The sequence below is a fragment of the Ornithodoros turicata genome, chromosome 5, assembly GCF_037126465.1.
Source record: "Ornithodoros turicata isolate Travis chromosome 5, ASM3712646v1, whole genome shotgun sequence".
NCBI classification, from domain to species: Eukaryota; Metazoa; Arthropoda; class Arachnida; order Ixodida; family Argasidae; genus Ornithodoros; species Ornithodoros turicata.
Window position 1 is genome coordinate 32,424,458 of NC_088205.1, and position 250,685 is coordinate 32,675,142.

At 45.2% G+C, this 250,685-nt stretch overlaps 5 protein-coding genes and 7 long non-coding RNA genes across 20 annotated transcripts; 6 read left to right on the forward strand and 6 right to left on the reverse strand.

The window, feature by feature from the left end:
• Window positions 1–15,658: 15,658 nt before the first annotated feature.
• LOC135394316 (tyrosine-protein kinase Fyn-like) lies at window positions 15,659–220,118 on the forward strand. 5 transcript variants are annotated; one of them, XM_064625007.1, is made up of 12 exons: window positions 15,659–15,745; window positions 58,838–58,933; window positions 76,752–76,845; window positions 131,265–131,363; window positions 203,739–203,842; window positions 203,929–204,078; window positions 204,571–204,735; window positions 205,002–205,261; window positions 205,314–205,467; window positions 209,788–209,919; window positions 214,546–214,785; window positions 219,564–220,118. In XM_064625007.1, exons 2-11 carry the CDS (start codon window positions 58,843–58,845, stop codon window positions 214,755–214,757), a joined length of 1,461 nt encoding a protein of 486 aa, XP_064481077.1. In that variant the 5' UTR covers window positions 15,659–15,745; window positions 58,838–58,842; the 3' UTR covers window positions 214,758–214,785; window positions 219,564–220,118. The 5 variants fall into 5 exon arrangements, with proteins under 5 accessions (XP_064481077.1, XP_064481076.1, XP_064481078.1 ...); XM_064625006.1 differs by lacking the exon at window positions 15,659–15,745 and adding an exon at window positions 32,539–32,809; XM_064625008.1 differs by lacking the exons at window positions 15,659–15,745; window positions 131,265–131,363 and adding an exon at window positions 32,539–32,809.
• On the reverse strand, window positions 19,580–24,645 carry LOC135395478 (uncharacterized). The gene is made up of 4 exons (XR_010423110.1): window positions 24,263–24,645; window positions 24,029–24,124; window positions 23,787–23,905; window positions 19,580–22,790 (listed from the first exon to the last, which is right to left on the reverse strand). It is a non-coding gene; the product is annotated as an uncharacterized LOC135395478 (long non-coding RNA).
• Window positions 31,823–35,638, reverse strand: LOC135394320 (uncharacterized). The gene is made up of 3 exons (XR_010422833.1): window positions 35,552–35,638; window positions 34,476–34,594; window positions 31,823–32,246 (listed from the first exon to the last, which is right to left on the reverse strand). It is a non-coding gene; the product is annotated as an uncharacterized LOC135394320 (long non-coding RNA).
• On the forward strand, window positions 37,137–44,955 carry LOC135395685 (uncharacterized). The gene is made up of 10 exons (XM_064626782.1): window positions 37,137–37,240; window positions 37,402–37,613; window positions 37,657–37,773; window positions 37,835–37,893; window positions 38,150–38,377; window positions 38,484–38,795; window positions 38,854–39,197; window positions 43,211–43,658; window positions 43,754–43,881; window positions 43,950–44,955. The coding sequence occupies exons 1-10, from the start codon at window positions 37,137–37,139 to the stop codon at window positions 44,953–44,955; spliced, it is 2,958 nt and encodes a 985-aa protein (XP_064482852.1).
• On the forward strand, window positions 85,591–90,432 carry LOC135394315 (uncharacterized). Of its 2 annotated transcripts, none has more exons than XM_064625005.1 (16): window positions 85,591–86,091; window positions 86,227–86,304; window positions 86,395–86,472; window positions 86,665–86,742; window positions 87,480–87,633; window positions 87,693–87,981; window positions 88,059–88,365; window positions 88,437–88,499; window positions 88,587–88,751; window positions 88,826–89,012; window positions 89,088–89,336; window positions 89,424–89,595; window positions 89,653–89,801; window positions 89,892–90,092; window positions 90,174–90,318; window positions 90,374–90,432. In XM_064625005.1, the coding sequence occupies exons 1-15, from the start codon at window positions 85,765–85,767 to the stop codon at window positions 90,188–90,190; spliced, it is 2,514 nt and encodes an 837-aa protein (XP_064481075.1). In that variant the 5' UTR covers window positions 85,591–85,764; the 3' UTR covers window positions 90,191–90,318; window positions 90,374–90,432. The 2 variants fall into 2 exon arrangements, with proteins under 2 accessions (XP_064481075.1, XP_064481074.1); XM_064625004.1 differs by having other exon boundaries at window positions 90,174–90,294.
• On the reverse strand, window positions 90,116–92,153 carry LOC135394319 (P2X purinoceptor 7-like). The gene is made up of 3 exons (XM_064625012.1): window positions 91,625–92,153; window positions 91,353–91,559; window positions 90,116–90,316 (listed from the first exon to the last, which is right to left on the reverse strand). The coding sequence occupies exons 1-3, from the start codon at window positions 91,855–91,857 to the stop codon at window positions 90,163–90,165; spliced, it is 594 nt and encodes a 197-aa protein (XP_064481082.1). The 5' UTR covers window positions 91,858–92,153; the 3' UTR covers window positions 90,116–90,162.
• LOC135394323 (uncharacterized) lies at window positions 100,515–102,663 on the forward strand. The gene is made up of 2 exons (XR_010422838.1): window positions 100,515–101,972; window positions 102,348–102,663. It is a non-coding gene; the product is annotated as an uncharacterized LOC135394323 (long non-coding RNA).
• Window positions 102,787–105,606, forward strand: LOC135394318 (uncharacterized). 2 transcript variants are annotated; one of them, XR_010422832.1, is made up of 6 exons: window positions 102,787–103,424; window positions 103,502–103,715; window positions 103,776–103,917; window positions 103,974–104,136; window positions 104,331–104,542; window positions 105,389–105,606. XR_010422832.1 is itself a non-coding variant. In XM_064625011.1 (5 exons), the coding sequence occupies exons 1-5, from the start codon at window positions 103,326–103,328 to the stop codon at window positions 104,421–104,423; spliced, it is 711 nt and encodes a 236-aa protein (XP_064481081.1). In that variant the 5' UTR covers window positions 102,787–103,325; the 3' UTR covers window positions 104,424–105,032. The 2 variants fall into 2 exon arrangements, 1 of the variants encoding a protein (XP_064481081.1); XM_064625011.1 differs by lacking the exon at window positions 105,389–105,606 and having other exon boundaries at window positions 104,331–105,032.
• On the reverse strand, window positions 173,715–176,821 carry LOC135394324 (uncharacterized). Its single transcript, XR_010422839.1, has 2 exons — window positions 176,768–176,821; window positions 173,715–173,954 (listed from the first exon to the last, which is right to left on the reverse strand). It is a non-coding gene; the product is annotated as an uncharacterized LOC135394324 (long non-coding RNA).
• LOC135394322 (uncharacterized) lies at window positions 176,853–178,646 on the reverse strand. 2 transcript variants are annotated; one of them, XR_010422837.1, is made up of 4 exons: window positions 178,472–178,646; window positions 177,661–178,006; window positions 177,166–177,245; window positions 176,853–176,915 (listed from the first exon to the last, which is right to left on the reverse strand). It is a non-coding gene; the product is annotated as an uncharacterized LOC135394322 (long non-coding RNA). The 2 variants fall into 2 exon arrangements; XR_010422836.1 differs by having other exon boundaries at window positions 177,661–178,646.
• LOC135394321 (uncharacterized) lies at window positions 185,408–189,166 on the reverse strand. Of its 2 annotated transcripts, none has more exons than XR_010422835.1 (5): window positions 188,814–189,166; window positions 187,041–187,340; window positions 186,900–186,971; window positions 186,747–186,838; window positions 185,408–186,311 (listed from the first exon to the last, which is right to left on the reverse strand). It is a non-coding gene; the product is annotated as an uncharacterized LOC135394321 (long non-coding RNA). The 2 variants fall into 2 exon arrangements; XR_010422834.1 differs by lacking the exon at window positions 185,408–186,311 and adding an exon at window positions 186,396–186,708 and having other exon boundaries at window positions 186,770–186,838.
• A 7,417-nt stretch (window positions 220,119–227,535) lies between the features above and the next one.
• On the forward strand, window positions 227,536–232,939 carry LOC135395479 (uncharacterized). Its single transcript, XR_010423111.1, has 3 exons — window positions 227,536–227,594; window positions 232,223–232,364; window positions 232,884–232,939. It is a non-coding gene; the product is annotated as an uncharacterized LOC135395479 (long non-coding RNA).
• The last annotated feature ends 17,746 nt before the right edge of the window (window positions 232,940–250,685 follow it).

A 250,685-nucleotide genomic window follows, 5' to 3' on the forward strand; every position in this document is an offset into this window, starting at 1 on the left:
TGTAGAATTCCCCTCCTCTGTCGCAAAAGATGTGTGTAGGCACGTTACCGCCCCGAAAAAGTCGCATCATGGCCTTTTTCGTTTCGGCGGGGCGTTTCGTCTTTAGAGGGAGGGTGCGCAGAAAACGGGAGAGGGAATCATCAATCGCCACGAGAATGTAGCGGTAGCCACCGTTGAACCTCTTGTATTTTGAAAAGTCGGCGAGATCCATTTGCCACACGTCGTTGATCTTGAGCGCGATGATGCGTCTCCTATTAAACTTTCTTCTCACCGGATGGTGAAGCGTGCAGGCGACCACCTTTCTGAGAATGGCAAGAGCCTTCTTTTTGCTCAAGTGATGCGCTTTTCTATGGCGGTCCACGCCCCCCCAAACCACCCTCTGGTTTCTCATATCCCTCCATAAGTTGTCCACGCAATTGAGGCTTGCTGCTGCTGCTGCCTTTAATTACCTCTAATTATCATCAATTACTCTTACCTCCTACTCTTAAGTACCTTCGACTACTTCAATTTCTAATCACTTGCCTCCATTTACATTTACCCTCTTATATCCCCTTTGCATGTCCACTTATACGGCTGTCTTGCTGAGGCTTCACCATCTCACACACGGACGCACACACACACACATGCATACATACAGCTTTTTCCATTTTGACACTCCTAATGTGGACCCAGCCACATTAGGAGTGTCCTAACGCATTTCAATGCCTAATGCATTCAAAAAGTTGCACTCCTCCCATTTTGAGCCAATCAGGGCAGAGGACGATGTCTTTCGAAATTATGGTTGGACAGCAGGTGAAGTAACGGCCGTTCCGCTAACGTCCTTAGGTTTGCCGTCTGACTAGGGTAACACGGTTCCAGCCCTCAGTATCGACCAGCTTATCTGCGCTCTTTTACTTCGGTCGATCCATTTATGTTCCAAATTTCCAATATCTAAAGGAGTCTTCATTTCCGGCACTGGAGCATTGGGTGAAGTCCACCAGCATGACATTTATTTATTTATTTTTATTCAAAAAACCCAAAAGACTACGAGGGTCATTACATGGGTTAAAATAGGAGCAATTCAACACAATGTTTATCAAAGGACAAAACAATAGTAACAATACAAGGAAGAGAATGCTGAACAATGTCAATCTTCAAAACTATGTCAATCAAAATAAGTGTCAAGAACAGAAACACTGGGATTATTTATTGAGTAAACATATAAGAGAATAAATGTCTACGAAACATCAATGGATTTGTGATGTTGACGAGGGTCTGATGAAGGGAATATACTCCATGCACATCATTCATGAAGAGTTTGAGACCCCTAGAGCAATCGGGATGTTGTGTAGTATTTGTGAATATTCTATAAAAATGGAAACGTTTGCAAAATTAAAGAGTGCTCAAGTCTATTGTCTTCCAGGATGTGCGGTCTCGTAAAATGCCCCAAACGCGCCGACAATGTGCGAATAAACTCCTTCAATTAGTGTGCAGAAACCACCAATTTAACAATACATCTATACGTAATATGCATGTTGACGCGGCTGCGCAGTGGCGAGTTACAGGGTTGCAAATGCCATTGCTTAGAAGAAAATTTCTGAAAGTACAAGGCGCCGACAGATACGCTAGTAGAAGCAATAAACTTGGCGCTATCTTGCACTCACAAGCGCTACTGTTGAATTACGAAACAGGTATAATTATTCTGACACTAGGATAATGCCCAAAGACTCTGTTTGCGTAGGTTGCAACTTTTGTAGGATCTTTGTAATACTCAAGCATAATGTGTTACGGAATGAAACCTCGGACATCGCATCTATTCAAACGTCATAACCTCCTCAATGAGTAGAGGACAATTTTCGCTGTCTTTAACTTGCGTTACCACTTAACACTTTAGAAAGCAGGTACGTAGCCGATCAGCATTGTGTCCTGACCTTTTCCGCATCTGAAACCAACAATCTGAAACACCGACGCAAAGCGTCCATTGCGGAACTTCAGAGGTAGTCGCTTTCGCAAAAGCCAACTCTGTTCTCTTTCTCGAAAAGGGAAGAAGAGTTGACGGACGTGCTCTTACGTGGAATTTTTCTGGAATCTGTGGAAGTTACCGCGAACTGGTTCAGTGAACAGCAATACAATCTGGCAGGGAGAGACGGGGGCTGCGCGCATGCGCATTCACTCACGGATAGCTGTGATTTCTTGGACCTTTTTCAGTCACCGCGATCCCGCATTTCGCAATCTGAGACCATTCCGACTGCGCCTCAAAAGGGTTGCGGGATAGAAGTTCTCTCAAACTATGGTGAACCTTTTGCGCAAACCACTTTGCAGGACAGGCGGAGTTACACTCGCGTTGGTCATGTTTGTTTTCGTTGGTATCCGCCGGAAAGCCAACGATCGGAAGCGAACCAATCGTGACTCTGAAACGGTCCGGAACGTACCCTCACCTGGAGATAATCAGTACTAGAAATGCGCATGCGCGCAGCGCCCGTCTCTCCCTTCCAGATTGTATTGCTGTTCACTGAACCAGTTCGCGGTAACTTCCACAGATTCCAGAAAAACTCCACTAAGAGCACGTCCGTCAACTCTCAATAACTCTCAATAACTTTTTCAACTCTCAATAACTTTCACAAAATTCTGCATATCACTCTTCTATTTTTGACGAACGAAGCGTCATACGTATCGTAGCGGTTTCTTTCTCCAGTTCGAGAAATCTTTTGCCGCTCTACCACGAAGCGACCGATCGACCGTATGCAGCGCGCCCGTTCCCGGAAACTCCCTACTGTTCTCCTAAGCTCGCTATAGTCAGTTTTAATACATCAGAAAAACTCTACGAAAACGATACGAGAAATGAAGTTATCAAATCCAAGCTTAGCAATGTGATGTCACTCGCTTTGAACGAACAGGACGATTGGCTTATCATATTTTCGGAACAGTTATCGTGAACACCTTCCGATCTACTAAAACTCGCTGTGGGTGATTTGCAGCTTCCTGTCAAAATGAAGTAAGGGTCAAAATGAAGAAGTCAAAATGAAGTAAATGAAGTAAGTACAGTGTCACGTGGATTTACGCTTTCGGTCCGAAGTCCTGCTGGAGTCGCATAGCCGTTTTCAACGTAAAAATGAGCGGATGCTGAGCGCTTAACTGCAGAACGTAAGATGTATCGCATACCCTTGGATCCTGCAGCTTTGGAAAAATGTATGAGCGTAAAACAAAACTGAACTAAGGGAAGTGTGCACTTGTTACCAAATGCCGTGCTGTGTACTTACCATGTTCAATTCTGCGTGGGTATGATAACATTAGAAACTCAAGATGAATAATTTCATCAAAGTCACAACATTCGTCACAAACTAAAAGGGGGAGGGGATATGTTTACTAAGCAAAAAGAAAGGAAAGGTCAGCAAGACGGAGGTCGGCTTGCTATTCCCAAAAAAAAAGGAGAAAGAGGAAGAAAAGAAAAGAAAAAGAAAGAAAAAGAAGAAAAGAAAAGAAGAAGAAGAAGAAGAAAAGAAAAGGAGAAGACAAAGAAGAAAAACTAAACGGAAACGGCTACATGCGTATGGTCATCAGAGTGCAAATGATTGCTGCGTAAAATACAGTCTGTACATTTTGTTGTACCCAGGGACGGCACAACATCCTGAATTCAGGGCGACCCCATATCCCAACCGGTGCCCCCTTCCATCCCCCACCGCCACCAAGAATTCATGCCCCGGTCCCAAAAATTCGAGGCAATCTGAATGACAAAACGTGGCAAATGCTTTACGGTTTTCGTCTTGTATGGATGGAATGTACATTGCATTATTTGAATATGAATGTTTCGGCATACAGAATAACAACAAAAAACACCACGCAAGCCCTATCCCTGACTGTATCACGGTACTCCAAAGATTCCAGCTCTAAATCTCTTCCGCGAGACGAATTCCTTTATTACAGCGTTGTCGTCAAACATGTCGAGTTTCTTCGGATACGCGTGCAAGATGCACAGATGGTTTAGCCGTCTCTGCCCCATGGTCGATCTTAGGAACGTCTTCGCTGTCCGCAGTAAAGAGAACTATCTCTGGGCCGTTGCTGAAGTGGCTGGTACAACCAACAAGGCACGAACACGACACACCCAACCAACCGACAATGCCTTGACTATGCTGGTGATTTGATATATTCAAGAAAATGGTTTATGGGATTTTATTCGCATGGGAGACCTGAGATAACACTTTGGCGGCTCACCTCCATGAGAATTTTGCGGCCCCTCCACAAATTCGGGGGCCTACAGTAACCCCTCTAACCCCACTTCCGCCGCCCCTGGTTGTACGATATCTGAAATGCTGCTTGTTATATGAAACGTCAAGTTGACCGCGTTGTAACGGAACATTTCGCACAGCCAAATATCGAGATTTCAAAGCGCACGCCGAACGAAACCGAAACATGCACCGGAAGTGTCACGAAATTTAAACCTTACCCAAACAAAAGTGTGTCTGAAGTATATGTGAAAGTAACTTCTCTTTGGGGGGCAGACGTCCCCGGACGAACTCATCTTGGTTGTCGTTTAAGCCAGAGTAAACTTCGAACTCTTCGAGTGCACAGCATCGTGTGCTGCCCTAAAGTAGCACAAAAGTCATTTTCAACACCCAGTTTGCTTTCTGTAAAACTGTTAAGTAAGCCAGTAAAATGCACCATGAGAGGTAATTCACCCCACAGAGTCATAATTATTGTTGTGACGTTGTAGACCGTCACGGGTCAATTCTTGGACCAGGGAGCAATTACACGTCAGCGCCCGTTGACATCACTGATCTCGATTGTAAAAGGCTGGATCGCGGATGGGAGCGCGAGCGTGAAGAAACCGGCCGCCATCTTACTGTACCCACATACAAAACACAGTTACGTACACAAATACAGTTTGAGTGCATAATATGCTTGAAAGAACATGTTACAGTATACACTGGTAGTGTTGTCATCAATATATGTGCGAGCATTCGAACGCTTTTTTGCATGCATTGCTAACATGGTACACGGTGTACCCTGCGGAAGCAAGTGCCACATCCATTTCTTTGAATTACCTTCGCGCACAAGTTCGGTATTACGTCATAATTAGACCAAGATTGTCACCTTTTTTCATGTATTGGTATTGTTTTGTGCCTTGGTTTGATTTGTGACAAAGAATCCTACGTAACGGTGGTATGGCGCGACTTGAATAACGTCTTGTGTCTGAGCTGTATCGTCAGCTTGTTACGATAATAATAATAATTTGTAGCGTGCCGTGCTATTTGTAGCAGTTTTTAAGGCAAAAGTGGTCTTCCGTCAATACAGGTTTCGTCATGAGGACTACCCAGTGAATAATCTGTGCAGTGTGATGGTGATACGACTGGGTGTACAGGTAAGTATCACGTTCCTCATCCACTGGTTTCTGCTTTACAGGAAAGAACCACCTCAGTGCACGCACTGTGGTTAGCCTCTCTCAAATTTGCACATTTTCTTACATGTTCACATCAGAAACACACCTTACACCTTGGGCTCCTTCACCCAGCAATATAATAATTATAATTCTTTTTAGAAGAGTTCCCCATATTCTTTTTAGAATAGTTTTTAATCTTTTCAATTTTTAGAAGATACAGTGATTGTAAACCATGTTTTAAACTGATGTTTTAACATTTGTCCAACGTATTTATTAAACAACATATTCATTTTTAACTGGTTGCCCCCAAACCAATATTCTGATGTATTATTACGTTTGTTGTCGATGCACCATACAAACTGGAATAATCATCAATACAGGTTACTTCACAGCTGCCTCGACATACTCAATAAATGGGTGCAGAACCTGCGTAATGCCCACAAACTTTAACTACAACAGCACCTCCAGATAGTAAAGGCATATGTGTCACATGGGATTTTTAAAGGCATTCACAGTACATAATACCTTGTATGAACTGTTGTAGATCTAAGCAGCTTCTACAGTACTCAGAAATTACTTGTCAGGGAACTGTGATAATTGTTTCATTTAATAGGCATGCACATATATGCTATAAGAAGAAATTTATTGATTGAGAATGCATTTCTCTGGTAGTGATGTTGTTTACATCTACTTTTGATCACATTAAATTTAAAATTCAGCATATATGAGAAAATATCAGGAGGAAAGTTGCTATTCATTGCTCATTCCAACCTAAAATTGAGTGCTACAAATTTAGAGAGTGTACCTGTCCATTGTCATCCCTAAAATATATACTGTCATTGTAGGAAGGTCACGAAACAATAAATGTAGTCTTTTCCGGCCTCCCTGCACGTTCATTGTGTCCTGAAATGCATAAGCGCAAGAAATAAATGTTGAACTTGAAAAATGTATGCTCTCTTTACTCATCATCAGTGATCTTCTTTACAAAAGGTCCACGAAAGGTGCACGAGGTCCAAAATGACAAAAGCACAACTGTTTCAAGCTCCAAATCGTTCTGTTGCAATTTGCAGACCATACGTGTGTAGTGCAAGGTGCACAATCTCTCGCCCGCCGTAGTTCACAGGCGAAAGCGAAGCTTCGACACAATCTTGTGTGAACCCTCGTAGACACTTCTCTTCTTCACACCAACTGGCGGTGTCTTGAGTAGCACGAGTTGATCCTTCTCAAAAGATATGTCGATCCGACGTTTGTCGAAAAGGTGCTTTCTTGCGCTAGTTTTATGTGCTTCCCTGCAAGCTGACGCGCTTTTGCAAGGTTTTCGCGAACCTGCGCAGCAAAATTAGACGCACCACGCAGTTCGGCCAACTGTCTTCGGTTGTACACTACGTCGAGAGGCAGAACGGCATCCCGCCCGTACACCAAGTAAAACGGAGAGTACCTGGTGGTGTCCTGATAGCCGGTATTGTAGCAGAAGATCACGTAAGGAAGTACGTCCGGCCACTTTTCCCCCGTAGCTGTCAACAGTCTGATCATCTGCTTGATGGTCTTGTTGACTCTTTCCGCAAGTCTATTCGCAGCAGGATGATATGCTGTAGTTGCGGAGTGGTGGATGCCTCGGCGCTCGAGGTACTTCTCCGTCGACGTCTGTGTGCCGCGGTCCGTGATAATGGACGAAGGACACCCGTGTTTGAGGATGAGCCTGGACTCAATGAAAGCCTGAATCGTTGAGGCTTCTATGTTGATGACAGGCTTAGCCTCGACGTACTTAGTGAGGTAGTCGATAGCTACAATCACATACTTGTATCTCCGTGAAGAAGGGAACGGTCCGATGATGTCGATACCCACCGTGTGAAACGCTGCTTCAGCTTGCACCGGCTGCAACAACCCATAGGGGGCTCTCACGGACTTCATCCGCTGACAGAGGTCACATCCCTTGATATAGCGTTTGACGTGGCGGTACATATTCGGCCAAAAGTACCGTTCGTGAATTTTTTCGAATATTCTGCGTATACCCATGTGGCCGCCAAACTTTCCTGCGTGGTACTCCTCGCGAAGCCTGAGCTGTTGAGTTTCGGGCAGGCACAGAAGGAAACGTTGTTGCGTGACCTTGCACTCCTTGTACAGTACCCCGCCGAAGATAACGAAGCGATTTCCTATCCTCTTTTGTTGCTTTTTGGTTCCCATCTCATCTCCAGAATATCCGTAATTTGCTTGCAAAATCCGTCGTTTTGCTGCTCTGCAGATATATTGACCGGGTCCACCTGAAGAGTCTGGCAGGAGACTGCTAGTACAGTTTCAACTGGATCACTCTATGACGGTGAAACCCTCGAAAGGCAGTCCAGACCTATGTGTGACACTCCAGATCTGAAGACCACTTCAAAGTCGAACTCCTAGAGAATCAAGGACCAGCGCAGCAGTCTTTGATTGCCTTCTTTGTAACGTAAAACCCAACACAGCGCATGGTGGCCCGTCACGAAACGAAATTTCCTCCTCATTAGGTATGGTCGCAGCTGTTCCAATTCCAACTTGACTGCTAGGGCTTCCAACTCAGTGGATGTGTAATTCTCCTCCGCCGGCTGAAGAGAGCCACTGAGGTACACGACTGGACGATAGTCCCCAGAAGGATCCTCTTGTACTAGGATTGCTCCAAGTTCAAGTCGCGAGGCATCCGTGTGTACCTGAACGCCATATTTTTCATCGTCAGAGAAGTGCTTCAGCACAGGAGGCTCACACAACGCTGCCTTTAAAGCTTGAAATGCTTCCTCTTGCTCCTGATTCCACTGGAATGGCACATCCTTTTTTAATAACTTGCGGAGAGGTGCAGCTATCATACTGTGATTGGGGATGAACTTTCGGAAGTATGAAGTCAGTCCTAAGACATATCAGCCGCGACGTTTGTCGGAACGTGCCTAAGAACGACTGAAGCTCGGTCAGGTTTCGTGGAATTGGGAACTGCCATCTTCTCCGGATCAGGGGATATACCGTCGTCGCTAACGATATGGGCCAGGTAAGCAACGGCACCGCAGAATAAGAAGCACTTCTTGGGTTTGAACTTCAGGTTAGCTTCAGCGAACCATGTGAAAACCTCTTGCAGGTCGGATACATGGCTTCGAAGGTTTTGCTGTATACCACGCAGTCATCCATGTATACGAGGGCGCTCTTATACTTGGTGCCGGTGATGATATTGTCAACAACGCGCTAGCATGTCGCAGGAGCTCCTTTTAACCCGAATGGTATTCTGAGGTATTCGTAGAGGCCCGACTGTGTAATGAAAGCAGTCTTAGCGGTGTCTTCTGGATTCATCTTGATTTGGTGGAATCCCGAGAGAAGATCGAGCGTGGAAAGTACTTGCTTCCACTAAGAGCTGCAAGGGCATCGTCAATGCGTGGGAGGGGATAGACGTCGTTCTCTGTCACAGAGTTCAAAATTCTATAATCCATACACATTCTTGTGGAGCCGTCTTTCTTCTTCACCAATACCAAGAGTGACGCCCATGGGCTACGGGATGGCTTAACGATCTTTGCCTTCATCAGGTCCGTTACCATAGCCATGGTCAGATCCCACTGTGCCGGCGACAACCGCCGTGGTCTTTGGGAAATAGGAGCAGAGTTCCCCGTGTTTATGGAGCGGTGATACAGATCGCGGCATCCCAAGTCCATAGAATGCTTGGCAAAGTTTCCTTGGTTACGAGAGAGTAAGGCCCTCACGGTTTCTTCCTCCTGCGGCGACAGCGATATGCCGATGTTGAACATGATGCCACTTATGTCAACTTCGTTTGTGCGTGAGCGGACAATCGAAGGGTCTTCTCTCTCTTCACCCAGTGGAGGGCATGCAATTTTATGCACGACCTGCATGTCTTCTTCAGTAAGGGGAACCTCTTCCAGAGGTGTCACCTTCTCAGCCACGCCAACAGTTGTGTCTTCCATCAGTACTGCTGAACGCAAAGACGTGTTCATCATCAGCACCTGGAACGTATCTTTCTCTGTGATACCGGGCTGTAGTTCACAGGCGAAAGCTTCGACACAATCATGTGTGGACTCCCGTAGACACCTCTCTTCTTCACACCAACTGGCGGTGTCTTGAGCAGCACGAGTTGATCCTTCTCAAATGATATGTCGATCCGACGTTTGTCGGAAAGGCGCTTCTGTTTTTCGTGCGCTAGTCTTATGTGCTTCCCTGCAAGCTGACGCGCTTTTGCAAGGTTTTCGCGAACCTGCGCAGCAAAATTAGACGCATCACGCAGACGTCACAGTTGTCGAAATGGAATTTAAAGCGCGCCCCAAAAAGCGACAATGGGCGACAGTGGTTGAAAGCAGCACCATGCTCTGACCTTGCGGTGACATCATATGGTAAGCGCTCGCTGACTGGTTCAGAGAAACGTCGTCTGCTAGTTAGGTGATCAGTAGAGTCACTAAAGAAGGGTACAGAGTATCGTATTCTTTTTCCGCGCCGGGGCCGTCGTTCGGTGTCCGCGATTGGACCGATCTTGTCACTTGGTTTCTCCTTCCAAGAACTGGCCTCCATGTTGAGTTACCTCCATCCAAAACCGGTTTCCTCGGTTGCGAGCTGGCTCGACTGCGCATTGTGCTGCACCGGAGAAAGGGGAGATTGGCGTCCCATTGCTAGGTGACGCAGAAGCGCATGACTCAAGATGGCGGGCTCGCTCGCCGGCGTAGCTCAGTGACGCTACTCTGCTCCCTATTTAGTGACTGTAATGTTCAGGGCGCTGAAGAAGCACTGCCCCCAGGGAAACTACGGCGGGACAATGAAATCCTCCATGCGCAGGCTCACACTTTCAATCCCGATTCCCCCCTCCCCGAAGGGACAGGTTTACCGACTACAAAGCCTTCAAGACAAAAAGAAAAAGACAGGCGCTGACCTCGACTGTACGACTGACCAGTGAACGGGAACGTGCTGACATTATGCCGCCATCGGTCACGTGCGCACCGGCCTTCTTCTCGTTACACCCCGCAGGGCGAGCCTAGAGTGAACGCGCTCCTGTGTTTGTGTACGTTTGCCTCTGAAAAAAAAAAAAAAAGAAGCGTAGGGGAAGGTGGGGTAAGATGAGACAGAAATTTGCAATTGAATATGACATTTTTAGTTTTCGTGTTAAAAAAAAGAAACTAGCCATACGTACATTCTCAGGGCTCTAGAGCTTCTGGCCTGTAAATGCAGAAGGACGCCGTCGGTCTAAAATAAGCACAGAACAAGAAATTCAAAAATGCAGATTGTCTCACCTTGCCCAAACCCTCGGGGCAAGACGAGACATCGCGTGGGGCAAGATGAGACACGTCGTGGTAATGAACTATACAAATTAGTTTTTGGAATCCAAGCAGACAAAGTAAAGCACATGGGTCCCTACACACGCCCCTTGATCCCACCGCCTACATGATGTGCAATGGAACCACACAGAACCTGGTATTATTTTGCTCCACCGTCTTTTGCAAACAAGGCAGCGCCAGTGTCGCTGATCGCTCGCTTTTGCGTGCACGTCTATTTTGATTGAAATATGCTAGGAAACAGGATAATTTGCTGGAAAATCCTAGGCAATACGCAAAAAAGAAATCCCTGAGGAACAAGCATAAAGCCATCTCATAGTTGACTTGTCTATTTCTAAATTACATTAAATTGAAATCGCATTAAACTTGGATTGCATGAAATTGTCGCGTCTTGCCCTGTGCATGTCATCGGATGCATTAATTTTTCTGTTCAACACCGGATAACCAAGGGTGCCCATATTTTGCATATATCTACAGATGAATGAATGAAGAAATAGGATGTGGACTTACGTTGACAGATTAAGCCTGTAGCACGCTGCTGCACAGATGACAAGAAAAAGGACTGCAGAAAATGGGGCCTTTTTTGCGGGTCTTTACATTGCATGCAGAAGTAGCCGATTTTTTCCCTCTTCAATGCAAACATCAATCCGGACAATTCTAAGATGCAATGAAGCGGACATGCAGAGCCACCTTTTAGTAAAGCTTCAACCGCATGGAGCAACGCGTCTCTGAGAGAGGGGGCGTCGAGCAAAAAATGTCGCGTCTTGCCCCGTGTACCAACTTGCCACCACCTTAGCCTACATCAAAACTTTTTTTGCTATGCGGCAAATTGACGCACATACATTCACGAGACGTCTTAAGCTGAAAATATTTTGGATGGCCCTCTGTACTCCTTTAAAGGCACATTCCCACTAGAACGGCGCCCGCAACGGCAGATACGTTACATGGAGGCATAGCTGTCGCCGCTTTTTTCATTTTTTTTAGATTTTTCATTTTTTTCAGATGTTTCGGTTTTTTCAGATTTTTTGCCGCATATTCCTGATCGTCCGTTGTTTGTTGCAAACTGTAGCTTCAGCCGCAGACATGACACTCAAAAATGGAAAATTAGCGACCACGTGCCTTCACAGACACCGAGGAAAATCTGGGGTGGTAAAATGTGTGCGTCATCTCCTGTCCATACCTTATCGTTGCCTGGAAAACATGTTGTGAAATGTCTTAGAAATGAATACGGTATTTACCTTAGAAAAATTATATTTATTGAATAAGGCAACTTGACGTAGAATTTTCTTTGGTGTTACGAATACAGAGGCGGTGTTTACGAAAAACAATGTATTTTGATTTAACTGGAAGATTTTGATGTGAAACATTACCCTTCCAGATCCGTGATCTTTAATGTCTAAATGAGCACTCCGTAGGCTGGTGTAGGCGTACTAAGAGTCATTGAATAGATCTGAAGTCTCTGAAAAGTGATGTGTATCAAAATGACTCGAGAAGTGCCATATGTCTGACAGAGGCAGACAGTTTCGGTTTCGCTGTGCCCATTCGTTTACCCTCCAAAATGGTGCTGCTCACACTGAAAATACCTTCATGATATAGCATATCCCTTCTTTCTACCCGTGCTCAGTGATTTTGACAAACTCCCTGTAAAAACCGAGAAAGCGGGAGAGAATCGGGCACTTATGCTCCACTCAGGTGCCTTGGCGAGGAAAATGTCTCCACGGAAAAATATGGTGCTGCTTCCTGTGACAAAAAGTGTGGAAAGGTTACAATGGGTTACCTACTGTTATGTAAAAAAAGGAAGCAAGCAGTTCAATAATAAGGCAAAAGCCTGCCTCACGAGTCGTGTCGAGTCGGTATGTAACTGTTGTATGAACAACTTCGTTATAAGACACAAGTTCCGCCAGGATTCTCGGGATAATGGCGAAGCATTAAAATAAATAAATAAATATAACAACAACAACATTTGGAATCGTTGTACGCAGGTGATGATGTGTCCCGTAAAAGAAAAATAGTTGTAAATCCTAATACTTATTTCACTTATATGATGATGTTAGGTTACCTCGGGTATTGCCAAGTTGCATGCCAAGTTTTTGTCAAGTGTGCCAGGTTCAAAAACCGCTATCATTGAAAATGCGAAAGATTTTCCTGTCTGAAAATGGTTGTTTGGTGAATGTACACCGTTCAGCTCCGTCCAGTTGTTTAGCAAGAGTGATCTAATTTCCGTCACAGGTATTATAATTGCATAAACTAGACATTGTTGTTCGTGACTGAGGAACCTGTCTTGGAAGGGGAAAAAATGTTGTCTATCAGCAGATATTTGTTGCAGGAATGCACCCTGTAGACATTTGCGGGTGCAAAAAAATAAAAAAATAATAATAAAAGGTAAAAGAGGCCCGGATGGGTAGGAATGGGCTGACGTATTCGTATATTGTACCAATTTGGGGTTGCCACGTGTCCGAATTTCACCCGAACAGTTCGGAAATTCAAGGCTTACGTACGCTGTTAGGGTGAAGGTGTAATCCGGACATAAAATGTTCGGCAATTTGGGCAAGCCGTTGTAAAAACCTTACGACTTCGAGTTTTTGGTTTCGTCATCGTCACCAAAGATTGAGCGATAGCTAAAATGAGCAATCAAAGCTACGTTGATCCTTTAAGTGGCAATATGTGCCCTGGTATTTCTTTTGCGTCTGCATCATGGAGGAAGGAAACAGAGGAGCGGCCCCTCCGACAGTTTTTCATCGGAGCGAGCGTAGCCGCCTGCGCATTGCACTCTGGGATGCTCCTGTCTACCACGTGACCGGTCACGTGACCCTCCAGTCAGCACGGCGCCACCAAAGCAGACGACGCGAGCTGTAGTTGTGTGACAGTTCAGATGACAGTATTATGTTGAACGCGTGCTTGCACTTTTATTTCTGGATGTTCGAATGTTTACTCTTCTATTAGCTAGAAGACCAGTCACAGCGTGCAGAACGCAAAAGGTACGCGGGACCGGAAACGTCACGTGTGGCAACGGTAACTTCCAGCGTATGTACGTTTCTTGATTAAGTGGTAAAGAATGCTATACCCAGAACATCATTAATCAGATTTGTACAACAACAGAAGATATGAAATGAATCTACGGCATAGTGTCAGGTCCCAAACGAACGATTCAAGATGGCTCAAACACACACAGGCGAATTAAACAACTGATCGTGTACTTACGAATAAAATGTGTTCTCGTGACAGAGCTGCTTTCCGTTCAACGAGAGCCGCAGCCGGGACAGGAACACACGGAGAGCAGCGCGAGAAACAATGCCTTGCAAAACCGAAACATTAGAGAGGATCACGTGGTGGACAGGACGTAATGGCGATTTTGACTCGAGCGACCACTAGAGGGTGGCTACGCTAGTCTGGAGGGAAGAGCCGCTCCTTGTGTTTCCCTCCTCCATGGTCTGCATGGTCTGCAACCACATGGCTTTTGGAGCTTTTGTGTGCATGTTTTTGTGCTCATTAAAAACAAAATTCAGATGTTAGACATGAAGTGCAGTAGTTTGTAGCGTGCTACACGACGCAGAATGACATGGGAGTGTGTTATTCAAAGAAAGCTTATGGAAAATACACCGACTCCCACAAAAACATTAAAATGCGATTGGCATTTTGTTTCACGTCGCTCATCGTTCCATAATATCGTCGACGGTGTTACACATTGATAAATCGTATGTAAAACGTGTCCCGACACATTATGCGAATGATTGAGTGATTGATTTGTAAAAGAAAAAAAATGGAGATGTTAGTCTCGAGCCACTCGGGGGGGGGGGGGGGGATATGTTTAATACAAAGTAAGAAAAAGAGAAGGGAAAGATTGAGCTACTCCAGGACGCGTTATTCAGAAAAGAAAGGGAAACTACAGAAATCGCTACACTTTGAAACGGAATGGAAACGGAATGCACGAAAACATCACCACAAAACTTGGCACCAAAGGCAACAGTGTAGGAGAGTCCACGTGCAAAATCTCAATGCACAAAAAACAAAGAGCGTCACAAAGTGTCAAAGAGGTCCGTCGAGACGAGAAATTGCACAAGGGCGCGCATGGCAGATATGAGCTGATTTGCGGGCCAGCACCCAATAACCTTTCCGGTGGAGTATGGCCCATTATCCAGGCGGGCCAGCGATGACACAAGGGTACAACGGTGTGCACTGTACCTCGGGCAGTCTTGGAGTATATGATCCACGTCCTCAAGTACATCACACAACCGCAGTTATGCGGTTTCTCATATATACAGCACGCTTTTGCGTTGTCGGCATAAAAAAATAAAACGTTGTCGGCATTTCGTTGCTAAAACGGCTGACAAAACGTCAGTCAGTTTCCTAATGCACTTGTCTACACGGTGCAAGTCCTGTAAAGGGGCTAACGCAGACGCGGTTGATACAAATTCTTCGAGCTCACAAAACACAGACGACGAATTCCAGTCACAACATCGCAGAGAGCTTGGTTCACGAATGATTCGCAGCTGCTGCACTGTGTACTGACCGCGGAACCATTGGAACCGGGCTGTCATGCATCTTCAAGCACAGGTACGTGAATCCACGAAAAGCCGTAGCTGGAACCCACCGTAAGTACGAACGAGCCGTCCGGGTGCATCTAAGTCATAAATCATGACTGCGCCCATTTATCTGTTTTTTTACATGGTACTCTACCGAACTGGGAGAATGAAGGTGCATTTTGGGGAGAATTGGATGTGGGCTTTCGGAATATCACAACCGTTTCGACTATTCCGGATACCGGCGTGGCTGACCTTTAATGCCCACGAGACGAATAGCGCCGTAGGACCCCACCTCAGGTGTACGACTATACCTTGTCCAGAAATAAAGTCTACGGTTAGGAACAGAGAAACCGCGTTATTTATAATCGTGATGCAGTGAAGCAGCTGACAATGAAAGCATAGTTTCTCCCCTTCAGAATCTCGTTCATAGGAAGGCCCTGGTGACGCACCGACGTGCAATATCGTCTGTTCCGGAGTTTTGATGTATATCCTGAGCGACTTCCTCGTCTAGCCCGATTCGTCACACAAGGGACACTGAGTGTATTATTGTAAGTGAAGGAATAACCAGCTACACATTCGGACTGGAGGTGAGACGGATTTGTTTTTACTAACTTCTAGGTAATCGACAGGAAGGGAACATCTAACTTTGAAGTGACAATATCTGTTTGTTTAACGTCTGAATATTGACAATGTCTGTATATTTCACCGATTCAGCATTTGCAACCACCCTTTTGGCTGTGCTTTACACGTTGCTAGCAAACTGTTTCGATGCGTCTGTCTTGTAGAGAAACACACATTATGCAGTGTTTGAATAGAAACGCTCTTAAACAGTCGCACATTCAAATATGACATTGTACTCAGCCACGCGCCATAAGTTTTGCGAGAATGGAAGGTATGAAAGTAGTCAGCGTACGGAACACTTTGATACACGTGTATGTTTACAAGCATGTCAATGCTCAGTTCGGAATCTATTTAAGTAATCACAGATGATCCGGTCAAATGATATGCGGGTGATGCTGGTAAATGCCTGGGCATTTTTTAAATCTAAATATATCTTGTACGGGAGGGGGGGGGGCATTGTGCCTCGTTTGATGTACATTTTTAATCATTACTATTGCTGTCTTCACGAAGAAGATACGTACCGTTTACAGGCTTATACAAGTGCGGATTTGCGAACGAGTTGATTATGTGTTATAGCCCCGTATGAGTGCATTTGGTGTGGTCCAACTCAGTAGAATGGGTAATATACAACAGGCTATCATAATCTCTCGAAAAATATTCATTTTTAGCAAAGTCGCAGTGCGGGTTTCGCACGCAAAATTCGCAAAAATTGCGCTCTCAAAGCAAAAGGAGATAAATCTTAATAATTTCGAAAATCGGAAACTTACCCTTTGTGGACTTTTCAAATGCTTTCGACCCCATTATTAATAATATTTTGAAAGACAAACTGGTTCATTATGGCGTTCAAGGAGTTCCATTTCCCCTTCTCAGTTCCCATCTAGAATCCGGTATGAGTGTGACGTAATAAGCGGAGGTGTTCTTCCAACGGAAATATCAGGTGTGGTATCCTTCGCGGAAATACTATATTGGGGCCTTCACTCTTCATTATTTACATTAATAATCGTTAATTTTTGTCCAGGGATAAAATCTGTTACCCGTGCTGATGCTACTACCATGTTGGGAGGGGTAACAACTGGGAGGGGTGGTGGAGTCATGATAGGCATAACGAACTCTGTTCCGTCGTCATTGTTGGTTAGCTGTGACAGTCATGAGATATTATTTATCTGTACAATGTTTGGCCACTTAACAGTAGTGCTGGGTGTGTGTTATCGGCCTCCTAGACCTTCAAGCACCTTCGTAGCCGCGTTGCATGATATTCTGGCATCCTTGACTGGCAGGTTTCCTAATGCTGTGTTTGTTATCTGCGGAGATTTTAACTATCCTGACATTGTTTGGTCTCGTTTGAACGACTATGCTGTATGTTCACCGGAATCACGGGAATTTGTTAACACTTGCAATACATTCAACTTATCGCAACTTGTTTATAAGCCGACACGGGTATGCGGTTCATCCAGCTCCGTACTTGATCTTATCCTTACCAATGAAGTTGACTTCGTGACGGAATTGCATGTACTGGATGGCTTCAGCGACCACAAAGTCATCTGTGGGTCTCTTCGGATTCACTCACCCCGCTCGCTTCCGAACTACAAAATAATTTCTGATTATGCTAAAGCAGACTTTGAGACAATTAATCGCGAATTGGAAGGGTATTTCGATGACTATGTCTTGGATTTCAATAGCCGAGACGTGGACAAAAACTGGAAACTGTTCAAAGATAAGATGTGTCAGCTTGCTGATCTTTGCATACCAAAAATCCGTATCAAGAGATTTGCTGGCTCTCCTTGGTATGACAGACAACTGAAAAGGCTGTCGAACAAGGCTAAGGCGGCAACCGCATGGAGCAGCTTTTGCCAACTGAATCGGGCCAACGGAGCGCCAACTCAGCGTGAACGGAACGGTATCGAAGCTATGCAACCGCATGGAGCAGAATGTCCACTTTGAGGTTGTCATGGTGAAGCGTCGGCCTAGCGTTTACCACAGCTTGTTGCACGCGATGTGGCAATGCTTTATTGTAGTAAACTGCTGTACGCATCGTTCAGTAACATAAATAATACTTTAGCGGTTCTTGAAAACGTATTGTGCTAATAACATCTAGAAATCAGGTGTTTACAAGAAATTTTGAGATACGGCGAGAATGTTGGCTTATGAGCAATTCTTCTAGTTTCTAGCAATGCTCACTAATTAAATATCAGACTGCATTTGTGTTACCGTTATCTCCTTACACATTTCCTATTTGCCATGTGCCACAAATAATATTTTGATGTTTAGCTTTTTAGTCACCTTCGCCTTCACACACCTTGCCACCTCCTGCCAAAGGATGTATTTTAAGTTGATGTCCTTATACGGCAGATGACTTGCAGACATGCAGATGACTGCATCATTTACAAAAAAATAGTGGATTCCGTTGACCAGCTCGCTTTGCAGGCTCACCTTGACAATCTCCAAGTCTGGTGCAACACCTGGTTGATGCAACTTAATCACTCAAAGTGCATGCATGTCTGTTTTTCTCGAAAACGCATCCCACAGCGTCACTTGTACCAGATTGGCGACATCGCGCTCAGCACAGGTTTTGAATAGAAGTACCTTGGAGTACACTTTACAAGCGACCTAAACTGGAAATTTCATGTCCATCACATAGCATCCGGAGCAAATAGGGCCCTTAGTTATCTTAAGCGCCATCTAAGGTCGGCACCTAGTAACGTCAAACGAATGGCTTACGAGGCATTTGTAAGACCGAAATTAGAGTTTGCAGCAGTTATCTGGAGCCCCTATCAGTCGACTCCTATCAACGAGGTGGAAGATATCCAAAGTAGAGCCGTCAGGTTCATAACTTCAAATTACTCACGATTCACAAGTGTCTCCGCTCTCAAAAAAGATAATGGTATCCAAACATTAGAAATCCGGAGGAAAATATCCCGGCTGTGTCTCTTACATAATCTTTATTATTCTCCATGTTTCGAAATTGACTTGAGTTTGCTTCCTCCGCCTCATCGGCTTGCGCGTATTCATCATGCATGTTACATTACCCGCCCAAGGGCTCGAACCACTACATTTATTAAATCACCCATCCCATTGGCCATCTCAGAATGGGACACATTACCATCTTCCATAGTCACAATTAAAGATGCAGCACTGTTTAAAGGTCAGCTATGCCGTTATCCCAAATAGTCGAAACGGTTGTGATATTCTGAAAGCCCACATCCAGCTCTCCCCAAAATGCACCTTCATTCTCTCAGTTCGGTACAGTACCATGTCAAAAAAATAGATAATTCATTCCGAAACACACATGGGCGCAGCCATTTTTATGACGTAGATGCACCCGAACGGGCATTGTGACGTGTACGCGCCTTCGTACTTGTCAGTGGATTTCAGCTACGGCTTCTCACGGCTTCACGTATCTGTGCTTGAAGATGGCGGACAGCCGGGTTCCACCGTTCCGCGGGCGTAAACAGTGCAGCAACAGCGAACTCATTCGCGAACCAACCTCTGTGCGATGTTGTGACTGGAATTCGTCGTTTGTGTTTTGTGAGCACGTACAATTTGTATCAAGTCGCGTCTGCGTTAGCCCCTTTACAGCACTTGGCCATTGTAGAGACTGACGTTTCGACAGCCGTGTTAGCAAGAAAATGCCGACAGCGTTTTATTCCTGCAGGAAAAAATTGTGCTATGTATTCGAGAAACCGCATACTGCTATGGCACAAGTTTTACGTACGATTTATCAATGTGCAACAGCGTCGACGATGGTATGTAACGATGAGAGACGTAAAACGAAATACAAATCACATTCTAAACTTTTTGTGAGATTCTGTGCATTTTCCAGAAGCTTTCTTTGAATCACACACTCCCATGTCACGCTGCGTTGTGTGGCACGCTACAAACTACTGCATTTTATGTCTAACATCTGGATATTGTTTGTAATGAGCACCGTCGCGCAAAAACATGCACTCGAAAGCTCCAGTAGCCATGTGGTTGCACATTATGCAGACGCAAAAGAAGTACCAGAGCACATATTGCCTCTTAGAAATGGTGTTTTTAGAAATGTGGTGTCTGAAGAGTTAGGCATAGCATAAATCCTAGAAATCAGGTGCACCTTATCCTTCTGTAGAGCGCTCGTTCAATTCACAATGCAGCCCATGGGGTGTAAAAGTGTAGAGGCAATTATGTGACTTGTCGTCCTGGGTGACATCACTGGCCAGCCTTGGAATTAATTCCGTGCTCAGGAATTATTGTACAAATCGCTTTGTATGTAGGACATGATAAGCAATATGCAAGTTGCAACCTTGTCTGCAGCATTCTCGATTGCCTCTTACCTTTACAGTTAGAGACACGATGATGATGATTATTCAGGTTTTTATGGCGCACGGACAACTAGGGTCATAGAGCGCCAAAGCTAAGTTAGAGACACGTTACCAAACCATTTGCAAAGGGTACTCCTAAAGGGTCCGCGTAACTTCATTTTTTTAGTTATAAGATTTATAAAAAAAATAAGTATACAATAAGTAATATAAAATTTATATGAAATAAAAAATAAAATTTATAAAAATAAATGAAAAGGCTTCATGGAAGCAATCCGTTAGCATACCCATTGCACATAAAGTACAATTATATATGCTTGGACATCATCTAATTAATCTTCTGAACCATATGTGTGGCTGCATACAAAATTTTTTAAGCACTTGCTCTACCTTCCTATTCCTACATGTGCACACGAATAACAGTGAATATATGTGAAGTGGCAAAAAGCAACGCTAGACTCTACCATCATTGTGCACCTTTAACTTTTCCGCATTTATGTCTGGTAAACAGGGAATATCTCACTAGAAAAGAAATCATTTGTGCATTGTTTGGCAAGCATATAAATATACTTATTTACATTTTCCATCAATCAACAATGTTGTGACCTGGTGCAAATATTAATGTCAACAAGGAAAGTACTTACAAATTATTCCTATGTGCTCAAATGTAGATATGACAATTATGTTTTTGTACCTCAGCACAGCACAGTTTCAAAATTAACAAACTGCACAGCATCAGCAATCTTAAAGTATCTCAAGAGGGGAATCACATAAAGCTCCAATAATAGACTGTGCAAACAAAGCTCCAAAAAACAAAGTACTTCAAGAAAAATCTGAATAATCGGTTGCCATTGTGATATGTACTACTATGCACAGTTCATGAATGGAACATGTTACCTCATTGCATTGCCTCCATGTGAGCACTAGAACAGGCAGCTTTTTAGGTCGTTCTTTTCGTGTTTTTCTATTGTCTTTTTCGTTTTCTGTTTTTGCAATAGCAAGCATGGCCATAGTGAAACACAAGCAGCCAAGGGCAGACATCTACAGTGCGACTGCTAGCTCTAAACTGATATATTTATTAGCAGACTCTGGAATATACACGTATATGCTGTTAAGCAAATGACAATTTAACCAATAGAATAACAGACAAGAAAAAAGGGTTATATATCTCCCCCTCTCCTCATTCTATTTCACAGGCAGCCCTAGTATCATTCTGAGTGTGCCCGTGCGTCCCCTTTGAGATAACGTATCTCGGAGAGAAGCTAATCCAACAGTGGACTGCTGACACATGCAACTGTCTTGGATTTCTCAAACCATTTGTTATTTAACCGCTGCCTTGAGCTGTGTGTTCTGGAAATTTAGGCAGCATCCAGAGTCCCTGCAATGTGTTGCCATGTTTCTCGAGGGCATCAAAAATCTGTCCTTGGCTGCCTGTGTTTCACTATGGCTCTCAGATACAAACTACCCCATTTCAACACAGTAGAAAACACAGATTTGTAAATAGCATCTGTTGATTGCAGTGTACATACCCCCATATAAAGGATCATAATGGATACTACATCTTGTGCGATAATGTTAGGAACACAAAAAAGCTAGATTTGAAACCACTCTTACGTCGTAGTAGTACTATTTGGGTGCAGCTACACAACTCCTGTCCTGCAAATAATTTAAACCATATGGTTCATCTGCCAGCGTGATGATCCCCTGAAAAGCAATTCACACTTGGCGGGAACTACCGGTTCTGAAACCTATCCCTGACATGTGTAGCCATCAGGGAGGAAACCCAAGGGCTGCGGTGGAAAAGACAAACACACATGGGCTGTGTTCTCACTGTGTATCAGCTGCTCCGGTTACTAAGAAGAACATGTTCCAAATTAATATAACATGGCTTGACATGATACGCCGGCAAAAGCTAACCAATAAAATTAGTAGTTAAATGTACAATACGTAAACACTTGCCATAACATGACAGTTTCCTTCCTGCATTCATGCGCTACCATTCAACCCACATAAGCAGTGTACTGAATTTTTTTATAGCATTACACGTCATTTCACAGAACTTGAACAAGATTATATAGCACACGATAAAAGTAGAGTGAACATAATGTGCAGAAAAAATGGCTAGGAAGCAAGCGAGCTGGTGAAGATGATGCATATGTAAAACCCCGAGACTAGGGAACACAAAGGGACGTGTCTGTGTCTGTCCCTTCGTGTTCCCTAGTCTTGGGGGTTTTACATCATGCATAATGTGCAGCTTTCCATTCACGCTTAATGGCCGTAGCAGTAATGCATGAAGGCCACTGCTAAGTTGTGTTGAGAAACACCACTTTATGTTTTTCATGCCTAAATGAAACGTACCTGACCTGATCCAAATTAACCGTTCTGAGTCTGGAACACATAAAGAGAAAAACGCAACACACGCCACAACATTAACAGATAAGCAAATGAGCTGTGGCGAGCTCCACCTTGGGACAAAGTCAACGAGTAATTCACCAAAAGTCAATGAGCGCCTGAAATGTAACATCTCTGACTGGTAGCAGGACAGTCCACGTTCAATTCCTGGTGCTAGCACTGACTGGCTTTTTCATGAATTATTTGTTGAAGTTTCAATGTGCTTGAGAACCATTCGTCAACCATTGTGTCCTCATGAGGTGATGAGGGTTTGTCATCCCGAAGAGACTCCCTTTCTGGCATGTGTCCTTATGGACGCTCATCACTTCCCAAAAAAAAAAAAAGAAAAAGAATAAGCATTTAATGACAAGAAATGGATATTCGTATTTACTGTATAATGATTGTGCACAACAGAAAGAAGCCTTTCGCACAGAAGGCTGTGCTTCTTCAGGTCTAACATCAAGTTATAAAATTCCAGAATATATGACATGTTGTAAGGTAGAGAATAAGTAGAGTTATTGAGTTATCGAGTCGAGTTGAGTTGAGGGGAGAGTTGTACCCCCTTTTTATTTTATTATATATGATTGTATAATTATTTTTATGTCTGTACCAACCCTCGCTCTCTACATTACAACATGTTTTATATATTCTGGGATTTTGTAACTTCATGTTAGACATTAACAAGAGCAGCCTTGTGCACGAACCTCTCGTCTCATTAAAATTTAGATGCTCACAACAGTCTTCTTTCTGTTGTGAATCTCTATCGCAGCATACCTGCACATTGCTGTTCTATGTACTGTGACTTTGCAGTAAGAGTATGGACTTTGGGTAAAAAGACTACACAGCACTGCTCAGGTATTTTTGCCTGTCGAACAGTATGTATGTATGCAGTATGCACACAGTATTTGTGCACCAGACCCACTAAAAATTTAGTGAATGTGGCGGTGCCCACGGTAATGCACCAAGTTGTACACAATTATTGTAGAATCCAGGTATTTTAGCTTACATGTCAAGCCAGTGCCACATCCAGTGTGAAGTTGTGACAAATAAATAGTTTCCATTTTTCTTAGCTCTCAGAACATAGACAGTGAATTAATAAGAGTAGACAATGTTAACATGAATTCTGGGCTATTCTTCAAATAAAGATTCACAGATAGTAAAGGCACCTTCCTCAATGGACGTTGATGACACTGAAAATTCTAAAACGTTATCAGAGGCGACATCAGCTTCGGTGTGCCAAAGGATTGGATGTCCAACAGTAATCCAGCTAACAGTAACAAAAATGTGCAAAAGACAAATTAACTGAACTAATGTAACGTACCTTCTATATCAGACAGTGAAGCTTGTAACACCCCGTCCACAGGAACCAGTGTCCAGACAGCAGAAGTGCTTGAACTGGGAGATAGCAGCTAATCGGGATGGGGACCTTTGTTTTCCACCCTGAAAGCACAGGTTGTAACTTTGAGGGCAGATTTAAAAGTGGTGTCAAGATGTCTGCATGCGAGCGCACATGAAAAGTTGAACATAGGTGAATACTCAAATTATAACATCACATTGTCATACCTATTGGTGGAGGTAGACTGCAACTAACGTGTCAGCCATTTCTTCATGCACCAGATACAAGCCAGATCATGCTTCATTTCCGCCTTCAGCGTGCACCTGTGGTAATTCAGAATGTGGTTAGATTATCAATACTATTGTGTTGCTAATCGTGGTTATATCAGAGTAAGCGCAGTCGGACAGCTGCACAATCGATTCATTAAGCTTGCTATTTTTTATATCTGAACCTCGACTTACCTTTTTTGCTCTCGTTTTTTGCCTTGATCCTCCGTGACACGTTCAAAACGTTGTGCGTCGGGCACCTGAGATTTTCATCAGACGATTTCATGCCGAGATTCCAAAGTGCCTCTGGAGACGCGCGTAACCTATGATAACGTTCGTGGACGAAATCCTTGCTGTGGAAATTAGCAGGCACCACTGTCAGCCAAGAGCTTTGCACTTTTGGCAGCTTATAATAGGTAACACTTGAATGCTCCGATGAATTGTTCTAACAGCGTAGCACCGTCGTATCTTCGACAACTTCGCCGTGGCATATTACGTATCATATCGCTCCAGCCCATAAAAGGCAAGGTCAGAACAATGAAGTGCACTTTCCAAACGACGCCGTGCCAAAAAAAATATTCACATGCTTTGTTTCCGGCTTAGCAACAACGCAACAACATAACAGCTGTTCGCTTATGTACGATGCACAGAGGACGAAACGAAAGAAGCCAAGCGGCCAAGCCAAGAGTCCATGCCAAGCCAAAGACAGATAAACCGAGAGCAGTGACGTCGGTGCGCCCGTGCGCAGGGTTTGCCGACGGTCTGACGGCCGGGCGTGGGAACTAAAAAAACTGTTTTCTAAAAAACTACGAACAGTTGGAGCAAGATATTTCGCACACATATTCAGTGTTCGGTAATGAACACACAGCGCGAGTATCGCTCAGTTCTGCGGCACTTCAAAATCGGCATATCTGACCTTTAAGGCTGCTTTGTCTGATTTCTTTATCTAATTAACACTTATAATATCTTTGCTATCTATGTAAGATTGTTCTATTGTTGCTGTTCATTTTGGTTGCATCAGTTGTACCCCCTTTATGTAATGCCCCTTCGGGCTCTTAAGGTAAATAAATAAATAAATAAATGTTTTTCACAGACAACAGCGGGGAGGAAAAGCGACAGCGTAGGAGAGTCCTCGTGCGAAAAACGCGAATATAAATTTCTGTTCCCAGATACTTTTAGGACATGAACATGTTGATCTGGTTGATTCTGTTAAAACATTAGATGTTTATTTCTGTGGCGCAATCATAATGACATAGGCATGACATAGTGCGATAGATAGGCATGATCAAGGAGTTGCTTCCTGTTAGGAATTTTTCATGTTTTATCCTGCATTAGTATTTTGCCATGGAAACTACTATTTTCTCGTGTGGGGCACAGCAGGCAAAAGCGCTATAGACGGAATTCTGATATTTCGAAAGAAGTTCCTCCGTCTTGCCGAAGACTTGCCACATTTCCATACGACAACCGGGCATCTTGAAAAAACATTACTTCAATTCGTAGCCCAAACGCCGATATAACGGCGCTAATCCAAGACGGCGCCGAGTAAGGGTGGCAGCTGCTCTAATCCAATTTGCGAACGACAGCAATCTATTACGAGTTATAGCATGCGTGGCCAACGTTTTCATTGTAAATATGTTGGCATTCGTGAAGAGGACGTAAATTCCCCCATGGAAAGTGGCACTTCCGCGTACAAATGCGTTGTGATTTCGATATCATTGTGGGCGATATTGTGTGTGCATATTGTGGGCGATTGCATTTGGTGGGCAGCGTTGGACCACGGTCAGAGGATCTTGGCGAGGTTGAACGGCCGTTTGTCAATACGTTGCATAGAAACTTCCATCAGTGCACGCTCGAGGTGATACTGCCCACAAGCCAGGTTGACAATGCAGAGGTCGCCGTGTACTTAACATGTGGGGCAGAGTGAAGCCGAGGTGGAGCTGAGACGGAGTTTAAAGGCAGGTGTAAAAGCAGCGTTGAGCCTCATACGGTGGAAGAGTGCAGTAAAGGGGCGCGGTAGTCGCGGAGCAGACTTGTACAAAATACTGCGCAAAAGTATTTAAAATAAGATACTAAATACTCTACGGAAAAAGTATTTAAAATAGAGTACAAAATACTCAAAACTGAAAGTAATTTGAGTAGAGTACTAAATACTCTAAGAAGTATTTAAGATACTATTTAAAGCACTTTAGTATTAGCAGTAAGTGAAACGCGTATTCTGAACGTGGCCTTACAAATGAAAGGAATAAACTTCACCAGCCATGCATATCTTTCATTTGCAACGTCTTGGTGTCAAGTAATGTTTGGTGAACTTTGGTGAACCCAAGTAAACTTTGTTGATATGTTCTGACCCAAAACTTCGTAATCCCTCCTGTATGTCGGTTCGGGTCTTTCAACCTCTGGCACGTGTTTATTGCTTTGATGACCAATGAAATAAATGCCGGGATTATCTTGTACCTAATCCCCTGGTGATTCACCTGGCAATATGAATAGGAACGGTTTTCTGACGAAGCTGGTTATTGAGAAGCAAGGCCAGGCTTGGGACCAGCCTATTGTACAAGAGGATAAATGACAGATTCGCGAATTCCCGAAAAAAAGAAAACGAAGAAAAAGGGGGTTAAATTCCAGTGAGCTGAAAATCTCGGCACGGCGGGAAGCGTGCTGGATATGGCTTGACGAGGAAGGAAAGTATTTTGAGTACTGAGTAGCAAATACCGAAAAAAATATTTTAAATACATTAAAAATACTTGTCGAAAAAAAAGTATTGAGTAGAGTACCAAAATACCGGAAAAAGTATTTAAAATACTGTATTTTGAGTACGTACTCAAGATACGTACAAGTCTGTCGCGGAGGAATTTCGAGAGAGAGCGTGGGGTCCACATCCGAGAGAACGGAGTGGGCTATGTCGCGTTGCCACTGAGCCTGCATCTTGGGGCCGGTGAGTGTCGAAAGGAGGTGTCTTCGGTCGCCCGGAGACATCATTATCGGGGAAAAAGCTGCGTGCTCATGGGTGCTTAAGGCGGCTAAGAAACCTCACTTGTACACATGGCATGAAAAACTTGGACATGCAAGGGCCACAGCAATAAACTTGTTCTTGCGTGACAGGACGGAGTGATCAGTCGATAGAAGACTTAGCTCTAGGCAAAGAGATTTTTGCAAGTTTGCTAGCAAGAAAAGGAAAGATGACCATCGCACAATTTTCGCACAATTTTGCGTCGAGCTGGAGAATTTGTGGCTGACCCTTGTAAAGTCGCTAATATGTTCGCTGATCACTTTGCTTGTAGTTTCTCTTCCGTTCCGACACAGCTTAACATTGAGATCAATTCTAATGACTTTTTACCGTGCACCAAAATTGAGGAGCACCAAGCGACACCAAAACTGAATCCTAAGCTCACTGCAGGGGGAGATCCTAGATGTGCTTGGGCTTTCTCACATTTACTTCATTTTCTTCGTCTGAGGTAACTACGAGAGCTCGTTGTGCTGGAAGCATGGTCAATACTTCGTGAACGCGCTCAAAAAGGTATACAATGCGCAGCCTGTTGCTTACCAGCATTTTCATGACTGATTGGCGGATGCAAACTGTGCACGGATGTCCCGACTGAAAAGTTTTGTAAGAGTTCTACGATGTCAACGGTGCGCAGTGGAAGCGTGCTGGGCCCATAACCTGTTACACTCACTGTAACCGCAGGGTTCAGCAAAAAACGAGCAGGCAAGTCGAAGCTGACGGTAAGGGCCGCCGAGGTTTAATGATGAGAGAAAGTGAACACGAGACATCCGGTGATATGCGCTAGAAGCGCGTGAACACAGAAGACTAAACTGAAAGTAGACGACATATTGTTCATCTTTAACAGTTCATACTGCCCATCAGCCTAGACACCGGCCTTCTACAACGCCAGCGATTTCACAATGTGTCACGGCCAAGGAGACAAACCGACAAACTGTATTGAAAATCAGCGGCGTCCGCCTAACTAACCACCACCAAGACGCCGACCGTTGCACGACGTGATGTAACCTGCAGCAATGACACAGCTGCGAACTTGGGAACATTGGTAACCGCCACGCTTCTATCCGCCACACCGTTTCGCAAGGCACTCAACAAACAAAACAAAGAAATACGTCTACTTTTCTTTCAGTGAGCACGTGCTGAGAGCTTGTTTTCTCTATCTTGTTATTGCGTTCTTTTTGTTGTTGTTAACGTTTCGGTGGTGTGGCGGATAAAGCTGGCAGACAATTAACAACAGCAGCAAGATATGCGCCTTGTATCCATCCTTTATGCGCCACCGGTGTTAGAGTGTAGGAATGACTAAACATGTTTCTTCTACACTCTAAACCCGGCCGGTGGCGGATAAATAAGCGCTATTTTTTTCCAAATTTATAGCGCTTACTGTGAGGCCGGATATATCCGCTACAGGGATTAACCGCCACGGCTATTATGCGCCTCCACGTTACACGCTGCGTGCTCTATGCGCCGCGGCTCCAATACGCCCCCACTTTATGCGTTGCGCGCTTTATTCGCTTCAGCCGGTATGCACTAGTTCAACTATATGCTATGTTTCCAATCACCACACTTCACACACCTGTGTGGAAAGCAAATTCAGTATATCTTTATTGGCACACAACACACAATGATCACGTACAGCACCAATATTTCTGGTATCTATCAGGCCTGTTTGTGTACTTCTGACAAGACAGTTATTTTTTTAAGCTACTGGATTTTCACAACAGAACTATATTAGAGCAATGCGAGTGCGGTTCTTGCAGGTGATCTTGTTGAAAACATGTGCAATGCAGAAGAACATATTCCTTTTTTTATGCTTGAATCAAAATGCATTGCCCAGATGGCAAATTACGAGGGGTGTTCAAGTCAAACCGGGACTTTTCATTTTTCGCAAAAGTAAACTGAACTTACAGGCCAGAAATTACTTTTTTTCAATTCAAGAAATTTAATTTATTCAAGTTTAATTCAAGGAATTAGTTTTTAGTAATTTTTCAACGTAATCTCCAGCTGCACTAAAGCACTTGTCCCAGCATTTCACGATGGCTTGGATGCCAGCAGCGTAGAAATCCTTACCGGCGCGTAGCAGCCATGATCGGACCGCATTCTTGACCTCGTCGTCGCAGCTGAAGTGGCGGCCCCCAAGGAACGCCTTCAGTGGCCCGAAGAGATGGAAATCGCTGGGGGCGAGGGCTGGACTGTTAGGGGGATGTGGCAGCAACTCCCAGCCTGTAAGGTGTGTGTCGTGAGATGCGCGGTATGCGGGCGTGCATTGTCCTGTAAGAGGAGGGCTCCTTTGGTGATGAGGCAGGCCGCTTTCGCTTCAGCGCCTTATGCACCTCCCTGAGAACCTGGCAGTAATATGCACTATTGATGGTGGTACCACTGGGCATAAAATCAACATGAACAGCGCCAGCCTTGTCCAGAAAACCGTGGCCATGACATTGCCCGCAGACGGGGTGCTTCGGAACTTCTTGGGAGCTGGCGAGCCCGGATGCTTCCACTGTTTTGATGCGCGTTTAGCCTCAGGAGTGAAATGGTGCACCCACGCTTCATCGCACGTGATCCCATCAAGGGACGGCTGTCCTTCAGTGTCAAAACGGTACCTTAGCTCTTGGGGGATTTCCAGTCTTCTCTGCCGGTCAAAGACGGAGAGCTGCCTGGGACCCAACGGGCACTAACTTTCCGAAACTGGAGGTGTTCATGAATGATAGTGTTCAACGTTCCCACAGGAAGGTCCGTCTTTCGAGCCAGTTCGACACATGCTATCCGTCGGTCCTTGAGGATCAGGCGCTCCACAAGTTGGATGTTCTCAGGAACTCTGACACAAGGCTCTGAGCCGCCCCAGCCGGGATCATCCTGCACTGATGTACGGCCGTTTCGGAACCGTTTGCACCACTCAAACGCTTTGCTGCGGCTAAGTGTATCGTGGCCATACTGAGCCTGAAATCTTCTGCGAATTTGAGATGACTTTACGCCTTCATTCACGAGAAACTTCATGACAATTCGCTGTTCAATGTGCGCGCTCACCTCGTTGTCGGCCATCTTGTCCAGCACTCCTCTCATTTATACGCCTCCTCTCCTCATTTATAGAGGAGGCGTTGGTTTTGCACAAACTTTGGACCAGCACATGGTGAACGCGGAGGGCTGTCGTGTGTGAAAATGACGAAAAAGAAGTAGCGCAAGCCATTTGTACACTCAGGAGACAGAAGGTCCCGGTTTGGCTTGAACACCCCTCGTATATACAACAGCAACAGACATTAAGCAGAACAATTTTGTACCTCAACATGCTGTCCCCTTACGAATACAACAAAGCAGTTTTAGAGCAGGTAACAGCACTGTACCAGGAGCACCAATGTCTGACGAACTTGAAGGGCACTGTAGTGGATGAGGCACTTCAACAGACAAGGACTTCTTCAATCGAGCTTGAGAGACCAGGGTCACTATGATAAAAGTAATCTGAGAATTTTTTGGAAAATTTTGGAAAATTTGGAAAATTTTCAGGAAAAGTTTCTGGCATATTAATTTCTCGGCGGGAAAAACAGTTTCCAGCAAAAAAAAAAAAAAAAAAAAAAAAAAAAAATTATGGGGGTACGGGAAATTTCATAGTCCCTTTAAAAACGAGCGTATTGTGGGATGGATTTCGGATTACCTTTCAAACCGCTCTCAGTAAGTCTCTTTTAAAGGCAGTGTCTCCACCATGTGTGCTATTCTATGGGGTGCCTCAGGGCTCTGTCCTGGGGCCGCTGCTGTTCTTGCTATTTGTTAATGATGTTGTGAACTTCCGAGATAAGACTGTACGCAGACGACTGTGTTCTGTATGCAAGGGTGCAATCAGAAGTTGATCAGATGGCGCTTAACCACTCATTTGTAAGATTTCTTGACTGGTGTAAGGTGTGGCAATTGGAGGTGAACTTCACAAATTGTGCAGTCACGTCGTTCACAAACAGCAAAAGTCCCTGTCTATGATCTTACGGTGTTGCCAACAGTGTAATTATTAGAGTTGATGGGTACAGATATCTGGTGTCCACTTCCCTGACCTCAAGTGGAAGGCACACATCAATGCCATATCTTGTACAAAGCTTAAAAACTTAAAAAAAAGCTTCTCTTAAAAAGCTTGGTTTCCTGAAGCGCACCCTCAAATTGGCGTCCGCAGATACCAAGCTCTTGGCTTACAAAACTCTTGTGCTCCCAATTTTGTATTACGCCTCCCTCAGTTGTTTGGGACCCTCACACCGACAGGGATGCTAAAACACTAGAAACAGTTCAGTCAAGGGCGGTTAGATTCATCATGAAACGCTATCATAGACATTTCTCTCCATCATCTGCCCGTGACTCTATAAATCTAGCTTCCCTTAGCAACAGGCGAACTTGGAAAGACTCAGGTATAGACCTAATAGTTCATACGCAGATCAACATTCCGTATTCCTGCACATTGCCTGCCTGTGTGCACATTGCACACAGCGCAGTTGGTAACAGCATCACTGCACCACTCCACGTCATCTTGCTATCTTTCCATCAGCGCTTATAATGCCTGCAGGGGTAGAAGCGTGCAAAGAACGGGAATGCCTTGCACGTCGTCTACATACCACGGCTAAAATCATCAAGACAAAGCGCGAATTGCTGCAGATGCGCGACAATCATCCTCACATTTCGACGTTTCATAACAGACTGATTAATCCGCTGGCGACGCTTCCACTTCCATGCAGTGCAATCTCGTACGGATTGCAAAAACAATGAGATTAAAGTGGGAGGTGCAATACTAAGTTGTTATAGGAAAATTTATTGACGATAACAGGCACACTAGTTACAATATGTACTTTAAGTTACCACGGCCACGGTTACCACGGGGCCCTTGAGGAATTATTCACAAATATTTGAAATCACATCAACTATTTGGGAACGCGGATGTGGAAACATGTCCTACGGGACCGAGAAGGTGTAGCATCTCATTACTTCAGTTGGGAATGATCGTGTCTCATTCGTTCGCATTAGGCCAATTCATTCAGTTGGCTTCGCATTCATTGTATTGGTGCAGTCCGTGACACAAGATGTTGGATCTCGTCAAATCAATTTGAAATCATCGTTTCTCAATGATATCCGACCAATTCACTGAATTGGTTCCGTATTCCCTGGGTGTGGTCGCCGCACAATATGGTGTAACACGATGTCACGAAGGCAGCTTCCCTGCAAAACTCCCAATACCCTCAATGAGAAATACTCCGCGTATACACATTGAACGAATTGGCAGTCTGATTTTACACTGAATCTCATTGAAACTGCGGGAAGAATTCATTGAGATCATGCCTTTTATTTCGAGCAGGGGTGTATTCTGGGGAGTGTTCGATATGGGCTTTCAGAATATCACAACAGTTTCAATTGTTCAGGATATCGGCGTGGCTGACCTCATCTGTGCGGCTATCGCTCCACGGTTATCATTGCGGCGATCACTGTACCTTTACTGTACTGTATCTTTAACGGGTATCACTACCGGATCACATGTGTTTCTGCCACGACACTGTTATGGGTTGCGTGGGATCCACCCCACTGATGAAAGTGAATCATGTAAAGCTGTGTGCTTGGCAATCACGACGATTCCCGTCGTGACATCGCTGTGGTTGGTTTTGCTACATACTGCCGCAAGCGCGGCCAGTCAAGGATATAACATCTGGAGAGGAACACGAATTACCGGCCCACGTTGAAGTACGAACACCACTACGGAACGTCGGCAAGAACACAGACCACAGCAGGTAATGAAACTTTGAACGCTAACAATGTCACGCTTGGGAAGAATATGAGAATTCTAGGAAAAGTTATACGATTTTGAATCGTATACGGAGCGCGTCGAGCACTACGTAGCTACAAATGGCATACCGCCAGCGAAGTAACGTGTTATTGAAATTAGCTGTACCCGGTTGTCCGAAAGACCAGGCTTATGCTGAAGCTATAGAATTGTTGCAAGCTCACTTCAGCACAAAGCAGTCAGCCATCGCTGAGCGATTTAAAATCAAATGTCGTTCGCAACGGGAAGGTGAAAGAGTGGAAGATTTCATTGTAGTTATAGACTCATTGGAAAAAACCAGATCGGCATGAAATCGGACCAGTGCATCAGCTGATGTCAAAAGTTGTCGGCCCAACCTCCTCAAAAGCGCTTGGACCGAGAATGGAATTTCACATTGGCCTCACCCGGCCCAACTTGCTGTTACCAACATTGGGCCATCACACAAAGCCGGCCTAGACGATCTAGGGCCACACTGCACCCAATCTAGAACCAACGGTGGGTGAAAGTAGGGCTACTTTTGGCTGAGCACTGGCCTAGAGCCAGTTTTACTAATGAACCAAGCATGGTTCAAGGCTGGACAATCAGCCATGTAGCAGGCTTTTGCGGAACGCGTTGTAGCCAGATTACCCACCCAATCCTAGAGCAGTACAGTTATTGAAAGGAACAGAACGAAATAAAATGGCAGATATTTATTGCAAGCAACACATATGTGTACAGGTCCCGACAAAAGTTTACGGAACACGCGAGCGGTGTATTTTTTCCTCGGTACGACACCCTAACGGCAAGCGGAAGCTGGCGAAATCAGGCCAGTTCACTGCCTCAGAGGGGTGGACGACTGGGCTCTTAGCGACACACAGCGGTAGTTTCAGTATGATTACTGTTGTATGTGCCCGCGAAGTGAGTTGGATTTAACTGTTGTGCTCGTCAACAATTCGTGACTAACGTCAGTTGTTTATCAATCAATCAATTAAAAATTGAGCGTCAATTGTTTATCAGCTCGTCACGCGTCGTCCATGATAAAGCAACTGTTTACAAGATATCTTTCTTTCTCTTGTCTACATATCATAGCTTTCCAATAAAAGCAATACACCGTAAAGTGTTGCCACCATGATTCATCCTTGTTATCACGATGATAGCGGCGCGCTCCCTGTCTCAACAATCGTTGAATCACGTGTTGTTGGCGAGCACAACAGTAAAATCCAACTCACTTCGCGTGCACATGCAATGTAATCATACCGAAACTACCGCTGTGTGTCGCTAAGAGCGCAGTCGTCCACCCCTCTGAGGCAGTGAACTGGCCTGATTTCGCCAGCTTCCGCTTGCCGCTAGGGTGTCGTACCGAGGAGAAAATACACCGCTCACGTGTTCCGTAAACTTTTGTCGGGACCTGTACATTGAACCTTGCACACTTATATACATTTAGGAACTTATATACTTATTGCTTACTCATATTCTTTACACACGATATGAAACATTTACTTGTACCTGAGAGTCTCGACTAGACTTTTCGTACCTGACTTGCCAATTCGTACTTGATTAGACTTAAACACTGACTAGAAAAGCTGCACAACCAGAGTAGCAACATAAAATGTACCAGGATATTAGTTTGCAGAGTCTGGATCTTGAACAGATACCTTTTAAGACACGTCGCTGATTCCTACCAGCCTCCCCGTTTGGGCCTCAACCAGCCACTTCTTTATGGCTTCACTGACATCTCTTAGCGTCGCCACTCTGTAGTGAGTCCTGAGGCAGCCTGAAAAAGCGGGAGAAACCATGTACACAATACGACGCTAAGCAATTGAGTAACTGCGCAACAATTTGTATGTGCCTACAGGTACAAACGTGTTATGGCGTCGCTTCATTTGGCACCGCTCAACTTAGTCGTGCACTGCATATCATGCTATGGTGCATGTCTAGTTTAGCGGCGCCACTCGATTTCAAACTTCTAATCTACATACCTGGATAGAATTTTGCATGGTGCATCGTAATCCAAAATAATCAAGCGGCGGTCTGTTCCACGAATTCCTCCAGAGATCAGTTTCCCCGGGAAAGTTTCGGCAGCGGCGACCATGTCATCTCCATGCGCCCATTGTTTACCTATGACAGCTTACGCACACCTTGCACTCTTCCCAGCACGCATTTCGCCTGTTCCCTCTCGCTCGTTGCCAGGAATGCACAATGAAAGCACTAGATCTCGACGGGTATCATTTGTGGTACTCCTACGCATCAGCCATAGAGCTTGGTTTCCCTCACTAAACGAAGTATAGTGAGGTTGGGTTAGGCCAGGTCAGTACATATTACACGCGGGGGGGGGGGGCGGTAGCCCCCCCCCCCCCCCGCAGTTGTTCGAGACTGTGCTGACAGAAGACAGTGCCAATTTTGGCGCGGAGCAATTGCGTGAGGAGGAGGCCGACTGTCGTCCGATAGCGGAGTTGCTGTGCGTCTTAGCAACGAACAGGCGAAAGGCATGCTGGGAAGAGTGCGAGGTGTGCGTAAGCTGTCATAGGTAAACAATGGGCGCATGGAGATGACATGGTCGCCGCTGCCGAAACTTTCCAAAGGAAACTGATCTCTGGAGGAATTTGTGGAACCGACCGCCGCTTGATTATTCTGGATTATGATGCACCATGCAAAATCCCATCCAGGTATGTAGATTAGAAGTTTGAAATCGAGTAGCGCCGCTAAACTAGACATGCACCATAACTCTCACCGCTTGGCATGCTCGTGATTAAAAGAGTATCGAGTATCCGCCTCCGAGCTATGCTCCGAGTCGGCCGAGTCTCCCTCGCGAGCAGAGGCGCGCTGCACATGGTTGCCTACAGCGTTTTCGAAACCGAAACTAAAAACTATATTATGCAGTGTGAGACGTGGAAACCTACAAAACGGCACCAAAACGCAATAACCTATGACACAATAACAATAACCTATGAATACTTTTATTCGAATGAACTAAATGAAAAAAAAAAACGCTCTGAAAATACCCGCACTGAGGCAGTAAATCTTTTTTGATTTTTTAAAGTCATTTTTGCAGTCTGTTTTGGATACTCGTTAATGAAGCGTCTACAGAACAGAATACGGTTTAAATCTCGTGATATGTATTGCTATTACCGAAAAAAAGAAAAAAAAAACAGCGGCTGCGCGTTCTTTTCTGCGAATCTCTTCCTGACGGCCACCCGATGTTGGTCAGACCATGTATGTCAAGGCTGTAACGACACGTCGGCAAGGTGTCAGGGCGTGTTGTGGGGCCAGCGTCCGTTGGCCAAAATACTCTGTTGATGACATGGACTCACGCTTGTTTCAGGCATTCTTGGCCGAGGAAGTCGTTTGCCGACCGGCTGCCGATGGCCGGCCGATCATCAGTAGTCGGCAAATTCCCATGGCGGAGTCACTGAATAGCTAAGCTCAGAGTATCGCATTGCTTTTCCCCGGCACTATGCCGACAGCCGTCTGGCAACATTGAGAGCGCCGATCTCCCATTGGACATAATCTGCAACTCGGCGCCATTTTGTTGATACTGCAGTGGAACCGCACACTCTTAAAAATCAACTCCACCGCATCGCACGCTCCTAGCCAACTATCAACCTTATAGTGACATCGTTCTCGCCCCTGATTTGTTGAAAACAGGAGGCGCACGCCTTTTTTGTACCAATTATGCACTCCATAAGCGGTACAGAAAATGCTCTTCCCGACGAACTCATGCACGCTCTACGCATCCCTACCCTGCATCCTCTATCTTCCATCCGTCTTTATTTCATTATTTTTTCTTTTTTTTTTCCTATAGTCGTGACGACGCCCACTTCTGTGTGGCCAACAACGGCGAGCCGATCCTACCATTCCCCAGGCAAAACGATCGTATACTGCGGCAAACTTATTTCACATGGCGAATCGCAGGGTGTTGACCGTAACAGCACGGGCGATTTTGTACAGAGACCCTTGATCCATTGTCGTCAAGGAAGACGCAAAAGCGTGATCGAAAAAAGAAGAAAGAACGAGCGTCTACAGACGGTATCTGTCATAACCATACAGACGAACTGAACGGAGCCAATATGTCGTGTTCACACGGCGCCCCCTGGCGTAGATCTTGCAGTTGTACATCTCTTGGAGTACTCTGAAGCTATTTAGTGTGTAGCGGCCCGTCGCCATTGTCACCACGATCTTCTTCACCTGGCGCGAGCTGCAGAGCCTTCGACCCGACCCGATTTCATTAAATTAATTCTCGTTAATTCTCGCACCATTAAGGTTGTCTTGTCTCCTTCATATTGGTGCCCCAGACGTGATACGATCGAGCTGCAACCATGGCCACTCCGCAGTCCAACCCTGCAGTACCTCACGGACAGGAATCCCCTCAACCAGCAACGCCATCGCCAGTCCTTAACGCAGTCTCCATCAAGATTGCCTCGTTCTGGCCCGCCGACTTCATTCTTTGATTCGCTAACATCGAGGCGCAATTCATCCTCCGAGGTATTACCGCCCAGCTAACCGAATTTTATCATGTTGACGGTGCCCTCGGACCTAATGAAGCAGCGGAGGTGCGTGACATTATCACCGTACCCCCTGCAGACTCCCGTATGACGCCCTCAAGACCGATCTGACCCGGCGCACCACCGCGTCTGAACAGGAGCGCCTAAGGCAACTCCTGACTGCTGAGGTCCTCGGCGACAGAAGGCTATTTCAGCTACTCCGCCGAATGCAACAACTCTTGGGCGACCGCGCTTCCGCACTAGACGAATCCATCTTGCGCGAGCCTCTTTCTGCAGCGGCTCCCGAACACGGTGCGCATGATTCTGACGACCTCAACCGCAGTCTCCCTTGAAGCCTTGGCTGACAAGATAATGGACATCGCACCGCAAATCATTTCCGCCGTATCACCGCAACCTCACGCGGTTTCCCCACTTTCGACCACTCCCACGATGTCGGACTTCCAGACCCTCTGTAACGAGGTCCCGCGGCTGACCGACATGGTTTCGAGTTTACGTTTCAACCGCCCCTCCAGATCACCCAGGCACCGTAGCCCTCGCCGAAACAGTCGGCGCCGCAGCCTCTCCAACCCAGGCGAGTGCTGGTACCACCAAACTTTCGGGTCCAGTGCACGCGACTGCCAGCCTTCCTGCACCCATCCGGGAAACGGGAGCGTCAGCAACTGACGGCGACCAGCTTTGCTGAAGGCGCATCCAGTCGTCCACGCCTGTTTTTCATCTCAGACCGCTCCTCCGGCGTGCGGTTCCTCGTGGACACTAGAGCAGAGGTGTCTGTCCTTCCTGCTGTCACCATGGACATGTAACACCGTGCTTCCACATGCACCTTGCAGGCTGTCAACGCCACGCCCCTCACCACTTTCGGCGAAAAGCTTGTGACCCTCAATCTTGGTCTACGCCGCCCTTTTCGCTGGGTTTTCACCATTGCGCAAGTCCCGCACGCCATAATCGGAGCGGACTCTTTGGCGCACTTCGGCCTTCTCGTGGACATGAACTGTCGCAGGTTGATTGACACTACTACCAACCTTATGGTGCAAGGCGCAATCGCATCGACACGCATAGTTAGGCCAATCCTCCGCAAGTCGGAGCCAAAGACCAGCCAAAGGAGCCATTTTGCAAGAATTCCCGGTGCTCACCCAACTGCCCAACTGGAAACTGCCTGTTCAGCTCGACGTGGTCCATCACATCGTAACCACCGGTCCACCTGTCCACGTCCGCCCACGTTGCCTCGCACCAGAGAAGCTCAAGGTGTGCAGAGCTGAGGTCGAGCACATGCTCGACCTCGGCATCATCGAACCTTCATCCAGCAACTGGTCATCCGCTCTCCACATGGTCCCCAAGACGACTGGCGAGTGGCGACCATGTGGAGATTACAGAGCCCTCTACCGCGTCACCGTACCAGATCGATACCCGATTCCTCACGTACAGTATTTCACCAGCCACCTGCACGGCGCGAAAATTTTCTCGAAGGTCTATCTGGTACGCGCCAGAAGACGTACAGAAGACCGCCATCACCACCCCGTTGGGACTGTTTCAGTTTTTGCGAATGCCCTTTGGCTTGCGAAACGCAGCGCAAACTTTCCAACGGTTCATCGACTCAGTCATCAGAGGTCTTCCGTTTCTGTCCGCCTACATTGACGACCTGCTGATCGCAAGTTCCACCCCGCAAGAGCATGCCGCCCATCTTCGCCCTCTCTTTACTCGCCTCAACGACTTCGGTATCGTCGTCAATGCCGCCAAGAGCGAGTTCGGGGTGGAGCAACTAGAGTTCCTCGGCCACCTCATCACCAGCTCCGGCATTACCCCACTTCCCGCAAAGGTCCAAGCGATCCAGGACTTCCCACAACCCTCGTCCGCACGCAAGGTCCGGGAATTCCTCGGGTTTGTTAACTTTTACAGGCGGTTCGTTCCTGACTGTGCAACAACTCTTTTAGTAGTAGGAGGGGGGGGGGGGCGAGGCTACATCGGTGAGAGTTAGAAACCTGGACCCCTGACCCCTGCCCTGAGCCCTGCGCGTATTTTTCCCCGCGCGGCGCGTGTGCGGAGGGTTGTTCGCGTGCTTATCGGCGGGGGGAGGGCTGCGTGCGCGCTTACCCTCTCACATTTTTCAACCCGGCGGGCGGCGCTCTGGTGGAGGCGCTTACCGGTGGATGGCGCGTGGCCGGTGGGCTGCGTGCGCGCTTACCAGCTCACATTTTTCAGCCTGAGTCGGCTTCTTTCGTCATTTTTCAATCTGTGCCGACTTCAATCATAATTTTTTTCCAGCTACAACACGTGTGCAGCAGGCTGTTTACATGCAAAGGATAGCCATACACAAAACTACAAGTGAAAATATATTTATTAAAGTCATTAGCGTCAGAAATTATGTTATGGCTCTGCGTGAATGGGAAAAACTTAGCCAAAAATCCATCATAGATCAAACACAATATTTTTTATTAACTGTAATCATACACACAAGTTTTCAATGAATCAGAAGGGATAGCACATTTAATCAAAGAAGATGTTCTTAATCATTCGATTACAATCAAAATTACAAGTTTTATTATAAAAAGTCTGAGATGTGAGAACCTGATAGATGTAAGTAATTTCGAGCACAATAGCTAAGTTTAATATTCCAGCATGACACAATTAATCGATTTCTATTGAAGTGAATAGCGCAGACATAAGAAAATAATTAGAATCAACACATAGCATTAATATAGAACCAATCATCCAACATGTAGGGAAATAATAGCTACAACATATCAAAACGAGAAACGATCACCACACTTAATCAAAGAAGATATTCTTAATCAATATGATTACAATCAAAATTACAAGTTTTATTATAAAAAGTCTGAGATGTGAGAACCTGATAGATGTAAGTAATTTCGAGCACAATAGCTAAGTTTAATATTCCAGCATGACACAATTAATCGATTTCTATTGAAGTGAATAGCGCAGACATAAGAAAATAATTCGAATCAACACGATCAACACATAGCATTAATATAGAACCAATCATCCAATATGTAGGGAAATAATAGCTACACCATATCAAAACGAGAAACGATCACCACATTTAATCAAAGAAGCTATTCTTAATTATAAACAAAATTATAAGTTGTGTTATAAGAAGTCTAATATTCGTATAAGTGAGAACCATCAGTGCAATAGCGGGAAGTTCTGATAGTTGTATATAATTAACTGTGAACAGCAGAGGCCCTGGAAGACTATGGGACACGAACACAAGAGGAAATAAAATCTATACCACTACAAAGAAGATATTCCTAATCAAAACAACATAGTAATCTATCATTCAGAAAATCAGAAGAAAAAATCAAACTCATCAGAAAATAGACATGTTAAAAATGAACTTCACCACATAGCACGCTCCTAGCCAACAAACATGGAAGACCACGGAAGACGAACGACAAGAACGACACGAACACAAGAGGAAATAAAATCTATACTACTACAAAGAAGATATTCCTAATCAAAACAACATAGTAATCTATCATTCAGAAAATCATTCAATCATTCATTAGAAATTTGCAAGATATTACAGAAATTGATGTAATTAAATTTGTTTCTCGTTTTTGATTGAGTATCGTTGCTACCAATTAATAATTTGGACTTTCTCTACATGTTCAGTAACAATATCGCATCACTACAAACTTAGTCGACTTGTCAACCACTTTGACGAAAGATTTCCGTTTCAGGGAAAGGATGCGAAAAGATAGTGACCCCCGCGAGTGATATCGACATCTATTTGCGCTGCACAATAAAATATATCGCCTTTGAACTCTCTCATCTGACCTCTAGAGCGCCCTGTTTGCTGGACGAAGTAATATAGCCCCTAACCCTTTGAGTGATAAAGCATGCGCGGTGCTATGGTCACATAGATAGAGACATAAAGTCTCCTGGCTTTGAGGAAAATAGTGAAAACAGTGCATATTTTCTATGTCTTGGATACCTCCATCAAGGTTTGTAGTGTTTGTTAGAATGAAAATTGTATGTTGGTCGATTTTATGATGGTTCAATGATAGATTATTTTCCTCTGTTGTTGTTTACATGTCGCCGCGTGTTCCTCTGTTCTTCAGCGTTAAGTCTGTGCTATATTGTAATATTTCGCCTTTTGATAGATTGATCAGCTATTTCTATCAGCTATGTTGGATGGTGCGCAGGTTTGGCTTTCTATTAATTGTAGCTGTTGATTGCGTTGTTTATCGTTATTTCCTTACGGCTATGCTGTTCACTTAATAAGAAATTAAAAGTTGAATAATGTTGGAATATCAAACTGATATTCCCTATTGCGCTCGAAATGTTATGACAGATATTCACGTATAGGAATATTATACTTTTTATAATACAACTTGTAGTTTGATTGTTAATCGTATTGATTAAGAATATCTTCTTTGTAGTGGTATAGATTTTATTTCCTATTGTCGTTCGTGTTCCGCGGTCTTCCATACATCTATCGGCACCTGTCTTCAACAAATCAGGGCAGATATCATTAGACCTGGTTGTTGGCTAGGAGCGTGCTATGCGGTGAAGTTGTGGTTTTAACGCGTCTACTTTCTGATGAGTTTGATTTTTCTTCTGATTTTCTGAATGATAGATTACTATGTTGTTTTGATTAGGAATATCTTCTTTGTAGTGGTATAGATTTTATTTCCTCTTGTGTTCGTGTCCCATAGTCTTCCAGGGCCTCTGCTGTTCACAGTTAATTATATACAACTATCAGAACTTCCCGCTATTGCACTGATGGTTCTCACTTATATGAATATTAGACTTCTTATAACACAACTTATAATTTTGTTTATAATTAAGAATGGCTTCTTTGATTAAATGTGGTGATCGTTTCTCGTTTTGATATGGTGTAGCTATTATTTCCCTACATATTGGATGATTGGTTCTATATTAATGCTATGTGTTGATCGTGTTGATTCGAATTATTTCCTTATGTCTGCGCTATTCACTTCATAAGAAACTGATTAATTGTGTCATGTTGGAATATTAAACTTAGCTATTGTGCTCGAAATTACTTACATCTATCAGGTTCTCACATCTCAGACTTTTTACAATAAAACTTGTAATTTTGATTGTAATCGTAATGATTAAGAACATATTCTTTGATTAAATGTGCTATCCCTTCTGATTAATTGAAAACTTGTAAGTAAAAAAGTAAAGTAAGTAAAAGTAAAGTAAAGTAAAAAATAAACTTGTGTGTATGATTACAGTTAATAAAAAATATTGTGTTTGATCTGTGATACCTATTCAATGCTACTGTATCATACCTGTAATAAGTATTGTTACGTGTATTGTGTTTCTGCTTTAGACTTTTTGGCTAAGTTTTTCCCATTCACGCAGAGCCATAACATAATTTCTGACACTAATGACTTTAATAAATATATTTTCACTTGTAGTTTTGTATATGGCTATCCCTTGCATGTAAACAGCCTACTGCACACCTGTTGTAGCTGAAAAAAAATTATGATTGAAGTCGGCACAGATTGAAAAATGACGAAAGAAGCCGACCCAGGCTGAAAAATGTGAGCTGGTAAGCGCGCACGCAGCCCTCCAGCTACGCGCCATCCACCGGTAAGCGCCTCCACCCGAGCGCCGCCCGCCGGGTGCGAGAAAAAATACGCGACCCAAGTCGGCCAAGGCTAAAAAATGTTGAAAGAAGTCTGCCCAGGTTGAAAAATGTGAGAGGGTAAGCACGCACGCAGCCCTCCCCCCGCCGATAAGCACGCGGACAACCCTCCGCACACGCGCCGCGCGGGAAAAAATACGCGCAGGGCTCAGGGCAGGGGTCAGGGGTCCAGGTTTCTAACTCTCGCCGATGTAGCCTCGCTCCCCCTCCTACTACTTCTTTCCCCTTTGGAATCGCTGCTTGCTACCACCAAAAGCCGTACCGCCATTCTCACCTGGCCGCAAGCCGCCATCGATGCCTTTGAGATTAAGCGTGACTTGGCTACTGCTACCCTTCTGCCACACCCAGTCCACGACGCCCCGACCATCCTGCTTGTAGACGCTTCGGCGTCTGCCGTCGGCGCAGTCCTCCAGCAGCAGGTCTCCAGCCAATGGCAACCGCTCGCATTCTTCTCCCGCAAGCTGAAGGACAGGGAAGTGCGTTACAGCACATTTTTCCGCGAGCTCCTTGCAGTCTATCTCGCGGTGAAGCATTTCCGACATTTTCTCGAAGGCCGCACGTTCACCATCTACACGGACCACAAGCCGCTCACCTATGCTTTCGTATCCTCTGGCAATAACTACGCCCCTCGTGAAGTTCGTCAGCTCTCGTACATCTCAGAGATTTCGACTGACATCAGGCACCTTAGCGGCAAAGACAACACGGTAGCCGACACCCTTAGCCGTGTCAGCACTCTCTCTCTCGGGTCGTACACCCGCCGCTCAGTACCAGTTTCACACCGGACGCTTTGGCTGAGCAGCAACGCACGGACGAGGAATTGGCCAAGCTCCGCGCCGATGCACGCTCTGGACTCCACTTCCAAGACTTGCTCCTCCCCGGCGCGGCAACGGCTGTAGCGTGCGACGTGTCACTTGGAACACGCCGACCGTTTGTTCCAGTCACCCTACGTCGAAAAGTTTTTGACATGCTCCACGCATTGTCTCATCCTCACACAGAAGCTCATTGCGGCCCGCTACGTGTGGCCAAGCATGCACGCCCACATCAAGCAATGGACACGCTGCTGTCTCCAATGTCAACGAGCTAAAATTCATCGTCACACCTACGCACCCGTGGCCAGCTTCCTCCCGCCCGACTCACGGTTCGACAAAATTCATATTGACATCGTCGGCCCCTTACCACGGTGACCGGAAGCAACACCATCCCGGACATCACCGCAGCCACTGTGGCGGCGGCATTCATGACCACTTCGATTTCACGTTTGGCGTACCCTCCACCATAACAACAGTCCGCGGAAGGCAATTCGAGTCATCTCTTCTCGCCGCCCTCACTACTCCTCTCGGCGCGCAACGTATCCGCGCGACCGCCTATCATCCGTCGTCCAACGGTCTCGTGGAGAGATTTCACCGTCACCTCAAGGCCGCATTGAAGGCTCACGTCAACCCCACCGCCTGGACGGAAGCCTTGTCGGTGATACTCCTCGGACTCCGGTCCGTTTTCAAACCTGACTTGGGTTGCACCTCGGCCCAGCTTGTCTATGGAACGACCTTGCGGCTTCCTGGCGAATTTTTCACACCACCCCCCACAAGGACCATGCCCGGTCCCACCGACTATGTCACCCGCCTTCGCGACGTCTTCACTGATCTGCGTCCCGCACCCACGTGTCTGGGCTCAACCGCCAAGGTGTACGTCCACCCGGACCTCGCCACATATACACACGTATTTGTGCGCGTCGTCTCGGTTCGGAAGCCGTTACAGCTCCCATACAACGGTCCCTACCTCGTCATCGCTCGCTCTCCGAAGCATTTCACGGTCCGCATCAACGCGAAAACAGAAGAGATCGCCATGGACAGGCTCAAGTCGGCCTACACCGCGTCGCCTACAGCCACCGAAGTCATCGTTCTGGCGACCGAGGATTTCTCCACTGCCCGACTCCCTTCGCAGCCCGCCAAGCGCCGTCTGAGGGTCTCATGGGCGCCTAACCTCTGTCATCATCACTCATGATCTTCGCCCATTCGCTAGGGGGGGGGGAGGGGGGGCAACTGTAGCGGCCCGTCGCCATCGTCACCACGATCTTCTTCACCTTGCGCCAGCTGCAGAGCCTTCGACCCGATCGGATTTCATTAAATCAGTTCTCGTTAATTCTCGCACCATGAAGGTTGTCTTGTCTCCTTCAAGTGACTCTAATTGTAGCTGTAAGAAAGGCAGCCAGAAAGTCCAACTATGGTGCGTTTCTTTCTGAAGCATTGAGAGATAGACTAGCAGCGGGACTTCGGAGTGAGGAAACACAGCGTGTACTATTTGCGATCACTGACCCTAAAATTTGAAGACTCATGTAAGCGAACTTGGGAGCATGAGATAGCCTCAAAACAAACAAAGATGATCCATTCAGGTGAAAAGAATATCGGGCAACTTAGTTCGCAAGAAGGAGGTAGCAGGAAATGAAACCCCGGGGGAAACAAGGGCAGTAGAGCAGCGTCCGCTGTGGTAGAACATCGCCCGAATGACAGTTTGTACAAGAAATACAAATGTCACTTTGTAGAGACATCGGATGATGAATCGGTGGATTCAGTATTTCAATTGGAAACTCCACTGAACACGCAGCAAGTGTACAATGTCAATGTTGAGGGACAACAGCTTTCAATGATACCTGGGGATCAGTTTCTATATCTTGCCAGAAAGTGTTCATGATCATTTTCCTCACTTAAAGTGTAAGCCATCCACACTGTGTCTAAAAACTTATTCTGGGGAACGATTGTCGCTGTGTGGACAAATCTCGGTGACCGTCCGGTACGAAGGGAAACAAAATTTACCATTTAAAACCATTTACGGTATTTCGATATATAGGACGGAGACTTCAAGTGATGGGAAGAGACTGGCTGGAGAGGCAAAAACTCAACTGGAAGCTATAGTTTTGCAAGTCACCGCAGAAAACAAAGTAGAGAAAATGCAGAGATTTCCTGCTGTCCTCGATACAAACCCCGGACTAACAAGGAATTTTCAGGCCAGTATACTCACGGACAGTAAAACGCGCGTGTTTTGCAAGGTCCGAGCAGTCCCAATTACGGGAAGCGATAGCCCAACAGCTGCAGGAGCTTCAAGGATCCGGCATTATCAAGGACGTTACGCACAGTGGATGGGCTACACCGTTGGTCGTGCTTCCTAAGAAATCTGGAGAAGGGTTGAGACTTTGTGGGGATTATAAAGTTACGCTGAACCCTGTTCTTCAAAGAGACCATTATTCCTTACCGCATCCTGAGCAACTGTTCTCTGCCCTGGCAGGAGGAAGTGTTTTTTGTATTTTGGATGGATCATCGGCATACCACCAGATTAAAGTAGCGCCGGAGAGTATGTCTTTGTTAACAGTCAACACGCACCTGGGACTTTATCAGTTTGAAAGACTTCCGTTTCAAGTGCTCCCGCATTATTTCAGTCATTAATGGACAACGTTTTAAAGGGCATACCTCGCATTGGTTGCTAAACTGATGATGTCGTTATTGCGTCACTTTGCTCTCCCCGACGAACTCATTCACTCTTTACGCATCTCCACCCTTCATCCTCTATCCTCCATCCGTCTTTCTCTCTTTCTCTCTCTCTCTTTTTTGCTATAGTCGTGACGGCGCCCACTGCTGTAAACTTTTAGATGCTGTCCTTGAATGACTCAATGAGTATAACATCAAGGTTAAGGAAAGCAAGTGTACGTTTCTTCAAGACTCTGTTGTTCAGGGCACAAAGTAACGTCCCAAGGTTTCTATCCAACTGCTACCAAGGTAAAGGCTATCACGCAAGCGCCAAATCCAACAAATGTGACAGAACTGAAGGCCTATTTAGTCATGTTAAAATTTTACCCGAAGTTTTCGAAAAATTTGTCGAGTGTCGCGTCGCTCTTGTAGAAGAAAGCTCTGTTAAAGAAGGGTCATAAATAGCTATGGGACTACTGTGAACGAGTGTTTCAGGCAATAATGGGCTGCTGCAGCAGTAGTGAACAGCAGTGTCTTTGTTATTATGATGTAACACAGTCACTTGGACTTTTATGTGACTCATCATCATACGGACCGGGTACTGTTACCTTTCATGTGGCACAAGATGGGAGTGAGCGACCCGTGGATTTCAGGTCACGGATGCTATCTAAGGCCGAGAAGAGATACGCGCAAGGTGAAAAAGAAGTTATAGCTACAGTATTTGGCCTCCAGCGTTTTCACAGGTACTTTTACGGGAGACAGTTTACACTGTATATACACTGCCAACCGCTATTAGGGATCTTGTCGAAAAACAAAGGCATCTCAACATTGGCCGCGACTCGCACGCAACGCTGCGCGAGCCCTTTCACAACCACCACCATTATTGCTTTCTGCATACAGTTACATTATGGTGAGCTAGCTCACCATAGTTACATGCCCTTAAGTACAGAAAGCGAAGCAACATGCAGGTGGCAGACACGCTCTCTCGTTTACCTTTACCGATTCAAGATTTAGAAGAGAAAGAAGAAATCCTTGCAGTGTTCGAAAACACCCCACTGAGCGCCAAAGAAATTGCCGGGGCAACAAAGGGGAACAGGATTTTAAATAAGGTAGCGGAATTTACATTGCATGGATGGCCAGCTTCGGTAACTGACAAGCACATTATCTAAGACGGAATGAACTCTCTAGAGGAATGATGCTCTGTTAGGGTACACAGCTAATTATTCCACAGAAATACCAGTCAATGTTCTAGGGTTGCTGATTGAGAAACATCCAGGCAATAGCCGCATGAAAATGCTGGCGTGTGCATATGTCTGGTGGTCTTGCTTAGAGAAAGATATTGAAATGTATGTTCAAAAGTGTGCCATTTGTCAAGCGACGCAACGCCCTATCCTGAATGTTGGCAAAGGATTCATGTAGATTTTGCTACAAAGCGTAACCAAGATTGTCTTACTGTGGTTGCCGATGTTTTTAAAGGTCCTTGGAAGTGTTTTACATGCACGCCGCTACAACAGCAAGAACTGTTGACAAACTTCGTACTTTTTTTTCTCGTTACGGGTTTCCACAAGGACTTGTAAGTGATAACGGTCCGCAGTTCACTTTCCAGGAATTCGCCGACTTTATGTTAAGTTGTGGTGTGAAACACACAATGACTTCAGCGTATCATCCAGCTTCAGTTGAAAGGATGGTCCAGACAGTGAAGATGGCCCAGCGGAAACAGCAGATGGAGGACAACGAAAGTGGGAGGACCAGATACGCTCAAGAATGACTTGACAATTTTTTGATGCCCTACCGCAATTGTCCGAGTTCAGTGACTGTAAGTCACCAGTCGAACTAGTCCACAAGCGCCAACCTAGAGTAAAATTTGGTTTGTTGAAGCCTAGCTTTGCTGATGACATGCGACACCGACAAGAATCTGTGAAGACACAGCTAGACAAATTTCGCAGTCATCACAGCTTTTTATGCTGACGAAAGAGTTTTCGTTAAAACAGTTCGTGGAAAGGAGGTCTCCTGGGGAGAAGGTGCCATAGGCGATGTCGGTTTCGCAGATTAGTGACGTAAGCGCTCCGTCGTCTGCTATTTCCGGGGCAAATTGCTGCGTGGGTACGGGGTACGTTCCTAAACCTACTCCTGAGTTGGGTAGATCACGTGACAGTATTGTACCACGTCACGTTAGAGTAGCTAACCGGTCGAGTAGGCTTGGGAACACACGTGTGCGTTCCTAAACCTACTTATATGATGACTTATGACTTATACTGGAGCAAAGCATCGTTTTTGTCAACTAAATCTTCTTCTAGGAACGTCTTACATGTGCCACACAGCTTGTACACAGAAGTGACACTCTTGGAAATGGAACCAGCCCATAGCATAATGACTGTGCTCCCTCGTCGTCCATCTGAGATAGTTCGTCAGACACAGTTTCAGTCAATTCGAGTTCTGCATTTGCTTCATCAATCATGAGATGGTCGTTGACCTTGGAGAGACCCTTTCGAAGTTCTACAAACTCTAGTAGATCTTCGCGATCACTGATTTGATAAATCTACACTTTCGACTTGGGCTGAAGTATTGGATAACATGATTAGCTAGAGTGTAAGCTTGAATTCCAAGGGTCGGGATACTGGGATTTTGGCCCGCACACATGAAAACAAGTTTTCCAACGCATCGTGAACAAGCCTTCCGAGCATCACAAACTTGAAGCTTTGTTTTTTAGGAGAAATTCTTGCAGTTGAACAGCACTCACTGATGACACCATCACTCCGGCCTGGACATGGTTTGAAACATAGACTCTGGTTTTCTTTCTTTATAGTCACCATGGACATCAACTTCGCAAATCTGGTCAGAAAGGTCACAGCGTCCTTATGCTTATTCTCTTTCAACTCGCTCATTGCAGTCGATATGGATCTTGAGTGGTTCTCCCACCACTTGTCGACTTGTTCCAAATACCATGCCGTGGTCAGTACTGCTTTGTCAAGCTGGTCAAGCTGCACCAAAACTCTATTTTCATGGTTTGCAGAGTTTGCACCAAAACTCTATGCACTCCACAGCATGGTTTAGAACAGCTACAGCAGAGGCGACATTCATTTTTTCGTAGTGGCTGGGGACTAGGTATATCAGCTTCAGGTGGGTTGCGAGCTTGAGATCACGTTCGGCATCTATCTGCGCTACTCTTCTAATGAAGCGTACTGACACATGAAAGTTAAAAAGGAAGCTTGAGTATACAGTTATAGAGTAAAAAGGAGTGTATCCGAACCACAACGTAGAGCTTCACCGCAGCTTACCCCATCACTTGGAAGATTCTCAGCTTTTACCACGTCTGACGGAAGATGAATGGTTTGTCCTCTCGTAAGATGGCCCTGCATATTCTTTAGTATGTGTGGAGGGTCAGCCAGAAAATACAGCCACCGTTCCGCGTCACAGGGGTGACTGCAGGAAACACTAGGCCCAGATGTCGTAGTAGCCCCAATGCCACAAAGTTTCCACAAAGCTTTGTTGCCAAATCACCTGCGTGAGAACATGGATCATTTGTTACCATCATGTCAACAATGTAACTGGCATGCCAGAAAACCATTGCTGACAGGAACCAAACATGAGAAATGATATGCCAGGACTTGCTTCCACCTAGATGGCTGGCCGGCCAGCATGATCACTAGCCTATGATGGATTCTTCGTGGCATGGTTTGCAAGTGGTGCTGTTGCCTGTCCGATTATAGCTTTTTTTGGGGGGGGGGGGTCAAAATCCAGTCCTGGCGTCAGTTGCATCTCGTCAGCAAGCATAGCACAATGCCGTTCTTCGGGACGCATCTTTTCCAGCCTGACTTTAAGTCCTGGCAGCAGCTCCTCAAGAACACCTGTAAGAAAGCAACCACGCATAATGACAACACAATCATACAAAAAACATATACCTATAAACAAAAGAAAAATATATGTGTACCAAAGCGTACTTCAATTTTACGCTAGGAAATATAGGATACGCTTTGACAGTTTTACTTGCTCCGAACTTTACATTCTCTATCTTCCTTTGCAAGGTTCTTTCCGATGGCAGTGGTACAACAGGAGAAATTGATGTTCTGAGGCTGGGAACACATAGAAAGGACAAATACATACAAGCCTCAAAGTGCCTAAGAAATTAATGCTGAAAGATGGAAGTTACTGAAAAGGTTAACCAGCTGTAGGACTCGAACCCACATCTTCTGGATTACCGGTCCAGGGCTCTACCAATTGAGCTAAGTGGTTGGTTTGTCCCTTCACATGATTCGCCCTCGGAAGTCGCTGGGGAGGTATGTTACCTTAGCTCAATTGGTAGGTCCCTGGACCGGTAATCCAGAAGATGTGGGTTCGAGTCCTACAGCTGGCTAATCTTTTCAGTGACTTCCATCTTTCAGCATCTTTCAGTGGTACAAGTTCTTCTTTTACGGACTCGTATCCTCCATAGCCACAGCCAAGTCGTGTCTTTAGCGCTTTAAGCACAGTTGCGTCGTCCCATCTGTGCATAAGAAACATCAATGAAAACTGTAAATGTTGCAATCAGCTTTTTCAAAGGTAATGGGTTGGTGACTGGGTAGTATGGAGATATCTCCTGCGCTTTGCATCACTTCCTGTGTAGAATAAGAGTGTCACATACTAAGTAAGTAATGAACTATAACATCAAATCCGTATTCTCCAACAGTGTGCAAAAAATCTCACCGCAGCTAGCAAAAGCTGAGTAAGAGAGCATTGCTGTTTTCTCCATAGAATCATCCATGGCTACATGAGTCATAGAGACATCCACTGGTTCACCAATGCATACCCAACTGGTCATACGCACTCAAGGGACAAAACTACCTTAACATCAGGCTTCTGCTATTGAGTTTAGGAAGATAGCTATTTACGGGTTGTGACAGCGACAAATAATTTCACTCAGCTTCTATGAAACCTTCACTTTTCTGCGTTCATTGTCCACGTTACCAGCTATGAATGTTTCTCGGCCTCCACTTTCCGATGTCTTGCTTTGCCACGCATGCGAACCTTGTATGCCACTTTCATGCGGTATCAATTTACCCATTCCTTTTTCTTTTGCATTCTAAAAGAAGCCACGTCGTCAGCGCCTGGATGGAGTAAATGGACGCGCTTTGGGTGTTTTGGCCAGCACTTTATCATATCTTGCGACCATAGGATGACGTCTTGCTCGGGTGAACGCAAGTTAGGTGTCGTGGCATGGTGCTTTCTTATTTCACCGATCCTGTTACATTAACTTTTGTCGTGGCCTGTTCCTGTGAACAGCCATGTCGCACTCGCAGAAGTAGGTTTGGAGAGCTCAAGAGCCTATGCCGATTTTTAAAATGGCTCACCGCTCCATCTGACACGTAAATCACTAGCTGCAAGAGGAACATTCTCGTCAAGCCACTCTTCAATAGCGATGGAAGCTAACAGGGTACTGAACCGTGACACAAGTCTTCGCTCACCACACCAAAACTGTACGTTTCCGTGCCAGCTGTTATCACGCACGTGAATATGGAAATCTGTGTTTCCCCAGTGGCACGCTTGTATTTCGCTAGCCTACTACCTACCATAGATTGAGAAGTTACTCGTCAAAAAGAACTCGTTACAAGTTAAGTTACCGTCTGCAAAATGTAACTAAGTTACTAACGAAGTTCTTCAGCCTGAAATGCAACTCGCAGTTACTGAGTTACTTAAAAAAAGAACGAGTTACTTCCAAGTTACTTCGGACACAAAATAGCATTACGCAGGTGCATTACGCGTGAGCAGTTGAGTTAGACCTTGAGTTGCCTGCGGAGGAGTGCAACGCACTTAGACACGCGCAACGCGCTTAGACACGTCCAACAATAGACCTCTCCCTGTTTGTAAACAAATGACATCATAGTGTTCGACAGCGCCACAAATTTGGTAGAATTGAACTACGCTCGAAGCTAGAGGTGAACAAGGTCGCGCCCGAAAGTCACGGTCTTGAGGAGATTACGATATGATCGCTGAAAGGGACGCGACCCTCGGTCTTGCTTTTCTTTCAATTGGAGGCAGCGAACAAGTGCCCGTTCGTGGAACCCAGCCCTCTCCTTCCGATTTGTTTCGGTTTCAGTCTGTCTACCAATGTCATGATGACGTTTCTCTGGTAGAGGTCTATTCGAACGCTTTGCATCTTACTCCCGTGGGCGCACAATGGTTCAGCTTTATTCAATGGCAGCGGTTCTTACTTCCTCAATAAAATACTGTCATTGATTGAATATCACGTTTTATGGCAAAAAATGCCATGAAGGAACCGGAGAGAAAGCAAGAAAATATGTGGACGTGAGTAAAAAGCGAGTTAAAAGTAACTTGGAACTTAAGTTACTTTGGCAAAGTTACCTGAAAAAGAAGCGAGTTCCTCTGAAAGTTACCACGGCGCAAAAGTACCGAGTTAAGTTACGTTACCAAAAAAAAGGAACTTAGTTACAGTAACGAGTTACTTGTAACGAGTTACCTCGAACTCTGATAGCTACTGTCCATTTTCCAGCGAAATCGAAGTGCCTTATGTGCGTCTTGGAAGGTGGATTAGTATTTTTCTCCCGTATGGCTTTGCTCTGAACGTTTCTAATCTAAGGTAAACATTACTTCCAGCACCGTGTGCACGTCAAAAGAACCCCAGGTGGTTCAAATTATCCGCAGTCCTACCCTGCGGCATGTGCAACATGTCGTATACTGCGCAGACAAACCTTACGTGTAACATCACGGTACCATTACCATTACAACGGACGAAAATTGAGGATCGGATCACTCAGACACAGATGGAAAAAAACAACGATCATCTGCTTCCCTGAGAGTCAGAAAACAGCGCAGGAATGGTATGACTAATGCACGGTGACGTTGGCCGAGAAGAGAAAGGAAGGAGAAGTACTTCGATCGACGTTCGGTGGGAGCCAGACTTTTTCAAATTTCGAAAGTCGTTTTTGGGTAGTTTCATTTTAAATCGAACAACGTGTGAAAGTCGTATTTTTTAATTCGCCCAGAAAAAATATATGTTAGAGGACAGTTCAAACGACGCAAATCGCGCCACGTGCGACGCTCGTGCGTGGAGTAGTTTCCGCGTAGGAGAGGGGGAAAGTCGGAGGCTGCTTGGGCGCGCTTTCTTCTGGACCGACTTTGACGGGATCTAGCACCGCTGACTTTATGTCTAGGAACTGGAGGATTTTTGTAATTATAGGCTGCACCATAGACACTGTCGACAGCCACCCACAGAACTCTGAGAGCCACAGATTTTCTGTTAAAAAATGCCAAACTTGGCGTAAACGTTCAAAAAGGCCAAACTTTGTTACCAATTCTCTTCATGACGGAACGTCTGAGAACATCGAGCTTAGTGCCATTCGATAGTACGTTGAAAGAGCTTTCGTGCTGTATAGAATCCATTTTCCTCAGCCCACTTGTTTCTATGTATTAACTTGAGAATCACACATGGTAGGCGAAAATTGCCAATGTTGCATCACAATTTTCTCAAAAATGCCATCTTCGATTTCCTTGATGATTTTTCAAAAGGTGGCGTCATGTCTCTGCTTTAGACGTCAAGTGAGACAATCTTTTATTTTTACCTGAGAGACGCGCAGCGATTTTTTTTTTTTGTCAGGCAGGGTGCACGAGGCTGCGGCCTGGCGCGCCCCACCCACGAGCACGCGACCTTCAACCTCTTCTTTGCTACATGTGTCCCGTTGACGAAGAAATCAATGACCACACTGCGTGAGCTTGTTGTAGTGTCCCCGGAGCATCACTTTACGTTTACCCAATGGTCTGTCAGTTCCGTCAGGCTCATTCAAACCGTGGGAGGGTACATGAGTTGCCTGTGCACCCTTGACGAGAAGCCCCAGTTCGACGAACATACCGACAAAGCAGTGAGAAGAAACGAAGCGCTTCGTAGAGATCTATATCCACTGGTAACATCTTAGCTTTTGTTTCAGGTTTTGTTTCAGGTTTTGTTTCAGGTTCCTCAGGCAGTGTGATAGGCACATCCTTTTCATTGGTAAAAGAACGAAAACCGAAACTTTCGAAAAACGTAAAATGTGCCCATTGCGAGACCCCTGCAGGTGGTGGCTGCCACCATTGGATTAGCATCATCCGATAGCTTTATACATGACCTTTCAGATGATATAAAGTGACTGGGTTCAAGCGCATTCTTTGTCCGCCTAGTATAGCAAAACCACGAGTGGTACGCGAAAATTTTGCATGTTCGATCTTAATTATTTCTAAAAAGCCGGAATATTCTTCACGATTTATTCCACAGGGGCAGAATTATGCCGGTACTTTGCGCTGCTGGTAAAGTACCTTTTCTCTTTTTGATTGAGACGTAGGGCTATCTTTCCGCGGAGCGATTTTTCCACACAAAGGCGCTCTTCGTATGTTTACGAGCGCGTTTTGCTTCGTAGCCTTTGCTTTGTAATTTAATGCCCAGATGTTGCATTATGTACTTATTTTACACTTATGGTACGTATCTTTATTTTTTCCTTTGGAGACGCAGGCCAATACTTTCGTGGGCGACTTGAACTTGCTATTGCGCACTTTCATGGGAGTCGTACGCACGACGTGTGCGTATACGCACGTGCGCATATTCACTATTCTCCCGCACATGTGCTTGAGGCAATGCACATACGCACGCTATGAGGCTGTCGTGCGAGTTAATATTAAAAAGGCAGAACTACGGCCACAGGGGACAAAGTTACAACACCTGAGAATACGAATTTGTGGTCGCGTGGTTGCAGTCGCCTCTTAACTTGGGCGCAATAAGTGATAGTTCCGAAGGTGTGCATGCTCTCTTTAATTAGTTTTATGCTCCGTAGCGTTATTTCGGAACCACGACGAGTGGTGCAAAACCCGTAAGACCGCTGTGATGACAGTTGCTGCTCTCAAGTATAACACGTTCGCCCTCACCGAGATGTGTCAGTGTCACCGTGGGAATCAAAATTTCCGACAGAACAACGCACAACTAAAATCCCTCGTTTCCGGTAGCCGTAGGTACCTTAAACCCTCGGTGTGGTCTTCAGTAGTCCTTCTGGCATCCATGCGCTTGAAACCATTCACTTTATATCATGTGAAAGGACATGTGTAAAGCTATCGGATGATGCTAATCCAGTGGTGTCAGCCACCACCTGCAGGGATCTCGCGATGGGCACATTTTACGTTGTTCGAAACTTCCGTTCTTCGTTCTTTTACCAATGAAAAGGATGTGACTTTCACACTTCCTGGGGGACTGGTGGCAACCTGAAACAAAAGCTAAGATGTTACCAGCGGATAAAGATCTCTACGAAGCGCTTCGTTTCTTCTCACTGCTTTGTCGGTATGTTCGTCGAACTGGGGCTTCTCGTCAAGGGCGCACAGGCAACTCATGTACTCTCCCACGGTTTGAATGGGCCTGACGGAACTGGGAAGCCATTGGGTAAACGTAAAGTGATGCTCTGGGGACACTACAACAAGCTCACGCAGTGTGGTCATTGATTTCTCCGTCAGCGGGACACCTGTAGCAAAGAAGAGGTTGAAAGTCGCGTGCTCGTGGGTGGGGCGCGCCAGGCCGCAGCCTCGTGCACCCTGCCTGACAAAAAAAAAAAAAAAAAAAAAATCGCTGCGCGTCTCTCAGGCAAAAATAAAATATTGTCTCACTTGGCGTCTAAAGCAGAGACATGACGCCACCTTTTGAAAAATAATCAAGGAAATCGAAGATGGCATTTTTGAGAAAACTGAGATGCAACATTGGCAATTTTCTATGCTATTTTCAAAACTATGTGTGATTCTCAAGCTAATAACACATAAATAACTGGGCTGAGAAAAATGAGCTCTATACAGCACGAAAGCTCTTTCAATGTCCTATCGAATGACACTAAGCTCGATGTTCTCAGAGGTTCCGTCATGAAGCAAATTGGTAACAAAGTTTGGCCTTTTTGAACGTTTACGCCAACTTTGGCATTTTTAACAGAAAATCTGTGGATCTCAGAATTCTGTGGGTGACTGTCGACAGTGTCTATGGTGCAGCCTATAATCAGAAAAAAACCTCCAGTTCCTAGACATAAAATTAGCGATGCTCGATCCCGTCAAAGTCGGTCCAGAAGAAAGCGTGCTCAAGCAGCCTCAGACTTTCCTCCTCTCCTACGCGGAAACTACTACACGCACGAGCATCGCACGTGGCGCGATTTGCGTCGTTTGAGCTGTCCTCTAACATATATTTTTTCTGGGCGAATTAAAAAATACGACTTTCACACGTTGTTCGATTTAAAATGAAACTACCCTTTTATGATTCAAGTTTCGTTTTCAAGTGAGATATTTCACATCTGCGTTCAGTTCGTGTAAATGATTGTGGGAATACCGCAAGCTTGAAATACATTTTGTTCCGAAAGTCTCCGTCGAAGTCTGTGTAGCGGGGCGGAGAACGTTTGTGACCGTGACGGGAATATGTCTTCGCAATTAACACGCACGTCTGGAAAGATAACAGCTAAATTCCTGACATCCTTCCCTGTCAAATACTGTGTTTCTAGGTCATGCTATCGTCTTTTATCTGATTACCTGCTGAGTGGAGCTGTGAAACTAGTATACTTTTTCTTTTGTTCACATATCGCCAATTAAAACTCCATTTTCAACACCATATTTTCAGTTCAAATAGGGTGTAAAAAGGGTGAATAAGGCGTAACTATCTATTTCAACACCTGATTTACACCGTTAATGATCGACGCTGGGGTAAAATGTGATGTATGTCGATATTACCCCTTTAGTAATATCGATATTACACTTTTAGCAAAGGAGCATTGAACTACGGTTTACACTATCATATCAAGTCATCGGTCATCCACGCAGATTCTCTAAGTTGTCTCAAAGCAATAGGCAACATAGGGATGTCAAAAAACCTTGTACGCAGCGCACAGTGCCTTTCCAGTAGGGTGACGAAGAAGGGCATTTCTTTAACCTCCTGCTGGGTACCCAGTCATGTTGGTATAACCGGGAATGAACTCGCTGACACAGCTGCCACAGCGGCCCTTTCATCTGAGATCAGCCAATTTGATGTACCCTCTCATGACCTCCGCAGAGCACTTCTGAGAAGCATAAATAGCAAGTAGCAGCAGCACAGGATACACAACATGAGAACAAACTTCACCTAGATCCCATCATAGGGAAATCAACACATGTTTTTAACAATCGCCTGCATGAGGTTCTTTCCGCCAGGCTGAGGATTGGGCATACCCATTTGACGCACGGTCACCTCATCCGTAGGGAGGATACCCCACTCTGTGCACGGTGTAGTGTGCACAGCCTCCACTTCCTCATCACGTGTCCATCGTACAAAACTCACCGGCACCTCCTTTTCATGAGTTTTACACTACCATTTACCTTTCAACCCCCCCTTTTTTTTACTGTGGGATGAAGATTTTGTACCATTTGAACGGGTTTTTAACTTCGTCCAGACTATTGGTCATTGAAATGCATTGTAGCCTTACAGCTTTCTTTTATGCCTTTTGATTAGTAATGCGGTAGTTTTAACCGAATCCTTACATCCTTTTAATAGATCACTGGATCATGTTGGATCAGGTACTCTTAAATCGTTAATGATCTGTAGCACAGTCTTGGCGCATTATGGTCATAGTTACCTGATCTGCGCCAATAACACACGAATTATCATCATCATCATCATCATCATCACCTTTAGTAAAGTCAGACAAACCTTACGTGTAATACACACTACTCATTTACTACTACTCACTACTCTGGTACTACTCAATACCTGGTCAGTACTCATCAGTATTACTCATTTTTCACCCGCCTTCAGTTTGCCGAATAGAAAATGGCGTTTTTATAAGTGTACACTTCTTTTGTGCGACTAAAGTTGTAACACGATTCACTGTGTGACCGTGTATTTACACATGGGACATTCCCCAAAACACTCCAGGGGAAAATGCGGAAATCGCTTTCCGTTGTTACGTGAGCGCCACCGCCCAACGTCATGCATTTGCGTGGTCTTCTACCTATGGGGGATATTCTGCTCCTCAGCCACAAAATGCTTCTTAGCAGACGACAGGGCCGATGGTGTCGTCTGCTATGTGTGTCGCTCCCGATAATCCGGCGCCGTGCGACATAGGACGGCTGAACTTCAGTACTGCGAGCCGTTGTTTAAATTTTTTTTCCACCAGAATATTTCTTGAGGATGTCTCATTAGGTCCAATGTTCTCTGACAGGTTGACACGTTACACACATGCTACGCACAAGTTCCGTGGTGATTGGTGTTCAATCATCATTGGAGACCGCCCGTGGGGCAGGGATATCAGCGTATAGCAACTAAGGCGCCTTTTGTGTTTCAACGATAAATTGGTTATAGTAGAAGACAGTCTCAGTACATATTGAAAGAGTTCTTGTCGTCCTCTCTTGTCGCGTATTTACCAGCGCCTGAAAAGATTATGTAATCACACGACGTCGACCGCAATCTCTTTCAGCCGCGATGGGCAACACCTACTGCACTAAGTGCCTGCAAGGCAAAGACCAAGTGCAAGACGACGAACTACCCGATCAGCCGCCAAGCAGCCCGAGTGGTGAGCCTATTATAATTCCTGTCACCCCACACTCTTTGGTGAAGTACTTTAGGATAACGTTGTACGGCAGTTTCCTAGACAGCAGCCATCTTGCATGACGTCACCCGGTCGCCATTACAGCAGTTTGGAGGCGTCATGGCCGCGCCCGGTGATATGCGCCGGAACCAACGTATAGCAAGTTTAATGTCCAGTTGAGTTCGTTTCAGACATATTAGAACACTAGTGGAAACAACCAACGTCTCGGTTCGCTCCATAATTAAGACTGTGTGTAAGTCGCCGGTAAGTGCCAGCGCAAAGTCCAAAGAGAGTTCAGAGACAGGAAACCGAGACGATCCTCACGTTTTCCCCCTCTCATATTGCCTTGCTGCGTTTGGGCTGGCATGCCAGGCCAATACACAACAATCCCTTCCCACCTTAGACGGGTAGAAATCCAGCTAACGGGAAGGGAAGTACGAAGGCAGTTGCCTCAAGACGAGAGCCGCCGATATTTCGAACAGAGACTGTTCTTCTTCTGGGCACCGTCCTCATCATTGGCATGGTATTGAAAGGGTTACGTATGACGTGTTATGACGGGACGTGTATGACATGTTATGACGGGAGGTGTGTTAGCTTAGCTCAATTGGTAGAGCCATGGACCGGCAATCCAGAAGATGAGTGTTCGAGTCGTACAGCTGGCTAACCTTTTCAGTGACTTCCTTCTTTCATTATTCTTAGACACTTGAGGCTTGCGCGTTGTGTTGTCCTTTCTTCTGTGCTCCAGCCTCAGAACATAAATTTTCATCGCTGTTTGATGAGGCTCTCCTGTGCTCGTTTGACGGCGGCTTATCTGATTCACGTGTACACGGTTTTCTAATCCATCGCTGCGTCGCACTCTGTAGATACAGCTGCCCTCTGTCGCCGTAATCGTCGCGAAACACCATTTGTTTGCCTCTCTGTAACTTTGTACGAACACCGCGACACCTTTGTTGAACCACCATGCCGCCATAGGCACGCCTAGGTCTTGTTGTCTGTCGTTAGCAGGCCGCAGCAGGTCAAGCCGACCTCGAAGGCGGCGCCCGAACATGATCTCTGCTGGTGTCTTTCCGATTGTGGCACTCGGGGTGGACCGCAATTAAAATAGCACCCTTGCCAGTCTACATTCCCAGTCGCTCCCTTGCAGTCTTGAGAGGCCACACTTGGCGGTCTGTACCATGCGTTATGCGGAGCCTATAGAAACTGGATAGTAAACTGGCGTGAAGACGTGTTGAATCCCATTTAGTTTCGTCAATTCTCGCAGCTCGGCTGATGCGGAGCTTGTGCCATTGTGTCTCACAATCACTTCTGGAAGCCCGTGAGTAGCGAACATCCGTCGCAAGTGTTTGATGAGCTCGGTTGTGGAGAGCGATGACACCTGTGTGACCTCCGGCCAACGTGAGTAATAGTCCATTCAAACTAGGAAGTTTCGTCCATGGAAGGCCCCATGTAATCGAGATGAAGCCGCGACCACGGTCTGGACGGTAGAATCCATGGGTGTGGAGTTTCTCGTGGCGGCATGTTGCGTGTCATCTGGCAGGACCGACAGCTGCTGGCAGTGCTTTCAATATCACTGTCAACACCTGGTCACCAGACGTAACTCCTTGCCAAAGCCTTCGTTCTCACTATTCCGGTATGCCCTGCATGAAGAATGCTCATAAAGCTTGCTTGCAGTGTCGGTGGTATAACTATTCTGTTCCCCAAAATGAAGCAACCTTTCACGAGTGACAGCTCGTTCCCCCGAACTTGAAACGGTTGAAATGTTTGGTCATTTGTTGCTGATTCAGGACATGGTTTCTTTGTCCAGCTGAGTCGACTCGGGTTCCAACCCATCAATCATAAACGAAACTCTGCACAAGCGACTGTGGCCATGCAGCCCGTCTCTCACTATTCCGACATGCCCTGCATGAGTGTTGTAACGCTTGTTTGCAGTGTCGGTTCGAGACGCTCAATAAGGCTGGCTGTAAGTCGCTGGTAAGTACCGGCACAAAGTCCAAAGAGAGTTCAGAGACAGGAAACCGAGACGATCCTCACACGTTTCTTCCTTCTCATATTGCTTTGCTGTGTTTGGGCTGGCATACCAGGCCAATACACAACAGGAAGGTTCCACGAAAGGCAGTTTCAGTTTCTGCGCGCTCACCTGTTGATATACTATGGCATACATTCTCAAAAGAAAGCCCGATAACGCTCAAAGACAAAGCTTCATCCAAGATATCGTTCTCTCTCCTGACATGTTGAAAGGAGGAGTAGTACTACTTGTTCCAACACATTAGATTTCTGGTACAAAGAGTACGGTCAGTATTATATGGTCACAAAGAGATATACTGTTTCTTTTCAACGGATAACGCTATCATGTTGGGCGGCGGTTGGCATTGAGCGTGTTATGTGGTGAAGCTCTGGGGCAGTTTGCATAAATCGGAGGTGAGTATGATCTCATCGTGAGTTCCTACTCAAGATTAAGATTTGAGAGCGCGACAACTGCATAAATCATTTTGAGACCCTTCTCGTCTCATGCTCCCCTGAGATCGGACTTGAGATCGACAGCACGGCATCTGGCGAGCGGTGTGGTGGTGGTGCTAATGAAAGAGACCTCGGTGTCGGCCTCACAGAGGTGGGCAACGTCACGAGTAACACTCTGAGGGAATGTGCGTACTGGACCGACTTCTAAGCAAACTGGCAAGCGGAAAAGCGGAAATTATGTCATGCGCCCAAGCGTCCAATGCCACGGATGATAGAGGTGTAGCAGCCTGTCGCAGAAGACGAAGACGGCTCCGCCGTGCGTCAAATGGCGCGAGCCTAATTCTTTTCAAAAAGAATGCGCGGCCTTTGACTGCCTCGCAGTCCGGGTCTGGCACACTGCTGTTAAACTACGTCTTTGTTCTCCTGTCTTGTTTCCTGGCTCAACAGCTTCCATATTGGTGACCCGAAGAGCGGAGTCAAGAACGCTCGGCGACGAGAGGCAGGCAAGCAATAATGCCGCTGGTGCTCTTCCACAGCCCACGCTACCTTCCTCGCCCTCGACCTCCATGAGCCACATAGCCATTCGCCTACCGCCATTCAGGCAAAGGAACCCGAACATATGGTTCATTCAGGCAGCGACCCAATTTCAGCTAGCCGGTGTATCACCCCAACTCACGATGTACCGTCACATAGTAGCTGTCCTACCACACGACGTCGCAATGGAAGTTGCTGACATGCTTCAAGCACCGCCCTCCCAGGAGCCGTACACCGGGCTCCGCGATAATCGATCGCACCACTATTACTGAACGTAAGAGGCTGCAGCAGTTGTTGACTACCGAAGGGCTTGGCGACCGCAGTACAACTCATTTGCTGCGGTCCATGGAAGCTTTGCGTGGAGACCGTGCATCAACGTTTGACAGCAACGTACTCAGAGAACTATTCCTCAGGAGACTTCCACAACAGGCCCAGATGATCCTTGCCCCTGCATCCAGCCCGCCCCTCAAAGGATCTAGCGCAGCAAGCTGATAGGGTAATGGAAGTAGTTGGCTCAGGCATCGCCTCCTTTTCTGACGCGTCCCCACACGCAACTGCCCCTCATCATGTCGTCCGTGGTGCGCCCCAAGACCCGTACAATGACAGGTTGGATTCCCTCGCAGCAGACGTCAAGCACCTAAGCGAATCTGTCGCCGCGCTTACGAACATGCACCGTCGCTCTCGAAGCCGTTTTCTCGATCTCCCCGCCGTACGGCTTCGCCAGCGGCCCAAGACCCCGCTTCCACTTCCTGGTACTCGTACCATTCCCGCTTCGGTGACAACGCTGAACGATGCACCCACCTCTGCGGCTGGACGGGAAACCAGCCAGGGGAGCACTGGCGGCGACCAGCAGCACCCATTCTCCTCTTCTACGTGTCTGATCGGGTCAACCGAACACGTTTCTTGGTCGACACGGGAGCCGAAGTTAGCGTACTGCCTGCCACTCAGTCCGACCGACGCCGCACCCCTATTTCTCACTTAACGGCGGTAAATCACACCGGTATACCAGTATTCCGGCAACAGGTGTTAAATCTCAACCTGGAACTGCGAAGAAATTTTTCTTGGCTATTCCTAGTGGCCAGAGCTAGCCAAGCCATGGTAGGGGCAGACTTCCTGCATCGCTTCAGCTTGACTGTGGATGTCTCAACCAAGCGTCTCCTCGATACGTCGACGCTTCTATTCGTCCAAGTTCTCACAACCAACTCTAGGGTCGCCAACGATGATATAACGCTGTCTGCGATGCTTTCACCATACGCCGCCGTTCTTCGGGAGTTCCCTACCCTCACTCAACAACCGGATTGGACGTGCCCTGTGGCTCACGATATAGTACACCACATTGACACGACCGGGGCTCCCGTTTTTGCTCGTGCTGGCCGTCTTGGTCCTGAGAAGCTGAAAATCACACGAGCAGAATTTGACCATATGCTTGCCATCGGCGTCGCAAGACCATCTTTTGGCAACTGGTCCTCTCCTCTGCATATGGTACCAAAAAAAAAAAAAAATGGAGACTGGCATCCTTGCGGTGACTACCACGCACTTAACCTGGTAACCGTTCCTGATCGTTACCCGCTGCCTCGGCTACAAGATTTCACCGTCAACTTACACGGCGCCATCCTTTTCAGCAAGATAGATCTCGTGAAAGCATATCACCAAATTCCCGTCGCTCCACAAGATGTCAAGAAAACCGCTGTTTACCACACTGTTTGGGTTGTTTGAGTTCCAGATAATGCTGGACTCCGGACTCCGGAATGCGGTCAAACATTCCAGCGGTTTATTGATTCTGTCATCCGAGGTCTTCCCTTCGTGTTCGCCTACATTGACGACCTGCTCGTGGTCAGCTCTAGTCCCGAAGAGCACGTTCAACACATCCGTCTCCTCTTGACACGGCTGGCCGCACATGGCATCGTTGTCAATGTGCAAAAATGCGAATTCGGCGTGGAATCCACGGAATTCATCGGTCACCAAGTCAGCAGCACCGGCATTGTCCCCTTCGCCAGCAAAGTTGAGGCTATCACCAATTTCCCACAGTCTCAATCACTCCGGCAGCTCCGGCGTTTCCTCGGACTAATCAACTTTTACCGACGTTTTATCCCTCACTGCGCCTCCACGCTTCGACCTCTAGAAACTTTACTTAGGCGGGATACACCACGTTCCCAGACTTTATCATGGAATGCCGAGGCGGAGTCCTCGTTTGCCAAGATCAAAGCGGCCCCCACAGCTCAAATGCTCCTCTGCCATCCGAAACACTCAGCTCCTACCACTCTTATGGTCGACGTCTCAAACACGGCTGTGGGAGCAGTCCTGCAGCAGCAGTTCGACCGGGCGTTGCATCCCATTGCGTTTTTCTCTAAAGCCCTCAAACCCGCCGAAACAAAGTATAGCACTTACGGACGCGAACTGTTAGCAGCCTACCTTACGGTCCGGCACTTTCGCCATTTCCTTGAATGCCTGACCTTCACTATCCTGACGGATCACAAGCCGCTCACTTACGCCTTCCGTTCCGCCAGCAGCCGCTATTCACCCCGGGAAATACGACAGCTGTCCTACCTGCCCGAGTTTTCCACGGACGTTCAGTACGTCTAGGGAACTCAAAACGGTCCTGCTGACGCCTTAAGTCGCTTCGCGGCCTTGTCTGCCCTTATCCCGTCCGTTTCCCATGAGACGCTCGCCTCTGCTCAAGCCTGCGACGACGACCTCAAGCGGTTCAGTGAGCACCCGCCATTCTCACTCCGCTTGGAGGATCTCCCTGTTCCTGACTCTAATCTCACGATCTGTTGCGACATGTCTACCGGTCACCCCAGACCCTTCGTCCCGTTGGTGTGTCGACGCAACGTTGCCTCTGCCCTGCATGACCTGGCCCATCCTGGCTACACAGAAGCTAGTTGCGGACCGTTATGTTTGGCCTTCAATGAACACCGATGTCCGCAACTGGGCGAAGAACTGCATAGCCTGCCAGCGTTCGAAGGTACATCGTCACTCTATTACCCCGCTCGGCAAGTTCAACGCGCCCGATGGTCGTTTCGATGTCGTTCATCTGGACATCCTCGGACCCCTCCCTCCCTCGTCCGGTTACCGCTACCTCCTAACGGCTGTTGATAGGTACACCCGCTGGCCCGAAGCTGCCCCCATGGAGGATTCTACCGCAAATACGATCGCTGCCACGTTCCTTGCGATGTGGGTCGCGCGCTTCGGCGTGCCGTCTCAGATCACCACAGACCGGGGCCCGCTGTTCGAGAGCCGTCTTTTCCACGCGGTTACAGCCTCCTTGGCACTTCTCGGTCAAGAACGACCTCGTACCATCCTGCATCTGATGGCATCGTTGAGCGACTCCATCGTCATCTCAAAGACGCCCTAATTGCCCAACAGGACCGAAACGACTGGACAGATCGTCTTCCTGTGGTCCTCCTCGGTATCCGCGCAGTCCTCAAACCTGACCTGGGGTGTAGCGCAGGCGATGTCGTCTATGGCTGTGCTGTTCGTCTGCCGGCCGAGTTCTTCCTGCCCTGTGACCACACTCGTCTCCCTTCGCAGCTATTGGACCGTCTACACCGTTCCTTCGAGAGCCTTCGACCGGTCCCAACCCGCGCCACGTGTGCCCGCAAGCCCCATCTTCCGCTGGACCTCAGCACGGCAAGTCACGTTTTCCTCCGAACAGACAGCGTGAAAAAGGCCCTCTGTCCACCTTACTCCAGTCCGCACCCGGTTCTGCAGCGATCTGACAAGACCTTCCGCAACGTGATCAACGGGTAGAGAGGACACAGTAAGCGCTGATCGTCTCAAACCGGCTTTCATCGAAAACCCGGTCATCGAACGCTACATCGACACGGAGCTTCATAACTTGTGCTCACCATCCATCGTGCCCCCCACCGACCCCCAACCGAGCGCCGGCGGCCTAGCATCGGCAAGCACGTCACCTGGTCACTGGGATCCCGGGGAATGAACGAGCCGACCGTGAGGCTCGGCGAGCGTTGGCACAAGAGGAGTCAGCTCTAGGACTACCCTACCAAGACATCCTGCCAGTGTTAAAGAGAGCTGTCTGCACACAGTGGCAGCAGGAGTGGGACATGGAAGAAAATAACAAGCTACACCTCACACAGCCACACGTTTCTCCCCCGCATCGGACTGAACACATCAACAGATCATCCGAAGTTCTTTACGCGAGATTGAGGATTGGACACACATGGCTCACGCATCACCACCTACTCAGAGGTCAGGATCCGCCAGCTTGTGCGCACTGCGGTGACAGCTTGACTGTCTTGCACGTACTGGCATCCTGCCCTCACTTCGAACACCAACGCCAACAGTATTTCACCGCATTCTACAGATACCATGTCCCACTCCACCCAGCCCTTCTACTGGGTGACACCCCTCTTGTGCCGTTTGATAACGTAATCAAATTTTTGACCACGTGTGTAGATGATAAGCATTGCTCCGCTTTTATCCATTATCACCGAACTCCTCATGTAAATATCTCATTGTCACACTTGTAGATAGCTTTTAACTACAATGCTCGCTTGCTATCGTCATCCCCCTCTCTCTTATCCTGGTCAATCAATCATCGCTCATCGCTCATACCTGTAGATAGGCTTTAACTACCACACTGTCTCTCACATCATCTTTCCCATAATCGTCTCCGACACACTCAGCATAGTTTTGGCGCTCTATGGCCTTTGTTGCCTTTGTGCCATTAAACACATAATCAATCAATCAATCAACGTCACCTGGTCGGCCCGGGGCCCGGGGGTGCCCTGTAGCAGCCTGCCGCAGAAGACGAAGAAGTCCCGCTCCGCTGTGCGTCAAATGGCGCGAGCCTCATTCTTTTCAAAAAGAATGCGTAGTCCTTGACTGCCTCTCAGTTCGGGTCCGGCACTCTGCTATTAAACTACGCCTCTGTTCTCCCGTCTTGTTTCCTGGCGCAACACCTTCCATAGAGGTGCTCCTACAACTCTGCTGTAGGAGCCGGATGCTTTGACAGCCCTCGAAACTTTCTTATTTTTATTTTGTTACTTTTCGTTGTCGTAACGCTCGTAGTCTCTTGCCTCTCAAGCATGGTCCGCACCAGGGTTGCGGAGTTGCCACTCCGGAGTTGGAATGATTCCGGAATCATTACAGATTTATCACAGCCTGGAATGGAATTGCAATGGAATAGCGGGAGCTGTCCTAGGAATGGAATCGGAATTTGCACACACGCACCGCAACTATACACACGGTCAAGAGCGAAATAATAATGTTGAATATTCGGCATGTATAAACGGGGCTTCCTTTCTCCTTCGTCTCGAAAATAATAGAGGGAAGCTCTCTGCGGTCACCCAGGCCTCGGCACAGCTTCAGCAGACGTACAACGAGTATTTTCCACAGTTTCGCGTATTATGACTGCACGGCGAAGTTTGGTATCAGGCACATCTTTCCAGCACCTCATCCTCATGTTTGTGAACCGGAACACACGATATCACTGGTCACCAAGATTGCTTACATGTCCCAATTCTTAAAAAATATTTATCATCACAATTACTAGTGCATCGATGTTGTTGTGATGTTAGGAACCTCTCCGTACCGTGTCTTTGTGCTTTTTCCGTGCTGGGTAATGCCAACCTCCTCTAAAGGGCAACCTCCATGGAGCGAATTTTTGCAACGAAGTTCGCGCGGCAGACTGCCACGCGCGTTCCGCCGCCAGTTGTTCGCCGGCACCAGCTCCATGGAGCGAAAAACCAGCGGACGGCGTCGGGAAGTCATGCTGTGATGTCACTGTTGCCAGGGTATAAGGTGAAAGCTTAGTGAAATCAATTGCTCGAAAAAGTGCATTTAATGTCACAAATTTTGCAACTAAATCCAACATCTGTCTGAAAAGATGCGCCCAGTAACGTACCGAAAAGCATATTCACTACTCCGAAAAGAAAACATGTTTCTTCGCAGAGAATGCCTCACGTTCTAACGATGCAGTTGGCGAAACAGCGAGCAGACGACAGCATCCAGTTGCAAGAAGAGGACGACGACGATGATTCACGAGAGCAGACGACCACGTGCAGGCGATCTGGCGTAGATTCGTAGCGGAAGACCACTTTGATTGGTTCATCTGCAGTTGACGCTTCCGGAATCGCGGACGCTGGGCGAAAATATCTGGCATGGGCAGATCGGCTGCGGACGCTCACATTTTGGACGCCTCGCGCAGGGCGTCCGACGCTGAGCGAACTTCGCAGCTTTTTCGCTGTACGTTCGCTCCATGGAGGTTGCCCTTTTAACACTGCTGGGCTATTCAGTATCGTTACCGGTCCTAGTTTCTCTTCTTTTTCTTTTTTTATTGATGGAATTAGAGGAATGGAATGGGATTGCCGAGCCATTCCAGGAGTGGGAATTGAATATACCTTTCCATTCCGAGGATTATTATTCCGATTATCAGAACTCTCCATTCCTCGGAATGGAATGGAATGGAATGGGTGACCCCATTCCGCAACCCTGGTTCGCACTACTGCGTTTCACTGCCACCGTCATCGAACCGACGCAAGCCCCTTAAAAAGCGACGGACGCGTGAAGGCCAACCTGCATGACGCGAATCTACAGCGGAAAAGCTGCGAACTTTGCTAAATGTCGGACGCCCTGCGCGAGGCGTCAAAAATGTGAGCGTGCGCCGGCGATCTGCCCATGCCAGATATTTTCGCCCAGCGTCTAGCTGGGCGGAAACGTCGACTGCGGAAACTACGATTTTGAAAACGTCGACTGCGGATGAACACGAGGCGTGCCAATCAAAGCACTATTCCGTTACGAAAGCCAATACAATGCGCCAGCTGTGCTGCCATGTCGTCCGCACGTGATCGTCCGCTCTCGTGAGTCGCGGTCTTCTTCTTGCTATGGGGTGCTGTTGTCTGCTCGCCTACTACACAGCTAGAATGCCAGGCGTTCTCTACCAAAAAACATGTTTTCTTTTCGCAGTATTGAATATGCCATTCGGTGCATTACTGCACACACTTTTTTAGGCAGTTGTTGAATTTAGTTGCAAAATTTGTGACATTAAAGGGTCACTAAAATGCAAAAACAACTTGCTCTCAAATGAACGTCCTTGTTTCAATAAGTATAATGCAAGCAAAATTATTTCACACAGCACTACCATTTAGAAGAAAAACGCAGTGGTGGTGGTGGTGGTGGTGATGCTGATGGTGAAAGGGCTCGCCGTTGTCGGCCGCACATGGGTGGGCAACGTCACGACTGACGCCCTGGGGGAATGTGCGTCCTGGGACGACTTCTAAGGGAACTGTGCAATGAAAACGAAGCCATCTTTGGCGGCAGCGAATGGGATCCCCAGGAGGCAAAGACTGGCGGCATCCAATGAGACATCAGGAGAAGCGAGCGCATACCTGTCGTGACCACGTGGGTTTGGAACGGGTCCGATCGTAGTGTTCCGTATATGCGCGGCATGACGCGCATTGCTGCATTTTTCAATACCGATTCACTGAATTATAGCCCACAACAGTTCTCGCGAATTTTCCACTGACAACATTTATCTTCACGTCCTTTGGATCGACGCCAGTCCGCTTTGCAACGCGCACTATGTTTTTCACGGGGACTGTTCCATGGCGTGGCACGCGCGTGCACGCGCAGCGTGGACTAAAAACACCGATGCACGAGCTGAAACAACGTTCACTGCTTAGCGCTGAAGCAAGAAAAAGTCCGGTATAATTTCGATTGTAGCTCGGTAACGGAATCAAAGATGAAAGATGAAAGTCACTGAAAAGATTAGCCAGCTGTAGGACTCGAACCCCCATCTTCTGGATTGCCGGTTCAGGGCTCTACCAATTGCGCTAAGCTAACACGCCTTCTCAGCCACTTCCAGGGTGAGTCATCGGATGGGACAAACCAGCCACTCTCTCTCACTCATCCTCCTTTCACTCCTTCATTTTTGCTCACTCATACACACATTCATACGACGGGATCGACGCAGGCGGCAACTGTTGAACATGAAAGAACTGATGTTCTGAGGCTGGAACAACACAGAAGGGACAAATACATACACAGTGACTTTCATCTTTCATCATTAATTTCTTAGGCAAATTGAGGCTTTGTATGTATTTGTCCCTTCTGTGTTGTTCCAGTCTCAGAACATCAGTTCTTTCATGTTCAACGGAATTAAAGTTTGGAATTATGATAACAATTACGAAAATAACAGCGTGTAACGTAATCTGAAGACAACTTGTTTTTGCATTTTAGTGTCCCTTTAAGAGCATTGAACGCGCAGAAAGTGAAAGTGCAGAACGCGCGTGTCGGTCTGCCGCGCAAACTTCGTTGCAAGAAATTCGCTCCATGGGGATTGGCCTTTAGCGACGCAAGACAGTGCAAGGCTTTAGCGACGCAAGACATGCCTGTCGTCCGCCATTACCACCACCACCACCACCTGTCGTTGCCCGGGTAACCGTGCAGCCTCGCGCTCTTATCTTCTTTTACTTCACTTCACGAGTCGGCTGTAACCCATTTCTTGTACAGTATCGTCACCACGGAGAAGTAAGGAGACCGATCTCTCCCGGCGCCGCTCGGAAAAACTATGGTCCCTAATTCCTCGAACTTTTTGTGGCCGCGCTGTGGCGCTCGCATGCCGTGGGAGGCTAGACTCCACAGCCTCTCACCTTGTCGCCTTGGTAATGCACTGTTCAAATTCAACTCGTGCGGTACATCCGCACACAGGAAAATAATTCGATAAGTAAACGCGATCTTTGGATGTCCAGCAAAGTTCACTTTCCTTGTTCTTTTTTTTTCTCTGCTTCACGTTGTCGCGCAAAACTACACGCTCCTTCAGCACAGCCTGAGCAGAGCGGGTAAGCCTCCATACAGGAGATTACCTTTCAGTGCCGTGCAGAGAAACAGTGTGACGAAGACACAAAATGCAGGCTGGCTGGTCCTCTCGAGATTCTCGTGTTGCCCGTATGTGTTCGTACGTGTTTAGAGGGTGTGTGTCAAGTCCCAAAGTACACGCGCGGTCCTGACGATGTCTCCAAGGTGTCATCGTGTCCTCGTCCTTCGATATGAATCCGCTGGACGTCCTGAGGACGATACTCGCGGATTGTCCGCGAAGTGTCATTCACGTACGTCCTGTGCGCGTCCCTGTGGGTAACTGACTGGATGAGAAATATTATTTTGTACAGTTTACCTGCTAAGATTCCCCAAATACTGAGTGATACATTTGTTTTCCTTTTGGGTCGATCTCTGGGGCTCAAAGGCATTTGCATAAACAAAGTGCGGTCCTGTGTAAAGTTCCTCTTCAAAAAACAAAAAAAACAAAAAAAAACAAACAAACGTGACTGTCTATGACACATGGAGCATGTACCGCGAAAAAGACACAAATGCGCGATTCTGTTGCACTGTTTTTGACCTCCCAAGGTCCCACCGAATGTCTCAAACCAAATGGAGTAAGAAACATAGGATTTGCATCGATGGGGAGTTAATACTCTAAGCAATTCCTCGTTTGTTGTATTATTTGTTTGCATAATCGAATTAAACCTAGCCGCTCACCCTTCGTTTTTAATTTGGAAGCGACTAAGGCTCTCGAATTTACGGGAGGACGCGTAACAAGCAATAAATAGTGTCTGTTTCTGTATCTGTTTCTCGAACATAGTGCTCCTGGAAAAACTTTTTCTGAATATTTGATATTTCTTTCTGCTTGCTTTTTAAACCGCCGCGCTCTTTGTCCGTTACGAGACATACGCTAAACAAATAAAAAGGAGCAAACGAAAAGCTGGTGACTAAGGTTGAAGAAGTGCTGGAAAGAGAAAAACGGTCTTGTACTCAAAATGGGCCACCTTTCTCAAAATAAATAAATAAATGATCATAAGATATCTTGTTTTGCTCCTAAAACCCTACTGATGGTGTTTTTGAGACACTTCCTGAGGAGCCTCTGGGGATGGCCCGAGGCGTTGCATTTTAACGCTTTTCTGACAAACTGAGGACCATACGGGGATGTTCGAGGGATGTTATTCCTGTACCAATGGAACATCCCAGGGATGACCTGAGGATATCATTGTGTACTTTGAGGCGTGAGCGAGCTAGTCATAAGTCCGGCAAAGGTTAGGAATATGGATGGCTCGATTGTATTTCGCCACAAAAAAGCCCACGAAAGTTCACAGACTGTAGTAACTGTTATTTTATATTCATCGGTGCAGAGAGCTCCAGAGAAAGCAATATTAAACGATTATGCAAGATGAGTACGAACGGGAAAAAATGTACAACGGGTATTATTTCTCACAATATCTAGGAGCCTGCGTCCATCATGACCCAAAGCCAACGCCACGGCGAAGGTTAAAATAATATTGCAGCCAAGTGCAAAAAGTTGAATGGACGGTTACGCAATTGTAGCTCGACGTCAGCAGTGTGTGAATCAATGTTTAATGGTTCTGTAGCGGGCCGTGGACAATGACGAAGATGGCCACGCGCCTGGAGCACTGGCTTGAGTTCCACCGGCGCGGCCATGGAGATAGGCCACTGTCATCGCCTCTCCGTGGCATACCATCATCGTCGGTCGGGACTCATGTACAGGAAGACCATCGTCCTCTACATTTGGTGACCCGGACGATGAACATCAAGTTCGGCGCAATTCGGTCGTCCCGACACGCCGCCTTCGCCTCCCGCCCGACACGCCGACCGCTTCTGTCCACGACCGACCGACCCGCCGACCTGCAAGGACCCGACCGCTCACTGATCATCGCATCCACCTACCGACCATTGGTTCACGGCTTCCAGGGACCGACCTGCGCTATCCACGGCCTCCGGCACACGCACGACCCACCGCTTCATTTCATGCATCCTGCATCTCGACGCGCATCCGCTGCCGGCCGTGATACCTGAGCCAACGTGCTCGCCTGCCGGTTTCGGCAGTCGCGGCAGCCGACGCCACGGCACGTTTTCAGCCGGCGTCTCGGCAGCCAACACGGCTATCTCAGCCTCGCTATTCCTGGGGTTGACCCTATGAGCTCTCGCTCCCGTGCCGGTTGTGGCACCGAACGACTTCGTCCCTCATCTGCCCCACTCATCTACAGTTTCTCGCAGCGGGTGTTGTGGGTGCCACGACCACGTCCAGGAGTGCGCATCATCCACGGTCGCTTCTGCTCTCTCCCTGCAATGTAGACGTAGTTAATCGTTTTTCTTTGTCGCCGCTCCGCGTCTGAGGGAGGAGCACTGTAGCGGGCCGTGGACAATGACGAAGAAGGCCACGCGCCTGGAGGTGGCTTCAGTTCCACCGGCGCGGCCATGGAGATAGGCCACCGTCATCGGCTCTCCGTGGCCTCGTCGGTCGGGACATCATCGTCGGTCGGGACTCATGTAGAGGAAGACCATCGTCCTCTACAATTCTTATAATGCAATGGTTGAAATGGTTCATTATTATACGATGTCTGTCAGTCATTCCGGTCGTGCCATCGTAAGTGACGCTCTAAAATGACACCCGCGTCCAGATTTTGAACGATAGCTCCCGCGCAAAGTGAGATAGACCCGTGGAGTTTTAAAACATGATACAGGAATAAATGTTCTATCATTTGACGTCAAGATCCCGTGTGTGGAACCGCTTGACGGCCAACAGTTCGTGCATAACACGTCGTACCGTTCACAATAAGCGTAGCATGTCAATGGCGGTTGACTAGGCCAGAGCCAGGTGTATTTCCAATCTCCGTACCAAGTTTCATACCAAGAAGCGAGCGAGAAATGGCAGTTGAGCGTACTGTGGATTTTCATTGAGAACGCCTGGAGTACGCGCTGTGGGGGTCACGTGACGCGCTTGCATTTTACCTTTATGTTGATAGATGTCTCGGGTGGGTCTACCCTGGTCTGCCCTTAACAGCGGCCGATGTAAAACACTAATTCATTGCCAAACACACGAAGTGCGCATGCTGGTTGTTCAAACTCGCTCTGTACGGTCATCTTCACAGGGTATTTGGGTTGCATGCAAAGCACTGCCAAAGCGTGCCAAGTTCGGTCTCCTTACTTCTCCTCCATGATCGCCGTAAAAATGCGGACGTGAATTGGAAACCCATGCGTCCGTCACACAGAAACGCTGACGGACGGACGTACTGAAACGCGATGGTGCGGACCAGGTTTCAGTGTCATTCGCGTCAAACTACAGGAGGTAAGGCCAAATACAGGTGTCTGCTGACACAGGCAAACGTTCCAGCATATTTCGAAAAAAATAAGAAAAGAAAACAAGGTCAAATATGTGAGGCGTTTCATGATGCCAGCAGTGCGTTAAGCGTACCAGTGTAATTGTGCCGTGACACATTGCCTTTGTGTCGTGGATTAACTGGTACACTGCTGTGATCTTGGACAGAGCAAGGCTGGCAAACTTATTTTCGAAATGCTTCAGTACGGTTTCAGATGCATTCACGCTGCGAATGCAGCGTGCCAGAATGTACCGTCGTCTATGTAAAATGCTGTCCATTTATTAGGAAGGGAGTTGCCTCAGGACAGAAGCCGCCGATATTTCGAACAGAGTGTTCTTCTTCTGGGTTCGAAATATGGGTTCGAAATTCTTCTCTGTTCGAAATATCGGCGGCTTCTGTCCTGAGGCAACTCCCTTCCTACATTCTACCGGTTCGCTGGATTTCTACCCATCTATGTCCATTTATTAGGCTTCCTTTTATTGTGTCTTGCTGGCAATGTGCGCGTGAAAAAGAGATTTTGGGAACAGAAAGTAGCAGGACTACACCGCTTCATCAGCGTGGACGCTATTTGCAAGTGTTTATTCATTTCTCCTTTCTCTAGCTAAAGGGAGTACTTGACCACTAAAAACGTCAATGCAGACAACAGCAGTAAGCTATTAGCCACGTATTTCCTGATAAAAGCAGTTCTATGGAAGATATAAAATGGAAGCGTTGAACCGGTTCGCGAACCGGTTCGGGGCTGTGAACCGGTTCGATTTTTGTCATGGCCGAACCAGAACTGAAACGGAACGGAATCCAAGCAACGCGCACACGAACCCGTATTTTCCGCGATTCGATCGACACCTTGAATCAGAGACGTCCGGATCAAAGCGATACGGGAGAGAAAGACTAATCCACCTTCCAAGACGCACATAATGCACTTGGATTTTGCTGAAAACTGGACAGTAGCTATGCCTAGCGAAATAAAAGCGTACCACTGGGAAAAAAAAAAAAAAAACAGATTTCCATATTGACATGCGTGGTAACAGCTGGCACGGAAACGTACAGTTTTGGTGTGGTGAGCGAAGACTCGTGTCACGTTTCAGTACCCTGTTAGCTTCCATCGCTATTGAAGAGTGGCTAACGAGAATGTTCCTCTTGCAGCTAATGATTGACGTGTCAGATGGAGCTGCGAGCCATTTCAAAATCGGCAGAGGCTCTATGAGCTCTCCAAATCTACTTCTGCGAGCGCGACATGGCTGTTCACAGGAACAGGTCACGACAAAAGTTCGTGTGACAGGATCGGTGAAATAATCAAGCACCATGCCACGACACCTAACTTGAGTTCACCTGAGCATGATGCCATACTAGGATCACAAGATGTGATAACGTGCTTGCCAAAACACCTAAAGCGCGTCCATTTAGTCCACCTATGCACAGAGGACGTGACTTCTTTTCGAATGCAAAAGAAAAAGAAATGGGTAAATGTACCGCATCAACCTGGCATATAAGGTTCGCTTGCGTGGCAAAGCAAGACACCGGAAAGTGCAGTCCCAGAAACATTCATAGCTCGTACCATGGACAGTGAACGCAGAAAAGTGACATTTTCATAGAAACTGACTGAAATCATTTGTCACTACTGTCATTGCGAAATATTGCTTCCGCTTTCGCACTCTTGTAAATACATTTACATGATCTACCACTTTTGATTACACAAAGTTTTTCATTTTATTTCTTGTATGTTGTAAGACATCGGCAGAGAGACGCCATCCCGCGGTACCACCAGCTGCGTTCCGACACGTACGCACGCAGAGTAGGGCCGCGTTTTAACGGGCTCATCGGCAGGGTACGCCTTTTGAAGCAGAATTTTTTTGCGTCAGATGAAAGGTCTAACATCGGGCCATGTCCTGGCAAAATATAAATGAAATCAAAAGGGGCCTTTTCGAGAATCGAGAAAATCGTTGTTTTTTTCGAAATATGCCTAAACGTTTGCCTGTGTAGGCAGAGACCTGTAGAAGGCATACGCACGATAGATATATCAAATGAAAGAGCATTAAAATCTGACTAAACTGGTGCCAAGTACGACATCTACAGCCAGAGAAATCAAACGTTGGAGTTGGAACAAAACTGCACGAGAGAGCATGTTCGCCATTTTTTATATGAATAAAAAAATTCAACACAATATCTTTTAAAGCTCAGAAGATATATGCGTGCAAAAACGGCAAAAATGAAACACTCGAATTCAGTGCCAGATCTTCTCGATATTTTTTTTTTCACAAAAACTATTCATTAGAAACCATTCATTGTACCGCTGTTGATCATCATGTACAATGAGCAATATCAAAAAAAAGATCCGAGAGCTCGTGCATTATCTGACGTGAAGCCGGCCTAGTACTACAATCACGGTCCCTTGCAGTGGTGAGCGCGCGTATGGCAGATAGAAACGAAGAATTTGTTCACTCCGATTAACGGACGCCGCTACTATTTTTGGCAAAGGGTAAAGCTACGGTTGCATAAGTTGGAGATTATTGGGTTCGACCTCCATCGCCCGCTAAAAGCTGTGTTACAAAGCCCATTGTGCGAGACTCGTGGTGTTGGAGGTAGGAGTTGGTCAACCCATACAGTTAAAAATATGGAGGAAAGGTTCGCTTAACACAAAACTAGATAATCGGCATGTAATTCATTTAACTTTCCATTATTTTCAGCAAAAATTGCAGTTGCGTTGTACCCGTACAACGCAAGGGACGTGAATGACCTGAGCTTCCAGAAAGGAGACCGGCTGCAAGTGAATAATGACACGTAAGACCTTGTTTTCTTACTCTTTAGCAAAACTGGAGGAAAACTGCCGTTTTGGCGAAGGGTTTTCAAAACATCTGACGGTTGTCTCATTGCCTGCACAAACAGGAACGTGCAGTATTCATTGCGTACAAGAGTAGCACCGCGGTTGTATAGCCCTTTTCATTATTCACTGTTTATATGCTTTCATTACTCTGTCTGTCTTGCAGAATACACAACTTGACCGCATAACACGCCCTGCGACAATTATTGCGCCGAATGATATAGCTTTTGATTTGAGGAGAGAGCGGCGCGTGCGCCTTTTTGTGGCAATTGACATACACAGGACGTTTTTTAAATCATTTACAGATTTTTTACAATAAAGCTATGAAGGCAGCATTGATGTCGTTTTTGCAGTCGAGTTATACATCCAGGTGAACATCCTCTTGAATAGAGTATTTAACTACAAGATGTCAAATTACCTAAACTTCAATAATTATTAATTAATTAATTAATATTTAATTAGGGGAGTTTGGGCAAAAGCGAGGTAGTAGAATGGGAGACAATCCTCGTAGAAAGTCGTTTTCCCATAATTCTGAAACCGACCCGTGCGTCGAAATATCAATAGCCGAATTTTGTTATGCAAATGAGTCAAAACCGAAACCGCGCCGATCATGATCGCAAGGAGCTCAGCACACATTCCAGGAGGCCACGTGCTTTGGAGCGATGAGTAGGCGGACTGCCAGAGTAGGAGCTGATCTGCTGGCAACATCAACCGCTTTGCAGTCGGTCATGCCATCCACCGAAAGCTCCCATAGACGCAATGGTCCAGGAAAAATGGCGGGCGCCCAAACCACGTGATCTCCAGGAGCCACTCACAGCGGTCAAGATCAGCAGCGCAGGAAAAAAGCTCGGGTCAAGTGCGCATGCGCAGACCGGCATCCTTTCCCAACCTTCTTCCCCTTCTCACCTCGGGTTTTTCGTCTCTCTCCTCTCGTGCCTTCCTACCCCCAGCCCCAGCTTCATCTGTTTTCTTCCGCGCTTGCTGTAGAAACAAAAAGCGTTGGTGGCTGATAAAGCAAGTTTATTTGTCCTCGCGAACTGTTTCGAAAAAGTTAGAGTACATATCTTTCACGTCTTGCAACAGGCTTCACTGGAGCTCTAGGTGCTTCGAGTTTCGACATCGAAGAGCAGTTCAAAAGTCACTCGCAGTGTGCACACCCATTATGCACAGGTGCACAGCTTTCGAAAACAGCTGGGCCTGGTGTATCGTTGTTGCCGATGGTTGCGGGAGCACTAAAAAAATAAAATAAAAACAATTTATCGATGATGCGTAACTCTGAACGAAAATCACTGTTATATGAATAGGCAATCGATGTTGATTTCGTATTTGAACAGCAAAGCACATGTGTCACAAAACGTTCGTAGATCACAGTGAATGACCGGGTGCGACGTGCATGAAAGGCAACTAGCATAACCACACATAAGTTGATTAGCTTCATACCCGAAACGCACTGCACTATGAAACGCCTCTAACGTACAGAGTGACTCGTAAATGTTGTACGTGATACACTTCACACGATCAACGTGCATTACTACTTTCAGTAACAAAAAGTAACCAAACTTGTCTTACCGTTCACCTGCGGGACATCGGAAGGAGTGTAGGCTTCCTCACGAACAATTTCTGCATCCTTTGGAGATGCAGGGACTCCCTGTCATGTTCGTCTTTCCGCTGCTGTGAGGATCCGCTGGATGTGCGATTCTGTTTTCACATTAGCTGTTCTCCACTGATGCATTCGAAACCCTTTAAACTACCCCGTAGCGTCTGCGAGCACAACGGTGGTTGGACCACTGATCTCTATATGTACAAAGGCTGGACGCTGGATGGCGAGTTCGAATCCCGGTGCCGGCTGTGCTGTCTGGGGTTTTTCCTGGGTTTTCCTCAGACGCTTGCAGACATATGTCGGCACAGTTCCCTTAGAAGTCGGCCCAGGACGCACATTCCCCCAGGGCGTCAGTCGTGACGTTGCCCACATACGTGAGGCCGACAACGGCAAGCCCTATCACCACCACCACCACCACCTGGATTGCGCATAGGAGAGGGGCTCGTGGGCACAGGGGTGACACAAACCCGCCATTGTTGTAACTACCCTCAAGCGGGTGCCTTTGGCAAAACTGCCATCTTGTCCTGGTCGCACGTCACAGAAAACGTCATTTTGAGGTCATGTGACTTTGTTTACATGTCGTTTTGCCGCTTACCGACATATCTCCGTCGTCATAAAGCCAAGAGATTAACATATTTTGCCAGCGTAAACCATGCGGTGCTTCTTCCGCAACATGGTACCCCATTTCTCCTTAGTTTAAGTACATCGCATCGGCTCGGTGAGTCCTAACTGGCGGTCGTCATCACATCTTTGGAAGTCGTCAACAGTACGAGGCCTTATGTGCAAAACTGCGCATTTTACTGCGAGATTATCGGATAAAAATAATTACCGTGATAAAAAGACATCCAAAACGTCGCGCAGAAACAACAACCGCATTGTTTACAAACGGTTTGGCCGCCGATCACGGGCGCCGCCATCTTTAAGGTCACGTGCGCCTTGACGTTTACTGTGACGTGCGACCAGGACCTGTCCAGGATGCATTGCGTTCGCCCAGCACGCTTTCGTCTACGGAGCAATACATTGAGTGCCACCCCTGTGCTCGTGGGGGAGAGGCACGCATTCGGGCCGCCATACTGGGGGGCCCTAAAGCGCTGTGTCTGCCCATAGAAAACAATGAGAGGCGACAGAGGTTGTGAGTATTTATTGCGCTGCAAGCGTTGATCGCTGTTTGTCATCACACAATTTTGTAAGGTGCCAGTACACTGATGTATCCTAAGTTCCTAACAGTGTTTCACAGGTGTCCTGCCGTTCGATTCTTGATTACGTTATTTTTTGTATTCCGAAACTTAGATCGTCACTGCAGTGCGGAGCTGGGGATTGTGCTACAGCACGTTTCACTGCCAATATTTCAATAAGAAAGGATGTGAGGTTAACAACAACCATGTATAATCTCCCGTGCTGTGTTCTGGACAAAAATTGTTCCAGAAAGAATAGTCCCGGAAAAGATATACTGCATTGTAGAAAGAAATCGACCCGTAGAACCACAGCCGTTGTTTTAGATAGGCGTATGCGTTTAGTATGATTTATATCAAGCATCGCCGCAGAAAGAGTCTTTTAGTGAACGACAGCGGTGTCTTCGACGTAATGCATCGCAAATTAGGACACAACGAAGCAGCCCAAATAATTACTTCACGCAGTTAGGTCACGCTCGTTAGGACAGTTAATCAGGTATTGATGTAAACTTAATCAAGTTACTTAGAAAGTGGTAACACCTCCTTGAGACACAGGACTTATCTCTTTTTGAAGTACAGGACTTCTATTTTTCTTTGTTTCTTCCTTCATTTGTTCTGATTACTTGCAGGCGCGGTTATGCCAAATTGAATGTCCTTCTTGCGTACTCACATGCTCTTGGTGAATAGAACTGTAGCGCGAGCAAAGCTGCGTATAGGGACCGGGGGCCTACCATCCCAGGCAGAAATTTGAGTTGCCACCCAAGTGGATCCACTTGAAAACCAAAATGGTTCCATTTTGTTTCCCAAGTGGTTCCACTTGTTTTTCAAGTGGATCCGTTTGGGATTCCCCTGCACTGAGGTGGTTCATTCCCGTAAAGTAGGAACCCGTGGATGAGGAACATGATACTTACTTGTAAACTCGATCGCATCACACTGCACACACGATCCACTCTCAGCCAAATTTATACCTTTAAAGGTATAAATGGCTTGTCCTGTGGCGCATCCCCCAAAAGGGATAAAAATTATACCACCAGGTTAGGTATAATAATTTATCCCTCCAGCAAGGTATGAAAATTCAGACCTTGGGGTGCAAAGTACACCATACATGTGGCATAACTTCAATACTTCAGGGTATAAATTTAATCCCAGGAACAGGGTATAGCAAAGGCATGAAAATGTAGACCCGTGGGTGCAAAATGAATACCATTCACAAGTCATAACTTAAATACCTCAAGGTATAAACTGAATCCCAGGAACATGGTATAGCAAAGGTATAACAAAGTAACCCTTGGGAAGTAAAATATGTACCATTGAGAGGTTCAAATTATATACCCCGAGGTATATATTTAATCAAAAGAACAGGCTATATAACGGTATAGAAATCCATGCCTTTGGGTGCAGAATAAATACCGTTCAGAAGGTTTCTATCGGGTAATTTGAAGGTATAAATTTAATCTAAGCAGCAAGGTAGTACAAAGGTACATAAATCTAGACCACAGGGTGGAGAACAGTATCTTTCTTTGCACCAAAAGCACACAAGGAATAAAGTGCGTCATGTCTGTACCTAAAATAACTTCAAAGACAATGCGAAGTTTTGTGAACCAAACGCAAAAATGTTTATTTACAGTAGTACATAAATAAATTGACAAAATCAATGCACTTCTCCCGAGCCTTTGTCTCTTCGAGCTTTAAAATTGCCCTTTCAATGATGTTTATATCGATGAGTTTGATTATGGGGCAGAGAGGCAGCTCTTGTTCCCGAAAATACTTTTTTAAAATAATACCTACATGCAAAGCAAGCGTATTTTGTTCTCACCTCTATGATAAGTGACGAAGACTACTTATTACATCTCCGTGAAATTAATTTCAGGGCAAGGACGCACAGGTCACCTGAAATAGCACATATTGAATATTTAGTGTCCCCAAAATGAGAAAAGGCAAAAAAAGAAAAACTTACCGTCGCTATCTGCAATGAGGAGTAGTTCAACCTCCGTGCCGTTTTCCTGTACGATCATCAAAAGATCTTCAAATCCAGAGTTGTGCCTAACTCGTTACAAGTAACTCGTTACTTGGTAACGGTTACTTTTTTTGGTAACGAAGTAATGATTCAGTTACTTTTTAAAAAATTGTAGTAGTAACGGAATCAGTTACAAAAATTGGTAACTCGTTACTGACGTTACTCGTTCCTTTTCTTCAGCATGGTGGAGCACATTTCGGCACTCCGTGTGGCGCAATGCGTGGACCTGCGTGACCCACGACCACGTGTGACTCAAAGTATTATTGCAGTCCTTCGCTGGATGTGTTGTTGACGTGCTGAATCGTCTTAAACGAATGCTCCTGTCTTTCTTCTTGTTTCGGTAATCTTCGACCATCACTCCTTCCCAAGGATGGGCACCAATTGTGCTATGGCTACAAAAAACGCGTTTCGACTTCTAGCCTTTTCTTGTCTTTGCTAAGCTTCTGAGCGCCCTAAATTATGACGCAGCCCTTCGTCTGTTTTTGGGAACCGTTGGTGATCGGTGGCACGAAAACCGGTGTCTTTTCTTGTGTTTTCATAACCTCCGATCACCCCCACTTCGGCAGCAGATATCTTCACACGGAAGAGAACGAAGATCACTTATGCAAATTTCGAGTATCAGCTTCTTGTGAAGTGCGATTTCTCATTAATAATGAGTTGAATGGCAAGTGACGGCATGTTTGCTGGCTTCTTTAACTATGCGGCGGTAACGTAAAAGTAACTCGTTACCTGTAAGTAACGAGAACTCGTTACTTTTGTATGTTGGTAACGAGTAACGTATTTAGTTACTTTTTTCTGAAGTAACGGGTAACGGTATTTAGTTCCTATTTTTTGGTAACGGGCACAAGTCTGTTCAAATCCCTGCTGCGCTTGTGCGACGAGTTCGTGTTGGACGGAACAATATTCTGAACTCAAGCAGCTGCTATACACAAAAAGATCAGAAGCCGTCAGTTTCGTCAAACGGCAACAAGAACGACACTGGGCACTTTGCTGTCCCCCCTTGGAAAAAAATCCTATATGAGCGCCCCATGGACGCAGGTTCTGACAAAGACGCTTCATGCGTGCCTGCAAGTGGACGACCTCTCGCTTCACCCTCTTCACTGGTGGATTTCCTAGATCTATTTGAAGCAACTTAGACAACTAAAAAAGAAGTTCAGCTATAGCATAAAAAATCAAGCGCCATAAACGCGAAATAAAATCCCAACATAAGTGTGGTGAAAGAGGCGGTGAGTTGTCCGGCCTCAACGGTTCTGTGGTGAGCAATTGTCCGGCCTCAGCAGTTTTTTGGTGAGCAATTGTCCGGTGAGCAATTGTCCAGTGAGCAATTGTCCGCGCCCCGCAAGGTTGACGTTAAGAGAGGCCATCATGTTGTTCACCTTTAAAACGCGACGCTTGTTTGCCCTTCTGACATTTATATAAATTAAATAATACGCCAAGACTCAAAACCCCGTGTGGCATGCTTTCATACATCCGCCCTTCTTTCTCCAACATGCATAGAACACAGAGGAAAGGGTAATAAAACCAAATAGCCACAACAGTAATAGTACCCGCAATCTCTTTCGATACGATTGATACCAACACGCGTATAGCTCTGAAGCTGGGAGTATAATGTCGAGGACAGCGAAAAACACGCACACACACACGAATGGAGTGCTACTGGAAATTCAAAATGAGCCCCACTAGGGTTCATTTTCCAATTACCTTTCTTTATTTCATTTTTTTCATTTGTTACTACATGAATGACGATGGGATGAGGTGATTCACGGCAACAAGTGCGGTAATTAAAAAAAGTACTGCCCATTATTTATTTCTCGCATTATTCCATAGACACCTCTGGGGTTGCTGTCGTTTCGGGTATCCAAAAATGAAAAAAAAAAAGAAAACAATCATAGATAGGCCAGTATTTCTTGCAGCCGACCACAGCAAGCAGTTCCATCATCACCACCCTCAGTTCATAACAACAAATGCCACACGGTAACGAGTAGGGAGATTGCCCATAAGAGAAATGTATCAAAGCCGAGGATAATTCAGGTTGATTCCAGTTTTATAAGTTTGATTTTAGATTAAGATTATGTGTACAAGTACATAGAAGGCTGTGCTATCGGAACAATAATATTTTACGTTAGCGTACAGGTAATATGGATAGTAATAAACGAAAGCAGAATCATATGAAATAGTGTTGCACATAAAAGCGAAAGGAGAAATGAAACATCAGATTCACGAGTGCTTTCCTACACGCGAACTGCAAATTCCTGGATACGTAAATGCGTACTTTTTCTCTTTCTTAATTTTATTTTTCCCTTATGTTTCCGGCAATCATAATTTTACGTGCCATAAAGTTTGTCACCCACGCTGTTTATCCTCCAGATGGACAAACGCGTTTAACGATATGTTTGTAACGTTAACGTACTCGTGACTTTGCTCAGAATCGTGCACCCTTTGTTATCTCAACGTCAAGTTAGGTTAGACCAGGTAAGTTTTTGCTAGGTTAGGTTACGGTAGGCCAGTGTAGGTTGCGAGTAATTATCCGCCTTTGGCGTTTCTGTGGTGAACAATTGTACGAGTGGCCGGAAGGGACAGCACCACAACAAGTATGACGCGAAAATAAACTACCGTAAATAAATGTTATATGACTATAAAATGCACAGTTGCGCGCGTGAAACTAATACCTGTGTTACATGACAAACCGAATGGCATTCCCATCGAATGACAGTCGCACCGAATGTCATTCGTTTGTCTTACATCGAGCTACACGAAGAAACAGAATGTCATTCGCATATGATGTCAGTGTCGATAATTAAGACACCAGGGCCGAACCTCTGAAGCATTATACAGGTACATTAATTATTTTTTTGTTTCTTTTGGTCGAAATTACCGAAACATTAGATAATTACACAGAATCGTCGCCTTTTCAAAGACATTTAATTGGCTAAGTACCACAAGCAAATACAACTAAGGGTCCTATCTGCACCGCACTTGGCAATGTGGCGATTGGGATCCTGGGCAGTTTTCCGAAAAACAGTGTTTAGCCTTTCTTCTTTTTTTATCTGCTTTCTACTTGTCCTAAATTTGCGAATTTTAATACATCTGAAGGTCTTCACGATAACGGTTCCGAAGGCGCTTGCCAATGATGATAAGCCTTTTGGCCAGTTTATTCGAAGCGAAGGGGAATCACATTGCTAGGCTTGAATTTGATAACTTCCTTTGTCGTGTCATTTTCGTACAGTTCATCCAATGTACTTAAATTCGCTATTTTTATGTGTCGGGTACCGTATATCGTATCGCGTATCGCATATTACTGACACTCGAATGGGAACAGAGTATAGCTTCGAAATGTTAAAAACAGGAAGAGATGAAACATCTATTTAAAGTAGCACAGAAGTCATTTTTAACACCCGGTTTTCTTCCTATAAAACTGTTAAGTAGACCAGTAAGATGCACCATGAGAAGTAATTCACACCATAGAGTCATAATTATCGCAGAAATTGAGTTTAAAGTACGCCGCAAAAAGCGACCGTGCGCAACGGTGGTGGGGAGCAGAACCAGCAAATGATCTGCCGGGGACCTCCCGCTGACGTTGTAGGGGGGGCGCTCGCTGATTGGTACAGAGAAATGCTGTCTGCTACTCAGCTGTCGTCTGCTACTCAGCTGTTCGGGGCTCTGAAAAAGCATTACTCTGGCTCGGTCATGATTTCCTAAAATTCACGGTGCCTTGTTCTACGAAACACATGATTCATTTATCGCTATCACTAACGCTACGGAATCACAAGACTGCAGAACAGTGCAACAGTTGCTGTAATACCGGCCGCAGCAAACAGCTGTTTCTTTATCGTCGAAGGTATTTAGAAGAGATGACTGCATTTTGTTTCCGTATATTTTTAACGCGAATTTATTGCTTCTATCGCCTCAAAGAAACGTCCTTCAAAAGAGATCTTACAGTAGACGGATCACCGCGCACACTGCTATATAAACCCTAACACAACCGTCACTGGTCCTCTCATTTCAGCTAGTTTTACGTAAGCGCAACGCGGCTGAAACTGTGTGTGGTAATCGGTGCCTTGCCTGACGCAATCCGCTGCAATCCTGCGTAATGCGTGTGTGCGGCGTTCGTGGCTGTGTAAACACCAAAGAATCCCGCTCTGGTGGACGAAAGGGACCGGGTATTCGCTATCACAAGGTTCCAAAGAACGAGCCCGCACGGACCACATGGCTGAGGTTGATAGGACGTGATGCCGTCCCACAGGACTTCGAAATCTCCGTCTGTTATTTGCACTTCCGATCGGACGGTTACGTATTGAACATGGCACTCGCGGACGCGTCCGGAGTTGGGAGATTCCGAGGTAGACTGACGCCTGGCGCGACGCCGTCGTTGAACCTGCCGACGGGCGATCAGCATGCAGTGCAACAGAAAAACAAGGTACGTATTACAACGCGTCGTGTAATATAGACACCCATACCACATACGTATATGTACGTATATGCACATACGTATGTTTTCTGTCTTGCGGGTTTGAGCCTTCTTTGTGTCACTCATGCACTTTCTCCAATTCAGGCCAGCCTGTGTATCCCAGAAGGATGTGACAGCCAAGCTAGTGATGGTAACACTGCATGGACTGGCTCCATGGTTCTTGTGAGTATATGGTGGCATTGGGTTTTGTAGGAGACATGATTTTACGGTAACATTTATTGATGTTGCACTGCCTCACAATGTTGTTTACAGGCTTCCCAACCTGGTAACGAAGAAAGCAGCCACGCATCTGAAACAGTGTGTGCTTCCCCTGCACTTCTGTCTCCCAATGTAAGCAACTTATCAAGTTTACGGTGCTCCAGCGTGCTCAGTTATAACATATACACTGTTCGGTAACTGAACGGTATTCTGCAAGACGTTATCTGATATCTAAGAGTGCATGTCGTGTGTATGTGCAGGTACACATGCCTTTTACAGTAACATTTATTGATGCTGCACTGCGCCTCGCAATATTATTTACAGGCTTCCCAACATGGTAACGAAGAAAGCAGCCACGCATCTGAAACAGTGCGTGCTTCCCCTGGATTTCTGTCTCCCGATGTGAGTGTCGACTCTTACATTGTAATATTACTTAGATATGACATGCATACAAATTGTCACAAAGTACTTCAAATAACATGTGACTCTACGTGATACATGGTTTCCAAAGAGAAATCGGGTTCAACTGCAATTACTCCTATCCTGATCCGGGAAGGAATAATCTGGTTTACCATGGAGATGTCATGTAACGTTCCTTCTCGAAGGAACCCAATAGTCCAAAACTGTGTCCTCTTCTTTCTTCCTCGTGACCCCACCCTCTCGTCCTCCTCGTTGGCACCTTACATGTCATACCATAATGTACAGGGCTCAAACCTTCCAACCAATCTCCTATTACCATGACCTAGCTCCAATACTAGCACCAGCACAAATCTGGCGGAGAACACTGCATTCAGTACCGAATCTGACCCATGTTCTTTCGAGGAGTGGCAGGATGTTGACATGCTGTAGCTTGTTGTCATTGTGGGTGGAAATGACCTGAGCAGAAAATAAAATCTGGGGCAATCTTCGGGACGCCTGTGCTGAATCTGTCTGTTGAGTCTGCCTCCACATGTCTTGACAACAAGCAACACCATGTCAACACCCAGCCCTCGAAAGAACGGTGTCAGACCCGGTACAGTCTGTGATGTTCACCGCCAGTCGGGCCTTATCGGAGTGAGATCATGGTAATGGAAGATTGATTGGAAGTTCCGAGCAATGTACATTAGCACAGTCTCTGGCATTTTGTTTCTTCAATGCAGCTCGACACGACCCCTCCAAACATCCTGGAGTGCATGAACTGTGGATGCAAGCAGCTCAAAAGCACATGTTCAACCGAAGAGAAAGGCACACAGTATTCTCCACCGAAGGAGTCAAGATGGACTCAAACAGTACTTACGAAGACTAGAACAACTGGTATGAGCAACATAAAGACATAAGTGTAACATGTGGCTCATAGGATTTTGTACCTCTAGGCACACAAGCAAATCGTAATGTTGCGGCGCTGCAGACATCATGTACTCAGACAAGTGAAGAGCTTTGTCAAACTCAGCTACAGGACAGTGGGCTTCCTTGGCAGTCAATGCAAACATCCTGCAACCGGACAAGTGAGGAGCCCCATCAAGCTAACCAACAAGACACCGCAGTGCAATGGGAACCAAAGCGTTGTTCCACACCAGTTATGGACGTGACAGAGAGCAGTATCGGTGACACCGAAAACCCAGCAGACACTACATATGTACCGAGTAACGACAGTGTTCTCAGGTAATTACAGTTGTACTTCAAGATCTTGGGTTTTTCTCTGGGTATATTTATATATGTTACATGCAAACTCGTTGCAGTGACCGCCATCAATACCGGTCTGTGGATCCACAGGAGGAGCCAAAATACATAGTGTTTGAAAGCAAACTGAAGGAACTCTTTCGTGTATGTACCACATGTTTGAGTCCATGCACTTCGTCATTCAGCTGTGTCGGATCCCTGCTTCGAGTGAAGTGCTACTGTCCAGATGGCCACATTTTCTGTTGGGAAAGCCAGCCGTACATAGCCAATAAGCCTGCTGGGAATGTGCTTTTGTCAGCTGCCATTCTATTCAGCGGAGCCAGCCCAATACCAACACTGCGTATGCTTCAACTGATAAATGTCAAGGTATGTCCATACTCTGCCCCTAGGAACTAGATGTATCTAGACAAAGTTTAGCGGTTATTTTTACCCTTTAGGCCATCTGTGACAACACATTTTTCTGCTACCAGCGAGGCTACCTTCTTCCCGCAATAACAGAGGTATGCGCTGTTAATATTTGTTCTTTCACGGATTTAGTAGATCATGAAAAGTAGCCCCATTACTAATGTGCTTTCTACCTGCTGCAGGTATGGATACAACACCAAGCCACACTCCTGGTTGAGATGCAGGGCAGGAGAATCAACTTAGCTGCTGACGGACGGTGTGATTCACCTGGACATAATGCAAAATACCTTTCCTACAACTTCTACAACTGGGAGTTGAACAAAGTCATCCACACTGTCCAGGTCCAGGTGTGTGGCTGCTTTGTAAATATCTGTCTGGAGTATTTGGTGTGACCGGTAGCTAATGACAAAAAAATCAACAGTCCAATGAAGTGGCGTCAAGCTACCACATGGAGCTGGAAGCATTGAAACGTGGGCTGGAAGAGCTGAAAGACTTCAATGTTGCGGTAGACACCCTAACAACAGATAGGCATGCCAGTGTCAGAAAATACATGCGCACATCATATCCAACTGTGAAGCATCAGTTTGATGTTTGGCATGTCTCCAAAGGTAGGTGCTTAGGGTACTGGTGTACTGAAATGGTGCTGAGAGATCAGTTTATTTTCTGTTAATTTTGAAATATAGGCATCCGCAAGAAGCTCATGAGTGCGAGCAAGACAAAGGGGTGTGAAGCACTTGAGCTGTGGACAAAGCCTGTTGTCAACCACCTTTACTTCTGTGTCACTCACTGTGAAGGGGACACAGAGCAAGCTCTCTCAATGTGGAAGAGCCTCAACAACCATGCTTGCAATGTCCATGAGGGTCACGAGGGTTCTTATACGCGCTGTTTGCACCCTCTCCTCGACGACACGAAGCGACCATGGCTCATTCCTGGTGAGTATTTTGCTATCAAATTACTGCGCATTGGCACTATTTATTCCTTTCTGCAGTAGCCATAATATAGTGTATGCTCTTTTGAAGGATCACAGCCGCAGAAAAAGCTAGCCAGTATAACATTGTCAAAGTACCTCCTCAAGGACATCCCGAGCCTTTCTCCTGATGTGCAGACTTCAAGCTTGGAGGCATTCCACAGCCTCCTCATCAGGTTTGCTCCAAAGTCTGTTGGGTATGGCCCCAAAACCATGAAGTGCAGGTATGTAGGCATCATCAGAGAATGTTTATTGGTTGTTAATTGGTTGTTAATGTGTAGGACATATCTCGCAATCCTGCATTTCAATGAGAACTCTGCCAGGGCGCATGCTTTCACGGAGGACGGGGAACTACGCTATCTCCTGAAACGGTCCAAGGTGTACTCTGGAGAGTATGTTGCACTGCCCATCAAGGAGGAGCCTACCTTCAGTATGTAAACCATACATAAGTCAGACATCACTATTAGTTAAGTCAGTGGCATGATATCCAGCTTAACTCTTGCATTCTTGTTGCTTTCAGACTATGTGCACAAGCTTCTCAAGAAAGTGGTAGAGCTGTGCGATAGGTGGCCTACGTTTGATGCAGCATGGGCTGCAAACCCTCCTGAGGAGCTCCCCAGCCTGACAAGCAGCCAGCCCCCCATGGATAAGCAGGCACTGATAGAGGCCAGGCAACACCGCTTACGGCCTTGTGCATGCTGCCTGTGCTGCAAAACTCCAGGTATGAGACAAAAACAAGCAACATTGTACTGAATAGGTTAGAGTATCGTATTTATATATACATCCTACTACTATTGTGCAGGTTTGAACCCTGTATAAAACGTAGACGGAAACTTGTCCCGGATGGCCCACACTACGCAGGATGGCAGCACACGCCTATCTCCCTCTTCGAGGCGCCCCCAAAGCCACGATGCACATTGTTTGTAGGCAACATGGCGGTATCTCCTGTAATGGAGGAAAGGCCATATCATTAGGTGAACAACAAATTTGTTTCCTTTATAGCAAGGAAAGTGTTTGACGATCACACAAGAAGCAGCACAATTTGAGATAAGACATGTAAGGTGAGTGATTGCTTCGGTAGTCGGATACTCAGTGAAGAGGGAAATTGTACTTCATGCTGACACACTCACTCTTCAAGAACAAACTCAAGAAAAAGACTGCATAGTGACAACTCAAAGAATAAATACAGCCACCGATGAGGAGCAAAAAGCAAACTTTACTCAAAGGTAACTCAATGGCATTTCTTCTCTCAGGCAAATATTGGTAACTGCTAATTTTGTTTTCCACTTTCCTCGAGCGTAAGAGCCCCAGAATTCCAGCAAGGCATCAGTACCAAATTTGTGCCAAATTATTTTGGGGTAGGCACTTTTCAACCACGTTGCTTGTTACGCTTCCCCTTCGCAGTGCAACTGTATGTCCCTAGACTTATGATTATCAATACCAGATTTCATCAGGTGTCACTGCAACTAAGGAACAGCATTTCATTGCCTGGAGAAAGGCATACAGCCACCGATGAGGAGCAAAGAGCAAACTTTACTCAAAGGTAACTCAATGGCATTTCTTCCCTCGGGCAAATATTGGAAACTGCTAATTTTGTTTTCCACTTTTCTCTAGCATAACATCCCTGACATTGCAGTCTTCCAGCAAGGCATCACCTGCACTATCACCTGGAGTTGAATTTATTCTAATGTGCTTGATGTTAAACATACCTTATGACGGTACATTTTGTTTGTTGATAGTGTAACAAAGCCAAAGTAGGCTTTAGGAGCAACAATAAAAAAATAAAAGTCAATAGTCTCTTGCACTCAAACTACCAGCGAAATATCTATGAACCTTCATATAATTCGTGGCGTTATGTTTTGAGGGAAATTTGATCTGACTTTATGCATCCAAACAAGCGAAAGCGATGCTGACAGCAGCACAACATAAGTATCGTACCATAATGACAAGATGAGCAACCTACTTTACATTGAGAACTTACTCATGCAGTGGGGTGTTCCTGAAAACTCCCTGGTTTTCAAGCATCTGCAGTGCTAATTGCACCACAATTTCTGTGAGGCACGACGCCTGAAATTCTGCGGCTGTTGCGACGCACCCCACGGGCATTTTTTGCATTGCTGCCGGCACGTCCCGACAGCAGACGTCTTCGCGTCCCGTGTCCATTGAGCGGCACGAACCGCATGTGCACCTGTGACGGAGATGAGAAATTACATATAAGCCAGTATAAAATGCACGTATGTCACGTCGACTTACCACTCGGCCGCGCTGTCTCGGCGTTTTCGCTTCGTAGCGGCGGCCGCGCGGTCGCTGTCGCGGACGCCGGCAAACTGAACCTGTGCCGGCATCACAGGGGTATCGCCGTACGGCCGTGTTTTTTGTGCCGCACACCGCCGCAGTGTGCGAATTTCCCAAAGGGAAAGAGGCATTAGATGCCGGTACTCTGGCGGGACCTCGAAGTCGTCCATTGCTGCGGCCGCTCCTTCCATCCCCGATTCTCCAAAGGGACTGTCAAAACTGGTTTACGCCGGCAAAGGGACAGGGCGCTGACCCCCATTGACCAGCGAATCAGAACGAGCCCCCCCTTTCGCGTCATGATCACCTCCTCATCCTCGTTTCACCCGGAGTAGCGAGTTAAGGGTGAACGCGCGCAGCTATGTTTATGTGAGTTTTTTTCTGGGAAACAAATTGCACACATCAAAACTTTTCGCGCTGTTCGGTAAAATGACACACACACTTTCATCCGACGTCTTAATCTGAATTTTTTTTGGATGGCCCTTTGTACTCCTTTAATATTTCCTATGATACAAGCTTTCGCTCAAAGCCCTTCTTGAGAATAAAGACTAGTGGGACGGGGAAAAGCGAGAACAAAAAGGTAAATGGTCGAAGAATGTTCCAAGCGCTCAGCGTATTTGGGTCAGGTAGCTATGGAGGTTGAGTTCGAAAACCGGCCGCTCCGTTTTGCCGACTCTCGGCACGAGATGGCGCCGGGGTCTAGACAGCCACCAGATGGCGCTAGAGGCGATGGGTGCCGTAACCAGTACCGTTGTTCAGGTAGTGCGCAATACACCGCTGGGGCATGTAGCTCCAACAACACGCGTGACCTTGTTGCATTTGTTCGGATCGACAAGAATGTACGGCTAATCTCCTAAGAAAAGAGGGGTTCTTGAAGGGAATGCAGCTTTGTGGGACAAATGTGTCTGTGGTGTCTTCCTTGGTTCGCACTCTGCCATAGGTGGGGAAGTTACTTTTATTTTGTAGTGCACTACCGTTACTCACTACTTTTTCGAAAAGTAACGCGTTACGTTATTCGTTACTGTTGCGGTAGTAGGTAACGCGTTACTAACGCCGTTACTTCTGATAAGTAATGCCGTTACTTTTGCATTACTTCACCAGTTGTCCTAATAATATGTACCATTTTTGGTTGAGTCACATAAGTGCATTCCGCAAATCAATACAAGCAATGTTGGGCACAAACAAGGGTCACGCATGAACACAACTTACATGTACGATTTATTGCAACGCAGAAGTAGTTGATGTTCAAAATTTTCATCGGTGAGCTTCGCCCGTTGGGCTGAGAGGACGCCTACTGACCAGTGAGTGCTCCTTGTCAAGGTTGATAGAGACGGTGACCTTTTATCTCATACAGTACAAATCCAAACAGCCAATTCCTTGGCTTGTTCAGAGGGTAGAGGCTATTTTTCTGCCGCTTTTGCCCCATTCGTCTGAAAAATACCAGAGGGAGTGAAAAACAGAGGTGGTAAACAAAGGTGACACCTCAACAAGGTAGGTCAACAACCCTTCTTTTGCGTTCTTCGTGGGTGTCGATGTGACCTTCTTGTCATTGTTGAAGATGAATAGAAAAAATCGGGGATTTTCCCGGATTCTGCAGGCACGGTCCTCGCTCAAGCTTTCAAGTTCCCGACCACGCAGTAACGCATAACGCCGTTACGCGTTAGTTGTTAAAAATGTAATGACGTTACGTTACTCATTACTTTTCTCCCAAATGTAATGCGTTACCATATTTCACTACTCGAATGTAACGCGTTAACAGTAACGCACTACTTTGTAACGCGTTACTCCCCACCTATGCACTCTGCTCGACTTGTGTATCGTCTTGCTGCTTTTGACTTACACCGTGCTCCCCACTAAAATCTTCCGGCTGGACGACTCGAAAACGGTTCATGCCGACGAAATAATTTCTTTTGGGTTGCTATTAGTGATGCACCGGCTACAAGATACGCTGTTTAACGTTCATTTGCGTACTCTCGCCAATAAAAATTAACTTATGAGTTTTGCATGCGATGGTCTCCGAGCGTCTACCCCATGAAAGAAGACCTTTAGGAACTACATTTTAGCGACAATCAGAAATCGGCGGGTCCAGGAAGAAATGTCCCCGGAAATGTCCGACGGAAAACCCAGGGAAAACCTCAGAGAGCACACCTGGTGACAGGATTCGAACCCGTGTCACCTCCCAGTCTCGACGTGAAAGGCGATCATCCTCCACGCGAGCTGGTACAGAAAAAAGTACGTCCCGCTCTTATGTTGATGTTGATACTGATGAAGAAAAATACTAGGGAGACGTTAATTCCCTCAAACCTGAAAGGATAGCTGTGTCATCAGGCCTAAAATCTAGTCTCAAAATCCCGGCGTTCTGATTGCACATCTGTCAGTACGACCTCAGGCAGGATATACTTCTTAGTATACGAAGAAAGAAACAAAATATGAATATCCCAGCCAAGTGTGCACGTTGTGTCAACGAACGTGACAATTGATTGCAGTGTATTCGAGAGAAATCGTAAGTGAGAGTAGGTCGAGCTTTCCACGTAAAAACACTTACTAAGTGGTTAGGAATTTTAGTATTTATTTTTAGCCCGAGGACTTCAAGACTTGCAATATCGCAACCGGGGATTTCGCAAAAATTCCACGCGTACCAAAAGTGGATGTTTCTCGAGGGGACATTTTTTCCGGGGGACATTTTTTTCCGGGGGACATTTTTTCCAGGGGACATTTCTTCCAGGAACATTTCTTTCAGGAACATTTTTTCCGGGGACATTTCTTCCGGGGACATTTTTTTCGGTTCCCGAAATCGGCACGTGGTGGCTAACACTGCGAGCGCGTGGTCCGCCAATTTGGTCGAATGGCATTCGGTCGAACGCTGTTTGATTGAAGACGTTTGATCAAACGCCACTTGGTCGAATCGAAAGACGCTTGATCGACGCGTTCGTTCGAAAAGTGTTTGGTGAAAAGATCTAAAGCTTAATCCCGCCATTTAGAGAGAGTACCTCATTTATTTCGATAATTTAGCAGCGGCAAAAACAAAAGGTGCGTCGATAGAAAATCATCTGTAGTGTTTTCAGGTTCCGGGACATTTGATTGGACGCCGTTTGGTGGAAGGTCGCTTGATCGAACGCGGGACATTTTGTCGAACGTCGTTTGATCGAAACGGCAGCGGTCGTTTGATCGATTTTTTTTATTCTTCACGCACACTTCAATTAGAATAGGCGAGAAGCAGTGTGCACTAAAAGACCCCACAGAAAAGAAATCCTCTCGTGTGACATCATGTGCACACTGTCTGTGTATTCCAGCGTTCTCCTACGTCGAAAAGGAGAAACATTCTTTGTGTTTGAATTTGCACAAAGGCATAGAAGACACACCGAAGTAAAGTTTATTATTTATTATGCTCAGGGTTCGTGAACATAACCGCTAACCTGAACGGCAATGGAGCAGAAAAACATACAATTTAACACCGGCGGCAGATTTGAATATGGCGATAGACGCCAGGAAGGAACAACGAAATACAAAAGCATATATTGTGTGTCCTTTTTTTCCCCTTTTTTTATTTTTATTCACGAGTGGGGCAATAAAACGATTTCGTTGGCAGAAGAGGAATTTGTTCGCAAAACTAGGAAATTACGTGACTTCACACAAACTTGAATAAGCTTCAGGTTGCTACATTCTTTATGCTCCGCCTTTCGTCCACGTTGACTTTCGCTTCGTTGTTCCTTGTCCTTCTTTTTTTGTTTCTTATAGAGTCATGTCATACGTTTCCTGACGTGACACTACTTGTAAATTTGTCACAAAACCACCTTCTGTTGCCGTTCTAGCTTGATCTTGAACTTTTTATGCTTTAGCCTTCATCGAAACTTTCTTCTTGAGCCATACACATACGCTTCTAATTTGTATAAATACTCGTGAAACGTTCGCATATAGCTTCCCATCGAGAGATAACAAGAAATCATTCGATAAAAGTGGACATGAATCTCTGTTATGAGGCAGTGTGACATGTCATGCATCTATCCGTTTTTATTGAACGCGTGTATTATCCTGACATCCTTAAGTATTCCTGACAACGCACGGATTATTGGAATCTTAACGGGAATCTCTAAATAACCTTTTGTGTTTTCAGTTTTTGATCTGCTTTATTTTGTCTTACCAACAGCGATATTCTTAATATAACATGTGAGCTCCTTTTCGTTTCCTTCGTTGATGGAGACGTCCCCGACCAAAAGGCTGCTACCCGTTTTCACTTTCGAAAGCCTACCAAGGGCCGGTGTTATCAACATTGGCCATCAGTTAACCCGCTTTGAAGGCGCCAAGTGGGGTAGCACCCCGATTCGTCCAAATGTTTATTTCGTCCAAGTATTCACAACGTCCAAGTACTCAGCACGTCCGAAAAAAATTGGACATAGTGGGCATTGGACAAACTGAACCAAAGGGGGGGGGGGGAAACTTGCCCAACCCGTCCAAATAACCGTACCGTCCAAACGCTTGTTTCGTCCGAAAAGGGAGGGGGATCTCCGAATGCGAGTGAACAATTGCTTCGTTTACGATTGAAGGTAGGATTTAAACATTCACACCGAAAGATGCCATGCCATACACCAAGTAAAACGAGAAACAAATGCTCAGCCTGCTCTGTTTAGTTGTTCTTTTTTTCTTTTTTTCATTTGAACAACTGACTTATTAGTTAGCATGGCCCAGCAAGCGGGACATGCGCTGCAGGTATGCCTTGATGACATGAGCGAACTGCTCTGTTACGTCTGTGAAGGGTGCTTCGTTTCCCAGCATCATTTCCCCTGAGCTGTATTTTCCGTACGCCCATGAGAAGGAAGAGCGAGCCTCTTGTATCGTCTCCTGCTTGGCGAAGCCCTGTTCAACAGCAGCCGAATGCGTACCTGCAAATGGCGGTAAGAGGCATGAATACAAAGAGAGCAAGCGAGGAAGTATATATGCTATATTCTATTAATTATCATGATGGTGTTCCCTGATTATGCGAATTCGTTGCTTACCTGGTTGTGCTTACATTGTGTACGGTTGACTCAAATTCGACGAGGAACTTCGAAAACGTCATGTGGGGTTGGCTCTTGAATTTCATGCGCAGCGAATTATGCCACCCTTCGGCGTGATTGTTTGCGCGGAGATCGTCCTCATCCGCAAACTAATTCCAGAGATGAACGTTGGTAAGCCACTGCCGCTCGAAGTAGTCTACGTAAAGGCAAAGGGCCGCAAGCTTCCTTTCAGATCCCTAAATGTTTCCAAGAAAGATCACTGACATTGGGAAACGCGGTACGTAACGAGAACACAGTTATAGAAAACAACACATCGTTAACTGGACGGTCACTGTAGGTCAGCGGTCCTGTGAACGGGTTTGTGTTTTCTGTGATTCCCCGTTTGATCGATAATCCATTTGCTTTCATGAATACAGTCACCTGCCATTCACCCAGTGTCAAAATGGGTAGCACCCCGATTCGTCCAAATGTTTATTTCGTCCAAGTATTCACAACGTCCAAGTACTCAGCACGTCCGAAAAAAATTGGACATAGTGGGCATTGGACGAACTGAACCAAAGGGGGGGGGGAACTTGATCAACCCGTCCAAATAACCGTACCGTCCAAACGCTTGTTTCGTCCGAAAAGGGAGGGGTATCTCCGAATGCGAGTGAACAATTGCTTCGTTTACGATTGAAGGTAGGATTTAAACATTCACACCGAAAGATGCCATGCCATACATCAAGTAAAACGAAAAACAAATGCTCAGCCTGCTCTGTTTATTTATTTTTCTTTCTTTTTTTTTTTTTCATTCCAACAACAGACTTATTAGTTGAAGGTAAGATTTAAACATTCCCACTGAAAGATGTTATACACCGAGTAAAACGAGAAACAAATGCTCAGCCTGCTCTGTTTAGTTGTTCTTTTTTTCTTTTTTTCATTTGAACAACTAACTTATTAGTTAGCATGCCCAGCAAGTGGGACATGCGCTGCAGGTATGCCTTGATGACATGAGCAAACTGCTCTGTTACGTCTGTGAAGGGTGCTTCGTTTCCCGGCATCATTTCCCCTGAGCTGTATTTTCCGTACGCCCATGAGAAGGAAGAGCGAGCCTCTTGTATCGTCTCCTGCTTGGCGAAGCCCCGTTCAACAGCAGCCGAATGCGTACGTGCAAATGGCGGTAAGAGGCATGAATACAAAGAGAGCAAGCGAGGAAGAATATATGCTATATTCTATTAATTATCATGATGGTATTCCCTGATTATGCGAATTTGTTGCTTACCTGGTTGTGCTTACATTGTGTACGGTTGACTCAAATTCGACGAGGAACTTCCAAAACGTCATGTGGGGTTGGCTCTTGAATTTCATGCGCAGCGAATTATGCCACCCTTCGGCGTGATTGTTTGTGCGGAGATCGTCCTCAACCGCAAACTAATTCCAGAGATGAACGTTGGTAAGCCACTGCCGCTCGAAGTAGTCTACGTAAAGGCAAAGGGCCGCAAGTTTCCTTTCAGATCCCTAGATGTTTCCAAGAAAGATCACTGACATTGGGAAACGCGGTACGTAGCGAGAACACAGTTATAGAAAACAACACATCGTTAACTGGACGGTCACTGTAGGTCAGCGGTCCTGTGAACGGGTTTGTGTTTTCTGTGATTCCCCGTTTGATCGATAATCCATTTGCTTTCATGAATACAGTCACCTGCCATTCACCCAGTGTCAAAATGGCCTGTGCTTTCATGAATGCAGCCAGGCAGTCGCCTGACGAAAGGAGCAGAGCCTTTGGGAATTCCTCCATTTGGACGAAACGGGCTATTGGACGGTACGGGTATTGGACGCGCTGGACAAGTTTCTCCTCGCCTGTTCATTTCGTCCAAGCGTTCAGTACGTCCGATTTTTTTCGGACGAATTAAATATTTGGACGTTGTGAGCACTTGGACGAAATAAACGTTTGGACGAAATGGGGCGTAACCGTCAAAATGGCCAGTGCTTTCATGACTGCAGCCAGGCAGTCGCCTGCCGAAAGGAGCAGAGCCTTTGGGAATTCCCCCATTTGGACGAAACGGGCTATTGGACGGTAAGGGTATTGGACGCGCTGGGCAAGTTTCTCCTCGCCTGTTCATTTCGTCCAAGTGTTCAGTACGTCCGATTTTTTTCGGACGAATTAAATATTTGGACGTTGTGAGCACTTGGACGAAATAAACGTTTGGACGAAATGGGGCCTCCTACAATGGGCTTCTGATCCCTTCTGACTCACACCACGAGAAGGAAGGATAGGGGTTTGGAATACGGGGGCTTCCTTACGCGGAGTGGTACTTCTCCCTTCTAATCCACGGCATGGCGCTACCATGCAGGGGGAAGACGGGACCATCTCCCACGGCTCTAGGTACCTCTGCGTTTTGCCCTTAATCTCGATAACGGGGGAGCGGATTTCAATGAGTATGGTATCAAAATACTCTGGAAAGAATTCTGCATACGAGCTTCAATACGGATTTTTCATTTTTCTTCTTAGTTTTTAACAAGAGCGCTTCAAAGTTGCATTCAACTTTTCCCGTGCTTTCGCAACGCCTAGAAAAATGTGAAGAGCGAAAATCAAAAATCGGTAATGAAGCTCAAATGCATCATTGGACAAGCTATCGTACAAAACAAACCGGGTGAAAATCCGTCGAATATTAACCGAGATTAAGGACGAAACTTGCTCCATCGAAAATACATGAGGCCTTTGGAGCTGGTATCACCTCTTAAGTGTATGGGCACCGTGCGCTAGAGTTTTCTGTCGACGGCAGCGGCTCCTCGAGGGGAAACGCGGCGTAATGCCCTGATACCAGCCAGCAGCGCCTAGCTGTGCTGTGCTAGTTTCGCCGTTCGAAAAGAGCGATTAATTTGAAGCTGCCTGCATAGAAAAAAGATAAAATGCGTCCGAAATGCGTGCGAAAATAAAATTTCGTCCTTCTCGCTGTTTCGTCCCGCCGGTCACATATTTGAGAGAGCGCTTTCACAGCAATCCATCCAACTTCCTGCTCAATCTGTTGTTTCTAACTTAGAACTCATTCCCTACATTTATTTGTCGGTGACCAGTTGAGCATCACGATGCGGACTTATAGCACAGCAGCTGGCGTGAAAAAGTTGCGAAATACACCACTGAATGATCAATGAACATAGTGGAGCTTGGCAAAAATAATGTCTGCTATATGTCGTACAGTATTTATCTCTTTTACTCGGACCCTAATTTTGCGGCGTGTCGGCGAAGACTGGCTTTTGGACCTTCCTTCAATATACAACTTGCATGCGAACAAAGGGGAATATGGGAATTCTCTGTTTTCCCCGAGCTGTGTTTCGCAACCCGTCATCATTTTAAGTAGGTGCATTCTGACCCTATGATCTTATTATCGTTGCCAAATCTTGCGATCTCGGTTTACAAGTGGTTCTTTGCCGCTTCCTATTCGTCCACACACGCGCGCACACACACAAAAGCAATCACGCGTTTGTCGAACAGCAATTGTCTGTTTCTTCTTAACTCTTGTCGATTTTTCTTTTATTTTTTGTAGCATAGTTTATGTCGTGTTTTTCTGTTTTTGCGACAGATGAATTTGCGACAATGTGTCTGATGTACACCTATACTAAGGCCGCTGTGGCCGTTCATTAGCACTAATAAAACGTTATTATTATCATTACATATCCGGTTTCAAAAAAAAAAAAAACACGCCTTATTTATATCCTGAAACAATCGTGATTGACTGATTGATTTTTATAACTATGACCGTCCGTCCAAAGCAGGCACAAAGGGCTGAAAGGGCATCCCCTGGCTTGAGCGATGCAAGATTGGGAACAAGTTGACTAAGAAACTTATCCTCACAGTGCATCATCACGTTAACGGATTATGCATGAGAAAGAAACGAAAACGTTTCTTTTTTTTTTTTTCGCTAGCTTCATAATGTATATTCCAGTTTGTTTTTGACTGTATTATTCATATGAATTCTTCAGCGATTTCCGTCCTTATAGCGCAGGTACTGGACGTAGCTAGTCTCTGATGTGCAGTCAACAATTGGTAGTCCCTTCCTGATAAATATGCACTTCACGTAGATACAGGCCACAAATACTACACGCTTGTCTGCGCTACACAAGTGTCTATGCACACATTGTGCATAGACACGTAATGTTCCACGTGCAAAAAGCTTCCCCCTCGCATACATTTTATGTGTTTCGTATTGCGGAGCAGATGCCCTTTCTACAAACCACTTCCACACAAGTATAGTCTCACGGGTTAATGAGGCCAAAGTATAGTGAGGCCACTATAGCCAGAGCCCCATAGCCGACAAAGCCCGCATATAAAAGCCCCAAAAGCCAACATATAAAATTCGGGAAACCACCCGTAAGCACCAAAGCTACATACGCGAAGGCGCCGATGCGGCGTCAGTACCAGACCGCTACGCGCGAAATCGCCACGGGTGGCGCTGTCGATCAAGCGAACGCAGCGTCCTCCAGCTAGTGCACGGTGCCCATATGCCTGTCTGTCCTGCATGGGAAGACCTTGAGTTTTGGGAAACAATGCTGACCAGTGGTTGTTAGTGGAATTTTGCAATTTTGAATGATTCCTGATTTTCGTCTTTTGTTGCTATCGGTAAAGTTTGACTTATGATGACAATTTTATGTGTGTCGTAAAATCATGTTCCAGCAGTAGGAATTTTGCAGTACGAACATGTGTGGAAGCCTGAAGTCTTTTTGAAGGCTGTAAATTACTTATAGTATTATTTCCCAGGGAGCACACAATGTCGGGAAAATATTGGGAGCGGACGGCAAAGAACCGGGTATATTGCCCGATATTAGGCGATCATGCGCCGTTCGAAAGAGAAGACGACAGATGAACAGAGAAAGAATGCGCCCACCTCCTTCTTCTTGCATTCAGGCCATCTGCGCGCGGCTAGCCTACTGCGTATGACCGGCTTCTGCTGCGCATGAGCAGAACTCTTCCGCCTGCGCTGCGTCGTTGACATTTCAGAAGGAAGAGCGGGTAAACGCAAGGTGTGACAGGTGTGACGATTGTGCCAGCGGAGGCACAGTAAGCGGGTTTCGCCGCCGCGACAATAGTGTCGCCGCTGGCATTTCCCGCCAAATTCCGGCTATTTACTTTCCATTGGCTCCGGTCCCCCACGTGACCTTTCTCGATCATGATTGGCTGAGGCTCATTTAACCGGTGGATTCGCCCGTGTTCGTTTCTCCGAGGCGCCGACCTGTCTGACCGTTGTGTAGCTGGCGTCTACGTATGTGAGCAGACGGTGATTTCGTTTCGTGGATTTCGAAGATGTTCGAGCCATGGACGAACGCCTGAATGAAAGGTAAGCAGACAAACGTATGATGCATGTCAGTGATCAGACTTTTAATACTGTCGCCTAACTGTGTGCATAGAGGTACGCCTTGTCCCGTAGTACATCACTTTCTGCCGGTTATCAGTCATGGTCTGGTTGATGATTCTGCGTGGCGTTACTTGTTGCGTTTTGTTCCGCTATTTGAATGTGTCTGATGTTTAATACACTGGTGTGCATGAAAAGGAAAACAGCGTGCATCGCGTACGCAGGGCTCCTCGAATTTTGTCAATAGTCGACATTAGGCGCGTAACGATAGCATGTCTTACAGAGCGTATTCAGCCAATTAACGTTGCCTGTGCTCGGGTTTACCATATCGTTAACAGGTTCCTTTTTTTTTTCATTCAGACACCGACAGCTGTTCGTGGCCCTGCGATCCGCGAGCATTGTCCCCTGTCACCAGAAAATTCGACAGTTGTGCTGGGATGAAGCGGATGGCTTCTGCGACTCATCACGTGCTATATATGTGTATAATAATATCTACTTTCTCCAAACCGAATAGATTTCCTTAAGGATTGTATAATATGATAGTCATGCTTTCTGTTGCTCGGCACTATTTATTCTTTATTCTGCAGTATTCTGTAATAATCGTGTAGATTTACTTGCATTCAAATGTTGCTTCTTGTTTATATGTTTACCGTGTCAATAAATTTGTACATGTGAATTCCTTCGTCTTCTGGATTTTCATTTTCTGCTTCCCGATGATATTAGCAGATGGCCTGGCGAAGCGCTCGGAACAGGGGGTGGGGGGGGGGAGATAATTCGAGTGAGAGGGTGTGGCGAGGGCACGCTGCGCACATGCGCAGTTCAATCAGCCAGCGCGCGCTTTTTGGCGCCGTTTTCCGGCTACTTTGTCGTGATTCGTTACTGATGATCACGTGGTCAAGGGGGGCGGTGGTTTTCGTGGCGAAACTGTGGAAGCTACAGCTGCACTCCACTGATTGTGCTTTTACACAGCGAAATTACCAGGTGGGTCACAAAGTTCCTATTTTCTTTGCACAGTTCATGTTTAGTAAGTGCCACATATCACGCTGTTGAGCGGGATATGACAGTCGTCCATATGGTTGTGCATAACGGCGAAATGGCGTAGCGTCTAATGCAGCCCACGACTCGTTTTACCATTTATTGCCGTTCATTTACCTTTGAAAGTGCTCGTCAAGTGCGTATTTAGTGAAGGATCGAATACATCCTTTCTTCCGAAAGGGTGTACGGTGACGCAAAGCGCAATTGTACATAGCGTCCGTCATTGAAGGCGAGGGTTGTTTGTTGAAATGTTTTTACCTGATGAAGATTTCGCCTTGATTGTTTTAGGGTTGAAGAACTGAAATGAACCACGTGGAATCACTTACTACCAGGTGTTTACCTTCTTTCTTATCGCTGGCGTATTCTCTATTCCATTTCGACCAACCTAGGCTGTTTTATAGAGTAGGTACTCAACTACTAGTTCAAAATGTAAGTCTTAATATATAACTACCAGTAACATGCCTGTCCCTATTTTGCAGGAAATGTTACCCCTGCCAGGACAGTGGCTAGCTGTCGTTGAATTTTTAGGTGAAAAGACTACGAGCGCAGTTCCATGTTCGTGGCTTGAAGAAGGTCACAGACGGTGCAGGTGGCCAACCAAAGTTACCGACAAGAGGCGAGAGGAGATGGTACAAAGAAATGTTCCACCAGGGCCATGGAGGCTTTTTGCGGTCAGAGTGCTAGGCTACGCAGGTAATTCAAATCTTAACAGCATTGTATTCAATCATAATCTTTTGTTTAAACAATTCATAGATTCGTACACCGAAGCACAAAACAAAGTAGTCAAATCGCTCGAAACATCTGCCTTAGAATCTGAGCTGTCAGACTCAGATTCAGCAAGCCCCGCCCAAGGCTCACCACTTTCTGGTAGTACAGATCAGGCGACTGTGTCATTGTAAGCGCAATACGTGTTTTGGTAGGTGACTTGTACAGATTACTGTGTGCTTTTAGGTCCCAGCCCGCTGTGGAAAGTCAATGTCCTTCAGCACTTGGCTTGCATAGCCACGCGGTCATACTCGCATCTCTGGGCCCCTGCTTTCATTGCCATTGCCGCCAACGACATTGCCAAGAGCTGTCCAGAAAACAGCTGAGCCTGCACCTGATGATAGACATGGTACACACATTTTTTCTCTTTGTTCTCATTAGGAACCAAGTTCATAAAGCAATTGCGATTTCTTGATGCCTCAAGGAATTCAATATAAAACTATAAAAATACATATAAGCAGAGCTAAGTGCTTCCTAATTAGAATACGTTGTTACCTGTCACCTCTTGCATTTTTTCATTACCATTTCTGCTTCCACCTTCAGGACACATGCGGAAGGTATACAAAGCTCTTGTGGAGCTCAAAGAAGACTTCAGAAATCTCAGGGACATCATACTTAACATTGAGGCAACAGTGAAAGCAACATCAGCTATTGAGAGCCAGTCCTTTGTGCTTCCGTCTCTGCCGCTTCAGTCTCAGGATGATTTAGCAGAACTTGAAGCTCGTCTGCTTGACCCACACTACCGACATCAGTTTGTAAGCATGTCTCTTGTCCTTACACTGAGCAACGTATAAACATGCTGGTAACTGCACTTTGAAGGTCTCCTTCATCGCAACAATAGGTGGGGAGATTGTCAAGGATACTGTAAAGCTAACGTGGTGACGTCTTCTGGCGAACCATATCGTGACCGAATACAGCTTAAAAGGAAAGCCGAAGAAAAAAGCATTTGATGAGCTTCACATCTGTGGCTGTATAATAGCTGATTTAATGTTTTGTTAATCTGCAGCAGGTGTGTTTTCATTTGTATACCGTCTGTGCTGTTGCTGCCTCAAACAAGGTGCCTTAAGAGTTCGATGTGGGTGTAGAGCACTAAACGAGATGCACATGAAAAATGTGTTCTGTTAAAGCTTGCATTTTCGAGATGAGTAGAAATTTTCAGCACGCAGTAGGCATTGATAGTCAATCAGCTGGACAATCTTATTTATTATTTTTTTAGATATATGAATGATTTAATATAACAGTAAAGTAGAAAAATAAGTAATATATTTGAGAATGAAATGACAATAATTATAATATAAATATAGTAAATATATATATATATATATATATTATACACCATCTGTAATATAATATATATTCATGGAAGGAAGTCTTGTCCAGCAAGTAATAATTGGGGGTTTACGTCGCGAGACAACTGAGATCATGAGCGACGCCACAGCGGTCGGTCTGTGGATTGCTTTTGCCCACCTTAGGGTTCCTTAACGTGCGATGAAAGCTCACCACGCGGCACCCCGTATTTAACGTCGGTCGCGGAGGGCGGCGTGCTGTCCAGCAATCAAGTGAATTGTTGGATTTACATTATTCATACTTACAATTTCCAGATGGCATCAAAGACAGATTTAAACACGAAACTGAAGCCAACATTAACAGCAAGTTGGGAAAGCACCTTGCTGGTGCAAGTGATCGTGATGGAGGACGAGCCAAACGTCTTGAAGGGCAAGGGGACTTTCGAGAGGACCTTCCCCCGACACCGTGAGGATGAAATGTTCTGAAGAAATACGTATTTGTTTACCTGTACCTTGAAAAATAAAAATGTGTTATGATATACCTGTTTTTTAACTGTGTTCACAAAAAGTTTGATGCGAAAGCAAATCGTCACGTGGGACGAAAAAAAAGTGATAATAACACGGGCCGTAGCTGGGCCAATATCGGAAAACGATATTGGTGTGATATCCTGCAGACACCACGCCGATATTAGAGCAATATTGGTTGCCAATATTGCGCCGATATTAGCCGATGTTGCAAAAACCGTGCTGGTCCGATATCGGCAACGGATATTCACCCAATATTTCATGCGATATTTCCCGACACTGGACCGATGCTCACCCGACATAACTGTGCTGCCTGGGTTTCTCTGTCATTCTACACATCCCATGCATACTGTGTCAACTAATGCACTTAGAACATTTATTCTGTGTCTGTGAAACTGCGAAGGGGTTTACGCCGAAACATTCAAAAATCCAGTCTTAAAAATACACCCGTGAAAAATCCGCGCCGCAAATAAACGCTGCGAAAATAAATCGTAGTTAGGCTTAAAGAGGGAATGTTCCGAATGCTAATTTAAAGCGATACATATGTTGTTTGCCATGCAACGCACAATTCGAACGTTTTTTAATGACATTTCTAGCGTTATTATTGCTGTGTCATCTAAGAGGAGCTTTAACTATACAGCTTCACATTGCAGAAGACGACGCGCGTATAAATACAGGAATAACAGTGAATTCGCAAGCATAAGCATAACGGCCACTAATATGTGACTTTCATTCGCTAAAAGGACATACATCTTATAGTGCACTGGAAATAAATATCTCGTTTTATGTAGGAAAATTCCAACAACATCTCATAGTGTTTGGACATCGTAGTTCACAGCAACACTTCTACGACAACACTGTCGCATTTTGTATTAAAACGGCGCAGATGGCAAACCAACTCAAATTTGTGAATATAGCCGCTAATGCCCGAAGACGCATGATATATTCCACTTATAACTTGCATCCGCCACATGGCGTCACTGAAGCACATCACTAAATCATAGTATTCTTGTGTGGTATTGACGCAAAGCTACAGAACAGCGCAAGCGGCCATCTTAGGGAATCACAAACAAGTTATACCATTAAAATGCAGTATACCTCCCTGGCGGAGCAGGTTGGCGACGAGGTCTCGCGGAATGCAGAGGTATAAAAAAATAACCCTGAAGGTATTAACGTGGAACATAATACTGCTTTTATACCTACTGACAGCGCGCAAGGTATATCGTTGCAACATGACACTTATTTATACCATTTGAAAGGTATTAATATAGCCCTTATGGTCTAAACCAGTGTTGCGGATTTGGCCGCTCAAATCGGATTTAAATCAAATCCGCATTTTTTCTGAAGGTAGTAAATCAAATCCAAATCAAGTCCGGATTTAATTTTGACACGTTAAATCAAATCATTTTAAATCCGGATTTGTTTTACCGGACCTAAATCAAATCCGCTTTTAAATCCGGATTTATCGAATCTTTTGACAGATCCGGGAGCCAAAATTCGTGCAGTAGCATTATTAGACCTATAACCGTGTCTACAAATTACTAATACTGCACGTATTCACTAAACAACGCTTAAATAACAGCGTGACGTGGCACAAAAAGCAATAAATTTCGTCTGATTGACGAGGATATGAAGGGCCAATCTATCAATCCGCTGGCCAAAATTTTATTCATATTTTAGGATTCAAATTTTTGAGTTTAGAAAGCCATTTTCGGTTATGCCTGCTCGGCGTGTACCAGACTATCAGTCACCACGTATCAGCCTGTGTCAGGGGCGGATCCAGACGCTCGGTTTGGGTGGAGGGGGGCGGGGCGGTTTCTTTGTGGGAGCGCGTAGTGGGGGAGAGGGAAATAAAATGTATAAACTGACGTTTTGGGGGGGGTGGGGCTATTGGGGGGAGCAATTTGGCGAGTTGCTTCTACAGCCGTCTGCTCGCCCTACCACAGGAGCTATATAAATGGTATCTATACCATTCGATAGAGAATGAGTTAGCGGTTCTAATGAATCTACCTTCAAGGGCATGCGTGTACCCGCTCATGAACAATAAAAGTTCGAAATCGTATATTTTTTGCCGGAAGTGCTGTGTTCGGAAATTTTTTCGTGGCGCCCCCTTAAAGTAGGAGTCACGGGACTTTTTCCGCGTGCTGTCTTGAACCCATAGTCTTTATCAGCCAAATTTGAAGGATGTGGTAAAACAAGAAGCGCGTTGCTATGAGGTCAAAGTTGGGAAAAAATTCGAACCAACATTTGCCGCCGCAACCTTCCGCCTCTCCATATCGGAAACGGTTCATCGGATGGAGCTCGAAATTGTTGCATTTGTCATCAATCGAGATGCTATCTAACATATATTTTTTTCATGGAAATTAAAAATTGTCAATTTCCCACCCTTGTCGATTTAAAATGGAACTACCCAAGAGTGGACAGAAGGCGACCTCACTTTGTCACCTCTAGCGGTCGCACGGCCCGTGCGGGCACCGGGCATGCCGAGCGTGCTCCCTCTTAAAGGTTGAACACGCGCAGCCATTTCGGATCGTTGGGATCGTTGAATGTGGATGTTGTATTTCACACGCGACCAGCCGCCGTACGATTAGCTGGAAGCTAACACCGGATGCGTTTTGGAGGGCATGAGTACTTCCCCCAGAGCTAGGCGGTCCCGAGCATTGCCCGAGCCCAGAGCTGCGTCAGTGTGATAGCATTAGGTTCCTCCTCACGAAAAAAGACTCGTCCTCCGTCATTTAATTCCCCGTTGGCTCAGACAGCTCTTCTCGCCGGCGCGTAGCCGACAGCTGGCCACTCCGCCGCGCGGAATTGCGCAGTGCCAGTGGAAGAGGGGCGCAAAGAGAAGCTCAACGAAAATACATGTAGTGAATGAATGATCGGAGTTGAGTTGAAGGCATCCAGAAAGAAAATATTAAAACTTTATCGAAAATCAGCCGCACTTTCTGTTGCATTGCCAACACGTAACTCGTTAAGTGCCCTTAAATATTTGTGTTACACCAAAATAGAAAAAGTGATACTGATAAAAGTGTATTGAATCGTAGATGACTGGCTCACTCCGGGAGGGGCGGTGCACAACCCCCATCTCCATCATCACGTATCGTGTTGGTGTTGACTCGGGCTTCACGGGGCACGGACAGTGTGGAGTTGGTAGGTATGGTACACCTTCACAAAAGCGGATTTTGGGTCAGGAACCTCCTCGTCATTTAGCACCGGGCGAACACCTGAGTGAAGGAATTCTTATCGCGGGCCTAGGCTCAGCTACGCCCAAAAACACACGCCTGCGTCGATTTCTACCATCAGTACTCAAAAGACCACAGGTCGTTGGTTACTATACCCTGGGGGTCACAATTAAATGGATCGTTAATAAATCGTGGGACATGTTACGAATACTTATACTAAACATGTAGCCCATGGGTCTATTTTAATGCTGACGTTTCGGGGCTTTGTAAAAATTTTCCTCGCGCAGTACAGACTGTTGTAATCAAAGAAAAAAAAAAGAGGTATGCGAGGAAGAGTGGCACATCTTGCCATGATTGTCCGTGGGAGTAGGAAAGGCTTGCCTTCCCGAAATCGCGAGATGATAGGATGTGATATATTTATTGTTCGTTTTTACTTTGTTTTGACGTGAATGCGTGTATCTATATGCGTTCAATATGATGGCGAAGACCAAGAATTTCGCGACATGATATTTGGCAAGCTTGAAACGGGTCGTGCTTGAAGACTCAGCTAGAGGTCCACGGGAAAGGTGCCGTCCAATCGACAGAATAACGTTAATTGTGTTCAAAGAACTGCACCTGGTGTTCCCTCGGTGCGTTGAGGGGAAGTGATTGGAACAAAACGGCTACTCCTGTCGCTCTGGAGAGAGGACGCCGCTAGTGCGGGTGCAGATTTCAGACAAGGTCACATCAATTTGCGTAGAATGCGAAACGGCGCTTCGTTCAATTTCAAATCCATGCATCTTGTGAGGGAGCTTGGCGAAATCCACGCGCAAATGCGCTGAAAAATGGGCGATTCAATCCAAATTGAAATCATTCGTGGAAAATGCGATTGAATCCAAATCCAAGTCATATCTGGAATATGGGATTGGATCCAAATCCAAATCATTAGTGGAAAATGCGATTCAGTCCAAATCCAAATCCTGCCGATATTTTTTTTTTTTTTTGCGCAAATCAAATCGCAAATCAAATCCGCCAGCCCTCCGGTGGATTTAAATCCTGATTTAAATCAAAACCGTGGATTCAAATCCGCAGCACTGGTCGAAACGACGTGACAAGACCCTCCTTTGCACCCCGTTTATCCCTTTTTAGCACCATTTTGGCTGACAGTGTGGGTAGCCCCCATGAGGAAACCTGTATTGATACCACTTTTGCCTTAAAAACTGCTACAAATAACACGACACGCTACAAATTATTATTATCACAACAAGCTGACAACATAGCTCAGACACAAAGGCGGTATCCAAGTCACACCACACCACCGTTACGTAGGATTCTTTGTCACAAATCAAACCAAGGCACCAAACAATACCAATACATGAAAAAGGGTGACTATCTTGGTCTCATTACGACGTAACGCTGAACTTGTGCGCGAAGGTGATTCAAAGAAGTGACTGTGCACTTGCTTCGGTAGAGAACACCGTGTACCGTGCTAGCAATGCATGAAGAAAAGCGCTCGAGTGCGTGCACATATACTGATGACAATTACACTACCAGTGTAGTGTAACATGTTCTCTCTAGCATATTATGCACTCAAACTGTATTTGCCGCTGGGTAAAATGCAAGTGTGTTCGATTGTACCTCGGAAGAGCGATCAAACAACTTGCATCCGGTGCTGGTTTTGGGCAAAATAAACACTTGATAAGTCTCAAATAAATGTATAGAATGGACGCCTATTTATTCCTTGATAAAGAATGACTCACCTGTAGAGATTTAGGCCCTGTATCCTTTCCGGTACGGTTGGTACGACCGTAATTGCAAGAAGCTGACCATGATCGCCATGAAGAACCATGATCGCTGCGGCAACTGCTTTGGGTATAGTAAGATGGCGGCCGGTTCCCACACTCCCGCGCTCCCTATCCGCGATCCAGCCTTTTTTCAATCGAGATCAGTGGGTTGGACATGTCTCCTCTGTCGTTTTCTTGTTTTTCGTTCTCCTCCGTTCGACCGACCGTCCGGATCCTCGCTCCTCTATCAAATGACTCTCGCCCAATCAGCGCGAAGGGAGACTGGCGACAGCTCTCAGAGACCAATGAGCATCCAAATATTTACACATATATTACGCAGCCAATAAACCTCTACCTGTTTGTAAACAAATGACGTCATAATGTCCGAGAGCGCCACGATTTTGGTAGAGTTGAACTACGTGCAAAGCTAGTGGCGAGCAAGGTCGCGCCCGAAAGCCACGGTCTTGAGGGGATTACGATGGTCTCTGAAAGGGACGCGACCTTCGCTCCGACTTTTCTTTCAATAGGCGGCAGCGAACAATTGCCCATTCGTGGAACCCAGCTCTCCCCTTCCGATCTGTTTTGGTTTCGGTCTGTCTACCAACGTCATGATGACGTTTGTCGGGTAGAGGTTTATTAGGGATATTTAGAGCAGCTGCGCCAGTAGCGACAATGTTTTCGGAGCGGTGCGTTTCGCTTTAGAGCCGGCGCCTGGTCATGCGCTCCGGGGGCGCGCGGTTTTGGTTTCGGCTCACTTGCATAGCAAAATTCGGCTATGGACGGCACGCACTCATTTCAGGATTTTTAAAAGATACATCGACTTTGAACGAGAATTTACTTCCATTCTGCTATTTCGCTTTTGGCGGAAGTACCTTAATTAAAAAGTTCATTAATGAATTTTAGTTAATTCGTCATCTTGTGGTTACATACTCTCTTCGAAAGGATGTCGGCCTGGCTGCATAACTGAACTTAAAAAACGACATCTATGCTGCACTCATATCCCTGCACATCCAAAATCGCACAAAAACCCGTATGCCACAAAATTGGCACAGAAATGATATCGTTCTTGTCAAAACAGGAAAAAGCACGTAGTTTGCCACCACTGTCTTTACTTGGCTGTTAACAGGGTGAAGTATAATAATTATGCCCAAGAAGCCAGTTTGGAGAATAACAAACCGTAAACTGGAAACTAAGACCAGTGATACTAGTCAGAGCTGACACGCAACTATGTGTCAGTGAAGCGGAGTATACGCATTCGAGGAGCAGTCAAACAAAAAAAAAAAAAATGAAAAAGAAAGAAAGAAAGGTATAAGTGCTCCAAGCCCCGCGTAATTAATCGGACAGACTGTCAGAGTCGATCGTGCAAGATCCTTTCGCAAAACGCCGTCTTATTACTGCGCAGTTCAATTTACAAAAATGACAGGATCCTGCAGGACGGTTAAGTAACCTGGGGCATATCTGTATTTGTAGATTATACTGATGTCTTGGATATATGAGGAGCAAATAAGATAATTTTCATCAGTGTAGTTCAGCTGAACTGTGTTCATTTTATATACTTGTTATTGACCAGGTTTCCAAATGTTAATGTTTGAACCGAGATTGGGATTTAACACTCAATTAACTCTGTTTTGTTAAAAGGAGTACTTGTAACTGATTCATTATCATGTCACCAACCAACATTTGTAAAGAAAGACTTGAGGGCTGACTTCAAGTATTAGCAACCCTTGATCTCGGTTCAGAGTTAACCATGCAGAATTGGTGTGGGCAATAGTACTCAAAAGTGACTAAATAATTTATTGCACAAGTTATCTGTGTACTTGTGTAGATGTAATTTTTTAAAGTAATTTTGACAGACCTGCAAATTCAAACTGGCTTCAGTGTGCACAACAGATGCATCGTCACATTTAATTGAAATATAATATAAGAGAAGAAGTAAAATTTTGTCACGACTCAAACTATATTTTTCTTTTTTATTGTCCCGGGATTTAGGCGACAGAGTAGGACTTTCCGGCCTCTGATGTTTTGACGTACTTGATAGAGTTGTAAAACCTGAAACAAAATAACAAGAGAAGTATAAACAGTTTTGTCTTTCCCATTTTTTTGTTTGTTTGTTTGTTTGTTTATTACAAATACGAGGTACAATGACAGCAACGGGGGTCCCGTAGCAGAGCTAGAGGAGGGGCCACCCAGGATTAAATACACATGAAAAATATATACAATAAATAGATCAAGTAAGTAAGATAAATACGCAAGAAAAAAAAAAGGAATTTTTGAAGGAATTTGAATTTAACAAGCAAGTTATATTTTACCATTTGTGTGCTTTTGTATTCTCTGTTGATGAAAAGAGTACAGGAATAATAATGCAGCACACAGATACAACAATGACCTGTCATCTGAGAACCTTTCTTCAAGTGCGCTAATTGTGACAAAAGAAATGTACAATGAAGGTTGTACAAAAACAGCAAATCTCCGTCAACTAAAAATTTAGGTATGTGGATGTTACCACATCGTGTAGTCTTCGTCCAGAAGTAGGACTACCCGACACTTTTCACTCGTTGCAGGGTGCAGAGGAAAACTCTTTGAAGTTATTATCTGTGGCAACAAAAAGATTTGGCATGTTGACAAGGACGGTGTAGCACATCAACATAGATGATGGACAAACACAGTAGACAGCAAACTCACAATTGAAGATTTATTCAACAGAACAAGAAACGGAAAGCATGAGTAGAAAAAGGCAGTTCCCATGCAATGCATGGAGAACCACATTAATATCTGAGAAGGTAGGATCGGGCGAGCAAAAAAGACAAATAACTGTTGTGTACGAAATAGGGGAACTCTCCAAATTTAGGACCAATATGATGTGGTAACCTTGCATGGCTCACTGTAGCTGCGACACACTTTGAACAATTCCAGTAGTGGGGTTTCAAAGACAATGACCTTTCGCTGTTTCACTGTGCATTGAGGCGTAGAGGATGCATCTCTAGAAAATTAATTGGCGTTCCTTAGTCATAACTATACCTCAACAGGAACTTTTCCTGTACCCTTCAAAGGAGCTAGTAGTTCTCATCGGTTTCTTCTCCTACTGTTGACGTCATACTAACGTTCTACACTTGTCCAAAGATTCCAAAAATGTCACAAGGTCTACAACACGTAACCAATCTAGTGCTTCCACCTATGAACTTTGCATACCTGCTTTCAGCTATTTCTGTCATGTCAACTTGAGTTTTGATCACAACTTGATCACACACACAAAGAATAATGAGGAATGCAGAGCATGTTGAGCATTAATCCCCTATACATTTATTCTTACACGCAGATTTCGTAGTGGTCGTAGAGACAGTGCTGCAGTCTGCATGGTCGAGCTCGAGTACAGTTGTTGTTTCCTGCAAAATAGGGAAGTTTATGATTACAAAATATTTCTGGTTCTCAATTCTTGGGGTGCAGATCTAGACAATAGTCATTTTACTGCGTATTTCACAAACAGTGTCCGTCGATGTGGACAATGTGCCGGCAGCATTAGCGTTATCCGATACAGTGACTTCTATGCAGAAGTCTATGAAATCATTACAGTCGACTTGAAACAGTTTTAAAACTATTTCTAAAGAGAAATTTTCAAAAGATGTTCAAATGATGAGATCTCTACATGCTACGAAGCAGTCTGGCTCCACCTGAACACTGGAAGGTCCCTAAAATTAAATTTGTTCATGTTGGCAATGTTCAGTACGGGACAAGTAGGATAACATAAGTTAAATGGAATACGTCATCACTATATTATAATTTATACATGTGTGACACCTGTACATACCTGAGACGTTGTGTTGAGCTCGTCACCTCAGTGAACCCGAATAACTGGCTACTGAACGGCAGTTTGCTTCGGACGTTTTCGTAATTCGCCTGCTGCGGCATTTTCGTAGTCATCGGCAGCAAAATGAGCTCAGAACACACGACAGGACTGCGTATCAAATAGCCGATGCTTCGAACCACATTCGTTTTCGCACACTCTCCTGTGGAATCTCGTGGTAGAAAATGCCAGTCGTCGAAGATGAACAACTTTTGTATACCTGGACATCACAGCGTACACCAGGCATAGGTATTTCGAATACGTGACACAGCAGCGACAGACAAGTCACAGACTTTCACTTCCTGCTTCGCGCGACCAAAATGACCACCCACGGCTTAAGCAATAAACGCGATAACACAGACGGCCATGCAGACGACGCGGCGGATAGCAGCTCGTAGCGGCAAAGTAGCTGAATGCTTTATTAATGTCGAAACTATAGAAGTGAACGTCATTTTTAAAATGACGTTTAGCTGTAACGTAAATGTGCGTCAACTTTGTTCTCTACAAAACTAACTCTCACGTGGTACGGGTTGACCAATCCCTGGGAGCCCTGGACCCGAAACCCAGGTTGCTCTTTCTTGCCTTTCGTTGGCAGCAGCGTCCATGCTCCGGCAATCTTCAAAATATTTATACGTAAAAAATATGCCGAATTGAGAGGTAATGCTTTCTGTGTGTTATCGAGCAATGATGTGCACGATAGTGGGCAAAAATTGTTGTGTTAAAAAGTGTTAAAAAAAGCGTTATTTTTCACTTTACAGTCCCTTTAAGAGCTCTACCGTCTCAGAATATGTTGAAGGCCCTATTCAGTGCTTTAACCGTCAAAAATTTGGGAAACTATCGCGCACTTGCAGCGGATCAAAAACGGGTGCAGGATTTGTGTTGGTCTGCACCGGTTATCTGAATGCACTGCTCGGAGGCAGCCCAAATGTGCAAACTGCGGTGGTGCTCATGCCGCTTCTCTGTCCCAAGAAGACGCTCGCTACACGTTCGTATCAGGCTGAAGTCTTGTGCACTGTTGACAAGTTGCATTCAGATGGCCATACACGCCGTGCTCATATGGCTTTACCTACGTCGCGTCCCAGTCCGCAGTCAGCGGCGGAGCAATCGCAATCGCCTGCCCAGACCTGTCCTGTCCGGGTGAAGTCCAATAAGGCCTGCAAGCCGCTCAGGAACGCCGACACTTGCGCCCATGACGTCAGGACATCCGCTAATGGGTATGACAGGCAGACACGCGGTCTAGCTCAAGCGAACATGCGGAGTGCAACATCGTCAACCCCAGTTATGCTGATATTGCAAAGGAAAATGTGAGAGCACCACCCAGAAGAAGGAAGAAGAAGAAGAAGCTCGAACGGTTTTGACGTGTATCTTTCGTCTCCGACATATACCAGCTGTTTGTACATTTCATTATGCTCGCGCAGTTTTCCTCGTCCAATATCCTGGATGGTGAGCTATGATGCTATGGGAAGTGACCATGTCCCTGTGCAAATTTCTCTCCCTAAGGGACAAATGCTAGCGCGCTAGGTTAACGTTACTGATTGGTGTCAGTTCAAAAATGGGATGGAGGCAAAGGTGCACAGGGTCACCTCATTTGACGAGCTCAGCACTACAATAGCCAAATGCAAAGACCATGTCACGAAGTCAATCACTGCACCTTCGCGATATAGTGCTGTGGACATTGAATTCGAGAGACTTCGCTCCATCCGTCGGCGAGCAGAAAGAATGTTCCGCAGAAGAGGGGAGTACGTCCACTACAAAGAAGCCTGCAGACTTCGTGGGATCATCCGACGTCACCTAGCGCGGCTGGCTCGTCAATCGTGGAGGAGCTTATGTGCGTCACTAACTCCCTCCACACCGGCTACACGGATTTGGCAGATTGCCAAGAGTCTGGGCACCCCTGTTACCCAAGTGAACCCTTTTCAGGCTCTCGCCCTGCACAGCGGATTGCATGAACGATCTCTAGCGGATCTAGTTCTGTCAGTTAGTTCTCAGCCCATCTGCCGCATCGTGTAGCAATGTCTGCGTGGGATCAGTGGTCAAGGCACGTCAAGAGTTAAGTGCTGCAGTTCATGGAAGCAGCAATGGTCCAGTGGACACAGACTTTACGCTATGGGAGTTGGAAGCAGGAATCCGTCCGTGTGGGAAACGCTCTGCACCGGGCCCGGATGGGATTACCTACAAGACGATTGCGAGCTTTGGCCCTCTGGCGTTGAAATTGCTGTTAGAATTGATCAACAAGAGCTGGCGTGAAGGTGTCCTGCCCGAATCCTGGAAGACGTCGCAGATCATTCCAGTCTTAAAACCAGGCAAGTCTCCACGAGAGTTGGGTTCCTTCCGCCCGGTCAGTCTGACAAGCTGCCTGTGCAAGATAATGGAGCGTTTAATTCTCAACAGAGTCGAATGGTACCTGGAGTTAAACAGGTTCCTTCCGGACTGCATGGCAGGGTTCCGGAAGTCCCGCTGCGCAATGGACTGCATACTCGACCTAGTTACAAGTATTGAAGAAGAACGGGCTAACGGACGCCTAACGGCCGCCGTTTTCCTTGATATTAAGAGTGCCTATGACTTTGTCATACACGTGCATGTGCTACACTCGTTCTATAAGTTGGGTTTAACTGGTCGTTCATTTCGTTGGATTGCGGCATATCTGCAGGATCGCAAGGTGTCCATGCGCACAGGTAACGGGGACAGCCACTATCACGCACAGGAAACGGGAGTGCCTCAAGGTAGTGTTCTTAGCCCGTTGCTCTTCAATGTAGTACTCTCGTTTCTGCCACAGTTGCTGCCACGGGGAGTAAAAATCAGTTTCTATGCGGATGATATCTGCCTTTGGACTTCAGGGAAGCAATGGCCGGCACTGCAGACCCGGCTGCAGGGCTCACTTGGCCTGGTGATGAGGTTCCTCACAGAGCGGGGGATGAACGTCTCTCCGGTAAAGACAGTCTTCCTTCCGTTCACGCGGAAACGGTTGCCGAGGTTACAGCTGGAGGTAAATGGACATGCTATGTCACGAGTTACGCATCACCGGTTCCTTGGAGTCATCGTGGATCGTTCGCTCTCATGGAGACCTGAAGTCCTAAGCCTCAAGACCAAGTTGCATGCTCGTACCAATATCCTCCGATTTTTGGCAGGTTGTCGATGGGGATCATCATGTACATCAATGCTTACCCTACATACTGCGTTGGTACGGTCTCCCCTCACGTTCCACCTCCCAGTTCGTCATGATCTAGCGCCGTCGTCGGAAATTATTCTAGAACGTGCGTTGGCAAAGCGCATCAAGATCTGCCTTGGAGTTCCCAGAGCAGCGTCCAATGCGGCTGTTGTAGCCGATGCGAGACAGCCCCCACTTCCTGTGCTGCGGATGGTAGAATCGCTTCGCCATTACGTTCGACTAACAACGACATTTCGCCGGCACCCGCTCCCAAGAGCTATTTCGACACGAAGTTTTTCGAGGTTCCATCAAGCTGTTATGCCGTGGCGCACTTATGTCCCCCGGCATAAACCTTTGCCATTGCCCTCCAGCCCTCCCTGGACTTTGCTACAGCCTCGGGTCTCGCGGGAAGAAAGTTCGTGCCGTCAAGTGATGTGCGTCAGCAAACTCTTCAGGTAATGCACAGTCAAAGGGACAGAGTGTGCATTTTCACGGATGCGTCTACAAATGAGTCAGGATCCACGTGTGCATATGTCATCCCTCAGCTCTGTATTGAGGGCTGCGCACGATTGTCTCATCGCACTTCGTTCACGGCCGCAGAGCTCCATGGGATGATCATGGCGATGCAATTTATAGAAGCACATGAAGACCCCAAATCATGGGTTGTTTACAGTGATTCAAAAACCGGATTGCGAGCATTACAATCACCGGGCGGATCAGCAGGTCTTGCTTCAATCGTACACGACGCCATTAAGACTTACAACGCGTGTGTAGTACAAGGACACGACATCACCCTTCAGTGGATCCCTGGCCATTCCTGCATACCTGGGAATGACGCGGCGGATGCAGCGGCTTCCCGGGCACATCAGTCCGGTCTGGTTCGTAAGGTGTATTTTACTCCCTCTGCCACCCGCTTAATGTTGTCTGCTTTGACGAAGAGACTAAGCAGGGACCTGTGGCACAGTAATTCTGGAAGGCCGCCACTGACCAACATAGACCCAGACTTTTCGTTCGTGGTCCCACCCTCGCTTCCTCGGTTCATGGAGACCCTAATCCACCGGTTTCGTCTGAAAGTCCCATACAGCCGTAGCTTTCTACACATGATCGAAAAAGCAGCCTCCCCAAACTGCTCCATGTGCGGTGTTGTGGAAGATGTAGAGCACATTTTGATGTCCTGCGTACGATACACTGAAGCTCGTCGTCTTCTACAGTCCGAGCTGGCAGCAGTGGACGGCCGTCCGCTCAGCGTTTCAAAAGTACTTGGGCCCTGGAATCACAGTGTCAGACACAGGGCGTTCTCCGCCATAGTGAAATTTTTGCGGGACATTGATGCAGACAACAAGTTTTGAGCCTATGTGTGTTTTGTGTGTTTTGTGGGTTTTGCTGTTCGACTGTTTGCGTGTTGCGTGTTTGCGCGTTCTATGACATCTCAGTGTGTGTGAACTTTCTTTCTGTCGCAATCACCCCCACCCTCACCACTAATCATCATCATCATCATCATCATCATCATCGCCATCTTCCTGCTCACCTTCATTGGCATCGTCATTCAAGGAGTTTTCCACCAAAGTAACTGGTGCAAGTGATGTGGAGTTGCGGGCCTCACATTAGTGAAGCCAAAATCTACATTTTATTGTTTCTTTAAAACCAAACCAAACCAAACCAACCAAGATCATCTCTGCCGCATCGGTCGCAGCCAGAGTCTCACATTCCCACAAGTGACCTTGCCTCTCTTGTGCCCACTGGTTTTCGCAGCGCTCAAAGCCATTGTGCAATCCTTCCCTGGTGCATCAGGCATTCCAGCAGTCAAGTAACTCCTTGCAACAGAGCAGTTGATAGCATTTGCTCATGGATCGTTGGTATAAAAACGCCACTTCGCTGCACTGGAATGCGCGTGGTCTACGGAATAAGCTTCCCGACCTCAAATTGTTCTTGCTTAAGTACCAGATCCCTATATTGGCCATCTGTGAAGCCTATGTCAAAGATGATTTTCGGCTCAGTGGATATCACATTATCAGATCTGGCGGTGTTAATTCTTCCCGAACAATACTGTGTTTGCGCAGTGACCTAACGTACGCTGTGCAGCGCGGACCGGCTGGCATTGGTGTTGACTATGTTATGTGTAAGGCGCAGTTTCCTAATACGCTGCTCTCCGTAGTAAGTTTTATGGTGTTGCTAACAAAGAGAGAGGTTAAGCTGCTTTTAGGCGACTTGCCCCCTCCGTTCATCTTTGTGGGGGACATCAATGCTCACCACTTCCTGTGAAGAAGCATGAGCACTGACGCCAAAGGTAGAATATGGTTCGACACCTTGGACAAACTCGATGTACGTCTTCTCAATGATGGGTCCCCACATTTTTACGCAGAGATTTCAGCACGGATGTCATTGGCATCTGTATTTGTTCCAAAGAAATCTTCAGTCAGCTGTCATGGGCTACGGATGTTGATGGAAGAGGGAGTGATCACCTTCCAGTATTTGTGTCTTATCGTCGACATGCCCCTCAACGTAACAGAAGATTCGTCAAATTAACTAACTGGTGTGCATTTCGTGACCACTGCAAGTTAACTTCGCACGCGGAAATGCCCGCAGTGCAGTTCGTGAAGGTCATGGCAACTTCTCTTCGTAATTCGTCTAAAACTGTCAAGGTCGTGCCGGGACATGCTGGCTCAAGCCTTAAAGTTGGGACAGCTTCGCGCATGCCGAAGAAGAGCTGTGCGCAAGGCACGACGCACGGGTCTACTCACCGATATCGCTGCAGCACGACGCTCGGCTAACCTCGTGCAGAAGCAACTTAAAGCATTGTATCGTCAGCGCTGGCAACAGTTTCGCGCAACCCTGTCGCCCTTCAGTAAACCGGCCAGGGTTTGGAGAGTGGCACGTAGCCTAGGGGACGGTCTTCCGCCCACCAACCCACTGGGATCGCTCGCTTTGACCCTTCGCAAGTCTGAGGTGGAGGCAGGCATAGATTTCCGTGGAACTGTGGTGCTGCATCTGCAGCTGCGGGATCCCCAACTTGGGGACCCTGCAACTGCGGGGTCCAGGCGTCCATCCCTAAACTTAGAGAAGACATTGAACAGATAGTTCCGGTGTTAAACGCAGAACTCGATAAGGATTTTTCCTTGGCAGAGCTTAAAACTTCGCTTCGTTTCTCGCGTGCGAAGTCGTCCCCTAGCGCGGATGCTACCACGTATACAACACTTCGCAACCAACGAAAGTCTTCATACCTTGTTGCATATATATATAACAAGTCATGGGAAACAGGCCAGGTACCAGCCAGCTGGAAGGAAGCTGAAGTGGTCCCGTTGTTAAAGCCCGGGAAGCGTCCGTCGCATCCTTCTTCATTTCGGCCTGTTAGCCTAAGAAGATGCCTAGGTAAAGTTCTGGAGCGGACAGGCTGGAGTGGTGGCTCGAGAGTCACCATGTTTTCCCTGGAAGAAATGGCGGCTTTTCGTCGGTACCGTAGCTTCATAGACTCCATCATGGACCTTGTGACTGCCGTTGAAGAAGCAAGAAGAAAGCAGATAATCGAAGCTGTGTTCCTTGATGTTAAACGAGCTTATGATACGGTCAGCCATGTCTATGTGTTTCAGACATTGCTTTGTGCATCGGTATCCCGAAGAGCCTTTATACGGTTGTCTGATTTCCTGCGCCATAGCCTTTGTCCGCACTCAGGATGGCGACACACACAGAACCATGCTTAACCAGGGCGTTGCGCAAGGAAGCGTTTTAAGTGCGATCATATTCAACCTGGTTATGGCGGGCCTCAAGCGTTGTGTTCATCGCAAGGTAGGGATCTCCATCTATGCTGACGAGGTATACGTATGGGCCACTGGGAAATCCAGGCCCACCATTCAGCAGCGTCTCCAACAGTCGTTCGATGAGATCAGCAGGTACTTCTTGAATGCTGGAATGGACATCTCGGCTGAAAAGTCTGTAGTGCTCCCATTCACTCGGAAGCGTATGCGCACTTTCCCACTGTCAGTTGGCAATATCACTTTACGACAAGTCAGGTGTCATAGATTCCTTCTCATGGGCAGCCCATATCAGATATCTAGAGACGAAGGCGCAGCGCTGATTGAACGTCTTCCGGCACTTCGCTGGGGCTACACGGGGAATTGACCAGAGGGCTCTCCTAACCATCCATTCTGCATTGGTCCGTGGAACCCTCCTGTACAGTTTACAGGTGCTACACGGGATCTCACGAACATCTGAGCAGCGAATCTGTGCCCTGTTAGCCAGAAGCCTGCGTATCTGCCTTGAAGTCCAGCGCGCGGCGGAAACCCGAATGGTATTCGCGGAGGCCCATGAGACTCCAGAGGTTTTACGGCTCAAAGAAACTGTATGTCACTACTTACGCTTGGTTGCTCACCATCATCGTCACCCCTCGAAGGTCCGTCGACGGAAGCGGAGCAACATCTCTAAGTGCATGGATAGACTGACGCCCTCGCTTCCTACCTTTGTTCCCAGCCGCATCGTGCCTGAGACACCTCAGTAGACGTTCCGCACCCCTGCGTCTCTTTTTCCATTCCTGGGCTGAAAGGCCGGAACAATTAGACAGCAACTCCAGTTTTGAAACAATTAACGATGTGCATGATGCAGACCAGATATCCTGAACACACGGCTGTGTTCACGGATGGATCTGCCAGATCGCAATGCTCGACAGCTGCTTTTACCATTCCGGATGACTCGGCGACTCGTGGGTACCGATTATCGCATCGCACATCCTCCACGTCTGCAGAACTACATGTCATCTTACTATTCCTCAGAAATGTCCCACCCACTCATAGCCGTAAGTGGGTGGTATACTGTGATTCCAAAGCTGCCCTGCAATGTATTGCCCATATGGGGTTTCGTGGGTGCTTGGCTCCGGTTGTTACATCCATCCTCCAGGAAATGAGCCGTCTACAGACGAATAGTGGTAACAAAGTATCCCTGCACTGGATTCCGGGACATTATGGCATCTACTGGAATGAAGAACAGGACAGGGCTGCCGCAGCGGCGTATGGGTCCCTATCAACGATACCTATTATCCTCTCCAAATGGGATAGAAAAAGCTACCTTGCCGATATGGTAAAGCCTCTGTCCCATCTACAATGATGTCAAGATGTCCCATCAAGGACCACCATGAGAGAATGGGTCCCGATTTATCCCTGAACTTGCCCAATCCGCTGCCTCGCAACTTTTCGTCCATTATACACAAGCTCCGCCTCGGTGTCGCCTTCACCCCACCCTTTAAATACAGGCTTGGTCATTCTGACACCATGTTATGTGACACCAGGTACGCCGTGCTATCAGATGTCCAGCACGTGATCGTAGACTGTGTCGTGATCGTGGACTGTGTCCTCAGGGTTCAACGAAGGGTTGCGAAACCGACTGAAGCCACACTGCCGCTCCGTTCACTTTGGCGACAGTCCTTGGGCCCTGGACCGACATCCTGCAACACCGTCGTGCCCTGCAGATTTTCCTGGATTTTCTCCAAGGCTCCGGTCTCCTATATGTTCTTTATTGTCCTTATGTGCGGCCTTGCTACCCTCTCTCCCCCTCGTCTCCTCATTGTCATTTTACATCTCATGCAGTCCCGTCAGGATTGGGGTAGTGGGCAACAACCCAGGTGTCGATTTTCCCCATTTATCATCATCACTGTATTTGTTGTTATTCTTAAAATTAGCTTTTGCAGTCTCATACGCGAGTTTATTTCATGCCGGTAGCCATCGACGAGAGCGTATCCTTTGAAGACGTCTCTTAGACTGTATAATCTCCCGTGTTCTCCAAGGGTTTGTAATGTTCACCTTTCTAAACTTGATTGGGACAAACCTCGTCCCAACCTGGGCTACTTTCATGAGCAAGTGTTTTAAAACGAAGTCACAGGTCATCAACACAACTTGACTCACGCAACGCACATCTTTCAAAGTTGTCGTATCTATCTTCCAGGAAATCGAGGACACTCGTGTCGTCAGCGGTATCGAAGTTGTACACTTTTCTTATCTGATACTTTGAGGGATGAACTTTATCTGAACTTTCATCGGAATTGTCACAACAACAGCGAAATGGTCTGACAAACCATCGACAACGTCACATTCACAATCGTTTATCATTTTTAAAAAACACTACGCCTAATATAGAGGTGCTGTCCCCTTGAACACGCGTTAGTAACAACAACCTGTCTCAGGTTACACTCAAACGACATATCAATCAATAATTCACAGTATTAATCACTTATTTCTGCACTCAGTGCGTCCCAATTGATTCCCGGGAAATTAAAGTCGCCTGCTATGTGCAAGCAGTCGCCTGCTGCGACTTTGGTTTCTTAAACATTGATATGTGTGACCTAAGATCCTCGAAAAAATCTTTTGAGGAATTTGGGGGGCGATAGATGACACACAGGATATATATCTCGTCATCGGTTCTACTTTTACAAGTTAAAATTGCACTCTTTTTACACCAACGTGAGGGGTACTTCATTGCCACTGACTATCGCTACACCACCGCCTTTTGGACCGCGGTCTCTATGTTGAATAATATAACCAGGAGGAATGACCTCTAAATGACAGATTTCGGTATGCAATCATGTCTCGGTAACAAAACCCACATGTGGCGAGTGCGTAATCAGAAAGGTATGAAATTCTGTGAATTTATTAGCCAAACTCCTTGCATTTATATTAGCATTGTTTTCCTATACCGCTGCCAAAAAGCCTACATAACAACAATTATACATATTTATTTATGACAACATGACATATCATATACTCTGACGATTATACAATTAACGAATTACGAATTATACATATACTCGCTGACGATGAAGTGGGGAGGTTTTCCACTCTAGGAGTGGAACGCTACACCATAGCTAGGGGATCTAATATAGGGATCTAATATATACTATAAGGACAGAACAGGAGGGGTGCATTTCATGTGTATCCTGACAGCGTGCCTATAACTTATTACTAGCAAACCCCACCTGATACACCAAGATAATAAGTAAGGTGCCTCCCCAAGTTGAGCATCAGAAAATGAAAAGTTGGAGAAAAATGCGCACTTCTTCACAGATCGACGATGATGAATATATTCAGGAGCACTGAAATTACCCCCTATTTACGCATTCGTTTGTAGCCATTGCTTAGAGCTCCAACTTGAAAAAAGAAATATGTATAAAGAGCACAGGGAGAATAGCAAGCTAATGTTTATCACACTAGATGCTTCATGTTTGCTACATTAATATGACATTTTGACACTTCAAAAGTTAAAATACCTTCTACGTAACTATATAGGGAAGAATAGTAGCCTAAGCTCTTTGAGTGCACCAAGAATATGTACAAGTACTCAAACGTCGTCATACCAGCACTGGACAGCGGTTTCGGCCTTATTGGGACGTCATCAGCAGTGCACAGGTAGGCAGCGTATGAGTGGGTGGCGTCAGAAGGCCACGTAGAGTGTGATGTCCTCCGGTCAGGTCTAGAGATGCAAAATTTCCGGAAATTTTGGATCGCTCGAAAAAAAAAAAAAAACGTTATTTTCGGGGTTTTTTTCCGAAAAATCGGAAAAAATGAAACAAACGCGGTTACTGCTGAGTCGAAGCATTGCCAGCTAAGTCACAGCATACAATTAGCTGGGCCATTCCAGCCGAAACCAGCCAGAGGTATAGCTCGATCCTCTTAGATTTCGCTGAAAAAAATTGTATGCGTTCCTTTATGGGTGTGTATGTAGGTCATAAACTTATTTTCTCGAGATTTTGCTTTCTTGAGCATTGGGGACGCCTCGAACTTGGCCCAAACATGAAAAAATGTTGTCCGTTCCGCGCATCCTTCTGACAAATACAGACGACATTTCTGCGCTTTCTTTGTCTGGTGCTAGAGGGGAAGGGCCCATCTAGCTTCCCAAAGAGCATATGGAACGAGAATAAATCCGGTGACGTCGTAAGAGCTCAAGAACGAAGCGCGTTTATGGCCAAGTTTACGATAAATTTTTGGCAAGTTACGATTTTCTCAGGAGCCCGAGATTATTTATGTTCATAAACTACTGTATGGAGATTCGCTTCACATGAAAATTTGAAGCTGACCTGTGTTCATTGCTTAACTAAGCAATCGAGAATATCGAGCATTCGTAAAAAATGAGACTTTTCAGACAATATTTTCACATACCTGAGGTCGTCTAGGAAGTGAAACAAATCGTGCCATTTGTAGAACAAGTCGTCTCCTGTAACATATTGAAAATCTACAGGTGTATTTTTCCTTAAACGAGAAAAAAGTTTTTTTTCCCTCACCATACTCCGCTGCAGCTTATTTGTTAGTTGAGGTCTTCTAGGAAGTCAAATAAATGTGCCTTTGTGGAAAACACCCTCTCTCATAACATTTTGAAAGTCTACATGTGTATTTTTTCATAAGCGAGAAAAAAAAAAGTCGTCAGCGCATTCATATCCCATCTGTAAGGTACCATTATCACCCTTTGAAGGGAATTCGTGTTCTACTGTTAGTTCTACCGCGAGTGCTCACAGCCGCCTCTTCGTAGCAGCTTCGTCGTCGTTTCTGGTTGTCTGACTCATGATTCATGACAATGTTACGGTACACACCATTCGCCACTTGTTTACTGAACAATGCACGAGAAATGTACTACTTCCCTGATGGCACATCGCAATAGAAAAAAAGAAATTACAATTGCTGCTGTTCCTGCACACCTCTTCCTCTGGGTGAAAAAAAGCATGCATTGTGACTCAACGCCGAGGCCGTACGGTTGGAGAAGAAATTGCTGAACGTTGAGCACAATGAGGCATCCATGCTCCATCCATGACACCAGGAGGTACTGTTACTTAGAGCCTATATCTTCTGTTCAGGCATATGCAGCAAAAACGTCTACTTCCAGTGAAACAAAGACATTCCACGTACAGATAATTTTTCTTCTTCCTTCTTTTACTTTCTGTTGTGAGAGAAGTGCGCGCGAGACCACAACAAATGGTTTCCAAAGACTGTTACGTCGCGTTCTGACGTGCTGTGAGTCAATAGCTATGGTCAGCTGGCGCAGTAAGATCCACAGCAAACAGTGGAAGAAAAATGATGATAATGGGACCTCACAGAGCGGATGCAAATGCGTTGACGAAGTTTTTTCCCATTTAAGAATAAATAAGCCAGCAGATTTTTAATGTGTTATAGGCAGACATGTGGCCGTTACTCGAAAAAAGTAATTGATTACCGTCACCGTTACTTCCACGGAAAAAGTAATCCATTACCGTTACCAATTGCTCGACTCCAAATGTAATTGAGTAACGAGTAGAAAAGTAACGCGTTACTCCGGTCGTTACTCTGCATTCAGGCAAATTATGCCCGTCTTTGTGTGCCTCGGAAAAAAAAAGAGAAAGAAATTCAACAGCGTAACAGCTGAAATAACACGAAACACAAAAACGTGTAGGACAAGTAGATCTGTACGTCCATCGCCCGTGAAGACTTTGACCCGATTGTGGAAGAGCATTGCGTGGAACTTCCCCATGACTCACTAAACCTCCAAAGCTTCAGGTACCACCACACTGGTGTAGGAAGCGAATAGGGACAGCGACCCTGAAATTCCAGAACGTTAACACAATGATCTCCGCTTGCTATAATACAACGGCCCAACAAAGGCTGACGGCATGAGGGGCTTGACTTGAGGCGGAGCATCTGAAAGATAGGTTAATCTCTGCCGGAAAACTAATCAATTACTGAGTAATCGATTACTCATAACAGTAACTGATTACTCGAAAAATTACTCAAAAGAGTAATTGATTACAAGTAACGCAATTACTAGTAACGCGTTACGCACAAGTCTGGTTATAGGAGATGGTCTGTTCTTGAAATGGTGTGATTTTTTCACTTCCCAGACGACTTCAGGTATGTGAAAACAATCATAAATGACGACGAATCTGTTACGAAGCAGCGACTGTGAGTGTTAAGTTGGTAGAACTTGGCAGAACAGCAGAAGGCGAAATTCGTCCGAAGGGTGATAATGGTACCTTACAGACGTGATGCAAGTGCGCTGACGAACCTCGTCTTCTCGAGTAAGAAGAAATACATCTGTAGGTTTTCAAAATGATAAAGGAGTGGGTCCCTTTTCACAAAAGAGGGTCACAAAGTTATCACTTTTTACTTCCTAGACGACCTCAACTAACGAATGAGCTGCAGCGGAGTATGGGGAGGGAAAAAAATGTTTTTTCTCGTTTTAGGAAAATACACCCGTAAATTTTGAATATGTTACAGGAGACGATTTGTTCTACAAATGGCACGATTTGATTCACTTCCTAGACGACCTCAGGTATGTGAAAATACTATCTGAAACGTGTCATTTTTTTGCGAATTGTGGATATTCACGGTCGCTTAGTTAAACAATGAATATAGATCAGCGTCATATTTTTACGTGAAGCTAATCTCCATACAGTAGTTAATGAGCATAAATAATCTCGGGATCCTGCGAAATTGCTAACTTGCTAAAAATTAATCCTAAACTTGGCCCCAAACGCGCTCCGTTCTTAAACTCTCACCACGTCACCAGATTCCTTCTCGTTCCATATGGACTTCGGTAAGGTAGATCGACCCCTCTCCTTTAAAGGTACTGTAAAGCAGTAGACAAGAATGATATGCCGGTGATGTGACTAGAGCCTTCGTTCCTTCTACATACTATATGCGGAACCACACGACCGACAACGCGCTATAAATATTTTTAATTTGCCATGAAAGATGCGGCGTAGTGGAGCGGTGCGACGCCTGGTGTCAAACAACCCCCTGTACAGCGGGCAACATTGAAAATTGGTATTACACACTATGACATCGGAATTTCGATATTTTAGTAACCATATTATTAGTTTTCCTGTTTACCTATGCATTCAGAAACCCCTGTTAACAGTTTAACCTGTTAACCCCTGTTTTTGGGAAGTAACCCAGTGCTGGCCGCTGTTCGATGGGGGCTCTCCCTATACTTCTCTGCTGCGCCTGCGCGCTCCTTTTGTTCGCGGCCTCTTTCGAACGAACAAACTCTCTCTGTGAACCTCTGTGAACAAACAAGTCCCGACGCTGTCTGGCTTCTTGAACGTCTGACACATTTCTTTCAACGGCTCAGCATTTCATTTCAGTTCGCTTATCCGTTTTTCCTCAGATGTGGATCGTTGTGTGGATTGCAGGGGCGGATTTTATGGTGGATTGTGGTGGATTGTTATGTCGGGCCCAGTGTTATACGCATGCAATGTGGTTGCCGCCGTATGTGTCAGAAGTACGGATTCATTTCGAATACCTAGTACAGTGTTGCCCGTAATCTTTAATTGTAATTTTCTAATTAACTGCGCCGTTGATTGGAATGAAACTTGCACAGTTTTTGTCCTGGTGGCTTGGACTATCGAATAGCCACACTAAATGACATTTGATCGGTGCTGCTTTACAGTACCTTTCACACCAGGCAAAGAAAGCGCATAAATGTCGTCTGTATGTGTCAGAAGGACGCGTGGAACGGACAACACTTTTTCATGTTTTGGCCAAGTTCGAGGCGCCCTCAATGCTCAAGAAAACAAAATCTTGAGAAAAAAAGTTTATATCCTACTCTAAAAAAAAGGAGTAAAACTGGGAGTAATTGTACTCCCCTAGTCTGCAATTGCTCCCCATTTTAGTCCCCTAACCCAACATTTAGTCCCGACATTTACTCCCCGGGACTGCAAATTGTCTCTAACTTCGCGAATGGTCTCCTGAATGCAACAATCTACGTAAATATGTGCCCAGGGTCAAGTTGAACGACATAAGGCTGTATAACTCAGACAACGTAGCAATTTTCCAACCACACAGATTAAGAAACAGTTAGCGCATTTTTCTTCGCAAATTGTGCCCTAGTATGGCGCAAGATTTTATATCACTCGATATATCACGGTTGACGGTTTGCTTCAAAGTATTTTCATGCATGCGCACCAATTATGTACCTGGGACTCTTACAACAGCGCGTGAAATGCGGTCTTCACTCTGCGACATTCATTTACTCCCGTGCATTTACTCCCGAAAGGGACTATTTTTTGTGGCAATGCAATTACTCTCCAAAAGGAGTAAAAGTACTCATTTTTTTCTTAGAATGTACATACACACCCCTAAAGGAATGCATACAATTTTTTTCAGCAAAATCGAAGCGGGTCGAGTTACACCTCACACTGGTTTTGGCTGGAATGGCCCAGCTAGAAACTTTAGTAGTGCTCACCCTCTAGGCATAAATGCAGAACAGAGCATCCCATGAGACTGCTGTCTACTCAGCGATAGGTAATTGGAACAACCCGTCCACTCCGACCAGAACTCCGACATTATGTGAACGCGATGGCGATCGCTTGGAGCAGCCAGACTGCCCTCTAAGTTGGTGGTTGTTGGCGGATTAGAGGCACCTAAGGCACTGTTGGCGGGTTGGAACGCATCGAAGGCACGAAAATTAACATTTTTAAATTTTGTCGCCTGGAAATTTTGGGCAATTTTTCCTGAGACGAGGAAAAAAACCCGAAAAAAACTTTTTTTCCCAATATCTCCTGTTTTTTTTTTTTTCGGGCCTTCGCATCTCTAGTCAGGTCGAGATATTCGCCACTGAAAGCCCTGTGCAAAGCCCGTGAAGTATTTAGAGAGAGAGAAAAAAAATGAAACACATCATTGTTTCTTTAATTTCGCGGCCGGATCTTCAATAAGCTTGTAAGCGCCGGCCTATATTTACCAACATGGTCATTCGTAGTTGCTGTTCAAAATCAGAATGCTGTGACCGTTGAGGTTCATGAGCGGAAAGTATTCATATATACGTACGACCTGCATAACATGGACAGGAACAGCGTTATGTCGGGCGAGGGTGGAAACAGTACCTGAAAATCCCATTTCATTCCTAATTCTTGGTTAATTTATTCGAGGTTCTGTTTGGGGGTCAAAGAGCCTCGGACCGCGGAATAATTGATTGCGGGCCACGTGTTTGTGACCCTGCTGTACAAGAATGCTCGTTTTTTTACAGCGGCAGCTGGTAATGCCACACTTCGCCTTCACGCGTCCGCATCAGCGTTGACACAAAACCCTCCTCCTCTCCCGCCCCCGAACTCTCTGCGCCCGCGAACTCTCTGCTCTCCACTTTGTTGTGTGGTCTCTCTCTCTTCTTCTATTTGTGGTGTTGTCTAGGCGCCGAAATTATCTAGCCAGGATTGGACGTCCTAAGACGTCGTCTGCACAACAAACTGCCTCCAAAGAACAGGATCTGAATTTCATAATTTTCGCACTCACAGTACGTCGACACAAATCAATTATTCTGCTGGGTGATTTCAATGTGGATGCTAATAAGACCACCTTCCCAACCGAGCTCGCAAACCAGATGGCACTGTATCTGCGCAACAAACTGACAGAACCCACCATCAACTACAATTCGTGCATCGACCTGGTCTTCGAGAATCTAACATTGGTGCAAGAAGTGTCAACTCTCACGACGCATTTCACATATCACAAAACTCTCATTGTCACGCTACGTGAGGGACAATAAAATAAAATACACTCGGTGGACACTCTGCTCTAAATTCTTTAATCACCATCTGTCAACAGTGCAGCGACATTTATGATATATCTAAGCGTATCTAAGTGTTATTTGTGCATTCCGCTGAAGCAAGAAGCCTAACATCAGTTGAGGGGGTCTTTTACTGCACCTTTCAAGGATAAAAGTGTGCTTCATGCCCTCGATGCATTTACAGGAGCAAGGCGTCGTAATTGACAGAACCCTTGTATTTTCATTTGTCTAGAGACCCAGACTGGTGGTTCGCGAAGCACCTGACGACTCAAGAAACGGGCCATGTTCCAAGCAACTACGTGGCTTATGAAAAGACTATACAAAGCCAAGAGTAAGTGGTCGCACACACGCTTTATGACATGACGGTGTCGTAGTGGAACTCTGCTCATGGTCATCTCAGAGGTCACACTTGTGGATTATTAAAGGATGATGAAAATGGGTTTCCACTCTCTATACAATTCCAATGAACAATCTATCTCCTCTATCCAGTTCCAATACCCTAGATAGAAAGCTCATTGAGAGTGGACAGGTACTTTATCTATCATATTCTATAGATTTTCTATACAAAAATCGCGAACGTAATTCTTTCCATTCTCAATCTGTTCTGTATACATATAAGCAAGTTCATCAATAAGTCTTCGTTTTGGGCCAGGGTCCAATATGACTTCATGCATGTGACGTAATATTGGTAATTACTTAACTAATAATTAAATAGAATAATTATTAATTGTAATGAGCAGAATTATACATTTATTAATCATTATTAGGAATATATCATAATATCAATTGAATATCAGAATTATTAATTGCAATTAACTGATATTATTAGTTACTATTGTTTATGGAATAAAAGTGATGATATTAACTTTATGCATATGTATTCCATATATATGAGAGATCACGGTTTCACTCAAACGTGCCTGCCGTACAGTGCTGATGAGAGCCATGCAAGCAGCTGTCCGGTGCTGGCATGGCGCGTTTGGGCTATCAACTTAAATGATATAGTAAGATTAGCAGGCACCTCATCGAAAGAAAAAAAAAAGTGGCGCTTTAGCGGTAAATGCGAGAGAAATGCTTTGGCGTTAAGCGCCTCTTCCGGTCCATACTTGACTTCCGGGTATCCACTTTCGGTCTAAACCAAACTTCCGATTGTCCATTTCTTGTCGAAACCCGGCTTCCGGTTGTCCACGTTCCGTCTATACATGACTTCCAGTATCCACTTCCGGTCCAGCTCGACTTCCGGTTCTCCATTTCCTGTCTAACCGTTCCATATCGTAATTGAAAATGTCGAACCTGAAGCCAATTGGCTTCAGGTTTGACATTTTCAATTACGATATATAAGTTAATTTGATTAACATTTACTTAGCCTCAGTTACCTTCAATTACCCTGGGTGCCATTACCGAAGGTAACAGCACGTTACCTGAAGTAATCTTGAATATCATATAATTCTGTTGAATTGCGTTTATTTGCTTTAATTACTCTCAATTCCCCTTTGATGGATGTTAAATACCTTTAATTACATTTAATTACCTCCTGAGAACATCATTGCACATTTGAGTGCATGACTCTTTTGCACAAAATGTTTATTTAAAAAGTACACAGACAGGTATATGTCACGTCAGTCTGTGTACTTCTTAAATATTTTGTGGAAAGAAATCATGTCCTCAAATGTGCCGTAATGTCCTCATTGTCACAAATATGCAGTTTTCACCCTTTGTAGAGCGCATTAGTACTGAGTAGGCACCGAGTAGCGCGTATAAAGGAAGGAAAGTGTATATACACTGATGAGATTGATTTTCTAATTTATATACAGGACCTATAGATAATCTATCTATTGTGTCTAGTGTCAATCTTGTGCATAGGAAATAAATAGAAGCTATATAGGGTTTTTAACTGGTAAACCCTACACACTCTCTATACAGGATTCAGGAACTAGAGTGTATAGACTTTCTATACAGTCTGTATAGCGAGGCACGGAAGTTCCTATTTATGGTCATGTGGTACTTTTTTTGTGTGCACATTTGAAGAACAAGTTATACATATTATTTGTGCATGTATGAACATGGATAGAAATGTTAATAGCAATATTGTGGCTTATCACTTCAGGCAACGCGAACATTTATTGTTTACTTTTTAATATTCCACTTGACACGCTGCTGCTTCTACACTGTCAGAGGAAGTATATGTATAAAAATAGGTAAACCAGGTCTGAAGTACCATTTTTGTACCTATTTCAGCTGTATATACCCCGTTTAAACAATGTGTAAGGCAGGGTGTCGAACCGCAAAAAATACGGGTTCGGTTCGGGTTCGGGTTCGCGTTGTTTTGATTTCGTTCCGGTTCAGTTCCGGTTCGGCCACGCCAAAAACCGAACCGGTTCCCAGCCCCGAACCGGTTCGCGAACCGGTTCAACGCTTCCGTTTTCTATGTTCCATAAAACTGCTTTTATCAGGAAATGCGTGACTAATAGCTTACTGCTGTTGTCTGCATTGACGTCTTTAGCGGTGAGGTAGCTCTTTAGCGAGAGAAATAAGAAATGGATGAACACTTATTGCAAATAGAGTCCACGCTGATGAAGCGGTGTTGTCCCGCTACTTTCTGTTCCCAAAATCTCTTTTTCACACGCACAGTGCCAGCAAGATAAACTTAAAGGAAGGCTAATAAGATGGACAGCGTAAGATAGACGACAGTACTTGCCGACACACTGCCTTCGTAGCGTGAATCGATCTGAAACCGTACTGAAGCATGTCGCAAATAAGCCTGCCAGCCTTACTCTGTCCGAGCTCACAGCAGTGTACTAGTTAATCCACCTCACCAAGGCAATGTATCACGACACAACTGCACTACCAATAAGCAGAACCACATTTACTTTTCAAACCACGACCAATCAAACAGGCACCGTTCTGCGTACGCTCCTTTTCCACTTCTCATGTTTCTGACTTGTTTAATTTTTACTGCTCACGTGTAAAAAGAAATCTTGGGCGCTTATTTGATCACATATTCGTCGTGTAGAGCTACATAACTGGCCTACTCCATTCCTGTTGCATTCGTCCGCGTGGCACCTCGTCTCTGAAGAGTAGACGCCGCATCACCGCGTTCGTGGGGCGCCAGCCTGGGCGCTCACAAGGACACCTGAGCTTCAACATGTTAAAAAGATGCTGAAAGTATACTTACTATACGTCGTCGTCTGACTGCTATGTGAAAATTTCTGAAATTCATGATATAGGCGCGTGACGATGATACCATTGTGTCTTCGTTCGGGGATAGAGAGGAACTCTTGTGCTGACTTCTATGTCCGAACCGTTTTGTTGCGAACCGGTTACCGCTATTATTTTTTATGGTTCTGCTCCGGTTCGGGTTCAGCAGTGTTCCGAAAATTTCGGTTCGGGTTAGGGTTCGGTTCCGGCAAAAATAACGGTTCGGGTACGGTTTTCGGTTCGGGTTCGGGTTCGGTTCGACACCCTGGTGTAAGGCACAGATCGTGGCATCTAATTGTAGAATACGGGGCTCCATACATGCGCAACGTGCAGCACCACATTAATTTGGTGTGAAGATTGTGTTGGTATAGTTCCAGATTTATTTAAGTAACAAACACAGTCCTCAATGCAGTAATATATTAACCAGTTGGAGGAAATATTTTTGGTGGCTCCCGAAATAACAATCTATGCGTGCTGTCCTCACCCGTGCGGTCGCATCTCAAGCGAAGACGGCTCCACATATGGCCAAGCTATTTCGTTGGGTGCTGTACTAGTATCTGTTCCTCTGCAAACACGTCTACATGTTTGTGCGTGTGCAAATATTTCTCTCCTATTTGTGTGTATTTTTTTTTTTTGCGATTTGGAGTGGGAAAGCACTTTTCTGATGTTGCGGGGAAATAAATAGAATATTCCTGGTATTTCAAGTATAAAATAAAATTATCGAGCTATTGCATCAGCTAGGTTGCAAACCATGCGTAGCCAACGAGTTATCGAAGCTCTAAGCTGTATCGAAAATGAAATGAGACTCTATTCATATTGTTTACGACGTGTATCTATTTTCCTGTATACAGTTTCTAAAGAAACTGGTCTCCAAATATTCATTAGAAATGGATTAGGATTAGATAAACGCTGTATAGAATTCCTGTAGCTTTTGTGTCTGCCCTGTTTACAATCTCTGTCAATTTTTCTCTATCCACTTTCTATACGAAGAAGTGCCCAATTATTGAAAGGAACTACATTAAAAGTAGATAAAAGTTGTATACATCTGAAATGACGAGATTTTTAAACTACCTTGTCCGCAGTTTTATATATAATTTCTACAGAACCTAGCTTTTATTTTTTATAAGGGTAATACAGGTCGTATAATCGTAACCGTAAGGGCAGATGTTTAAATGCCTTTCTCAGATTCCGGGGGTAAAAATCGGGCGCTATTTTTAAATATGTAATTCTGGGAGAAATCGCGCGATAATTGTGCCTTTGGGTGTTATCGGGTGTTTTTGTTTCCCTTCTTGCCTATTAAGTCCTTTCCTAATATCTCTTTTCTGTTTTTTCTTCTTTTTTTTTTTTGCGGAATCGTAACCTTCCAGCAGTAATCCTCGAAGGTGTAGACAGTGTTGACACATATGGGTGTATTGCTGGGAACGTAAGTGACCCATTCTTACATGTGTTACACGTGGCGACCTTTGTTCGTCTTCAGTAGAAACGTCACTTGAGGATTTCATAGTGACTGGAATTCGGGGAGAAATCGGGTTTAACCCGGAAAAGTTACTCCCTAACTATATCTAGGGAGATGTTGTTCCTTCATCCTTCCGCACCGCATCCTTCCATCCTTCCGGACCGTGATCTCTAGATACGTGTCGTGATACGTATCACGACACGATTAATGATACGCGTTAAAATATCTGCACAATTCACAATATGGTCCTGTCATTCTATTTGGATCAAAAGAGGAGAGCGTAACAAGACCAGAGAACTAGTTTCAAGTGAGAAGTTGCGCCCACGAACTTTATTACAATAGTCAGCGAGCGCTCACATCCGACCCACATTAGCACTAGATTGGGCTACACGAATAACCGCCGATTCTTTCTTGAGTAGTATATAGAGCTGACGATAACGGATGCAAAAATAATAGATGTGTAGGGGTTACACTCTAAGAAAAAAACGAGAGTAATTTTAGTCATTGTGGGGACTAATGCTCTGCTACAAAAATAAGTCCATTTCGGGAGTAACTGCGTGAGACTAAATGAATATAACACAGTGGGGACTACATCTCAGCCTCTGTTCGAACACTACCAGGTACATAGTTCGTGGGCATGAATGAAAATACTTCGAATTAAACCGTCAACCGTGATATATCGAGTGATATAAAATCTTGCGGCATGCATAGGACGCAATATGTGCCAAGAAAGAGCCGCTCACTATTTTTTTCCTCTGTGTGGGTAGAAAATTGCTAAGTTAGCTGTACGTTATATAGTGTTATTCCATCACATTCACAAAAAGCACGTTTTTACGAGAATGTTGCATTCAGGGGACCATTTGCGAAGTTCAGTGACTACTTGAAGTCCTGGGGAGTAAATGTTTGGCTAAGGGGACTAAAATGGGGAGTAGTTGCGGTCTAGGGGGTAGACGCTGCAATTACGCCCCATTTTACCCCTGTCTTCTAAGAGTGTATGTACATGAGCTTACGTTATTCATTGACGACTTTTTCTCGTTTGCCCTCTTTGCGATATTTTAATTTCCTCCAGAACATAAAGAGCCGTCCTGGGGAACGATGAACGTGAAGCCACCCTTCAGAAGGCACTGTCCAGAAAAGATATTGCACAACAATAGCAGGAAAATCTATTAGGTGTAAAATTTACATATGCGGTGTTCATATTTTGATACGCGCAAATAACGCGTAATTTGTTTTGTTGCACAAATGTTTCGCATTTCAAAGTTCTTCAGGAAAGTTCCAAGTAAAAGAATTCACTCTCTGAACGGCAACTGTGACCGGCAATCAAAAGGTGTGGGTTCGAATCCCACTGATGGTGGTGCCTTTTCTGCCATCATTCAATTGTACGCGTACCCGTTTCAGAAAAACGACCAAACGAAAGCGATTACAAGTGAGAGGCAGGTTAGGACGATGCAGTTTGATCAGAACCAACAACAATAATAAATGATGACGATGAGATGGGGTGTTTCACCGCAGTGGTGCGGTGCCCTACCCCATTGCACTTGGAACATTATGTGAAGATGATGAAGGAAGGATGAAAATACAAGAAAGAACTAAAGCGTATGGAGCAATCCAGTGGACGACAGGAAGTCCATGAACAGGTGAAAAACTCGACGATGGAGCACAGGATCTTCATAGGGGCCAATGACTGCAACTAAATTGAGCAGTCTCTTGCTGATATGGGCATGTTCATCACACAGTATCCGCACTTGCGGGCAGTAGAGTGCACATTCCATAAGAATGTGCTGGGTGCATGGTCGCCACGACACCGCCGGTGGAACAGAAGCTTGTGTCACAGCATTTGATCATGCACTTGAACTGCGGGGTGAAAGCCACATTGAGATGGAGTCTACACATGAGGAAGGTAAAATGGCGTAATAGACCGGCAGGGAAAGAAAACGACAAATTTGGGTCTACCGAATACATGAGAGATTGAACCGCGACGTCCCGGCGCCATTGCTGCAGAGCAAAGGGTTGAAACCACGCAGTTAGTAGGGTCCTTCTGTCACCTCTCGACAGCACAATGCGCACGGATGTCGGAGACCCACGGGCAGCCGCCGCCACTCTGTCAGCCTCCTCATTGCTTCTTAGACTGCAGTGACCAGGAATCCACTGCAGGGATATATGATGACCTTCATCATGTAGACGCTGAACTTGGTGGAGAATGTCTACTATGACGGAGGCTAGCGACCCACGAAGCCCCATGGTTGCCACACATTGCAGATCCAAAAGAACCACCACCAACACCAAATAAATCATGACTATGACCTGTGCTGATTCACTACTGGAGAGCAATACACTACCCCATTACACGCGAAACATTAGATGTGAGATATGAAAATGAAGTTAAAGTTATGTGCAAGTACAACAATTGAGCTCTCCTCCACTGGCTGCGCTGCGCTGCGCTACGCCACAAGAAGGAAGGTGAAGGAAAAAAAAACACACAGATGAAAGAAGCACCAAAAGAACAACAACAAAAAAAAAAAGAAAAAAAAAAGAAACGCAAAAGATGGAGACACCTATGGTATTTTGAGAAATCATATGTGGTATTGGATTACAAGCCACAATCCATATGTCCATGCCTTGTTTTGAATATTTTATTGAGGTAATTACACTCCAGCAGAACCGTAGCAATGGGGGGTGAGAGGGGCAGCCGCACCAGGCGCACTCCCCAGAGATGGCATCGTACGGCAGGCACTGGGAGGTCGGTTGGGCAGTATAAAGCGGGAACTAAGAGAATTTGAATTTACGATCTCGGCAGTGCCAATAAGCGCTTTCTTGTTTACAGAGCTTCTGACGGGAGTGAGGGAGGGGGGGGGGGGGGCGCTTCACGTTTACCCTGCCCTGGGCGCAAACTCGCCTCGCTCTCTGCTCTCCAGCATAGTAAATTGACCTCATTCCAGGTCTTTGTTCCTGTGCAAGGTCCTTACTCCCATACCGTCTGTACAATGTGACTCGCTTGTATTACTGAAGAGGTCTCTCCGTGTAGGATTCAATTACCCAATACTTGTTTATCTGTGCCGCTTTCAGCAGCATCTGTAGCGAGGCAGAATCCTGTCGACAAGGGAAAAACATGCTAGACCATGCAACGAGTGTTCCGTACTTCAATCCAACTCATTGAATTATCTGTGTAAGTGGTACTTGAGTGAAATTCCACATGTTCTGGACAAATTGTTTTTTTTTCTCGCCTGGGTGAGCTCGAAACTATCTAGATGTATGGTAATTTTACTGTAGTTGGCAACACTGCACTGTGCCTGAGCCAAGCAGCGAGCGCGCCCGCCGGTTTCTTCTCAGACCAGGTGGAGCGATGTACAGGGGAAGAGTATGCGCTCGAAAGTGAAAATGCCCCTCTCCAATGCCCCTCTCTCTCAAACTGACGCGACGTGGCTTCATCGAGGATTCAGAAGCGCGTTACAGAAATGCTATCGCATTTAAAAGAAGTGAAATTGTGACAAGTAAACAAGAAAAGTTGTATAAAATGCAAATTCTATCGCTTTATTGCCCAACCTTATCGTCTCTGGGGACCTGCTGTCAGGTGTCCCCTCTCCGCCTCGGAACAGCTCCGAGTACCTCAACGTCCGTGAGATGAGGGTGAGGACGGCTTTACTCTCGTTTGCCCTTGTGAAGATGCGCACGTGTTCCAGTGCGTACCACCATCCATTTACAAAAGCGTAATGTATCCTCTTCAAATCACAATTCTGTCGAGCGTCGAGAAGTTTCCTTTTCCAAGAGGAAAACGAACTTTCGTCCGTTGCTTTCGAAAGCAAACGTCTTACCATCGATCTAAGAAAGTGGTGCCTTCACATGATAATGTTAATAATATTTTGCGAGACTTGAGTTGCGTGAGAAATGTTTTCTATGGTTGAACAGATAAACCCTTCCATTATGAGCATGACAATGAGCTTCGGTCGTGCGTCGGAGAGCTGGAAATGAAACGTAGAATGCCGAAATGAGTGTAGAATGAGTTGTGAGAGTTGCCAAGTGTGTAAAACTAATGACAAGACAACAATATACCCCACTCAGTTTTCTGACATCCGTTCTTTGCAACGCATACGTGAATCCTTTATTCCATCTAGAACAGATGAGGAGTTGGGGAAAAAAGGCTCCCAGCCCCTCAGCCCTAGCCCCTCACGTATACAGTACATTGAACAGATATATAATACAAATACTAACAATACATTGAACAAATATATAAAATGAATACTAACAGGCAAGAGGAGTGTGCAAACTGAAAAATTGTTTTGGATTGATTTCAACCTGATTTTCGAGACAGCGATTTAAAATGATTGGCACATTATGTGACAGAGACTGCTGCCTATAATTCGTTCTTACGAGAGGGACATCCCAAAGTTTTGTTTTACGAAAGTTATGGGTAATTTCTTTTAATTGTAACGTAATAAGAATTGGACATTAGACATTCTTCTATTGAAACAGACTAGCCAGTATTCATACAAATTGAGCACGTTTAAAATGTTAAACATCTTAAAGTACTTTTCAGTAGAGTCACGGTAACCAATATTAGCTATAATTCGAGTGATTTTTTTTTCTGCAATACTACAAGTCTGTTTAAATTTTCCTTTGAAGTAGTTCCTCAAATTAAATGGCAATACTGTCAGCGAGGCATAAAAAGAGGGTTATACAACAATAAACTTAATTTTAAAGGGAAACACATATCTGCACCTAGCAGTCATGCCTACAGCTTTGCAGAGTTTATTTTCAATACAATCAGCATGCTCATCCCAAAGTAATTGTTTATGAAAAATAATATGAAAAAGGCACTTTACGGATAGAATAGTTGGATTACAATAAGCTCGTATTTACGTTCACCAGTTAACTTTTTGGGCGAAAGATGACTTCCTTTGTTTTACTTGCGTAAACAAATGTGATGAATCCATCTGTCCAGCTTGCAGAGCACTCCGTTTGCAACATCCAAAACTGCATCTATATAAGAACTGTTTCTTGTTCACATGTTATCGTCATCGCAAGATTTCGCAGGATTTTAATTTCGAGAAAGAAATGATGATCGCAAAATTCGCGAGAACTACATCCTCGCAATGAACAGAAATATGTCTGTGTTAAAAAAACTTTGTACAGAACTAATGAACAGCAGACTTAGACTGTGACTTGGAATCACCCAAAGCAACTGAGTGTCTTACACACAGTTAAACCACAATGCAAAAACTAAACAAGAACAATGCAAAAATATCAGTCACCTGTGCCGAGCGTGGTTTTAACCAGTGACCTTTTGGGGTGAAATGAGCAATAAAATCTCCTGAACGTAGTCTATCTGCGATGCAGTTTGAGGATTCCAAATACTGGGAAGGGAGCCGCAAGGAGATTTCCGATGCGTTTCCCATCGACGGTCAAGCTGAAGCGTACGGCGCCTCCGGCTGGTATCACCCCAAGTGGTAATTGCCGACTGCCGACCATCGGCCAGTGGTCGGTTTTTGGTCGGCAAGCGACTAAGTCGGCCACTGCACCTTGGACCAATGTCGGTCTGATGTCGCTCACTGTGGTGGTTGGTGAACGACGTTGGGCCGAGAACGTTGTGCGACGTGTTGCGCGCGTGCTATCGAGAGTTCGGCATAATAACGACGGGCCAATGTCGGCCCTACGCTGGGCAAACAAACCCGAAAACAATGCAGCTACTACTCGAAACCCGTACCCGTACTTAAAGGGACTCTGACCAGAAACGGTGGGAGCTCTTTCGTACTTGCTGTCGATAAAGCGCCCAACAAGGACTCTCCATGCGAAAATTCATGCATTAAAACCCCACGGTTTCTCTAAACTCGAATTTTAAACATTCGACTTCATCCGAGTGCAGCACGCCTAGCGTCAAACCGGGAAAACATACGTTTATATGGAATATCCACCCCGGCCCACCATCAAAATGACGTCAACACGAGGGCCACTGGCAACACCCATAATTGGCTCAAACGCGTCACGTGGTCACGCAATACCTGTCAGTTTCCTTCATGCAGTGGAATTTATATGTTAATGTTTTTGATACAGAGCCTCAAAAAGAAAAATATACCCTACATTTATCACTTACAATAGGTTCTACGATTTTCTTTTCAATCTGTGCACGGCGTTCCATATCACAGGTGTGACATCCAATGTATTGCTCCGTAGACGAAAGCGTGCTGGGCGAACGCAATGCATCCTGGACAGGTCCTGGTCGCACGTCACAGCAAACGTCAAGGCACACGTGACCTTAAAGATGGCGGCGCCCGCGATCGGCGGCCAAACCGTTTGTAAACAATGCGGTTGTTGTTTCTGGACGACGTTTTGGATGTTTTTCGATCACGGTAATTATTTTTATCCGATAACCTCGCAATAAAACGCGCAGTTTTACACATAAAGCCTCGTATTGTTGACAACTTCCAAAGATGTGATGCCGACCGTGCGTTAAGACTTACCGAGCCGATGCGATGTACTTAAACTAAGGTGAAATGGGCTACCATGTTGCGGAAGAAGCACCACATAGTTTACGCTGGCAAAATACGGTCATCTCTTGGTGTTATGTAAAATATGTCGGTAAGCGGCAAAACGACATGCAAACAAAGTCACATGACCTCAAAATGACGTTTTCTATGACGTGCGACCAGGACAAGATGGCAGTTTCTGCCAAAAGCACCCGCTTGAGGGTAGTTACAACAATGGCGGGTTTGTGTCACCCCTGTGTTTCATATGCTTCCGTATCCGGTCAGCTGTAATGGATGCCGTATGACACAAGACGCTAGATCCTGAGGGGTATCATTGCCGCGTCACTCACTCTTCCAGGTGCTTCCGCGCAAAAATGTAGCTCCTACTTCTCATTGAATGCTGTGTGGGACGCCTTGCATTCTAGTTGCCTCCGCGGGAAAAATGAAGCCATTATTTCAATTTCATCTTTTTTTGTTGTGCTGTTTATTAATAGGCCTGTTCTTTCACACGAATGTTGCACGGATGGTCTTTTTCACGTTGTTGAAATACTGGGAACTTTTTGCCTGCTTTGTAGTTTGTTGGGTTTGTGTGTTGAAGTAAAGGTTGAAGTCGTTGAAAGCGGTGGAAGCCGTCATAGCTATAGAAGCGCGCTCATATTCGAAACGTTGAAAGTGTATCTGAAGCATGCGAAGCACTTTGCAATTTGTCAGGGGTACTGCGTGCATCACCGTTATGTTTGTCATGGGTCATCATGAGGCACCTCACGCCAGTGATATGGATTTGGTGAAACAAATCGGATTCAGGTTAACTCTTTATTTTCGAGAAGCAAATGAAATCATTATGTATCGAGAATTATAGTTTTTTTTTTCTGCTATTACGCAACAACGCCTTACGACATTACTGTGGCGGGGATACATACCAATAAAAGTAAGCAATAAGTACAGCATACAAAAAGAAAAATTAAAAAGCACACATGTATAAAACAAAACGTACTCAGGTCCCGAAAAAATCAGCTCTATACATCCGTTGGGCTAAATTTTGCTGTGATGATCAATCTCGATTAGATGTACGATGCAGGTTCCAAGTAATTAGAGGAGGTTCCTTTGTCATATACTAATTTTATCATTAATAATCGTATCTAAAAATTGCAAACGTAACTGTTGTCTCCTTGTCGATAAACTATCCCAACCTAATCTTGACTTTATCTCGCTTATACTATCGTCCATGCAACTCATCTAGCCGCAATATTCTGAACCCTCTCTAGATCCTGAATTAAAAACAATTCGTGCGGATCCCATACTGTACATGCACAATCCAAAGTAGGGCGAATCATAGTAATGTATGCATCTGTTTTAACTCGAGTACTAGCCCGTTTAATATTATGGAAAAAAAAAGTGAAGCATCTTTCTTGCGTATTTGCCTTTTTAATGCCAAATCAAATCCCATTTTAAATCCGGGTTTGGCAAATCCTCTGCAAAATCTAGAAAATTGGGGAATTTGGTAGAAAACATGGCCAGGTGGTCAACTTGAGAGCGTCGTGATGCTATTCACTGAAAGTATATAGTGTCAGGTTAGCCGGAGATGAATAATAAAGCACACGAAGTTTCAAATTTACAAATGTAACCAAACTAAGGCAGACACTTGGGGTAGTTGGTACGGTGTAAAAACAGCACAAAGAAAGAGAGCGATTGAATAAAAGGACAAATATATATGTACAACAATTATTTCTTACGTAATGTCATTATCTGATTCTTCCCGCAATTACAGTTTTCTGGCATCTTCCACCAAACTGTACAATTTCCTAGCTCTTTTTTTGCTTTTCGTTTTCTTTATTTTTTTATTTTTTTGCGAATGTACAGGCAGGCAGCGCTTTGGAACCGGTCCTGCAGTAAAAAGTTAAAGGTATCAAGAAAATATGAGGAATACTTCAGATTTCGAAGAATACAAGTTGACACCTATGTGTGTGGAAACAGTCCGGGTGCAATATGTCACGAGGAGCTTTTACAATTTCGCTGCAATACCACACTACTATATTGAAAACAATGATCATGTATTAACAAGTTAATATAGTGCAAGAGAACTGATGTACTCTATAACATTTTTTTAGTTCGTATTTGAGTCCTGTATCGTCCTCGTCGTCTTCTGTGTTCTTCAAACTCAAGGGAATGTTACATCTTTCAATAGCCTTGTGTCCAGCTAGACAAAAAGTACAAGTGAAAATTGCCGAAAATCGTCCGGAGATCGGTATTTGGTTGGCATAAGTCGCTGCAACTTGGGCTGACGTCGTCATAATGTTACCTTCGAAGGCAGTTCGTAAACTGCGTTGGGCTCAAAGCAGTGGCCTAGCCCAAAAATATTTCTGGGGAAGTTCTATGGGAACTTTACATGGGTGAGGAGGATTTCATTATCATCTCCTCTTCCAAATGCACTAACCAAACTTACAATTTGGGGGGGGGGGGGTTAAACCCCTCAAACCCCGGCATATAAATGCGGGCCAATATTGGCCCAGCGTTGAGAGGAAACTCAACTCCAATACAGCAGCTGGTGCTCGAAACAAACAAAGCAACGATGCTAGTCTATGTAGTTCAATTCGATGTACACAAGTCCATTTCTACATTTTTTCTCCAGCTTGCAAAATTATTTTTAGACAAGGTGAAAACCAGCTTCATACATTGAGCCATAGTAACACGGACAGCATTATACTTAAATGAGTAGAATTTTCCATTACCTACTCGTTTGTAATGTGTATAACCTTTGACAATAACAGCTGTCGAGCAGGTTGGTACGTATACATATCTATTCCAGTAGCGGCAAAACGTTAGTAAGACAGGCCACACACGACCAGCAGCAGCACTTTCAAGCTTTGGATTTTATTTTTGCAATATACACACCTGCCAGATACAGTGGTAAGGCACACTGGTGTTATAGAATAGAACATCGCATAGTATCGTCCCGCTCTGGTTCATAAATTTGGTGCCCCGAGTGTATTTCTTTTCTTTAATTTTTTTTTATACAGACAGGCAAGCTTTGTGCTGATGGCATGTATAGTTTTCCCTCAGTTGACAATTGAACCCCTGTATGCAAGAAGGGGATAAGTCGAAAAATCCCAAACCGAGAAAACTTCAAGTGAGTATTTGGTAAAGTAATTGCAGCCGGGTTACCTCGACTAATGCAATGGAAAATGTGTAACATATGTGTTTGTGTTTTTTGGGTCTGTGACTTAGCAGAAATTGTCCGTGAGCATGTATATCATTTTTCAATGTAACACCGCATGCACACACGCAAATATCGCGCAAATCGCGCAAATACGCGCAGCTTTCACAAGTCGTACTTTGATTGCTGAAGAACCAGGTAGGGCGAAGTCACCTGTGCGGTTGCAGAGCTGTCTGGGTCGAGCGTATCGTGCTGCTAAACGAGCACAATCTTGAAAATAATGTCGTAGGTGACCAGCATAATATGACTTTGTACAGATCCATAACTTAAAAACTCGAGACTGGGGAACAAAAAAAGACAAACACAGCAAAGCTTATCTGTGTTTGTCGTTTTTTTTCCTCAGCCTCGGGTTTTTAAGTTATGGATCTATACCAGCAGCTCGCTTGCTACCTCTCTATCCTCTCGGTACTGTGTATATATTTTTGTCATTTGCTTTGGGGACTGTGTTGCATGATTTGCCTTAAACATACCCGATCATCGTGTTCATTTTGTGACCTTAGTATCAATAAAGTATCCTTGATCGAGGACAATTTGTCTCCTTTTCTTATGTTTTGTCTGCCTCTCTTTCTTTGTCCTTAATCTGCATATCCTTTGGTTATGGACACTTCGCTTTTTGTAACCATTTGGGAGGAGAAGTGGTCACGAGATGAGGGTATTTCGAGGCTGTCGGGATCCAGGGTCCAAGAGCAGTGGCAATCATAAGGCCGAAAATCATGAGACCGAACTATCAGAAAGCTGGAAAGTCCGAGGACAGAACTATCGAAAAACCGAACAAAGAGGAGCTCTAAGATATGAAAAGCATTAAAATTAACAATTACTACATGAAGTATACTTTAACTAAGTCGATGTTATATGTGAATTGCTGTATCAAATGAATCATCAAAAAAGGAACAGAAATCACGGGACCCGTGGTGTTGGATATACGTATATAGACTCAGTGAACTGCAAACAAAATTTTGAACATCTCTCAAAGAAATTCTAGAAAAATCATGGGGGCGACACATGATTCACATTTACGACCTGCACTTGTGTCTGTTTTCCCACGGTGGTGGATCCTCGGAAAAACCCGTTCATGTCTTTGGAAGACCTGCTTTGTACATGAGCTATGGTGCTTTTGTGCAGATATAGGACAGCGTTACGTTTCTGATCCTTGTTATTTAGTTTCGAAAGCGATTGCCCTATCCACAGGTGGTGGTGGTGGTGATAGGGCTTGCTGTTGTCGGCCTCACGTATGTGGGCAACGTCACGACTCACGCCCTGGGGGAATGTGCGTCCTGGGCCGACTTCTAAGGGAACTGTGCCGACGTATGTCTGAAAGCGTCTGAGGAAAACCCAGGAAAAACCCCAGACAGCACAGCCGGCGCCGGGATTCGAACCCGGGTACCTCCCAGTCTCGACGTGACATGGCCAGCACGCTAACCACTGAGCCACGCGAGCTGGTACGCTATCCACAGGGATCTCAAACACGCGGCCTCTTGGCCACCAAAGAAAACGAAGCTACCCTCTCGAAAATTTTAAAGACGAATTAGGAGAATGTACTGCTGCTGCGCTGTCTATGTTAGGTAGAATACACTGCATGCGAGCAGTTCTTGTGGCTCTTGAACTTCACAAAATTACGGATACGGCAACCTGATATTCGCGTGCGGTATGGTACACTAGCACACCGCAGCTAATGCGAGGATTGAGTCGATCTTCTGTTCATTCTAATTCTTACACTAGATCAAATAGTGACATTAAAACCCGGCTTTTGAAAGAACTCAGCCAAAAAGAAAAGCAAACTGCCGATCAGTTCGAAAGAGGTAGTCGAAGTGGCTGAAATAAGAAGTGGCTCTTCCAGTTGTATTACTGAAGCTTCTATTTGTCTGATGGATAAGGAACTTGAATTTTTATTCAAATCATAGGATTTTTTTTCACTTGTGTCACCCCTTATCACTACGGTGGTTTTGTTTGCACATGCCTGAAAATGTCATTTGGGGGTCTTGTCTGACATACTTGTACATACTTCTTGACTACGGAACTATGGCAGACAAGGACAGCAGGAAAAGATCACCACTAGGTGTAAAGTTCCTTTTTAATCCGGTCGTCTCAAAACCCCCAATCCCTACGTTCAACCTTCCTTTTCTCTTTTTCCAGAAATAAATCAGTTGATTGTGGAGTGGTGTGTTGTCCTTGTCTGCCGTAGCTCCATAGTCTAAGATGTCATACCAACTAGCCCACTCTACATTGTTAATCAGTTTTATACTTGTAAAGTGCTGGACAAAAGTTTACGGAACATGCTCCGGCGCACTCCTCCCCCGAGTGACAAGCTGGCAGCGAATGGTATCGTACGGACTTGCATACAGGTGGCTGGGCTACCTATACGCACATGTCTAAGTCTGTACGGTCCCATTCGCTGCCACTCTGAGGAAGGAATGCGCAGGAGCGTGTTCTCTAACATTTGTCTAGCACTGTACTCGTTGTTTTGACATGGTGAGATAGCAATGTACCTGCGCACATGACTGCGTCGGGTTTCCTATCATTATAGTTTAGTTGTAAGCAGCTCTGTCTCTCCGTTGTCCCGTCTGTATGCTCTTATTCCCTTTTACAGTTATGTACCAACTCGCCCAAATTTCTGCACTTCTCATTAAAAACAACATAACAAACCCGAAGCCATAACCCACTATGAATATGCCAGCTAGCTCTTTCTCTTTGAGCTCTCTCTGTGAGCTAAGGCAACAATACAGTAAGTAAATGGATAATTTGGAGTGCTCCTGAACATCCTCCTAAACCTTTGTGAAGGTCAAATAGTTTTTCATACTTTCAGCACTCTATTTGAAAGGCCGCCCATTTATTGGCGTTAGCCTAGTAAGCCCATTAATTTTTTGGTGTTTTTCAGTAATGAATTGTGCACACTATCCGGCTCCACAATAACTATGTCGGTCGTGTTTTTGTGTACAATGTTATGTATGATATACCAAAGTTTTATGGTAACTACAGTTGTTTCTTTTCCTTGTAGCCCTCCATGATGTAGTCTAAAGTCAATGTGCCCTGTGGCTCCAATGGAGTTCTTCGGACCCAAATATACTGTCTCGTAAAGTTTTGTACTCAGTGCCACGGGGGTTCAATGATATAGCCTGGCACACGATTATGTCAAGTACACTCAAATACCTTTTTTCAAATTCTCGTATTATTGGACTACACAAACTCAAAAAGTCACAAACTCAAACACAAACACACACAAAAAAAGAACTACCTTTACAGTATAGAGACAAAGGGGAAAAAAGGAGGCGTCCAGTACATTCCCCACGTCACTTTTGTCGAGAAACGGTGATAGCTTTTGCAAAAGACATAGAACAGGCATAGTACAGGTCTCTTGCAACAACCTCGACATTTTCGGCTTCATATTTGCTGTGCGAATGAATAACAGGAGTTATAGACTGTTCCATATACTGTTCACCTTAGCAATATGTTCTATGATGCATACTTTGACCATCCAAAAAGTGGCAGAACATGACTCCTTCAACTCTAAGTATTACTGTCATCAAAAATACAGTGCTTAGCGAGATGTATGGCATTTGCAACTGCAATGATTGCTTTCTATCAGCACTGTTGTAGCCATCGTGCTTGAGTTATGGTTAGTTCAGTCACCTATCACTATGAGGGTTTGTTCTATCAGCAGAACGCTAGCCATTGTGGCAGACATATGGTGGCCCTGACAAGGGCCGTTTTTACTTCGTCCAGGTCCGCTGTTTCTTCTCCAGTGCACCATGAAGCTACTGAAGAATTCCTTAGCATGTCCACAGTCCATCTTCTAGTGTCCATAGTTCCCTACGGGAGCACGCTGTTGGCATAAGACAATCTGTGGGGCATCGTCACGCAGCTGGTGCCCGTGGGATGCCCTGGACAGCATTCAGGCATGAATGCAAAAGGCCAATGCAATAATCCCATGGGAGTGGCGCACTTGGTTACAGTATGCCACCAGAGGCCTTCAGCTGGGTCAGCTCTGTTTGAAGAACTTGAACTGAAAGTAAAACATAATTGTGAGTAGTGTGAAATTACTGAGAATTATAAGTAAAGAGTGTCAGTAACAAATCCGTCAGCTGAGCACGAAAACAATTGGGTGCCTGCTTTGGTTGGCCTAGTGAGGACTAGCATAAGCAGGGGTGTGCAAATTCTGCAGTAGAATCCCAATACTTCTCTCTCTATCCCATACCCAATTCATATATGGCATCTGACAGACCTGGCCTTTCTGGTCAGCTACAGGTGTTCCACCTGGAAACAATAGAAAGAAATGCATTTAGGCAACAAAAAGCTTCAAGTTTGCAGCTTTTAGCATGCTGGATAGCATTTCACTCTCCGTAATCATCATTTGGAATCCTTAAATTTTGGCAGTGTCATTTATAAAATCCTGTACAATTTTTGAAAAGTAAACCATCTGATCACTCACTGTGGCATTTCTAAGCTATCAAAGGCCATGAGGGCAGGAAAACGTTGTTTTGGTTGTTCAAATCGGGTCGGAGCTTAAAACCTGAGTGGTATCATTCGATACCACTGCTTAATTACGGGTTTCTGAGCCTTAAATTCTGACTGTATCACATGTTACATCACTCACTGTGGCTTTTATAAGCTATCGAAGGCTATATGAGGACAGGAAAAGGGTGTCTGTTGTTGATATCGTATCAGAGCTTAAAACCTGAGGGGTATCATTCGTAACTGCTACTTGACCGCAGGGTTTTGAGCCCCAAAATTCTAACTGAACTATCTACGCTATCACTATCTAACTATCACACGCTGAATCATCCAGTGAGCCTTGTATAAGCTATCGAAAGCTGCACGAGAACAGGAAAACGTCGTTCGGTTGTTGTGACTTGGTCGGAGCTTAAAACCTGAGGGGTATCATTCGTAACTGCTGCTTGATTGCAGGGTTTTGAGCCCTAAATTCTAACTATCACATGTTAAATCACTCACTGAGGCTTGTATAAGCTATCGAAAGCTGCACGAGAACAGGAAAACGTCGTTTGGTTGTTGTGATTTGGTCGGAGTTTAAAACCTGAGGGGTATCATTCGTAACTGCTGCTTGACTGCAGGGTTTGGGGCCCTAAATCCTAACTGTATCACACATTAAATCACTCACTGAGGCTTGTATAAGCTATCGAAAGCTGCACAAGAACAGGAAAACGTCGTTTGGTTGTTGTGATTTGGTCGGAGCTTAAAACCTGAGGGGTATCATTCGTAACTGCTGCTTGATTGCAGGGTTTTGAGCCCTAAATTCTAACTATCACATGTTAAATCACTCACTGAGGCTTGTATAAGCTATCGAAAGCTGCACGAGAACAGGAAAACGTCGTTTGGTTGTTGTGATTTGGTCGGAGCTTAAAACCTGAGGGGTATCATTCGTACCTGCTGCTTGATTGCAGGGTTTTGAGCCCTAAATTCTAACTATCACATGTTAAATCACTCACTGAGGCTTGTATAAGCTATCGAAAGCTGCACAAGAACAGGAAAACGTCGTTTGGTTGTTGTGATTTGGTCGGAGTTTAAAACCTGAGGGGTATCATTCGTAACTGCTGCTTGACTGCAGGGTTTGGGGCCCTAAATCCTAACTGTATCACACGTTAAATCACTCACTGAGGCTTGTATAAGCTATCGAAAGCTGCACAAGAACAGGAAAACGTCGTTCGGTTGTTGCAATTTGGTCGGCGCTTAAAACCTGAGGGGTATCATTCGTAACTGCTGCTTCACTGCAGAGTTTTGAGCCCTAAGTTCTAACTGTATCACGCGTTAAATCACTCGCTGAGGCTATTTATAAGCTATCGAAGACTATACGAGAACAGATATACGTTTTTTGATTGTCCAATTTTGATCAGAGTATCACTCGGCACTGTTGCCGGTAAATCTTCCGAAATTGAACTTATTTAACCGATTTCACCACAGCTGAAACAGGGCGCGAATGTTTCACCAAAAATTCGGGAATACAAACATCAAGGAACTAAAATTACTTACCTCCATATGGTAATTAGCATGAAACAAGAAGCACAACAGACACACACGTCCAGCTACGACAGCGCGAAACCGACGACTGAGAACAATTGATGTCTTCATGCGCTGAGCAGGGCACTACTACATTCAAAGCCACCGCCGCTGAGGCGTACGAACACAACGAATGATACCCCTCAGGATCTAGTGCCTCCCCCGTATGACGACGAGCTTGCGAACTGCGAACTTGTGTGACTCCCGGCTCATCCTGCTTTTTTCGGGTCATTGGGTTGGTGTTGGAGTTGTTCGTCATAATCTGAACATTTCACCTATCATTGCGGTGTACTGTTCTTGATCTGCTGCGAAGCAACGAACCGCAACGGCAGTCACTCGCCTCAGCGAAATTCTGTCTGAGCTGCATCTCAGAGGAGCATCGGGACCTCATGATACCGTCACCTAAACCTTCATCTAAAGAAACCAAGTGTGCTCTCGTGTGGTCCTGACGGAAAAGTAGTTTCAACAAGGTTAGCACATTTATTTTTCAGTTCCAACTCTACGCACTGAAAACCATGCAAGTGCAGCCGATCAATCTCGTAGCTGTTGTGTAACGCGTATGCTTTCTTACGCATCCCACAGAACCCTCCGCTTTTTCAACCCAGTTATCCTTATGTGATCCTTCTGATGGCTTCTTACTAGGCTATGCCGCTCTGAAGCATTGAGATGACGAAGCGTCGTGGTGGCTGCACCTCTGCTTTCGAAAGATAAACAGTCATTCCACACTGCAGTGCTTACTGGCTTTGTATCGAGTCTGACAAATCCGACAGACTTGGACTGCCTTTTTCAAGAAAGTTTGAAATGTAAGTATATATATATTGGTTTCACGTATCCACCACACATTGAGTGTGTGTATCATTGTACTTTATATGCTACAGCATATTAGCGTACGTTATTATACAACACCTGGTGTGGCAAACTGGACATCAGCCACACAATGCCAACAATTGTTTCTGCCTTTTCTTCAACTGCTTATTTTTATCATATCATGTTTTTGTCTATATCTCAATTTACCAACCAACCAAGTATAATATTTTAGTATAATAGTCTGATTTTTAACTAGGCAGTTTTACCATGGTTTTGGCGCACTATAGCCCGAGTTGCTTATGCGCCGTTAAATTGAATCATCATCATCATCATCTTCAACTACCATTATTCAATTCAAGTGCCAGGTCTCAGTTGGATACAATGATATGGCGAGATATATTTTTTGCTTTCATTCTGGAATAGCTCATTTCAGAAGAATAGTCACTGTGTAGTTTGTTTTCGTTTTCGGAAACGTTAAGAGGACTTAAACGAAACACTTTTCTTTCAGAGCATCCCGTATGTACCCGCATTTCTATTCCAATCTGCAGTACAAGAATGACACACCACTCAACAGCGATGAACATTTGAAGGTGAAAGAGCAGGAACGAAGATGCGTTAATCTGTGTGAAAGGTGCTTTATATGTGTCTGAGTCGAGGACATAGGTCTCATGCTAACTCCTGTCTGCAGAAAAGGTGACAACTATGCTCCTTCTATCCAGAGCCATTTATAGGGAGAGTTTGGCCATTCTTTGATCTTTTGCCGCCTCATGGGAGGAGCTTATTTTGACGTCAGAGTCGTCGTTGCGCCGCCCAAAAAGCCTGAATCCGAGCGGAATCCGCTTATCAGCCATCTAGTCCGCGCCATATTGATGCTGTCCTCCAGCTGGTCGACACCTTCGTGGCCGTGTTGAATGTAATCTACAGGAATAACCGGCTTATGGCCCACTGGCGCAAGTGATAAGGGGGCTTTGTTGCCGAACAGAAAGAGTTCAAGGACGAAAGGCTTTCGAAGCAAGAAGCACGCACGTGTCTTCTCACCTTGGATTGTAAACAACGATCAGCATCAATATGGCGTCTGCGACCGGTTGACGACTGGACAACAATGGAGCACGACGAGGGAGGTCGTTCGGCCGTGACGTCGCATGACGCGCTTTAAGTTGGGCTCCTCCCAATGGCCAAACTCTCTCTATAAACGGCTCTGCTTCTATCTACCAACCAGCTCCACCTTTTAGGGGTCCCAGTAAACTAATGGAGCACATCATATACTAGCCAGTTGTCAACCATGTTGGATCTATCAATTTCTTTTTTTTTTTAAATTCTAGCATGGTTTTAGAAAAGGGTATTCAGGCAAAACTAACGTAGTGGAATTTGCTCACAGCATTTTAAACTGTCTTGATTTCTGGGTCCACGTAGATGCAGTATTTTTTATTTTGTAAGGGCTTTTGACACTGTGCTTTATGCTCGCGTGTTGGCCAAACTAGCCTAATTAAAATTTTGATCCTGCTGCCATTACTGGATATGCAGTTTCTCAACTAACCGCAACCATGGCAACAACTCGTGAGGAGAACCTATCATACCGCCACCATGCAGCATTTGTTATGTTACAATCGCTTCACATTTGAATCCAGTCAAAAGCAAGGCCTTTTGGTGATCGGTCTTGTATGATTACATGCCCCTCCGTTATGGAACACCACACTGGGTTCTTCAACCTATGAGAGATAAATAAATATATTGCCAAGTAAATTGCTTACAAGGCTCGTTATTTCATTTTGCCACGCTACCACAAGCAATTGCTAGAGTTGTGGCCGAGGGTATGAAGCTCGCCACCAATCATCATTCAAACAAAGTTCATAATGTAAAATCCTTTACTGAGAACACCACAATACAACAACTAAGAACAAAGAGAGTAAACGTTTCGTTGCCTATCCAGGTGGCATGATCCCTACAACAGAGAACAATAAAAAATAACATCAAAGGAGTCAAATCGGTGGTGCGCATTCCTTTCATCCAACGTGTTTCATACGCCATTTGGAGGGCACTGTGCCCATCAGGCATTTTGACAGTGCATATCAAGTTGAGTGCATAGAATGTGATGCAACCTACATTGGCGAGATAGACAAAAGACGTAGGACAAGACTAAAAGAGCACACAAGGGACGTTGCCAGGGCTACTAATGCTTAGCTTATCTAACGAGGACCGAATTAGTCTACCATTGCTGGCCTAAGGGACATATCTTTAATTTTGATGGTGCTGTAACCTTTGCACATGACTAGCGATGGGGCCCTAGAAAGTTCTTCGAGTCCTGCTTTATCAGGCGTGATGCTTCACCCTGTGATACAAACCGTGGCTCCCTAACCGTGACCTCTGTTTTACTGATGATGCCACCCGGATGCGGCAAAACGTTTACGCTCTGTTTTTAATGGTATTGTTGAGCGATGCTTGCAGTAAAGGGCGTTAGATTATGAGGTCGTCATCCGGCTTTTGGAACATATTCTCAAATAAAATTGTTGTTTTACAAAGCTTAATACATTGCAGAAATCATTCTTATTGCCTATTGTTTAGGGGATAGCATTCTTGCAGTCACATCAAGCACTGAAGGGCCAATTTAAAAAATAAGGGCAATCTGATTTATGTTCTTGCCGACATGGCACAGCGTATGCACAAGGCAGCTCCATTTTAGAAGCCTGAGAACAGTCGAAGCAATTAGTGTACTAGCATTACATATGGTGTACAGCATTACATATTTGCTTTTGCTAGGGCACCTAAGAAGGGTGGATAGAAAGGCAGTTACAACCTGTTTCCACAAAAGACACTCAGATTCATTAGCAATTTCCTGCAAGAGAGCTAAAGCTTTTCTAGATTACTTGAACATGGGTACCTGGTTATAAGCATAGATTGAGAAGTTACCCGTCAAAAAGAACTCGTTACAAGTTAAGTTACCGCGTGCTAAATGTAACTAAGTTAATAACGAAGTTCTTCAGCATGAAATCTAACTCGCAGTTACTGAGTTACTTAACAAAAAGAACGAGTTACTTCGCAGTTACTTCGGACACAAAATAGCATTACGCAGGTGCAGCGCGCGAGCAGTTGAGTTAGACCTTGAGTTGCCTGCAGAGGAGTGCAACACGCTTAGATCGTTTTCCTTTATGCCCAACAATAGACCTCTCCTGTTTGTAAATAAATGACGTCATAGTGTTTGACAGCGCCAAAATTTGGTAGAACTGAACTACGCTCGAAGCTAGAGGTGAACAAGGTCGCGCCCGAAAGCCACAGTCTTGAGGGGATTACGACATGATCCCTTGAATGAACGAGACCCTCGGTCCTACTTTTCTTTCAATAGGAGACAGCGAACAAGTGCCCGTTCGTGGAACCCAGCCGTCCTTCCGCTTTGTTTCGGTTTCAGTCTGTCTACCAATATGTCATGATGACGTCTCTCGTAGAGGTCTATTCGAAAGCTTTGCATCTTACCCCCTGTGGGCGCACAATGGTTCAGCGTTATTTCAATGGTAGCAGTTCTTACTTCCTGAATAAAATACTGTCACTCATTGAATATCACGTTTTATGGCAAAATATGCCATCAAGAGCAGCATTCAGGGACACCCCCTCTGAAACCCGGCTTGACCTGATAGCAGAGGACTACGCAAGGAAGCTAAGTTTACAGGGTGGTGCGTGAGTACGTGAGGAGGAACAGATCTGGGCAGGGAGAGGAGGACATATCTGAGGCGAACAATTCCCTTTTCGCGCCCCGACCTGATAACAACACCGATAACACGCCCGGGAGCATTCGCATAAGATAAAGAATAAGACGTGATGTATAACTGTGGGAACGAGCATGAGACTTTCCAGATATCGGGAGATTGCCGGATGAAATTGGCAGGTTGGCGCCTGTGATAGCCTTCTGGACGACAAATTCACTAAATGCGAATTCCAAGAGTGCAGCAAGGACAGCAGCTACGGTCCGCAGACGATACACAGACTACGTAATTTTATGATGATACCATCAGTATCAAGAGTTATTACGAGCTAAAAAAGAGAAAACTGACGAATTGGTGCCAGTGAGTGCCTCTTGGGCGACGATTTGGCAAAATGTCTGAAGTATATAGATTGGGCTGGTTGGTGTAAATCCACAAGCGACCAAAGAACAAACACGAAACAACAACAGAGCGACTTGTGTCTGATCTTGTCTCCTGTTTGTTCTTTGGTCGCTTGAAAATGAATGATTTGACCAAACGCTACTTCGCGGGCTCTGGCAAGGGAATCAGGTATGGGCCGCGGACTCATAGCTATTAAGCATGGATACACAGACTACGTAATTAAGTGATGACATCTTCGATATCACGTTTATATCCAGAATTATTACTAAATGAAATGGAAGATACGGACAGTTTGGCGTCTGCGAGTGCTGTGGCGATGCGAGTGGCAATAGTTTGATCAAACGCGACTTCTTTGGACCAGATATTTTGGAGCAGAACTAAATACCAGATTTGGAGATAACGCTAAACAAGTGCTACGCGCCCTCGAGTACATTATTTATTTATCGCTTAAGATGAAGTAATGCTTAGATCAGGGCAAGCAGGGCTCTCACACACGCGGGCCGCATGTGCATGGCTTGCAGTCAGCTATTCTGTGTCCCGAGGGCTCTTGACCACTAAATAGAATAAAGCTGCCACCCCCCCACCCCCCCCCCACACACGCACACCAATAATGAAGAAGTGGGAATGAAACCAGGTTTTCAGGCATTGTTTTTACCCTTGCTCGATGTAGTGTTGCTCCTGTCGACGTTAGGAAGGACTTTCACATTCGAGCAGTTCTTGTGACTCATGAACCTCAGCTAGTAGTTAGAGCGATTAGCGATCTGGTCTGAACGTGCATTTTGATAAGCTACACTGTAAGTAATATGATAATTGAGAAGTTATAGTGGAGACAAGTGCAGAGAATGACATCATCTTAATTATTACACTAAGTTTATGGGCTTACAGCATAGCAGCAGCCTCTCCGGATATCATGCGCGAAAAACTGTATACTGAGCACAGAGAGGCGCAGTGAAAAAAAAGAACAAAAATATAGATGGAGTAGTTTAGATGGAGTAATATAGATGGAGTAGTATAGGGTCATTGTGTGAATATTTTTAATTATTTCTCTTTCCCTGATTTCCTTTTTCTTTTTCACGTTGAAAATGCAAGCAAAATCAGCAATACAGTGTGTAAACCGACAATTTCAGTGCTCCTGGACGTTGGGATAATCGTTCGTGAAGAACTATGTACGAAGAACTTGCAACGCCTTTCAAATTTTCAATGTCTAATTTGGAAAAGAAGCTCATTTGTCTCTGCTGGTGTGTCAAGTGAAGTTTCTCATTGACGAATTGTATATGCGAATGCCTAATAACTATACCACTCAGCTGTTTACGCTAAGGTATTTTGCTATAATTGCGGTCCTTTCCAGGGTGATTACCCCCACCCCCCAGGGAGGTGTACGCTCCCCCTGAATTTTTCCAACCACTCCCCTGTAATTCATGAGAGTTCCCGATACACCTTGGCCACCAATGCATATACGCATAGATATGTATCCATATAGATATACCACTCTATGGTTCTCTCCACTCGAAATCACGCAGACATCTTATCACGCCGGGTACCGCATCTTGGCTTCTATGCGCATTGATGATAGTGCCAGCCGCAACAACAATGACAAAGAAGAAATTGTCGTTCCTCTTCGCTGCTGATACGAGTTGCGCAACGGACCAAAGGCTGATACCTTCCGTTTGAATTCAGCGTGAGAGAGCCGCGACGGCAGGGAAAAAAACTTGCCAAGATACGGGCACAAAAGTGAACTTGCACAGCAAATCGCCGGCACAGCAAATTTACACGGCAACAGACACCTACGAGCACTGGTGCTAAAGTCTGAGGAAAAGACATATCCGTTACAACAACAACAACAAATAGTTCATGACTATGGCCTGGGGTGGTTCACCGCTTGAGAACATATCCGTTACGAAGCCGTTTGAATTTCGCTGTTCATGGTAATCAACCAATTGTTCTCGAAGTGCAGCACGCATAAACAAGTCCATGGTATGCTTACACCTCGACCTGCAAGGAATGACCCACAGTGACCCTAGAAGTCTGCCCAGGATGCACATTTCCCCAGGGCGTCAGTCGTGACGTTGGCCATATACGTGAGGTCGACAACGGCAAGCCCTTTCACCACCACCCCCACCCCCACAGTATCGTTCTGAAACATTGCATCACTTGCCAACTTCTTTGAGAAAAGTAAAAAGTAACCTTTCTGCAACCCCGATGATGGCAGGGGCACCCATGGAATACACCACAAAGAGTCACTGGTGTATTCTGCATAGCGAAGCCATTATCAACGACTTATACTAGGCCCTTGTACTGGGATTTTGACAGTGGTGACCGCAAAATTTGGAAGAGGCGCCGGCAGAGCCCTCTAAAACGGGCAAAACCCTTTGTATCATGGTGTCAAAGGCATATTCGAGACGGCTTATGCTATTGCCCTTCCCACTGGGATTGTAACGGAGGCGACCGCAAAATCCGTAAAAGACCGCAGCAGAGCCCTTTAGAACGGGCAAAACCTCTTTAATCATGGTTCCAAACAGATATTATCAACGGCTTATGATGCTCTTCTACAGGGATCGCAACAGAAGCGACCACCAAATGCGGAAAAGGCAGCAACAAAGTCCTTTAAAACGCACGAAACCCCTTGTATCATGGTATACCAAAGGCATATTAATGACGGCTTACGCTGTGCCTTTCTACCGGAATTGCGCAAGAGGAGACCGCATAATTTGGATACGGCGGCAGCAAGGCCTTATAAAACGGGCGAAACTCCCTGTATCATGGAGCGAAAGAAAGAAAGTTACCAGTGTCTTGTGCAATCCTATTCTGCTGGAGTTATAACACAGGCGATCGCCAAATTCGGCAAACTTGGCAGCAGAGCCCTCTTAAACGAGCAAAACCCCTTGTGTCATGCTGTCACAGTCATATTATCAACAACTTATACTATGTCATTCTACCGAGATCATAACACAGGCGACCGCAAATATCGGGGAAAGGATGCAGCATAGCCCTTCAGAACGGGCGAGACTTCTTGTATCATGCTGCCGATGACATGTCATCAATGGCTTGTGCAATGCCGTTCTACTGGGATTGTAACAGAGACTACCGCAAAATACAGAAAATGCGGCAGCAGAGCCCTTTAAAAAGGTCGATACCCCTTGTATCATAGTTCCAAAGTCATATAAGTATACGCAACGGGTTATGCATGCTATTGCCGTTCTACTGGAATTATAACGGATGCGGCCGCAAACTCCATAAAAGGCTACAGCAGAGCCCTTTAAAACGGACAAAAACCCCTTTAATCATGGTGGCCGACATTTTACACACCTATAAAGACGCGACGGCTTACGTTATGCCCCTCTCCTTTGATTGCATCGGAAAACACCGCAAAATTTGGAAAAGGCGGCAGCAGGGCCCTTTACAATGACTCAAATGACTTGTATCATTGTGCCAAAAAGATACTATGAACGGCTTGTACTGGGATTGTAACAGAGGATACCGCAACGCTCGGCAGCAGATCGAGCCCTTTAAAACGTGCGAAGCCCCTTTAATCCTGGTGCCAGGCCGTACATGGAGAGGTCGCGTTTGAAGAAACTGCTTCCGAAACGACACTCCCTAAGCAAAAAGCGTCCTAAGCTGATTTTGTAGTATGTATATGAGAAAGTAAGATCACGGGGTTTGAACCCCGTATCTTGTTCCCCTGTTGCACCCTGAGAGGGCGCGTTTTAAAAATCGCTTCCAAAATGGCACTCGAAATGGCCAAATGGCCTATTTCATCAACTTCGGGGCTTAAAGGACGACGGAAACGAAAATAGGCTGCAAAGCTATTTGCCTCATATTGCGATGTGTACCAAAACAATCCGGAATTCGACTTAGATTTGCGTATATTGGTTGAAACGCCGCCACAATCGCGATACAAAATTCGGCCGTGGAGCACTCTGAGCCCCTGGTGAGCGTCGCCGCGCCGCCGTAGCAGACCACGGAAGTGACGCACGTTGGCTCTCCTGTTGGAGTTCCTGACTTTCATTTCGCTTCATTTCATTTGGTGTTTCGGCGTACGTCTAATTCCTGCTACGGGGAAAGAACGAAGACGAAGAAGCATGTACGAACCCATCTCTCATAGGATATATTGTCTTCAGACTTCCACGAGATCTCCGAATCAAACATCTTCAGGCGTTATTCAGAATTCGCCGTGTTTGTACCGTGCAACCGCACATGGAGCGCGAGAGATATTTGACGTCACGCGCTCCTCAGATTTTCCCGCAATGCTTGGCGCGCTCCATGGGCGATCGTGTCGGGTGGGCGGCCCAGCGCTCTCGTAATCGTCAGAAATATGGCCATCCGCACAGTGTACTTGCAAAATACTAGTGGCACCATAATTTTACATAATATTTACACCTTGTTCGGTCCCCTTTTTGCAATGGACAAATTTCGTTTCCGTTGTCCTTTAATATATTTTTATATAACAATAATATTAAAGATGTCCAAGGCTGATTTTCTAATGTGTATATCTGAAACTAAGATCATGGAGTTTGAACCACGTACCTTGTTCCCCTGTTGCACCATGGCAGGTCGAGTTTGACAAAATCGCTTCCAAACCTGCGCTCGAAATGGCCATTGGCCAATTTCATCCACTTCGGGACTTAATATCATTCGATATAACAATAACATTAAAGATGTCCTAAGCTAATTTTGTAATATGTATATGTGAAAGGAAGATCACGGGGTTTGAACCCCGTACCTTGTTCCCCTGTTGCACCCTGAGAGGTCCCGTTTGACAAAATCGCTTCCAAAACGGCACTCGAAATGGCCAAGTGGCAAATTTCGTCAACTTCGAGGCTTAATATTATTTGATATAAAAATAATATTAAAGATGTCCTAAGCTGATTTTGTAGTATGTGTATGTGAGAGTAAGATCACGGGGTTTGAACCCCGTATCTTGTTCCCCTGTTGCACCCTGAGAGGTCGGGTTTCACAAAATGGCTTCCAAACCGGCACTCGAAATGGCCAAATGGCCAATTTCGTCAACTTCGAGGCTTAATATCATTTGATATAAAAATAATATTAAATATGTCCTAAGCTAATTTTGTAATATGTATATGTGAAAGTAAGATCACGGGGTTTGAACCCCGTATCTTGTTCCCCTGTTGCACCCTGAGAGGTCGCGTTTGACAAAATCGCTTCCAAAACGGCACTCGAAATAGCAAAGTGGCGAATTTCGTCAACTTCGAGGCTTAATATCATTTGATATAAAAATAATATTAAATATGTCCTAAGCTAATTTTGTAATATGTATATGTGAAAGTAAGATCAGGGGGTTTGAACCCCGTATCTTGTTCCCCTGTTGCACCCTGAGAGGTCGCGTTTGACAAAATCGCTTCCAAAACGGCACTCGAAATAGCAAAGTGGCGAATTTCGTCAACTTCGGGGCTTAATATCATTGGATATAAAAATAATAATAAAGATGTCCTAAGCTAATTTTGTAATATGTATATGTGAAAGTAAGATCACGGGGTTTGAACACCGTATCTTGTTGCCCTGTTGCACCCTGAGAGGTCGCGTTTGACAAAATCGCTTCCTAAACGGCACTCGAAATGGGCAGGTGGCCAATTTCGTCAACTTTGGGACTTAATATCATTTGATATAAAAATAATATTAAAGATGTCCATAGCTAATTTCGTAATATGTATATGTGAGAGGAAGATCACGGGGTTTGAACCCCGTATCTTGTTCCCCTGTTGCACCCTGAGAGGTCGGGTTTGACAAAATGGCTTCCAAACCGGCACTCGAAATGACCAAATGGCCAATTTCCTCAACTTCGGGGCTTAATATCATTTGATATAAAAATAATATTAAATATGTCCTAAGCTGATTTTGTAGTATGTATATGTGAACATAAGATCACGGGGTTTGAACCCCGTATCTTGTTCCCCTGTTGCACCCTGAGAGGTCGGGTTTGACAAAATCGCTTCCAAAATGGCACTCGAAATGGCCAAGTGGCGAATTTCGTCAACTTCGGGGCTTAATATTATTTGATATAAAAATAATATTAGAGATGTTCTAAGCTAATTTTGTAATATGTATATCTGAAAGTAAGATCACGGGGTTTGAACACCGTATCTTGTTCCCCTGTTGCACCCTGAGAGGTCGCCTTTGACAAAATCGCTTCCTAAACGGCACTCGAAATGGACAAGAGGCCAATTTCGTCAACTTTGGGACTTAATATCATTTGATATAAAAATAATATTAAAGATGTCCAAAGCTAATTTCGTAATATGTATATGTGAAAGGAAGATCACGGGGTTTGAACCCCGTATCTTGTTCCCCTGTTGCACCCTGAGAGGTCGGGTTTGACAAAATGGCTTCCAAACCGGCACTCGAAATGACCAAATGGCCAATTTCCTCAACTTCGGGGTTTAATATCATTCGATATAACAATAATATTAAAGATGTCCTAAGCTAATTTTGTAATATGTATATGTGAAAGGAAGATCACGGGGTTTGAACCCCGTACCTTGTTCCCCTGTTGCACCCTGAGAGGTCGCGTTTGACAAAATCGCTTCCAAATCGGCACTCGAAATGGACAGTTTTATCAAGTTGTATAGTTTAATATAAAAGCGATATAAAATACAAGACGGTATCATTTCTATATTACTCACTGAAAATAAAGTTGTCTGTTCTGTCAGCCACTTCGAGTTCTGGAAAACATGACAGTTCTCGTTTCGAACTCCTTCAGACCGGCCGTACAGTCTCAGCGCATGCCTATTACGATAATACTGGGACTTAGTCCGTCGAGCGCCTAGGAGGGGAACCCTGTCTGAGTCGCAACTTTGAAGGCCCTGGGTGCATCAGGATTAACACTCACACATCGTGCCGTGGTTGGTATGTGGCCTGGAGGACGTACTGAACGAAAATAGGCGATGACATTTGCAGAATTTGACTGCCTTTGTCGAAAAATCGTAGTCTGAACATGGGCGATTTGCAAAAATCGACGGAATCCCCATAGGCGCAATGCATTAAAATTCATTTGGCCAGGGTGCACTAGGCTTATATTCTGCTGGCGCCTTTCATGTCTCCAGGGGTCCTTTACATGGTGTTCTTCTCTATTAGGCGATGACATCTTAAAAATTTTATTCTGTTTTGCTGTTAATTGGCAAAAACGCCGTCTCCCATTGAATTAACATCCTGTAAGGCAGCTTCCCGCATAGCGGCTGAGTATAGTGACGGAGTGCGCCGGCTGGGGGGTGACCGCGAATTTTGGGATTGGAAGGAACCGGAGAGAAAGCAAGAAAATGTGTGGACGTGAGTGAAAAGCGAGTTAAAAGTAACTTGGAACTTAACTTAAGTTACTTTAGAAAAGTTACCAAAAAAAGGAACGAGTTCCTGTGAAAGTTACCACGGCGCAAAAGTACCGAGTTACGTTACAAGTTACCAAAAAAAGGAACTTAGTTACAGTAACGAGTTACTTGTAACGAGTTACCTCGAACTCTGGTTATAAGTAACAATTAAGAATTCATCCACCAGAGGTCAGTGCATCACACACCCTGCTTTCCATCAAAACTATTAAAAGGTGTGACCCCCAAACCTGTGCAAAATTCCTGGAGTGTCTTCACTGGACACTATTGCTGTCCCTCTCACCAAGTGCTCTCTATGAACCTGACTCACAGTTCTGGATGCACTGCCTGAGCTAATAACTTCAGCATGCTTTCCCAGCACGAATGGTAACTGCTATGAGGAGTGTTGTACTTACTGAAAGCGATATGAAATGCTGTGCCTTGACAGGTAATGTTGATATCCTTCTTAAGACCGTAGAGAGATGTTCCTTGCTCCCTTTATTTCAAACCGCACTATCAGACGCAAGCCCACTTGCCAGCAAGCCAATGAGTTGTGCCTCACAGTCAGGGCAATCAAGGGAATCTATTACTGAGACTGAGAAAAGCCGTTTTCCATCGGTATCTGATCCAGGACTGAGCCGTGAGTAGCCCCGTGAAAGCACCAGGGTTTCTCCGAATTTTAGATGTGCCAGCTTTTATTTTCCTCCCCTTCCTTTTTTTATGTAGTAGCTGATTACTTTAGCCTTGTACTGCTTTGGAGATTGAAGATGTGGAGATGATGTAAGAGGTGGAACTAGGCTTTAGGCACAATGATGCAAAGTGTGACTACATATCTTCTGAGAATGTTTATGTATCATTCACACAAAGAGAGGATAGCTGTTACAACAGATGTTACATCTTTTTCCGGTTTCGATATTTATTTATTTATGAATATACCTCAAAGGCCCTTGCAGGCAATACATGAGGGGGGACATCAACATGGGTCACTTAACAAATACGGAAGTTACAAGGAACATACATATTTGGAAAACAGACTTTTCGTTTGTTCATCAGTCTTGCTCAAGAAATTGTTCACTGTAGCAACGGTACACAATGTCACGAAAGGAGTGCTCATGTATTGTTCCGCAAGACTCACTAAAAAGGACTAGTGTTGTGTTTCAACACAACATATTGAACTTATGAACCATGCATCATCCTGAGAGCTATAAGTCATCATAAGTACAGATGCTGAATTATTTTAAATGCAATAGACGAGCTGTGCGAAGAGGTACCTCCAGTTAGGATCTTGGGTACTTGAAGCCTGTGGCAGTTTCTGTGGAGAAGGCTTGCCCGACCCTCTTCACTGCACAGGGGGGGATGACCATGCTCTTGTTTTTCCCAAGCTTGTGTCATACTCATCTTGCAAACTGGTGATACGCAGTGTATCTGTATAGTCTACACAGATGTACATAAAATAGAGTTTAGGCAAATAGGTAACCGGTTAGAGTACAGTGTGTGTGTGTGTGTGTGCAGTGTCATTCCCACATGTACCTGAGAGCAACTGCAGTTTACCTGCCCACACCCTCTATATTTGCCCACACCCTGCTGTGTTCTTTTAGAAACCAACATCGTTTTACTTTTCGCTGAATCGACAATCAAGAAGACTCAATATCGCTAAAAACCGAGGCTAAAACCCTGTGCACAGGGCAATACATAAATATTTGACTCAGGACACAGCACACTGACAATTACAAAATTGCCTATATTGCTTTTCTTCAATGCAGAGTTGTGTATTCTATAGTCTTTTTATGTGCTGCGCCGTACTGGAGTTTTTAGCGACTTTAATGCATGACCAAACCAGTTTTGAGCTCCCAAATTTTAACATCGTTCGACAAGGACACATGTGACTCACTTGTGAATATAGTCGCTCATAGGTTCGCGCTGCTCACGAAGTTATGCCACCTTCCAGTTATGCCACAAAATATGCCACCTTCAGGACAGTGATATTGAAGCATAGAAGTTGGAACTCTTCGTGGGTTGTAATGCACTCATACTGCAGTCATTCGGCAGTGTTTTCGAACTCCTTGCAGCACAAGCATTCGATCTCCTTCGGCATTATGACACACCAGCCGCACCAGCACCATAAACAGCAAGTGCGCATTAAATATCAGGACACGAAATTTCAGAGAACGTTTACATGTTCGATCACAGTGTGCGTTAAAAAGCTGATCGCTTACATGTCTGTCAAAGACAGGCGACTTGTAAGAGTTGTACTTTTTAGAATCCCCGCGAATATTGTGCATTTCCAACTCAGTGCAATAGCCACCCGACAGAGGCTCGGGGAAGGCACGTTGGACGGGGGACACTTGACGCCTCAGGGGGTCTTCGCGACCAGATGCTCGCTGGCAATAAATCAGTAGAGTGGGCCAAGGAAGATGCACTGTCCAAAGTTGCATGGTGCACGGGTTGACAGCTTGGTCCGTTACCCATAAATACCGTGTAGTGGGCGGACAATTAGGAGGTGCCTGGTTCGGTCTAAATTCAAACTAGGCCAACCATCAGTTGGGGAGGTTTGAACCGGGCTTCTGGGATTGGTGCTTGCTGGAGGGGGATTGTGTCCCAAATGTCACTCTTTTAAGCGAAGGACACATGAAAATCTGTGTGTGGAAGCCGCAACGACTTGATGAAGACGAGGCGAAAGCCCCGTGACTTCAGTCGCTATAGTATTGTCTTGTATATAGTTATGTAAATAACTATGTAAATAAAGCCCAGTTATTGTTCGAGAATACCGCCTGTCGGACGTCTCTTGGGAATATCTCCGATCTGTGAGCACATCAACGGACCACCTTCCAGCAACAACGGAAGAAACTTTACTCGACTGATGCTCTTTGCTTCGTCTGTGACCGATGTTCGTATAGCTCTAACTTCGTCTCGCATTCGCGGCATCGGCGACGTTTCGAAAGCAAGGCTACCGAGCTGCTTCCTTCTCTATCGCAGAAAGGTCAGAAAAAAGTTCCGGGCTCGAAGTCTCCGCATTTCTTGATTCGACGTCCATATTGAGGATCGCTTTCCGGACGGATGCCGCCGCTCTCACAAACTCACTAACAACAGAACTTCCAGTCCTGCGCCCAATGAAACATGGACCTCGTGCTTTCGTCACGCACACGGAAATTGGAGGATGTCCACTACAAAGAGGCTAGATTTCGGTGCCGATTGCGCAAGTTGAGGAGGAAAAGCGAAGCCGGTTTTCAGCTCCCCGTTTGGCGAACTTTGCCGCCGCGCACAGACAAAATATTTCGCGTGTGGCTTGGAGGCATATTATACCTTCGTAATAGATGCAAATGAAAGATTTGTCGAACTTCTGGTCAGAGTCCCTTTAAGTACCCGTTTTCTGTGCACTTAAATATTCAGAGCTTGAATGCACACTTCGATGAATTCATTTCAGTTATTAATGCACTGAGGGGCAAAGTGCTCTTTTCTGCGTTGTCCGAAACCTGGTTGCAACAGCAACAGGATGCTTATTTCCATATCGACAATTATAACATTGAAGTTAACAACAGAATCGGTGGATTACATGGTGGAGTTGCTTTGTACATCAGTTCTGTGATACCCTATTTGGTGAGACATGATATCTGTTTCCGCTCTCAACTAATCGAATCGTTGTTTATTGAGACACCGTCTTGCCCGAAATCCCTCTCCACCTTTGTAGGTCGACCACTTATTTGAGGAGTTTTATATAGATCCCCTAATTCTGCTCTGTTAGATTTTCTGAGCGAGCTCGACTCCATACTGCATAGATGTAACGAGGATAAACTTAACGTCATCCTGTTAGGCGATTTTAACATAGATCTCTTAGATCTAGATACATCAGCCACTCATTACCTTGAGATTCTAGCTAGCCACGGCTTCAAACAATTGGTAACTACGGTCACTCGTCCACGTGACAACGGAAGTGGATCATTACTTGACCATATTGTAACAATATTCCTGATACTAATCTGATCCACGGTACCGTTGGGTGCGATATCTCGAATCATGAAGTTCGTTAAAACATCCCTTTGGGCTTGTTGGTGATAGACTTGCACAAAGTAAAAGCGCTAAAACCAGGACGAACACAGACACACACCACATCGAGCGCTCACTTTCAACAACTTTACTGACATGTCACATGGCAAGTGCTTATATTCATTGCAACAGGAACTCCCTTTCCCTTTCAGATATCGAAATACTTTCCGAGCTAACACACGTGTTGCCCGCTTCCTTGATCAGGCAAGCCTCCCAGATTTCTCGATCTCTCTGCTTTTTATATCTCACTCTTACCTCTGTTTTATCAAAAATGCCATCACAGCCACACTCTCTTGTGTGTATATACAAGTTACCTTGTTTACTATTTTTACAATTTTTATGTTCTTTTAGGCGGGTGTTCAGACATCTCCCTGTTTGTCCTATATATCTCTTCCCACAACTTAATGGAATCTCATACACCACTTCTTGTGCACATGGTACCTGAGCTTCCACATGCCTAACTGTACAACCTATTCTTTTATCTCTGTTAATAACTGCAGGTAGAGACGACAGTTTTTTATTGCGCCCACACACTACCCGAACATGATGGCTACGTGCCATCTTGATCAATCTATGCGATAGCCCATGGATATACGGAATTACAACAATCCTATCCCGCCTACCCTCCGTGTTATCCTTGTCTCGCCCTGTCCCCTTAAGAACCCTACAACAAACACTATATATCATTCTCAAGGTGCAACCGGCGTTTTTTAACCTTTCTACCTGTCCCCGAAAGCTTTCATCTACCTCATGGCTGCACGATCTGGATAGAGCTGCTTTGATAGCCCCTAGGACCACGCCTCTTTTCACTGTTTTCGAAATATTTGAGTCGAAGGGCATAACATAACATCGTAGTGAGGTTGCACGTGGAAAAGTAGAATACGTAGGTGCAGTGAATATAAGCGACAACACCAGGAAGATTTTGGGGAAAGGACCGAAGTATGCACCTCGGTTAGAAACAGATAGAGTCAGCAGCCCTGGAGTGGTCCACGAAATCGCGAGCAGACTGCCGGAGGAAGAAAAAAGTCGATACATCTCATCCGCAGTTGAGGTGCTTCAACGAAAGAAGGACGGCAACACAGAAGAAAAAGCGTTGAGGGCGACAGTTAGAGAATTGAAAGGAAAAGACCTCAGACTACTGCAGACAGACAAGACAGGAGGCTTCTGCGTTCTGGACCAGCCTTCCTACGATCAGCGAGCAGCAGCGGCCTTGGAAAAGAATTTCACAGAAGTCAAAGGAAGACCGTCTAGACAGGAGAAGGTTGAAGTGAAGAAACGGTGTGTTCAGTGGGGTCAAGAACAATTAGCAAAGAAGCTGGATCTGGAAAGAGAACTATACCTTGAGGTGTTTTTCTCAGTGAAAACACATAAGAGGGGTTTGCCTTTTAGAGCAATTGTATCCGAGAGAGGGACATGGCAGATTGCCCTTAGCGCATTTCTACAAAAGTGGTTATCTCTTTTGACAGTGAAGGATCCCTTTATGGTGAAAAATTCGGATGAGGTGTGCAGGACGTTGAAAACACTGGGACCTAAGGAGAATAATGTATTTTCACTCGATATAACGGATTTATATTACAGCTTACCGGTTGATAAGATGTGTGAGGAGGTTATAAATTGTATTGATGAGTTTGGATGTGTAAGGTTTCAAAATGCTGTGGGCATGGGATGTGACCAATTTATGTGGCTTCTCAGGAAATATTTAACGTCAACGTACATAGAACATGAAAAACAAATTTTCATCCAAAAGCAAGGGGTGTGTATAGGATCAAAAGTGGCGCCGGCACTAGGTAATATATACCTAGCTGCAATAGACAGGTCTATCAAGGAAAATCTGAGAAGAAAAAGATAGATGGAGTAAGAATTTTCCGATATGTAGCTGATTATTTGGTGATAGCGGACGAGTGTAATGAGGTGAACAGAGAAGTGATAATCTCGGTGTTCAAAGACATAGCTGGAATTCACCACTGAATTTTTACATGAAAGAAAAATACAATTCCTTGACTTGCTGCTTATCGTCAGAGAAGACCATCTTTGTTGGCGCTACCAACAAAGGTCAAATAAACCTGTTATGCCCTTCGACTCAAATATTTCGAAAACAGTGAAAAGAGGCGTGGTCCTAGGGGCTATCAAAGCAGCTCTATCCAGATCATGCAGCCATGAGGTAGATGAAAGCTTTCAGGGACAGGTAGAAAGGTTAAAAAACGCCGGTTGCACCTTGAGAATGATATATAGTGTTTGTTGTAGGGTTCTTAAGGGAACAGGGCGAGACAAGGATAACACGGAGGGTAGGCGGGATAGGATTGTTGTAATTCCGTATATCCATGGGCTATCGCATAGATTGATCAAGATGGCACGTAGCCATCATGTTCGGGTAGTGTGTGGGCGCAATAAAAAACTGTCGTCTCTACCTGCAGTTATTAACAGAGATAAAAGAATAGGTTGTACAGTTAGGCATGTGGAAGCTCAGGTACCATGTGCACAAGAAGTGGTGTATGAGATTCCATTAAGTTGTGGGAAGAGATACATAGGACAAACAGGGAGAAGTCTGAACACCCGCCTAAAAGAACATAAAAATTGTAAAAATAGTAAACAAGGTAACTTGTATATACACACAAGAGAGTGCGGCTGTGATGGCATTTTTGATAAAACAGAGGTAAGAGGGAGATATAAAAAGCAGAGAGATCGAGAGATCTGGGAGGTTTGCCTGATCAAGAAAGCGGGCAATACGTGTGTTAGCTCGGAAAGTATTTCGATATCTGAAAGGAAAAGGGAGTTCCTGTTGCAATGAATATAAGCACTTGCCATGTGACATGTCAGTAAAGTTGTTGAAAGTGAGCGCTCGATGTTGTGTGTGTCTGCGTTCGTCCTGGTTTTAGCGCTTTTACATTATGCAACTCGGATCATGAATTGATCTACGTTGGCAGCAAGGAGCACGCTGAACCATGTTTTCCATTGTCCGTGACAAACAGGATAAATTTTGAAACGCTTGAGAGTCTTATCTCCCAAGTTTCCTGGGATTTTTCCCCGTTCCCTGATGCAAATGCGGAGTTTAATTATTTTTTCTCACTTTTATCAGGTATGATCACCAGATCGTCTTCCACATCTGCCGTATCCAAGCGGGGTAGAATTCGGCAGCCGTGGATCACTAAGGCCATTTTTAGAAGTATCAAACATAAATGTGTATGTCAAGATGCGGCGATCACCGTTAAATAATAACGTTCTCAAAAACGTGCTCCGAGAAGCCAAACAAGAATACTTTATTAAGGTTATCAGGGAATCCCAGGGTAACTCCAAGGCTATCTGGAACATGATAAACAGTGCTTTGCTGAACAAGAATACTCGGAACGATATGGTTACGTCACTCCTTTCCCAGAGCGGTGACTTGCTGACTGATCCAGCTGAAATTGCCAATACATTCAACGATTATTTCACTAGCGTGGTTAATCGTGTACCTATACTGAGTAGGAGTAGTCAGTCACCCCTCTTACCTCTTCTTTAATCCGCATAGTCTTTTCCTTGAACCATCAACCGCCGAAGCGGTTATATCTGTTATTGATTCTCTTAGACCCTCGAAATCATCGGGGCATGATCGCATATCCACTGTGCTATTGAAACGACTTGCCCATTTACTTGCTGATCCTCTTTCAGATATAGCCAATGCATTTTTTTCTCAGGGAATATTTCCTGACGCGCTTAAGGTAGCGAAAGTTATTCCCATTTATAAGAAAGGAAGCAGAACGGATGTGTCCAACTATCGTCCCATTTCACTACTTTCACCTCTCAGCAAGGTGTTTGAAAAACTCGTATACATAAGACTTGAACCTTTCTTTGAAAAACTTGATCTGTTCCATCCTTTCCAGTTCGGCTTTCGCCAAGGAAGATCATCTGCTCTGGCACTCATAAATGTCACAGAAAAATTAAAAAGAACATTGAGGAAAAACTACTGACAATGGTTATTTTCATAGATTTAACGAAAGCTTTTGATTTAATTAATCACAGAATTCTCCTCTAAAAAGCCGAACGATATGGTATACGAGGTCTTCCTCTCAATCTATTAAGGGGCTATCTGAACAGTCGAAAGCAATTCGTATCAATTGCTGGCTATAATTCTGAGTTAAGGGCTTTGTCTACTGGCGTTCCCCAGGGTTCTACCCTAGGCCCGTTTTTAATTCTAATATATATTAATGATTAACATAATTTTCTTCCTGAAGACTGCTTTCTTTATGCTGATGACACTAGTATCTTTGTTGATGCCTCTGCTACGACTAGCCTGTACGTGAAAGGGTATAATGTCTTCCGTGCGTTTTCGGAATGGCTCTCGGTTAACAAATTAGTCCCAAATACTCAGAAAGCATCTTATGTTATTTTTAGGCCTCGGCAGAAGTATATCAGCATTGATAGGGAAACGTTGTACTTCTGCGGTTCTGCTCTTAATAGAGTGTAATCTGTAAAGTTTTTAGGCGTTATCCTCCAGGAGAATCTATGCTAGACTGAGCATATTAACTTCGTTCATTCCAAGATTACCAGTGGACTGTTTGCGCTCTCGAAAATCAGGAGGTTTGTTCCGATCAGCACCACCCTTATGGTCTATCATGCACTAATTCAGTCTGACATATCGTATGTCTTAGAAATACATGGTCTCACATATTCATCCAATCTACTCCCTCTGCACCGCGCCCAAAAAGGGAGCTCTGCGTATAATGTTGTTTTTAACCCCTACCGAATCCATATCTTTTGCAGTTCAACGCTTGTCTGTCCATGACATTTACGCGCTTGCTAAGTTTAAAGTTTTATTATTCATGCATAAACTATAGTATGGTTACATCTCTTGTCCATTGGTTTTAACGAACCACTTTCAGTCTAGTTACCCATTGTGACGTCAGACCGCCACGTTATAAACACCTTCATTGCGTACCAACTTTGGTACCTACTCCATGTCATACTACGGTGCGAAACTATGGAGTCTCTACCGTCTGAAATGTGACTTCTGTCCTCTGCTATGCAATTTAAATTGGAGTTCCGCTCTTTCTTGAATACACGTAATAGCTTCATGTCGTAAATGTTCTATATAAACTCTGCTGCCATTTTGAAGTTGCTTTGTTATGTCTAATTGTTGTGCATAAGGATCGACATAGTTACTGACATGTGCTAGCCCCTTTTGCATTTGTTGGTGTACATATGTTTCCAAACTCATTTCTTTTTCCTTTAAATTTGCTCTATAAACTTTGCTGTCATTTTGAAGCTGCTTTGTTATATGTCTAATTGCTGTGTTATAGTCTTTCATAGTTCTCTATTTCCCTATTCTTTCTGTGCTGACATGTGCTAGCCTCTTTTGAATTGATAGCGTACACGCTCCGCTGAACACAATTCTCCCCACAAAGTAGCTAGTTTCTGTTCAGTGTGCAAAGGCTGTATTACAGGGCATGCCCTCACAGTCTTATGTCCTATTGATTTTCATGTAACTAGTGAATAAAAGAACCAGAACCAGAAACAAAAAGAAAGAAAAGACGCTTTGACGGTTGGCAAAAAGTCGGATGACAGCTGGCCAACGACTCTTTCGGCCAGCCAACGATGGCGCAATGTTGCATAGTGATAGGCAGAGCAAGGTTTGGCAAGCCGTCGGCCAGGGGGCAGACCTGTACCAAGAACGAGCTCGTTGGCCAAGCACTTGCCAAGCACGGCTCGGTTGGCCACACTGTAAAAAAACTACCGTAAAATATACGTATATTTTAATGGCAGCTATGTTGCCGGACGTTTCCCGTTAAAATTACGGCCACTTCGGAAGAAGTACTGCCGTTAAATTTACAGTAATTTTGATGTAACCAGAATGCTGTTTTTTTCCCGTGAAAATTACGGTGTCTTACAAAAAACGCAGCCGTAAAATTTACAGGGATTTTAATGGCAGCTATGTTGCCGGCTCTTTCCCGTAATTTTCACGGCCACCTGAGAGGGTCGGCTTTTGTTTAAAGTGTGGAGTGCATTAATTCCCACAAATTTGGGAACAGCACCGAAGGATGTGTAATTGTGTTTGTGTTCCTTTTATGGAATTGCAAGTCATGCAGTAATGTGTGACACAAGTCATAGAGTACAGGACCGAGCATTTATTGTACATACAGAGAAATGGTGAGAAATCTGTGACATCTGTTGAATCTGCAGCGATCAAAAGAACATCTTAGAGTTGCAAAGTATATTAAGTATATCTGGTTACCAAGTAAAACGTTCCCTTACACTTGTGCTGTTTTCGACACAATCCCCAGAACTTCTTCATAGGTTCTGGCTTCGTTCTTCAGCTTGCTGCCCCTGCAGGGCTGATCCACAGTATACTCCTGTAAGAAAGAAAATGCAGGATATGTAGTACGACAGTTACTACCATTCGAATGCAGGTCCACATGCACACACTTCTTGACATTACACATTCAGTATGGTGGCACTAGTACAGACACCTTTATGGTGCTGGCTGAGTACTTTCCAATACAAGCGAAGAAATATCTTAAGGTCTTATACTGGTCATAAAGACCTTCGCTCATACTGGGATACTACATATATCAATTTAAATATCGTTAGATATTGATGATTTCATGTGGAGTGACTGTGTGAAGACGCAATGATCTTACAGTGTTTGTCATTATAGATGTGGCCTAAAATTGTTGAAACGACGAATATGTTTGGTTATGAAATAAGCACGCTTCACTCGTATAATCACAAATGTCACCGAGATTATTCCAGGAAATACATCCCAAGCAATTCAACAGGTAGTTCCAATCACAAAATAGGTTTTAAATGAAAGAATCAGCAATGCCATCAGTGAAGCAAGTACAAATTTTTACTTTTGATGACTAGTGACACAGGTGATGTATGCAGGAATGAGATTTTTAGTTCATGGAAAATCACTGCACTAATCTCACCATGCACCAGAGAATTGCGTGCTTGTGTTTTGTTATAAAATATGTACCACATAAATTCGCTGCACCCTAATGTCCTTCATACTGACACATGCACCTCCCTCACCTGTACTACTCATAACCGAAAAAAAAGGGGGAGAGAAAGCACACAATTTCCATGTTGAATCTAACACTGATTTCTTTGTTCCACACGCATATCATGATTAGAGCTACCTCCGCGTTTGCCTCGCATCCATTTTACCCTCTGTATTCATACAGCATACTGCAGTTATGTCGCACAAGTATAACATTTTGTGATCAAAATGGGCTTTCTGTACCACTCAGTTTTTAGACTATAGTCATAACAAAGAAAGAACTTTGTAATGCTTCTTGCATTCTGGATGAATAAATACTATGGAGAGCAGAGCACAGCACCGCGGCGCACCAGCATACAGAGGGCACCACACTTTCTTACTGCTAGGGAGAAACAGAAGCTGGGTGATTTCACGCAGGATCAGGCAGGGTGGTCTGGTCAACCTTTCCAATTTTTTCTTTCGAACATATATTAAAGCCTCGTCCCTAGGAAGCATACTGGCACTGAAAGTAGTTGAAAATAATTGGTGGTTATTTTTCAATGAATTATCATTCAGATAGGGGATTTCGACCATTGCACTTCGCACACAGTTCAACGCCACATATCTATTTGACATATTCAGCTGAATTTGTTTTCAAGTGTTGTGTCAGGTGGGCAGCACTGCGTCCTATGCTCTGAGAATCCTAAGGTTTGCCTCTGAGGAGATAAAAAATCGCAAAGTTGCCTCATATGTAAAATATGATACGTTTTGAGAACCTCACAACTCGGCCCCCACTTGTGATGCTTGAAAATGATCTACATCATTTTGTTCGTTTCGAAATGACCTTTCTCCGCATAGCGAGTCCATCGTATCGCGAATTGCACCCCAACGGTCTTTTTGTGAATGGTATCTACGGAAAATGCGTATACTCGACATCGCACATACCATATATTCCCACTCGTACACTCACAAACGTTCTTCATGACCACTCAAAACAGCACATATAAAAAATTGCTTCAGACATGGACGAAATTACTTTGCGAATGACATTGAGTTACGAACGTAACTTCGACCATCCTTGAAGCAAATTTTTGTGTGTGCTGTTTTGAGTCTTCTCGGAGAACGTTTGTGAGTAAAATGAACGATGTCACGAGTGGGAATATATGGGATACACGCTGTCGAATTTACACATTTCTCGTAGACATCCTTCATAAAAGGACTGTTGGGGCCGTTGCCGTAATTCACAATGCAATGCACTTGTTATGCGAGGAAAGGGCATTTTGAGACGAACACAATGATGTGGATTATTTTCTGGTATCACAAACGGGGGACGAGTTATGAGGTTCCCAAAACGTGCCATATTTTACAAATGAAGCAACTTTGCGATTTTTTGCTCATCAAAGATGCACCTTCTTACAATCTGCAGAACTTCGTATGCAGTGCTACCCATCCCAGACAATACGCGGATAACAAATTCAGCTAAATATGTCAAATAGTTATAAAGATACTTGGCGTCAAACTGCATAAAAAGCGCAATGGTCGAAATGCCCACATCTGAATGATAGTACACTAAAAAAATAACCACCGATTATTTTCAACTACTTTCAGCGCCAATATACCTCCTAGGGACAAGGCTTTAAAATATGTTTGAAAGAAAAAAATGAAGAGGTCGACCGGACCACCCTGTCTGATCCGGCGTGGTCACCCAGCTTTCAATATATTAAGATATGGAGCTACACGTACTAGCCAGCTACCGGTAGCTTTACTCAACGACTTTATTTCCGACAAAAAAATAAGGAGAGGGACATCGAACATTATCCGCCATGCTATGCACTTATTGCCGCAAATTCTAAGTGGGTAAGAAGGCGCAATTTCAATTGCAAAGGAATGCTAATGTTCAAGGGTGGACAAGCAGCATGCCAACCCAACAAAATACCCTAATTCCATGTGAAGTTATAAGGGACACCAGCTCCTTATGTTCTACCTTTCGAGACATTGGTGTAACATTTAAGTTATGAACACAACAAGCATGCGTTACAGTCAATAAAGAACAGCAATACAAACGGCTAAATGAAATAAGCCGGAATAATACCAGTTTCTAGTTGAAATGTGCTCCTGCAGAGTGCAGGATTGAAACGATAAAGTGATGCAATGCTGATTGATGATAAAAACTGAAATACTCACTCGGCGTCACGAGAAACCATGCAAAAGAGATGCCTCCTCCTGGATCTTCTTGCAGAAAGTGATCCAAGGCCAAGGGTGTCTTGGGTGCCTTTCCACACGACTTGGCCAGGAAGGGTGGTGTGCACAGAAGTGACCATCTCTGCTGGAACTGATTGGAACCAAACAAATTATGCAGGGTCAAGAACACGTTAAACATGTTCAACAATCACGACATCGTTCAAGTAACACCACATTGACAAGTCATACGCATATGAAGCACATGATATGTCATACACGCATGCTCTTACATCTTTTCACCTAGAATACAAAATTTACAGCAGAGCAGTTTAGCATTCAGTATCTTGAAGCACTGAAATAGGACAAAGAAGTAAATCTAACACATCAGCAAGATAATTTACCTCCAGGTTACATCAGTGGGCATATGCGCACGGAGCTTGCTCAGCTTCTTTTAGCCGGCAGCAGCTTCAAGTAACGGTGACTGGAAATAGTACACAGGATCATTTCGTTTTTCGCGTGCAATAAGGCGAAAGTACGTGTCTTCTGGGAGTACCCCAGGCAAAAATTTTTTTAACTGGTACCAGTTGAACTGTGTTATCGAACAGGGACCAGTGCAACCGGTTCCAGCTCAACTGGTACCAGTTGGGACAACTGGTCCCTGTTCGATAACACAGTTCACCCAGTCCCTGTTGCAACTGGTCCCAGCTGAGACTGGGACCAGAAATCAGTTGGGCCAACTGGTACCAGTTGTGACTAGGACCAGCCAGAAACCAGTTGGCCCAACTGGTTTCTGGCCAGTCCCAATCTGAACTGGTTTCTAACCAGTCGCAGTCTCGACTGGAGCTGGTTGCAAACCTAATTGTTGAACTGGGACAAGTTGAAGTGGCTTGACTTACAGTGGCCTGCTCGGACAGAGGCTAGCTGGTAGGCAACCAGTGCCACTTTGCAGGATCGCTGTTCCCAGCAACGACAGATCCAAAGAACTGCAATGCAAAATTACATTTTATTTGTAATCAAACATTGCACATATTCTAATGTACATGTAGCGTAACTATAATGTAATTAAACAAAAGCAGTAGAGGAACTACAGAGTTACATGGAATAGATAATATTTCATGGCTGATGGGTCCCTTGCTCGGCTACCTTGTGGACATCTTGAATCATTCAACAAAGTATGTGAGATGTTCTTAATAGCACACGATGGATCGACATTTTCCTTTGAGCCCAAGCAGCTTAAGGTTTCTGGAAAGTTGAAAAGACACAAGTAAATATTATTCAATTGCAACATGTAATTAGAGTGTGCAGTTAATTTGAGCAGTCGTGGCCCCAAAAAGCACGCAAATCTCTCAACATTTCTGTTGTGGAGTAGTTGGACATATCAACTAAGAGATTCGCCGGCTTTCGGGGGCAGTGAGTACTACTCATTGCCCCCGAAAGCTGGCGAAGCTCTTAGTTCTACGCTAGTTCGAGAACACCCGTGGTGTGAAGGATCTAAAACACGAGCATGAACGAAGAAATACAAAGACAAAAACACGAGAATGAAACAAGTTTCTGGTAACGTTAACTAGCTACTCGTACATGTTACTCGTAAAACGGCATGCACATACAGGTGCCACGAACCTGACGCGGAACAAAGAGATGAGGTTCTAGTAGAAGTAATATTTCTAAATGGTGCACAAGGGAAAAGCACTTAAGCATAGTACTCACGATAAAGCGGTATCCACAGTTGTAGTCCAGCTGTAATCCTATAACACCCGCCCGCCCGGCCGCTGGCGCTCATTGTACTGTCGCACTGTCGTAACTTACAGACAAATCCTTTCGATTATAAAACCAACGCCTGTGGCACACATCACGCTAATAACGAGCAAAAAAGCGTTGTACAGGCAAGCTGCTAAGCAAGCGACCGTTGCACAGAGAACGCATCATTCATCACGGGAGCAGGAACGCACAAAATGCAAATATAAGAATTCCAAAATAACATTCGTTAACGCTAATGAAGTTTTCCAAAAATTGACATATGATTTTTTTCTACTAATAAAATTACTTTAACTTCGCCTTGCAATCTTTATATTAATATGTCATGGCACTGAAACCGAAACTTCCCCCAAACAGGTAAACTGGTCCAGTTCGAACTGGCACCACCTCACTTCCAGTTGCTCACCAGACCAACTTCAACTGGTACCATCTAATGAAATACAATGCATACCAACACTGTGCCACCATATGCATGTATACATGTACAGCAATCAGCCATTTATTAAAATTCACTGTTCCCAGCAAGCGTAGCACAATGTCAGATACTGGAATCCATGTGAAAGTGTGGCAGACTACCGTAATATCTACAGTCATTTGACCGTAATCAGGATTACGGGCACACTACTTTCTTATGTACGTGATAACAGTCATAATAACGGCATATTTCATTGGTGCCGTATTAATTACACTACTTCGACCGTATTTCCAATTACAGTAGCATACCTGTTCTTTTTACGGCAAAAAAATAGATTTTGACCGTAAAATTTACGGCAATTTTTTACAGTGCAGCCAAGCTCTTGCCAAGCATGGTTCAATCTCGGTATGTTGCTTTGGGGAGAGGGAAACGCGGAATGGTGTAGCACTGCATAAGTTCAACTTTCGATTGCCAAGTGATTGTCTCAAACCAAAAGCAGTAACAAACAGATACATTATCTTCATGGTGAGCTAATACGACAAGCAATTCCTCATTTCAGTGTTGTTTGTGTAGGCGTCAAATTAAACTTGGACACCTCACCCTTCATTTTGACTCACACGCGAGCAGGACTCTCGAATTTGTTGAAGCTCGCGTGAGAAACCTATGTATAGTATCTGCTGTTCTTCCTCAGGAAAGAAATGCAATTTCTTTTCTTTATTGTGAGCTGTTTGATTCTAGTGATCTCGGGCATATTACGAGCTTTTATGATTCTCCCCCTACGCCGCGAGACGATTGAGTATGAATACGAGCGACGTCACAGGACTGCTTTGGCCTAGCTTTGCACAATGCAGGCTGCCCAATGCTTGGCAAGTCATTGGCCAGGGTACAGATCCGTATCAAGCAACAAGCTTGTTGGCCGATAATGCACCAACCAAGGCCGAGTAGGCCAGCCTAGCTATTGCCAATCTTTTTTGCAAGGACGGCCCAACGACTTTTAGGTCGGAAGCACTCGTCGGCACGGCATTTTGCCGACGTTGTTTTTGTCCTTGGGGGGCAGCCAAAGCTGCATGGTGCGGTGCGCTGCTTAATAGTTGGGCCATGCATTTTTTTTTTTTTTTGCAACGGGCCGTGATTGGCCCATGCACAGGTGTTGTTCTATGGGCCACTGTAGAGCCCACGTTTACCCAATCAGTACCCAAGCTTGGTTCCTTATTGGACAGACATCGGCCCTACATTTGGCAGGTCGGCCCTCTACATTGGCCCGAGCTTGTGCCAGCTAAGTCGGCCCGAGTGAGGCCATTGTCAATCCCCAACCTTGGCCCAAGCTTTTTTTGCAAGCTTGGCCCAACAACTTTTAGGTTGGAAGCAGACGGCAGCCACGTTTTCGCCAATATTGCTTTTCCCGCCGGGACATCAGAAGGGAGTCTTGGACAAGTCTTGGGAGTCGAACGGAAATGTTCTGACAGAAACACAATGACCAACATCACTGTAGTCATTCACAGGATCATGTCAGTTGTTGTTGGTGCTTGTCAAATCACGTTTTTCGAAAGCTCCCATGAACATTTTATAATCCAGACGTTATGCACATGATTACTCATGAGTTATGAACCATACCTACACCTCACGTGAATGTTTTGTACCACTGATATGTCTGGAAATGTCAGGGGGCTTTATCGCTTCCATCGCTCGCGAGCTAACGAGGGGCGGGGCTCTCGTTAACACCGAACACGTGACACATTTCACGTGACGCGTTTTTTTCGTTAACGGGACAAAGGCGTAATCTCTCGCTCGCTTAACGGCCAACGGTGTCGTCTGCCTAACGAATGTGTTCACGTGCTCACAGGCTTCATCGCCTACATGGCTCATGATCTAACGAAGCGCGAGGCGCTCGTGAACTCGACGCCAGCGACGGTGTCGATAGACGAGTATCGGTAGAAGGCGATAACAAGCACCGGGAGCGACACCAGCCACTTTTGGTATTCCCATGTCGCTTTTAACGACAGTGCGGTTAAGGCCAGTTCTCACTTGGCGACGCCCGACGCGACGCCGTGAACGGACGGCGGAAATAGATGTGCATTTTCGGCGTTGAGACAGGAGAGACGTCGAGCCAAAAACGAATTGTCATGCCGGACTTCTTTCACGACGTCGGCGACAGCTGCCGAGAACGATATACCGGCGACCAATCAGGTGACACAGAAAGGCCACGCCTCCTGATTTTTCGTCTGCTTTTGACGACGGGATGTCACTTTGGTGGGAACATGAAAATCGTGAAATTCGTGTCGCGGCGAATATGCGCCTCTACTTCCGCCGCCCGCTCACGACGTCGCGTCGGGCGTCGCCAAGTGAGAACTGGCCTTAAGTTTGTTGACTGTCGTTAGAGGTTAAGACGTCTGGGAACGAGACGCCGCGCTCTCAGCCAATAGTACGTGTAGCAGGAGGAGAACTACGTGGAATGCCCCTTGTTTTGGAAGCAGAGGACGACGACGACGATGCGTTGACGATGGAGAAGTATGGGGTGCGTTTTCTTATTCAACCCGAGTAGCGAACGGCTAGAGTTACTATGGCGGGCTAGAAGAAGATGCGTGCGTCGGCCTAACGTGGCAACGCCCACCGTCGGGCAAACGCGCGCTGCCGACGCACGATCTGAAGTGGTCAGTAAGGACACCGTCGTCCGCTGGATAGGCGAGCCTCGCCGGCGCGAGGAGCAATGACGCTACTCTCGGTGGCAGACTCAAGTCTGTCAAGCAAAAAGCCTAAATTTGACGACATTAACTTACTTTGTATTTACCTCTAACAAATATAAATTTTGTTACCGCGTGGAAAGAAACCTTCTTGCACATACTTCGCTAGATGAGCACGTAATACACGAATCAGCCAATGCGAATGCAGTGCGGTATCGTCTGCTGCCGTCGCTGGCTCGAAGGGAATCCTTCGGCGCTCGGAGGTGTCTCTTTGTCTTTTCACTCTACACATGTGTTGAGAATTAGTTTCGTATTTTATTTTAGCATCACATTCGTAGAAGACGAGGACGGTGATCTGTGCACTATACGCCGCGTGGAAGATTGCTATACTGACGAGAATAAAGTTATTTGGTGGACTTACGGTGTGCTTGCTGAGCTTGTCGAGTGATCTCGTCCTCCTTTTTAGTTCTACAACTAAACTAAGCAGTGATTCGGGTAAATAGCACAGGACTACACAGACTGCTGGGGCATCCAGAGAAATGCCGGCTACAACAAGCAGCCAAGCTCAAAATGTGCGGAGCGGAGGCAGATGTCGACGGAGGAGGAGGCAGGTGCCACCATCAATGTCCACCAACTCCTTGAAGAACGAAGGAGAATCGTGGAACAACAACGGCGGACCGCAGGAAGCATTGATCGCCTATGCCAAGTATGCCCAATGAAAGAGTTACTAACAATACGGATAATAAAATATGTACTGGCTCATTCCCGCAGGCACTGGCTCCAATATCACAATATTTTGCGCACAAGCTTCTGCAGAAAAGGCATACAAATGAATAGCGCTAGTATTGCTAGTTTTTTTTACTGCTGTGTCCAAATAGTTCATAAATAAAGAAATGTCATGCTTGTGCAAGACGGAGTTAATTTCACAATGGTGTGTTACATACACACGAACTCAGCTAATGCGGGTATATAACATTCCCTATATGGGAAACACTCGATGTCATGTCAATGTTTCCATATATATCCTGTATGTGTATACACGAGGCTTTGGACAGTCGGAAGAAGGAAACAAACTGCTCTTCCGACAACGACGTGAAGACATCCTTGTGAGCACGAAATGTCCTCGTTGACTGCACTGAAGTGGCTACTTGGTCTTCTAGAAACCCGTACACAAGCGCCATTTTCAACGACGAACATCGCAGCGTTTTGCGTCGGCTGACCTCCTCGCCCAATGGCTACGAACGCCACACACCCGGCGATGGTGGCAGGCTGCGAGTAAGGTCACTTCTTCCTTCTCACGACGAAGCGGGTCACGTGCAGCACGCGTTACTATGGAGACGACGCTGCGCTACGCACCGACAAGTGGCCAGTAATCCGCCCTGGTCTCTCCCTCGTCTAGCAACACACTCTCTTCAGAGCAGAGTAGAGTAAAGTTGTCACTCCCTGGCTACTCTGGCTAATTTTCGCCGCAGAGTTATGACGTCATTTCCGCTAATCTGGCTACTCTGGCTATTTTTCACCGGCTGAGAGTAACTCGGAGTTGCCAGAGTTGAATAAGAAAACGCACCCATGGTGAGCATAGAAGAAGGGTGCGTCCGAATAGTGATGCGTCGCGCATGCCGTCATAGTGTGCGTCACATGTGCGCCTTCGAGCTAAAGTATTCGAACGAACACCGAGCACCGCTACGCGCGCCATCTGGCGCTGATCGTCTGCAACGTATATTTAATAAAAAAAGTCTCCAGAGGGCGCATAGTATGAGGGACAGGAAAATCAGCCGTAATAGCAGCGACGACAATAATTTCTCGGAATTCAGCATGGACACCAAGGCAGTTCATGTGCATGCGCACAGAGAGTGAGGTAGCTTGAAGGTGTCTAGAAGTCTTACACGACAACTGACGGAAGGACGAAAAATAAGCACAGCATAGTACAAAACGCTCTCAAAAGGAGCACCCTGGAAGAGAAAAGATGACGAGAACTCTGCTGCTAACAACAGTAACGTGATACAGTACCTGAATCGGCTTGCTGCGCATTTATCCTGCCCAAAGCACACTGTAATCGTCAATGACGACCATTATGCAACGTCGTGAGCAACGGTTATGTTCTGACAACTTATCCAAGGCTGAAAGCGACAATCCCGCACGGGGAGCATTTGTGTGTAGTTTTATTATTCCATTCGCAAATAAATCATAAAACAGCTGAAAAAGCTCAGTCTGCTTTCGTATTTCGTTTAACACTTCTACTTCAATATGTGTTGGGGACTGGCAGCGACGGCGGCTTGCGGGTTGCTCATGACTGAGCACCTCATGTTCTGGGTCTTCCCCACGATTTTCCACATCTTCCAACCGATCTTTTGGCGTTTCTCATTCCCGTGCAGGGGTGCGAAAGCTCGTGTCGCTTTAACGAGACCGAAAAGTGAATATAAATCTATCGAAACTTTATGTTCAGCGAAAAGCTTGAACCTTCTAAAGTTCAAATGTCAAAGAACTCCGCTGAAACCGCAGTAGTTTTTCTTCCATCGAATTTTCGATGGTTGCATGTCCAGGAACCTAGTACGAAACCGACAGTCTGTCAACAATTGCATCACACCGCGCCATCTGCCGAGGACACATGTAATACGCGCGCTTCCGCTCGCTAATCCGGCGATAACGAAAGTGGCATTGGGCATCTGTGACCACTTTCTACGTCGAGGATGTCGAACCTCCCGAACCTGACTGCGCTAGAACTTCGCATTCTAGAACTATCGCTAGCACAGAACTTCAGTTCGTACGATAACATGCCGGGAAGTGTGTCCGTCGCAGCAGAAGATTCCCCGTCCACAGATTTACCGGAGTCACCGCGCCGTCCTCACCAGTATACTGGTGAGGACGGCGTGAGGAGCTGACCGTGCCGGGAACACTTAAATTTACATGTATCAAGCAGAAGCACTTGTGTAAGCCGAAACAAGCACTGTTTTTCGTCGTGCAGGTGTTCATGTGGGAAATGCAAGCCGATGGATACTGCGGACAATCCATCGCATCACAAACAACGAATATTTCGAAATACTGTGCCTTGACACCGAAGTCCTAGCTGCAAGTGTCTTTTACATACATCCGACAAACCGAAAAGTATGACAACATACGCGGCAGCGCCGTGTAGTCTCTACGCGCTACTTGAACGAAAAACTGAACGCAAAATGCTTATTTCTGCAGGAAATTTCGTTATATCGCCTATCGCAATTCACAAGATGGATATGAGGTGCTCTGAAAAAGCACCATAGGAAGATTCTTCCTGCCTGCGCCTTGCATGCTATTAGGGATGCAGACTTGTAGAAATATTGATGCCAGCAAATTTTCATTTCTTGCTTGCTGCAAGCTTTTCTCGTTGCTTTTCCGTTTCAGTCACAGAATATTATAATTATTAGTTTGGATTATTATTATTATCTGGACGGTTAAGCAACCTGGGGGCATATCTGTATTCGTAGATTATACTCGTGTCTTGTACATATAGGGAGTAAATAAGATCAGTGTAGTTCAGCTAAACTGTGTTCATCACCTTTCAATACTTGATATTGACCAGGTTTCCAAATGCCAATTAATGTTTGAACCGAGATTGGGATTTAGCACTTAACTCTGTTTCGCTAAAAGGAGCACTTGTAACTGATTCATTATCATGTCACCAACTAACATTTGTAAAGAAAGACTTGAGCGTTGACTTCAAATATTCGCAACCCTTGATCTCGGTTCACAGTTAACCATGCAGCATTGGAGTGGACAATAGTACTCCAAAATGACTAAACAATTTATTACGCAGTAACAGGCACTCTCTGTCTTTGCAATTCTATTTAACATGAAATATATTGACACTTTTCCACACACAGTGAAGCCACTCAATAACCAAACTAGCCCGAAAAGACTCTGTGAACGGGAATGACTGTACCCATGTACTCTATGTACCCATGTACCCGTAAGTTATCCGTTACTGAGATTGAGATGTACTTTTGTAAAGTAATTTTGACAGCCTTGCAAATCGAAACTGGCTTCAGTGTACACAACAGACACGCCAGAACATTTATTTGAAATATAATAGAAGAGCAGAAGCGACATTTTGTCACAACTCAAACTATATTTTTCTTTTTTATTGACCACGGATTTAGGAGACAGAGTAGGACTCTCTGCCCTCTGATGTTTTAACGTATTTCATAGAGTTGTAAAACCTGGAACAAAATAAACAAGAGAAATATAAACATGCACAATGTAAAACCCTGAGACTAGGGAACACGAAGGGACAGACACAACACGAAGTCTCAAGTATAAACAGTTTTGTCTTTCCCTTTTGAGTTTAACAAGCAAGTTATGTTTTACTATTTGTGTGCTTTTGTACGTATTCTCTGTTGATGAAAAGAATACAGGAATAATAATGCAGCACAAAGATCCAACAGTGACCTGTCATCTTGATGAATATGATAACTTTTCTCATGATAGCACATCTCATGATGATGAGTAGAGATGATAACTCTTCATGTGTGCTAATTGTGACAAAAGAAATATACAATGAAAGTTGTACAAAAACAGCAAATCTCTGTCCACTAAAATTTTAGATATGTGGATGTTACCAGCCGCATCATGTAGTTTCCGTCCAAAAGTAGGGCTACCCAACACTTTTCACTTGCGGCAGACTTTTCACAGCGTGCAGAGGAAAACTCTTTGAAGTTATGATCTGCGGCAACAAAGAGGTTTGGCATGTTGACAAGGACGGTATAGCACATCAACACAGATGAGGGGCAACACAGTAGACAGCATGATGGCTGCAAACTTGCAATTAAAGATTTATTCAACAGAACAAGAAACGGGAAGCATGAGTAGAAAAAGGCAGTGCCCATGCAGCGCGTGGAGAACCACGTTAATCTCTGAGAAGGTAGAGTCGGGAGAGCAATAAAGAGAAATGACTGTTATGTCTGAAATATGGGACTCTGCAAAGTTAGGACCAATATGATGTGGTAGCCTTGCATGGCTCACTGTAGCTGCGACACACTTTGAACAATTCCAGTAGTGGGGCTTCAAAGACAATGAACTTTCGCTGTTTCACTTGGCATTCAGGTGTAGAGGATGTATCTCTAGAAAATTAATTCGTGTTCGTTAGTCATAACTATACCTCAACAGGGAGTATTCCTGTACCCCTCAAAGAAGCTGGTAGTTCTCATCGGTTTCTTCTCCCACTGTTGACGTCATAGTAATGTTCTGCACCTGTCCAAAGATTCCAAAATGTCACAAAGTCTGCAACGTGTAACAAATCTAGTGGTTCCACCTGTGGACGTGGCAGAATCTGTGGAGTTGGGATTGATGTATTCACTGGTCCACGTCATGTCCTTTCAAGTGTCTTTGTGTCGTCAGCATGTGAGGAATGCAAAAAAATTAACATCTGGACACAGTCTCACCCCTATTCTACCTCTTGAGCAATCATACAGCTGCAGCTGGTAGAAGCAAGAAGGGATGACGAAGCCACAGCCAGGAAAGCTGTCACCCCTCGCCAATATGGATCATCATTTGGATCATCAATATGGATCAGCTATTTCTGTCATGATAACTTGAGTGCATGGATCACAAAAAAAAAAAAGAGTAATAAGAGAGAAATGCAGAGAATGTTGAGCATTAGTCCTCTATACATTTCTTACATGCAGACTTCATAGTGGTGGTAGAGGACAGTGCTACAGTATGCATGGTCGAGCTCGAGTATAGTTGTTGTTTCCTGCAAAGTAGGGAAGCTCATGATTGCAAAATATCTCTGGTTCTCAATTCTTGTAGTGCAGATCTAGACAATAGTCTTTTTTTCTGTGTACTTCACAAACAGTGTCCGTCGACGTGGACAATGTGCCGACAGCATCAGTGTTATCCGATGCAGTGACTTCCATGCACAAGTCTATGAAATAGCAGTCGACTTGAAACAGTTTTAAAACTATTTCAAAAGAGAAACTTTCAAAATATGATCAAATGATGAGATCTCTACATACTACGAAGCAATCTGGCGCCACTTCAACAGTGGAATGTCCCTAAAATGAAATTTGTTGACAATGTCCAGTAAGGGAAAAGTAGGATAACATAAGTTAAATTTAATACCTTTCTATCCATATATCTTCTATCTATACCTTTAGAGGTATAGATCGCCTGCTCAATAAGTTAGCCCTTCTTAGGTATTATTTTATACCTCGGTTACAGGTATAAAAAATAGTCCTCAACAAAGGGCTATATGCCATACCTTTAGGGGTATAGCTCTATACCCCTGTGAAGGTCTGCACGAGTACCATCATGGTGTTACATCACACCTAGGCATAGGTATTTTTAGAGGAGGGAACTAGAAAAATCACCTTTGGAAGAAAGAAAAGTTTTTGACATACACACACACGTACTACAAACACACGCAAACGCATATGGTTGTGAAGTAGGACGAAAACCTCGTGCACATTACTCCGCATCTAAAAAAAATAAATGTGGAGTTGAAATCTAACGAAAATTTTCAAGGAGCAAGATCGCTCTGCGCAGTCCTCAAGTGTGTATCACGATGTATCGCCAGATAGACATTTACAGAACAACATATACTGATATACTGGTGGCGACTTGACAAACTGTGGAGCAGCTTTCGTCTCGTACGCAACCCTAAGGGTGAGGACATCTAGATTCAACATTCCAGCAATGAGGATTTTATGCAGCCATAACCTAACCACGTGGATTTAGATAGTACTGTACTGATGTGAGTGTTTCTTAGTTAAATATCCGTTTAATTTAGCTGATATTGTCTCAAGAAAAAATAATGATGATGTGATACAGGACGTTGCGGAAGTAAAGGTATAAAAAACCATACAGGTATAAAGAAACAGAAGGTATAAGCAGCCTCATCGTATCCGTGAAAGGCATAGCCTGGTGATCTATTGCTGGTACTGGATATGAACGCATGGTGATGAGGTATAAATATGGTACGTTAGCCCTCCTTTATACCTCTTTCATACCCTTGAGAAGGGTTGGAGGTACGTATAAATAAGAAATTTGTACCTCTTCTATACCCTCCAAAGGTATATATCTGAAGCAGAAGGTATAAAAGAGGTATAAGAGCACATTATTATACCTTATTAATACCTTTTTTTCTAACAGTTATAGGATAACATAAGTTAAATGGAATACGTCATCGCCATATTATAATTTATACATGTGTGACACCTGTACATACCTTAGACGTCGTGTTGAGCTCGTCACCTCGGTAAAGCAGAATAACTGGTGACTGAACGGCAGTTTGCTTCGTACGTTTTCGCACTTCGCCTGCTGCGGCATCTTCGTAGTCATCGGCAGCAAAATGAGCTCAGCAGACACGACACGACTGTTGTACCTAATTGCCGAGTGCTTCGAACCACATCGGTTTTCGCGCACTGTCCTGTGGAATCTCGTTGTAGAAAGTGCCAGTCGTCGAAGATGAACAATTTTTGTATCTCTGGACATCACAGCGTACACCAGGCATAGGTATTTCGAATACGTGACACAGCAGCGACAGACAAGTCACTGACTTTCACTTTCTGCTTCGCGTGACCAAAGTCACCACCCACGGCTTAGGCAATAAACGCGATAACAGAGATGACCATGCAGACGGCGCGGCGGATAATAGCTCGTAGCGGCGAAGTAGCTGAATGCTTTATTAATGTCGAAACTATAGAAGTGAACGTCATTTTTCAAATGACGTTTAGCTGTAACGTAAATGTGCGTCAACTTTCTTCTCTACAAAACTAACTCTCACGTGGTACGGGTTGACCAATCCCTGGACGCCTGGAATCTTTTTTGCCGTTCGTTGGCAGCATCGTCCATGTTCCGGCAACCTTCAAGATATTTATAGGTAAAAAATATGCCGAATTGTGAGGTAATGATTTCTGTATGCTATCAAACAATGATAATGTGCAGAATAGTGGGCAAGAATATGGGGGTTATTTTTCACTTTACAGTACCTTTAAAATTAACCAAAGAGCGAAGGATACAATATTTAGTGCTAATATATATCTAATGGAGAGTCTAAATTCACAGTGTAATTGTTCCGCTCTGTTTCGCCTTCCCGGTACGTCCATTAACCTTGGTCTGTCTCCATTTGTTCAAACAAAATAGCTCCCAGCCGCCGAAAACTGTCGTCAGCTAAACTCTTCGACGAACGCGCCCTCTTCCGAAACGCGGCGGCAGCGGGAAACGCGAAGCGCACTCGGCGAAGCCTGCATCGGAGGGGACTTCCCAGAGTGCGCCTTCTGTGACGCACATGTGCGCCAGTGGAGAATTCGGAATATGCACCATTATGGCGGCACTTCCGGTGTGCGGCATGCGGTGGCGCATCTCGGACTATTCGGACGCACCCGAAGTCTCGCGCTTCTCGTTCAACGCACAAATAATATGAAATTGTGTTCACGGATTGTTTATTCACGGATATTTTGCTGACGACCTACACGCAATTAGAATCAGTGGGCAGAATTAGTCGCGATATTAAATTCCTATCGGAGGAGCTGTCAGGACAGTTCAATCCCAAAATTCGCGGTCACCCTCCCGCCGGCGCACTCCGTCACTATACTCAGCCGCTATGCGGGAAGCGGCCTTACAGAATGTGAATTCAATAGGAGACAGCGTTTATGCCAATTAACAGCAAAACAGAATATAATTTTTAAGATGTCATCGTCTAATAGAGAAGAACACCATGTAAAAAAACACTGGAGACATGCAAGCATGATCATTTTTATATCAAATGATATTAAGCGCCGAAGTTGACGGAATTCGCCACTTGGCCATTTCGAGCGCCGTTTTGGAAGCGATTTTGTCAAACGCGACCACTCAGGGTGCAACAGGGGAACAAGATACGGGGTTCAAACCCCGTGATCTTACTTTCACATATACATACTACAAAATCAGCTTAGGACGCTTTTTGCTTACCGAGTGTCGTTTTGGAAGCAGTCTCCGCAAACGCGATATCTCCATGTACGCCCTGGCACCAGGACTGGAGGGGCTTCGCACGTTTTAAAGGGCTCGATCTGCTGCCGATCATTGCGGTAGCCTCTGTTACAATCCCAGTACAAGCCGTTGATAGTATGTTTTTGGCACCATGATACCTATAATTTGAGTCATTGTAAAGGGCCCTGCTGCCGCCTTTTCCAAATTTTGCGGTGGTTTCCGATGCAATCACAGGAGAGGGACATAACATAAGACGTCGTGTCTTTATATGTGTGTAAAATGCCTGCCACTATGATTAAAAAGGTTTTTGTCTGTTTTAAAGGGCTCTGCTGTAGCCTTTTATGGAGTTTGCGGCCGCATCCGTTATAATTCCAGTAGAATGGCTTTGGAACTTTGATACAAGGGGTAATGACCGTTTTAAAGGGCTCTGCTACCGCATTTTTCATATTTTGCGGTAGTCTCTGTTACAATCCCAGTAGAAGGGCATAGCACAAGCCATTGATGACATGTCATCAGCAGCATAATACAAGGGGTTTCGCCCGTTCTGGAGGGCTATGCTCCATCCTTTTCCGATATTTGCGGTCGCCTGTGTTATGATCTCGGTAGAATGACATAGTATAAGTTGTTGATAATATGTCTTTTGCAGCATGACACAAGGGGTTTTGCTCGTTTAACAGGGCTCTGCTGCCACGTTTTCCGAATTTGGGGATCGCCTGTGTTATAACTCCAGCAGAATAGCATTGCACAAGCCACAGATAACTTGCTTTCTTTCGCTCCATGATACAGTGAGTATCGCCCGTTTTAAACGGCCTTGCTGCCGCCGTATCCAAATTTTCCGGTCCTCTCTTGCGCAGTTCCGGTAGAAAGGCATATAGCATAAGCCGTCATGAATATGCCTTTAGTACCGGGTTTCGTACGTTTTAAAGGACTCTGCTGCTGCCTTTTCCGAATTTTGTGGTCGCTTCTGTTGCGATCCCTGTAGAAGAGCGTCCGTTGATAATAACTAGAGCCTGAAGTTTTAGGGTTTAACCCGATTCTTCCCCGAATTTGCACCCCGAATTGAAGGCTGCCTCTTTAGGGTGAAACCCGATTTTTACCCGGCAAATTGCCCTCACTGAGAAATCCGTAAGAAAGCACACTTAGCTTGTTTGGCAGCAAATGCAGTTACATCACAGTTTGTACCAAACCAGTACAGTTAGTTTGAGTAACTGAGCCCGATTTCTCCCCGAATTTAGCATACTGGAAGTTTTTCCACCCGAATTTGCATGAATTTAGAGCACATGTTTATTTACCCGATTCTTACCCTCCGAATTTAGAAAAAAATATTTCCCGAAAACTTCAGGCTCTAATAATAACCCGTTGATAATATCTGCTTGGAACCACGATTAAAGAGGTTTCACCCGTTCTAAAGGGCTCTGCTGCGGTCTTTTACGGATTTTGCGGTCGCCTCCGTTACAATCGCAGTGGGAAGGGCAATAGCAGAAGCCGTCTCGAATATGCCTTTGGCACCATGATACAAAGGGTTTTGCCGGTTTTAGAGGGCTCTGTCGGCGCCTTTTCCAAATTTTGCGGTCACCACTGTTAAAATCCCAGTACAAGGGCCAGTATTCGCTACGCAGAATACACCAGTGACTCATTGTGGTATATTCCTTGGTTGCTCCTGCCATCATCGGGGTTGCAGAAAGGTTACTTCTTACTTTTGTCAAAGAAGTTGGCAAGTGATGCTATTTCTCAGGGATACTGTGGGTCATTTCTAGTGCCTGACTTTTTAGGGTTAAACCCGTATCCGCCTGATATTTACCCCCGAACGAAATCTGTAAAATTCGGGTTTAACCCGAATCTACCCGAAAACATCCGGGTCGCGTGGCACACTCATAAGCGTGCATTAAAATAGTTTGATAACATTGCTAAACATTAGTTCCATGTTAAGGCAAATTTTTATTAAACGAAAAAAAATCACCCGAATTCCTGACGACAGAATATGCCGTAACGGGATTTAACCCGAATACACCCGAATTTTCAAATAAAAAATATCACCCGATATTTACCCCCCGAATTTGGCCAAAAATAAAACCCGAAAAAGTCAGGCCCTAGTCATTTCTTGCAGGTCAACGTGTAAGCGCATCATGGACTTCTTTATGCGTGCTGCACTTCGAGAAAAATTGGTTGATTACCATGAACAGTGAAATTCAAACGGCTTCGGAACGGATATGTATTTTCATCTATGATGTCTTTTCCTTAGACTTTAGCACCAGTGCTCGTAGGTGTCTGTTGCCGTGTAAATGTTCGGACTGCCGGCGATTTGCCGTGCAAGTTCACTTTTGTGCCCCGTATCTTGGCAAGTTTTTTTCCTTGCCATATCGTCGCGGCTCCCTCATGCTGAATTCAAGCGGAAGGTATCAGCTTTTAGTCCGTTGCGCAACTCGTATCAGCAGCGAAGATGAACGACGATTTCTTCTTTGCCATTGTTGTTGCGGCTGGCACTATCATCAATGCGCATAAAAGCCAAGATGCGGTACCCGGGAGTGATAAGATGTCTGCGTGATTTCGAGTGGAGCGAACCATATCTATATGGATACATATCTATGGGTATGCATTGGTGGCCAAGCTGTATCGGGAAATCTCATGAATACCAGGGGAGTTGTTGGAAAAATTCAGGGGGAGTGTACACCTCCCTGGGGGGTGGGGGTAATGACCCTGGAAAGGACCGCAATTATAGCAAAGTACCTTGTCATCGCCACAGCACTCGCAGACGCCAAATTGTCCATATCTTTCATTTCATTTAGTAATAACTCTGGATATAAACGTGATATCGAAGATGTCATTACTTAATTACGTAGTCTGTATATCCATGCTTAAGCTATGAGTACGAGGCCCATACCTGGTTCCCTTGCTAGAGCCTGCGAAGTAGCGTTTGGTCAAATCATTCATTTTGAAGTGACCACAGAACAAACAGGAGACAAGATCACACACCAGTCGCTCTGTTGTTGTTTGGTGTTTGTTCTTAGGTCGCTTGTGGATTTACACCAACCAGCCCAATCTATATTGCCACGAATCATCATCGCGAAACTTCCAGGGCAGGCACGAAACGGTACATCTCATCCCGGCGCATGCTGAATTAGAAGCAAGAAGCTTCCAGACACATCGCCTGCTCTCTGGCAAACGCACGTGCTGTTTCTAGACTTTTCGGCGCGACGCTTAAATGCTTGTGCGCTCCAGGCTAAAGCATTCATTTCTTTGGACTCAGTTGTGTTCAGAGAGCTATCACTCTTGTGTTTTGCTACCAAGTAGTCTAATAAACCGTTCGCTGTTTATTCGACGACTCGCCGACCCATTTCGCTGCGTGACAATATACTTCAGACATATTGCCAAATCGTCGCTCAAGTGGCACTCACTGGCAGAGTTGGGCATCCTCACGAGGGCGTGCGAGGGTGAGGGTTTCCTCACCCTCACCTCACGATCTTTGAGGTGAGGTGAGGGCCAATTTTTCTGGTGATGTCTGAGGCGAGGTGAGGTGAGGAAAATTTTCAAAACAGTTTTTGAGGTGAGGTGAGGTGAGGAAAAGTATGGGAAAATTTTTTAGGTGAGGCGAGGAAAAATTTACGAACGCACACTTTATGAAAACTTTTCCCGCGCGTACGCGGGATATCTTTCCGCCTTCTTCTCTCTTCTAGCTTCTGTCTCTCATCTGGGCGGGGACTGCCCTCCTTTCTCGCCGCTGATCTGACGCCCGACTTTGCGCGTCATTCGCATACCCGCAACTCAACCTCAATTTCTGCTCAACTTTTACGGGTATAACAATCGTTCCACGAAGCGTTTTCTGTGACTGACTAGGCCAAATCCTCCACCAAAAAGAAAAAAAAAGAGGAACGTTACATTGACTAGGCAATTTCATGAGTTCAATTTCAAAAAATGTATTTCAATGGCAAATTGATGAAACTATTTGTATTTGGTGACAAACTAAATGTCCAGAAGAAAGTTGTTTACCCCATATTTTTCCGTTAAGACGTTTTCGTATAATGGTCGAATGACACGTTTCGTGCGGCACCCTGTATGCACTCACGCTTGAGGTATATGCATTTACATTGGTAGTCACTCAAAGCCAATGTGCATCGAATACACCATCTTCACATCGAATACACAAATAGCTTTAAAAATTGAGGTGAGGTGATGTGAGGAAAACTTCGAAAAAAAATTTAGGTGAGGTGAGGTGAGGAAAAATTTTCTCCCAGAAAATTGAGGTGAGGGCGAGGCTAGTGAGGACAAACGCCCACCTCTGCTCACTGGCGCCAATTTGTCAGTTTCCTCTATTTTAGCTCGTAATATCTCTTGATACCAATTTGATACTGATGGTATCATCATAAAATTACGTAGTCTGTGTATCGTCTGCGGACCGTAGCTTCTGTCCTCGCTGCACTCTTAGAACTCGCATTTAGTGAATTTGTCGTCCAGAGGGCTATCACAGGCGCCAACCTGCCAATTTCATCCGGCAATCTCCCGATATCTGGAAAGTCTCATGCTCGTTCCCACAGTTATACATCACGTCTTATTCTTTATCTTACGCGAATGCTCCCGGGCGTGTTATCCGTGTTGTTATCAGATCGGGGCGCGAAAAGGGAATTGTTCGCCTCAGATATGTCCTCCTCTCCCTGCCCAGATCTGTTCCTCCTCACGTACTCACGCACCACCCTGTAAACTTAGCTTCCTTGCGTTGTCCTCTGCTATCAGGTCAAGCCGGGTGTCAGAGGGGGTGTCCCTGAATGCTGCTCTTGTGACAAGTGGAGAAATGTAAGCTTTAGGTAGACCTTTGTGTATTGTGCTGATAATCTGGACATGTATGATAGTGAGGAATTGCCTCCGCGGTGAAGTGGTTTCAATAAAGACGTTTCATTTGATAAAAACGCGTTCTCGCCCGATCTAAACACCGGCGCAAACCGTGGTGGTGTTGATAGAAGCCACGAGAAGTAACCTGCAGCCGTCTTGAGAGCTCTGGCTCCGCTTAACGACAGTATGACCCACCATAACGACAGGGTGGAGGCTATCGTTCCCGTGAGCGACACCGTCGCTTACGGGCGACGCGTTTGGAGCGCAGGGAATACCAAATTCTCTTCGATAGCGTTACGTTGCGTCAGATACCATGTGTTCTCGCTCCCGAACGACACGTTCGCGCTACCGACATAGATTGGAATAGGGCCCCAGTAACGATAGAACGAGGTCGTTTGCCCTACTAGTGGGTCTACCCACTCGTTAGAATGTTAAACATCTTCGTTTGGAGATTTGCAGAAACAGAATTTCTACGGAAATGAATATGTATTGCTACACGATTTTGTACAAAAGGACATCCTTTCCCTTTCATGGTATTCACAGCAGTGGTTACATGAGGGATGTGGGATATTCTCGAGAAGATGCAGATCAAGACGAGAAAGAAGATGAAGAAGTGACAACGACAAGCCACAAACCATGCGAGCTATCCAAACAAAATTAAACAACTCCATTGGTCGAAAGGATTGCAGCCTCGTTGGTAGCTGTGTCGGTGGTTACTGGGAGGTACCCGGGTTCGAATCCAGGTGCCGGCTGTGCTGTCTGGGGTTTTTCCTGGGTTTTCCTCAGACGCTCTCAGACATATGTCGGCACAGTTCCCTTAGAAGTCGGCCCAGGACGCACATTCCCCCAGGGCGTCAGTCGTGACGTTGCCCACATACGTGAGGCCGACAACGGCAAGCCCTTTCACCATCACCAACACCACCAGCTGTAGTTCGTTCAGGGCGGTGACATCACAACCGTAAGGGCTCGTAACGAGTAAGCCTCAACGAGGAAGCTAAACGAGGAGCAGAGAAAATCTACATGCAAAGCGTCGATAAGGTTCCTTGTTTCGTTATTACTAACGACTCGCCGACGTTGAAGCTGCCGAAGAAAGATGACGGAAGGACTCTTCGCTTGGGCGATCACACAAGCGACTAACCGTGCCCCATGGACGCGACGGCGTCTGGATGCCTTTCAACAGGACGAGACAGATTTTGTAAAGTTGTTCCGTCAGCCAAAAACCGCTGTCAGCACCGTTTGTGAGGACTGGCGACCGTACTTCACACCGTCTTGATAGCTATGAGTGGTGTGATGAAAAATTAAGGCGAATTGGATGCCTATAGTAGTTTTTTTTTCGAATTCTTCTCATTTAGAGTACATTGCGGACACAGTATTGATGCTGTAATGAATGTGAAGAGCAAAGCATTCCTACATTTCCCGAGGTAGATTCTCTTGAATACTTCCATAACATTCTCTTGCTTCGCGGTGCTAAGACGGGATTAGAAAGTTCACTAACGTTCTGTTCAAGCTCAGTGAAAAACGTTTTCTTGCACTGCGAATTTAGTTTTAGTAGATTTCACTAATTTGCAGGTTTCCTTCGGAGGGAATATCCTTTCTCGTGTTTCTGTCACCCGGTTTCTGGGCGTCTTTTTGCAGGAAAACTTATCCTGGCACCATCATATTAACCATGTGCGGAGTAAAATCACCAGTGGATTGTATGCTCTAAGCAAACTCAGGAACCTAGTCCCAACTAACATACTTTTAACCATATACTACGGCCTGATTCATTCCCATATCAACTACGGCCTTGAAGTCTACGGCCTCACGTATAACTCTAATCTGAGCCCACTGCTTTTTGCCCAGAAGCGTGCTCTTCGAATTATCCTTTCTGTCGGCCGTCTGGAGTCGGTGTCGTTCGCTTTTTCTCTTTTATCTGTACTTAATATTTTCGATCTCCGTGATTATAAAGTTTCCCTTCTTATGCATAACTTTTTCTACAGGTCTTTTGACAGACAACAACTTAACTTTCAAAATTTCGTTCCACCATATTCCCTACGGAACGTGTCGCATTCACTTCAATGTTCGGCCTTTCGCTCTAATTTCGGTCATTTCTCCCTTTCTTCTTTTGGAACTAGGTTGTGGAATGAACTCCCACATAACCTAAGGTCAATAACTAGTTTTCTCGCTTTCAAGCGCTCTTGCAAATTACACTTTCAACAGCGGCATTAATATCTTTATTTAGTTCAATGACATGTCCATTTCTTCATGTCCATTACTTCATTGTAGCAACGTACACCGTTTGTGCATATTATATGTATTGATGTGTATCATCTTGTATATTTCCTTGTTACATTATGTGCGGACTACTACCCTTGCATTACCACTCCCTCATAAGATGTATTTGAATAATATGTTTTCTTGCGGGACCGTTTAACAGGGTTTCCCCCTCACGGTCCCTTATCTCAAGTGTGTTCCTGATTTTGTGTAGCACTAATAAACAAATAAACAAAGTTTAAGCCTACTGTTTATGAAGACTGACAGTAAGGCTGCGCGTTGTGCTTCCATGCTTGAAGGAAAAAATTACATAAAGATAATCAAATAAGTGTTTACGCTTAGGAGAAAAGGCAGCCTCCTCATCTTTCTTCTTCTGATACTTCTGATACCACTACGTCTTCCCTTTATGGCCTCGGACTCCCATGTGCCCTAGAACTCAGCACACACTACTCCTCGTGTCATACTTAAGACCATTCTCACCCGACACCATCGTCAAGGCAGACATATGATTTAAATTTTTTGCGTATTGCTCGACGATTATACTTACAGTGACATACCTTTTTGTTCATTATTTTTACACGACTTGCGAGCCATATACTAAGACGGGAAGAAAAAGAAGATGATGATGAACGGGAATGGGAACGAACATTGGAACGGAACGAGCATGCACTCTGAAAAAAAAAAGGAGTCGTACCGACTCCTTTACGGGGGTAAAACGTCCTAACTCCGGGGTGCAAAATAACACCCCTTTTGAAAAGTATCTGCAACTCCGGGAACTACGGAGTAAAGTTTACTCCTATGGTATAGAGTAAAAGTTACTCCCATACAGCTCCCTATTTACTCCAGCATATTGCGTGTAAAAGTAACTCCGTTCATGAGGCTAGCGTAACTCCACTGGGGAGTTCTTGTTATGCTACATAAGGCATAAAAGTTATGCCCTTCACCTGGAGTGCACATTACTCCAGTCGTCTCCTCACCTTGAAGACCATGCAAATAAGTGTTGCAAAACAGTATATCTAAATAAGAAACATTTATTGTGTCTCTGATACAAATGGGCAAGAACAGAAAAAGGAAGCTTTCAGTGCTTAATATGACCCTATGAAAACAACTGGTAAGATGCCACAGGTACAAGTACATTCTTGCATTATAAGGTTGCCACACACCCAATGCAACTATCACCTGGCATATACTTCGAACTCCTACAAACAGGAAGCAAAACAGTTATTCGAAGTTCATCTGTCACTATACATTAACATATCAGTGCATAGGAATTTGGCATATCGGCACCCACTTTTCTGATTTTTCATGAGAAAGCAGGGGGAGACGTGGCTTTTGAAGTGCATCTGGCTGAGGCATAAAGTGCAGTACATGTACTTTCGATTTTTCTTTTTTCTTGGCAGAAGGGTAGTTGCCTTATATGAGAAACTGCTGTCATATGTAATTCACAATTTGGAGCCTACAAGAATATCTTGCCTAAAATAGATGTGTGTATACACTTCCCAATATATCTCTTGTAAAACACCTGTAATAAGATGAGCACTTACACAAGTGAAAAGGTCAGATGCACCTCCTTCAGCAGATGAGCAAGGGCATGAATTACTCATGCTGGGTAATAATCTGCAACATAAATATAGGTAATGGAGTCCGAGCAGTGGCGATATGTTACGTTATCATAAGTCAAATACTTTCATAACTAACAATTTCTTGTGCCAAACAAACTATGCTAGGAAAATGAATGGTTTGAATCATGTCTGTGCGTGTAAAAAGTGATTGGTGCTATGTCGGTTACTTACTATCTTGTTCATCAATAATATTCTCATTTATGAGCTGATGATTACTCTAACTAGTCCCTTTCTCTTCCTTGCAATGTCATCCATCCTTTGTGGAGTTTTTTTTTCTTTCTCTGTCTGCCCAATGGGCCGTGCAAACGACTCGTAAATCTGAAACAGTAACAACAGCATTAGAACTCAACACTGATGCAGTGGCGGATCCGGGTGGAGGGACGGTTGGGCGATCCCCCCCCCCCCGCTCAAAACAGTAGGTTTGGCAGCGGTGTCCCCCACTCCCCCCCCACTTAGGGGCTTCGACAAACAAACGCCCCCCCCCCCAAACAACAACAACAAAAGCGACACGGACTGGATCCGCCCCTGCACTGACACTACTTGTCGTCGGCAGGATACACGTGAATGATAATACCGAACGGCGGTAATACCTACCCCATTTAAACTTACCAGTGCAGCGTACCTCCTTACCACAACCTGCACAGTTGACTTCTCATTCCAGAGCCATGCCGAGTGACGCTAGCCTTTAGGTAACTTGCCACCTTCGTCATCTGCAGTGCGTTCCATCAAAGCTATTCTGCAATGCTGTTACCATTAATTAACAAAGCGTCCTACCCAAATACGATTTCACTTATCGTCAATTTGAAGTTCCTGTTCTTCAAAGAAGTGAGACTCCTTAGGATACAAAGGTCCACTTACGAAAAGAAACTCTCTTGAAGAAGCATAACTGTGAACGCTACCACATTTTCATAATTCGTGTACGTAACACAGGACGCATACTTACCTGAAGTACATACAGGACGACACTCAGACACATGATTTGTAGTTGTGGCATTCATTGCACTTCAGCACGCCGACGTTGTTCTTCGAAGATAATCTTATTCATCTTTGAGAACATCGTCAATACATACAGTTTCAAGTTCCCGCACGACAACGGCCAACCGCTAAACGACCGCGCGATGTCAGTGTTGCTAGACTACGCAATGAAAAGAACGAGAACGGTCCAAGAATATGAAGACGCCTCGCGCTCAACTCTTACCACGGAGTAAAGCGCTGGTTGAATGGAGTTATTAGAGCATGAAAACATAGAAACGCAGAAACAGGGAGTTGCAATGGTGTTTGGTGAGAGTTAAACTGCATCAAGGGGTGTAAAATTGCCTAATACTCTCGTTCGACTCCTTTTTTTCTCAGAGTGTGTATGAGAGCACGAGAATGGGAGCTATCGGAACAAATAAAACAGACCTATTGGTCGAAGAAAATGCAGCCTCGTTGGCAGCCTGCTCTACGCTCAGGGCGGTGAGGTCACAACACGTGAGCGCTCGTAACGTGCTCAATAGTCACAAAGAAGAGGCTTCACGAGGAGCATAGATTGTGACCACAGCAAAGCATCGATAAAGTTGCTCGTTTCGTAAGCCTGAACGACCCGTTTAGCTGTCTCGTGCCGTTAAGTTGAACGTGCGAAACGATTAAGCCCCCTGGTTCTTTGTGAAACAGAGCATAGGATCATAGCTGACACGGTTCCAAGTAGTCCATGGCAGTGTTTTCGGATTGAAAACCTGTTTTGTGAGTTTATTTCTTCCATGTACCTTCTGGCTCGCTCATGGGGCCCATATTTCTGGCATTTTTTCGTTGCACTACGCTAGTGAGCAGTAACGTATTTTAGTTCCAGTTTATAATGTCCCTGCATGTATCCATTCAATCTTCTTCTGGTAGCGAGCATTTCTGGTATCTTTCCTGCCACCTAGCAACGCAGTCCTTTCTTTTGGGAGAATGGTAGTAGAAAGCTTTTGTTTTCATCCGGCCCTGGAGTTGCAATGCTGACAAACGTGTAGTCTGCAGCAACTTGAGCAGGTATGATAGACTGTATATGTGCTTGATATGGTGGTCTGTTCCCAGATTAAGGTGGGACTACCTAGATGTGAAATACAATCATGTTACTTGCCTATAGTTGCGAAAATTCAGGTAAACTGGATGGCGTTCCTCGTACTTTGCTTACATTCCCCGAAAGTTCTTGACCCTTACCTCGTAAACGTAAGGCGCACCCCACTATTGCACAACCTAACAGGTTCCTTAGTTTTCAAATACGGCGCAACCACTACAGAAGTATTTTGGTGTAAGCTGGAGTATGGTTCTGCTTCCTTTGTGGCAGCGATTACTTGATTCTGTAATATCATAGAAATCATAAGGATTTCTATGTGCAGTATACTGTTATTTATGATGTTACACAGTTCCTATAACTTGCAGGTCTGCATCTCTTGACGCGTATTACCAGTGTGCTGTTGTTTTACTTTTTCTCTTTGACATCAATGAAAAATATAAATTATTGTATTATTCTTGTCAAGTTCGCCCATCTCTACACAGTAACGATATTTACATCGGTGCAACCACATATTGTATTAGCAGAAAGAATGGTAAAGTTGGTAAATGGTAAAGAAAGAGGGCAAGCACTGTAAACCCTTCTCGTGTGGAATTTATTTTTAATAAGACATTTATAATTAAAAAAGTTGGATAGAGGAAACTGAGGAGCTATTTTGTCTAAACATAATATACTAAATGAAATCAAATTTCGTTGGTAACATTTTAAGAACTCGCCACACTGCTGTACAAAATCTAGAAATCAAGTCTTTTGTAAGATACTTTTTCGCTTCTTAGTTTTGCTTGTGCACTCTTTGGTGATTGAAAGTGTGAATCGAATCTGCTGATCATTTAAAATGTTGAAAAATGTGAAAATGTTGAGGGGGAAAAACTCACCTCCTTCACTCAATATCCACTTACTAAGAAGCTGCTCTGTGTCTTGTCCCTGGCCTCGTCTATTGTATTCGAGCGGAGTTAAAGCCACAGGGGTGACATAAACCCGACATTGTTGTAACTACCCTCAAGCGGGTACTGTTTGCAAAACCGCCACCTTGTCCTGGTCGCACGTCATGGAAAACGTCATTTTGAGGTCATGTGACTTTGTTTACATGTCGTTCTGCCGCTTACTGACATATTTCCGTTGTCATAAAGCCAAGAGATGGACGTATTTTGCCAGCGGAAAGTATGCGGTGCTTCTTTCACAGCATGGTAGCTCAGTGAGTCTTAACGTGCGGTCGTTATCACATCTTTGGAAGTCGTCACCAGTACGAGGCCTTTGCAAAACGGCGCGTTTTACTGTGAGATTATCGGATAAAAATAATTACCGTGGTCGAAAGACATCCAAAACGTCACGCAAAAACAGCAACTGCATTGTTTACAAACGGTTTGGCCGCCGATCACGGGCGTGGCCATCTTTAAGGTCACGTACGTGTGCCTTGACGTTTGCTGTGGTGTGCGACCAGGACCTGTCCAGGATGCATTGCGCCCGCCCAGCATGCTTTCGTCTACGGAGCAATACCTTGAATGCCACCCCTGTGGTTAAAGCCCTGCGCGGATGAGTTTATTTACATCCGATCCGCATCGGCAACGGCGACCAACTTGTACATCCGCATCCGACCCGCAAAGTTGAGCATGTCATCCGCACCCGACCCGCGAAATCCGCGTCCTCCACGGGACGCAGAGATGGTTCAGTTTCTGGGCTCGATATATCTAGCCAATTTTCCAGGAAATAAACTTTATTTCCCGTCGGGACAAAACAGCGCAGAAGAAAAAAATGAGAACAAAAACTGTTGTCACCGAACTTCGTTCACACGGGCAACTTCCTCTCTCTTGTTCTGACAGTAAAAAAAACCAAAGTGGCATAGCTTTTGTAGCGAGGGCAGGTCCTGAGCGTCCCTGATTCCACCTAAGGATACAAGACAGCAAGCACAGATTTACCTGCCACGAAAGAATACACGGCACCAAGCACTAATAAACAGGTGCACAAACGGAATTTTGCAACAAACTGATTAGGCATGGTTTATTGCGAGTGGGAAGGGGAAGATCGGCGCTGAACGCGCACTTCGACTCGAGAAGGTCTCCTCTCCCAGTTGCGCGAGCGGCTTGCGTTCACCTTGTAGTAGGTGTTCGGTGCCTAGTGCGAACAAAACTGGTGGCGCAATCTCGCGGTTTATCCGCATCCGCTCTGCGCCTGATTCGGCGCCATCCGTGTCCGTTCCACAGATCACAACAAGCGTCCATATTTCAACCGAACCCTCAAGTTTCCTACGGATATCCGCTTCCATCCGCGGATGGTGCAGGGCTTTAAGTGGAGTTTCCGACCAGAAAGATATTGAGGGACCGTGTTACTAACTACTATGGCGAATTATATCATATTCATTTGAATGCATGTGTGCAAGATGTGTCTCCACAGTTACTGTAACACTAAGCCCAAGATGTAATGAATACAAATTTAAAGACCAACGTTATAGGTGGTTCTTCGGCACCGTCACTCGCAAGGAGGCTGAGAGATTGTTGCTGTTGCCGGGGAATGCAAGCGGCACTTACCTTATTCGCAATAGCGAAAACAGTGCAGGCGAGTACATCCATGTATGCCTTGCTTCTCAGCGATCCGAGTTGTCGTACTCATTAGGTACACTTTCTGTTTTTTATGCAAAATAGGAATATTCTCACTGTCTGTCAGGGACCACAACGAAACGAAGGGGGACCACGTGAAGCACTATAGAATCAGAGCCACCGAAGACGTCACCTTCTATATCACCTCCAAGATGACTTTCCCAACCCTTGATGATTTAGTCGCTTATTATACGAGTAAGTATTCATGTAACAAGTAGTTTTATACCACATGTCCTGATATTCATTGAATACCCTTGCAGTTTCTCCGCTACTTTACTCCCCTGCTACGTGACACACAAACGATGATTGTGTAAAAGAGAACACAAAAGAAAGTGTACAGATTCCTGTGACGTTTGACAGTCAGCTTTGACTATACTTAGAATTCATGTTCGATTGCAGACTGCATGACTCGACATTCGAGGGCATAAATCGGCAAACAAGGACGTTCGACGAACTTGTTCCAAGTCATTTTGTTTTAAGTAGATGCAAATACGTACGTGTGGTTCAGTCAATGCCGGTTGCTGATTTAAGGCAAAATAAGAGTTGTAGGTAAAGTTGAGTAGACAGGTAGAGTAGGTTGTTGTAGGTAGTAGGTAGAGTAAAGTTGACGAATCTTAAAGTGCAGTTGGCGTACGCGAACACATGCATGAATGAGCAGCCTTCTTCATTGCTCGTGCGTTATTACAGAAGGTGCTAACGGCTTATGCCAAAGACTATCCACACCATGTCCCAAGACGGAGCCAGCTCTGCCAGACCTTTCAAAGGAGACGCGTGATGAGTGGGAAATCTCACGAAGCTCTGTGGAACTCGTGCGGAAACTGGGAAGTGGCAACTTTGGCGACGTTCATTACGGTTGGTATTGGGAGGCATCGGGTACACGGACGTTGAAAGGGCAAATATCATGTGGCAGTTAAATATTTCCCAACACTTATGTCAGTCTGGCTAAACATTGCAGCATGTAAACAAAAATGGCAAAAAATGGTATCTAGGAATCCGTTAGCAAAACCTAGTTATAGTGGTTCTTTTTCTGGTTGTGAATGCATAGGGCCTCTCCAGAGTGTGGTAACAATGACGATAACATGGTTTGAGAAAACCCAATTGCAACTTCTGTGGGGCAGGACTTTGGAAGGGGACAACTGAAGTGGCTATCAAGACATTAAAGCCGGGAACGATGCACCCAGACGCTTTCCTCCAAGAAGCATCCATCATGAAGAAGTTTCGCCACGAGAAATTGGTGAACCTCTATGCTGTGTGTTCAAAAGAAGAACCCATATACATCGTAACAGAGTACATGTGCAATGGTTCCCTGCTGCAATATTTGCGCAGCAAAGAGGGCAAGACACTCAAACTCCCTGTTCTGGTCGACATGGCTGCCCAGGTCGGTATTGTCTAATAGTGGCTGGTGTACTGACATAGCCCTATCAATCCAGGTAGCCAGTGGCATGGCCTACTTGGAGAGTGAGCAGTTGATACACAGGGATCTGGCAGCTCGCAACATCCTCGTGGGGCTCAATAATTTAGTGAAAGTTGCTGACTTTGGTCTTGCCCGCATTATAGAGGACTCGGAGTACACAGCAAGGCAAGGTACGTTTAAGATGCAATGTCTCACATTTCATTTTACAAACAACTTTTATTTTGTTACTTATGAAGCCCTATAGAACGGCCTGTTAATTGAAACATGATCGAGGAGATAGGGAGGGACGCAGAACATTTTATGCATCCGCACAATGTACACACACCCAAAGGACGCAGCACACGAGTTTTGTCGTATACGTCACTTTACGTTAGCTGTGTCCTCTGCTACTAGATGGTGTCTGTCGTTTTCAACGGTTCGTTACCCACCGTTCCGAAGAAGAGGGACGCTGCATTGTCTGCGCTTGTGAACAGTGATTGTACTATCGAACCGGTCTATTTAGGTCCGCGCACTAGGCACGTGTTTTATTTAGCATGTTCTGTTCACTCGTATAAGATGGAGATGCCATCCGCCGTTCGGAAGGGCGTATGTGGGCGTCTTTCTCTTTTTTAACAGCGTCATCTGTTATGTGCAGACCCACCGCTGATCCGCTGATCGCGTGGTCCGCGTAGCTTCGCACAAAACGGGTGTGACATACAAACGTTTAGGCGTCCGCGTCAATCATCAAGGGAGAGGGCGAACAGCTGCGTCGCGACAGGAAAGCGGGAGAGGGTGACAATAACCGGAGTGAATGAGTGAGGCGAGCGTGATGGAGAGGAGGCCACGGTGGAGTTGGGGTTACGGGACTCGGGCATGAACGCCGGGTTCCTAGAAGACATGTCCATGCAAATAAACCTCATACTACGCACCGACGTCCGCCAACCCACAATCAGGCACGGATTGTGCATAAACTTGGTCTTTGAAAACACGCACTTCGTTCAAGACACCACTCATGTCGCCAACAAACACACATTTTGTGTGCAAACAAAATTGCGCTTTAGCCCCGCCTGCTTGATTTTCCCAGAGAAGCGCGCGCGAAATCTGCGTCTAGACGAGAAAGTGTCCCCGCCTTTATTTGTCTTGGTTTCTTGGTGATAAGACGATTGTTTTGTTTTCTTTGTGATAAGTCGGTTGTCACCAGCGTCAAGGTCAACGCGGCGCAAAGAAAGGTAAAACCCCCGCAAATACCGTGCGCTTTCCCTTGCGACAATCAAACAGGCGGGGCTAAAGCCGAATTTTTACTATTTTTTTAGACTATTTCTGTTGCGATACTGTGCATAGTTTCGGTTGGGTGTGTGGTTATTCGTGGAGGATTTCATATTTCTGTAAAAAAAAAAAAGAAAAGAAGAAAAAGAGGTTCGCTTGGCAATTTTCAAAGTTCAATTGAAAAAATAAATTTCCCGCATTTAAAAATTGTCCAAAGCCTTCCTCAATGGTGGCAAAAGTTTCCAGAAGGTAATTGCCGAAAGTCCGACACAGGTCCCCCAAACTCACCTCGGAAAAGCGTGCAACGAAGAAGGCCGCCACTAGATACCCCACTGTTGCCGTTCCGGATCACTTCAGCGCGCTAAGTTTAGCGGCAAAATGTTTTTGTTGTTTCTGCGAATGAATCTAGTCTTTATATGTCCAAATAAAACGCGTATAACAACTTTCTCTGTCGTGTTTCACTTTTCGGTCCCGTTTTTAAACGTGTTGAACGATCGGAAGGATCTAGTGCACGGCTGCGTGCATCACATAGCGTACCTGTCGTACCAGGCGCTGCAGTCGTCCATTTCTCCTTCGGTGACTTGACCTGGCTTGGGTTGTGCTTCAACTGGATCTTTAGTGCGCTACAATCCACGCAAGCCAACGTCTGGTAACAATGGGGTATCTAAGGGCGGCCTCCGGCATTGCACGCATCGGGATAGGAACAAATACATGGGAAAATGGCGACCTTGGGGGACCTGGTCCGACAATCCTCCGGCGACTACGTAGCCAGATATAATTTTTTATCACCTTAGGTGGAACACCCTGTATATGCGACAGCACCAGACGACACGTGTTTCGCCGTGTTGCGGCTCGTCGGCCCTGGGTAGCTGCGCATCGTTCGGGATTGGCAAACCAGGGGTCACTCAGCGAGCGATATACACCTGGGAGGGTGACCCTCCCAGGTGTATATCGCTCGGCCGACGAGCCGCAAACACGGCGAAACACGTGTCCTCTGGTGCTGTCGCATCGTTCAATGAGTATCTGTTTCTCTACGTGCAGCCATAGAAGCCATCTTAACTGTAAGTTTGAATTTCAAACACGTCTAGCATCATTTACTTATTTTTTTAATGGCTTTCCCCCCTCTTTATAATTCACTGGCTTGCACTATGGCATTGAAGAGTGCTCAGTCACCCTCCCAGGTGTATATCGCTCGCTGAGTGAGCCCTGGTTTGTCAATCCCGAACGATGCGCAGCTACCCAGGGCCGACGAGCCGCAAACACGGCGAAACACGTGTCCTCTGGTGCTGTCGCATCGTTCAATGAGTATCTGTTTCTCTACGTGCAGCCATAGAAGCCATCTTAACTGTAAGTTTGAATTTCAAACACGTCTAGCATCATTTACTTATTTTTTTTGTAATGGCTTTTCCCCCCTCTTTATAATTCACTGGCTTGCACTGTGGCATTGAAGAGTGCTCAGTCACCCTCCCAGGTGTATATCGCTCGCTGAGTGACCCCTGGTTTGCCAATCCCGAACGATGCACAGCTACCCAGGGCCGACGAGCCGCAAACACGGCGAAACACGTGTCCTCTGGTGCTGTCGCATCGTTCAATGAGTATCTGTTTCTCTACGTGCAGCCATAGAAGCCATCTTAACTGCCTTAAAGAAATAAGCAAATGACGCTAGACGTGTTTGAAATTCAAACTTACAGATTAAGATGGCTTCTATGGCTGCACGTAGAGAAACAGATACTCATGGAACGATGCGACAGCACCAGAGGACGCGTGTTTCGCCGTGTTTGCGGCTCGTCAGCCCTGGGTAGCTGCGCCAGCTCTCACCAACTCCCGATAGAGCCCATAGTATAGCTAAATTCACACAACACTGGGCACACGACCAATGAGAGGGCAGCGATTCCTCCCTCAATCCTCCAATCAGAAGTCTTTCTGTCCGGCTCGCAGCCCGACCGGTTCTGGCTGTTGCCGACTTCTGCTTTCCATACTGGCCTGTACCGGCTACCCCTCACCTCTAAGTCTACTAGCTTTCATGCACGTCGTAAAGTTATTCCGTGATTCCCAACCAAATGTGAAAAGTGTCGTAATGAACAGAAATTTATTTGAGTCATTATACTGACACAATCGGCAGCGGGGGGGGGGGGGATATGTTTATTAAAGATAGAGACACATATACATGCACTGAGCGTACTGAGTCCATTGCGTAGCGCTTCCTAGCACACTGGAACAAAGTTCAAACTTGCAAAACACGCATATCGAAACAGCTTATTCCCAGCAACGAACAACTGTCACATACTTGCGCACAATCGCTTGATCATCATGTCCTTGCCTGCTACACGTCAATCATAAAACGCTGCTTCATGAATCGTATTTTCTTGTCACCGCTATGCAGATCTGACGGCGCTCGAACATGTTCATCGAGCCAGAATTCACGACAACACTTCAGTTTGAAATCCGATTGGCTGTTCGTAGGCCGATGCTTGTGGCGAGAAAGAGTACAACACGATCAAAGACACCATAATACACGGATAAAACGGCGATCGGCGAACGCACTTGCCTCCCAATGAAACACACCGCCAACGCGGCGCCCACCGTTCAGATTTTAAATGAAACCGCCGAAGGAGGACGCAGCACGAAGGCGAGGAAGCGCGAAGTGCCGTTTTCAAATTCTGGCAACCAATCCGGACACGCTTGTGGCGTCCGACCAATAGAGAGGCACGGATTGCTCCGTGCGCAGTAACACGCATTTTGATACAGATTTTGCGAGAGCTGGGGGGGGGGGGGGGGGGGGCTGGCTGCGCATCGTTCGGGATTGGCAAACCAGGGGTCACTCAGCGAGCGATATACACCTGGGAAGGTGACTGAGCAATCCTCAATGCCACAGTGCAAGCCAGTGAATTATAAAGAATGGGAAAAGCCATTAAAGAAATAAGCAAATGACGCTAGACGTGTTTGAGATTCAAACTTACAGATAAAGATCGCTTCTATGGCTGCACGTAGAGAAACAGGTACTCATGGAACGATGCGACTTCACCAGAGGACACGTGTTTCGCCGTGTTTGCGGCTCGTCAGCCCTGGGTAGCTGCGCATCGTTCGGGATTGGCAAACCAGGGGTCACTCAGCGAGCGATATACACCTGGGATGAATAGACGGTCTTCAGATAGGAGCGGAGCTATGTTTAAACAATGTGTGTTTCAACAATGACCACTTTTAAACAAGGTTCCAAATCGTTTTACCTTCAATCGCTCATCCAGGAAGCAAGTTCCCTATCAAATGGACTGCTCCAGAGGCTGTGCTGTATGGAACGTTTTCAATCAAGTCTGATGTGTGGTCGTACGGCGTCCTGCTCTACGAGCTTATCACGCATGGCCAAGTACCTTACCCAGGTAGTGTCATTTACTGATGATTTTTCGGAGCTTCTTTATATCTTCATCATGTGCATTTCGCTAAACATGATGTTTGTTGCGCCAATCTTAAGAATTTTTTTAAATGGGTCTTCTAGTCAATAGCCACTGAATAATTGATCACAATTGGCCCCGTGATAATAGTTTCCTACGCTGCTCCTATGTCTGTCTCTATGTCTTTCTGTTTTCTCTCTCTCTCTCTTTTCTGTTGTAGCAGCGCTTCAATCTCTGGTAAAAGGGTTCCAGTGTGCCCGAGACTTTTGTTTCTTGAAATACAATGGAAAATTCGGGAAGCACCACACTGCGTCAGTTTTTCAAAATATTCACCGTGCGCATCTAGACACCGTTGCCATCGCTGTGGTAGCTCTTTTGCGCCTTTGGCGTAGAAAGAAGTGAGCCACTGTCGTAGCCACTGCAGGACATCTTTCTGCAGGGCGTCATCTTCGTGGAACGTCTTTCCTCCAAAGCGCTCGTTAAGGGGCCCAAACAAATGGTAATCGCTTTGGGCTAAACCTGGGCTGCACGGGGAATGGGGGAAAACCTCTCAGTGCATTTCAGTCAGGGTTGCTGCCGTCAAATTCGACGTGTGAGGCCATTGTCATAAAGAAGAATGACCCTTCCGGGCAGCATCCCAGGCCTTTTCTTGCGAATTGCGTTTCACACGGCACACTTTATCAACGAGGAGTAGTACCTGGTCTTATTCATAACCCCTTGCTCCAAGAAATCCATATGGATGACACCCAGCATATCCCAGAAGACAGTTCCCATGGACTTCCCAGCAGACGACTTCATCTTGCTTTTCTTTGGCGGCTGGTAAGCTTTATGTCGCCATCCCACGCTGCCTCTTTTTGTCTATGCGGTGAAATGACACATCCAGATTTCGTCACATGGGATGATTGATTGCAAAAATTCGTCCCCCTCGGATTGCGACCGGTTCAGCAGCTGCTCAGAGACTGCCGTACACGCCCCCTGCTGGTCACATGCAAGGTGTCGGGGAACCCATCTTGCACAGACTTTGCGGAACAGTAAGTGCTCGTGAATGATTAGGGAGTTTTACCGCGTCCATTTCCTCCGACCGAACGACCGACTCGAGCGTCGCGCTTTGCTGTACAAACCGCGTGAACGAGTCGTACAGGAAGCGTGATTTCGTACGAACGACCCACTCGCTCTGAGTCCTTTCGTTGTATTCGGCGAGCACGACCGATTCCCGTCGCGAAGCAGGATGGCGGCAGTTTGGAGTGGCGGAGTTGCCAGATGTTTACTGCAACCGAGGGTATATATCATCTGCGGTAAGTTGTTGGATGTAACGACGTATTCAATAGAGGATTCGACACGCATCGGCGTCCAGTTGTGGCGCTTGAACATGTGCTCCGTGTGAGAAAGTTGGTTCGCATCTGCAAGGCGCATTAAAGCTATGCAAAGTACTCATCTCTGTGTTGGTCCCTGTTTGGTCTAACTATCGAGAGAGGCTTGCACATGAGTGATTAACCCTTTTCAAAGCGAAGCTGCCTCCTATAAATCCTGATTCGTGAGATCGAGTCTCTCAACGGTGCCGCCGTCCGCTTGACAGCGCGGTTTAAACATAGTGACCGACGTAGTTCGTCTCAGGTACAGCCTTCCACAAAGGGAAAGTCGGAAAGTACACTGCGGTATGTGATATTTACTGCAAGAAAACATGTGAATGATACACCACGATCCAATTGCTGCTCAAATCCATCTCGAATGCATTTGGGGATGAACGGTTCTTCCGGTTTAGTAACACTCTCTGTAGTTGGCCTCCCCTAAGCTTTTCGAATCGGCAGAATCGGTCATTTGGTTCGGGCACAAACGACTCGGCCACACTATACCGACACTAATATTACGATGGGGTGCAATGTCCCGAACTGTTACTCGCCGGTTCTCGAGGATGGCTTACTCAACGCCTGCGATGTTTACTGCATTACGTCTTTCGCCAAACTGTCTGCACCATTCTTGCTACCTTTCCCTAGACATCGTTTATTCCCCATACTGTGCCCGTAATCTTTGCAAACTCTCAGCTTGTTTGACGTTCTTCTTCACAAGGAACTTGATTGTGCATCGCTGTTCCACAGACACACTGCTCACCGCCATGATAGCTGCCGCTGCTGCAAGTGCCGCTGAAGGATTGCACTTTGTCCTCCGAAAGTTTTATTCAATAACGTTTACTCATTGATTTTTCTCGAGCAAAAGTCCCGGTCAACCTTGAACGACCCTTTGTACAGGGTGGGTGCAGATAAACTAGCCTCACATTTATCCACGTATGGCGTTCCCTGCTTACCGCATGAACTTCCAGTGGCGCGGGATGACGTATTTATCCGATTAAAACGAACAAAAATATGGTAGTAACCAAACTCCACGTAACAAAAAAGTTATCCATCCAAACATTGCTTTCCGTGCATCCCGATTTTCCTATGCAGAAGGCAATATGGCCGTCACGGCACAGTTGCGTCTAGCTACGGCTAGGCGTACCAGACCTCGTTTTGTTTCCGCGTGAGTGGCACCCCCAGCGGTAGGGCGATGCAATTGTGCTACACTGCCATGTCCCGTTAGAAATACTCGGAGTGACGTTCGCGTTGTTAACGCTTTTATTGCGGAAAAGTTTGGTTACCACGATTTTTTTTCTCGATTTGCACCGCATAAATGCACCGTCGTGCGCCGCTGGAAGTTCCTACGGTATGCAGGGAACGCGCTTTGTGCGAAAATGTGGGGCTACTTTATCTGCACCCACCCTGTATATCGTTGTAGCGGTACTGCCGTCACAAGTTGTAGTGAATGCTTTTCCAAACGCAGCAGTCAACGAGCATTCGTAGTTCCGCGTAGGCGTGGGCAGTGACCGTGCTCTGCTTTGTTGTTGAACAAATTTTGTTGGTCCCCATGTCTGCCCACGCCTCTTTCCATCTTATTTCCTCCTCACCTCATGCTTTTCTTTCAAGTTGGCTTTCTTACATGTTCTTCTGCTATCAGGCAGGACACGCATCACAAGAGTTGTCCCTGAATTCTGGTCATGACATGCGAACAATCATTAACAACGATATACACCTCTAACATAAACATACATACAAAAATCATACAAATAGCAGCAGTTAACGAATCATACTCCAATCACAAACGAAATAATTCACGCTGAAATTATATTACACAGAAACATACATAGTTCTTGAACAGGCTTCCTTTTAAATAAATTTCATATTGGGCACACCCATTTTATGAGTCTTGTTGTTTCAAGATTAACAACTTATAAGTGCCACAAGATCATTTATGGCTTCTGTTAGGATGGAATGAGAAAAGAGAAAGCAGTCGTCAATGTTATGCTTGTTCCGTATTGGAGGTGCAGTCACAGAAGCAAACTATATGCCTGCCGGCCAAATTTCTGTTTCCTTTGGTGAATCGCTTGTTTCGCTAAGGGCCCATTCTGGTTGACACGCGCGTTACCCTCATCGTCTTTGTTCTCCGTTTGGATTGGGGAGGTGCTACTGTGCTGGATTCCTCTTCTTGGGAAGCTTGAAACTACAATATTTTGGCAACACCGGGATTGGGGGGGGGGGGAGTTGTAAGTATTGCACCGGTTTTCAGTTTGGTTCTTTCTCGTTTCACACGTACGACCTCGTCGTTAACTGCTTTGTCGTAATACCTTTCAATGAACTCCTCTTCAGAATGACGTTCGCATACCGGCGAGTGTGGTTCAAGAGGTTTGTCTGCTCCTTGGAGGTTCTTTTCCATTTCTTCAAGAGCTTTCGGGGTCGTCTGACACACAAAACAATAATAATTCAGGGCTTTACGTCGCGAGACAACTGCGATCATGGGTGACGCCACAGTGGTCGGGTCTGTGCCCACCTAGGGGTTCTTTAACGTGCGCCGAAATCTCGACACACCCCATTTCACGTCCCTCGTGGAAGACGGTGTGTACTTGTACCCTTCCCCGAACTTGCCACCGTCCTCGGCCGGGTTTGAACGCGCGATCTTGGGATCAGCAGACGGACACGCTACCGACTGAGCCACCAAGGGCAGCGGTGCACCAAACAAAGCACGTACTTGTTACCGCTCTTCTGAGAGCCAGTCTTTCACGTCACAACAAAGCAAGTCTCTTCACGTCGATTTTTCTTTACTGCGGGGTTGGACGCTGTTTGTTTGTCGCCCATTAACACAAATGTAGCAGCTCGCTGGAGCAGTAAAGGCAAAGAAAACGGCAGAGATTATATACTTTGACAATAAACCGGAGTTACACAACAGCATGGAAGATGAGTACAGCCAACGCTTTGGAGGAGGCGTTTGAGTGGCATGTATGGATGGGTTGATACTGTGGCTTTTCCCTCTGGAACGGGCGGTAGCTTGCGCCGGTTAGCCTAGAATTGAGACATTGCTGCAATTGAACACACATAGTTGTCCCCTCTCGCATACAGTCATATCCACTGGTTCGTCTAATTTGTCACCATGGCCACAGCTCTCGGAGTTATTTGCAGCGTTAGAGAAAAAAGACGAAAATAATCGGCTATATAAGTGCCTCTTGTGTCAACCAACTTTACCTTTGACCGAAAAAAGTGTTTCTAAGTGACATCACTTTCAGTCTTTTGATTACCATCCTGTGTGCAGGGATGTCCAATCGCCAGGTTGTGGAGCAAGTTGAAAATGGATTTCGCATGCCGAAACCTAATTGCGAATGCCCGGATTCGGTGTACAATACCATGCTTACATGCTGGGAGGGTGAACCAGAAAACCGGCCGACGTTCGAGTTTCTCTTCGGATATTTCGACGACTTCTTTGTGGCAGCTGAGTCATCCTACAAAGAGGCCGATGATGTCTAGACGTCCTGGAGTTTATCGCTTTGCATACGTAAGTACCGCAGCACGAATGGGCGTCCAGAAACGAATTTCTGGAACCCGATCTTCAACTTGTCGGTATCCCCATAATGCCCCCCCCCCCCCCCCCCCCAATTCGCGGCAGACTCTTGCGCGAGCCTATACCAAAACGACGTTGCAGCGCGCGAGTTTTCAACGCTTGCTAGGTCAGAGTTCTCACAACCTGCGCAGTTATGTCGCAGGCATATAGCTGGGCGAACTCACTCATGAGGGCCCTCATGAGTGCCCCTCACCCTCACCTCACGCCTTTGAGGTGAGGGTGAGTGAGGGCAAGCCCACGATGAGGCCATCCGTGGTGCACTCACGAGGTCTCACCCCATGAGGTCTCCTGTGAGTGCACTCATGAGGTTTTGCCCCTCATGAGACCTCCTGTGAGTGCACTCATGAGGTCCGAGAGGCGCCAGGTCTGTGTGAGTGAAGTCACTGGTGAGGCCTGAGGGGCGTGAGGTCAGTATGAATGCATTCATAAATGAGGTCAAATGAGGCATGCGAGACGAGCGCAAATTATGAAGGCACTCACACGTGAGGCCTTCAGGAATGCGAAGCGATGGTGAGTGCACTCACCGATGGCAGGTCGCTTATAATCATAGTTCTCTCTCACACACATGATATAGGTATCTCGCGACGTAAGGGCGCGGGTTGTCATTATACGAATTATCACGATGTTTCTTTTTGATCAGGCTAGGCTAACTAGGGTGGTTAGGTTTCGTTCTTGGTTCACGTTTCGCGTGGAACCTAAATCGTGTCGACACGACCCTGCTCATTTTTCTTTTATTTTGCTTTTTGAATATTGTGTGCCCAAGAACTCGACCCTAATATTTCACTAATTGGTCAATGCGTATAACGTGTGTTCTAGTATAAATGACGGTTCCGCATTCCTGGTACGATTAGCTTAGAGGAGTGCAGCACACGTGAGATGATGGCTACAGACCACTGGCTACACGTTTGGCTACTTACATGGGATACTGGCTACTTTTGGCTACTTTGTCAGTGCACGTCGGCGACTTTTCCGTTTTTTTTTTACCTGGAAACCCTGAATTTACGAAGTATGAAGGACCTCAAAACACTTTTGTATGAGTAACCAGCCTCGGTGCATAGTCTCTGTGAGGTCGCAGGCTGCGCAGACTGAAATATTTCATGACCACGTGATAGACAGTGACGCAGTGTCTACCCGCTGACCCGTGTCAGACAGTGACGCAGGTAGACAGTGACGTGATGGACATGGATTTTTCAGTTGTCGAATTCTGGGCTGCCGTACGCCTCTCACGTGCCAACTCCTCGCCAGGTGCAGACAGCATCACTTATCGGGCCATCCGAAATCTTAGTGATGCGGGTGTTTCCTGTCTGCTTGATGTCTGCAACACGTCATGGAGAAACGGGGAAGTGCCGGCAAGCTGGAAAGATGCGTTAGTTGTCCCTCTGTTAAAGCCGAACAAGCAACCATCTGATGTCTCCTCCTTTCGTCCTGTCAGCCTGACAAGTTGTCTCGGTAAAGTTTTGGAGCGGATGGTACTGCATAGGCTAGAATGGTGGCTTGAGGGACATGGAGCTTTCCCTGCAGAGATGACAGGTTTCCGTCGCCATTGCAGCGCCATGGATTCGGTCCTCGACCTTGTAACCTCCGTCGAACAAGCCAAGAGCCAGAAGAAAATTGTCTTGGCGGTTTTCCTGGACGTCAAAAGAGCTTACGATACCGTCAGTCACCCCTTTGTGCTGCACGCACTGCTGCAAGCCCAGGCCTCTGACAGAATGTTCTTGTGGCTGACGGATTTTCTGCGCGACAGAACACTCTCTGTTCGCACGCATAAGGGGTCCACGCCGGAGATTGGTTTAGCTCATGGGGCACTACTAGGTAGTGTCCTAAGCAAATTTTTTTTTCAATCTGGTAATGGCAGGCCTAAAGTCCTGCGTTGGCCGAAGAGTTAAAATTTCCATTTATGCCGATGACATTTGTATTTGGACAATTGGGAAATCAAGGCCAGACATACGCCGTCGTCTTCAGCTTTCGCTGGATAGGATTTGGCTATATCTCACTGAAGCGGGCATGGATATCTCAGCTGAAAAAACAGCAGCGCTAGCGTTTACTAAGAAGGATATGCGCCAGTGTCAGCTTTGCATTGGTAATTAGCCGCTCAGACAAGTTAAGCACCACAGATTTCTGGGCGTCATCCTGAACTCCAGCCTGTCCTGGAAGAAGCATGTCGACCACTTAGACACCAAGGCCCACCGGTGGATATCTGTCATCCGTCACTTTGCCGTAGCTAAGTGGGGAATTGATGAGAAGTCCCTTCTGGCCCTCCATCACGCTTTAGTTCGTGGCATACTTGTGTACAGCTTCCCTGTCCTGCATGGCGTCTCCCAGACTCAAGAACAGCGACTTCGGTGTATACTTGCGCGAAGCCTGAGGATATGTCTTGGCGTGCCGAGAGCCGCGGAAACTCGAATGGTGATAGCCGAAGCCCGTGAGCTACCGATAGAAATCCTACAGCAGATGGAAACCATTCGCCATTACCTGCGCCTCAGAATGCACCATCGTCGTCATCCCCTTCTAGCAAAAATTTATCGGTGAAGCCAAAGTGCTGTCTTGAAGTGCCTAATGAAAGTGAGGCCCAAGCTTCCTCCGTTCATAATCCACGCAACAGTTCCCACGACCCCTCCGTGGTCGCTTCCGCTCCCATCACTCTCCCTATCTGTCCCTGGCCTCAAGGTTCCAAAGCATCAAGTGCCACATTTCGTTCTTCAGCAGTTGGCAGCGGACATGATGCACCTTAAATATGCTGACCACACTGCCGTCTTCACTGATGGATCTTCCACACGGGAGGGTTCGTCGTGTGCTTTTGCTGTCCCATCAAATGCAGTCGCACGTGGATATCGTCTCTCACATCATACGTCATCAACATCGGCGGAGCTGTATGCCATTCTACTGTTTCTACAGCAGATCTCCAAACTTCCTCCGCGTGCCTGGGTGGTATACACCGATTCGTGGGCTGCTCTGCAATGTGTGGCAACCACGGGCCGTCGTGGGTCTCTAGCTTCCATCGTGGTAGACATTCTCCATCAAGTTCGGCGTCTACATGATGGAGGTCATCATATATCCCTGCAGTGGATTCCAGGTCACTGCGGTCTAAGAGGCAATGAGGAGGCTGACAGAGCAGCAACGGCTGCCCACGAGTCCCCGACAGCCGTGCCCATTGTGCTCTCGAGAGGCGACAGAAGGGCCTTACTAACTGCATGATTTCAACCCCTGGCTCTGCAGCAATGGCGCAGGGACATCACGGCTCGATCTCTAATGCATTCGGTAGACCCAAATCTGTCGTTTTCTTTCCCTGCCCGTCTCCTACGCCGTTTTACCTTCCTCCTGCGTAGACTCCGGCTCAATGTTACTTTCACCCCGCAATTCAAGTGTACGATCCGATGCTGTGACACGGGCCTCTGTTCCACCTGCGGTGTCGTGGCGACCGCCAAGCACATTCTTATGGAGTGTTCACTCTACTGACCGCAAAGGCGGACATTGTGTGATGAGCTTGCCCGCATCAGCAAGGAGCCGCTCACCTTAGCTGCACTCATTGGCCCCTATGAAGATCCTGTGCTCCATCGTCGGGTTCTTCACCTGTTCACGGACTTCCTGTCGTAAACTGGACTGCTTCAGACGCTTTAGTTCTTTCTTGTGTTTTCATTCTTACTTCATCATCTTCACATAATGTTCCCGTCCAATGGGGTAGGGTACCGCACCACCGCGGTGAAACACCCCATCTCATCGTCATCATTTATTGTTGTTGTTGTTGCATAGTCTTCATGGCGCACTTAGCACGAAATCTCGTTACTCATTAAAATTATTTTTAGATACTATTCTTCGTAGGTTTTGTCACTTGACGTGTAAATACAAAAAAACATTCGTGCATTCCCACCAGCAGGCACACATGAGCATATTAGCTAGTAGGACGAAACACTAATTCACCTACTCAGCATTTTACTTTCCTGCAAGTATTTTTGAATGATTTCTCACGTACATCAAGGGTATTACTCTTCCCGTCATAAAAGCGCAATTTCCAACAATATGGCCTTAGCTCCGGCAGATCTTATCAGTTATATCTAGGGATGTGCCAACCCAATCCGCGAATCCTCGAATCCTACGCAGGGATTCGAGATTCGCGAATCCGAATCCCAGTGCCCAAAGCGGCGAATCGAATCTTTCGAATCCACCAGCCACGTTTTTTCTTCTTTTGTTTCTTTTTTTTTTTTTTTTCAAATTGGCGTTTTCTGAGTCGCCCGGAAACCGCATTGGCTGACAGGTGTTTTCTTGTTTGTTTGTTTACATTGCTCTGGACTGAAGGCGTTTAGGCAGGAACTGTTACATCACAAGTTTAAAAGTCAACCTGGTTTTGTTTTTGATTGTTGCTTAGTTTTATGGAAATAATTCAGACTCGAGTATTTATGTGTTTCTTGTAGTCGATGAACAACATGTTAAATAAATTACGTTTAAGAAGAATTACATGGGTATATTTTCTCCTGAAACTGAAGCACCATTAAATTTTTTTTTCATTAAATAAAGGTATCATATTCTGCTTTAAAACACTTTTCACTATAAGTGTTGTTTTTTTTCTTCTGACTTTTTAATCTCTTTTCAAAGAAAGGATTCGAGAGATTCGTGGATTCGTAGAACCTTCCTTAGGTTCGGTTTCGGATTCGAAAAATTCTGGATTCGTCCCACCTATAGTTATATCAGTTATATTCTTATATTTTCACACGCAGGTCTCCCACAGGAACATCGATGTCATCCTTCATCTTCGTCCCTTTCGATGACGCTTTTCTCTCCTGATTGTTGGGAGAACTGGGGTGTGTGAAGAACTGGACAACCTGAATGCTGGAAGAACTATGGTGATGCTAATGTTGCGCGGTTGCGAAATCGCCGCTCTGAGCAATAGCTGTCGACCACGTTCCTAATAGTTAGAAAACCGTATGACAATTTTATAGTTCAAAGCTATCGAACAACACTGAGGAAATAAAGGTTATTGCTGTATAATGCCGTCACGGAAAATGGTGCCCTCCGCTAAAGCCCTACGCTTCATTGCAACATTGAAAGCTTGTCTGCTATAGAGTCCAAAGATCTTCGGCATCCAAAGCAGGTCGTTTCTAAATTCAATGCTGTAGAGGAATTGGCGTACATTATACTGTACCGTGCATTAGACTCTTTTTTGTATGTACTGTATTTCAGAAATAACAAAATCACGGTAAAAGATATGAATGATTCACGCCTGGCTGTCGTGTGTGAAAAGAGAGAGAGAAAAAAAAAAGCTCTTTTTTCGACTTTTTGTGCTGTCTATCCCCGCACCCCGCATTGCCTCGAGCGGGTGAATCTTGAAATATGTGATAAAACATTAAGCCACGCAGCAGCAAAAAAACCCATCCCCATTTTTTTCTTTATTCACATCACATCACATCACAACCAGACAAAGGAGAAACAAACAAGGGCAAGGCTAACTACGAACTCATAACTAACTTTTATTTTTCCTCACACACTTATATAGAGGTAGAGCTAAAAAGTACCTGAACCATTTTTTGCACGTCAGAGCTAATTCCTAAGATAAAGAATTTCATCTTGAAGTAAGTTCACGGACTCCCCTCGCTCGTGAAGGCTTTCTATATTTCCTATTTTGCTAATACCGGAGGGAAGCTTTTACCCAAGACATTATGAAGGAAGTCGTGAATAGCTAGTGAATTTAAAATTCCCCGTACGGTAAGTCTCTTCGTCTAGGGCACAGACGACCAAATGATTGCCAAGCTGCTTGAGTCTCCACGGACTTCTACTGCCCACCGTCGGAAAATGCCCGCGATGAGCTCCTATCTGGGTAATTCCATTTTAAATCGACCAAGGTCCGCCGATTACATTGTTTGATTTCAGTGAAAAAAATATATGTTGGAACCGACCTTAAGTGAATACGAAAGCAGGTTCCCGGAGCTTCCTACGATCAACCAGTCCACAGGTGGAGAGGGGGTAAGGTGGCGCCGTCTTCGCAACGTGATTTTTTCTCGCGAATTTGCAGCCTTACTGACGCCATTTCATTCGCGTCACAGCCCTCATATCTTGCACACGTAAAGTCTGGGCACTCTAGTACACCTGTACGGAGTGCAAATGGTCATACTTTAAAGGGACGCCGAAGAAAAAAAAATGCCGAAATCAGCAGATATGTCAAAAATTGCACATTTTTAGCGCTCATAGCTCCTCGACGGCAGGTCAGATATCTGGAAATGAAGTATATTTTTGATTTACAATTTTTCCTCTATCGTTCAATAAATAGAACACCATTCTATCCCGTTTCGTTGCCGAAAGAGATGTCAGTAAAGTTACGTGAGAGCAGAAAATTGCCGATGTTTGGTATGGCATACACCAGCTGCTGCAATACTTATTCTAATAATTTTGCGCTTACTGAAAGGTCAATGTATCCCCTAAATGCAGCTCTGCAAAAATATGTTGCACTATTTTAGTAGGGTGAACGCCGCGAATTTTTTTCTGTGCCCACGTCTCGCCGTTGCGGCCTTGCACTCCGACTCCACTTTCAAGTGGCACGCCATCGTGCGTTTCTCGTTTCACAGGGCCTTCGGTCTCCCTGATGAAGCACTGATTCCCGCCGCTGGGACTTATTTGTGGACATGTCCACGTCGGCATTCTTATTTACGTGCAACCCTTTTATATGCCGTTGCGAGACAAACAGATGGCGTCTGTCTGCTATACCGCTGCAACTGAGAGTGGAATACTGACTCGTGATATGTAGCTGAGTATAGCAATAACTTTTGCAACAGCGCTTTTTCTTCAGCGTCCCTTTAAAGTGTGACCATTTGCACTCCGTACAGGTATACTAGAGTGCTCAGACTTTACATGTGCCAGCTATGAGGGTTGTGACGTGAATGAAATGGCGTTAGCAAGGCTGCAAAGTCGCGAGAAAAAAATCACGTAGCGAGGACGGCGCCACCTTACTCCCTCTCCATAAGTGGACTGATTGGTCGTGGGAAGCTCCGGGAACCTGCTTTCGTATTCAATTAAAGCCGTTTCCAACATATATTTTTTTCACTAAAATCAAGAAATGTGATCGGCGGACCTTGGTGGATTTAAAATGGAATTACCCATATGTTTCCTCTCAAGGAGCCCGTCAATGCGGCTTTTCTTTTCTTTTGCACTCATTGCATTGCTGGCATCAGGGGGGCCGGGCTCGGCCGAGTAAGCGGGAGAGCTGCCATCCGTTGGTCATGGTTGGTTGCTTCATTCCGCTAAACTTGAATTGCTCGTTTTCCCAAATTCGTCACTTCTCGAATTCGGCACACTATGTGCATATGTCATATAACAAATAAGCAGTGAATATTTTCCACTACATTAGTTACGTGTGTGCTGTTCGTAGGCCGCTTTATTATTAGAGAAACTCGACAGATCAAAGTAAGGAATGGCGGATGGATTCGGTTTGCATACTTCCGGTTCCTATTCGTTCGCACAGCAGCATGAAGATGATGGTTAATTGTGTGTATTCATCTACGGATTGCTGTTGTCTTCGGAAATGCATGGCTATATTCCTTACGATTTATTTATTCCGCTCGCAAAGCATACAAACGCTGCTTCAACACGTCATAGGTGGTAAACATATTCATCCGTGTCTCTGGAAAGCAAAAGGTTCGCGGTGCTGTAGATGATCTCACAGGTAAGATATGATTGACAACGTTAACGCTGTGATACCGCTAGCGCCACTCAATTCTACACGATCCCAGAAGGGCCGTACGTAGCACTACAATGTACAGGCATAGTACAGGGCTTGCCTCGCTTCTTTCGCTAGCAGTCGTTCCCTCCATCGGCCCGTTTCGCCAGCCACCTGAAGCTCCCATAGAGGCAATGGTACAGGGAAAATGGCGGGCTCCTAAACCACGTGATCTCCCAGAGATCAACAGCGCCGAAAAAGCTGGGGACCAATTGCGCATGCGCAGACAAAGCTCCTTAACTTACCTTAACTAGCCTTCTTCCCCTTCTTTCCTCGGGTGCTTCAACGCCGAAAACCAGCTCAAAAGCCAATCGCTGTGAGCACAGCATCCAATACGTACAGATGTACAGTTTTCGAAAACAGCTGGACCAGGTGTGTTGCTGTTGCCGGTGGCTGCGGGAGCATTAAAAATACAATAAACAATTTGTTATGAACGGGCACTCGATGTTGATTTGATATTTGAACACCAAAGCGCACGTGTCACAAACGTTCGCAGCTCAAAGTGACTGAACGACTGCGACGTGAGGGGCAACTAGCATGACCAGCTCATATAATTGGATTAGTGGCATATCCGAAACGCTCAACTTACCGCTGGGTGAGCCATTCCGTGTTCACATTATCCGTCTGCCACAGTCTCAATCGGAAGCATCGAAACTACCCGTTAGCGTCTGCGAAAACAACGGTCGTAGTCTGAGAGGACCCCCACGCGTGGATGGAACTCCTCCATCTTTTCTCTTTCTCCTCCGGTCGACCGCCCTTTCGGATCCTCGCTCCTGAATCAAATGACTCTCGCCCAATCAGCGCGAAGTAAAACTGACGTCAATTCTCGGAGACCAATGAGCACCCACATATTTAGACATACATCAGGCAGTCAATGAGGGATATTAAGGACAAGTTTTCTTTTTATTCAACCCGCGTAAACCGCGAGCTGGGTATGACATAGCGTCACGTGACCTTGGAGTAGCCACCCTTCCCCGGGAATTTTCGAACGGTCGGACTCATCCTGCGCTGAAGATGGCGGACGTTGAAAAGAGAAGATGCGCTACGTCGTCTATTCACTAGACAAAACGAAATGAGTACGACAGAGTATGCTCTCGAACGAAACTTGCCGCAACATCTTTGCACTCTAACATAAAGAAAGCACGACTCACTTCTCGACCACGTTGTGACTAATCTTTGTGATCATAACCTGATTTATGGGGTTGCCGGGTGTGACATCTCGGACCATGAGCTCACATATGTTGGCCGTAAGGGGACGCCTTCACGTGATTTGGGCACACACGTTAACCTTGTTTCACTCGAGAGTCGCCTTCGTCAGCTCACATGGGATTTTTCCTCATATACTGACACATCGGAAAAGACGAATTACTTTCTTGCAGCACTCTCTGGGTTGATTAAAGAATCGACCGTAACCTCAGTTTTGAGCAAGCGTTGCGCGATTAAACAACCATGGATCACTAATGCAATTCTTCAAAGCATTAAGCATAAAAATAATCTATATACTAAACGCTAAACTAATATCTATATACGCCGCTCTCCATTCAATCACCACCTTCGTTCTCGTTATACTGCTTATAACAATACCCTCAGAAATGTCCGGCGCGCCGCTAAACGTAACTATTTTTCTAAGGTTATCAGCGAGACCAACGGTAGTCCCAAAACCACGTGGAACACAATCAATCGCATTTTGGGTAAAAGTAATGGGCAGATACATACTGACATTTCACTCCAAAATAACGACGAACTGGTAAGTGTTCCTGATAAAGTGGCATACATGCTCAATTACTACTTTACTAATATAACGAAGAGCGTGTCTTTATTGAATGGTACAGGTTTGGAAGTTTCACTTCCACCGTCAAACCCGCATTCTTTCTTTCTAGACCCAACCACACCAGATGAAGTGCTTTCCACTATAAGATATCTGAAAAGTTCAAAGTCATCTGGCCATGACGGTTTATCTTCATCTCTTCTTAAACAAGTGGGACACCTATTGGCCCAACCGCTGTCAGTGCTAGCAAATAGCATGGTTTTACAAGGGACGTTCCCTGACGAACTGAAACTGGCGAAGGTTGTACCTGTCCATAAAAAAGGAACCAGAGTGGATGTAGGAAATTATCGTCCCATATCGATACTTCCTGCGATCAGCAAGGTGTTTGAAAAGTTAATACTTAACCGACTAGAAAGATTCTTTAACAGACATAAGATAATACATCCGCTCCAGTTCGGCTTTCGCAAAGGTAAATCCACAACTTTAGCATTAATAAACGCGACCGAACAGATAAAGAAGAATATCGAACAAAAACTGCTTACAATGGGCATTTTTGGGGACCTGACAAATGCGTTTGGTTTAATTGATCACAAAATACTTCTACAAAAGGCATACAGGTATGGAATTTGAGGACTTCCGCTCACTTTGCTTTAGAGCTACTTGCAAAATAGAATGCAGTATGTTCATGTCTCGGGCCACGATTCTTCTATTAAAGCTTTATCAATGAGGCTTGTGCAGTGACGTCATGTTTGGTCACGTGACATTGGAAAACATATTGCCATACCGGAGTTACAGTAGGAGGGCATGCCGTGAATTGTAGCGGTATGCATGCAATTACGAGAGAAAATAGCAAAAACACATGCTGCTGACTCGTTCGGCCCGCAGTAAGACGCCTGTGACGCATCCCCATGTTTTCCCATGTCACGTGGCTCCAAGGCGTGCAAGGGCTGCGCATGACGTCACGTGCACAAGCCTCATTGGCGTTCCTCAGAGGTCAATTTTGGGTCCCTTCCTTTTTCTTATGTATATCAACGACCATCTCTGTCTGAGAAGTGTTTCTTATATGCCGACGACACCAATGTTTTTGTTGAAGACCCCACTATTGCAGGGCTGTTCGTGAAGGCTGATAACGTTTTAACGAAGTTCCCGCATGGTTGACAGCTAACAAACTCGTTCCTAACATAGATAAGACTTCATATGTAATCTTTCGGACACGCCAAAAATTGCTTGACCTAACCAATACACGTTCCATATTTGTGGGCGTTCCCTGTCAAGAACGACATCCGTGAAATTCTTGGGGGTTATCTTGAATCAACATCGTGGACTAACCATATCCGGTTTGTGCGTTCCAAGGTCACCAGCGGGCTCCATGCTCTTTCAAGAATTCGATACCTGGTCCCCGTCACTTGTCTCCTAATGGTCTTCCATGCTCTAATCCAATCGCATATTTCTTATGCCCTGGAAGTTAATGGGCTCATTTATTCATCCAGCCTGCTTCCTCTACTCCACGCTCAGAAGTGCGCAATGCGCATAATGATGTTCGCACATCCCCGCGATAGTATCTCATTTGCATTCCAGTGTCTGTCTATCCAGAGCATATACAATTTACTGAAATACAAAGTTGCCATCCTAATCTACAGATTATGCAACCGGCATGATCTCAGATCATCTTACTTCAATCACACATCTACAAAAACATTATTCGCTGCGGTGCGAACCTGGTATGCTACAGGTACCTCAACCTCGAACGAATTACGGTATTTATTCAATGAGTTATTTCGGATCCAATGTCTGGAATTCATTGCCGTCTCATATACGGTCCCTAACATCTTTTCCCCACTTTAAGTATCAGTTACGCAGTTTCTTACACTCCCAGCATAATGCTCCATCATCAATGTAGATGTAACCATAGGATGAATTAAATGATAACATGATGTTTTGGTTAAAATTGTTTTTCTCAACTACTGTACTACACGGGACTGTACTACAGGGCTTGCTCTCACAGTCCCGCTTTGTGTACATTTTTGCAACATAGACTAAATAAAGATTACCAAAGATTACCAAAGACGCGTCTTCTACAAAATAATATCGGTACTCTTCTACCAGTGATACTGCAAATTAAATCTATGACAAATAAGAGACAAACGCCTAAACAGACGACACCGAACACTGACTGCTGGTTCGACCACTATATGTCGAAACCAAAAGCGAAACTTTAGTCGCGAGAACGGTGTTCTATGAAAAATGCAGCCTATTCTCTAAAACGTAGTTCGATAAAATGAACCTTCCTTTCGCTAAAACGTAATTCGCTAAACTGTAACCTCTTCTCTAAAACGTTATTCTCTAAATTACGCTCGCAAAACTGTATGGGAACCTTTTTCCCCACACATTTCTACATACAGAACCTAGAGGGACTATCGGGGGGCAAAACATCATTTTTCCCGCGAACCCCGAACCGCTCGATTCCATACGTTACCCTCCCCCCCTCCCGCCCCCATCGTTCCATATGCAAAAAATACGAGGCCTGGAGGCCGTTGCTCCCTTTTTAAGTAGCGTAGTATGAAAGGAAGATAAACTGTTAAAAGAAAATACGTTAAGGAATCTTTTAATTCAGTGAGTTGCACAAAACGTCGAGGCCAGACAAGCGATAATAATCGAACCGAAAGTCCAGGTGCGTTCAAGTAGTTTCGCCTGCTCCAGAGCAATTAAACAACATGCGTGGAGGCTACATCCTGATAAGCGAACGGGAGACGGGTCTGAATACTCACCCTGCGCGGTTAGCTGCGCACACGCAGGGCTCGAAGGCCTTGCGTGTGTGTGTGTTTGTCATCTCCGTCCTCAGGTTCAAGGTTTCTCCTGATGGAACTAGGCGTGTGAGCCTTTCCCAATCCCGCCCCCCTTCCCGCAGACAAGACAAGGGTGTTTCAGAAAATTGTTGTGAGCGGCGATTCTGAACACTACGGCTCGATACAGTGCTGACTTCTTCCACAGAAGAGAGAGGGCGCAGACTAGCTAGCTGGTGCAAAACTATAACGAAAAACCGAGAGACACGGGTCACGAAGATGACACGACAGATATTCATGATTTATCTGTTGTTCTTGTTTCCCATGTCATCATCGTGTTCCGTATATATAGGCTTTTTTTGTCCAGTTTAACCACTTTTTCCGGTACCGTATCAGGTTTCCCTATCTTTAAGTCGCCGTCCTGCTTTTGTATCGCTGGTGCGATCACGCATGTGGGGGATACATGTGTATCTGCATGCTTCTTTCCACGGTAGGGGTGTGAATCAACAAGACAGATAAGATTTAACCTTCTCCATTCAACCGTATTTAAGGGAAAACCTTCCAAAGCATATCGCCAAGGTACGAGGGGTGTTCAAGTCAAACCGGGACTTTCTGTCTCCTGAGTGTACAAATGGCTCGCGCTACATCTTTTTTGTCATTTTCACACACGACAGGCCTCCGCGTTGACCACGTGGTGGTTCAAAGTTTGTGCAAAACAGAAGACACGTGCTGGACAAGATGGCCGACAACGAGGTGGGCGCGCACATCGAACAGCGAATTTTATTTATTTATTTATTTATTTCCATACCCTCAGGGCCATGAGGCATTGAAGAGGGGAGGGGCAGTACAACACTGAAAAAAAAAAAAAAACAATAAAAAAGGACAACATAGAGCAAGTCTCAGTCTCTGTAGAGATAGTGACACAAAAAATAGCACAAAAAAGTTAGTCATCAAAGTAAATCAGATAAGGTGTCCCTGAAGGTGGGCGAGTCCCAACGCGGTGCGAACAAAGAAGGAGTTAGAGAAAGCACTAGTATATGCATGCGGAATGCGCACTTTACGGAAATGGTCAATGCGGTGTGACCAGCTCCGGTGGCGCAGCGGTAACGCGTGCGCTTGGAGACTGGGAGGTCCGCGGTTCGAATCCGCGGGCCGGCTGTGCCGTCTGGGGTTTTTCCTGGGTTTCCCTCAGATGTGTAATAGGCGTATGCCGGCACAGTTCCCCTGAAGTCGGCCCATGGACGCAGCTATCCTCCCCCCGAGCGGATTCCGCTCGGTCTTCCACTTCACCCTTTCCTCTCCTCCTCTCTTTCCCGAGAAACATGCCGCCTAATCAGGCAGACAGACCTCTCGGGTTCCTCCCAACGACACTCCTCCTCCTCGTCAATGCGGTGCGAAGTGTAAGTGGCAGATGAAATGTATCAGGAGAGAATGGGATCGTTATGATAGAATACCTTATGGAAAAGTGACAAACGAGCATTCTTGCGACGAGATGCTAACAAGGATGCGACAAGATGCTTTTCATGATACTGACACTTGATGTACGTTGGTAGTTTGAGAGTATAAAACGGCTGGCTCGGTTTTGTATCGACTCTAACATTTTGATGAGGTTATCTGTTCCAGGATCCCTTACCGATGATGCGTACTCTAATTTTGGTCGCACGAGAGACCTATACAGGGTGTCCCACCGAAAAAGGGCCAGGGGCTAAAGAAAACACGGAGTGTTCTACACAAATGGAACCAACTGCACGTGCTTGGCAGTTGTGTGGTTTATCCAAAAATATTTTTTCATTGCCCCTTGTCAATTAATTAGCGGCAATCAATTTTCTAACTTTTTAATTATCGGTTTTAGCTCTCAGATGTCAATGAGGAAGTTGTAGTACATGTCGAAAAAGACACAACTGAAGTGGTTCGAGGCCGCTATGGCTTGTGGTTTCGTTTTTTCCCGGGTTTAAAAGTAGGTTTCAGATGCCGTGCGGACCGCAGATCGCTGCCCACAATCCGGCACCCGCGCGCGACGATTCCAGCGCCCTCCGGCGTACATTAACCTTGAGATTAGCGCTTGGAGACCATCCTTGGGACACGTCACACAAGAGGAAGATATTTCACCTGTTTCACGGCACACCTATCAGAGTGCACTGCAATTGTCGCGCGCGCGCGCCGAATTATGGGGAGCGCTCTGTGGTGCGCGTGGCTCCTGAAACCAGTTTTTAAACCCGAAAAAAAAAAAAAAAACGAAACCACAAGACATAACAACCTCGAACGACTTCAGTTGCGTGTTTTTCGACATGCACTACAACTTCCTCGTTGACATCTGAGAGCTAAAACCGATAATTAAAAAGTTAGAAAATTAATTAACGCTAATTAATTGACAAGGGACGATGAAAAAATATTTTTGGATAGACCACACAACTGCCATGCACGTACAGTTGGTTCCATTTGTGTAGAGCACTCCGTTTTTTCTTTAGCCCCTGGCCCTTTTTTGGTGGGACACCCTGTATAGCTGTAGCTTAACCTTGGACGGGGCCATGTAGAATGAGCGTCTGATGAAGCCAAGAGAAGAGTTAGCTGAATTACAAATATGCGTGATATGGGACTTCCAAGGGAGGTCTGATGAGATATGAACACCGAGATACTTATATTCAGATATTTGATCGAGAGGGACATCGTTAATTTTATATGAAAACGTGGGTGGCTGACTACGTGAGCGCGAGATTCTTAAACATTTACATTTCTTAATATTTATTTCCATGGACCAAGCTGAGCACCAGTCAAGAACGGAGTCTAGGTCTGACTGCAGAATATGAAGGTCAGAGGGGTTAGTTATGTCTCGAAAGATTACACAGTCGTCGGCATAAAGCCGAATGGAAGACCTGACGCACCCAGGTAAATCATTAATGTATATGAGAAAAAGTAGCGGGCCAAGATGGGAACCCTGAATTGTCATGTAGTTTCTCGTGAATGAAGGCGTAAAGTCATCTGAAATTCACAGAAGACTTCAGGCTCAGTATGGCCACGATACACTTAGCCGCAGCAAAGCGTTTAAGTGGTGCAAACGGTTCCGAGACGGCCGTACATCAGTGCAGGACGATCCCAACCGGGGCGGCTCAGAGCCCAGTGTCAGAGTTCCTGAGAACATTCAACTTGTGCAGCGCCTGATCCCCAAGGACCGACGGATAACATGTCTCGAACTCGCTCAAAAGACGGACCTTTTTGTGGGAACGTTGAGCACTATCATTCATGAACACCTCCAGTTTTGCAAAGTTAGTGCCCGTTGGGCCCGAGGCATCTCTCTGTGTTTGACCGGCGGAGAAGGCCAGAAATCTCCCAAGAGCTAAGGTACCGTTTCGACACTGTATGACAGCCGTTCCTTGATCGGATCATCACGTGCGATGAAACGTGGGTGCACCATTTCACTCCTGAGTCTAGACGCGCATCAAAACAGTGGAAGCATCCGGGCTCGCCGGCTCCCAAGAAGTTCCGAAGCACCCCGTCTGCGGGTAAGGTCATGGCCACGGTTTTCTGGGACAAGGCTGGCGTTGTTCATGTTGATTTTCTGCCCACTGGTACCACCATCAATAGTGCATATTACTGCAAGGTTCTCAGGGATGTGCATAAGGCGCTGAAGCAAAAGCGGCCGGGCCTCATCACCAAAGGAGTCCTCCTCCTACAGGACAGTGCACGCCCGCATACCGCGCATCTCACGACACGCACCTTACAGGAACTGGGCTGGGAGTTGCTGCCACATCGCCCTTACAGTCCTGACCTCGCCCACAGCGATTTCCATCTCTTCGGGCCACAGAAGGCGTTCCTTGGGGGCCGCCACTTGCTGCGACGACGAGGTCAAGAATGCGGTCCGATCATGGCTGCTACGCGCCGGTAAGGATTTCTAGGCTGCTGGCATCCAAGCCCTCGTGAAACGCTGGGACAAGTGCATTAGTGCAGCTGGAGATTACGTTGAAAAATACAACTAATTTCTCGGCTGTAAGTTCATTTTACTTTTGCGAAAAATAAAAAGTCCCGGTTTGACTTGAACACCCGTCGTATATATAGACAGGTAGCGAAACTCCCATAGGGCCCTGCGTCTTCAGATGACGCCATGCTAGAGACTGTCAGCGCCATCCATCCGTTGCGCGGACTACTACTTTTGTAAATAAATGACGTCAGGTATGACGTCAGCAGCATGAATAATAAGCAGTGCATAATTAGCCATGGCGCGTTTGCGTTGCATTCCCTTCCTCTTTTCCTGACCGAACCATACTAATCACCCAGGGCAGCCATACCAGACGAGAACAGAGAAAAATAAATCATATCAGGTTTAATGACACATATCAGTTCGAAATGCATAGAGATATCACAGGATTTGACGAAGGGTATGTGGTAACCACAAATAAACGGGAAGTTTCACTTAAGGTTCATCCCTCACCTAGACCTAAACGTACACGTAGTGATTAGCCGTTTGTATTTCTTCAATGAGTGGTCATCATGGGTCCGTTGCAAAAAACATGGCATCGTTGGTGCACAGCTGATTCGCTAACACTCACGCTATAATGGCCGGTCTTGCCATGACGAAACCTTTGTTTCACGGGTGCAGCTACACGGAATGCATAGCACGCATCTGTTCACACGTGTTAATCTTAGTCTACAGCTTCGAGATGTGAACGTCGTTTCCTGTTTAATCCAAAGAGTGTACGAACTCCGCATTACAACAATACACGGGCACACGGCACGGATACAAGAATACACGGACAAACGAGCCTACTGCTACACATGCGAAGTGGAGCAGGATACGGAAACGTACTCAGGTGGTAGATGATTTCGTATATGTGTACTAGTGAGGCAACAGATAGCTTTTCCTATACTTAAATTATGAATAAACTATTACTATATACGAGACCCACGCGCACGTCGTAAATATTTTTTGTTTACGACCGTACCTGTGCTACCAACACCCAGGGATCGCTTGAGTCACGGAAATGACAGTGTTGCCGGGTCAGATTTGTTTTTTTTCCCCGCCTTCGTTACCTGGCTAAATCGCTACAACCCTTCTTGCACTCGCCCATACTGCATCTAACAATGGTCTCTGATACATTTGTCATCCTGTTCTGCGGTTGCCAGTTTGCTGCACCGTATGCCATTTGTCCCAGCAATGATGGACAGGTGAGCGACTGTGCCTTTGAAGAGTGTACAGCAGAACAATGCGAACTGGATGGTCTAAAATGCTGCCCGAAGCCCTGCGGTGGAACATGGCGTGTCCCAGGTAGGTTGTCCAACATTTCTACAACCTCTACGTCGGTTACCTCTAAGCATATCGTGCCTATACGGTATTTTACGAACAGATGCAAGAGGGAAAATTTAGTGCTGTTACGTCTGCTTCGTTTAAATCTTCGCAATAAGCCAGAGAGGAAGGTACAAGCTGAGCTACAGTATCTACCATACGTGGGCGAGCTTTTCTGGCAAGACCTTTTGCGTCATTTGGCTACGTTGATACGAACTTTATTCTCCTTCACCTGGCGCATAAAATATCCTGAATTACTAGAAGAACAGCAGGGTTGAAGTATCGGTGCCCATCGTTCTGAGGCTATTTCCTTAACATTTCCTTACCGGTTCGCTAGATTTTTTAGCTTGTTACTCATTACGACTAAGTCGTTCAGATGCGTTGAGATGATATGGTGTCATACAGTATTGCCAGTGCTGAAGCTTGCATATTTCCTATTTATTCTGTGGTGTATGTTACTTCTAAGACTTTCGTCCGTAACCGTTCACTCTTCGTTTGCAGGGGCGCTGCTTGCTATGATCTACCCGGAAACAACCGACAACGGCATCTACTCTCACAACTACACCGCTTCCACGTTACCGAAGTAACAGCCGCTGAGTGACCTTGAACGTTGCAAGACCTATGGCAATTTTGCCCACGTCTCGGATGATTTGATGTACACATCTGTGCATAAATATATCTGCAACATTCCAATAAATTTTAATTCTTATTGACACGTTGCTTTGAGCCTATTGTATGGAGTGTCTCAAATTTTGTCGGTTCTAGTACAATTGTGTCCGTCCTTATTGTCTTTATCCCAGCGCTAAGGGTTTTCTCTCCAATTAGTTGGAATTGTAGTGGATCTCAACTCGCGTGCAGAGGGCTGGTTGGCCGATAAGACGTAAGGGAGATACTACAGATGAGATTTTCTAATCCCGTGGGTGTAAGTTACGGGAAAAAAAGTAGGTGGCCCACACTACCGGGGACTGGAACCGAACCAAAAGCGCTTGGAACCGAAATCTTTTGGGGAACCGTAACCAGAACCGAAAAGTTAAATTCCGGTTACCGCTTCGTAACATACGGTTCACATGATGAAGTTCACATGTATAAGGATAGTGTTGGGGGTACGCTGACATCGAAAGGTTATCATGAAGCGATATTGGAATGTTGTAGAAAATCGTTGGTTATGTACCACATGGGTCAAAGTCTCCATCTTCCCATGCATTTCAGCCTATTCGACGCGATAAACAACGGGGACCGCCATTTCGTGGGACAGGGGTTGCGAACATCGCAAAATCTGCCACCTATATTTGTATCGAAGGAAAACTTACCTGCAAACAATGTGCACAGAGCGTGCTATTCCTCCGAATCCGTGAGTTATAGCTGCCATCTCTCCTAAACGAGTGTGCCGGGTGTGTTCACGATATTTCTAATCGCTGCGAAAGTACGATCCTGTGGTGTTGTATTCAGTTGTGTCTGTCGTCATGTTCGTTAAATATCGTGATGCCCGCTGGGTAGCTGAGACTACATTGTATGATTTAGAAGAAGGTACGCAGCGTAATTCTACGACTACATTGTGCGGCGAAATGGCTACAAACTATATTTGTAGGCGTCGCCCTGCGTATATTGCATAGAACGCTCCATCGTTAGTGCACAGATTATGTTTTGTGATTGCCAATGAACGACAGCGCCTGAAGTACAGCTTTGTTTTCGCTTTTCCAAATGAAAAATGTTTGCTGTCTCAAGAGCTTCAGGAAACAATTTCTTCTTGAAACCACCCTGAAAACCACGTTGCGAAGTTGTTTGCCAGTGGAAATTGTTTAAAACGCTATGCGTAATTGCAAATATTTTTGGATCTGGGTTGTGAAGTAATAACACACATTGTATGTTAGTGGTAGAATTGATTTCCGTCAAAGATATATTTGGTATACCAGATATATTTGCCGCTCATAGCCACAATTGTTTCGCTGCGCTATCACGCAATAAAAACAAACAAACAGATATATTTGAAAAGGGAAGGCAAAGGCAAGACGTAATCACTTCGAATCTCTTGCAAGTGGTTTATGAAACAATTTCAACCTCCAAGTAACTTTTTTTTAAATTCTGATTTGTATGGAGCCCCTCACATAGACCTCTTTTTGAATTTCTAAAGGAAAGTTTCATAACCAGCTCGTTCACGTCATCCCCCTTCCAGTCTCAAAGAAAGCAGCATAAGGACGCAATCTGTTCACCTCATTCATAAAATACTGAACATTTCTACCGTCCAGGCTGTTGACATTGATATTCACACGTGACGTATAGCATATACTTTTCGGTTGTCTGCACGTGTTAGCCCAGTAGATGTAAGATGTGAAACAGTCATCACAGTCACAAAATATATGCACATACAGAGTTGCTACTTTGCTGTAGGTCACTGGTTATTGATTTCGTAACAAAATTTGTTCTGAGAAAGCGATGAGCATAGTTGCCCTGAACTTGCTCTCACATGAGCCGAGACATGCATCGATTAAGAAATATTTGCATCAGTACAAGACGAGTAAAGGGTTTGTATTACACATTTGTAATATCAGTAACATTAATATTCACCCGAAGCATATGCTTATTTCTTTATTTATTTATTTCCATACCCTCAGGGCCATGAGGCATTGAAGAGGGGAGGGGCAGTACAACACTGGAAAAAAAAACAATAAAAAAGGACAACATAGAGCAAGTCTCAGTCTCTGTAGAGATAGTGACACAAAAAATAGCACAAAAAGGTTAGTCATCAAAGTAAATCAGATAAGGTGTCCCTGAAGGTGGGCGAGTCCTGGATGGAAGCAACAGCACGAGGCAACCTGTTCCATTCCAACGCGGTGCGAACAAAGAAGGAGTTAGAGAAAGCACTAGTATATGCATGCGGAATGCGCACTTTACGGAAATGGTCAATGCGGTGCGAAGTGTAAGTGGCAGATGAAATGTATGAGGAGAGAATGGAATCGTTATGATAGAATACCTTATGGAAAAGTGACAAACGAGCATTCTTGCGACGAGATGCTAACAAGGGTAGACCCAGAAACCTTTTCATGATACTGACACTTGATGTACGATGGTAGTTAGAGAGTATAAAACGGCTGGCTCGGTTTTGTATCGATTCTAACATTTTGATGAGGTTATCTGTTCCAGGATCCCATACCGATGATGCGTACTCTAATCTTGGTCGCACAAGAGACCTATATAGCTGTAGCATAACCTTGGACGGGGCCATGTAGAATGAGCGTCTGATGAAGCCAAGAGAAGAGTTAGCTGAATTACAAATATGCGTGATATGGGACTTCCAAGAGAGGTCTGATGAGATATGAACACCGAGATACTTATATTCAGATACTTGATCGAGAGGGACATCGTTAATTTTATATGAAAACGTGGGTGGCTAACTACGTGAGCGCGAGATTCTTAAACATTTACAATTCTTAATATTCATTTCCATGGACCAAGCTGAGCACCAGTCAAGAACGGAGTCTAGATCTGACTGCAGAATATGAAGGTCAGAGGGGTTAGTTATGGCTCGATAGATTACACAGTCGTCGGCATAAAGCCGAATGGAAGACCTGACGCACCCAGGTAAATCATTAATGTATATGAGAAAAAGTAGCGGGCCCAAGACGGAACCCTGGGGGACGCCGGATGATACAGGGGTTAGGGCAGAGGTGACATTGTTTACGGTGACAAATTGTGACCGCCCAATAAGGAAAGACCGAATCCACGACAATACATTAGGGTCAATATTTAGTAAGGATAATTTTAAAAGCAACAGATTATGGGGGACCGTATCGAAGGCTTTGCTGAAGTCCAGAAATATACAATCAACATCAGTTCCTCTGTCCGAAAGGAGATGAATGTCATGAATGAAAGATACCAACTGAGTCTCACAAGAAAAATGTTTACGAAAACCATGTTGATAAGGGCAAAAGAAAGAGTTTGATTCAAGGTGATGGACTGGATGACTGCAGATGATATGTTCCAATATCTTGCACGGTATACTCGTTAGTGATATGGGACGGTAGTTAGCAGCAGTGCATTTGTTGCCCGATTTATAAGTAGGGATGACCTTTCAGATTTTCCACGCATCCGGGAGCTCGCCCACTCCCAGCGACTGTTCAAAGAGTTTAGTAAGCATGATCAATAAACATGTTCCAGTTTTCTTCGAGCGTACGACTAGAAAAACCCTCTAAAAAAACGTGAGAAAAGCTTTCTAGATCGCTATTAATGGCGTCAAAATCAGCTCTGTTGTAATTACGTATAGTTTTAACAAGTTTAGATCGAGGATTTGATGGAATGTTAATAAAGAAGTGCATGACAACATGATCACTTAATGGGGGCAAGTATACAATGTCGGATACTTTAGAGGGATCGGAAGTCAAGACAAGATCCAAAACGTTAGCAGTAGCACCAACAACTCTCGTAGGTGTTGTGACTAATTGCGTTAAATTGAAGTAATTGCACACGTTGACAAAATCAGCAGCCTCACCATAGCTTTCAGGTACATGTCGAGGAGACCATACGATAGACGGATAATTAAAATCACCTAATAAAAATATTGGATTGTTTGGAAAACGCGTGACAATGAGATTCAATGCATCATGAAGTTCTGTAACAAATGTTCTGCTTGCAGCGGGGGGACGGTAACACACACCGAGAATTATTCGTTTACGAGAGCACACTGCAGACAGCCATATAGCTTCTAGGTTTGTGTCAATATTTACCAAAGAACTATTCAAGACATTTGATACGGCAATCAGTACTCCACCACCTGTTCTATTTGGCCTGTCAGCACGGTACGTAGTATACCCCTTGTAACATGTGAATAGCTCGGAGTTAGATATTCTGGCGTTCAGCCAGGTTTCTGTGAGAAACACGATGTCGGCGTCACATGAATCAATAATCGAAGACAGTTCGTCACGTTTTTTTACTAAGCTTCTTATATTAGTGTACAAAACAGATAATCTGGACACGGCGGAAGGGTTATTCATGGCCCTGGCCAATGGTTATTGGTTACGGATTTCATCCCGTCTGGGGCGCAAGATCATTGAACTTTTATGTTGCGGCTGAAGGGAGGACTGCTCACTAGCCAAGTTATCACAAGAAACTACGGGAACAGCAGAATTATCACTAAAACTAGGGTCAACACAGCGGACAGTAGCACTGGTCGAATCATATATATAGCAGATGTTATCGATCCAGAGCTTATTAAACCGAAGTTTGAACTGTTTTTTCTGTGAGAGACCAAACTCGAATAGCCTTTTTCTTGCCAACCGTGTTGCGGCACAAAAGTCCTCTTGCACAAAAAAGCCACTGCCTTTTAGTTTTGATTTGTTTTGCAGCACAGCATCCCGGGTTTTGAATGACGAAAACTTTGCAACGATTGGACGGGAACTGCCCTGTTTAAATGAACCTATACGATGAACTCGTTCAAATGCATCGCTATTAACGAGGACTGCCAGCTTCTCTGAGATAAATTCAACAATCTTAGCCTCTGTTTCATTCCACGTTTCTGCCGGTGAGTCGGGAACGCCGCGAAAGACTAGATTGTCTCTTCGTGACCGATTTTCAATGTCATCAAGACGGTTGCGAAGGAGCAGGTTTTCAACTTTTACAGATTCCAGCTCATCGTTTATCTGTTCAACGGAGGATTTCATTTTTTCAACAGCAGAAAGGCGCGAGCTTAGGTTCAACAACCGGTCTGATATTTCTTTTTGACCAGTTTGCAGCGTTTGAACGACATTTAGGATGCCCTCTTGGTGACTATTGAGTGAGGTAGTCTGACTCTTTAACTCTTTTAACATTTCAAACATTTCGGTCATCTGTTTTGCGTGGCTGTTTTGCGTGGCGTTCTGCATCAAAATCAGCGCTTGTGGGCATGGGACGACAACCAAACAACGATCACTGGTTTTCTTGGCATATAAGGAAGGTGAATTACCAACCTGAAGGCATAAGAGAATACGAGCATGAGACCACATTGCCATCACAGGATTCCCATGCCCACTGAAGCAACGTCGATGAAACGAGCTAGTTATAAAGTCCAGATGATTGGTAGGTGGGAGCACCGTCGGCGTCGGGTTTATCACAGTCTGTGTGGAACCAGGGATACCGGTTTGAGTACAGAAGCTCGACGAGTAACACGAAGAATCCAGACTTGCGGATAACACCGGGAAACGGTCCTGGTGATGTGTGTCAATTGGTCGCAAGGGCGCAAACATCTGAAGGCATAAGAGAATACGAGCATGAGACCACATTGCCATCACAGGATTCCCATGCCCACTGAAGCAACGTCGATGAAACGAGCTGGTTATAAAGTCCAGATGATCGGTAGGTGGGAGCACCGTCGGCGTCGGGTTTATCGCAGTCTGTGTGGAACCAGGGATACCGGTTTGAGTACAGAAGCTCGACGAGTAACACGAAGAATCCAGACTTGCGGATAACACCGGGAAACGGTCCTGGTGATGTGTGTCAATTGGTCGCAAGGGCGCAAACATCTGAAGGCATAAGAGAATACGAGCATGAGACTACATTGCCATCACAGGATTCCCATGCCCACTGAACAACACAGTGCTTGTCACTTTTTTCACAGAAACTCTTACTTGATAGAAGTAAAATGTGGAACGCGGTGGTTACACACCCAAATGTGTGCACTCGTAGAGCCATCACTTTACTAGACGTAGCTGCTTAATGATTTTTAATAAAATTTGTTTATATATGGACATGTACAACATAAGTGGCCTGAACTCTGTCATGTAGCATGACCGTTACATGTGTCTTAACGTTAAGTCATTCGGAGGAATTTTCAAATCACGTACACCATGTCCTCATTAAAATATCTCTTGTGAACTGCCAAGGCATTGTTCTATGCAAATATCTGAAATGCACTGAACAAATGGTTGCGAAGCAACATGTGCGCTCTGGCTGTATGGACGGTCGTCACAATGCAGATGATTTTCTCCAATAAAGAGGGATACTGAAAAAGAGATAGTGAAACTGCCTTCCATAAAAGGAAGTAAGCTGTCCCCACTGTACACAATCATGATGCCAATACACTTAGTGCAGGCTATATGTTTTACTGGAGAAGGTGGGGGGGGGGGGGCTGGCTGCTTACCAATGTGCTTCGAGAGTTCATCACTGCTGCCCCTTAGAAATGAGTTGCTTGAGTAATCATGATAGAGGAAAGTGGCAGCTCCATCAAGTGATTAAGTGCCCTTCTTCAGTTATTCTTAATCGGGGATACATGCGTATTTTCGAATAGAAACGATGACAAAGGACGGGGCTGGAATTCTTGTGATTAAATGCCCTACTTCAGTTATTCTGCACCGGGGATACACGCATGTTTTCAAATAGAAACGATGAGAAAGGACGGGGCTGGAATTCTTGTGATTCAATGCCCTTCTTCAGTTATTCTTCATCGGGGATACACGCGTGTTTTCAAATAGAAACGATGAGAAAGGACGGGGCTGGAATTCTTGTGATTCAATGCCCTTCTTCAGTTATTCTTCATCGGGGATACACGCGTGTTTTCAAATAGAAACGATGAGAAAGGACGGGGCTGGAATTCTTGTGATTCAATGCCCTTCTTCAGTTATTCTTCATCGGGGATACACGCGTGTTTTCAAATAGAAACGATGAGAAAGGACGGGGCTGGAATTCTTGTGATTAAATGCCCTTCTTCAGTTATTCTTCATCGGGGATACACGCGTGTTTTCAAATAGAAACGATGAGAAAGGACGGGGCTGGAATTCTTGTGATTCAATGCCCTTCTTCAGTTATTCTTCATCGGGGATACACGCGTGTTTTCAAATAGAAACGATGAGAAAGGTGCGGGGCTGGAATTCTTGTGATTCAATGCCCTTCTTCAGTTATTTTTCATCGGGGATACACGCGTGTTTTCAAATAGAAACGATGAGAAAGGACGGGGCTGGAATTCTTGTGATTAAATGCCCTACTTCAGTTATTCTGCACCGGGGATACACGCATGTTTCCAAATAGAAACGATGAGAAAGGACGGGGCTGGAATTCTTGTGATTCAATGCCCTTCTTCAGTTATTCTTCATCGGGGATACACGCGTGTTTTCAAATAGAAACGATGAGAAAGGACGGGGCTGGAATTCTTGTGATTCAATGCCCTTCTTCAGTTATTGTTAATCGGGGATACATGCGTATTTTCGAATAGAAACGATGACAAAGGACGGGGCTGGAATTCTTGTGATTAAATGCCCTACTTCAGTTATTCTGCATCGGGGATACACGCATGTTTTCAAATAGAAACGATGAGAAAGGACGGGGCTGGAATTCTTGTGATTCAATGCCCTTCTTCAGTTATTCTTCATCGGGGATACACGCGTGTTTTCAAATAGAAACGATGAGAAAGGACGGGGCTGGAATTCCTCTGATTAAATGCACTTCTTCAGTTATTGTGCATCGGGGATACACGCATGTTTCCAGATAGAAACGATGACAAAGGACGGGGCTGGAATTCCTGTGATTAAATGCCCTTCTTCAGTTATTCTTCATCGAGGATACATGCGTATTTTCGAATAGAAACGATGACAAAGGACGGGGCTGGAATTCTTGCGATTAAATGCCCTTCTTCAGTTATTCTTCATCGGGGATACACGCATGTTTTCAAATAGAAACGATGAGAAAGGACGGGGCTGGAATTCCTCTGATTAAATGCACTTCTTCAGTTATTGTGCATCGGAGATACACGCGTGTTTTCAAATAGAAACGATGAGAAAGGACGGGGCTGGAATTCTTTTGATTAAATGCCCTTCTTCAGTTAATCTTCATCGGGGATACACGCGTATTTTCAAATAGAATCGATGAGAAAGGACGGGGCTGGAATTATAGTGATTAAGTGCCCTTCTTCAGTTATTCTTCATCGGGGATACACGCATGTTTTCAAATAGAAACGGTGAGAAAGGACGGGGCTGGAATTCTTGCGATTAAATGCCCTTCTTCAGTTATTCTTCATCGGGGATACACGCGTGTTTTCAAATAGAAACGATGAGAAAGGACGGGGCTGGAATTCTTGTGATTCAATGCCCTTCTTCAGTTATTCTTCATCGGGGATACACGCGTGTTTTCAAATAGAAACGATGAGAAAGGACGGGGCTGGAATTCCTCTGATTAAATGCACTTCTTCAGTTATTGTGCATCGGGGATACACGCATGTTTCCAGATAGAAACGATGACAAAGGACGGGGCTGGAATTCCTGTGATTAAATGCCCTTCTTCAGTTATTCTTCATCGGGGATACATGCGTATTTTCGAATAGAAACGATGACAAAGGACGGGGCTGGAATTCTTGTGATTAAATGCCCTACTTCAGTTATTCTGCACCGGGGATACACGCATGTTTTCAAATAGAAACAATGAGAAAGGACGGGGCTGAAATTCTTTTGATTAAATGCCCTTCTTCAGTTATTCTTCATCGGGGATACACGCGTATTTTCAAATAGAAACGATGAGAAAGGACGGGGCTGGAATTCCTGTGATTAAATGCACTTCTTCAGTTATTGTGCATCGGGGATACACGCATGTTTTCAAATAGAAACGATGAGAAAGGACGGGGCAGGAATTCTTTTGATTAAATGCCCTTCTTCAGTTATTCTTCATCGGGGATACACGCGTGTTTTCAAATAGAAACGATGAGAAAGGACGGGGCTGGAATTCCTGTGATTAAATGCACTTCTTCAGATAATCTTCATCGGGGATACACGCGTATTTTCAAATAGAAACGATGACAAAGGACGGGGCTGGAATTCCTGTGATTAAATGCCCTTCTTCAGTTATTCTTCATCGGGGATACATGCGCATTTTCGAATAGAAACGATGAGAAAGGACGGGGCTGGAATTCTTGTGATTCAATGCCCTTCTTCAGTTATTGTTCATCGGGGATACACGCATGTTTTCAAATAGAAACGATGAGAAAGGACGGGGCAGGAATTCTTTTGATTAAATGCCCTTCTTCAGTTATTCTTCATCGGGGATACACGCGTGTTTTCAAATAGAAACGATGAGAAAGGACGGGGCTGGAATTCCTGTGATTAAATGCACTTCTTCAGATAATCTTCATCGGGGATACACGCGTATTTTCAAATAGAAACGATGACAAAGGACGGGGCTGGAATTCCTGTGATTAAATGCCCTTCTTCAGTTATTCTTCATCGGGGATACATGCACATTTTCGAATAGAAACGATGAGAAAGGACGGGGCTGGAATTCTTGTGATTCAATGCCCTTCTTCAGTTATTGTTCATCGGGGATACACGCGTGTTTTCAAATAGAAACGATGAGAAAGGACGGGGCTGGAATTCTTTTGATTAAATGCCCTTCTTCAGTTATTCTTCATCGGCGATACACGCATGTTTTCAGATAGAAACGATGAGAAAGGGCGGGGCTGGAATTCCTGCGATTAAATGCCCTTCTTCATTTATTCTTCATCGGGGATACACGCATGTTTTCAAATAGAAACGATGAGAAAGAAGCGGCTGGAATTCTTGTGATTAAATGCCCTTCTTCAGTTAATCTTCATCGGGGATACACGCGTATTTTCAAATAGAAACGATGAGAAAGGACGGGGCTGGAATTCTTGCGATTAAATGCCCTTCTTCAGTTATTCTTCAACGGGGATACACGCGTATTTTCAAATAGAAACGATGAGAAAGGACGGGGCTGGAATTCTTGCGATTAAATGCCCTTCTTCAGTTATTCTTCATCGGGGATACACGCATGTTTTCAAATAGAAACGATGAGAAAGGACGGGGCTGGAATTCTTTCGATTAAATGCCCTTCTTCAGTTATTCTTCATCGGGGATACACGCATGTTTTCAAATCGAAACGATGAGAAAGGACGGGGCTGGAATTCTTGTGATTAAATGCCCTTCTTCACTTATTCTGCATCGGGGATACACGCGTGTTTTCAAATAGAAACGATGAGAAAGGACGGGGCTGGAATTCTTTTGATTAAATGTCCTTCTTCAGTTATTCTACATCGGGCATACACACATGTTTTCAGATAGAAACGACGAAAAAGGGCGAGGCTGGAATTCCTGTGATTAAATGCCCTTCTTCAGTTATTCTTCATCGGGGATACACGCATGTTTTCAGACAGAAACGATGAGAAAGGAGGGGGCTGGAATTCCTGTGATTAAATGCCCTTCTTCAGTTATTCTTCATCGGGGACACACGCGTATTTTCAAATAGAAACGATGAGAAAGGACGGGGCTGGAATTCCTCTGATTAAATGCACTTCTTCAGTTATTCTTCATCGGGGATACACGCATGTTTTCAAATAGAATCGATGAGAAAGGACGGGGCTGGAATTATAGTGATTAAGTGCCCTTCTTCAGTTATTCCTCATCTGGGATACAGGCATGTTTTCAAATAGAAACGGTGAGAATGGACGGGGCTGGAATTCTTGCGATTAAATGCCCTTCTTCAGTTATTCTTCATCGGGGATACACGCGTGTTTTCAAATAGAAACGATGAGAAAGGACGGGGCTGGAATTCTTGTGATTCAATGCCCTTCTTCAGTTATTCTTCATCGGGGATACACGCGTGTTTTCAAATAGAAACGATGAGAAAGGACGGGGCTGGAATTCCTCTGATTAAATGCACTTCTTCAGTTATTGTGCATCGGGGATACACGCATGTTTTCAGATAGAAACTATGACAAAGGACGGGGCTGGAATTCCTGTGATTAAATGCCCTTCTTCAGTTATTCTTCATCGGGGATACATGCGTATTTTCGAATAGAAACGATGACAAAGGACGGGGCTGGAATTCTTGTGATTAAATGCCCTACTTCAGTTATTCTGCACCGGGGATACACGCATGTTTTCAAATAGAAACGATGAGAAAGGACGGGGCTGAAATTCTTTTGATTAAATGCCCTTCTTCAGTTATTCTTCATCGGGGATACACGCGTATTTTCAAATAGAAACGATGAGAAAGGGCGGGGCTGGAATTCCTGCGATTAAATGCCCTTCTTCGTTTATTCTTCATCGGGGATACACGCATGTTTTCAAATAGAAACGATGAGAAAGAAGCGGCTGGAATTCTTGTGATTAAATGCCCTTCTTCAGTTAATCTTCATCGGGGATACACGCGTATTTTCAAATAGAAACGATGAGAAAGGACGGGGCTGGAATTCTTGCGATTAAATGCCCTTCTTCAGTTATTCTTCAACGGGGATACACGCGTGTTTTCAAATAGAAACGATGAGAAAGGACGGGGCTGGAATTCTTGCGATTAAATGCCCTTCTTCAGTTATTCTTCATCGGGGATACACGCATGTTTTCAAATCGAAACGATGAGAAAGGACGGGGCTGGAATTCTTGTGATTCAATGCCCTTCTTCAGTTATTCTTCATCGGGGATACACGCGTGTTTTCAAATAGAAACGATGAGAAAGGACGGGGCTGGAATTCTTTTGATTAAATGTCCTTCTTCAGTTATTCTTCATCGGGGATACACGCATGTTTTCAGACAGAAACGATGAGAAAGGAGGGGGCTGGAATTCCTGTGATTAAATGCCCTTCTTCAGTTATTCTTCATCGGGGACACACGCGTATTTTCAAATAGAAACGATGAGAAAGGACGGGGCTGGAATTCCTCTGATTAAATGCACTTCTTCAGTTATTCTTCATCGGGGATACACGCATGTTTTCAAATAGAATCGATGAGAAAGGACGGGGCTGAAATTCTTTTGATTAAATGCCCTTCTTCAGTTATTCTTCATCGGGGATACACGCGTATTTTCAAATAGAAACGATGAGAAAGGACGGGGCTGGAATTCCTGTGATTAAATGCGCTTCTTCAGTTATTGTGCATCGGGGATACACGCATGTTTTCAAATAGAAACGATGAGAAAGGACGGGGCTGGAATTCTTTTGATTAAATGCCCTTCTTCAGTTATTCTTCATCGGGGATACACGCGTGTTTTCAAATAGAAACGATGAGAAAGGACGGGGCTGGAATTCCTGTGATTAAATGCACTTCTTCAGATAATCTTCATCGGGGATACACGCGTATTTTCAAATAGAAACGATGACAAAGGACGGGGCTGGAATTCCTGTGATTAAATGCACTTCTTCAGATAATCTTCATCGGGGATACACGCGTATTTTCAAATAGAAACGATGACAAAGGACGGGGCTGGAATTCCTGTGATTAAATGCCCTTCTTCAGTTATTCTTCATCGGGGATACATGCGTATTTTCGAATAGAAACGATGAGAAAGGACGGGGCTGGAATTCTTGTGATTCAATGCCCTTCTTCAGTTATTGTTCATCGGGGATACACGCGTGTTTTCAAATAGAAACGATGAGAAAGGACGGGACTGGAATTCTTTTGATTAAATGCCCTTCTTCAGTTATTCTTCATCGGCGATACACGCATGTTTTCAGATAGAAACGATGAGAAAGGGCGGGGCTGGAATTCCTGCGATTAAATGCCCTTCTTCATTTATTCTTCATCGGGGATACACGCATGTTTGGAAATAGAAACGATGAGAAGGGACGGGGCTGGAATTCCTGTCATTAAATGCCCTTCTTCAGTTAATCTTGATCGGGGATACACGCGTATTCTCAAATAGAAACGATGAGAAAGGACGGGGCTGAATTCTTGCGATTAAATGCCCTTCTTCAGTTATTCTTCAACGGGGATACACGCGTATTTTCAAATAGAAACGATGAGAAAGGACGGGGCTGGAATTCTCTTGATTAAATGCCCTTCTTCAGTTATTCTTCATCGGGGATACACGCATGTTTTCAAATAGAAACGATGAGAAAGGACGGGGCTGGAATTCTTGCGATTAAATGCCCTTCTTCAGTTATTCTTCATCGGGGATACACGCATGTTTTCAAATAGAAATGATGAGAAAGGACGGGGCTGTAATTCTTGCGATTAAATGCCCTTCTTCAGTTATTCTTCATCGGGGATACACGCATGTTTTCAAATCAAAACGATGAGAAAGGACGGGGCTGGAATTCTTGTGATTCAATGCCCTTCTTCAGTTATTCTTCATCGGGGATACACGCGTGTTTTCAAATAGAAACGATGAGAAAGGACGGGGCTGGAATTCTTTTGATTAAATGTCCTTCTTCAGTTATTCTACATCGGGGATACACACATGTTTTCAGATAGAAACGACGAAAAAGGGCGGGGCTGGAATTCCTGCGATTAAATGCCCTTCTTCAGTTATTCTTCATCGGGGATACACGCATGTTTTTAGACAGAAACGATGAGAAAGGAGGGGGCTGGGATTCCTGTGATTAAATGCCCTTCTTCAGTTATTCTTCATCGGGGACACACGCGTATTTTCAAATAGAAACGATGAGAAAGGACGGGGCTGGAATTCCTTTGATTAAATGCACTTCTTCAGTTATTGTGCATTGGGGATACACGCATGTTCTCAAATAAAAACGACGAGAAAGATCGGTGCTTGAATTCTTGTGATTAAATGCCCTTCTTCAGTTATTCTTCATCGGGGATACATGCGTATTTTCGAATAGAAACGATGACAAAGGACGGGGCTGGAATTCTTGTGATTAAATGCCCTACTTCAGTTATTCTGCACCGGGGATACACGCATGTTTTCAAATAGAAACGATGAGAAAGGACGGGGCTGGAATTCTTTTGATTAAATGCCCTTCTTCAGTTATTCTTCATCGGGGATACACGCGTGTTTTCAAATAGAAACGATGAGAAAGGACGGGGCTGGAATTCCTGTGATTAAATGCACTTCTTCAGATAATCTTCATCGGGGATACACGCGTATTTTCAAATAGAAACGATGACAAAGGACGGGGCTGGAATTCCTGTGATTAAATGCCCTTCTTCAGTTATTCTTCATCGGGGATACATGCGTATTTTCGAATAGAAACGATGAGAAAGGACGGGGCTGGAATTCTTGTGATTCAATGCCCTTCTTCAGTTATTGTTCATCGGGGATACACGCGTGTTTTCAAATAGAAACGATGAGAAAGGACGGGACTGGAATTCTTTTGATTAAATGCCCTTCTTCAGTTATTCTTCATCGGCGATACACGCATGTTTTCAGATAGAAACGATGAGAAAGGGCGGGGCTGGAATTCCTGCGATTAAATGCCCTTCTTCATTTATTCTTCATCGGGGATACACGCATGTTTGGAAATAGAAACGATGAGAAGGGACGGGGCTGGAATTCCTGTCATTAAATGCCCTTCTTCAGTTAATCTTGATCGGGGATACACGCGTATTCTCAAATAGAAACGATGAGAAAGGACGGGGCTGAATTCTTGCGATTAAATGCCCTTCTTCAGTTATTCTTCAACGGGGATACACGCGTATTTTCAAATAGAAACGATGAGAAAGGGCGGGGCTGGAATTCTCTTGATTAAATGCCCTTCTTCAGTTATTCTTCATCGGGGATACACGCATGTTTTCAAATAGAAACGATGAGAAAGGACGGGGCTGGAATTCTTGCGATTAAATGCCCTTCTTCAGTTATTCTTCATCGGGGATACACGCATGTTTTCAAATAGAAACGATGAGAAAGGACGGGGCTGTAATTCTTGCGATTAAATGCCCTTCTTCAGTTATTCTTCATCGGGGATACACGCATGTTTTCAAATCAAAACGATGAGAAAGGACGGGGCTGGAATTCTTGTGATTCAATGCCCTTCTTCAGTTATTCTTCATCGGGGATACACGCGTGTTTTCAAATAGAAACGATGAGAAAGGACGGGGCTGGAATTCTTTTGATTAAATGTCCTTCTTCAGTTATTCTACATCGGGGATACACACATGTTTTCAGATAGAAACGACGAAAAAGGGCGGGGCTGGAATTCCTGCGATTAAATGCCCTTCTTCAGTTATTCTTCATCGGGGATACACGCATGTTTTTAGACAGAAACGATGAGAAAGGAGGGGGCTGGGATTCCTGTGATTAAATGCCCTTCTTCAGTTATTCTTCATCGGGGACACACGCGTATTTTCAAATAGAAACGATGAGAAAGGACGGGGCTGGAATTCCTCTGATTAAATGCACTTCTTCAGTTATTGTGCATTGGGGATACACGCATGTTCTCAAATAAAAACGACGAGAAAGATCGGTGCTTGAATTCTTGTGATTAAATGCCCTTCTTCAGTTATTCTTCATCGGGGATACATGCGTATTTTCGAATAGAAACGATGACAAAGGACGGGGCTGGAATTCTTGTGATTAAATGCCCTACTTCAGTTATTGTGCATCGGGGATACACGCATGTTTTCAGATAGAAACGATGACAAAGGACGGGGCTGGAATTCCTGTGATTAAATGCCCTTCTTCAGTTATTCTTCATCGGGGATACATGCGTATTTTCGAATAGAAACGATGACAAAGGACGGGGCTGGAATTCTTGTGATTAAATGCCCTACTTCAGTTATTCTGCACCGGGGATACACGCATGTTTTCAAATAGAAACGATGAGAAAGGACGGGGCTGAAATTCTTTTGATTAAATGCCCTTCTTCAGTTATTCTTCATCGGGGATACACGCATGTTTTCAAATAGAAATGATGAGAAAGGAGGGGGCTGGGATTCCTGTGATTAAATGCCCTTCTTCAGTTATTCTTCATCGGGGACACACGCGTATTTTCAAATAGAAACGATGAGAAAGGACGGGGCTGGAATTCCTTTGATTAAATGCACTTCTTCAGTTATTGTGCATTGGGGATACACGCATGTTCTCAAATAAAAACGACGAGAAAGATCGGTGCTTGAATTCTTGTGATTAAATGCCCTTCTTCAGTTATGCTTCATCGGGGATACATGCGTATTTTCGAATAGAAACGATGACAAAGGACGGGGCTGGAATTCTTGTGATTAAATGCCCTACTTCAGTTATTCTGCACCGGGGATACACGCATGTTTTCAAATAGAAACGATGAGAAAGGACGGGGCTGGAATTCTTTTGATTAAATGCCCTTCTTCAGTTATTCTTCATCGGGGATACACGCGTGTTTTCAAATAGAAACGATGAGAAAGGACGGGGCTGGAATTCCTGTGATTAAATGCACTTCTTCAGATAATCTTCATCGGGGATACACGCGTATTTTCAAATAGAAACGATGACAAAGGACGGGGCTGGAATTCCTGTGATTAAATGCCCTTCTTCAGTTATTCTTCATCGGGGATACATGCGTATTTTCGAATAGAAACGATGAGAAAGGACGGGGCTGGAATTCTTGTGATTCAATGCCCTTCTTCAGTTATTGTTCATCGGGGATACACGCGTGTTTTCAAATAGAAACGATGAGAAAGGACGGGACTGGAATTCTTTTGATTAAATGCCCTTCTTCAGTTATTCTTCATCGGCGATACACGCATGTTTTCAGATAGAAACGATGAGAAAGGGCGGGGCTGGAATTCCTGCGATTAAATGCCCTTCTTCATTTATTCTTCATCGGGGATACACGCATGTTTGGAAATAGAAACGATGAGAAGGGACGGGGCTGGAATTCCTGTCATTAAATGCCCTTCTTCAGTTAATCTTGATCGGGGATACACGCGTATTCTCAAATAGAAACGATGAGAAAGGACGGGGCTGAATTCTTGCGATTAAATGCCCTTCTTCAGTTATTCTTCAACGGGGATACACGCGTATTTTCAAATAGAAACGATGAGAAAGGGCGGGGCTGGAATTCTCTTGATTAAATGCCCTTCTTCAGTTATTCTTCATCGGGGATACACGCATGTTTTCAAATAGAAACGATGAGAAAGGACGGGGCTGGAATTCTTGCGATTAAATGCCCTTCTTCAGTTATTCTTCATCGGGGATACACGCATGTTTTCAAATAGAAACGATGAGAAAGGACGGGGCTGTAATTCTTGCGATTAAATGCCCTTCTTCAGTTATTCTTCATCGGGGATACACGCATGTTTTCAAATCAAAACGATGAGAAAGGACGGGGCTGGAATTCTTGTGATTCAATGCCCTTCTTCAGTTATTCTTCATCGGGGATACACGCGTGTTTTCAAATAGAAACGATGAGAAAGGACGGGGCTGGAATTCTTTTGATTAAATGTCCTTCTTCAGTTATTCTACATCGGGGATACACACATGTTTTCAGATAGAAACGACGAAAAAGGGCGGGGCTGGAATTCCTGCGATTAAATGCCCTTCTTCAGTTATTCTTCATCGGGGATACACGCATGTTTTTAGACAGAAACGATGAGAAAGGAGGGGGCTGGGATTCCTGTGATTAAATGCCCTTCTTCAGTTATTCTTCATCGGGGACACACGCGTATTTTCAAATAGAAACGATGAGAA

Coding starts and splice junctions, on each gene's coding strand:
- LOC135395685 (XM_064626782.1), top strand. CDS start 37,137: ATGGCCACTCCGCAGTCCAACCCTGCAGTACCTCACGGACAGGAATCC. Junction 38,378..38,483: donor CAATCGCATCGACACGCATA/GTTAGGCCAATC, acceptor CTGCCTGTTCAG/CTCGACGTGGTCCATCACAT. Junction 43,882..43,949: donor TCACTTGGAACACGCCGACC/GTTTGTTCCAGT, acceptor ATCCTCACACAG/AAGCTCATTGCGGCCCGCTA.
- LOC135394316 (XM_064625007.1), top strand. CDS start 58,843: ATGGGCAACACCTACTGCACTAAGTGCCTGCAAGGCAAAGACCAAGTG. Junction 58,934..76,751: donor GCCGCCAAGCAGCCCGAGTG/GTGAGCCTATTA, acceptor CATTATTTTCAG/CAAAAATTGCAGTTGCGTTG. Junction 204,079..204,570: donor TTTAGTCGCTTATTATACGA/GTAAGTATTCAT, acceptor GCGTTATTACAG/AAGGTGCTAACGGCTTATGC.
- LOC135394315 (XM_064625005.1), top strand. CDS start 85,765: ATGCGTGTGTGCGGCGTTCGTGGCTGTGTAAACACCAAAGAATCCCGC. Junction 86,092..86,226: donor CAGTGCAACAGAAAAACAAG/GTACGTATTACA, acceptor TCTCCAATTCAG/GCCAGCCTGTGTATCCCAGA. Junction 89,337..89,423: donor GCGACCATGGCTCATTCCTG/GTGAGTATTTTG, acceptor GCTCTTTTGAAG/GATCACAGCCGCAGAAAAAG.
- LOC135394319 (XM_064625012.1), bottom strand. CDS start 91,857: ATGGAAGGAGCGGCCGCAGCAATGGACGACTTCGAGGTCCCGCCAGAG. Junction 91,560..91,624: donor CGAGACAGCGCGGCCGAGTG/GTAAGTCGACGT, acceptor TCTCCGTCACAG/GTGCACATGCGGTTCGTGCC. Junction 90,317..91,352: donor AGGAACACCCCACTGCATGA/GTAAGTTCTCAA, acceptor CCTCCATTACAG/GAGATACCGCCATGTTGCCT.
- LOC135394318 (XM_064625011.1), top strand. CDS start 103,326: ATGAACCACGTGGAATCACTTACTACCAGGTGTTTACCTTCTTTCTTA. Junction 103,425..103,501: donor AACCTAGGCTGTTTTATAGA/GTAGGTACTCAA, acceptor CCTATTTTGCAG/GAAATGTTACCCCTGCCAGG. Junction 103,918..103,973: donor GATCAGGCGACTGTGTCATT/GTAAGCGCAATA, acceptor GTGTGCTTTTAG/GTCCCAGCCCGCTGTGGAAA.